Here is a 288,358-nt window from a genome sequence, read left to right as displayed (position 1 = left end):
CATCTTTGGCACATTATAATATAGTAAATCTATTTCCACTCCCAACTTGGGTACCATATTCTACAGTTTCAACTCCCACATAGCAACTACTCTGAGTTGCAATTGGAGTAGTATAACCTATCTCACTTGAGGCTGGAGTAGTAGAAATAACATTTACGATATATGAAACAATTGCTTGTACTGGTACTTGCTCTGTTTCAGCCCCATTGATTCCACTTTTCTGACAAACATAAGGAACTAAGGCATTATTCTTAACCTCATTGAGGGCTGACTGGATCATCACAGCTTGTGAGTTAGCTCCCAAGTTGTTGTTGTTCCACAGATTACCATTCTTACCATCATTTGCATCTATGTTTGAAGAACCACAGGTTTCACCCCTCTCAGTATTCTGTGCATTCCATCTCCTCACAGTTCTAGCCCCACATCTATTTGTAGAGTGGACAAACTTGTTACACTTCTCACATGATAAAAGCTTCCATGTATATTCCACTCCCACCACTACTTCTCTCCCTTTCACCTTAAGCCGAATAGTTGGCTCATATTTATGGTTCACAGGGATCTCAACACAAACCCTTGCAAAAGACAATCTCTTTCTTTTAGTCGTCGCATCATCCATGAACATTGGTCCCGCTATTAAACTAGCAATATAGTGTCCACATTTCTTTTGGAAGATCATGCAGTTTTACCCATACTAGAACTGTTGTAAGTTTGCTTCGCTGACAATCAATCTCAACACTCCACGGCTTAAGAACAAATATTCTTCCTGCAATAAACATTGGGTTAGATTCCAGTACCATCTATCTATCTTCATTACTGGTAAAGCTTATATAAAATAACTCTTTATCAGTTGTTATCTCAAAGATTGCTTTAAGCTTCCATGTTTTGGTGAGAAAGTCTTTAACAAAGGGAAACAACATTCGCTTATCTAGAAAGTACCCAACTAAATAGTCATCCCATTGTTGAATCCCTTGGTCTACCAGGTCATCAGGAACCATGGCAACCCCATCATTGAGAATCGGTGTGAAACTCTTCAAAGCTGTGAGTGTTGATACCACACCAGAACCATGGAAAAGATCACTCCAAGAAGTAGGAGTAGGATTTGTAGTGTTACTAGCTAGATTGCTATGTATGTTTTCCATAGAACCAGGAGAAGAGAAGGAAAGCAAAGATTTGTTTGAAAATGGAAAAACAAATATGCCTAAACAGGGGAAAGAAAAGGAGGGAAGAAAAAGATAAGAAACTCTTACCTACCAAAAATTACCGCTCATAATAATTTTTTGGTACATCAGATCAGTAGACAACTTTGCCTTAAGTTACTCCTAGTCGCCCTCTAAGTGTCCCCATTCTTCTTCTGCAATTTGCCTTAGTTTACTGTATCTCAGCCTCTCAACATCCATTTTATTTCAGACTCTGTTGTCCAACTTAGGCCATTCTGAATTAGCTACAATACGCACAAGGACAAATGAGTACCAATAATAAGCTTGTAGAACTGTGCGTGCAAAACAAAGTTAGACTTAAGCATGAAGAGCAACTTGTCGTTAATATGGTGACTGATCTAACAAGGACGGCGGTGAAACCAGGCAAGGGAACAAGACACCGACACCTATGACATCTAACAAGTCTAACAAAGGCAAGAAGATGGATACTCTACAATGTCATCATGTAAGAAAAATTGGCATGTCAAGAAAGATTGGCAGAAAAGAAGAGTGGTATGGGAAAAGAAGATTGAGGTCCTGTCTATTGTGAAGCTAATTTATTGTTGCTTTGTGAAACACTTTGTCGATTATTGTTTTGCAATTTAATTTTCCAAATTCATGCAAGGATTCATTACAACCCTACATCCAAAGAATAACGAGTAATTCATGTTCATGGGGAACTGTTAAAAGCACAGCTGCTATACGAACCTATAAACTTATACTTTGCATACAAGTTTCCATTCGACCATAGAATAGACCTACTGACTACAAAATACAGACTACTGTATGATTGGCTTTTATAGAAGCCAGTCTTATTCAAAACTTGACCGCCAAGATTTCTCAAATGGTATGATTAGGTTGCTTAGAAAGTTGGTACTCAATTACATAATTGATGTTTTCAATTTCTAGTTCTTACTAAGAGTCTAAGACACTGTTCTAATCCTGAGCATCATCCACAAACAGTATACCGATGGCAATACAACCTTTTTCCATTAAAATCAAGGATGTGCTTTATATAAAACTTGGGGGCACTAGTCCTATGCCGTTTATGAAATTGGGTTTCTGGCTATTTTCTAGTAAAATTAAACAGAACTGTCTGTTTTCCAATATAATCACAGTAAAATAAAACAAATTATAAAACTAGGACTTTCAAGTTTCAACTGCCCAACTCTATGTTCTGCATCCAACTACTAACTTTGACAATACATTCACACATCGTTGTAGGGAAAATTAAGCAGTCCCTTTTACCCAAGATGTGGGATGAAGCAAATCATGGAGGTGTTACTTACACAAATAGGTGGTCTGAACTTCATATTTTTTTTAGCATGCCACTGTACACTGCCCCCACTTGTGATCTTTATTGAGTAAATCTTCTCTGGCTACACTTTCTGATACTCCACCCATTTTCACAATTCTCACAAGCCAATTGTACTGTCTTGAACATTGTCTTTGCATACAAGTAATGATTTTGTATTAAGAATAAAAAATGTTACAGCAAGATATGAGCTCTACATTCATTGGAATTTACAACAAAAGGAGTACCAATAAATCCTAATCAAATCTATAGCATCGCTTGTATGAGCATTCTAAACAAGTGACAAAGGAAGGCTTTTAGTTGCTCCATATTATAGAACCAGGACTCATGTGTCAATGTGTGAACCAGGACTTTAAATAAATAAATTGCCGTATTATTAAAGGGTCGCGGTATTTACAACCCACTTTATTTATAGAATTGGCACCCCTTTTAACATAAATAATGGTTATTTCCTATATGTCTTTTTACACCCCATACGCCCGATAGTTCCATGGTAGTGAGTTACTGCGAGATCTCACATTCCTTCTGCAGCAAGTTGTTGCGGAGGATTTTTTTGTCATTTTTTTTTTCACTTCAAATTTTAAACTGACACGACATACGAATACCTTATCTTCTTCTTTAGTGCTTCTTCATACGCTCCAAGAATAACACCAAAACCATTAAAAAAAATTTACAATAAATACATAATTTTGTTATCTCACGACAATTTTTTTAATACACTCTAAGAAAAACTTGTGATCAAGTTGATAAAGAAGAGTTTTGATAATTAATACAAACAAGAGACTCCATTTTGGTGAACACAACTATTTCGCGGCAACTGACTTTTATTGCGGTGGCTATCAAAAAAAATTAAAACAAAAAAATGCTCTATCATTTCGCGGCAACTCGTTGTTGTGGGCATTATCTTTTCACGGCAACTTCTTATCATGGGTGTATTTTGTCAATACCTTGGAATTGGTCAAAGGGGTGTCAATCCCATATAGTAGGGCTTAAATACCACAACCCTCCTTATTAAATACTAGTATTTGCCCGTGTCGTACGGCACAGATACGCGCGCTTTTGGCACCCCGATACGCGTGCCTTTGGTAGACCCGACGGGCATCCCTCCCCGCCCCCCTTATTTTTTTAAAAAAATAGTCCATACTCATGTTTCCAGAGCCCAACAACCCATAAAAGTTTAGCCAGGCCTTTTTTCTGTGGGGTGGGTGAGGTACTAAGGTGAGAAAAACTTTTAAACTCACCCTAAAAAAACTTGTTAACTCACCCCAGAAAAACATTTTGGTGGCTATGGTTAAAGGGTGGCACGACCATGTATCACCTTATGAGGTGGAATTTGTCAACCCACTCCACCTTTCTTTGTTATATAATATATACTAGTATTTTGCCCTAGTCATGCGCAAGCCTGATCTGCGCACATTCCCCATTCTTTTTGAGTTCATACTCATGTTTCCTGAGCCCAACAACCCATAAAAGTTCAGCCCAAAACAGTCCAGTCCTTTTTTGTGTGGGGTGGGTGAGGTGAGAAGAACATTTAAAGTCACCCCAAAAAAACTTGTTAACTCACCCCAGAAAAAACATTTTAGTAGCTATGGTTAGGGGAGTGGCACGACCACGTATCACCTTATGAGATGGAATTTGTCAACCCACTCCACCTTTCTTTGTTGTATAGAATTGTACATATTATTATTCAATTGAGATATAGTGGGGTGTAAATACCACCCCCCCACTTATTAAATATGTACATATTATTATTCAATCAAAATACACGTACCCATATGTATTTGGTGTTTACTGGACAACGACCTGACGATTTATGTGATAGGGAATGGCTGCACTCTTCTCAGGATAAGAGTTGCCTATGTATCAAGTTTCTTGGGGTAAACTTGAATCAAGCCTTACGTAGTTCATCTCTCTCTACTTATAGATGTTTGAGCTGACTTTCCTTATTTACTCCATGCCGTTATGAAGTGTAGATCCACCTTGTGTGCTATCTTAATGATTTATCATTACTCTAATGTTACAAAGTTAATGTCTCCTTGATTGGTGCGTTGACTGAGCTCCAAGATTGTGCTAGTTGATTTGCTTACATATATGGTTGTAACTGATGCTGGGGATGACCTGGATTTGGGTCGTTGGGATGTTGGGATGTTCTAATAGAGTGGTACGAGCTGGTGTATGGACACGTGTACTGTAGTGTAGAACGAAGGGTACTTACACAGCCCCTTTTATTTGATCCGTTCTTTGGACAGCTATGATGTAAAAATGAAGGAAAAAATAAAGTTTTTGACAACACGTGTCGGACAACTAGTAGGCTTAATTTGCTTTTGAAAAATGTGCGGAAACTGTTGTTAGCCTGGATTCATGGGCCTGAAATCACGGCGATTTGTGGGCGAGTAATGATTGTGTTATGTGGGAACACGAAACGTTTTGTATTCCCTCGAGGTTTTGGCAGCTGAAGGGTTTTGATGTGTTAAGGTGTTTCACTTCCTCCTTTCTTCAATCTAAGACAGAGCAAGAAAAAAAAGAAAAGAAAAAATACTTTTCCAATCTTTGGTATCAGGTGTCTTTTGATCTTGCAAAATTTGACCTTTTGTTTATTTTGAAAGAAAACTTTGAGTGGAGATGATATTGAAGTTAGGGTTCATAGTGGAGATGGGGCTTTTCATCTTTGGTATCGGTGTCTTTTGATCTTGCAAAATTTGACCTTTTGTTTATTTTGAAAGAAAACTTTGAGTGGAGATGATATTGAAGTTAGGGAGTTAATGGAGATGGGGGTTTATCTTCTTTCTTCGATGGAGGAAAGTTGAGGAGGTTGGGCCTAGGTCGGTTTATGCTGATCTGAAGGAGGAGTTCGGTTGGGTGAATGCCGACCTGGCCATATACGACCTAGGTGGAAAGGGGAGGTTGTATAATTATTACTATGTGCCTGTGGATGGAGGAGTGGTGGTTTATTATGGGTAGTTGAAGGCTGGGATGAGGTTGTCATTTTCCCGTCTTACTGTTGAGGTTTTGAACTATTGTGACAAAGCCCCATGCCAGTTCGTAGGGAATAGTTGGATGGTTTTCCATGTGTTGGATTTGTTGAATAAGCGGGGTTATAATATCTGCTTAGGAGATGTGTTGGAGCATTTCTCTATGAAAAGATCGGTTGCACTGAATTTTAGTTTGCAGGTTGTAAGGGGGAAGTCGTCTTTAATTGTGGGAGTGAGTAAGGAGGACTGGGGGCGTAGGCCTTTGTTGGTTGTGGGTAATTACACCCCCCCCGGGTGTGAGCTGAGTACTCGCTCTGTAAAGTGGGCTGGTAGGTAGTTATTTTGTAGGTTGTATGCATGTATTGTAATTGATATGTTGTACGCTTTAATGCTTTTGTGTCCTTTTGTGTAGAGGTTTCCGTTCGAGGTTGTCTTGAGCTTGACGTTTTGGAGAAGTTTACTTGTTTGAGTTGGGAGGAGAAACGAGCTATCTTGGAGGAGGTTTCTCACTACTTTAAGAGGCGTGGAGGGGAGAAGATCAACCGGAAGAAGGTGGAGCAAAAGAAGAGGGCTCGTAAGCTCATTTTTGACATCTCTGATTCTAGCTCGGATGGTGAGATGGAGAGGGAGAGTCAAAGGAAGGTACCTATTTTTGGAGGGAGAATGGCTGGAGGGGCTGCTGATAGCCATTCTGCTTCAGTGAGGATGGCTGGAGGAGCTGTTGATAGTCGTTCTGCATCCAAACACTCTGAAGTGGGTGATGATGAACGTTCTGCATCCAAACGCTCCGAAGTAGGTGATGGTGAGTGTTCTAGTCATGGTGGCGGGAGTGCTGTTGGTGGTAGTGATGCTCCCACTCAGTTTCGGAGGCCTAATTTGAAAAGGCGCTCTGAAGTGGTTGAGACGGAGGGATCGAAGAAGTCCCGAGCTGAATTTGAGGAACAACCTAGTGCTGGTGGAGGTCGCTCTTCTGCAGGTCGGGCTCCATTAAAGAGGATGGATTTGAAGGAACTTGCTGTGGATGTGGGGGTTGCTGATACCCGGGGCAAGAAGAATGCTAGTGAGAATGAGCATGTTGCCCAAAATTTGAAGGGATCGGGGAGTACGGCCCCACGTGACAAGAGTGCTGATGCCGTTCTGGATAGGCTTGTCACCTATGAGGACCCAGCAAGTGGGTTGAGTAAGTTTGTGAAGAATGGGGATTGTAGCTTCAAGAGTTATTTGGTTGCTAGAGGGTTGCTGGAGAGCATTACCCTGGATGGAGATAGGCTTCAGTTGGAGACTGGGAAGGACTTAGGGATGAACATCAAAGATATGGATCGCTCCCTATACTTTGTGCGTGCCTCTCCGACCTGGGTATTAACTTGTTTTCCACTTCTACTGCTTTGTGATTTACTTTGTTTGTTGTCAGGTTCTGGCTATGTATAGGAAGCTAAAAGAGATGGCTCTTATCTCCGACCTGTACAAGAAGGAATTAGATGCTGCCAAGGAGGCCTATGACAAGCTGCTTGCTGTTCAAGAGGTGGAGTGAGCTGAACTGTCTGGGCTGAAGCTGCAGGTTGGAGATCTTGCTGGGAAGGTGGCCTTGTTGTAACCATCTCTTGATGCTTCAAAGATGGAGGTGCAAGACTGGATTGGTGAGTGCAAGAATGCACAGGTCGTTGTTGAAAGGGCGCAGAAAGAATATAACGACCTGGTTGACTTGGTAGAAAGTGGTGATACTTACGTTCTGGTGGATGATTTTATGGAGCTAGAACGTAAGTATAAAACCCTGAAGAGGTCGGTTGAAAGTGGGGCTGCAACAGTAGTTGTGGAAAGTACTGCTGCAGATGCTAATAGACGACCTGATCTATCACCCAACCTTGTTGCTGCTCCAGCCGTTCAGCCAAATGAGGATGTCTCCGCAAAAGTTGTGAATGTGAGTGGTGATTCAGCTGGGGGCCTTGTTGGTGAAGATGATTGCCCACTGGAACCTTTGAATGTTGAGAATCTTCCCCGTGTCTTCTGACTGTGCCTTTTCTCTCTTTCCTATCGATGTGTTTGAATGATGATGAGCTATGTTTTCTCACTTTCTTTGGTTGATACTGATAACTGATACTGATAACTTTTATTCTTTGATGATGGGGGTGCTGAGGTTGTTTTCTCAAGATAACCTAGGGGCCTCTAGCATCCAACCAAATTTTGCAAGTAGTAAAGTATTTAAATTATTTACTTGTTCTGCCTTGATGTTGTCTTTGAATTTTTTTGTGGATGTGGTTGTTTTATTGTTGTTTGATTCGTTGTATGACGACTTGTACTACACAGTGGTAGTCCTGATGACTTGTTGTATTATGGTAGATCGTCTAATTGTTTGGCGCACGACCTAGTTAGATGATCGTAGTTGTCACCTAGGTCGTCGTTTTGTGTTTGGTTGGGTCGTTCCTTTTGGGGGAACTTCGATTGTTTGATAACTAGCCTTTGATTGGTAGTTACCATTGAGCCAAGCTTAACCTTGTTCAAAAGGTTTTAAGTTGACTGTGGGTCCTTTTGGTGGTCCCATATGTTTGAATTTGATTGATAATTGCATGGAATTTACAGTTGAATCATGTTTAACCCTGGCCATGTGATAAAAGGTAAAACGCTAGTTTTACCTACGAATAAGCGATTAAACTCAAATGTAAGTAAAACTAGAACTATTTTACGCTTAATGTTATCAAAGTTTTCTACTCTCGATGCTATTGCAATATAGTTGGAATAGAAGATTCGTTCCACTCCTAGTTCTTTAGAATTCTAAGTTAACTACGATTATCAGTCTATCAAAGTTAATGAGAGTAACGATGGAATTATACTACGATGGGAAACTACTAATAAATATGTGAATAACGAAATTACGGAATTCAAATACTAACTTGACAATAGAGAATGAATTAAGGGAATTTGATTCCACCTTGATTCGACTTAATCACTAACAAAGAAATGTCGTAATCCAATTTTCAATGCTTTCGCATAACAAACTGGTATTTCTAATCCCTAATTATTCATGGTAATCTCTACCAAATAATAATTAGCATGTGAAGCAATTAAACTCATTCTCATGGTGAACTAATTACTTTCTATAATTGAATAGATTATCACGACGATTTTTAAGCTAACAAAATCAAGTTTTCATCAAGGCTTCCTCAAACCCCTCTAATGGAGGTTTTAGCCTTGAATCATTAAATTATCATTTCTATATGAATTTAAGCAAGACATGATAAAAAGATTATAAATTTATATATTTGAATTAAAATGGAAATCAAATCATACAAGATTGAATTGAAACTAGTAATGATTATTAACTAAATCTATTAATTGAAGCTAAAATGATTTAATGGAATGAAACTAGATTTATGAATAACTAACTAACTTTATTGATCTAATGAATAATAACAATACTGATTCAAAACTGAATTTAAAACAAGGTAATAAAACTAATTAATGGAGTCTAAACTAATTTATTTTTTAATCTAGGTCTAGCTAATTAGTCTCCTCCCTTCCTCCTTTCAAGAAGAGAAAGAGATCCCCAATTTCGTGCATGGGCCTAGAGCCATGTTTTGGGCCGGAAAATCAAGCCCAAAACCCAATTTCTTCAGTCCACAGAGGGACTTTTCAGCTAGATTTGACTTCAATAGACTTTTCATCCACTTTTGCTCTTCTAATTGGGTCAAGGTTTGGACCATTGGAAAGCTCTTTCCAAGACGGTCGTTTTGACATAAGGTAGGCCCAATTCCAATGTCTATGTCCAAAGATACAATCTTCGAAAGTTCTGCTGACTTTTGTGTGTTGTTTCTGCCCGCATTGACTTTGACTTTTCAGCTTTGACTGGGCTTTAGAAAGGCTTTTTCTCCTTGAATCTTGGCATTTAATCACAGAACTTCTTAGCAACCAGCCCTTGCTCCTTTATCTCACAAAAGTGACACATTTCTGCACATAATTGACTCCAATGCCTAAAATACATAAAAGCGCGTAATCCACATTAACTCTTATTTATTACTCACATAATTGGTCTAAAAGTATTATTGTTAAGGGGTTAAAACTACAGTTTTGGGCTCTTATCACCATGCGTTAGTGTTAAGTTGATTTAGGGTCCTTTTAGGGGACCTTGGGTTGGATTGATTGATGTTTTGACCACTGCATGGTAATTGTAGTTGAGTCGTTCTTGACTCCGTCTTTGATGTACGACCTGGCATTGTGATGTCCTAGGTTGGATAGCGTAGTGCAAGTTGCGTGGTACTCATGTAATGCAAAAGATGACATTTGTACGCACAGTGCTAATGAAGTTTTATTCATATTTACTAATATGTCTGGAGAAAATTTTATTGATAAATACGCTTGAGGAGAGCTGTGTCCCTAGGTCGGGGAAGCACATCACCAAGCTGAGTTTTAATCCAGTATGCTCCGTTTCCCACGACTTTGTCAATGATGTAAGGACCTTCCCATGTTAGGTCCAGCTTAGCTGGAGCTAGAGTCTTTTTGAGGTCTAAATCACCAGCTTGGAAAGCTCTTGGGATGACCTTCTTGTTGTAAGATCGTTGGATTGTTTGATGGTACCGAGCTAGGGATATTGCAGCTATTTCCCTTCGTTCTTCTAGGAGATCTATTTCTTTTGCCAAGATGGTGTCATTATCTCCTGATTCTACGATGTCAGAACGCGTGGTTGTGATTGTGAGTTCTGATGGTATGACTGCCTCTGTTCTGAAGCAAAGTGTGAAAGGAGATTCATTGGTATTGGCTTTGGCTGTTGTTCTGTAAGACCATAGAATGTTCTCAAGTTGCTCTGGCCATTGGTTTTTCTTGCTCTCCAACTTTTTTTGGAGATTCTCCTTGATTGCTTTGTTGGTAGCCTTTGCTTGACCATTGCTTTATGAATATCCAGGTGTAGAAAATGCTTGAATGATGCGCCATTTTTACAGAAATGCCTTGACTTGTGAGCCAGCAAATTGAGTGTCATTGTCCATAACAAGGGTGTGGGGGAGACCAAATCTTGTGATGATATTGGTACACATGAAGTTGATGTCGTGGACCTCTTTGACTTTGACTAGTGGGATTGCTTCTACCCATTTGGTGAAGTAATCTGTGGCTGCTAGGACATATTTGAGTCCTGTTTTCTTTTGTGGGATAAATGGTCACATGATGTCTAGCCCCCACATATGAAAGGGCCATGGGCTGGCTATGTTAATCAACTCTCATGCTGAACTCAGATGGTTGTGTCCAAATGTTTGACATTGGTGGCATTTGAGAACATATGTATTTGCCTCGATGTGCATGCCTGACCAATAATACCCTTGAGCGATTGCTTTGTGAGCCAGAACTCTTGCTACTGCATGGTTGCCACATTCTCCTTTGTGAATCTCGTCAAAGATAAGTTGACCTTCACGTGGAGTTATACACCTTAAGTGAGGTCCACCTGCGGATTTGCGGAACAATCGTCCGTTGATTACGGTGTATCTGGGAGCTCGGAATTTCACAGCACGAGCATTCTTTTCTTTTGCTGGGAGTTCCCCGTGTAGGATAAATTACAGGAATGGTCCCATCCAGGATTGAGTGATCTCTTTTTTAGATGAGGGTTGAAAGTCTGTGAGGCTGTTGACACTATATTGTTGGTATGCAGGCCTCTCCAGGATGTCAATGTAAACCGTGGTTGGACATGTCACTTGGGTTTTCGACACTAGGAAGGTCAGGCTGTCTACATGTCTGTTGTCCTCTTAAGGAATGTTTTCTAATGAGAATGCTTTGAACGAGCTGATGATGTTATTGACGACCTGGGCGTATTTGGCCAGGTTTGCTCCATTGGTGACATACTCTTTGGTGAGCTGCTTGACGATTAGTTGTGAGTCACTGTGAGCTTTGAGTTTTTGGACTTGTAACTGTTGTGCCATGCGGAGGCCTGTAATTAATGCTTTGTACTCCCCTTCATTGTTGGATGTTGCGAAGTCGATCTTGATTGACTTTTGTAGTTGTGTTCCTTTTGGTGAAGTTAACACAACCCCTAGTCTACTACCGCTATTGTTGCATGCTCCATCTACATAGAGGTGCCATGTGTCTGGGGTGGATTGTTGATGAAATAAAGTAATTGGCTCAGGTTCCCAGTTGACATCTACGATGGGGAAATTTGCCAAGAAATCAGCAACGACCTGACCTTTGCGGGACGTTCTGGGAACGAAGTCGATGTGATGTTCTTCGAGTTCTTTAGCCCATTTGGTCATGCAGGCTGTTTTGTTGCTAGAACTCAAGACCTGTTTGATGGGTACATCTGTGATGACCTTGATGCTGTGAGCCTGGAAGTAAGGTTGAAACTTCCGAGCTGAGTACAGCAAAGCTAACATTATTTTCTCCATTGGGGAGTAATGTTTTTCTGAGTCAGCTAATGTCTTGCTGGTGAAGTAGACGGGCTTTTCGATTCCTTCGTGCTCACGACAGAGAACCGAGCTAATAGCAAAGTCGGTAGTTGCAAGGTAGAACCCCAGTGTCTTCCCTTCTGTTGGTTTGGACAAGACAGGAGGAGTTGATAGGTAAGATTTCAGGTCGTTGAAAGCCTTTTGACATTCGTCTGTCCATGTGAATGTTGCGCCCTTTTTCAGTATTTGCAGGAAGGGTCTGCACTTGTCAGTGCACATGAGATGAATATGTTGAAGGCTGAGACCATGCCAGATAACTTGTAGATTTGTTGCTTGGAGGTCGATTATGGCATCTCGAGAAGAGTTCATATTTGTTATGGGTTTGCTTCGATGCGCCTTTGTGAGACGAGATATCCTAGGAACTTCCCTGAAACTACCCCGAATACGCATTTTGCTGGGTTGAGCTTCATTTTGTTTTGGCGCAGTCGCTCAAAGCATATTGATATACAACCAAGCAAAAACATCTTTATTGAGAGATAAAAATTTGACAAGTTGCTCCTTGAGCTTGGGGTCTAAATCAGCCCCGACATAGACAAACTTTGGGTCATCATTTGTGCCCAGATTGACTTTTTCTCCAGGTTCTATTTGTACTTGTTTCCCTTTGATTTTGTCTGCTGTTGCTGGTGGAGGGATGGAAGGTTGAGGATCTTGCTTCTTTGAGACGTCATTGCTTTCGACGACCTGAGGCTTTGGTGTGGTTGTTGTGCTGACGTGATTGCATCGATGATCCTCTTGTTGGTTGCCTCTGATCTCCATAATGCCTCAGGGTCCGGGGAATCGTAGGACCTGGTGTAGGGTTGATAGAATTGCTTGGATCTTGTGAATCCATCGGCATCCTAGAATGGCAGTGTAGGACGACTTGACATCGATCACACTGAAGCGTGTTGAAGTTTTGACCATGTCTTCCTTTTCACCAATGGAGACTGGTAGGATGACGTCTCCAATGGCATTTGTGCGTTCTCCATTGAACCCATAGAGTGGTGCATTTGACTCTACCATCACCGAGTCTAGAAGGTGCATGTCCTTGTATGTTTGATAGAAAAGTATGTCGCATGAGCTACCTAGATCGATGTGAACTCTTTTGACTGTTCACCCATTGATTTTGACGTGCAATACCAGGGTATCATTGTGGGGTAGGCACACCTTATCTAGATCGTCCTCCGTGAATGTTATGGAGGTCGTTGACTGAGAGCTGGTAGGAGTGATGACTTCAGCTTTGTGGGAGAGATAGTAGATCTCCTGAAGTGCTCCTACCCTTTTGCGCTTTTCCTGACTTGATGTTTCATCATTGGGGTATCAGTAATCATATTGATTACCTTTTCTTCGTCGTTGTCGAAGGAGTGATGTCTCCTGTTGTGTCTCGACTGACCTGGAGATTTAGATCGTCAGACCGTTCTGCTCCTGTTTTTGTTGTAGGCACGACGTTCGTGGCTGCAGCTCCTGCTTCTTTGGCGTTTGGCATCCAGCTTATGCCTGAGGTCACTTTCTGGCAGGAACTCTTTCAATTTGCCCTCCTCAACTAAGTCTTGGAGGTAGTGTTTGAGGCTCCAACATTCATTGGTGTCATGGTGGTGGAGCTTGTAAAAATGGCAGTATGGATGTTCTGATATGACAATCACCTTGTTGATGTTGGGTTTGAAGTATGGTGTTGTATAGATATTCTTTAAGATCTGGCTCGGCGTCCTAGAGAAGTTGGAGAATTCTTTTTTTGTATAAGAGGGTTTGTTGGAGTTGGGGCCCTTGTTGTTGTTGTTGTTGGTGCTGCCCGAGTAATGTTTGTTTTCTCTGGGTTCTCGCTTGTCGTTTACTGCGAGAACTTCTTTGCCTTTGCGTTGTGCCCGCCACTCTTCGTACTTGATGTACTTGTCAATTCTGTGATACAGGTAGTCTAAGCGTTCTGGTTTGTTGCGCATCAGAGATCCTGCCAGGTCGGAGTCATCTAGGAAAGCGTTGGTGAATGCAAAAGTTACAAAGCTATTCTTTAAGCCTGGCTCCATTGAGAGGAGGTCCTTCTTGAAACGTCCTAGGAACTCACGGATCGTCTCTCCATGTGCTTGCTTTAGCTGAAACAAGGAGTCCAGGTCGGCTTATTTCTTCCTGTTGTGGACGAATCTGCTGCGAACGTCTCAGCTAGTTTGTCGAAATTCCTAATTGAGTCTGGGGTGAGCGTGTAGAACCATTCTAAATCTCCGTCCTTCAGGCTGGTTGGAAAGAGTTTGCACTTAAGGTAGTCGTATTCTGGAGCGCTATAGAGTGTGAGAGACTGGCTGAAACGAGCTACATGCTGGCCTGGACACGAGCTACCGTCGTACAGCGGGAACGTTGGTTGGATGAACTCTGAAGGCGGTTGCTTGTGACTGATCTCCATTGTGAATGGTGACACCTTGTACGACTGGAGTATCTTCTGAGCAATCTGGATCGCGTTTGTCTTGTCGTTTGATTTCTCCAACTTTTGTGCGAAGTCGTCTAACCTTTGATTGGTGGTTGTGGTGAGGACTGCGACGGCGTTGTTCTCTACTGCATCTGGAGTGCCATTGTTGGCGTTGGAGGTGGCATGTTCGTGTATCGTCTAGTTTTCTTGCTGCAAAGTGATGAAAGCTTCTTGGAGTGTCTTCATTTGTTCTGCTAACATCTGAAGTGAAGGGTCCATGGTGGTTTTTCTAACCAGCTTCGTGGGCTTTAGAAAAGAGTATGTGTTCTTTTCTTAAGGAAACGAACCGGTAGACGGCGCCAATGTATATGTTTGGTGTTTACTGTACAACGACCTGACGATTTATGTGATAGGGAATGGCTGCACTTTTCGGGATAAGAGTTGCCTAGGTATCAAGTTTTTTGGGATAAACTTGAATCAAGCCTTACGTAGTTTATCTCTCTCTACTTATAGATGTTTGAGCTGACTTTCCTTATTTGCTCCAGGCCGTTATGAAGTGTAGATCCACCTTGTGTGCTATTTTGATGATTCGCCATTACTCTGATGTTATAAAGTTAATGTCTCCTTGATTGGTGCGTTGACTGAGCTCTAAAATTGTGCTAGTTGATTTGCTTACATATATGGTTGTAACTGATACTGGGGACAACCTGGGTTCAGGTCGTTGGGACGTTCTGATAGAGTGGTACGAGCTGGTGTATGGACACGTATTGTGTAGTGTAGAACGGAGGGTACTTACACCATACCATTAGTGCCCTAGAAAAAAGATAGAAGAAACAAAAATTCACATACGTGCCCAATAGAATACGAAAGTGTAAACGTACAGTGAAATACAGTAGACTTCCCCATCCAAGAGTTCCATGACGACTGTACTCTTTAGTGACGACCGCCTACAAATGAATTGAGCACACACCACTGGTACGAATCATCCTTGTTCATTTGTTAAACCATTGTGACCAACACTAAATTGTCTAATTATAATTTCTGATGGAGTTCCCGGCCTAAGCTCTCAGCATCATCCTGTTTTCCCTTTAGAGGATTACGAGAAGAACTTGTAGGTTTTGGCTGAAATAATGATCGATCTTAATGCACCAATGGGTGGTAAAACCATCAACATAACTCCCAATATTATGCAAATCTGGAAGTGAAAAAACGAAAGCAAATATCAGCTAATCATTACAACGGAAGTGGCTACTGGCTATCATAAACGATATAGTTCCACCTATTTTTTTAACTTACCCAGTTTATACACCAAGATAAGCTGAACGTTTTAGGTTTGACAATTGCAAGCCACATTATGCAAGGTAGCTGTGTAACACAGGGATATATAGTGGCAATAAAATAATTAGCACTCACATAGCTAGTCACACAAGTTCTGGCAATATATATCAAGATAGAAAGCAAAATTGTTTGAGCAAGGTTGGCCAGTAAGAGAGAGGGAAAGAAATTATTGCATACAAAATATGAAGCCGGGGCGAAAGCAAATCCTCCAAAGAATCCAAGAAGTCCTCCAAAGAAGGGAACACATATACCAACGGCCATTGTAAATGCTGCATTTCAGGAACGCAAGCATCAATAAACGAAATCCAATTTAACGTTAAAAGTCCCAAATACTTGCTACGATTTAAGAAATGCAACTAAAAACAATGGAGGCATTACTTACCAACATAAAGACTGCGCGTAATCAAACGAAGAGGAAGGCTAGGAGTGAAATCCCATTTCTTCACCAACACTGTTTCCATCATATCGAATACTGGCATAGCGAAAATCTACAGTTGCGCAAGTAAAAAGGAAACAATTAGAATTGTACTAGTTCTTAAGAAGCGTAGTTTGAGGAGTTCAAGCAAGTGAGAACACAAAATCCGCACCTGATAACTTCCAATAACATGGATGACAACAAATATGTTGGCCATTGCAATCAACCAAGTTGGTTTCTCTAGTGAGATGAGGATGTTGTCTTCAATTTTGTTGCCAAACACATAATACCCAATTAGACCAACGGGGAAGTAACACAAAGCAACGATAATATAGGCAACTACAGCACCCTTCCACATGGGCTTCTTCGACGGGTTCTCAGGAGTAGACGGGATAGTGGCTTGGATCTCTAAGACCACACTATGCCCTGCATAAGAAAAGGCTACGTCTCCCAAAGCATTGAAGAAGTTAAACATAAGTCCCGTTTTTGTGGTAGCTTTGTAACTGTAATCAACATCCGGTTGGACCCCCTTATGAATTGAAGCTCCCCAAGCAATGGTTGAGTAACTGTTGAAATCAGTGATCATGTTAAATTAGTAATAAGACCATGTCAGCAAAGATCACCATTAGGTGACCCAAGTAATGAAACTCTAATGGGGTTTCACAAGCAAAGAGGGAAGAGAATACCTCAAGGACATTACTGCTGCTGCCAAAGATACAGCTGAGATTGAGTTGAAGTTTGGCAACTGGGAGAGAAAGAAGTGGCAGGAGGCAAAGATCATGATGAAATATGTGAGCTTAATATCTTTGCAGGGTTCTTTACATAGCAATTTATGAACCTTTTGCAATGATTTCCCTCCTGTCACCATGTAGACTATGTCCACACCCACTTCAACAATCAGCTGTATAGGTACAACAATCCACAGCCCGAGCCTTTCGCCAAAGGCGTGTTGACCAAGTTCATGATATCGGTCAAAGCGCTTTCCAGGGACCATCTCATGCATTTCAACCATTTGCCATAGAGTATACAAAGTGATTACCCACGAGAGGATGAGTACGGCAACTCCAGGGCCCCTACATATTACAAGCATAAATTGGTTAAATTATGAACTCCACACGCATACGTACAATAGTAAATTATGATAGAGAGAAAAATGTGAATTCTAAAATCCAATCTCAGAATAAAATTTTGTTTCAGTTAAATCCAAACAAATTAAGATCGAGCCTACAAAATTTTCATTGTCATCAATATCTAAATCCGACCCTTTTTATCATGTAAATATAATTGCATTCCTATGAATATTCAGAATATCAAAACAAAAAACAGATCAAAATACAGATTTTAGAAAATTCTAAAGAAAAACATTTCAAATCATCTAAAACAACATTATAACGTTCTACAGATATTCTTTGGAACAAAAACGTAAGGAGATGGTTTGGTCTGATATTATTCAACAATCAACAATGTGGATAACAGATGTAATTGCGCTTAACACAGTACATAAAAAAATTAAAATTATTATCATTTCCATAAAACAAATCTATAGAAAAAGTTATATTTAAAAGAAAAAAATGAAAAACATACCATCCAAGTTCAGACAAGGCATAAGGAAGGCTAAGAACACCAGCCCCAACCATAGCAGTAACATTGTGAAAAGCTGAATACCACCATTTTGCTTCTCGCGAAGAAGTTATAGGAAGCCAATCATCAATCGCCTTCTCTTTGGCCGTTCTTGTATCAACCTCTGGATCATTATGTCCCATCTTCAACAACACCAACAATAGCTAGAAAAGAAAAAAAGAAACTAACCAACACCCAAATGATCAAACTATTTGTTTGAAATTCCTTGAAGATCAAACAAGGAACTTTTAAAAAAAATTAACAATGAAATATGACGTTTATAATTGTACCAAGATCTCGCCGTGCCAGTTGGAAGATGGATAAGTTGGTTTCTATATTTAGCTATAGAATCTTTGAGAATGTGGACAGTATTGAATCAAGAATAAAGTGTGCCTGTCTGCCAACAAATTACGTTTAAATTAACATGTGGGTTCTTCAAAGTCACACTATTTTTAGAACTAATCAGAATCAACTGCGTTATTTTTGGTATGCTGATAAAATTATTTTCGATATATGAGAGCGCATTTATCGATATACCGTTGGTACTTGGTGGGAAAGTAAAGTATAGTGGGTTAGTTGGTCATATGTACTCGTAATAACTTTTCGCCAGGGTGTATGGGCGCGCTGGATTTATGGCCACTCATTTTAAATTTTGTGACAGGTGACAAAGTTTTGGTAAGATGTAATTTATATTTATCAACTTAACAAAACAAAGCTGCTTTCTGACTCGCGGCTGGGATGCGTTTTCAGAGGGTATAAATCCAGAGTCACCATTCTGCCACGTGGATTAGGAATAAATGAAAAGTATTAATTGTGAAAACCCTTCGTGTTTCGTGTGCAAACATGAGTTATCACTTTCGCTATAATTAAATGCAACATTCACAACCTCCTCGATATCGTAACTCCCCTCATCATTCATTTGGCCGATAATTTCCAAAAATACCGTAGCTCCCATTAGAGCAGCCATTAAAGTAGTAATGGGTTCTTTGTTCCTATATAAAAGAAAAAAATGATGGTATGATGTTGTTACCATTCTCTCTCCTAAGCTTCAATTCTTGCTGTAACCATCCGCCAGAAAAATTTCATAACACAAGTGGAATTTATAGGTACTTAGTATTTGCCTCTGTTCAAAGAATAACTCATTTGGTCCATAAATCCGGCTGTCATCCCTTATTATTTACCACATTTTATTGTTTTTATTTATTGTTTTTAACTCTACTGCTGTTCTTTGTTTCTGTAGAAAATTTCTTTGTAGCTGATTAAAGTCGTTGACTCATTCATGAGAAACACACAATCAAGGGACAATGGTTCCTTTTTTCGTTTGTTGATTTAATAATTAATTAAGGCAACACTTATGCCCAGTATGTAGTTCCTCAAATAATGACTTTGTTTTGTGTGTCATATACATTGTTTTTGATGAATTTGTATGGGTTTCATTTGTATTGTGAATTTGTGTTGCTTAGTGCATGCATAGTGTTTGACGAATTGCTTACTACCATCCTCCACAAAACCAAGCGTACATTTGCGCGAGTGTAAGTACTTATAATAGTTTTTTTTTTTTTCTTTAAAGATTTTGTATAATAAGTAATAGTGATTTATGAAAATTACTTTTGTTTTGTTTTTTTCATTGGTTTATCTCTTTAATTCTTAACTACCAAGAGATTGTTATCTTTTCATTGATAGGAATATATGACACCACCATTTAGAAACATCATCATGAAAAGGACAATCTAAATAGTGTTCAAACACAAATGTAGAATGCCCGAATGACGAACAACATCAATACCAATACCGAGGATAACAGATTCGATGCAAAATAATAGGGGAAATATTTTTTTCTTAAATGGAGCAGCCGGGAACGGAAAAAAATATTTGTCTACAACACAATTGCTGCAACTTGCCATAGTCAGGGTCATATTGTCATCAATAACACATCATCTTGAATTGCATCATCATTTAATGCCCGGTGGCAAGACAACACACTCGGCTTTTTGCCTCCCGCTGGATATTATGGACAACACCTTCTACGGGTTTTCTAAAAACTCCATACATGATGATGTTTTCAAGGAAGTTAGCTTGATAATGTCCAGAAACACCTTCTGAGGTCCCGATGCAGCACAGGCACCGTGTCGAAGCCGTTGAAAGAACAGAGATGTCCCGGAAAATTCAAATGGTAAACATTACATCTCTTTTAAGTTTCCTCTCAAGATTTTGTTTTCAATAGTTTGTGATATTTATTGTTTATATTAGATGCGAACAATAACTATGCAACATATCATATAGATTCACTTTTAAAAGTTTAGCATTATCTGCAATGCCAATTTAATTTAGGCGCTCGATGGGTATTGCAAATAGTAGTGTTGCAGAAAAGTTATGCATCATTGATGTTTAGTTTCTTGGCTTATGTAGATGTTGATCAGCAAACTATATCATCTATATGAATGATATGTGTAGTTAATGGCAAAGTAGCATCACGTAATATGTAGAACGTGTCAATGGCTTTATGTGTGTAGTTAAAATACGATAATTACTAAGTGGTATTGAATAGATTTATATTAGTTATCAACTCATCTCGATTGAGTATGCAATTTGTTTGTGCAGTTGAATCTCTTCCTCTTTTGAAATTTGTACAACAAATGTATGAAACCATATAGATTGTCATTTTTTCCTTTAATATATACTATTGATGATGACTGTGTTTTAATAAAAAATGTTATTCTGTTCATTGTCTTAACGACAATGGTCATCTTGGTATTTATACTGTATCTATCTCTTCATACAAGTTAAATAACGAACAAAGGGAAAGAAAAAGGTGCAACATGAAAAGCATAGCCGTTTACTAAGGTATGACACAATTTATCAATTGTGTTCTCTTCTTAACAGTGACCAATTTCAGGGTTTCTCTGCAGGTATTCTATTGCTCGATGAAATAAGCAAAGCAAAGTTAATTGCCATGAATACACTATTCAGGAGACGAGTTTTATGATATGTGACAATTTGTTTGGAGATTGACCAGCTATGACGGTAAGACGGCAAACCCAATCAAATCTTAGTGCGTTCAATTCCATTTTAGTCGTTAATTCAGTTCTAGCCACTTGGCATGTGCCACAGTGTTAATAAGAACTAAAAGACGTGTTTGATTCGAATATAAAGCGATATTCAATTACAGTAGGACTATTGGTGACTGAAGTAGAGATATGTTTTACATATTTGCGTGGTCTTTGGCCAAGGTGTAGCCGGTTTAATGTGCTACTTATTGAAGATGCAAGGTAATTGATTAAGGGTAGTTGAATAGATTCTTACTGAGGCGGTCATGCATATGGTCATAGTTATATTTAAAGAAGAATGTGTTAGTGTCAGATTTGGGTATGCTATTAGTTTGGCTTTTAGGTTTTATTCTGAACACTGTTGTAATATTCATGTTCAATTTTGCTTGGAGTAATAAATGTAATGTTTAAGGAGGCTTGCACAATGGGATCTAAAACGATGTGTCGTTGCAGTACATCCACCAGATTGTATTTTGTAGAACAATTCACATTGCTCTGTCATAAGGAGATGGTTTCTTTTGAAATAGATAATTAGTACAAAAAGCTTTTACAATCTGCATTTGAAGAGGATTTTAAAGCTCTTAGAGTCAACATTCAGGTAGACTTTTTTCAGGGAGAGTCGGTAAATTACAGTCTCTAATTCTGTATGCAGGAAGAATGCGTCCCATTTCTTAGGTCACTTGATGACCCTTGCCTCCCAAGAATATGGTATGTATGTTGCGAACATTTTTGGTGTTGTTATGGGCCTTAGGCCCATAGTTTTTAGGCCCAACCTATTACAAAGCCTATAATTTAATTTTTGAGAGAGAGAGAGAGTGAGAGAATTGAGATGTGCTGGTGGAGTCTCTGAGTGAAAACTAAATGACTGAGAAGTATAAGAAAAGAACGTGTCGTAGAGAGCTATTAGTTTGAGCACAAGGTGTTTGAAGAAAGGTCTCAATGACAAGTGAATAAAAAACTTGCTCTTGAGGCCCAAGCCTAAGTGTGGGTTGATCACAAGGTGTTTGAAGAAAGTTCACAATGACAAGTAAAAGGAAATGTAAAAAAGAAATGTTCTTCTACTAAACGACCCATAGATTGCTTAAGGGTATCCCACTTCTAAGGTAGCCAATAAGTAAACCAGTTGCTATGTGGTGTCGTATTTCACTGCAGTGAGTTTTGTTGGGGTGTCATCATTAGCAATGTCATTTCTAAATGCACTAAAGAACCGCAATCTGGCCGATTATCATTTTAAAAATAGTTTTTGGAGTTCATGTGAAACACCTTTTATGTTTAGTCATGAATCCATAATAAAATATATAGATTTTTCTTAGCTAAGTTTTAAATCACATAGCTAAGTTTTAAATCACATAACTGGTAGTAGATTTTGTGTGTGAAACAAATACGACAATGGTTGAGGGTTTCAAAGTGTACGTTGACATCTTAAAAGTTGAAAGTGTGAGGTAGATGATTTGAATGGTGTAACGATTTCACTTTGGGGCTGATTAAACTTTTAGTAGGGTTATTTCTTAGTATGCAGTTGGGAATTGGTTGTACCGAATACCAATAAGGCTTGGAAAAGATGATGTCATGAGATGTGGAAATAGCTTGATTTGGGACTCCTTCTCCTGAATTATAGGTTATTATGTGCACTATAGGTTTTAGACATTGTCTGCACGCTCAAATGAGAAATATTTTAAGGTGGAATATTACATGCAAAGTAGCATCACATAATATGTAGGACGTGTCAATGGCTTTATGTGTGTAGTTAAAATACGATAATTACTAAGTGGTATTGAATGGATTTATATTAGTTATTAACTCATCTCGATTTAGTATGCAATTTGTTTGTGCAGTTGAATCTCTTCCTCGAAATTTGTACAACAAATGCATGAAACCGTATGGACTGTCGTTTTTTCCTTTAATATATATTATTGATCATGACTGTGTTTTATTAAAAAAATGTTTTTCTGTGCATTGTATTAACGACAATGGTCATCTTGGTACTTATACTGTATCTATCCCTTCATACAAGTTAAATAACAAACAAAGGAAAAGAAAAAAGTGTAACATGAAAAGCATAGCTGTTTACCAAGGTATGACACAATTTATCAGTTGTGTTCTCTTCTTAACAATGTCCAATTTCAGGGTTTCTCTGCAGGTTTTCTATTGCTCGATGAAATAAGCAAAGCAAAATTAATTGTCATGAATACACTATTCAGGAGCGAGTTTTATGATAATTGACAATTTGTTTGGAGATTGACCGACTATATGATGAAGAAGGCGGCAAACCCAATCAAATCTTAGTGCGTTCAATGTATACTTGGCATGACTATTTATAAGCATTTCATTTCTCTTTTAGTGAAGAAGTTTAGAGTTAATCACTCTCTTTCACTGTCATTGTTTGCAAATTAAAATCAATTCCCAGTGGTGGACTTCACATTCTCAACAGGTATTAACTCTTACATCTTCTTCTTTCTCAGATTGTGTTTTTCATCTTATGGGTGAATCATATTTTAAAAAAACTTTGGTTATCGGAATCATATATCACTCTTTAAAACTTTGCTTAATAGTTCCTCCGAATAATGGCCCTTTTCATCAATGTCTAATCCATACCAAATGGCCTTGGATTTTTTAGGTTTTGCTTTGTGTCTTTTTGCATTTCATTTTTGAAGCTTTGGTTTTGAACTGCATACCAAATTCGCCTTGCTTCATTGTTGTTGTGTCATCATCCCTAATCATTTATTTATACCCTGTAATAGTGCTTGGTAGTTCGTTTGACCGAACTGCATTTTCACATTTCTAACATTGTTTAATTATAAATTTTACATTTGTTTCGGAGTTTTGTAATGGAAAAGCATGAAGTTCTTCTTCCATAATTAATTTGTTTCTTCCTTCGTTCTTATTGTTTAAGCGCAACACTTTTTGGTCGCTTTAAGTTTTTAACTTCAAGTATGCGAGCAATAAGATGATTGAAGTCATGGTATGCCTGAAATTGTTGATTGGTGTTACTGTGTGCACATTCTTTAAAATGTGTTGTATATTTGTACATATACATTTATCGCCTAATGTGTTTTAAGTTTGTCATTCCATTTTACTCTGCAGAGAAATGTAGAAATGTATCAGGCAACAATTCGTGACAAAGTTCGAACTCAAATAATTAGAGAAGTCGAGGTATGTGTATTATTCTTATCACCATTACTGTTTAGGAGGCATCCGCCCCATACTTGCAACTTCATCGATCAACAGTCACACTACCCACCTTTTTTTTTTTAATTACACAAAGTTTGAGGCCGAAGTTCATCGATCAAGGTTAAGGAAGCAACTTCAAACTGAAGTTGTGAAAGAAATGAGGGTACAAGTATATTTTTGGGGTATGCGTATAATTTTTTTTACTAGCAAATTTGTTTTTGCAGCATGTCTTAATTTATTTTCTGACCACAGTCAACTATACAAGTTCAACAAGCAATGGTGAGGTAGAAACTTCGACCTCAAATTGTTAATGAAACCATGGTGCGTATATCTTCTTCCACGATTAAAAAAATAATAATTGTTGATTTTTTTTAATGAATCTTTATATATATATATATATATAGCAGCTCCTTTTGGAGCACACTGAGGGTGTCCATGTCATAGGGGGATTATGAGAAATCAGAAGAAAAAAAAACAAAAACAAAACAAAATATATAGAGAATTCACGGCTAAAACCCACCGCACCTCGGCTCTTTCCAAAACCCAAACAATATTTAATCTTCTTCTCCCCATCAAATTCTATTTTTGAAGTTCTTACAACGCCAATTGTTTATAGTCTTATTTTGCAACTATTGCATAGGTTTGGTAGCACAACAGGTCATTAGTATTGTAGTATCCTTGAGTAAATTTTGTTGGCGCATCATCTTATAGTATAGGTTTGTTGCCGCAACATATTGGTCTTCAAGATTTTGTTTATGTATGCACTGTCCTGTCCAAATTTCTGTTTCATTTAATTTGGTTGTTTTGGCAGATTCACGAGTAATGATAGTAGCGGGATTTTCTTTAGATTTACGACGCGGAGATTCCATAGTTGCAATTTCTTGCCTCGCTTTGTTCAATCGCATTAACGCCAAGTATTTTTTTTTTTTCTTGGGAAATTATATTAAATCACGCCTAGAGTTGTACAATCTATTTCATTCACCTTTATCTTCATATATATATTATCAAAACTAGCCTTTCCACCATTCCATTCAAAAAATGTGTATAGTTTTGATTAGAAATAGCAAATGGTTGAAATATTAAATATCGTTATGAAGATATAGTGGAATTTTGAAAAAGTATGAAATGGAAAGTTTCAAAGTTGAATAGCATGTGAATAACTAAGCATTTTGATTGTACAAAAATACAATGAAATTGGACATGATCTTTATCAGTTTACTACATAGATTTGTGTTAATTAGATCATTTAAGGATAGTTTCGCCAAGAACAACTATAATCAATTATGCCACCCTTTAGTTACCTACCTTCCCAAACTCCTTGCTATAAATGTTTTTTTTTTTTTTTTTTTTCATGCTAGCTAACTCACTTTATACTATTAAAAATGGGTTTCTTTATTATTCCCTAGAAAGACCTTAATTTCTTGAACGCCATTGAGAACATTTAAAATTTTTTTTCACTATTTTATTAGTTAAGTGCATTGTGTATTCTTGAGTGATCTCTAATTTCCTTATACAAATTAATATGGGTTAAAATCAGTTGGTTATGAGTCCAATAATTGCAATAGAGCAAGCTCCACCATCCCTAAATGGTCTCATCTCTGTGCTCTTTGCACCCTCTCAATAGGAATAGGAAATTGGTTAACACTTTCTCCAAGCTTCTTACAGGTTACATTTTGGATTATTTTTCTTTATTTCTAATGTGGTGTTTTCATTTGATAAAATTTTGTCAAGTCTATTAATATGATTAGGTTTTGAGGGTTTCTCGTGTCCTTGGGCTGATATTTGTTCCTAGCTAAAGCTTTAATTTCGATTAAGTTATAGGCTTATAGCTCTAGGTAGACACGTCCCAAACATTTCGAGTGATTGCCTTAAGCAAAAAGAATTGATCTTGTCTGGCTCAATGTGTCAGGATGGTGCCAAAAGAAGCAATGAATATTTCCTTGATAGAAAAAACAAAGTTGAGTTGCTTGGTAACTTATTGTTTATTCTTTGATGCAAATCTTTTTCCTTAATTTGAGTTATAAATTTAAATCTTATTATGTTAAACATCTCTCTTTCCCATCCCTCCCTTTATGTATTTTTGCAGCTATAGGGATGGTATTTGAACTCGATTGTGTTAATTGGTGGATTTATGGTGCTCTGCTATTTAGAGGGTATAAGGAATTTCAACATGCGCTACGTATGTCAACTTGATAAGGCTTTCAAGTTTCAATGATGTAGTTTAGTAAACCATGTAGAAGTGAAAGGTTGAGCTTTTCTCAAAATGGAGATTTTCACTCAAGGTTTTAAAAATTGAAGTCTAAAACCAAGAAGCTCCTACTTTGTAATGCTTATTATCCGGTATAAATAGCATATGAACCTTGAAAACCATGTTGGCTTCTTTGAACTTGATATGGAACTATTTCCTTAACTATTTTCCCTCAATCCTTATATTTTAGTTTCTATTTATCCTAAACTTTACAAACATTTATTTTAGGTTGTATACATAATAACTCAAAGACTACATGCTTTCAAAGCATTTACATATTACCAAATGAATAGATGGACTTGCATAATATTGCTTTTTTTTTTGCGATAAAGAATCTTACATCATCTTGCTGAACAACTATATTTGATCAGTTGATTAAAAAATGTCCAAATTAGTTCTCATTATCAAATTAGGCCCAAGTCGAGACTTAGCATAAATTTGCCGTGGATATATAATCTAAAATATTTCGTGCCGTAGGCACGGGCATTAACTAGTATATTAACAATACAGAGCAGAGCCCCCATCCTACGCTCTAAATCTATTCTCTCAGCTTATGACGTGGAAAATCTAAGTAATAAACGCCCATATGCTGATTTACACAGCAACATTCAACCTCGTTGGATTTAATTGGATTTAACTCTCCCAATCGATCGTCTCTCTCTTCAAAATCATCTAAATTCTTTAAAATCATCCGAATTTAACTTTAAAACATTACCTTTAAAATCATCCGAATTAGAAGAATTACAACTCTATTTATGTCTTCACTTATGAGAACATGAGGAATCTCAGGTAATCTTTTCATAATTCATTTGATGAAGGCGAGGAAGAATCCATGGTTGGAACCTTTTCTCATCATAGTTTTAATTTCTAACAGTTTCTTTTGTCAATACCACTATTAATGATTAGCTGAAGATTATTTGAATCATCATCTCAAACCACACCCAGCTAAAAATTATTTATTTGCTTTCTGTTCTATGCAGTCTCAACCTTTTGGAGTCTCTCATCAATTTAATCTAACTCTCCTGACCTTCTCTCTCTTCTCGCTCTCTTTAGCTTTTAGTTGCTGCCGCTCTCTTACACATCTCTACTCATCAGGTAAGACTTTTTCGGTTTACCCCCACAAGTTTGAATATTTGAATTTAAAAGCTTTAGCTATTATCTTTTTAATTTAGCTTTACGAGACTCTCCTTTTTCCTTTGTTCGCCTGTAGTGAACTTGTAACCGAATTAATTTTTCACTTTCAGCAAACATTAAGATAATGTGTTTTTGTTTCACAACATCTTATTACAAAGGAAAACTGACAGCTAGATGCTAAAATATCACAAATTGTTCTAAAGTGAATTTCTATAAAGTTTATGCATGAAAATAATAAATCAAATTCACTTGCTATCTACAAAGGCTTTATCTTATTATTAAAATTAAAAAAAACCAACCTGCTAATGTGGTGTCTACTGTTGTGTCGCAATAGTGGAAGCAAGCATGGCCTACTTTGATACAGCAAACTTTTGTTTTTGGTATTAAAACCTGCTAGATGCAAATCCTTAAAGCTTTAATATTAACTTTTTATTATTCACAGTGACTTGACAGTTTTGTGTAGTGGATTAGCTAGATATTTGGAACTCGCTTCTGTAGTTCCACGAGTATATTGGGACTTCACTCTTGCATCCAAGTACTTGTAAGAATGATGCTCTGATTGTGTACCTTAATTTGAATTATGTGATGTAAGCTGGACATATTAATGCATTTTACGTTCATGCCTTCTTCACAGCCTCCCAAATGGTGGACAAGGGCAAGCGCCCCATGAATCCTTGCGAGGATCCTTAAAACCATGAGAAGCATAATTCTGATCCAGTCCAAGATAGGTTGACCCTTCAACCACCACCTGCCTTTTGGGTACTACTTCAACTTCTCACACTTTTCTATTATTTTGTTATGAATTTTACTACCCTTCGTATTTGTGCGATGTCCGTTGCTCCTAATTATTAACTTTTTTTGCCATCTTCTGTATTGCTTAGTATTGACTTAATCTTTTCTGATTTCTCTTTTCTTTTCTGATTTCTCTTTATTAAGCAACCCACCCGACCAAATATGGATAAGGGCAAGCGCCCAATGCACCCGTCTGAGGAACCTTCAAACCAAAAAGACGTATTTACATTCCCCCAAGATAAAATTTGAATCTTCACCACCTCGGCCTTTCGGTCTTTTCACCACCTCATGACTTACTATTTATACATCATTGCTTTGATGCATTCCTCTTATTTTATATTTCTTAATTGTTCAGCGCCCAATGGATGACATTCCACTCTCTCTTCAACCATCGTCTGGTGCTCAGCTTTGTCAATGTATTTTATTCTACCATCGTCTACGATTATTTCTCCACCAAACTGTATTATAATGTCTATCATGTTACTATAGAGCTCTTACTTTCTGTCTCGTTTTTTTATTGATTTTATTCTTCATATTGTTGTCACTATTGCTATATTGCATAATGGATAATGATATTAGATCTACACATATCATTAAATTGGGAAATCTCTTTATTTTTTAATCTTACTTATTTGATCTTTATTTTTTATGACTACCGCAACAGGCACACTGGAGTAGTGGTATATGGTAATGAGTACTATTTTGGAGGAGGAATTCAGCATGCCCCAGTTGGGACGACGCCCTACGGAAATCCAATCCGGGTAGTAGACCTAGGTTTCACACATGTACCAAAAGAACTTTTTGAAGAGTATTTGCAGGAGATCAGCCCACGTTATCCTGCTGAGACCTACAGTTCACTCGAGCATAACTGCAATAACTTTAGCAATGAAGTTACCCAGTTTTTAGTTGGCACTGACATTCCAGACTACATCCTGCAACTTCCTAATGAAGTCCTTAACAGCCCTATGGGTGCTTTGATTTGTGAGTATTTCTTCTCTTCACACTTTTTTGTTGGATCCTATTGACGTCATCTTATTCATGGATTTGCAATATTATCCTCGTGATGCTTATAACTGGGTGACATCATCAATACTTTATGGGTCCTTTGTTGTTGTTGTGACAACATGCTTTCCCTGATAAACACTCTTCCTCTTCTCAATTGCACGACAATTTTGGGTAGTGACCTCTTATATTTTCTATACAGGAGATGCTATGATATTCGGCTTTAGCCCTTTTTTCATTAGTTTAAAGAGAAAATTGTAATAAATGATTTTCATATTTTTTATGAATTTTGGGAAAGCATGAGTTTCATACAACTGATTGTGATCTGCTTTTGTTTCACTCTGATTGCCTACGATTCAAAGAATCGGAAACGACGCTCAAGTCAGGTGATGTTCCTCAAGCTCCTCAGTTCAGGCCTATGCCCTTGACCCAACCGCGTCCTTTTATGTCTACAACTGTGAATTCAAATGCTGACAAAACCACTACCACGACTAGTACAACTATCACAGAATCCCGAGAAACAAAATCAGGCAGTGTTGCAGAGGTTCTAGTAAAATCTGTTGGGGATTCTGCAGAGGTGTCTGAAAAATTATCTACTTCGAATGACACAAAGACCATTACTAAAAAATCAACAGTAGGGGCACCAAAGAAAAAGGTCGATGGTGTTGCTGGTGACCCTCTCAGAAATGTGAGATCAAAAATTCAGGAAGAGATCGGTCGTGAGTTTGCTGCAATCATGGCAAGAGGAACACTAAGGGCAAGTGAGTGAGGCAGCAGGAGACTGGCTACTAGGAAAGTCATGGAAAGATACGGACGGATGAATGCAGACGTACAGAGTTAAGAGAGTTGAGGGAGAAAAACTCTCAAGGGTTGAGAATTTATTTATTTTATGTATGGATAAATTATGATCCAGAAGAATTGTATTCCCTTCCCGTACTTCAGAAGCAATAGGCTCTGGAACTTTTGGGGAGGGGGGTTACATCCCTTCATATCTATTGTAATTCCAAACTCAATGACACTGTTTTCGACTAATTTATTCCAATTAAATTAGTATTGGTTCCACCTGGTGACAATGTCAAATATCTCCTGATATTGGTTACAATATGTTAATTTCTACCCTCTTTCGTGTCTGGAGGGTAATATGGTGCTTAACCATGTTACTATGGGATGATAAAAATCCAAAATATTAGTGATACCAAGTAAACATTTCCTTTTCTTAGTCGTTCTAATATTTGCAGCTGGCAAATGCTGAGATAAACTATTACTATCTACAATCCCACAGATGCAATTTTACAGGAAACTTGAGGAGTTTGGCGCTCAACTCTGACTTATCTAGACTTGGGTAATTGGGTTCAGTTTCCATCATATATACTTAAGAGTTAGGAGTCGCGTTTTACTTTCAATAATTGGCATGTACAATTGTTCGAGTGTGTACGGACCTGAAATGTATATCTATATATTTTTTGGAAATTGAAAGCTTACCCTATTATTTCTGTATGTTATCCTTTTCCGACATGTGGAACTAAAGAATTAATATTCAAAGACAAAATCTTCAGTTTAGTCATTAGTAGATGCTATTACTCAACAAATGGATGGACTGTGGAAATGTAGCACATATAAATATTTCAAACCTTGCACCGAAGGCGCAACGAGTTGTCGGGGTAGCGCCTGCGGCACGTCAAGGTCTCGTGGGCCGTAGGCACGGGCATACCCTAGTATTGTAACATCACATCTCACATCTCTCTCGCTCTAACCTAAAATTTGGCGAAGTAAAATAGAATAGTCCTTTTCTCTCACTCTAATCTTCTCTCTGGCACTCGATCGAACTCTAATTTTTCTCTCGTTCTCGCCTAAAAAAAATATGGCAGGGATCACCACTCCAATTTTCTCCCTCACTCTCACCTAAATTTTGTTTGCATCTCCAATTTTTCTCTCTCTTAGGGGTCGTTTGTTTTTCTGAGCCTCTGAATGCTAAATGCCCCATCTTCTGAATGCTGATCGCTAAACTCTAAAATACACGTTTGTTTTCTGTCAAAATGATCTGGCTCTGAATACTTAATATAAATCATTTGGACAATTTCACCCATTATTATCTATTTTGAACACAATTTCATTGTTTATAAAAACAAAATATATGAAAATACCAAGTTAAATTAAATTACAGGTTCTTATTATAGAAGTGAAAATAAATACATTTATCTATTTTTTATTTTTTTTCAGCTAATTAGTTAGAAAAATGTGGGCAATTTGAAAAAATTAGTTACCAATTTGTTGTAGAAAAAATTTCATTGGCTCATTTTTCTTTTAAAAAAACAATGGGATGGGCTTTGCTTTGTTATTAGTTGCCTATAACTTGTAACATGCAACCAAGTGATAGGGTTATATACTAAAAGCATTACTTTTATATTAACTCTAATTCTTTATATTTTGAATGAGAATCATATGGGTAAATATTATGCATATTATATATGTTATTAGTTATATGCATGTGTCTAATATTTTATGTTGTAGATGATATAGTGTGTGGTGACACACAAAAGATCATATCATCAGTACCTTATAAAGTATAAGTAATCGTTCACAACCTAGATGGATTTGGACAAACCATTAGTACGGTTGTAGTATAATCTGGTATTAGTCTATCTTGACTATAGGATTACACTAGTACACTTTGTGTGTATTGAACAGGACCAAGTGAGGTTATTTCTCTTTATACTGACTATATAAGAGAACAAACGCCTCTGTTATTATGGATGATTGTCCTCCTAATTCGGATATAATAATGGGAACTTACGTGCATTGTACATTACTTTAAATCATCAATGAGTGAGATTCATTGGTGAATCAACAAACTCGATGGATTGGGTAATGACATTGTATGTAAGGTAGCTATTGATTATAGAAGGAATCTGTGTCCCGCAAGAAGTCAGGTTGATGATGTCTCCTTGAGGAGCTCAAAAAGATTGTCATGTAAACCCTGCAGGTGGTCATTAGTAGATGATATTACTCAACAAATGGATGGACTGTGGCAATGTAGCACATGTAAATATTTCAAACCTTGCACCGAAGGCGCAACGAGTTGTAGGGGTAGCGCCTGCGGCGCGTCAAGGTCTCGTGGGCCGTAGGCACGGGCATACCCTAGTATAATATATAGTCTAGCGTATGACAATTTATGTGGAATACTCGTGTATATGATACTTAAGTGGAATAGTCGTGAATACTCATTTATATATTAGTGTTCCTTGTTTATGTTGATTATGAGGAAAAATAATGGTAATCTTGATTGGTGCGAGCATGTGCCCAGCTTCTGCATGCTATCACTTGATTCCCAATTTCCAGCAAACATTTACCATCATCATCTACTGGATGGAGCCTATGACATTGGGGATTCCTAATTAGGTGGTTTATTACTCACTTGATTTCAATCAATTAAGTCTCCTTCATCTCCGTTCTATGTTATGTATTTTGGTTCTCCTTACTAGATGTTGTTTGTACTTTGATAAGATATTTTTCCTTTTTGATCAACTCACCACCAAGTAGGACAATTTGTTGTTCTTCTCTACATCACGAGTTATGAGTTGGCATGTTCCCTGAAATAGATATAGTTGTTTGTATGTGGGTTTTGAAGTTGTTCATCTTATTAGATCTTTGAAGAGTAGAAGTGTGATGGAGAAAACCCAAATTTTTCCTAACTTTTCTATTGTTCTTTGTATAGTTTTTGGTGTGTGAAGATATAGACAACTAGTTATTGAGGGGTTGAGGATTAAAACATGAAAACTAGAGTTATTTTATATGGAAAACATGAAGATTTAAATAAGAAAAGGTAGCTTGGTTAGTAAGTTATACTCATTTGATTGATTCAAATGAGTATAACCAACTTTGATGTGTTGAATGAATGAATAAGAAATTGTTTTGAAGAACTATTTTGATAAGTAACAAGATTAAACACTTTGAATGGAAGAAAACCAACTTGAATCAACAAAGCTTGAAGCTTTAAAACAATGAAAATGGAAAATAATAATAAAAACTATTAATCTACTCTTACTCCTAATTACTTACACTACTCCTAACTAGTTTACCCTAACTTGCCTACCTATTTTGTGGGCATCTGACATTTGTAGAAAGTAGGTTGGGGTTTGTTGTTCATCTTAGATCATTTGTAAGGAGGAATGGTTTTGATGGTTGGAAAACTTCTATCTAAACTTTTCCAATCTTTCTTTAACTTGTTCTTTATGTTTAAATGGTGGAAACACTAGTTCTTTGTCTTGAATGGTTTGAAATGTACATAAACTATTGATTTGATAGAGAAAACATGTATGGAAATAGTTTAAATGGGATACCTTGATCACAAAGTTATACTCATTTGAACATGTCAAATGAGTATGACTAGTGTTTTTAGTGTTGAATCAAGATTAGAAGAAGTAATGAAAATTTTGTATTAATCACAAGATTGAAAACTTTGTATTGAAGACAACAAGAACTTGAGTTCTCAGCAAAAGCTTGAAGAACATGAAAATGAAAAACAAGTAAATAACAAATTAAACTAGTAATTTAAAACATATTATTCTACTCCTATTGACCAAAGATTAATTCTAGGGTAAGGTTCTCTCTTATGTTACTTTGGTTTATATAAGACACCAATTATATATTTGCCCCTTCTTCTAGAAACACCTTGAGGATAAGATTAAGCTTTGTGGGCTTTTGACTTTAGCCCATATATTTGAATTCTTGATTTGGCTTTAAGTCCTTGAGTCTATAGCTTTTAGCTTTGAGTCCTTGAGTCCATAGCTTTTAGCTTTGAGTCCTTGAGAGTTGACTTTGAATTGACAATTGACTTTGATAGTTGACTTTGACTTTTTCGGCACTTTTTCTCCTAAGCTGGAATCTTCCCAAGCAGCATCAATAGCAATCATTTTCGCGCTAAAATGCACGTTTTAGGAATATACGTCCTAAATGGCATGTATCCTGCAAAAGATTTCGAAAGCTATAAGTTGTCTGTTCATTAAGCATTAGAATTGTAAAGGTATAATTAAAGCATTGTAAAGGTAATAAAATGCACATTTGGGGACTAATCAACTACCCCCAAACAACATTTTGCTTGTCCTCAAGCAAAGATGAGTGAGAAAAACTAAGATCACAAATGTGTGATTTATTATACTAGTCTCGTTTCGCAGAGTGTGATTGTATTGACCATATGCAACAAGGCCTTAAACCACTAGGAATTCCCTAGTGGATGAGCTTAAGCCTAGTGAGAGTTTTCCATAGAAGGTACTCACAAACTTTCTCTATCTAGTACAAAGGGTCTTGTTTCCTTGTTATTCTCATAAGTTTATACGTCTCATTAGTGGGGGAATAAAGAAAAGCTCCTTTGAACTCATAATAACATATACATAGTAATTTAATCATCTAAACATAAACATACAAAGCATGAGCGGTGAAATACAAAAGTAGAGTCATTTCTGAAACTTTTGGAGAACGTCCTTAAGGTGGGTTCTCACAGGGGTGTGTTGCAACACAACTCTCTGATAGATTCACTCAAGTTTCATTTTCTCAAGTGCAGAGGGCACTTATATTCCTTACATACACGAATGACGTCAAAAGAAACTGGGGTTGATTGATCACTATATCCACTTATTATCACACCATCATATTCCTAGTTTAGCTAGAAGTCTTTTCTTAGGAATTACTGGGCTAAGGTAGTGGTTTAGAAATAAAAAGAAAGGGAAAACAAACTCTGATAAGTTGAGAAATTGGGTCTTCAGGATATTTGTAACTAGAGAAGAGCCTCGTTTTGTTTTTTTGCTTTCGAATTTGTGATTCATTCTTTAGCCCTTTGGCTTTGTGACTCCATATGATTTTGATTTTTGGGAGTTCTAACTTTTCTTTTGTTTGTTTTGAAATCGACTCCTTTTGATTTTGAACTTTTAGGAGATTTTGATTTTTTAATCTTTTCTTTCTTTTCTTTTCAAAGCAACTAACTGTTCTATTTTAGTATAAGGTATTATCTTCTCTTTTTACCGTTCATCCAATTCTCAACTTGTCAGCTGGGTAGTTTTTTTTTCTGTGTAGTAGCTGGTTAAGGATTAATGGCGAAGAAATAAAAAGGCTTTTAGAAATTGGTGAAGGCTTAAGGGGGGGTAACGAGAGGAAAAACTATCTTTTTGGGTTTTTAACGTTTATTTGGCTATATCGATCCAAAAATGGCCTAAATTCTCTCCTAGGATATGGCGTGGTGATCAAGCAAGTGGACGTGTGGTCTTTATATCCGGACATCCTTTGTGTCATCACTCAATAATCATTCAGATGAGGCTTTTGGCTAGATTCTCACAAAATATGGAACTTAATTGTTTAACCTTGGCTTCGGAAACTTACTGCTATATACAATCAATGATGTTGATGCATGCCATTCATGGAAAGATGCAGAAACTATTGTATGTATATTAGTCTGAGTTCGAAGAACGAATCTTTACTCTATTGCTATAATGAGACTTCTAAACTATTTGTTCATCATAGAAAAATGAAAACAAGACTTTTAGTACTAAACAGAAAAATATTTTTGGTCTTGTCGAAATTTGAAAATATACTAATATAAAAATTGCTATATAATAAATTCCTAGTTTTGCAGAATGTTGCTATACCACCCCCAAACAAACATATGATTTGTCCTCAAAGTATGAAAAATAGGAAAGAGATTACCATAGGAACATGAGCAAAAGCGGCAGTAATCTGTACTCTATTCTTCGTGATGAGAATATACCACCCCTAAACAAGTTTGGAGTATGGTTTGATAGATATAGAAAAAGATGTATATGGGTTAACTAAAAGGTAAAAAAAAAAACGTTATTATTCTAACATGAAATTTTTGCGGTTTGTTTTTGAATTTATTTGTACAAACATGCATAGTGTATAAAATATGAACATTTGGGCATGATGCATTTGTATATCCTTTTGCTCAAATACCACAAATCTTTATACATTCCAAAATACACAGGCATACACAACAGATAATACTAATAAAACTAGAAGTGCAGAAAGTAAAGACATATACTAATACAAAAATAAATGATATCTATCTATGAGGACACTAGGGAGCTGCCTAGTCAGAAGAATCCGCCCGGGGTAACTAACGACGTCGAGATGAACTTGAGCTGCTCCTATCTCTTCCCTCTCATCGAGCTCTTTCAGCCGTAGTAAGAGCCTGTGGAACTATCTCATCTCTCAGCTCCTAAATCATCTAGAGAGTGTTGGCCTGAAAGTCGCACTGCTCTTGCTGCATTGTACTCAACTGCTGATATAGTTGACTCTGACCCTCTTGCATGAATCTCAAAGCATCTATGGGTCGTGTGATCTGAGACAAAGCTCCTGGAGGTGGAGGTGGAGCGGCGTCGTCGTCGAGACCATGCCCGATCTCCTCCACAACCTCTGGGGACCAGTTTTGTGCTGAACGCAGTGAAGGTAGACAGGAGAGAATGTGGTAGACTTCATTGCCACAAAGTCACTCGGAACTTTTACTCCCCAACTAAGCATGAGCTTAGTTACAAGGGTAGGAGGGGGAGTAGTACTCCGTCTAGACTGAGAAAGCTGGTCCCATAGGAAAGAACAAATACATAACCCGTTGTTCCGGGTCTGTAAGATCGATCCAAAGAATGTGAAGGATCGACTTACCTATATCCGAAGGTTTTCTTGTCCCTACTAGGTTGTGTGTAATCCAAGTTGCCACTGCAGTTGGTTCTTTCTCAAGGAAGTTTGCCTCGTGCAGGTGGAACCAATAACATACTCACCTTCTAACACAGTCCCATGCATCAAATCGAACACTGTGCCATAGAACTGCTGACTCTTGGGGACCTCGTGTCGTGTTTCGATACCCAAAACCGACCCAACTGACTGCCTACTCAACTCATGCGAGCCTCCCCCAAACGAAATGGTAACCAACCCCGTGATAGAAAGCTTGAACAAGAGAAGGGGAGTAATGAGTAGAGGGTTCTAGCAAGAGTGGCCGCCAACCTCTTCTAAGGATCTGTCCCTTGAAGAAAACATAAAAAACCCCAAATAGAAGGTTGGGATCCCCTTAACCCCCAGTTGTTGAAAAAAAAATAATAATAAATAGATTTGAAAAATCCATTTCGGGTACAATCTTTCGATTGGCAGCCACGGGTGGATGTTTTGTTAAATTGAAAGTGGATATGAGGTGGGGTGAAGGTTTTCTAGAATCTGTAGGAAGGGTTTTGAATTTGGTGAAGAAAGAGGCACGGCGCGGGTTGATGAGGCGCGGCCGCGGGTCGAGTTGATTTTTATGAGTTAGGATTTTGTGTGAAAGAGAAGGTGAGTCGGGTGGTCGCGCGGTTGGATTTTAAACCCACGTACGACTGTTGATTGTTGGGTTTTTAGGGTTTGAAAATTTTGGCCCAAGCCCATATGAAATTCAGAAATACCGAAAAGGTCCTGTTCTTTCTCGTAACACGTAAAATGCAAATCCCCGCTTCGTTACCAGTCCGATTTGGACAAACGAACTGTCAAAATGATCAGTGCGGAAAATCATATCCTACGGTATATCACATGCTTTGATACAAGGGTTTATGAGACACAAGATGATAGATGAACGCCTTGAAGTGTGAATATGACATAAGTTGTATACACGAATGACCTCTAAAAAGAATAGAGTGCGCCAACTTGAAAGTAAGGTGCACGAATAGTGGAATGAATGGATTGGAAATGCATCACAAAAAAGAGGATTTAATCCTCATAGATAGGATCGTGGAAAATGGTTTCTTCTACATCCGTAGACCGTAACTCATGATAGTGTTTTAGGTGCTTGTAGCTTTCAAGGCTGAGCTCCTTGTTTAGGATTAGGAAATGCTTGTCCTGGGAACACACCTTTCTGGGATTTCTCTTGAGTTAGGAGGTTTAGATATTGTTATATGGACACCAAGATTTGAGATTGTTGTTGCATCAAAGATAGCATCATCTCGGATGTTTTATTTAATGGGACATTAGTAGGTTGGGCAACTGGAACTAGGTCTCTTTGGCTGTTGATTGGTGAATTTTGGTAGTTTTGGTTAAAATTGGATGGAACCATCGCTCTATTCTGATTGTTGCAGGTACCTTGTCCTTGTCTGAACTGATTGAATGTATTTTGTGGTTTGACATGATTTGTGAACCCTGGAGGTGGTTGGGGTTGTGGATTAGTATTCCATTAAAAATTTGGGTGTTGCCTCCACGGTGCATTTGGTACATTAAAAGCACAAACTTCTTCTGGTTGAAGTGATGCGATGTTGTTGAGCAAGGGACAATGGTTAGATACGTGATTTAGATCGAAACAGAAAGTGCATGGTGCTATATCTATGTTCATGACTGGTTGGGGAGTATGGTCTTTTTATTTGGTTGCGAGGGCATCAATCTTTCTCGTGAGGGTTTCGATTAGTGTTTTTGTCTCTGGATCAGATTTTACCTCAAAGATACCATTGACTTTAGATGTACTGGGCTGGGATGTTCTGGAATTGTTTGTGTCGCCCCAATGAGTACTATTTTCTACTTGGTCTTCAAGAAAGGTTAGAGCTTCTGTAGCACCTTTATCTAAAATATTTCCATTACTCATGATATCTAGTGTGACTTTGTGTTCTTGGAGAAGACCTTTGAAAAAACATTGGACAATAGTGGATTTTTCTAGTTTATGGTGAGAACTTGAATGGAACAGGTTAGAGAATCTATCCCATGCTTCGGAGAATGTCTCACTCGGACTCTATCTAAAAAATTGTATCTTGCTTACTATCTGCTCTATTTTCTTCGGTGGAAAGTACTTCTTCATGAAAGAGAGCACTATCTTTTCCCATGTATCGAAAGAATCGGGCTTCTGAGATAGAAGCCATGCGTGGCTTTTGCCAGCTAGAGTGAAGGGAAACACTCTCAGTTTAACTTGAACATCATAACACCCGGATGATTGAAAGTACTGCATACCTCATGTATCCGGGATATATATTCATACGGTAACTCGTGTTCGAAATCGTGAAAAATGGGTAAGAGATTGAACACGTTTGGTGGGATGCGAATATCGCTAGTAAGCTATGTGAGTCGTATACAAGATGGAGGGCCATCTTGTAACAGTGTGTAGAAACTAGAGAAAGGCTCTTCAGCTTGGACTACCTCATCCGCCATCTTCGCAGTTGGGGGATGAGAAATAGGAGTATGCCGAGATCAACGTGCTCTCTTACATGGGTAAGTTTTAAACGCTCTAAGCTTTTGATAGCCTAAGTTTTAAACGTGGATGCTCAAACAACAAAATTCGTTTGTAGCTTTGAAGTTTTTGAAAAGTTTGCATGCAATATTTATAGATTAGAAACTATGTCCTGTTTGAATTTAGCAATGGGTGCAAAACTAGGTTTTGTGAACTACACGTGTCAAGGGAGAAGATTGTTACTTCACCAAATGGTGTGCCACCAAGAATCTCACTCATGGTATTTCTGGGGGAGGGGAGTGAGTAAGGTGGTTGGTCCACTGGAATCTAGTAGTTCACTACTCTCTTTGTTCGTGCTAGATGTTTGACCTGATGGACATGACTAGATTGGCTCTGCTTGATTGATTTTAAGTTTTAATTAAGTCTATATAACAAACAGTTCACGCAACGTCCATTCTAAAGTGGGGCTTAATCCCATTTTTTGTTCTTTTAGGGCTCGGGGTTTAGCCTTAGCGTTAATGTAAAGACAAGACTGAAATGTAAATCACCAATCATGCATGCGTGCTTAGTAATATACAAGTATCTTCTTACACTTTGTAGCAAGGAGGTTTAGAAAGTATCATCCAAGATGTGCGTACACGACCCTTGGGGTGAAGGCGACATGGTGTGGTTGACGAAGTGTTTGGTGTCTTATGCGCGTGTCAACCTACCATTCGTGTGTTTCCTTACAGTTACAAGTTTAATCTATCTAAGACTCACAAGTCGGGTCGAAATATGGCAAAGCCAATAAGATACAATTGGTTCCCTTCGTGGGCCAAATACAAAGTTGCCTTCATGGGCTTAAAACTATGAAAGCAGTAAACACAAAAAGTAACTACGTTCAGCTAATTAACTATTCACTAATGATTAATTAAACAAAATATGTGAAATCTTAGAAAGTGTTCATCAAAGATTGGAACTTCAACCCCCAAGTTGGGTTGAGATGTGTGAGAGTGATATTACATTACTCGCCTCGCATATCCAACCTGGTCCAAGTTGGTTGAATCTGCAACTCTTGGTAAGTAAACTTAAACCAAAAGACTAAACTTTCAAACTTAAACTATTTTGTATTTATCCTAATTAATTTTTTTGTATTTTGACTTAACTATATTATATTATCATAATCTAACATGCATAAACAACAATTAATAGAAAATAAAACCTAAACATGCTACTAAATTAATTTTAATGTTTAACTTTACTGATGGACTACTAATTCATTTAAATTAATAAAAAAATTCATTTTTTTATTGAAATTTTGGTTTTGAAAACTCAAAACTTTGCAAATCTATCTACTTTTTATCTACTCACAGTTGAATTAAAATGACCAGGGGGAATTAAAGCTAACTTACATACAAAGATTCTGAGCCAACAGAATCTTCGTTGGAGAAAAATGAGCTGCTGCGCGAGTCTGACAAGTGTGGGCGCGGATAAGGCGCGGGTGCGTGGTTGGTAGGTGCGGCGCGGGTCGATTTTCATTGTTTTGGCTCGTTTTTCTCTAGCAGTCTCCGGTGAACCGTCTTGTGCTATTCTCGGACTCCGTTTGTTCAGAAGTTTACTGGAAGTATAAGAAAAAGAAACATCAGTTACAAAAATAAGAGAAAAAAACTTGAAAATAAGATTGAGAAGAAGAGTTCAAAGAGTGATTTTTGGCTCCATCTTCCTCCTTGTGCTTAGATCCATGACGGCGCGCCATTTGACATTTGTAGAAAGTGGGTTGGGGTTTGTTGTTCATCTTAGATCATATGTAAGGAAGAATGGTTTTGATGGTTGGAAAACTTCTATTTAAACTTTTCCAATCTTTTTTAACTTATTCTTGATGTTTAAATGGTGGAAACACTAGTTCTTTGTCTTGAATGGTTTGAAATGTAAATAAACTATTGATTTGATAGAGAAAACATGTATGGAAATGGTTTAAATGGGATAGCTTACTCACAAAGTTATACTCATTTGAACATGTCAAATGAGTATGACTAGTGCTTTTAGGGTTGAATCAAGATTAGAAGAAGTAATGAAAACTTTGTGTTGAAGACAAGATTGAAAACTTTGTATTGAAGACAATAAGAACTTGAGTTATCAACAAAAGCTTGAAGTATATGAAAATGAAAAACAAGTAAATAACAAATTAAACTAGTAATTTAAAACATATTATTCTACTCTTAATTACCAAAGATTAATTCTATGGTAAGGTTCTCTCTTCTCTCACTTTGGTTTATATAGGACACCAATTACATATTTTCCCCTTCTTCTAGAAACACCTTGAGGATAAGATTAAGCTTTGTGAGCTTTTGAATTTAGCCCATATATTTGAATTCTTGATTTGGCTTTAAGTCCTTGAGTCCATAGCCTTTAGCTTTGAGTCCTTAAGTCCATAGCATTTAGTTTTGAGTCCTTGAGTCCATAGCTTTTAGCTTTGAGTCCTTGAGAGTTGACTTTGACTTTTTGTCACTTTTTCTCCTAAGCTGGAATCTTCCCAAGCAGCATCAATATCAATCATTTTCGCGCTAAAATGCACGTTTTAGGAATATATATCCTAAATGGCATGTATCCTACAAAAGGTAGCAAAAGCTATAAGTTGTATGTTCATTAAGCATAAGAAGGGCATAATTGAAGCATTGTAAAGGTAATAAAATGCACATTTGGGGACTGATCAACATCTCTATATATATATATATATATATATATATATATATATATATATATATATATATATATATATATATATATATATATATTTGTGTGTGTGTGTGTTTAGATGTACAAGTATGCCCTCTTCATATCTTATCCATCAAACAACCTAATTTAGAACCTTCTTGTGCCTTCTTTGAGTGGATAAGATTAAGCCTTTTGGGCCCAAGCCCATGTCTTTGCGAATTTGATCATTTGGTCTTTTGAGGCTTTTGTGTTTAGCCATTGTCTTGCAAAAGGTTGAATCCTTAGTCCTTGAAGCCTCGGAGTGTTTCCTGACCTTTTCAGTTTTTGGACCCTTGAGTTGACTTTGACCTTGACTTTTGGGCACTTTTTCTCAATTGTCCCATAAGGTCTCTTATAGGCTCCTTTTGGCTCTCGAACACATCTTTTGAGGTATTTGGTCTAGAATAGGGTTGTACCCTGAAAAAGCAATACGAACATGAGTTTTATATATTATTGATCATATAATTTGACTAAATTGAAGCATTGTAAGGGGATAAAAATTGATATTTGTGGTCTGATCAACTACCCCCAAATAACATTTTGCTTGTCCCCAAGGAAAGATGAGAAATAAGAACATAAGAAGTCAAATATGTATTTATTATACTAATCTCGTTTCGCAGAGTGCGACTGCATTGATTGTATGCAACAAGGCCTAAACCATTAGGAATTCCATAGTGGACGAGCTTAAACCTCGTGAGAGTTTTCCAGATAAGGTACTCATAAACTTCCTCTATCTAGCACAGAGGGTCTTGTCTTCTTTTTATTCTCGGAAATCCATACATCTCATTAGCGGGTGAATAAGGACAAACTCCTTTGACCTTTAGATAACATATGCATAGTAATTAAGTCATCTAAAGATAAATGCGCAAACATGACCAATAAAATGCAAAAGCAGAGTCGTTTCCAAAACATTTGGAGAGCGTTCTTAAGGTAGGCTCTCATAGGGATGTATTAAAATACAAACTTTCTGATAGATTCACTCAAGTTTGGCTCTCTCAAATGCAGCGGGCATTTATATTCCTCACATACACGAATGACATCCAAAGAAAACTGGGGTTGATTGATCATAATTACCACTTACTATCACAACATCATATTCCTAGTTGAGCTAAAGGTCTTATATTAGGAGTTACGGGGCTACGGTGGTGGTTTAGAAATAAAATGGAAGGGAAAACAAACTCTGGTAAGTTGAGAAATTGGGTCTTCAGGATATTTGTAACTAGAGAAGAACCTCGTTTTGTTCTTTGCTTCCAAATTTGTGATTCATTCTTTAGCCCTTTGGCGTTGTGACTCCATATGATGTTGATTTTTAGGATTTCTAACTTTGCTTTTGTTTCTTTTGAAATCGGCTCCATTTGATTTTAAACTTTTGGGAGTTTTGATTTTTGAAATGAATCTTTCTTTTCTTTTCTATTCGAAGCAACTAACTGTTCTGTTTTTGTACAAGGTCCTATATTCTCTTTTTACAGTTCATCCAATTCTCAACTCATCAGCTGGGTAAGCTTTTTATTGTGTGTAGTGATAACCGTAAAAAGATAGTCTTACTCACAAATAGAGCGATGAAACTCTAAACGAAAGTAAAACTAGAAACTGTTGCTTATACTAGACTTATCAAAAATATTTGTTTTCTACTCTCAAATTTATTGACGTAGAGTTGGAATAGAAGATTTGTTCCACTCCTAGTCTTTTAGCATTCAAGTTTTCTATAATTGATGGTCTATCCAAGGTCAATGAGAGATTTATGAAGGGAATTTAATACTACAATGTGAATTCAAATAACAAGATACAAATAACGGAATGACAGAATGCTAAGAGTTGAATCTAGATAAAGAATTAGGGGAATTTGATTCCACCTTGAATCTAACTTAATAAACTAGCATAGATTTGTTGTAAACTAATTCTTACGGTAAGAATTGGTCGTTCTAATCCCTAATTATACATGGCATTTCTACCAATTCATAACTAGCATGTGAGGTCGTCCACCCATTCTCATGGCGAATCAACGACCTTCTAGAGTGGAATAGATTCTTACAACGATTCTATACTACACAATCAAGTTTTCATCAAGGCTTCATCAAACCCCTCTAATGGAGGTTTAGCCTTGATTCATCAAACTATCATTTCCAATGAATTAAAACTAGACATAATATAAAGGTTTGAACTTTACTAATTTAACTACTCAAGAATTGAAATCCAAATTAACAACTAGGAAATGAATAACAACTAAGAATTGAAATGAGATCTAAACAAATGTAAATGACAAAATCAAAATAATCAAGAATAAACTATTTTATTTATCTAAATGAAGGATAAGGATTCAAATAATTAATCTCAAATAATGAATGAAACTAATTAATTAATTAATTCAAATTCAAAAACTAGATCTACAAGCTATTATAATGGCTACTTTCTATTCTAAGCTATCTAACTATATCTTTCTTAAGAGCTAAGTCTTGTTTTATGTAAAGGAGGAGACCAGATCCACAATTTCGTGCATGGGCTGAGGAGCCATGTTTTGGGCCGGAAAATTGAGCCCAAAGACCACTTTCTTCAGTCCACAGAGCCCGTTTCAGCTAGCTTTGACTTCAACAGACTTTTCATCCACTTTTTCTCCTCTAATTTGGTCAAGTCTTAGACCATTGGAAAGCTCTTTCCGAGCCGATCATTTTGACATAAGGTAGGCCCAAATCCGAGGCCTGAGTCCAAAGATATGGTCTTCGGAAGTTCTCACGACTTGTCTTGGTAATTTACGCCCATGTTGACTTTTCAGCTTTTGACTGGGCTTTATAAAGGCTTTGTCTCCTTAAATCTTGGCTTTTATCACAGAACTTCTTTGCAACCAACCCTTTGCTCCTTTATATCGCCAAAGTGGCACATTTCTGCACATAATTGAGTTCCATGCCTAAAATACATAAAAGCACGTAATTAGCATTAACTCTTATTTATTACTCACATAATTGGTCTAAAAGTAGTATTATTAAGGGGTTAAAACTACAATTTTGGGCTCTTATCAAACCACCCCCAAACAGCATTTTTCTTGTCCTCAAGCAAATATGAGAAATTAGCATAAGTGACCAAAAAATGGAGTTCTAACTAATATCATTTCGCCGAGTGCGATTGCATTGACCATATGCAACAAGGCCTTAAACCACTAGGAATTCCCTAGTGGACGAGTTATAGCCTCATGAGAGTTTTCCAGTGAATGTACTCACAAACTTCATCTATACTACAACGACTTAGAAATAACTATTGTTTCCTTATCTATGTCTCAATTATCTATACATCTCACTAGCAATGAATACAGAATAATCAAGTCGAAACCTAAGCTAATATATGCATAATAATCTATCATCTATGAATAAACATCTATACAATGAGTAATACTATGAGATGAACTAGCAGGTCCGTTTCTAAAAACTCGGAATAGTGTCCTTAAGTAGGTCCTCACATAAATGTCAAGACAAAAACCACTCTGATTTTTCCGCTCAAGTTTCCCTACTCCAGTGTGCAATGGGCACACTTTACCTTACAATCTCTATGACACACAAGGAAGTCGGAGTCGATCAAACACATTTGTCACTTACTATCAAACTAACCTATTCCTAATTGAGCTAGAGGTCTTTATTAGGTGTTGCGGGGATTAAGAGATGGTTTAAGAAGGAAGGAAATTGATATTCAAAAAGGACAAGTCTGAGATAATAGAGTCTTCATTTTATGTAACTAGAGAAGACCTTGTTCCTTACTTTTGCTTCTACACTTTGTTTCCATCCTTAACCATATTTTTCTTTTCTTTGGCTTTTGACTCCTTTGATTCTATTTTTTTTTTTTTTTTTTTTTTTTTTGGAGTTCTAACTCTTTATTTTCTTTTATTTTTTATTTATTTTTTATTTGGATGGAAACTTCCTTTTCTTATCTGAAGCGACTAACGAATTCTTGATTTCAAAGGTTCTTCTCTTTTCTATTCTTCATCTCTATTCTCGGACTTATTCAAAAGAATTGGGTAGGTTGATTTTTTTATTTTGTTTTGTTTTGTAGCGAGGGGTAAAGGATTTTGCGGTTTATGAAAGGCTCGAGGGGCTTACTAGCGGAAAATAATTCATAGGTTTGAATTCTGGCTATATCGATCCAAAGAGGGCCTAAATTCTCGCTTAGGATATGGTATAGTAATCAAGCAAGTGGACGTGTGATTTCTCTATCGGATTTTACTTCTCCCTTGTGTCATTTCTCAAATGTTCACTCATATAAGGCTTTAGGCTATATTCTCACAGGATTTGTAGAATAAGTACTCTAGCCTAGATTTGAAACTTCATCGCCAACAATCATAGATACTCATGTAACATATTTATAGATAGATGCAAGGATTATTACCTACATATTAGCCTAAGTTTCTAAAAACTATTCTAATGCAAAAGCTACGTGAGACTTCTAGATTATTGAGAGCATAGAGAAAGAAAACAATACCAATATTCCTAAGTGTATAACATACTTTTTATTTATATTTTTAAAATTTTTAATTTTTTTAGCGAGAAAATAAGTGCATATTATACATATCTATATCCTAACAGATGCCTTAATTATATGTGTTTCTATCCCCCAAACAAGAAGCATGTTTTGTCCTCAAAGTATTTTAAATAAAGAGGGTAGGAAAATACCATTGAAACGCATGAAATTCTAGAACATCTGCAAAACAAGTTTATAACATACTAATATAGAAAAGAAAACTGACGCAACTCTATAAGAGTTCCACCCGTAATGGGGTTAATGATAAACAAATTTGTTTGGGACATAAGCAGACACTAACTGAAATAAAAACTTACCTGCACTCCCGTTTAAACATTGTCCTCCTCATTTCCCTCTTCAAAGAGATGAGGTTCCTTCACATCCTACCATGCCATGATAATTTGCCAAGCCTGCCACCGTGTGTCGTCAACTTGTGCTAACCTATCTAGTGTTACTATGTCTGATGGGGTGTAAGGAGCAACCAAATGAGGTTGCACCTGCCATCCCGGCCAAGTCATTACTCGAAATGAGCGAACCACCCAATTGGTGGGTCTCATGACTTCAACCCTTTTCCAATCTGTGAACTGGGTACATAATTCTGGTAGACAACTGAGCATGATGCGGCAAAACTAAAACAGGCATAAGAAGATACTTATGCCTCATGTTATTCTGGGCTCGTGCTAAACTAGACATTAATATCTTGGGAAGGTCATATAGCAGATGTCCCTCAGCTAGAGCGAGGAAAATGTCGCAAGTGGCGTCATTCGCAGAAGAAAAATGCCACTCCCCTAATATGTTTATCATTATAAAAAAAAAAACATCACTATGCCCACGTTCATGGACAGGCTACCAAGGGCGACGTTATATTCCCCTTGGTCCTCTATCTTAAAGATTCCTACCCCATAATGCTCATGCAAATCCTCAATTAAACTCGCTGGAATAGCTGCAAAAGATCCTGGAACAACCCACAAAAAATCGGATTTTTTTTTCATGCCCACGGGTCCAGGGCGCGGGGTGCGCTCAACCTATGCCTGAGATGGGCGCGGGGTGCGCCTGGGTGATTTTCGAGTTCCAGGCACTTGGGTGCGGGTGGCGCTCACTTTTTGCCTGTGATGGGTGCGGGTCGCGCTCAGGATGAAAACTGGAATTCCAGTGTTATGGGCGCAGGTCGCGCTCCAATTTAGCCTTGGTAGAGGCGCGGGTAAGCGCTCAAGAAATTCGACCGATAGTGCCTAGAGGTAGGGGTGCTTCCACTGGGGCACAGTGCGCTCGAGGTCTTTGAAATGCGGAAGTGAGAAGGAAAAAGAAGGAAAAGTTGGGAGTGAAAGGTGAGAGATGTGATTTTTGTGTGGTGAATGAATGAAGTGTATATAGGTTTGAGTTTCCAGAACGAATCGGGAAGTTTCAAAATGTTTTAAAGCAATTGCCGAAAATAGAAATTTCCAAAACCGGAAACGGAAACTACCCATATTCTTGATTCTAATACAAACCTAATATCTCTTAGACTGAATTTAGAATAGTATCTTCTAAACTCTTATATATTTCATCCTACCACCACATCTAATCATAGGCATGCCAATATCGGCAATATTCTCAACAATCACTCCAAAACAACTTCGAAAAATGAAGATCATATAAAAATCATGCTAGAATAAATAATATCACCCCCAAACAATTCAGGAAGGTGGGATTAACAATAAAACAATGCACAATTTGAAAAGAACCACATTATATTAAAATTGAAATTCAAACAACATTTAATTACCAAATTCAAATTTAACTACTGAATTTAACAACTTAACATCTAATCTACTAAAAAAATAAAAACAACATCAAAACAACCAACAACAAGAAATCTAGCTACGAGATGAGGAAGGGATAAGAATAGAAAGTTGAGTGATCAAGAATGGAAAAACCAAACACCCCACCCCCCAAACAAATTTTATAGAACAGAGTTTAGAAAAAAAAATTTAAACGTGGGTCTTTTAAAGTCAGATTTCCCTAGACTTAATATGTGGCCGTTTTAAGTCAGATTCCCCTAGGCTGTGCACACCCCTAAACAAGCAAGAAACTGGGGTGGCACAAAATAGATGATGCGTGGTCAACTATAAACTAATAGTTGAAAGAGTTGGGGGTTTAGCCATAAAAACATGATACTAAATGCACCTCCAAACAAAATGAAGTTGTATAATTGGAAGCAATCATGTAGAAGAATGAAAGAAAACTTATGCAACCCATCAAAGAACATATGTAAACCATCATGTTGTAGCTACGTTAAAAAGTTAGAATGACCCAAAAGATGAATTAGCAATACTTTAGGTGAGAAAGTAATGAAGTATGGATCCTGATGTCTTTCATGAGGCTCAGATGAGGAAAAATAAGACAAAGTAGGTTTCTCACTACACTCGGTCAAAACTTGGCTCTCAACTACAGGAATGGTGTACTAATGAGATTGTGTGCTAGGCAAACACTCTTCACCATGAGGGTTGAAAAAATTATAGAGTGTTTCTGAGGCAATAGGCTCAAGTGCAAATTCGAGGTTCCTCTGAAATGGTGGGTGAATTAATGGTAACTCAGGTGGATGGTGGTTGGTTGGTGGTTCATCAGTTGGTGGATCCTCACACGCTCTTAAGAAATCATTGAAGTCTTCATCTAGCTTAGTTGAATCCATAAAGTTGTGGTTTGTGGCTTTATCTGTAAGAATTTTATCTATGTTTTCCATTGTTATTTCCTCAACTGCCAAACTAAATTTAGATTCACATTGCTCTAAAGATGTTACTTCCTTTAATTCATGCACATTACCTTGTTCATGCCTTAGATTAGAATTGTTGATTTCTATTTCCTCACTCTTGTCCTCTAAAACAATATAAGTTTTCTTAATGGCATCATGGTCAACGGAAACAAGTCCTATAGAGTCGTCTTCAAGAATTTCCTCATCTAGGTTGTGTGTAGAGTTAATATAATGGTTAATGGGAGGGTCATGGGAAGGTAATGGTTCATCTTGTGTGTCGATCTCTGGCAAGGTTGAAAGTTCTGTGTTAGGTGAAAGGATCATGGAAATCATTTTGGCTAGATTTTGAAGCATAGTTTGAGTTTCTGCATTTTGTTCTCTAAACGTTTTTTCATTGTTGGCTATTTGTTGGGAAATTTGGTCTGGGAAGGGTGGCGAGCTAGATGGGTGGGTGATTTCTGGCATGGTGGAAAGGTCTGGCATAGGTGAGGTTAGCATCAATCTTGTCCGTTCTAGGTTCTGAAGTATTATTTTGTTTTGGGCCATTATTTTATCAAATGTTGTTAGTGGAGGGGAAGCGTGGTGGTGTGGTTCTGGTTAGTACGGTGTTTGATAGTCATAGTTATTGGCATTTGAGTAACTCTGGTTGATTTCGTACTGTGCTGGGTTAGGTTGACTCCATGTATAGTTTGGATGACTAGAAAACTCTTGATTGTATTGGTTACTATGAAAATTTGAAAATTGAGGCTTTTAATTATTATTATATTCTATAGTAGGTCCAAACTCTTGGTATGATGGGCAATGAGAAGCCCAATGGTAAGGACTACCGCAGCATGAACATGGCAAAAGGTTTACATAATAATCACATGATTGTTCGTCTACATATTAATATGCCATATTGGTTTTAAAAATATATTCTAAGATAATTAATATGCAAACGAAACTCTAACTATAAATTTCTAGATAGACATGTGCGTTGACGTTTACGAAAAAGAAGCCTGATTATACTAGAATTAAACTCCTCTGACAGAAGAGGCGAGGAGTGGAAGAAGGAGTACCTGAAAGCCTCCTTGCTTCGCTTATGAATAGCGTCTTGTTTACGCGTGCTCAGTGTATATAACAAGTTAGAACACTGAAAATCTTGAAGAAATGGAAGTTTGAATCAAACCTGTGGAAATCGGGCGGGTTCGTAAGAGGGTGGGTCGCTCAAAATAGACCTAGCCTTGGCATGGTCGCTTCAGTCAAGCTGGAGTTCTAGGCGTGTTGGCGCAGGTCTCGCTCCAAGTTAGCCTTGGTAGAGGCGCAGTTTTATTTCGGGCAAAAAGTGGAATTCCAGCGCAGGGCGCCAGTGGCGCTTTCGTGTTTTGCCTTTGGCAGGGCGAGTCGCTCGGCTAAAAGATGGAATTCCAGCGTTTTGGGCAAAGGTGCGTTCAATTTGCTTTTGCCCAAGGCGTGGTCGGCCCGAAAGTAATTTTCGAGGAAAATTTCAATGCTAAAACGGACAACCACAGTGAGAATCAAACAAGGGTGGGTAGGTTATGGGACTTTAAAAACTATCAATTCTAAAGAAAACAATAATAAAGAGTACTAAGATGGCAGCGACACCATTTGATAACCGTAATAAGATAGTTTTACTCACAAATAGAGTGATGAAACTCTAAACGAAAGTAAAACTAGAAACTGTTGCTTATACTAGACTTATCAAAAATATTTGTTTTCTACTCTCGAATCTATTGACGTAGAGTTGGAATAGAAGATTCGTTCCACTCCTAGTCCTTTAGCATTCAAGTTTTCTATATTTGATGGTCTATCCAAGGTGAATGAGAGATTTACGAAGGGAATTTAATACTACGATGTGAATTCAAATAACAAGATACAAATAACGGAATGACATAATGCTAAGAGTTTAATCTAGATAAAGAATTAGGGGAATTTGATTCCACCTTGAATCCAACTTAATAAACTAGCATAGATTTGTTGTAAACCAATTCTTACATTCTTAAGGTAAGAATTGGTCGTTCTAATTCCTAATTATACATGGCATTTCTACCAATTCATAACTAGCATGTGAGGTCGTCCACCCATTCTCATGGCGAATCAACGGCCTTCTAGAGTGGAATAGATTCTTACAACGATTCTATACTACACAATCAAGTTTTCATCAAGGCTTCATCAAACCCCTCTAATGGAGGTTTAGCCTTGATTCATCAAACTATCATTTCCAATTGAATTAAAACTAGACATAATATAAAGATTTGAACTTTACTAATTTAACTACTCAAGAATTGAAATCCAAATTAACAACTAAGAATTGAAATGAGATCTAAACAAATGTAAATGACAAAATCGAAATGATCAAGACTAAACTATTTTATTTATCTAAATGAAGGATAATGATTCAAATAATTAATCTCAAACAAGGAATGAAACTAATTAATTAACTAATTCAAATTCAAAAACTAGATCTACAAGCTATTATATTGGCTACTTTCTATTCTAAGCTATCTAACTATATCTTTCTTAAGAGCTAAGTCTTGTTTTATATGAAGGAGAAGACCAGATCCAAAATTTCGTGCATGGGCTGAGGAGCCATGTTTTGGGCCGAAAAATCGATCCCAAAAACCACTTTCTTCAGTCCACAGAGCCCGTTTCAGCTGGCTTTGACTTCAACAGAATTTTTATCTATTTCTGCTCCTCTTATTAGGTCAAGACTTAGACCATTGGAAATCTCTTTCCGAGCCGGTCGTTTTGACGTAAGGTAGGCCCAAATCCGAGGCCTGAGTCCAAAGATATGGTCTTCGGAAGTTCTGCTGACTTGTGCACTGTTTCTGCCCGTGTTGACTTTTCAGCTTTTGACTAGGCTTTATAAAGGCTTTGTCTCCTTAAATCTTGGCCTTTATCATAGTACTTCTTAGCAACCAACTTTTTGCTCCTTTATATCGCCAAAGTGGCACATTTCTGCACATAATTGAGTTCCATGCCTGAAATACATAAAAGCACGTAATTAGCATTAACTCTTATTTATTACTCACATAATTGGTCTAAAAGTAGTATTATTAAGGGGTTAAAACTACAGTTTTGGGCTCTTATCATGTAGCAACGGGTTAATGATTTGATGGAGAAGAATAAAAAGATTTATTGAATTTTTTAATGCTCAAAAAGGGGAAACTAGAGGAAAAATTATTTTTTTGGGTTTTTAACGTTTAGTTGGCTATTTCAATCCAAAAAGGGCCTAAATTCTCTCATAAGATATGGCGTGGTGATCAAGTAAGTGGACGTGTGGTCTTTCTATCCGTACATCCTTTGTGTCATCACTCAATAAAAATACAAATGAGGCTTTTGGCTAGATTTTTACAGGATATGGAACTTAATTGTTCTAACCTTGGTCGCAGGAAACTTACTGGTATATACAATCAATGATGCTTATGCATGCCATTCATGAAAAGATCCAGAAACTATTGTATGTATATTAGTCTAAGTTTGAAGAACGAATCATTACTCTATTGCTATAATGAGACTTCTAGACTATGTATTCATCATAGGAAAAGGCAAACAAGATTTTTTTTGTACTAAATAGAAAACTATTTTTTTGGTCTTTTCAAAAATATTTTAAGAAAAAAAGAAATATACCAATATAATAAATGCATAGTTTTTACAAAATGTTACTATACCACCCCCAAACAGAAATATGTTTTGTCTTTAAAGCATGAAGAGATAAGGAAAGAGATTACCATAGGAACATGAGCAAAAACGGTAGTACACCTGTACTCTGTTCTTCATGATGAAAATATACCACCCCTAAACAAGTTTGGAGCATAGGTTGCTGGATATAGAACAAGAAATACATGGTTTATCTAAATAGTAAGTTACATAATTATTCTACCATGAAAGTTTTTGGTTTTTATATTTATTTTTGAAAACACATATAATGCAGAAATTCAAAATTTTGGCATGATGTACTTATATTACCTTCTACTCATATACTAAATTCCACATAAGAAAATCTAACATGCATACATGATTATTATTACACTAACAAGTTAAGAAATAAAAGGTGTGAAATGTAAAGTATGTAAACAACTATCTATACAGACACTTATGAAATGTGTGTGTGTGTGTTTTTTTTTACAAAAATTGTTTTTCTCAATCAAAAGGTATGTCTAACCATATAGAGGCTTTGACAAGAAGATAAAATCATACTTTTATCTAATATTATTTTGGTTACTCTAGGACGTAAGATTTTCATTTTTTATATCCTCAAGTTTTTGAAAAACTATATAGAGATGCTATAAAGATAACTCATACAAAAGTTGTGATTTCTAAAGTTAAGTCGAAAAACAAACCATAACAGGTGATCTTAGGCAATTTTCGTGTCGGCTATTTATTGAACCCAATCCAGTCAGATTGTGGCTTCAGTTATATGTGTTGGGGGATTTACTACACAAGACGTTAGATGTCTCATATGGATAGCATGGTGATATGGGCAACCCCTACTAACACATAACTGATCTCAAACCGCCCTTAGAAGAATGAAGATTGCATACTTCTAAGGGTTGGTCTAGGTGGAATCCATTTCCGTGTTTTTGGTTTGTAGAAAATCACATAACTATTATAGAGAATCTTTTATAAAGAGAACGGGGAAAAACAAACATTTTTGAAAAAGGAAGTGTAAAATAAATAAATGAAAAATAGTATACTTACTCCATAGAGATACACTACTTAAAATACAAGTAAAAGTGCAAGATAGACTAGAATGCGCAAGATGTATGTGGACTATGATTCCGACGCTTACAACCACACACTCCAAGAGGAGGGCCCGGTTACCTTAAAGATGCACTCCCATGGAATGCATCGAGAAAACATAATATGAAACTTTTATAGTCACATATTCAAAACTATATGTGGGGTCATTTTAAGTCAGATTCTCCAAGACTATGCATAAGATGGATGATATGTTGTTAGTTATAAACTAATAGTTTAAACAGTTGGAGATCAATATAGAAAAACATATTAAAACATATACCCCCAAACATAATGAAATAATGAATTTGAAGTGTAAGATGCAGAATGATAAGAGAAAGCTTATGTAACCCATCATGGAACTTATGCAATAACCTGTCATGTTTGAATTGTCTAAGAGAGTGTGAGTGTGGTAGTAGTTGTTCTTCATGAAGCTCAAATAATGTGAAATATGACATACTAGGTTTCTCGACCACTTGAATGATGGGTTCATCATCGCATGATTTCAAGAACTCAAGGAACTCTTCATCTAGCTTGGGTGAATCTACAAAATCGGAGTCAGTGACATCATCTTTAAGAAAATCATTGATTTCTTCCATTGTTAACTCCACAACGACCAAGCTAAATTAGGATCCACATTCCACCATAGATTTTGTTTTCTCTTTTCAGGCACTTCAATCAAAGTGGGGTTCGTGTTGGTGTAGAAAGTGGGGTATTGGGGTTTTGAAGTTGTTCATCTTAGATCTAATGTGAGAATGATGGTGATGGAGAAAACCCTACTTTTTCTTGATTTCTCTATTGTTTTTGGTATGGTTTTTTTGATGTATGATGACGTTGAGAACTAGTTATTATGGATTTGATGCTGAAAACATGAAAATAAGAGTTGTTTTAGTATGAAAAACATGAAGATTAGATAAGAAAAGGTAGCTTGGTTAGCAAGTTATACTCATTTGATGGATTCAAATGAGTATAACCAACTTTGGTTGAATGAATGAATGATTGAGAAGATGTTTTGAAGAACTATTGTTATGAAAAAGCAAGATTAAACACTTTGAATGGAAGAAAACCAACTAGATTCAATAAAGGTTGAAGCTTGAAAACAATGTAAATGGAAAACAACGAATTAAAAGTAAATAAAAACAATTAACTAAATTATTATCTCCTACTCCTACTTACTTACAATACTCTTAACTAGACTATCCTAACCAACATATCTATTTTGTGGGCATCTCTACACTTATATATGTGTAGAGATGTTCAAGTTTGCCCTCATCTAATCTTATATTATCCATCAAGCAACCTAATCTAGAACCTTCTTGTGCCTTCTTTTAGTGGATAGGATCAAGCCTTTTGGGCCCAAGCCCATGTCTTTGGGAATTTGAGCCCTTTGGTCTTATGAAGCTTTAGATGCTTAGCCATAGTCTTGCAAAGGGTTGAGCCCTTGATCCTTGAAGCCTTGGAGTGTTTCCTGAGCTTCTGAGTTTTTGGACCCTTGAGTTGATTTTGACATTGTCGTTGACCGTTGACTTTTTGACACTTTCCCCTAGTTGTTCTATGAGGTCCCATTTAGGGTTTTTTTTTTCTCTCCTTTTAGTTCTAGAACACGTCTTTTGACGTATTTGGTCCAGAATAGGGTTGTATCTTGAAAAAGTGATAAGAACATGAGTTTTCTACATTATTGATTATATAATTTGACTAAGTTGAAGCATTATAAGAGGATAAAAATGTATATTTGGGGACTGATCAGTTCGCATAAACTAGAATAATAGGCTCGTGAGTTTGTATGTTGGCCAATTTGTGAATATTTCCAAGAGGAAAGAAAGGACATCATGAAATTTCAATCCAGACTATGTGAATATATTCAAGATGATCGATGGCAGTTCTCTACTGAAATTAACCAAGTACTACAAAAGCTTGGAATCGATATTTTTTCAATACCACAGCCAGATAGCTCTAAATAAGATGCCAGAATCTGGAAAGCTTCTACCACAGGGCAATTCTCAGTGTCAGCGGCGCATGAAGCATTTAGGAAAAAAGTCGCCAAACCACCATGGTGTCGATTCATTTGGAATAGTAAAGTCATTCCCAGAACACAAAGAATCGCATGGAAACTTGAACATGGGGCAGCTCGAACTGATGATCAACTACAGCAAAGGAAAATTCAGCTTACCTCCGATGTTGCCTCTGTCTAAACCAAGCAGAATCTCTGGCTCATGTCCTAATTTCAATGCTCTTTCGCTAAAAGAGTATGGAAGTATGGAAGGGAAATCTTCAACATTCCGAATGAGTTAGAATCTTTTAATGATGTGCAACAACAGGGTAAGCATTATAGTTCACTGATATTGGACATGTGGAAAGCATGCTCTTTGACAGCCATGGTAAGCCTCTGGAATAATAGGAACAAGGTGATGTATGACGCTAAGGAGTCAAGCTTCAAGCAAGTGGCCTTTTTTATCAAGAGAGCAGCAATAAGAGCCTACCACAAATCATCAGGTCACATGGAGAATTTAGTACACGATCTCAAGGTACTGAAATGCTTTAATCTTCAACACAAACTCCACAAATCCCCTAAAATCTTTGAATGTTATTGGCTCTTACCTCCTCCGGGAATTCTTAAGGTTAACACTGATAGATGCTCGAGGGGAAATCCAGGGAGGTCGGGATGGGGATTGGTCCTCAGAAATTATAAGGGGGATTTTTTGGGTGCAGCAAGAGGTGGAATGGGCATAGCGACTAACTACTTAGCTGAAACCATGGCAATTGTGCAAGCCATAAAAAAAAGCTTTGGAACTGGGTTGGAGATATATATGGGTGGAATGTGATTCCTCCTCGGTGATTAAAGCTTTCCAGAATAATACTGTGCATTGGAGATTCAAGCATATGTGGGAAGGATGAAAGATGAAGCTGCATGGATCAATGTCACTCCAATATAGAGAGAGACTAACTTGGGAGCTGATATCTATGCGCAGCATAGAGCTGCTCTTCTTCAAGGAGAAAGTATGTGGTGGGACTCCAGACCTCCTTTCATGAAGAATTTAGAGAACCACTATACTACCTATTTCAGATTTCTCAACTAGAGTCTTTTGTACTAGGAAATATACACATTGTTGTGGTTAACTTTCTTTTGCTACTCTTTTCTATTTATTTTTCATTTCCATGTAACTCTTATTCTTTTATTATTAATCAATTACCTTTTAGAGAAAAAAAAATGTTGGGCAAAGTGTCTTTACTGGGATGGTTTAGAAAATTATGAAGGATCTCAAAGGCAATTGGCTTAAGTGCGAATTGGAGTTTTCTTTGAAATGGTTTAGTGGTGCAGTCCTTCAAAATTGGTGGATTTTTGATGAATGGAGGTTGGCTTTCAAGAGGTGTTAAATTGGAATGGTGATGGTTGGGTGGTGGTTCTTCACAAATCTCAATGACTCGGAGAATTCTTCATCTAGTTTTAGCGTATCCACAAAATTGTGGTTCATATATGCAAAGTAAAGATGTCACAAATTTGTTCCATTTATAAGTCTTTAACGACCAAACTAATTAAATTGAGATCCACTTTCCACCATAGATTTTATATCCTCTTTTCCAGGTACTTCATTTTCTTTGTCCTCTCTGCCTAGAACTTCATAAATTTTCTCAATGTCATTGTCCAAGTGCGTCGAGTTACTTTCCAACACAAGTTCTAGAGTTTCTTCTGTTGGAGTGTTCTCGTGCATATAGTCATCATCATAGAATCTGGAATTCACATGATAGTCAGGTGGATGGTAATGTGTTTTAATTGGTCCTAAATATCAGGATGGGCTTTATCAATCGGCTTTATTATAGTAACACCTTGTTCCTCTTTTTAGTTGGGTTCTGGACTGGTGGGAAGAATATTAGTCTCAGATGTGGAATCTTTTGAACTGGATTGGAGAAAACATAAGGTTGTTGCTATTTGCTGAATTTGTATTGTTTGCTCGACCACTACCTTGTAAAGTTGGTCTGTGATAGATGGTGGAGTGGGAAATGAATTGGACATGGATGGTGATGTGAATGGTAATAGACTTTGGGTGAAACCGCACTCTGACTGACCAGGTGAATATATGAATGATGGTTGACTATTTGTGGTGGAACTCCATGAATTGTTTGCATGCTTATAAAACTCTTGGGTGTATTGGGTACTAGGGAGATTTGAAAATTGAGATTCGTAATCATAAGAATATTCCATAGGAGGTTCGAACTCGGTATATGATGTGCATTGAGACGCCCAATGATATGGACTACCACAATAAGAACAAGGTTCTTGGTTTGCATTATAATTCCATGACGGTTGCGATGTATATTAATATGCCATGGATGCTCAAACAAGGATGATGCACAAATAACATAAATTCATTTTTTTGAATTTGTATATAAAAACTTTGAAAATCTGTAAATTTGATGTTATGCCCTATTCGAAATGGACAGTTGGGCGCAAAACTAGGTGTTGGGCTCTAAACGCTTCAAAAGGGAAGATCACTACTTCACCACGTGGGGTGCTACCAAGAATCTCACTCACAATGAAATAAAGTAGGGGAGTGAGGAAGGTAGCTGGTCCACTAGAATCTAGTAGTTTTCCACTCTTAGGTTGTGTTTGGTTCATGGAAAATGGGAGAAAAGAAAATGTTTTTCTGGATTCTAAATTGTATTAGGTGTTTGGTAGACCATGGAAAATGATAAACAGAGAAAACATTTTCCATTCAAGGACAATAGTGAGGAAAACAACATCCTTTTAAAAAGGAAAGAAGTTGCTTTCCTTTTGTCTGTCCGCCGAGATTTGCTGAAGTTATTCGTCGCCGCTCGAGAGAAACTAGAAAGTCACTCGTGTATAGAGTTATCAAGTTTTAGGTGGGGTTTGATCCAGTGGACTGATAAAGACAAATTTATTTAAACTAACTATTTATGCGTAAACACAAATAATCAATCAACTAAACAAGTGCTTAGATCATTATTCTTACTCTCAAATAATAATGAAGTAATATAAATAGTACAGATTCGTTCCACTCCTAAACTACCAAGACATAAAAGAAATTCAACTAATTTAAATCACAAAGAAACAATGGTGAGAGTAATATTTTGTTGAGAGAATTCTATTCTACGATTATAGTACGGATTCAAATAAATCTAAATTAACTAAACTAATAGAAATAGGATTTTAATGGAAGAGAAAGTTATAGAGAAGAGTAATCAATCCACATAATGATTAGTTTCAAGCAAGAATAGAATTATTCATTGAAAAGAGATCATCTTTAGGTTTTCACACAATGATCCAACCTAAAACCTCAAACTTTATCATCCCTAGCAACAACCTACATTTCTATAGTCATTATTACTAGCATGTAGGATTATTACAACCAAGTCTCTCAACTTAATTATAACAATCCCTAGTTTAATTTACTATATGCTTATTTTGGAAGTCATAAAATAAACTAAACTCATTAAAATACATACACAATCCAATAATTCTACTAAGCAATCTATTCCTCATTAGGCTTCATAATCACTCCCTCTAATAGGGGGATTAGCTTAATATCATTGGATTAATTAAACTAAAATAATGGAAGGAAGACATAATGTAAAGAAAAAGTAATTAAATTGAATAAACTAAAGCTTTTATTAAAAGGTTCTAATGGAGGCTACAAACTAAACTCATAAACTAAAAACTAAAAAGGAGAGAGAGAGAGAGAGAGAGAGAGAGAGAACTTGTAGACACCCCATTTTTGCACCCCAGGCATAATTTATTCACGATTTTGCCTTGAATTAAATTTGATCATATAAGGTGATTTGCTTTCTAGAGTCTTCATTTCTATATCCAACTTCTTTCTTTTCATCTTCTTTTCATGTCTATAGAATCTCCTCATCATGATCTAGCTATGCCTGAAGTTTCATTGCTTTCTGAGTTTTAAGCTAAAAATGACCAAAATGCCCTTGTAACCCTTTGAAGCCCAAATCTCATTTTTTCCACTCTTTCTTTGGATGATATTATTTCATATTTTAATTCCCCTTGAAAAATCCTTTGAAATGAGTACAAGCTTGCCTAGGTTCCTTTTGGATTTCAGAAACCCTAATCTTGCCCTATCCCGTTTCAGCCCGTTGTGCGCACTGTTGAGTGCAATGATTTTTTGGAGTAAGATTTCGACCCAAGGATATTTTTAAGAGTTCATGGGCATTCCTAATGGATTAAGAATCATCTTTTGTGAAGAAGAGTTTGCCTAATTTTGACCTGGTCAAAGGGAATTTGCAGCATTGAAAATACGGTTAAAATGGGCCTTTTGTGGATTTTGGACCCGTGCTCGTGGGCTGTGGATCCAGCTCGAGTTGGACCTTTTCATTAGTGTTTATAGACCATTTTCAAGCCTCCAAAAACCTAGAGAACCTTCCTTATTTGTTTGATTTGATTTGATCCCAAAAATCAAGAATATTCTAGAGAATATGCTATTTTGGAGCCTTGTTTAGAAACCCTGGATTATGGGCTCATTAAGGACGTGTAGGGGTTGATTTTTTGCCCTAATCCATCTAAAATATCCAAAGATCAAGGGCCAAGATCGCACCCCTTATCCCACCTCTTGAATCAAGGGCCAGATTTAGGAGGTGCAACCAGAAAGAGATTAAGCCATTGGATTTTTCTTCATCAACACTCAGCCATTAGATCAAACTCATTACCATATTTGAATTCACGCCCAAAAGCTATAAATATGGGTCTCATTCACCCACAAAAAACATCTGGAGCTAAGGATCTAGAGCTAGGAATTCGAAGTTAATAATTTGGACCTAGCTATTCAGAGCTAATAGCCTAGTAGTTTTCTTTTCATGAGTGTTCTTCTCTTTTTTCTTTTCTAGTTCATCATTCTAGAGTAGAATTTCTTTAGTTTAATCTAGAGTTGACGGTAAAATTTCAACTTTGAGGTTTTTCTAATGAAGTTCTTCGTGTTCTTCGTCTTTAGTCTTCTTTTCCCCTCTTTCGATCTTGAGTAGAAGCTTTTTTTCACCAAAAGTTGTTTTTTTCTCAAATTACCTGTTTCAATCCAAAAATCATAGTTGTCAATTCCAAATCAAGTTTATCATCATCATTTATCAACAATCAATCAAGATCATCAATCAATCAATCAATTTACAATCAAGTATGAGGCAACATTCCAAACAAGGTGACATCTTTCTTTTCTCTTTTATTTTAATTAGTATTGCATATTAGGATTATTTGTTTTTTTAAGTTTTACTATAGCATATAGTCATTTGCTTTTAAATAATTTAGTGAAGATCATCCAAATTGGTAGATTAATTTTGCAAGCTTTCTTCGTTCGCCTATCTTAATACATCGTACTTTGACTCCTGAACCCAATAATCATCTAGTTTCGAGGGATAGTCCTTTACATAGGTTTTACTCAACTTTTCCTTAATAAAGTTAGTGGCGACTCTAAAATCAATTGCATAGACTTAGGTACACATTTTTGTGCGTACAGAACTCTAATTTATTCTAACTAATGGAAGGGAGAGAGATAGTTTAGGGCTTTTATTCTCTTATATAATTATACAAAATCGTGCATGGGTTTTTAAATTAGGTTATGGACCCATAAATCAAGTCCATAACCCAATTGGATGAATCTAAGACTTCCAATTCTTATCATATTACTATAGCACGCATTTTCACCAACTTATACTACTCTAATCGAGTCAAAGCCTAAACTATAGGAAAGATCTTTCTGAACCGGTCATTTTGATATAAAATGGTCCCAAATCTGAGGCTTGAGTCCAAAGATATGGCCTTTTGAAGTTATATTGACTTTTTTTCAGCTCTCTAATCCGGTTTGACTTTCACTTAACAGTGTTGACTTGGGCTTTTTAAGGGTTTTTTCTCCTTTAAACTTAGGCTTTGTTCATGGAACTTTTCTAGCAATCACTTTAGCTCCTTTTAGATCATAATTAGTAACGAATTCACATTTATTCAACTCCGAAGCCTTAAATACTCAAAAGCACGTAATTAGTGATAATTCTATATTATTAATAACATAATTGGCTAAATAGAAATATTATTAAAAGGTTTAAACTACAGTTTTGAGCTCTTATCAAACCACCCCCAAACAGCATTTTGCTTGTCCTTAAGCAAATATGTGAAATTAAAATAATTGGCCAAAAATGTATTTTTAACTAGTCTCGTTTTGCTGAGTGCGACTGCATTGACTATATACAATAAGGCCTTAAACCACTAGGAATTCTCGAGATGACGAGTTATAGCCTCGTGAGAGTTTTCTAGATAAGGTACTCACAAACTTCATTTATACTACAATGACAAAGAAATAAAAGTAATTGTTCCCTAATTTATCTCAGAATCTATACATCTCACTAGTATTTAAACAAGGATAATTATTCTAAAACTTAAACTAATACATGCATAATAATCAAATCATCTTAAGATAAACAACTATACAATGAACTATGATATGAAATGCAATGGCAGGTCCGTTTCTGAAACTTTTGGGTAGCATGCCTAAGTAGGTTCTCACAAAGAATGTGTCAAAACACATAACACTCTGATTTTTCCACTCAAATTTGTTAACTCCAGTGTGCAGTGGGCACAAGTTTTCTCATAATCTCAATGACAATCCAAGGAAGCCGAGGTCGATCAAATACATCTACCACTTACTATCACACCAACCTATTCCTAATTTAGCTAGAGGTTTTATTAGGTGATACGGGGTGTAGGTGTGGGTTAAAGAAGGAAGGAAATGGATATTCAAAAAGACAAGTCTGAGAAAATAGGATCTTCATATTATGTAACTAGAGAAAACCTTGTTCTTTTACTTCTACACTTTGTTTCCATCCTTAGCCTTTTTATTTTAGCTTTTTAACTCTTTTTATTCTATTTTTGGAGTTTTTATTTTATTTCTATTTTTCTTTTTCTTTTCTTTCTTTTCTTTGGATGGAAACTTCTTTTCTTTTTTCTTTTTGAAACAACTAACTAATTTTTGTTTACACATGTTTTTCTCTTCTCTTTTCTTCACTCATCCTATTTCTCAGACTTATCCAGATAGGTAGGCTGATTTTTTTATATATTTTTTTATTTTGTTTTATTGGGTAAAAAGATTTGTGGTTTGTGAAAGGGCTAATGAAAGGCTCAGTGGGGCGACTAGCGGATAATAAATTTCATATAGGTGTGAATTTCTAGCTATATCGATCCAAAGAGGGCCTAAATTCTCACTTAGGATATGGTGTGGTGATCAAGCAAGTGGATTTGTGAATTCTCTACTCATAATTTACTTCTCTCTTTTGTCATCACTAAGATATTTCACTCTTATTAGGCTTTTAGGCTAGATGCTCACAGGATATGTATTAAGTACTCTAACCTAGGTCTCAAAAAAATACTGCCAAGTACAATCAAAGATGCTCATGCAAGATGTTCATAAAAAGATACAATGACTATTACCTATATATTAATCTAAGTTTCAAAAATTAAATCCTAATTCAAGTACTACGTGAGATTTCTAAACTAATGTCATCATGGAGAAGGAAACAATACCATTATCACTAAGTGCCTAGTATAAACAATATTTTTTATTTTTAATATTTTATAAAGAAAAGTGCATAATTTACATCCTAAAAGTGCATAATTTTTGCAAATGTTTCTATCCCACCCCCCAAACAATCGAACGTTTTGTCCTCAAAGTGTAAAGAGATAAGGAAAGAATTTACCATAGAAACGTGGTAAAAATTGGAAGTACCGTAAAAAAAATATTATAAAGAAGATATGATAACATGAAACACAATTAAATTGTTATGTACGAACTAAGATGGACTCTACTAGAGTAAACATGACAGGCAAAGGGTGGCAAAAAGATTTGAAATGAAATACCAAAATACGCCACCCCCAAACAAAATTTGGAAACTCTTTTTAAGATTGAAAATTTTTGTGGCCTATACTCCAGAAAGGTAGTATGTTACAAAAATTATATGGGTCTTTTTAAGTCAGATTCCCTAGACTTAATGTGATATATATGTATTAGCATGAAGTTTACCATATATCAATAATCTAAATATTTGTGGATCTTTCCATAAATAGTTAACACGGAATGCACTATCAAACACAATCACGCACCAAGATTTCCTATGACGTGGCTTAGTAAAAAAATGGTTGGATTCTATGAGGGATTAGCTTAGGTGAATGGTGGTCGGGTGGTGCTCTAGGTAGTGTTTGAGAAGGTGGATCATCACAGGCTCTTAAAAACTCATAGAATTCCTCATCTAGCTTGGTCGCATCCACATAATTATGGTATTCATCTCCATCTTTGAGGAATTCATCTATCTTGTCTATTGTGAGATTGAATCCATCTCTCATAGGGGGGATTTCCCGTTACTGAACAGATGACACGTGTATGGGAAATAACCTAAGACTATAGATGTTCAGAATGAGACGAGGACCATCGGATCAGTTCTATGAGTAAGTAATGCCGTGCATAGCACGGGTGTTTAGTAAACATGTGCCAGGCACATGGCTGACCGCCTTCCAACATAACATTTACCCAATCGTTAGGAACTGATGTAGACAGTTCCTGAATATAAGGGAACTGAAGATGGCGATCTTTGATGATAAGGAAGGAATAGTGAAGACATATCTTAGGAGTTTCCTTTTAGATATAATCTTTCCATACACGATGGGACATTATGATCAGCAAGGAAACTTACCTCTCATAAAGATATGGTCTAGATTCAGACTTCCATAAAGAGGGAATTCCTAATATGAAGATAGAGTTCAAAGATGGAAGGGAACTCATAAGCGGTGAAGACAGCCCTAACCCTAGTACTCTCAAAGCTCTTCCTATATAAACCAGAGGGATTTCGCTCTTAAGAACTACGCAAGATAAGGTTTGATTCTCTATAATAAACAAGGAGATACGAAGGCAGCCGTCAGACGGTTCAACCCTGAACTTACAATCATCTTATCCCATATCCATTCATTCAAAGGTTCCAAGATCACAAGGCATAGAGAAAGATTAGGGAAAACTCGAAAAATCCCCTACATCTAGTGGCGCCGTCTGTGGGGACGAAAAGCAGGTAAATATACATTTCAAATGATTCATTTAGCCTAAAAACTCTTACTGTTGTGATGGCAAGATCAAATAAAACAAAGGGTGGCGCTACCACACGCAGCGTCGCTGTGAGAGAAGAAGAGCATGAGACACTTGAAGATGGGGACAACGCTGGTCATCAAGACGCGGACAACCCCCTCCAAAGACCTATGACCAGCACCGACGCCCCAGTAATTCCTAGTGCAGGCCCCAGGAATAACGCTCAAGAGGAGCGTCAATATGGTGAGAATGTTGTCCTCACCAACCCAGAATATGTTCAGGCAATCCAGGCAGTGCAGGCTCTGGAACAGCAAAGGAGCAATCTTGAACGAGAAGTACAGCTGCTGAGGCATCTGTATCAATCTGACACAGGGAAGGAGCCACTTATCGACCTCGATAATGATGACCTTCCAGAAGGTGGTCGTGCAAAGAACCCAAGACGTGGGGTCCATTTCGGCATAAAGACATTTGAGTCGAATACTGGCCGCTTCGGATGAGGACTCGGATACAGTATCTGAACCAGAGTCAACCGACCAGGATCATGATGTCGACCCTCGACACAGAAAAAGAGCTCAGACCAAGAAGCATTCTACTAAAAAAGCTGCCTGGGAAACTGAGAAGAATGACCTGATCCGTCAGATGCATCGGATGATAGGTAAGGGGAGAAAAATGCAAGACTCCCTCATTCAATCAACCATAATAGGGGCAGGCAGATCTCCTTTCGCATCACGGGTGATGAGGAAACCATATCCCCATGGTTACAGACAACCGAAGTTCAGTGTCTTTAGTGGCAAGTCAGATCTGGTGGATCATGTATTCAGGTATCGTGCCACTATGGGACAATATGTGAGATATGACCATGTCATGTGTCAAGAATTCAAAGCCTCCTTATCTTGACATACACTCCAGTGGTACCACAGATTACCTGAGCGTTAGATCAGGTCCTCAAAAAAACTATTTAGGACCTTCATAGACAGGTACTCGTGCAACAAGCATCAACCTAAAAGGATAGATGCATTGTTCAACATCAAGAAAAAAGATGGAGAGGCAATAAGATCCTACATGCAATGGTTCATTGAAATTTCCATCCAAATAGAGTCTTGTGATGAACAAACTGCTATAATAGCTTTTAAATAAAGGTTGGGTGAAAACAACGCCTTATTCGGATCTCTCTTTAGAGAACCACCCCCATGATTTAGAGGAACTCCTTGACAGGGTTGAAACTTATGCAGGGTGGGAAGAAGATGTCCTGAACAGATGTCAAGAAATGAAGAAAGCTAGTCGGATAGTTCCTGGAATTCCTCAAGAAGGGAATGGAAATTCTTCCCCTCGAAAATCAAAGAGAGATCGTAATTGTGGTCTCCAAAGGGCCGAATCCCCATCAAAGGGATGAACTCCCAGAGGAAAATATCGGGATGTAGCCAGTAGTGCAAATGGAAAGCAATAGAAGAAGCCACGTGTGGAAGGAACTGAAGAAGCTCTTCCCTCAATGGATAGAAACTTCGCTCCTCTGAACAAAATGCCAGATGAGGTTTGATAAGAGCCCAAAACTGTAGTTTTAACCCCTTAATAATCATACTTTTAGACCAATTATGTGAGTAATAATTAAGAGTTAACACTGATTACGTGTTTTTATGCATTTCAGGCTTCAAAGTCCATTATGTGCAGAAATGTGCCACTTTAGCAAGATAAAGGAGCAAAAGTCAGCAGAACTTCCGAAGGCCGTATCTTTGGACTCAGACCTCGAAATGGGGCCTACCTTATGTCAAAACGACCGCCTCGGAAAGAGCTTTCCAATGGTCTAAGCCTTGATCCAATCAGATGAGCAGAAGTGGACGAAAAGTCTGTTGAAGCCAACTGTAACTGAAGATGCCTTTTTGGACTGAAAGAATTGGGTTTTGGGCCTGATTCTCTGGCCCAAAACATGGCTCCAAGCCCATGCACGATTTTTGGATCTTGATGTATAAAAACAAAAGCTTAGCTCTTTGTTAATGGTAGATAGTTAATGGTAGCTAGTTAGACCTAAAATAATATAGATAATTCTAGATCTGTTTTAATTAATTAATTAAGTTTTAGTTCCATTTCAATTCTTGTTTTAGTTTAAATCTTTGAATCATTGTTCTTGATTGATTAGATAAATAAAATAGTTAGTTGTCAATTTCGAATTTTGTCATTTCCATTCTAGATCTAATTTAAATTCTTGTTTTTATTCCATTCCAGCCATTAAATTAGATTCATTATTGTTTAATTAAGTAAATCTCAATTTCTTACATTATGTTTAGTTTAAATTTAATCGGAAATGATTGCGTAATGATTCTCGGCTAAACCTCCATTAGAGGGGGTTGAGAAGCCTTGATGAAAGATTGATTCCGATTAACGTAGATTCGTCGTAATTTCCTTTCCACTCTAGAAACGTTTAGTTCACCATGAGAATGGGTTTAATCGTTCACATGCTAGTTATTAATTGGTAGAAATGCCATGTGTAATTAGAGATTAGGAAGAACCAATTGTTCTGCGAAGCAGTTCAATTCGGATTACGACGATTTGTAGTTAATAGGATTAAGTCGAGTTAAGGTGGAATCAATTCCCCTCTAACTCCTTATCATCGAATCAACGTAGCATTCCCTTAGTTATTTTGATAACCGACTAGTTGCATTTTGTGGGTAGTTACATCGTAGTCTAGTTGCCTCATTTGTAAATCTCTCATTGATTTTAAATAGAGTACTTACACGTGAGAACATAGCATACGGAAGGACTAGGAGTGGAACGAATCACTCTACTCCACTATATCTCATAGGATTGAGAGTAGAAATCTTTGATAACATAGCAACATAAATAGTTTAGTTTTACTTACGTTTTGAGTTCATCGTTCATTTCGTAGGAAAGACTAATCATTTTATGTATTATCAAATAACTGATATCAAATGGCGCCGCTGCCATCTTAGTTTCACTTTCGTATTGTTTTCGTAGTATTAGTACTGTTCTTAAAGTCCCATTTCACCCACCCACCCTTGTTTGATTCATACCGTGGGTTGTCCATTTGAGTTGAAAAATTCGGGTAAAATTACATCGAAGCGTCGCCCTCCTGGCCTTGACCACCTAACTCATTGGACATAGAGCGACCGCCCCTTGTAAAGCGACCGCGCTAAAAAAACACTGTAATTTGAAAAATTAGCTTTCTATTTGAGCGACCGCTACTGTGGTTAAATTTTTCGGATTTCGACAGTTTTGACTCGAACTTTGCTCTTTCATATTTTTCAGTGTTCTAACCTGCTATATACACTGAACAAGCGTAAACAAGATGTTATTCATAAGCGAAGCAAGGACGCAATCAGGTACTCCTTTCTTCCACACCTCACCGATCTCCTCGTTTAGAGGTTTATACTAGTATATCGAATTGTTTGGAGTGTTGGCGTGTTTAGCTAAGTTTGGTCTTAGCCTTGTATGAGGTTAAGGTCCGCCAAACAAAACACCGAACATAAATACACAACAACATCAACAATCAAGTCTATCTAGTATACCACACACTACACCTCTAGCTACTATTTCAAATACACCACCGATATAATGGCGGAAGAAAGAGAGACTCTCTCTCGACTTCTACAAAGCCTTGAGCGATAGCCCCAAATCTTGCATCGTTCTAGCGGACCAATGGGGATTTCGAATCCCTCCAAATATTTTTAATTTGTTACCCGCTTTTCATGGATTAGACCATGAAAAACCTTATCACACATACACGCATAGGATTGAACAAGTCCTAACAACATTCCACCATCCTACGGTTGGTACGGAACAAATTAAATTAAGGGTATTCCCTTTCACCTTAGCCGATAAGGCGGCGTCTTGGTTAACTGCCCAAACGCCTAATTCTGTGGACTCGTGGGCTAAACTTGTTCAGCTCTTTATGGAACATTTTTACCCACCCCTAAAGACGGATGAAATGCTTTCCAAGATTCATTTTTTTCGACAAAATCCTCATGAATCATTTTTAGAGGCTTGGAATCGTTTCACCGATCTCCTTATAGAGTGTCCACATCATAACTTAGCGAAAGACACGTTAGTTCGTGCCTTTTTCAAAGGACTTCTACACCACCATAAAGAAGTCCTTGACATAATGAGTGGGGGTAGTTTCTTAAGCAAAGGAGCTTCGGAGGCTTATAAAGTTTTAGAGGACCAAACTAAAGCTTAAATAACAACGGGGGTAGTGACGATTACTCCGCTCCGCTAGTTCTTCTTCCACGATTAAGGCTACCAAGTATGTTTGAGGTTAAATCAGATCCCGAGCTTAAAACTCTAATTAAATCCTTCACAAAAAGGTAGAGGCCATTTCGTACAACAAAAGCCAATCCCGTCATGAATGTAAATTCAAATCCATGTAGTTTCATTGAGCCCCGAAAGCATCCCGACTCACACTGTCCTATTGCCTATGAACAAGCTTGTTCCATTAATAGTGAACCTAACGCCCCTTGGAGACAAAATCCCAACTTCGGTTGGAGAAATAACCAAAATGTCACACCTCAAGGGTACAATAATCAATATGTTAGGCCTACGCACAGCTTTAACCAAACCCCACTACGACAAGATTGTGGTCGGGGAATTTTAATAATTATAACAACCAAGTGCAACCTCGACAAGGTCAAGCACAAGGTCAAAGTAGTTATAATAATTTTAATGCTAATAGAGGTATCGTTCTGGTAAATAATAACTACCAAAATCCACCCATAAATAATACACGTGAAATAGTTCCAGTCACACCACCCGTAACCACTACACCCACACAACCGGATCGTCTTTTCCAAACCATGGCTCAATCTAACCAACAGCTTCTACAATCCGTTAATAATTTAACCAAACAGTTGGCTCAAGATAAAGCCCAACCCAAAGGTGTGTTTCCAAGTAACAAAATACCTAATCCTAAAACAACAAATACAGCCTTTGAGGTAACCAATAATACTAGTAATGAGTATGAAAATGTAGGTGAGCTAAAGGCCATCACCACCCTCCGTTCTGGTAGAGTGGTTGATAACAAAGTAACTATGCCTATAGTTACCCCACCAGTAGCCCCTACACCTGCTATATTACTAGATACCGAAATAGAAACTGAAGAGCCTACCACTGTAGAGGTACCAGTTACAACACAACCTAAGAAACAGGACACCACGGTTAAACACCCAGGTAATACCATTGCTAAATATAGACAGAAACCACCGTTTCCACAAAAATTAGCCATGTTAACTAGGGATACAAATTACGAGGAGATTAGGGATGTTTTCAAGAATCTAACTATAAACCTTCCCTTCCTCGAAGCTATAAAAAAGCTACCACACCATGCTAAGTTTCTTAAGGAATTGTGTACTACTAGGCGTAAGACCAATATACCAAAAGACGCCTTTTTAACAGAACAATTCCCAACTCTATCGGAACATAATGGAATTGTTAAGTACAAGGACCCCGGGTCGCCCCATTTGCATACAATGCACCTTAGGAGATTCCTATCTGACGACCGCGTTATTAGAGATTTGGGGCTAGTGTCAACTTACTCCCGTTTTATTTGTATAGACAAATAGGTCTAGACGAGATGCAACCCACTAGAATGACGTTGCAATTAGCTGATCGGTCTATTAAGTATCCTAAGGGTGTCGTCGAAAATGTTCGGTAAAAATTCAGGATTTTTACTATCCGGCTGATTTTGTCATCCTCGACACAGAAGTCGTTAATGACTCTGTCCCGATCATCTTAGGGTGTCCTTTTCTGGCAACTGCCAATGCGCTCATTAATTGCCGTGATGGTTCAATGTCCATTTCTTTTGGTCATCTTGCTGTTGAAGTCAATGTTTTTAAAACAAAGACACAGTTACCCGATTCGTCTATGGATGGAGAGGTTAGCATGATCGAGAGCTTTGCTCGAGATTATTTCAACAACACGTTCCATGATAATCATATGCCCAAATTTCTTTCCTTTGGAAGATCATACTCCAACAATTCCATCCCTACACTAGCCGATACACATATTACGGATGAGGAGGAGATAGATGACTTTCTCAAAGATATAAAGAACTATCATAGTAACGAGGATATGACCAATCTAGATGAGCAATTCGAGGAGTTTCTTCGAGCAGGTGATGAATCACCCTATCAAGAACTACTTTGCACAACATCCACCTCGATTCCCCTCCTTCCACCCTTTCAAAGGAATCTCGAGTTTGCACTCGATCCTGTTGTTTCTTCTGTGCTTCATAATTTTTTAAATCCACCGAGTGAACAACTACTACAGAAGGACAAACCATTTGACACCTTCATTTTCAGAATTGAGACAGTCCCTACACACACAATGAATGAGTTTTATGCTAAAACCACATCCTCATTGCTTACAAGCTGTCTTTCTACAACTTATCCATATCCACCATATTCTCCACAACCATTCACTTTTCCACACTTATTTACTAGAACACCCACTCATTCAAAAATGAAAAAGAAGGGGCATGCTAGGTTACGTAATAAGGTTATCCGACTTCGCTTTCATTTCACTAGGTTGAGTCATAGGAAATCTTGGTGCTTGATTGTGTTTGGATATGTTTTCTGGGATATTTATTTATGGAATGATCCACAACTATTTCGGTTGTTGATATATGATAAACTGCATGTTCATACATACGTCTAGATAAAGTCTCGAGTATCTGACTATAAACGACTCAACTTTTGTGTTTGGTGCATTTCCTTTCATTTCCATATATTGGTGAGTGCACCATTAAGGTAACCGGGCCCTCCCTATGGAGTGTGTGGCTGTAAGTACCGGATCCTAAGTCCACGGTTAAACATAATTCACGTTTTCCACTCTTGCATGTTTTCTCGGAATTTTGAGTTATGTTTCTCTATGGGGTGAATTATGTCTTTTTGTTTATAGTTTTCTTTTTTAAAAAAAAAAAAAAAAAATATATATATATATATATATATATATATATATATATATATATATATATATATATATATATATATATAAAGCATAGTAACCTAGGAAGTCTCGAATCGACTTTAAAAGACCATCGCTAAAACAAATTTTCTAAGCTTCGTTGTAAAAATTTGTTTGGGGTGGGGTGTTCGTGTTTCGCATACTAAATATTTATGTCCCATTAGAGTTGCTTAGGCCGTTTTATTGTATTACGATTCGGGTTGACATAATCCATGAATTTGGATTTCAATTGTTCGCATAACGTACGTCATGCACACACTTCGAGGCGTTTTCCACTATCTTATATGTCATCCACGGTCGGAATGGAGTGTTTTATGGATCATTGGATTGGAAATTCTCTCCTGATCATTTCCATATCTCATTCGCAAAAATCGGACCGGTAACAAAGCGCCAATTTTGATTTGAAGTTCGCGAAAAATTGGAAAAAAATACACAAAAATTCGATTTTGGGCTTGGGCCCAACCAGCTTCATCGGACAACAAGACGCAGCGCTTTACCTCCCACCAACAGGCGTTTTTCTTCTTCCTCCATTCCGCCATTAATGCCCAAAAGCTTGAAACAAATAAAAAAAATATAATAAAAAGAAAACCTAAATTAACCCATGCCCCCAAATCAAATCCCAACCCAAATCAATTCCAAACACCACCGACGACCACCACTACCGATTTCCATCACTAAAAACCACCCAAAATTCAAAATTTTAGTGCTGCCGTGCCACCACTCGACCACCACCACCATTTGCATCAACCGGTCTATTAAAATCCCACCACCACATCACATTCAAACCCCCACTACATTCCAAACTTCCAATGGCTCAACAACGCCCGAATTTTGCGGAGCAAGCTTTTACCGCCGACCACTTCGCGCCGTTTTACGGTGACGAGATGATCACTTTCGAGATCGAGTAGCTTGTGGTACTTTCGACCGAGGCCTATTACCCACGAGGACTTAGTCCGACGGGTTCTACGATTCGAGGGAGTTGGAAGGGACTAGGATTTTTGTAGTTGTGGCGAAGAAGAGGAAGGAAGTGACGATGGGTTGTTGGTGAGATTCTAGGCATTCCACCTAGAATCCATCCGATGTCACCCTGCAGGAGTCCCGGCATAATGGGGTAGAACCATTGATGCACGAGACAGTTATTGGGGGACTACAATGCGAGATCGTGATTGTTTTCGACAAGCTTTTCGAGGACCAACCAACCGCTACAAACTCGATGGATTAACGCCGTCGAGGGAAGGGGAAGGTCGGCGATATCGGCCTGAATCGCCTCCATATCTTATGGATACTCTAGAGCGGAAGTATGACTTCTGCATCTTAGAGTTTTACATCGAGCATGATTAGGGGGTAGGGAGGACTGTTGCCCTCTCTCCCCGTGTTGATAACAAAGATCATGCTCAAGTTGAGAGCGGCTCAGCGATCGATCGGACATACATCACTCTCCACCGTAACCCTCGTGATCTTTAAGGAGTGTGTCCAACGGGTTTGGAGATTGGCTGAGGATAGAGAAGAAGAAGAAGAGGATGGAGGAGCTGAGAATGCCGAGGAGGCTAGGGGCCATCAGGATGCCTCCGAGGACGAGGAGGACTTGACCGTTTTGACGCGGATGCCTTGGAGAGGTCTTTGGACGGATGCGAACACATGGCTGTGATCCATCGAGGCATGCGTTAAGCTGAACACTATCTGTGAAGACCTCCGGACTCGACAGCAACAACGATGCATCACAACTTCAAGCTCCGCACCTAGAGAGAGGAGGAGAGAACGATGAGATGAGCTAGAAGCAGAAGGCGCGCGAGCCGGGACGAGATGTCGACTCGATTCCCACCTCGGGGACTCTCTTCGAGGACACACCATCCGGCGTCCGCCGCCGCCGAAGGGCGAATAATGGTGGCTCTTCGGGGCTTCGAGCTCGAGAGATCTCCGAGCATGTTCCCTCCGCCACCCGGCCCGAGTAGCTAGGGATAGTATAGTTTGATGTTATTTGTTATTTGTAATTTCATTATTGTTATTTATTTTAATGCAAGTTTATTTCCGTAATTTGAATTTTTGTAGTGTAATGTACTCAATGAAAATTTTAATATAAGGGGTTATTTTCAGTATGAGTGGTTGTTTCATATTAATCCCACCTTCCCAACTTGTTGGGGGTGGTTTTATCAATTCAAGCATTATTTGAATAACCCTCGTGTTAGAATTTATTATGAGTCAAGGTGAAAATATGGCCGTTTAGGCATATCTATGATTGAATATCATTGTAGGATGAAATCTAGATTAAATAGGTACATTCTATCATAAAATCAACCTAAAAGATCTTGGGTTTGAATTAGAATCAAGGATATGAGTTGTTTCCGCTGGTTTGAAAATTTTAGGATTTTCTGAAACCGCCGTAATTAGTTTTGGCAACTTCCCGATCCATTTTAGCAACTTTAAACCTATATAAACTTGATACAATCTATCCTCACAACTCACACTACATATAAACTCCATCACTCACCTTTCACTCCCCGCGATTCCCTCGTTTCGCTCATTTTCCGAAGTTTCGCGAACTCCGAAAGCTTCTTCGCTTCTACAGGAGCGCACTCGCGCTCTGTATATTTTTTCTGAGTTTTTGTCAGAGCGCGCTCGCGCCCAAGCTGAGCGCGACCCGCGCTCAAACACTGGAAATTTCAATTTCTTCAGAGCGCGCTCGCGCCCTATCAGAGCGCACTCGCGCCCTAACTTCCGTGGACCAGAAAATTTCCAATTTTTCGCGCGTAGTATCCGGATCATTCGCAGCTATTCCAAAGCGTAATTTTGAGATGACATCTCCAACATTGATACCGGAACAGTCTTTCGAAGATTTGTTCCAAAGCACTACTTATGGTGCTTGGTTTCACGGGTTTATCACATTCGCTGGTGGGAGCCGCTTATGGTAAGACCGATGCACTTTATTCTCCAACACTAGCATCTTATTTTTACAATAACTGCATTTTCTTTGAAAGACCGTGATGGAGAACAAGTGTTCTCCATCAACATTGATAATGAACCAATGGAAATTACCGTGTTCTTGCTAGCATTTGTTCTTGGACTTGCTATGCCCGCTGAAATACAAGACCCATGGTGCTATTGGGTCGATAATATGTATGTCTACACTTACGAAGTTTTGCATGAGTCGTATGGCGCGGGCATTTTCGTGATTGAGGACCAAGGGGAATATAACGTAGCCTTTGGTAGCCCTGTCCATTAACATAGGAACTGTTATGTTTTGGATCATGCTAAACATTTTTAGGGAATGGCGTTTTCTTACGTGAATGATGCCACTTGCAGCGTCTTCCTTGCTTTAGCCACGGGACGATGTGTCATGACCTTCCCGAACCTTGATGTCTAGTTTAGCTCGATCCCATAGCATGAGGCATAAGTACCTTCTTATGCCCGCTCTAGTTCTCGATTATGCTATGTTTCTTTCCTATTTTTGTACACGCTTCACGGATTGGATTACTATCGATTAATCGCATCGCACCCACCAATAGTATTATTCGATCTTTTCGTGCAATGACTTGGCAAGGGTGGAGGATACAACCTCATCTGGTTGCACCCTACACCCCGCCGGACCATTCAAGTGGCTCTTAATAGGTTAGCAATCATAGATGATAAATGGCGGGAAGCCGGCAAATTATCATGGCATGGCAGACGCTTGAAGGAACCTCACTTCTTTATGGAAGAAGAGGATGAGTAAGATGATGAGTAATGCGGGGGGATAAGGTAAGTTTTCATTCTAGTTGTGTCCGCTTATGTCCCAAGCAATTTCATTCTTGTTAACCCCATAATGGGTAGAACCTCGTGATAGAGTTGTGTCAATTTTATTTCCTATATTAGTACGTTCTAACTTTGTTTTGCAGATATTATTGAATTTCACGCGTTTCAATGGTATTTTTCCTACCCTCTTTATTTAAATGCTTTGAGGACAAAGCATGCTTTTTTGTTTGGGGATAGAAACACGTGTAATTAAGGCATCTGTTAGGATATAGATATGTATAATATGAATTTGTTTCTAGTTAAAATTTCAAAAATTCAAAAATATAAATAAATAAGTTATGCTATACACTTAGGAATATTGGTATTGTTTCTTTCTCCATGCTCTTAACAATCTAGAAGTCTCAATGAGTCAATTTGCATCGTAATAATTGTTAGAAACTTAGGTTAATATGTAGGTAATAATCTTTGCATCTATCTATAAATATATTACATGAGTATCTATGATTGTTAGCATAAGTTTTGAAATCTAGGCTAGAGTACTTATTCTACAAATCCTGTGAGAATATAGCCTAAAAGCCTTATATGTTTAAATATTTGAGAAATGACACAAGGGAGAAGTAAAATCCGGATAGAGAAATCACACGTCCACTTGCTTGATCACTATGTCATATCCTAAGCGAGAATTTAGGCCCTTTTGGATCGATATAGCCAAAATTCAAACCTAGGAATTATTTCCCACTAATTAGCCCCTCTGAAGCCTTTCTTTAGCCTTTCATAAACCACAATCCCTTTACCCTTACAAAACAAAAACAAAATAAATAATAAATAAATAAATCAACCTACCCAATTTAGAATAAGTCCGAGAATAGAATGAGGAATAAAGAAGAAGAGAAAAACCTGCGGTAAACAAAAGTTAGTTAATTGCTTGAGGAAAATAAAGGAAAGAAGTTTCCATCCAAGGAAAATAAAAAATAAAAATAGAAATAAAATAAAAACTCCAAAAAATAGAATAAAAGGGAGTCAAAAGCCAAAAAAAAAAAAAAAAAAAAAGAAAAGAAAAAAAAAATATGGCTAAGGATGGAAACAAAGTGTAGAAGCGTATAAATAATAAGGTTTTCTCTAGTTAATAATATGAAGACTCTATTATCTCATACTTGTCCTTTTTGAATATCCATTTCCTTCATTCTTAAACCATCTCCTAATCCCGAAACACCTAATAAAGACATCTAGCTCAATTAGGAATATGTTAGTGTGATAGTAAGTGGCGGATGTGTTTGATCGACCGACTTCCTTGTGTATCATTGAGATTGTAAGGTAAAGTGTGCCCTTGTGTGCACTAGAGAGTAAATAAACTTGAGTGGAAAAATTAGAGTGTTGTATCTTGACTATTATTGTGAGAACTACTTAAGGACATTTATTCCGAAGTTTTAAACGGACCTCGCTAGACATTTCATAGTATTACTATCATTGTATATATGTTTATTTATAGATGATTGATTATTATGCATATATTAGCTTAGGTTTTGACTTGATTACTCTATATGCATTGCTAATGAGAGGTATAGTTAATTTAGAGCATGAATAAGGAAACAATAGTTTTATTTCTTAGTCGTTGTAGTATAGATGAAGTTTGTGAGTACCTTCATCGAAAACTCTCACGAGGCTATAACTCGTCCACTAGGAATTCCTAGTGGTTTAAGGCCTTGTTGCATATGGTCAATGCAATCGCACTTTCGGCTTGAAGAAGAAGTAGATAGAACTCCATTTTTGGTCACTTTAATTTCTCATCTTTGCTTGAGGACAAGCAAAATGCTGTTTGGGGGTGGTTTGATAAGAGCCCAAAACTGTAGTTTTAACCCCTTAATAATCATACTTTTAGACCAATTATGTGAGTAATAATTAAGAGTTAACACTGATTACGTGTTTTTATGCATTTCAGGCTTCAAAGTCCATTATGTGCAGAAATGTGCCACTTTAGCAAGATAAAGGAGCAAAAGTCAGCAGAACTTCCGAAGGCCGTATCTTTGGACTCAGACCTCGGAATGGGGCCTACCTTATGTCAAAACAACCGGCTCGGAAAGAGCTTTCCAATGGTTTAAGCCTTGATCCAATCAAAGGAGCAGAAATGGACGAAAAGTCTGTTGAAGCCAACTGCAGTTGAAGAGGCCTTTTTGGACTGAAAGAATTGGGTTTTGGGCCTGATTCTCTGGCCCAAAACATGTCTCCAAGCCCATGCACGATTTTTGGATCTGGATGTATAAAAACAAAAGCTTAGCTCTTTGTTAATGGTAGATAGTTAATGGTAGCTAGTTAGACCTAAAATAATATAGATAATTCTAGATCTGTTTTAATTAATTAATTAAGTTTTAGTTCCATTTCAATTCTTGTTTTAGTTTAAATCTTTGAATCATTGTTCTTGATTGATTAGATAAATAAAATAGTTAGTTGTCAATTTCGAATTTTGTCATTTCCATTCTAGATCTAATTTAAATTCTTGTTTTTATTCCATTCCAGCCATTAAATTAGATTCATTATTGTTTAATTAAGTAAATCTCAATTTCTTACATTATGTTTAGTTTTAATTTAATCGGAAATGATTGCGTAATGATTCTCGGCTAAACCTCCATTAGAGGGGGTTGAGAAGCCTTGATGAAAGCTTGATTCCGATTAACGTAGATTCGTCGTAATTTCCCTTCCACTCTAGAAACGTTTAGTTCACCATGAGAATGGGTTTAATCGTTCACATGCTAGTTATTAATTGGTAGAAATGTCATGTGTAATTAGAGATTAGGAAGAACCAATTGTTCTGCGAAGCAGTTCAATTCGGATTACGACGATTTGTAGTTAATAGGATTAAGTCGAGTTAAGGTGGAATCAATTCCCCTCTAACTCCTTATCATCGAATCAACGTAGCATTCCCTTAGTTATTTTGATAACCGACTAGTTGCATTTTGTGGGTAGTTGCATCGTAGTCTAGTTGCCTCATTCATAAATCTCTCATTGACTTTAAGTAGAGTACTTACACATGAGAACATAGCATACGGAAGGACTAGGAGTGGAACGAATCACTCTACTCCACTATATCTCATAGGATTGAGAGTAAAAATCTTTGATAACATAGCAACATAAATAGTTTAGTTTTACTTACGTTTTGAGTTCATCGTTCATTTCGTAGGTAAGACTATTCATTTTAATCGTTTATCAAGGTTCTGGACTCGATAAAAAATTAGAGTTACCTTAAATGGCCAGCTCCACTTAAGTCAGGTTCCCTCTGTACTAGAGACCAAAGAACCAAGTGCAAGTTCCATAAGAGTAAGGGTCACAGCACCAGAGCCTACAGGACCCTGAAAAATGAACTACAAGATCTTATTGAAATGAGGTATTTGAAGCAATTTGTGGCAAACGAATAGGCAAATACAGTATAGCCTGAGGAGATCAATACGTTAGTTAAGGACCCCTAATGTACTGGACCGCTCAATGGTCGACTCCAGATAAATATGATTTATGGTAAAGCAAGTAAATGAGGTGGATAGGTCATTGACAAGGGTGCGCGATATCAAATGTGCATCGCCAAGCAGAAGAGGATCATGAGCAGCGAGCTGACTACAGGAGCTCAGGTTAACACGGTACCCCAAAAAGATCCGCTCATTCTTTTCACTAAAGTTGATTGCCTTAACATCCAAAGCCCACATGAGGATGCGCTGGTTCTCACACTCCCTTTCAGAGATTATGATTTGCACCACATATTAGTGGACCCAGGCAGTTCAGCAAATGTACTCTACTATGATGCATTCAAAAAGTTGCAGATCCCAGATGCGGAGATGGTTGCCACTAACTCCAACCTGTATGGATTCAGTGGGGACAAAGTCCTCATAGTTGGAGAGATCTAGTTACATGTAGCCACTGGTCTGGTAACCCTTATCATAAATTTTGTTGTTGTAAAAGCTAACACACCATATCACATGATTTTAGGCAGGACCTGGCTGCACAGACTCAGAGCCGTTCCCACCACCTATCACCAATGTCTAAAATTCCCACATCATGGGAAAATTGAGACAATCAGAGGAGATCAGGTGGATGCCAAGACGTGCTATGCTTTGGCAACAAAGCAGTCCCCATCCCTTTTGAACCAATGTAGGTGGGGCCACCCGCCAAATAGCAATTACAGTTGGATCCCTCTTTCCCGAACCTGGTCCTAAGAGAGAGGGAGGATCCCCCCTCACTAGAGCCGTTGGAAGATGTGGATATTGGGGGAGGCAGCTCCCTAAAAACCACTTTCATCAGCACCATGTTGAGTTCTGAAGAGTGCATGGCTCTGATACAGTTCCTCCGAGAACACAAGGATGTGTTTGCTTGGTCGTTTGGAGAAATGTCATGTATTGATCCCCATGTGGCATGCCACCGACTCAATGTCCATAGTGATGCCATAATAGTCAAGCAGAAACCAAGGAAAATAGGTGCTGACAGATCCAAAGTTGTAAAAGTCAAAGTCGAAAAGCTAAAAGCAGCTAAATTTGTTAGAGAAATCAATTTTCCCACTTGGATTTCTAATATTGTCCCAGTAAGAAAGAATAATGGGTCATGGAGAATCTGTATCGACTTCACAGATTTGAACCGTGCATGTCCGAAGGATAGCTACCCTCTGCCACGAATTGACAAATTGGTGGATGCAACGGCTGGACATGAACTATTGTCTTTCACAGATAGGTCGTCTGGTTATAACCAGATCCCCTTGCATGAAGAGGACCACAAACATGCTAGTTTCACAATTGAGGATGGCCTGTACTGCTATCAAGTCATGTCGTTCGGGCTGAAAAATGCAGGGGCTACATACAAGCGATTGGAAAACAAGATGTTCAAAGGATTGATAGGCGACATTGTGGAGGTGTATGTAGACGATCTTTTGATCAAAAGCCTGAGACAAGGAGATCATCTCTCCCACCTAAAGCGTGCATTCGACATTCTCAGTGACTATCGCATGAAGCTCAACCCTACAAAATGTGTTTTAGCTGTCTCATCAAGGAAGTTTCTGGGGTATCTAGTTACCAAAAGAGGAATTGAGGCAAACCCAGATTAAATCCGGGCACTCCTAAATATGCCCTCACCTAAAAATATGAAAGAGGTTAAAAAGGTAGCGGGCAGGTTAGCAGCTCTGAACAGGTTCATCTCCAAGAGTTCATATAAGTGCAAACCTCTCTTTCAGTTACTGCGAAAGAATACCTCATTTGCATGGATGGAAGAATGTCAGAAAGCATTTGATCAACTCAAAACATACTTGGGGGCACCACCAATCCTTTCCAAGCCAGTTGATGGAGAGGTCTTGGGTCTTTATCTCTGTTCATCCGACTACGGTATCAACTCTGTACTAATACGCGTGGATGAAAAGAAGGTTGAAAAGCCTGTCTATTTCTTGAGCCGCACACTTCTACTAGCTGAAACAAGGTACCCAAAACTCAAAAGAGTGGCTTTAGCACTTGTCTTTGCAACAGAGAAGTTGTGACCATACTTCCAGTCCCACACTACCGAGTAATCACAGAGTACCAATTGCGGCCAGTTCTAGAAAGACCAAATAGGTCAGGGAGGCTAGCAAAATGGTTTGTGCAACTGTTAGAATATGATATTATTTACGTCCCTAGAATTTCATAAAAGGATCAAGCACTAGTAGAATTCTTGGGGGATTTCCCAATGACCTACACAGGGTACGACTCAACTATCCCCAGTTCAGATGATCGTATCTAGCCTGAATCTCTAGAAAACCATCTAGATCCCTGAGAACCAAGCTCTGGGTGGCGGTTGTTTGTGGATGGATCACCAAATGACAAAGGCGTAGGAATTGGAGCTGTGTTAGTCACTCCTGACAATATGTGACTGGAGGAATCCATCCAATTAGGTTGGAATGCTTCCAACAACGAGGTAGAATATGAAGCCACTCTTGCTGGCCTCATAATGGCTCTTGATCTGGGACTGACACACCTCATAGTTTTTAGTGACTCACAGTTGGTTGTCTTTCACGTTGATGGTGGGTACGAGGCCAGGGATGAACGAATGGCAAAATACCTAGAACTGGTAAGGGGCCTTCAGAGCAAGTTTGAGAACATTCAGTTCTATCAGCTACCTCGGTCATCCAATAAACACGCAGATGCTTTAGCATATGTTGCCTCAATGCTGGGAAACAGCGAGTCTCGTTCAATCCCTATCGAGTTCCAAGAGAAATCTAGCATTCAAGTCCCAGTTACAACAGTCTGTGTTGTTCCAGCCATTACTCCAACATGGATGGATCCATATAGGTTCTACCTCAAAGAAGGGACACTCCCTGAAGATTAGAGTATGGCAAGGCATCTGCTTGCAAAGATACATAGATTCACCCTTGTAGGAGACGATATGTACAAGAAGTCCTTTCTGGGATCCATCTCAGATGTCTCTCCCCAGATCTCGCTAAACAGGTTATGCGAGAAGCTCATGAAGGAATTTGTGGCAACCATGCTTGGGGCAGAACTCTAGTTCTCAAGATCTTAAGGCAAGGATGTTTTTGGCCTTATATGCAAAAGGATGCGCAAGTTTTTGCCCGCAAGTGCGAAAAAGTGTCAACGATTCGCTCCACTTATCCATGCTCCAGCAACAAAACTGCACCCATTGGCCAGCCCATGGCCATTCGCATAGTGGGGCACTGACATTGTAGGACCCCTACCACCTGCGTCGGGCAATGTCAGGTTCTTGTTGGTCGCAACAAATTACTTCACCAAGTAGATAGAACCAGTTCCTCTTATCTTCATTCGAGAATAGGACGTTAGAAAGTTCATTAGGAACAACATTGTCTGCAGGTTTGGCATACCCAAAGTTATCATTTCAGATAATGGGCAACAGTTTGCTGGAGAACTGGTTGTTGAACTATGTGAAGAGTTCCACATCACCCATCTGTTCTCAACTCCAAGATACCCATAAGGCAATGGCCAGGCTGAAGCCTCTAACAATGTCATCTTGGATAACATGAAGCATAAATTAGATGACACAAAAGGTTTATGGGTCGAAGAGCTACCTAAGGTCCTATGGGCATACCGAACTACACCCAGGCAGTCAACTGGTGAGTCTCCATTTTCACTAACCTACAGAACTGAAGCTGTCATACCTCCAAAACTGGTAGCTCCCACTCAAAAATCAGATGTTGTGCACACTCTGGACAACAACGAGCTGTTATGCAGAGAAATGGATCTCCTATATGGAAAGCGAGAAGGTGCCGCACTTCGCTTAGCTGCTAAGCAACAGACTTTGAAGAGATCATATGATAAGAGAGTCCGAATTTGATCTTTCAAAACTGGCGATTTGGTTCTCCGTGAGATCCCAGAGCTCAATAGCAAACTTGGACCTAACTGGGAAGGACCATACATCATCGACAAGGTTGGTTGAACTGGTTTTTACTTACCTAAGCACTGTTGAAGGTGACGTTCTTGTCAAACCATGGAACGGACAACACCTTTGCAAGTACTATCAGTAAATTGCTATTTCATGCTTTGTTATGCATATTTCACCATCAATAAAGTTCTTCACTTTGCAATCAAATATATCCCTTGCACGTTCTTTATAATTCTCAATGGACTAAGCCTTTAGGGAATTATTTGCTCACTATCTATTCAAGAATATTGTACGCCAATTTACTTTAGAACCAGTGATACTGAGTACGGGAAAGTCGAACAAACAGTTCCTTTCTCAGCCCTATGCAGCTGAAACTGTATGCCAGTTCTTTTAAACTGCAAATATCCTTTTAACCACGCTTAACTGTTCAGTAAACTGTATGCCGGTTTGACTTGGAACAAGAGATAGTGTTCTTGCGAGCCTGAACTGTATCCCGGTTCAAGCACTCTCAAAACATCAAACGCAGGAGTTGCTAGGAAGATCTGGGTGGGATCCAGATCCTAGCACACCATTATTGGCGAACAGGCGATCGGCATGATGGTCTTTGAGGAAGACTCCTCCTCCTTGGCCATTCAGCAATAACTTTTTTATTTTTTTTAAAAAATAAATTGGTCCTATCATTATTAAACACAGTGTTGTGCTCATGGCACTAAGTTGCTTTCGTAAAGGCATATGCCTCTATGCAATCGAACTTTCAGTTACAGTTAAGTTGAAATGGCTCCCATGACATCCTGATCAGATTCTGGTTATGCCTCATCTTAAACTGTTTAGCCTGCTAGGGTCACCTATTGTTGTTCCAAATGAACTTTGGGGGCAATAGAGGTAGAGTATGCACAGTAATATATATAATGTAACATAGAACACTTCTAAGGCATACACAAAATAGAAGAGCTACAGAGCTCAGTAAGTAAATAGCATGCATAAAATAGAAGAGCTATAGAGCTATAGAGCTCAGTAAAGTAAATTGTATATGAGCTACATAGCCCAATATTACATACCCATAGAATAATTGTTTATGTGAATCATCAACTGAAAGGCTTATAAAGCAAAGGTAGAATCAAACTTTGGTTCACCATCAGTGCTTGTTGTTGTACTATCAGATTATGTGGTTGGATAAGCTAGAATGGTTGGCTGAACAGAACATTCACCTTAAACAGGAACTGGTAGAAAAGGAAGTTGAATGGGAGACATATCATCATCAGTGTCTTCTTCAGAGGATAAGGAAGCATCAAGCATAAGTTCTTCCTAGATAGCTGAGATACTGATGTTTAGATCAGGAAACAAGATGAAAGGGTTGGTTACTCGCCCCTGAGCATCCAGCTAAGAGACATTTCTAGTAGCCTCAATAGCCTCCTCAAATTTAACTTGTCTGGCAGCCTCGAACGACTCTTGAGAAACATCAAGTACTCTTAGAGCAAAGCTAACGGCATTTTTAGCTGACCTCTTCCTCACCTCCTTCACCACTTGAGAATAGAACTTGGAGGTCTCTGCCAAGAGATCACCAGTCTTCTTATTAGAGCAAAGACATTTTTCTTTTAGGGCCCTCTCATAACCTGACATGACCTCATTTGCGTGACCAATGGCTTGCCCAAGTGTCCTCATCTCAGTGTCCTTACGGTAGTGAAGTAGGCACGCAATTCCAAGAATTTCACTTTCCAAATGGCAGCATCAGCAGCTCCTTTTTGGGCTATCTCCAGAGAGCTCTGAAGGTTGGAGATAGTATCTCTCATGTTCCTGAAGCCAGTATCAAATTTCTTCTCTTTCGCCAAGACCTGGTCAACCTGGATCTGCAGCTCAGTAGCTCTCTTCTCAGTAGCTTCTTTTGCCCAGTTCAGCTCACCAGTAGCCATGGCATCAGTGGATGTATCGGTGGTGGCCGCAAAGATGGGGTCTTTCAAAGCCAAGAAGTTATTCACTAACTGGAGAAGAACATAGGATGTGTAAGTACCACAATGAGAAAAACCAAACATTGAACAAAGAAGAAAGTCTTACCTTGGCAATGTGAACAACAGAGCGACAATAGGACAGGTTCAAGGTCCCAGCTATATTGGCTTCAGCCTTATTAACTGGAAGTCGCGTAGCTTCCAAAACTCTAAGCATAATATCAACAGCTTTAACAGAATGTTTGTTGGTAACAGGTTGTTCATCAGTTCATCCCCAACGCCTCATCTCCACTATCATCTCCTGACAAGCTTCTTTTTGTGTGTGAGATGGTATATGGATGATGTAGATAGATGATGGTCGTTAAACAAAATAGAAGCATATCAAAACCTAATTATCCCTCAATAAGTAAAGGATGAGTAGGGTATCGTTCCACTTTTAAATGTATGTTTATATGGAAAGACGGGACTGGAAAGGGGGTTTGAGGGATTAAAAACTATTATTATATATTTTAGATTCTAATGCTAAACTAAACTAAATTAACTTAAACTAAACTAAACTAAACTATTGAGAATTTATAAGAAAGGGAATTCAAGATATTAGAATCCACCAATACTTTTGATTCAATGACCTTTTGCTTCATGGTTGTTCTCACAAGTAGACTACAATTAGGCAATCGAGCGAGTGTCGATGCCCTCTTGGACGAAACATCGTTAACGAATAACTCTACTTAAGGTTGTTCCTATGTTCATGTTACTAGTATCTTCTTTCCTTTTATGTGAGCTTGGGCAGCTATTCAATGAATCACCATCTAAAGCAAACACAAGGAATACTTCCCTTACTCTAAAACAATACACAACTAGAAGAAAAGTAGAGAATAATAGTATAATAGTATAATATTCAATTATAATAAATAAAACCCTATTCTAGCATTGTATTCAATTGCAATAAATAAAAGCATGTTACTAACAAATATTCAATTGCAATAAATACAACCCTAAACTAGCATGATATTCGATTATAATAAATAAAAACCTTAATTTATACTTCCATCCCCTGGTCTGGGTAATGGAACTAAAACTAAAAACATAAAGAACTAACCTGATTGAAGAACACCATGAACCAGAAGAATCATTAAACCTTAAGCACCGGCTTCATCTTCTCCCTTGAAGGAGAATATTAGCCTTCCATAAAAAAGGAAGAACATGAAGAACGAGAAGAAGAAGAGTCGAAAAACATAAGACTAAAAAGACTAATTTATTAAGACTCAGCTAGTTAAAACCGATCTTTTATTATTAATCTCTCTCTGCCTCAAGTTCTGGAGACAAGTGTATAAGTGAATTGGCAAATTACATGAGGCATTTAGGTCCTCTATTTATAGAGGTTACAATGAGCTCTAGAAGCATTCCAAACCATCATTTGTTTCCTAATACAAATAGACTTCTTTCAAAGTCCAACTTCGTCTCCAAAACTGAGAAGGAATTGGCTACAGTGTCGATTCATGCATCTGGACGCACTATTCATGCGTCTCAAACGCAAGCAATGCGTCTGGATGCTCGATCCATGTGTCCCAAACGCGTTAGCCAATTTTATCTCTTTTGCTCTATCCTTCTATCCTCTTTTGTGGCCTTTGGTCCAAGCAACGAATCCTTTGGCCTTGGGCTTCCAAATAGGCTTTAAAATAGGTCCAAGTCGTATCTTTAATAGCTCCAATTCCTTGGCCTTCTCCATGATTGTCCACGGGCTTCCCATGTGATCCTTAATGCTCCGAATTGCTCCGTTTTACCCCTTTTTCTCTAATATTCTACAAAACTCTCTTTTTCACCTGTAGAATCTTAAAACACAACTTATAAACACTATTAGTCCACTAAGATGGCTAAATAAGAGGCATAATCGAGGGTTAAATAGCACTTTTTGAGCACTTATCATCTCCCTTTCAGGGGAATCTAGAGATCGAGGTGAAAAAGGGATGGCATCACTCTCCCTTCACCTATCACCAAATCGAGAAAGGGGGAGAACAATAGTCACAGCAGTGGTCTCAGCAAGACCCTTCCCCTTGCGATTATCTGGGAGGGGGGTCAATAGTCAGAAGGACATTATCACCAGTTTGTTCAGAACCTGATAAAGAACTGGAACTGGTGGAGGTACAACTACATTCTTACAAGACTTAACAGGTGGGGGAATACTAGCAGGAACTTTAAAAAGTGTATCTTCACTAATAGAGAAAAGGTGAAACTTCATTTTCTTACCAGAGGGGGCAACATCAGAAGTGGTATCAGACCTCTTCAAGTTTGAATGGTTGGACGCACGCACTCCCCTTTTAAAATTACTGGCCACCAGCAGTTCATGAGGCAGTTCAGGGCCCCTCCCGCTAGTGATCACATAATCATCACTAACTGTAGGCTCCTGAACTGAACCCGACGGTGCAACATCACTGGAGACGGCATCCAAACTTTTCTCCTTGCGGTTTCCTCTTCTTCTAGTAATCAGAGAGGATTCATCCTGAACTGGAGGAGGAAAAAGTCCGGCATTTTGATCAACAGGAGGAGGAAGTGTTGTGCGCCCAGAACTCACAGTATTTATCCCAAAAGGGGAAGAGCTAGGAGTAAGTTGCAGCAATTCTTCATTAGACATGTTGAGATATTCAAAAAGATGGGTGGGATCATGAACTATCACCCAAGGCATTCTCTGTTCCTTAGGGATCTTCTTGATAATGTCCACCATAGCAGCATCAGTTGCAGTTAGTTGATTCCAGGGGGAAGAGTCATCTAAGGAATAATGGCAAAAGATATTCAGGCAAAAGACTCCTATGTCAAGTTATAAAGTACCTAAGTAGGAAGACTTACTAGTTAGAGCATGGGTGTGCTTTTTGGGCACATGAATTCCCATGGGTTCACCATCGTCATCAGAGGGGCGAACATCCCAAGCATCACCCAATACATGAAAGTGGTGATCAGCCCAACCTTCGTCACTCTACTTCCCCTCAAAAAAGACAATCGGAGAATTATTGTCTCTGGTCATGAGGTAATAGTACAATTGGTCTCGAATACGCCAGACCTCATAAAAGTAACCAAACACCCAACTATTGAGAGCAAATCTATGTCTTTTAGCAAGAAGGGCAGAGTACATCACAGTTCTGTAAAACAGGGGTGTTGCCTGGCCAAGAGCAAGATTAAAGTGAATCAGACACTCTCATAGCAATGGGTGGAGGGAAAGAGTGAGTCCGGCCCTAAGTTGACCAATGGTGATGAGCGCCACCTCCTTGTAGGCCAACTCATCAGATAACCTCCCCCACTCTAGGCCAACATCTTCAGGGATGTGAAATTTTGTGTGGATCAATTCCAGGGAGGAAAGATCTCCGAAGTTTACAAGCAACCAGTTGGGATTCATGGTCAAGAAAGATGAAAAGTTTTAAGCTTTGGTTAAACCCTAACGGGATATCAAAAGGTTCAGTATGTAGAAAAAAGTAGTAGAAAAGGTAATGTAAGTTCTCTCACCAAATCTCTTATATAAGATTAAATGGACGGTTAGGATGAACCCAAGCGGTGCATCTTTTTGGGATTGAAATGCTATCATTACCTTTTTCTGGAAACGGCGTGTCTATTCGAGCCGTCTTTTCAGCACCATAATTAGTTGGGTACGTCAGCAGTTCCCAACAACAGTTTTGGAAAAAGGATTCTCGCGCCAAAAGCAGCGCCGCTTCAAGCGCCCATGTGCTAGGTGACACAAGAGGGGGCATCTGTAGGGGGGATTTCCCATCACTGAACAGATGACACGTGTATGGGAAATAATCTAAGACTATAGATGTTCAGAATGAGATGAGGACCATCGAATCAGTTCTATGAGTAAGTAATCTCGTGTGTAGCACGAGTGTTTAGTAAACATGTGTCAGGCACATGGCTAACCGCCTTCCAACATAACAGTTACCCAGTCGTTAGGAACTGATGTAGACAGTTCCTGAATAGAAGGGAACTGAAGATGGTGATCTTTGATGATAAGGAAGGAATCGTGATAGGAGTTTCCTTTTAGATATAATATTCTCATACACGATGGGACATTATGATCAGCAAGGAAACTTACCTCTCATAAAGATATGGTCTAGATTCAAACTTCCATAAAGAGGGAATTCCTAATAGGAAGATAGAGTCCAAAGATAGAAGGGAACTCACAAGCAGTGAAGACAGACCCTAACCCTAGGACTCTCAAAGCTTTTCCTATATAAACCAGAGGGATTTCGCTCATAGGAACTACGCAAGATAGGGTTTGATTCTCCATAATAAACAAGGAAATACGTAGGTAGCCGTCAGACGGTTCAACCCTGAACTCACAATCATTTCATCCCATCTTCATTCATTCAAAGGTTCCAAGATCACAAGGCACAGAGAAAGGTCAGGGAAAACTAGAAAAATCCCCTACAACAGGGTGGAAAATGCTTACTTTATTTCAGTTATGTTCAAGGAGTCAAAATTATGATCTTTGTCTTCTTCCATAAGAGGGGTATCTACTAGTATGGGGACGAGATCGTTGGAAGCACTAAAGTAATATACAAAACTCTTAATGAACTTCACTTCTACTTTTATAGGCAAACCTAGTTGTCCCTGCTTTTGTCTAAACATGTTAACTTCCACAGAAAGATTTCCAAAAGAAAGAGTCATTGAGCCATCCCAACAATTAATTTGGGCATTGGCGGTTGCCAAGAAAGGACGCCCTAAGATGATGGGAATGGAATCATTAGCAACTTCTATGTCGAGAATAACGAAGTTGGCTGGATAGTAAAAGTCTTGAACTTTAACGAGAATGTTTTCAACTATACCCTTAGGGTACTTAATAGAATGATCAGCTAACTGCAAAGTCATTTTAGTTGGTTGAAGTTTTGTTAGACCTAGTTTTTTATATAAATAAAAAGAGAGTAAGTTAACACTAGCCCCTAAGTCTAATAGAGCAGTTGTTATGAAGTAATCTCCCAAGGTGTATTGTATAGTAGGACGACCAAGGTCCTTGTACTTAATAATTCCGTTATGTTCAGATAAATAGGGATATTGTTCATTTAAGAAGGCTTCGATAGGTATGTTGATTTTCTTCTTCTTGGCGCACAACTCTTTTAAAAACTTAGCATGTCCAGGTAGACTTTTTATAGCATCTAGAAAATGTGGGTTTATAGTCAGATTTTTAAACACTTCCCTAATCTCATCAAAATTCTCATCCTTTTTAGACACAACTAGTCTCTGGGGATACGGTGGTTTATCTCTATATTTAGCATAAGGTTCAAAAGTATGATTAGTCTTTGCTTTATCTTTAGCCATTTTCCATCTAGGTGTCCATATTAGAACCTCTACAGGTGTAGGATCATCAATTTCTATGGTGGTATTTAGTAAGGTTGTACCTCTTGGTTGTGGTTGGACTAGAACTTCTACAGTTGTAGGGTATTTAGTTTCTATGACAGTATTCGGTATGGTTTCATTTTCAGCTTCCATTTGCGGGCGATCTTTAGGCATAGTTACTTTGTTATCAACTACTCTACCTGAACGAAGGGTAGTGACTGCCTGTAGGTCCCCTTGGTTTTATCACCATTACAGTGAATACTGTTTATTTTGAAGGCGGTGTTTGTTGACTTCGGACTGCGCACTGCTTGACCTAGAAATACGCCTGTTTGGTTATTATTTTGGTTAGGAGACATGTCAATAACCTTTTGGCACAAAGACTACATCATTTGCATCGTTTGTTGCATCATCTTAGAGTTATGATCATGTTGATCTTTCATCAAGTTGGAGTTTTGTTGCATAATTTGATTTTGTTTTTCCAACAAGGTCACTACTACTTTGTCTGTAGATGGTTGAATTGGAATTAAGGCTTGTTGAGCGTTCATGTCTTGATGTTGATAGTTCTGTGTCATGGGCACTAAACCTCTATTCTAGTCACCTAAGTTTCCTTGTCCTTGAGGTTAAGTTAATTGGTTGAAGTTTGATGGTTGTAGTGGTGGTTGTGCATAGACAAAAGGACAATAGAAGTCGGAATGCTCAAGACTAAAATAGACATTACAACGAGTATAGTTAATGTTTACGACTGGAGTGGGTTGTTGTTGAACAGAGAGGGCATCTAACTTTTAGTGAGGGCATTGATAAGAGTTTTAAACTCGGAATCAAGTTTAACCTCAAAAGAAGGAGTGGAGCGGGAAGAGTCGTTACCTCCCAAATTGTTGTTTCTCTTAGATTGATCTTCTAAAAATTTATAAGCCTCAAAGGCTCCTTTACTAAGAAAACAACCCCCAGTCATGATATCTAAAACCTCCTTATGACAATGTGAAAGCCCCTTAAAGGAGGCACGAACAAGCATGTCTTTCGCAAGATTATGATGCGGGCATTCAATGAGAAGATCAGTGAAACGATTCCAAGTCTCTGAAAAGAATTCATGAGGATTTTGGCGGAAAAAATGAATCTTTTAAAGCATTTCATCTGTCTTCAGTGGTGGGTAAAACTATTCCATGAAAAATTGAACAAGATTAGCCCATGAGTCTATAGAGTTTGGCGTTTGGGTAGTTAACCAAGACGCCGCCTTGTTAGCTAGGGTGAAAGGAAACACCCTAAGTTTAACTTGATCCGGACTTATGCTAGGATGATGGACTGTAGTGAGAACTTGTTCTATCCTATGCATGTGTTGATAAGGCTTCTCGTGGTCTAAACCATGGAAAACCGATAACAAGTTAAATATATTCGAGGGAATTCGAAAATCCCCTACTAGGTCTGCAAGAACGATGCATGACTTAAGGCCATTGTTTAGTGCTTTATAAAAATCAGAGAGAGGAGTCTCAGTGTATTTAAGAAGTTGGAAACACCATATATATATATATGAACAAAACAAGAGCCGGTGAATAACCTGTGAAAATCAGGCTTCTATATGCAATCTCAGTGTATTTAAGAAGTTGGAAACACTAGATATATATATATATATATAAATATAAATATAGCCGTGTGTGAAAACAAGGGGTAAACAAAGCGGGCGGGAGCTCAAATGATAGGGTTAAGAAGGCGCGAACATGCTCCAAAAAATTTGAAATATTTACAGTAGTTTGCTAAGACGTCCAGTAAGTTGCCGGTAAAATTTCAGAACAATTGGAGTTATGAAAGTCTTTCTGCTGCCCTGCAAAGTTTGTGAAATAGTTTTCGAACATAACACAAACAAGCGAATGGTTAACCAATCAAAACAGAGCCAAAAATCACCACAATATTACTGGAGACTTCTGACAGATCATGTGGATTCTTGTAAAACTTTTAGAGCAATTGGAGTTCTACAAACCCTCCTTATCGGTTGTTGTTCCAGAAATTAAGTGTTGCAAAACTGTAGCAACACACTGAAAACAATCAACTAGGTAGATGGTCAAAACAAATCAAAAACTCTTCAAACTTTTACTGAAAACTTCTGACTTCTGATAGATACTCCTGTGAAAATCTTAGAATTTTTGGAATTGGCTAAGTAATCTTACTCATCAATTTTTCCAGAAACTTACGGTGTGAAAGCTGAAATGCAGCAGTGCAAATATGGTAATAGTTCACTAGGTAAAACCACTAAGAAAAATCTGCAAAAATTCGAGTAAATCCACAACACCTTAAATATTATGCCTAAAAATTTCAGAATTTTCAAAAAATTTAAAATACCTTTACCGCAGTATTCTTCACTGTGAGTTTGCAGTCTTAAGGGAGCGCGTGCGCGCTTTGTGGAAGGCAAAAGGGAGGGCGGGCACACTCTTAGTTTAAAACAGTGAATTTCAAGCTTGAACAGAAATGAAAATATGATAAACAAGAATGAAAAATTAAAATGGTGGGTGGGAGAGAATGGGGGATTGCCCCTTGGATTCAACCAATTGAATTCTTGTCCTGAATGAGTTTTAAAAGAATTTGCCATTTGATAAAGACAAATTTATTTAAACTAATTATCTATGCGTAAACACAAATAATCAATCAACTAAACAAGTGCTTAGATCAATATTCCTACTCTCAAATAATAATGAAGTAATATAAAGAGTATGGATTCGTTCCACTCCTAAACTACCAAGACATAAAAGAAACTCAACTAATTTAAATCACAAAGAAACAATGGTGAGAGTAATATTATGTTGAGAGATTTCTATTTTATGATTATAGTACGGATTCAAATAAATCTAAATTAACTAAACTAATAGAAATAGGGTTTTGATGGAAGAGAAAGTTATAGAGAAGAGTAATCAATCCACATAATGATTAGTTTCAAGCAAGAATAGAATTATTCATTGAAAAGATATCATCTTTAGGTTTTCACACAATCATCCAACCTAAAGCCTCAAACTTTATCATCCCTACCAACAATCTACAACTCTATAGTCATTAATACTAGCATGTAGGATTATTACAACCAAGTCTCTTGACTTAATTATAACAATCCCTAGTTTAATTTACTATATGCTTATTTTGGAAGTTATACAATAAACTAAACTCATTGAAATACATACACAATCCAATAATTATACTAAGCAATATATTCCTCATTAGGCTTCATAATCACTCCCTCTAATGGGGGGATTAGCCTAATATCATTGGATTAATTAAACTAAAATAATGAAAGGAAGACATAATGTAAAGAAGAAGTAATTGAATTGAATAAACTAAAGCTTTTATTAAAAGGTTCTAATGGAGGCTACAAACTAAACTCATAAACTAAAAACTAAAAGAGAGAGAGAGAGAGAGAGAGAGAGAGAGAGAGAGAGAGAACCCTAATTTATTCTAACTAATGGAAGGGAAAGAGAAAGAGTTTAGGATTTTTATTCTCTTATATAATAATACAAAATCATGCATGGGTTTTTAGGTTAGGTTATGGACCTATAAATCAAGTCCATAACCCAATTGGTTGAATCCAAGACTTCTAATTCTAGTCATATTACTATAGCGCATATTTTCACTGACTTATACTACTCTGATCGAGTCAAGGCCTGAACCATTGGAAAGAGTTTTCTACGCCGGTCATTTTGATAGGCCCAAATCCGAGGCCTGAGTCCAAAGAAATGACCTTTTGAAATTCTATTGACTTTTCTTCAGCTCTCTAATCCGGTTTGACTTTCACTTAACAATGTTGACTTGGGCTTTTTAATGGCTTTTTCTCTATTAAACTTGGGCTTTACTCATGGAACTTCTCTAGCAATCACTTTAGCTCCTTTTAGCACCTAATTAGTAACGAATTAACATTTATTCAACTCCAAAGCCTGAAATATTCAAAAGCACGTAATTAGTGATAATCTTATATTATTAATAACATAATTGGCTAAATAGAAATACTATTAAAGGGTTTAAACTACAGTTTTGGGCTCTTATCGTGGACCACTTTTTAAAATTGTGAACCAAACAACTAGAAAACACATTCTTCAAAAATAGATTCTGACATTAGTTTTTGGATTTTCTCTTTCTTTGAGAATCAAAATTCGTTGAACCAAACACAACCTTAATCTTTGTGCTAAGTGTTTGTCCTGTGGACTTGACTAGATTGGCTCTTCTTGGTTGATTTTAAAATTTAGTTTAGTCAATGTAACATTTGAATCATACAATGTCCGTTAACTAAAGTGGGGATTAATCCCACTTGTTGTCTGTTATGGCTCGGGTTTAGCCTTAAGCACATGAAGTAAATACAATACGGATATTTAACATGGAGTCACACAATCATACTTTTGTAAACAACCAAGTATCTGATAGGGTTATATACTAAAAGCATTACTTTTGTATTAACTCTTATTCTTTATATTTTGAATGAGAATCATATGGGCAAATATTATGCATAATATATATGTTATTAGTTATATGCATGCGTCTAATACTTTCTGTTGTAGATGATATGGTGTGTGGTGACACACAGAAGTTCATATCATTAGTACCTTATAAAGTATAAGTAAACATTCACAACCTAGATGGATTTGGACAAACCATTGGTACGGTTGTAGTATAATCTGGTACTAGTTTATCTTGACTACAGGATTACACTAGTACACTTTGTGTGTATTGAACAGGACCAAGTGAGGTTGTCTCTCTTTATACTGACTATATAAGAGGACAAACACCTCTGTTATTATGGATGTTTGTCCTCTTAATCCGGATATAATAACGGGCACTTACGTGCATTGTACATTGCTTTAAATCATCAATGAGTGAGATTCATTAGTGAATACTCTCGATGGATTGGGTAATGACATTGTATGTAAGGTGTGTTGTTGATTATAGAAGGAATCCGTGACCCGCAGGAAGTCGGGTTGATGATGTCCCCTTGAGGAGCTCATAAGAATTGTCATGTAAACCCTGAGGTGAATTTAATCGACATGACAATGAGGTTGAGTGGTACTACTCAAGGACATAAGAAGTTGATTAATGTAGTTGTCAGTAACTTGACTTAATCAACGGGCATTCGATATCTTAAACATGAGGAGATCAATGAGCATATAATATGGAGCCCATAAACGTAACATGTAATTTGGGATTAGGGCGGTAGTGCAATAATAGCCTTTAGTGGAATAAGCCATTTGTTGACGAACTTGGGCCGTGTGTTCTGGGTGAACATGGGAAGCCCAAGCCCGTCAGGTGACCTAACCCTGATTTCTCCTCATGGTCCCTGTTATAGCCTATAAATAGGAAACCATCTTTCTCTAGCCGAAATACCAAGGTTTTGCTCAAGAAAAGTGAGATCCAAATTCAGTTTCAACTTTGTGAGTGAGAGAGGCCAAGAGAGAAAGAAGAGGCTAGAAGATCGTTGCCCACACAACGTCCATTCTAAGGATAGGAATACAACAGAAGATCAAGAGGTTGCTGAATTCGTAGAGCTTGGATTCTCGGAGTTATCACAGCTGATCTAAAGGTATAATTTTAAACAAAATTGTGAGAACCCGTATTCTACTGCGTGCATGGTTTTCATGGTTTGTAAACTGCGACCATAACGGTTCCTACAGTATCCTCTAACTGGGAGTTGCGAGGAGGTTAAGAGATTACCTCCTAAGTGTGCAATCATGTACTTAGTGATGGAGATGACGTGGTGGGGTTTGACCAAGTGTTGGGTGTCTTGATACGTCAAACTCACCTTCCGAGCTTTACATTTTTTCGGTTAAAAATTTTCTAAACTAAACCCACATTTTGGGTTAGAATGGTGGCAAAGCCAATAGGTTTACAAATTTTCCTTCGTGGGCTCAATTATTAGAAATGTAAAGCAAAAAGTAACTAAGTTAAACTTCTAATTAACTAAACAGGATTAAACTATTAATAATTATGTGATTATGAAAAGATAACAAGAATTGTCAAAGATTGAATTTTTAATCTCCAAGTTGATTTTTAATGCACAAGCATTTTGTTACCCGACTCGCCTCGTGCATTCAAATGTCCCAAGTTGATCAAATATCCAACACTTGGTAAGTTTGTCAAACTTAAACCAAAAGACAATTACTTTCTATTTTAAACCTAAGTTTGATATTATCCTAAACCTTATCTTTAAACAAATTGATATTATCCTAAACCTTATCTTTAAACAAGCATAATTAATAATGATAAAACAAAATACGATATTATCCAAAAAAACTTAAACTTAATCTAATAATGACAATAAACTAAGTTGTTTTTATTTTCTTTTGTTTATTTCTATTACTTTTTTATATTTTTGAATTTGAAGAACACTAAATATTGGAAATCTAATTAGTTTCAAACCACTACCAGTTGAACAAATACGAGTTAAGCAGAGATATCTACTGAACAAGTGCTACCATCTGAGCCAAGGGTTTTCCAGGTGGAAGAACTTGAGGGGGCAGGTCACGGGTTTCATTTCGGCAAATTTTGACCGGTTTTCTTCTGTTGCTTCACAAAGTTGACTTCAACCCAGAGTGATACCTGAAATCATAAACAAAATGGATCAGTAATATTCGAATAAAAATAAACTTGAAAATAAGAAAAAAAAAAAAAAAAAAAAAAAAAAACAAGTTTGAAAAGTATGAATAAAAGAAAAAGTTACTCCCCTTTTGATTCACCCATCTTCTCATATCATTAGATCCATGACGGCAGCTTCATTTGTTGAAGTCAAAAGTGGTCGGTATTGGGTTTTGAAGTTGTTCATCTTAGATCTTTGAAGAGTAGAAGTGTGATGGAGAAAAACCAAACTTTTCTATTGCTCTTTGTTTGGTTTTTGGTGTATGAAGATGTAGACAACTAGCTATTGAGGGGTTGAGGATTAAAACATGAATACTAGAGTTGTTTTATATGGAAAACATGAAGATTTAGATAAGAAAAGGAAGTTTGGTTAGCAAGTTATTCAAAAGAGTATAACCAACTTTGATGTGTTGAATGAATGAATAAGAAGTTGTTTTGAAGAACTATTTTGATAAGTAACAAGATTAAACACTTTGAATGGAAGAAAACCAACTTGAATCAACAAAGCTTAAAGCTTTTAAACTTAAAGCTTTAAAACAATGAAAATGGAAAACAATAACAAAAACTATTAATCTACTCCTACTCCTAATTACTTACACTACTCCTAACTAGTTTACCCTAACTTGCCTTCCTATTTTGTGGACATCTCTACACTTATATATGTGTAGAGATGTACAAGTATGCCCTCCTCATATCTGATCCATCAAACAACCTAATCTAAAACATTCTTGTGTGTTCTTTGAGCTAATAGGATCAAGCCTTTTGGCCCAAGCCCATGTCTTTTGGAATTTGATCATTTAGTCTTTTGAGGCTTTTGTGCCTAGTCATTGTCTTGCAAAAGGTTGAGTCCTTGGTCCTTGAAGCCTTAGAGTGTTTCCTGAGCTTATGAGTTTTTGGACCCTTGAGTTAACTTTGACCTTGACCGTTGACTTTGACTATTGACTTTTTGATACTTTTTCTCAATTGTTCCATAAGGTCTCTTTTAGGCTCATTTTGGCTATAGAACATATTTTTTGAGGTATTTGGTCCAGAATAGGGTTGTATCCTGAAAAAGCAGTAAAAACATGAGTTTTCTACATTATTGATCATATAATTTGACTAAATTAAAGTATTATAAGAGGATAAAAACACATATTTGAGGTCCCCCCTCCCCAAATACCACTAGAGAGACTACACCAAATTGGGCTAAAAGCGACACCTATATCTCGGCATAAACGACGGTTAATAGCTGTCATATTATAGTGAGTGCCCCTATCCGTCGTAGTGTAACCCATGGGCCATTGTTCTCTATTTTGTGGCAAATCTATCCCATCCCGCCTCCAATTTAGTGAAACCCACTTCTTATTGTCAAAGAGAGAAACCAAAAATTTTGAAAAATTAATGAAATTTTGCTAGGATTTCATTTTAGAAAATCAAAAGTATAGTTGAAACTTCTCATCAACAACCAACATTCAACACTTTTGTGAATCAAAATCGTTTTCTTCCTCTCTTTGATTCTTCTTAATTAAAACAGGAAAAATTCTAGATCTTTTTTATAATTTTCTCCCCTTTTTTTCCTTCTAAACCCTAACTTTACCAAAATTGAAGGTAAGATTTCGCCATTGAAGCAAAAAATTCCATTCCAATATGTTTCTCTTTCTGGAATTGAGATTCTTCTATGTAAAAGTGTACTAAGTAGCTAACAAAATGGAAAATCAAATACGTAAAAGCATCGCCTCTAACTCAATGCAACTATGCAAGTCGAACCCAAACTCCAAATCCACATGCCAATCAATGATAAGTGGAGTGCACACAACGACTCCAAATATAAACCAATTTCTCTCATCTCAATGTTGATTTGGAAAATATATTTTTGTACCTTTACTAATTTCTTTTGACTGAGGAGTGTGTTTCACGAAAAAATTGGTTAAAGCCTCGTATACCTAACAATCAACATCTACAAATCTACCAACATCAATTTAACCCAAAAATCACATCTCTACCTATCCACCACATGTCCTTTTCATTTCATTCTACAAATCCGACCAAACACAATGTCGGCATTTTCATAATAAAAAAACCAACCCAAATAAAATTCTCTCTACAAAAAAAGAAAAAAGAAAAAAATTGGTCTTATGTCAAAATCTCCTCCGTTTCACATTTTCCTCCTCATCCTCATTATCAATCCTCTAAAAAAAATCCTCATTATCAATTCGCTACTAGAGTTGGGGGTGCCCATCGTAATGCATGACTACGTAATGGGGGAAATTTCCGCAAATTTATTTCATTATTGTTGGGATAATGGTCTACTTCTTCACATTTATTGTACACGTAGTTATTGATAGATAGAAGAATCATGGTATACATTTTTGTGTATGTGCTAAAGCGTGTTATACATGTTAATACGCGATTGTTGGTTCAAGTAGGCAATAAAATAAGGTATTTGTTACTGACAGACCCCATATTGTGTTGGGCAGACCCCAAAAACAAAAACAATTATTACAAGTGTGTCATTGGTCCCAAAAAGTTATTTTGTGTTGGGCACCTCCCAAACCAACGTGAATTTCCCCTTTTCAACCCTTCTCTTCTCTTCTATTCTCTTCTCTTCCACCATCCTAAATCTTAAACCATAAAAACTATATCCTAACACTAACATTAAACACTAGAATTTGAAATATGCGTGACTAGGTTTGGATATGCATGTATCTGATGGTGAATGAGAAAATTCAAACACCGTGAGTTTAAATGACCGGCTAGGTCGTTCGTTGTGCACACCAAACGGTATGGTCACACCGTCTGGACTGAGTCCAAAACGATGTGTCCATATCGTTTGAGATTTGGACTTAGAAAAATCCCTAACGATATGGCCACACCGTTTGGACTAAGTCCCCAACGATATGGCAACACCGTTTACTGTTTGGGACTTAGTACAAACGGTGTGGCCATATCGTTGGGAACTTAGTCCAAACGGTGTGGTCATATCGTTGGGGACTTAGTCCAAACAGTGTGGCCATATAGTTGGGGATTTTTTTAAGTCCAAATCACAAACAACATGGACACATCGATTTGGACTCGATCGGGCGGTGTGACCGCACCGTTTGATGCCACAACGAGCGACCTGGCGGGTCGTTTAAGCTTTAGGGTGTTGAATTTTCTCATTCAACCATTGCACACATACATATTCAGCCCTAGTGTTTAATGTTAGTGTTAGGATATAGTTTTCATGGTTTAAGATTTAGGATGGTAGAAGATAAGATAATAGAAGAGAAGAGAATGGCTTAAAAAGAGAAATTCACGTTGGTTTGGGAAGTGCCCAACACAAAACAACTTTTTGGGACTAATGGCACACTTGTAATAATTATTTTTTTGTTTTTGGGGTCTGCCCAACACAATATGGGTCCGTCAGTAACATGACCCTAAAATAACCGTAGCGAATTCAAACCTAATTTTTCGTGGATCTGGGCTTTTGTAGGCCCATTATTGCGAAAACAAAAACAGCCCAAAAGAGGAGAAAGACTCGAGTGAAAGAAGAAAAAAGAAAGAAATGGCAGCGGTACATTTTGGGAGAACGAAGAACATAGCGAACAGATCAAAGAAGTATCTAGAAGAAGCATTACACAAAAGATTATTCAGAGAAGGAAGTTCCGATAAAGCCATACGAACTGAATTGAATCAGTTTTTAGATAGTAACAAACGTGTTTATAAATGGGAAGTTGGTATGTCTGTCAAAAAACTCCGCCAACGAAAGCGTTTCGCTCCTGCCTTGAAGGTACATGTTTTATTATTAGGTTTTAGAATATGGAGTGTCGATGAGTGACTTAATGACTTAATGATCAGTTTATGGTGGGGATGGAATAGAATTGTAAAGTGATTCTTGTAATGACTTTTTTGTAATTGCTCTGCTGAAACGATACTTGAGAGTTATACCTTCCTTGTCAATCCACTGCGTATGTGCAAATACTAACTCCGTGACTCAATTGTAGTTGGAATTTATATTTTATCTCTGATCATGGTTTCAGATTTTGACTTTTTTAATTCTTTTCTTATTTGGAACAAGGAAAAGTCTGCCAATGTTAGACTTGTCATTTGATTTTCATGAATGTCTAAATGACTTGTTTAGATGCTAACAATTTCTGCTGTTTCTTTTGAAACGCTGCTTTCCAAGGCACAAGATATGAACTAACAAATCTGGTTCTATGCAGCTTGTGGAATCAATGGCCAAACGTGGCATGAACATGACTGTCAGTGATCAAGCTATCCATCTGGATATTATAGCCAAAACCCGAGGCATACCTGCCGCCGAAAGTTTCTTTGTGGGTCTCCCTGAAGCATCAAAGAATCATCTCTGTTATGGCGCACTTCTCAATTGTTACTGCAAGGAACTAATGACAGAGAAGGCAGAAGCTCTCATGGAAAAGATGAAAGAACTGAGGTTTGATTCAACCTCCATGGCATACAATAGCTTGATGACCCTCTATACTAAAGCTGGTCAGCCAGAAAAGGTCCCAGCCATCATACAAGAAATGAAGGCCAGTAATGTTATGCCAGATTCTTACACATACAATGTCTGGATGAGGGCTCTTGCTGCTGTCAGTGACATCTCTGGGGTTGAGAGGGTCATCGAGGAAATGAGGAGAGATGGTCGAGTTGCTGGAGATTGGACCACATACAGCAACCTAGCATCAATATATGTTGGTGCTGGCATGTTCGAGAAGGCAGAGAGAGCACTCAAAGAGCTAGAAAATAGAAATGCTTGCCGTGATCTGTCCGCTTATCAGTATTTGATTACTTTGTATGGTCGTACTGGGAATCTGCTTGAGGTGCATAGGGTATGGCGGTCCTTGAGGCTGGCATTTCCAAAAATGGCAAACTTGAGCTACCTGAATATGATTCAGGTGCTGGTAAACTTGAAAGGCGTGCCTGGTGCTGAGAAATGTTTCCGTGAATGGGAATCGCAATGGCTCAACCTATGACATTCGGATAGCAAATGCCCTAATTGGAGCTTATGCTAAAGAGGGTTTGCTGGAGAAGGCTGAAACACTCAAGGAGCGTGCCCGTAGGAGTGGAGCAAAACCGAATGTCAAGACTTGGGAGATTTTCATGGATTATCATTTGAAGAAGAGTAACACAAGTTTGGCAGTAGATTGTGTTACCAATGGAATTTCTATTGGGAGGGGGGACGGCAGGAAATGGGTACCACCACAGAATGTGGTCCAGACTTTGATGTCACACTTCGAGCAAGCTAGGGATGTTGAGGGTGCAGAGAGCTTTCTGGAGACTCTAAAAAAGGTTGAGGATGTTTTTGGAGCTGATGTGTTTGAATCACTAATACGCACATATGCAGCTGCTGGAAAGACGAGTCCCTCATTGCGCCGCCGGTTGAAGATGGAAAATGTGGATGTGAGTGAAGCAACTAAGAAGTTGCTTGAGGTGGTTTGTGTTGATTAAGTTTTGCACTAGAAGTCTAGAACACAAAGAGGTCTGTCATTGTCTGACTTAGATGTGCACAAACCGAAAATATTTTGTAGGGGTTACCACATCGCCACATCATACAATGTGGTTCAGGTATAGGCATCTCTACCTTTGTTTGATCCATTACTTTGTTTAATTCATTTGCTCTAGAAGTTAAGTTTCTTATCGGGTAACTATGTTTCTGAGAGTTGGTGAGTAGTTTGCCTTCGGCATAACAGATGGAGAAGAGGATCCATCAGCTGTATTGTTTAGGAGTGAATTTCTTGCAGCGGTTATCATTTGCCACATGCCAGCCCTACTTGTCTTTCCATTTTCCATGACCCTTGGTCCATTTGAGATATTATTTTTATTTTGTTTCTTCTTCCATCTTCAAATACTGGGTTGTAATCAATTTTGGTATGTGAACAACACTCCACTGAATCCAGCACGACACATATAGTTAACGATATATAACGAAATTTCATGAAATTTATAAAAATATGTAACACGTGTGAGGGCGATATATAAAAAAATGTAACACGTCCTGGGAGTAGTAGCAGGTGTGAGTCGAATATTGGTGGTACAGATATAAAAAGTTTACAGGATGTTCCCTTGCCACAGCTTAGTGAATGGAGAGGACTTCTTGATTCTCAACAACAACCAATAAATCCAAGGTTTGTTAAATTTGTTTTATCCTGCCTTTAATCTTCTGTCTAAATGAGATACTAAACGTGTGCATCTTCAGTGCAACTTTTTCAGAGCGAACAAAGAAGTGGAAAGAAGAGCTTGACCAAGAACTTGAGCGAAAACGAGGTAAGTTACTTGTTATCAACGAGATGTTACAACTCTTCTAAGATTTTTTTGTTAAGAGAGATATACGACAGATTATTGAACCACTAGTTATCTATAAAGGGCTTAGTAGAATCAAGAACCTCAATCTGCGTAGATAAGCTTCGTGAGGCTATCTCGTATGTGAAGCTTGGTTTGTTTATGTATAGGTTTCAGTTGACGGGTAAGTCCAGATGGTAATGTTCCGTTTTCGTCCAAGATACTTTTATAGTTTACAATCATTTAATATGATCTGAGGAAATGTGAAGAGTTGCGAGGACGGCCCATAGGCTGCCACATGTACTGCTGCCGTCATTACTTTGTTAGGAAACTATATGACAATATCATATGTTATTTTCATATTTCAAATTCGATTGAGACTGTACTTGTAGATTATGTATGAAATGAAATTATTAATACAATTGAAAAGGTTGTCATTTTTTTTTTTTTTTTTTTTTGCACGCAAGTAAGAAAATTTATTAATGAAAGGAATACAAGTTACATTCTTTTTCATCTAAATTGATAGTAGGTCCTAAAGGGACTTTCTATCTTAGTAACAAAGTCTGGTCTACTAGTGCTCCATACTGAAGTGCCGGGCAATAAGGTGGATCCCTTCCTTGCTGCTGCATCCGCACTAAAGTTGCCTTCTCTCCAAACATGGGATAGCTTCCTGTGTTGTAAAAATGCAATTGCTCGCTTCCATCTCGCTCTAAACATCCATGGAATTGCATTGCCATTGAAGGCCTTTACAGCAGTTTCTGAGTCGGCTTCAATCCAAATGCAACCCCAATTCATCTCCACCTTGAAAAGGTTGTCATACTTGATCAAAGGGTGGAAAAAAGTAATAAAATTTTGAAAAATGAATTGTCACACTGGCTTGCACTGGATACAAACTTTTCTCAACCGTAACGCGTTGAAGCAATTTAACTTGTTAGTTATCCACACGTTAATGATGCTAGTTGGTGTGTTTTCTCAACCCTAACGCGTTGAAGCAATTTAACTTGTTAGTTATCCATATGTTAATGATGCTAGTTGGTGTGTTTGTTCTGTTGCACCTTCTTTTCAAGGTTATGATAGATACATAATTGGTCTATGCAAAGTTGATGCGCCAGGCTGGTGTTGGAGGAAAGACCTTGTCTCCAAAGGATCGAGCTCTAACTTGGCAAAGATCACGGTTTGCATCCCCAGGAAAGTGAATGCACTTATACTTTTATCTTCATGTGCATATGAAGGTCTGTTCCTCGATTGAGAGTCCTATTGGTGTATGTAGCAATATTTTTGGTGCAGAAAGGTTTATGGTTACAGTGGTCGCTAGCCACCATTTCTGCACGAGTAGCAGTCTGCACGGAATGCAACATTCAGATTCCTGGTTGTTGTTAAGCCTTAAGATTACTAAAAATTGAGTTTCACCCTTGTATGATTTTCCTTTATGCAGGTAAGCTTGTGTATGTTATGGCAAGTCTTGAAAAATTTTAAATGTGTTTTCTGGATATATATATATGTGTGTGTGTGTGTGTGTGTGTGTGGCCTGGGTTATAAAATGGATTTGATGTTGTACCGGCCATTCTTTTAAGGAGTTAGTTTGGAACTCCATATATCCCGGAAATGTATGTAATCGTAAGAGTTCGTCTACCACGAGGATATCCCTATAGGGACGCCAGCCGAGACCGTTGGATCTGAGATCTAACGGTCCGAAAATCAAAAACAAACCCATATTCTCTCTTCCTTTTTGTTTTTGATTTTCGGACCGTTAGATCTCGGATCCAATGGTCTCGAAACACTCATCCCTATAGGGATATCCTTGTGGTAGCCCAGATCGTAATCGTAATGGGTTTTGATTCTTATTTTACAGATAATAAGGGAAAATGACAAATAAGGGTAATCGATTGCTCATCTTTTGTAAAACAAAGGACTTTGTGTGAATTTATTTACCATATCAGTTATTGAACAACTGGGCTGACAAAACTTCCCAAAATTATTTTTCGTTTTTCACAATTCAAGCTAGGTTACAGAATGAGCTGAACATGGGTGGTCCAAAATTACACACCCTGCATATCGCGTTTTAAGCTATTTACAACAAACTGTGGTGGTGGTCTCATTCACCAAGCTGAACATAAGGATGTTAAGGAAATAAACATATTCGCATTTACATCATCCCTATGTATATTAGGATTTGCCCACCATTGTTGATTAGCAGCAAGGTTGGTCGCCCATTTAGCAAATGCATCAGCTACAAAATTCACTTCCCTGTAATTCCACAATATCATGTACTCATCCATCATCATAAGCATGTCTTGTATATCGTGTACTAGGGATTCAATAGCCTTCGATACTCTAGTTTCCCTTTCGGAGATAACTTGATGCATATATTTTGAATCTGTTTCAATTATAATTTTATGGAAATTTAAGCACAGTGCAGCTTTGAGTCCAATCCATACAACAGAGAATTCAGCAACCATAGCATCAGCTACTGGAATAGGTAGTGCTGCTCCAAATAAGAAATTTCCATCCTCTCCTCGAAATACACATCCAAAACCTGCAGGTCCAGGAGCACCCAAAGCTGAGCCATCTGTATTTAGTTTGACCCAGTGTTGCCAAGGAGGAGTCCAAGCAATTTAGGTTTCAAAATAGTTAGGTGTGGGTTTCTTCATTAAAACATCATTTCTGATCTTGATCATATCATCAATCAGATTGAATGCTTTAAACATGGATCTAACAGGATCTGCCCTGACCCCGGTGAATCTACTCTCGTTTCTTGCTAACCAAATGTTCCACAATACACTACCCACTTTAGTTAGTAGATTTTCTTTTTCTGGTAATCTCGACACACTTCTTGCTACTTCAACCAACCAGTCATGGAATGAACTTGTTGTTGCTGTGTAAATCAATGGGTGAATATCAACCCCAAACCATAAGGACCGCACAAGTGGACAATGCACGAACAAATAAATATGAGATTCTTTCTCAAATCCACATAGAACACAATATTCATCAGTGGTGAAATGGTGCATGTGAAGGATATCAGCTGTCGAAATTACATACTGCAAACCTTGCCAAATAAAAAACCGTACCTTATATGGGACATTGAGCTTCCACACCTCTTTGAATTCCCATTTCTCATAAACCAAATCTAGATCCACTCGTTCAAGCATCTTATGATAAGCAGATTTAATTGTGCATGATCCATATTTATTTGGGGCCCAAAATCTACTGTCTACTTGTTGATATGTTGAAATGGGAATAGATACAATTCTTTGAGCATAGTCGTGTGGCCATGTAGATCTGATAAGTTATCTATTCCATTCTCTTGTCTCAGGCATGATAATGTTAGCCACTCTATCAACATTACAATTATCAGGCTTACTTAGGAGTGGGATCGGACATGATTTATGCACCTAGCACCCATGCATCCAACCATGCTCTAATAGAAAACCCATTACCAACCTTATAATACCCCGTGTTTTATTCTTTTATTTTTCCTAATAATAATAGATAATAAATAAAATAAAATAGGATAAGTGTTAGTGGAAATAGGAGACGTGGGTTTATGGGGTAAACCCCTCTTCCCTATTTCGGGGGTTTTTTAAAACAGAAAAGAAAAAAAAATAGGGTTGGTAAAAAACAGAGAGTTTTACAGAAAAGAGAGTTTCACAGAGAGGAAAGGGAGAAGAGAAGTTTCTTGCTGGAGATCTTGCTGACAAGCAAATAAGTTCTGTATCGGTGAGTAGATACTTTCAACGATATAAAATGTTACATCTTGAAAAATTCTAAAACACTAATTTACTGCTGAATCATCGTTTTTCTGTCGACTATAAAGGTCGGAAATGTGGTTGTATACGCGTGTTATTGTTTGAACTAAATGGTATAAAACAAAGAATTATATAAGATTGTTAACGCAGAGGAACAGATATATTGTAAACTCGTCATCTAATATTGATGGAAAGTTGAAGATTTATCTTTTTGTTTAATCAGGAATGAAATCGAGTTTCCATTGAATGATATAGTTAATTGTTCTTATATGGACTCAAAACTTATTGCTTGCTGCGAGTGTAAACTGTTTGCCTGGTGAAGTTATATCTTTGCTTTGTTGCTGTCAATTGAATGGTGGTTGTGGTAGTATTTTCCTTGGTTGTTGGTTATTGTCTAGTGAAGAATAGATGGGTTGTTGTTTCCGGGGAATGATGGGTGGATTTGAATGTGTTGGTGTTGTTAAGCCTCGACAGGGTCGTTAATGGCGGAAATATCGCGAGTTTTGATAAGGGAGGAAATCAAGAGCTGATGGTATAGGTAGGTTGGGTTTTCGTGGAGATGAAAACCGATGGGTTTAATAGGGTGCCGAAAGTGGTGGTTGTGGTAGTTCTTTGTGGTATTTGGAGAGTGGGAGAGAGAGGAAGATTAACAGTGAGATTTTTATTTGTTGTTAGGCTTGAGTGTTTTAAGTTTTGGAATTTCATTTATAGGCTTAAGTTATGTTAGATTGGGCCTGGAAAAGACTAAACCCTTTGGGCCTTAGTCTTTGGTGGTTTTGGCAGGTTGACTTTGACTGTTGACCAGGGTTGACTTTGACCAGTTGACCTAGTTTTACCTTTGACCTGACTAAGATTAGGTCTATTATGATAGGTCTAGGGCTATTAGCGTGTTTGGCGTTAGGCTAAGATCTTTATATATATATATATATATATATATATATATATATATATATATATATATATATATATATATATATATATATATATATATATATATATATATATGTGTACATGTATTAAACTATGTGATATATCAGTCTTTTATGATATACGACGCTATGACACTTAGACATCAATCTAATTAATAACGCGTAAAATACATGAAACAAGATACTTCTCCATTCTCTGAAATAATATATGCAATAAAGTTCAATAATGCGTAAACAAATTTACCGCACCCTTTTAGATCTCTCCACGCATCAAGTTTTGGAAATGAGACTTATGACTGAAGATGTCATGTGATAGGTGGACATTTATTGAATGTGCCATAAATGGCCTGTTAGCGTTATAATTGGGTATTCATTGACTGTGCCATGAATGACCTGGGTATTCATTGAATGTGCCATGAATGACTAAATTGTTTGGACTGCCATAGAGAGGAATTAAGGTATTCGCATTGCGGGTTAGTTGTATTCCTTGATTGTACGGGTATGCTTGGACTTGCATTTGAATACCTATAGGATATCTACATATATTATATAAAATTTCTAACTTCTGTTTACATGAGGGTAGGACTTAATAATATTTTGTGCAGGGACGTTGTCCTACCTTTATACAGAAGTGGATATCGGTGAGATTTAATTCAATTTCTAAGTTATTAAGATGAGTTATTATAATGAGTTAATATAATGAAAGTCTTGCTTGGGAAGAAACTATGCCGGTTGAAATGACGGAACTACCTGTCTTCCAAGCTGAGAATGATTAAGATATGGGTACATATAACGTGTTTGTGGGATGATTAAAGTCTGAAAAATGTTTTTATGTTGTTAGTCTACTCATACCAACAAATTCCATTTTTGCTGAACCATGTTTGCTTTGTTTTGGCAACGTGGGTGTGTTCTTGGGAACATAGGTGGAAGGCAGTGGAACCACGACGTTTGATTTGGATTTGTTTCTGGAGCAGTCCGGGAGTTTATTTTTATTAGGTCTGATCTTTTGGAAGTATGTAATAACGTAGTTTCATATTATATGACATAAGAATACGATGTTGAAGACCTAATATTCTTAGAGTTTTATATTGAGGATTTTTGGACGGAAGATCGTCTTTTAATAAAGTGATGAAATTGAGAAATTTAGGAGAAATTTTGTTGTTAAGTTGATTCTTTAATGATGTGGGTTTTCGGTTTTGGAATGAGTTGTATCCACCCCATCATAGCCTGGGTTTTTAATTAGACAATTGAACATACGGATGTTTGAGATATTTATATTTCAAATATTCACTTTGTAATTGTTTAGAAATTCGGGCTGTGATATTTTTGGTATCAGAGCCAAGGTTAGCCTATATTTGGAAGGTCTAGGTGATTCTCGGAATGTGGTGATTGGGTGTGTTTGAGTTTAAGATGTTTGGAGTACTAATAAAAGTCTGTTTTGTTTTAAGGCGATGGCTAGAGATGACAATGACATTACTGGTACTGGAAGTAATATTATATCTGCTGATTTGGGAGCAATATTAACTTAGTTGGTGCAAACTATTCAGAGGGGTCAACATGCTAATCTAGGGGATCCTTTTGCTAGGAGAAACAAGGATTTTGCAACTTTAGGAGGCCAGAAGTTCAAGGGAGAGAAAGGGGCCATTGATGCTGAGAAATGGGTTTCTATGTGTGAGTCCAGTATTTGCTAAGATGCAACTCACCGAGGTCTTGGCGAGAGAGTTGGCTTCTCACCAGTTGGAGGGTCAACTTTATTTTGGTGGAGGTCTATCAAGGATAATGTGGATGTGGGAACTATGACTTGGGAGGATTTCGGGTAAGATTTGAGGGAAGGTTTGTTCCTAATGCTTGTTAAGGAGCAATTAACTGAGAAATTCTTTAATCTGACCCAAGGAGGGAAAACTGTTATAGAGTACGTGACTAAGTTCAATGAACTATCGAGGTATGCTCCTTATCTAGTGGATACCCAAGTAAAGAAGAACCAGAAGTTCATCCGTGGACTAGAGCCATATCTATCGAGTTATTTGATACTCTTTGATTCAGAAACTTTCGTTCGCGTGTTAGATTTGGAATTAAAATATGAACAATTGGATAATAAACCCAAAGATGAGAGGTTTAAAGAGAATGCCCCAAAACAAGTCAGCTTACACCTTATTTCTAGTCAACCACATCAAAGGCAGAGAAAAAGTCGGCATCACCCATATAATAGGCAAACAAGTAAGCATGTGAATAAGGACGTTAGTACTTCGCTAAAGAAATTTGATGGTAATTGTTTGAACTGTGAGGAAGTTGGGCATTCTATTCGAAGATGTTCTAAACCAAATGAACTAGTAGGCAAATGTTATAAATGTGGACATTTGGGACACTATGTGAAGAACTGCACTGGTTAATGTTAGGTATGTTTGAATTTGTTGTTTACTAGTTCCTCTATTGGTACTTAGCATGTAAGAATTTATCGTATGATTATGAAAATAAAATGCTGGTTGTTTTAACGGTTAGTTTCTTATGAAATTTATAATCGAAATTATTCAGCATGTTATAGTGTTGTTTTCCTAACGGAGTTTTCTATTTTAAGTAAGTATTGGCAAAAGAAGAAATTGTTATTTTAAAATTTCATATTTGAGTAAATTGGAATTATCCAAGGAATAAAGAAACCCTTTTGATAAAGGTTGGATTTGAATTTTTTTTTTGATATTGTCCAAGTTATGTATATCGTTGGTGTGTGATCCAATATACATAGCATCTCTCTGTATGCATCGTTGGAGTTTGATCCAGTGTGTATATGTACACCGTTGGAGTGTGGTCCAGTGTGCATACCACACATCGTTGGTGTTTGATCCTATATGATGGTAGAGAGCTAGCTAGTATGCATCGTTGGTGTGTAAACCAGTGTATACTTGCACATCGTTAGTGTGTGAGACAATGTGCATGCATCACATTGTAGGTGTTTGATCCTATGTGATAGTGGACATAGTATAGGTCGTTGATGATATAAATCAGCCTATATAATGTAAAAATTTTATTTTCGAACATGTAGTGTTTGTGAGACACTGAGAGAAATGTTGATATATTTGTAAACACTAAGGTGGTGGATGAAACATATGAGTTTTTAAACGAATAGTTTTGACAGGGAAAATCGATGAAAAGGAAATTATTATATGTATATTTATTGTTAAACGCTTTGGATTAGTTGGGAAATACTAAGAGTGGAATTAACTGCCTCGGTGTGAGAGGAACTACCTTGCCTTCTTAGTATGATTTAACTTGAAGAATATGAGTTTTGCTAAATTGAGAAATAATGAGTTACTTAAGTGTTGGTAATTGAATAAACTAATTACGTTTATTCTTTTGAGTTGTGTATGCTAGCGTATACACATATTTTTTCGGTTCTGTACGTATATTGTAATGATGCAGGGTTTATAGGGGGTTTAATCTTAATTACTTTTGATATTAGTTGTTAATATAATATTTATTTATTTGGAGTGTTAGTATTGCTTAGTTATATATATATTATTTTTTAATAAAGTGTTAGTATAGAAAAAGGGTTTTTTTTTTTAAAGTAGAAAGAAGGGAGGGCTTATTTGCTTAAGTTGGAACAAAGGAAGGGCTTTATAATAAATATGTTATTTGTTTAAGAGTTTTAGTAGATAAACATAAAACCTTTTACGAACAGAGTTTTTTGTTTTAAAAGAAAGCATTTTCGATATTCAAAGAAAGCTTGCGTTTTCAAACAAAAGTTAGAGGGGTTTGGTTTAGAGATGTTTGAATTGAGTTCTCTAGGTGATTAGGGTGGTTTTGGTTTTGATTTGGGTGACGAAATTTAAAGCTTTTAAGTGGTAAGTTGCTGATTTTTCGTCCTCTTTGCTTCTTCTTCTTTTTTTTATCATCTAGTATCGATTTTGAGTAGAATTTATGATTTAAACACTACCCTATCATTATGCTATGAGAACCATACAATATTCTTTAGTTTTTATGTGTTTAGACATGATTTTTCATGGGTTTTTGTTAGGTATTTGTAAAAAACACGAATTTGAAGCTAAGTAGTTGTAATTTTCATTGTGTTAGTTGGTTATATTGAATGGAGGATATGAACAGTAACAGTGGAGTGTATTTCGATTATTGTCGATGGATTTTAAATCTTATAGAGTGTAGTAGTGTTTGGTATTACGGTTAGAAACTAGAGTATTCTTGTAAGTTTAGAGTATGACTATATGATTAATATAAGTTACCAATATTTATTTCAGTGGTTTGGAATGGAAGAGAACTAGTGGTTGCGAGTTAACCGAGGCTTGGGTTTCGGTTGCGAGTAGAAGGTAGGTGGATATTACTTCTCTTAGTCATTTATGAAAAATATATATTGTATGATATTTTTGATGTGATGCGTGTGATTGCTTGGTTGTGCTGTAAAATGATTGGCTATATATGGTATTGGTTTTAGAGATGGAAGTTAGTTGATAGTGTAGCTTGCTATATTTGAGTTATCAATTATGATTACAGGATTGAAGAATGGTAAGTATTGATTAAGGGTGAAAGTAATTTAAATTAGCCGCGGGCTTGTCTTTTAAATTGGCCGCGGGCTTTGTCATTTAAATTGGCCGCGGGCTTGTCTTTTAAATTGGCCGCGGGCTTTGTCATTTAAATTAGCCGCGGGCTTGTCGTTTAAATAGGCCGCGGGCCATTGTCTTTTAAATTGGCCGCGGGCTTTGTCATTTAAATTAGCCGTGGGCTTGTCGTTTAAATAGGTCGCGGGCCATAGTTTATTCTAAATACTTGTATATCGATACTCTGGGATGTTTGGAAGAGGGTTGGTTGCGATTCCTTATATATAGTTCTTTGTATTCGTCCGGCAACAAAGAATTATATTGGATGGTTAAGGAATACATCTCTTAGCGGTTATGGGGTTTCTAATAGATGAAAACCTTCTTAACGTAATCCGGGAAATCCCACATACTTTTCTGGGCATCCATTTATCTATGTAAATTAATTAGAATGTGGTTTGATTTGTGGAATGTACTAAGGTTGTGGTACATATTGCTATAAATGTTAGATTGGTTATTTAAATGTTTAAGTTTATACTAGAATATTATATATATGCGTGAAATGTTTTTATGGTGATTAATAGCAGTTGTATCTTCCTACTGGACTTTTGTTCACCCCCCTATCTCCCTTTTCAGATATAACTGTCGAAGACTGCAGTACGAGTTTAGTGGAGTATGTAGAGTAGCACGAGGAGTAGAGCTTTGGAGTGAAGCTGGTTATAGTTAACATTTTATTTTCATGTATGTATATGTTTGTAGTGTAGTCTATACTTTATCTTTTGGAAAATGTTGTGTATATGTTTTGATGGGATTGTATATATTTGGTTCGCGTTGTATATAGATATGTTTTGGTTTCAAACTATGTAAAGTTATATAACTTGGAAGGATTGATATATGGATATTAGGTTATTTTGATTTGTTCAGGTTATGACAGGTTTAGGTATATGAAATGTTGAATATACAAAGGAAACTCTGCGGATTTTTGAAAAAAAAAAAATATGATGGTTTATTTAATTTGTTAATATTAAAAGTAATCTTATTAACGCCTCGTAATCTTTATGGATTTTGGGGCGTTACAGAATGGTATCGGAGCCCAGTTATTAGATCTTTTGGGCTTGAGTTTAATCGATTGAAAAAAAAAAAAAAATCTGTAAAGATTGTTAAAATAATGTTTTTTTTATATAAAGAAGTTAATGTGATAAAAGTATGCTTGTTTGAATTTGTTTGTGTATTATAATAGGTGTGCTTGTGTGAATTACTTTGTGTAGCATTTTGTTAGTTTATATGTTTTGTTTTGAAGGTACACGATGAGTAATTCACAAGGACATGGGCATGAAGGAGATTCATCCAATCAGAGTCCTGAGGGCACAATGGAGAGAATCTTACAGGTAATGGGTGAAATGAGAGATAATCAAACTCTGATGATGGGACGAATTTCTGGGATTGAGAGGCAACAAAATGAATCTCAAGTTCAGGTTGGGGTACGACCAATCCTTCACTTAACGAGAGAGCTGCCCAAGTTCCACCTATTTTTCCACCTCTGTTATGCAGAGCGATGGCACGTATGACTCCTTATCAAAGGGCAAACCGGAGCCTTACTCGAGATTTTAGGAGGATGCATGCACCATCATTTAAAGGGTCACCTGATCTGAACAAAGCCGAGGAATGGTTGATTCAAACAGAGAAAATACTTTCGAAGCAATGGAGTGTAATGAAACTCGAGAAAGTGACATTGGCTTCTTTCATGCTAGAATTTGGCCCGGCCATTGGTGGAGATCTAGAAAGAATATTAGGGTGAAGTTCCTATGGCTTGGGATAAATTCCAACAGATTTTCCTTGAACAATATGTACCGGAGAGTGCTTTCGAGACAGAAAAACATATGGAGTTCATGAGTTTGGTTCAAGGGAACAAGGCGGTGAAGGAATATGATGGCCCGATTTCACTTTCGGTTGTCACGTTATGCTCCGGACTTGATAGCTCTTGAAGTACAAAAGGCTAAGAAGTATGTGAGAGGCCTTAAGAAGTTTCTAAGGGACCGGATGGCGGGCTTTGAGATAACCAGTTATGCAGATTCTTTTAATAGAGCACAAAGGATAGAGAGAGGATGAAGACATACTGATTGTCCAAGTTTCCAAACAGGTCCAAGTCAACCCGCAACACAACAAGTTTCGAGTGGATATGATCCATCAAAGCGACCAAGAATGTTAACTATGGATCCTAGGCGCAGCAAGTGTATAGGCGTATAACCAGCCTTTCCAAGGTAGGTTTGGATGGCTCCACTTCAAGGTCAGCAAGCACAAAGACCTACAAAGTCGGTTTCACCTTTTAGACCACAAAGGGGCGATCGGCGGTTTGAAGACTTTCCACGCCCACGGTTTCCGTCTCTTCCACCAAAGACTACCACGTCCAATGCAGCAGAGTCGGGGACAGGCTAGTAAACCTCCGGTTACATGTTATGGGTGTGGTGAGACCCGGACACATTCAGAAATTCTGCCCAAAGGGACCGTGATCGGCATGGGGGTCGGACTTCGGTTGACTCGTGGTCGAAAGTGTACTCATTAACTTCAGTGATGCAGGCTTCGATGATGTCATAGAAGGTACGGTGCTCCTTTTAGTACTTTGGTGCATGTTCTTATTGATTCCGGATCTACTCATTCTTTTATTTCTTCCGTGATCGTAAATGCACTAGAGTTAATACCTTTTATTTGGGAAATCGTTATTATTGTCGACTCCTTTGGGGACTAGAAGGATTCCTTTCCAAGTTTGTAAGTCATGCACTATTATGGTAGATAATCATGAGATGAATGTAGATTTGATGTGCTAGAATTGCATGACTTTGATGTCATATTAGGCATGGATTGGTTGTCCGCACATCATGCACATGTTGATTGTTTCTCAAAGACAGTTAGGTTCCATATTCGGGGCAACCTGTTTTCAAGTTTATGGGTAGTAAGTTCTTTTCATTTGTCTCTATTCTAACGTAAGGGTCGAAACGGAAGAGACAATATTCCTTGATGGCTAGTATGGGGAAGAGAAAAGGAGGCACCACAGCCGCATACGATTCCTATTGTTTGTCGGTTTGCCGATGTATTTCACGAAGACTTTGCGGATTACCTCCACAGAGAGCAATAGACTTTGCTATCGATCTTATACCTGGTACTGCTCCTATTAATATGTCTCCTTACCGTATGGCTCCTGTTGAGTTAAAAGAAGTGAAGGCTCAAGTTGATGATTTGTTGAGTAAAGGTTTTATCCGCAATAGCACGTCTCCATGGGGTGCTCCTGTTTTGTTTGTTAAAAAGAAAGATGGATCGATGAGAATGTGTGTTGATTTCAGGAGGTTAAATCTTGTAACCATAAAGAATAAATATCCTCTCCCACGAATAGAAGATTTGTTTGATCAGTTGAAAGGTGCCCGGTTCTTTTCCAAGGTTGATCTACGAAATGGATTTCACCAATTGAGGGTTAGAGAAGGAGATATATCAAAGACAGCTTTCAAGACTCGGTACGGTCACTTTGAGTATCTTGTTATGCCTTTCGGTTTAACCAATGCTCCTGCGGCATTTATGGATTTGATGAATGGTATTTTTCAGAAGCACTTAGATGATTTTGTCATAGTCTTCATAGATGATATTTTGATTTACTCTCGCACACGTGAGGAGCATGACAAGCATCTAGAGATCACACTTCAGATTTTGAGAGAGCACAAGTTGTATGGGAAATTAAGCAAATGTGAGTTTTGGTTGAGCGAAGTCAAGTTCCTTGGGCATGTGGTTTCTGGGGATGGTATATCTGTTGATCCTTCTAAGGTAGAAGCAGTCATTGATTGGCCTAGACCGACGATAATGGGGATTAGAAGTTTCTTGGGGCTTCTTTGGTTATTATCGTTAGATTTGTTGAAGGATTTTCCACTATTTCGGGACCATCGACACGACTTTTCGAAAAAATGAGCCTTTTATCCGGGTGATGAGTGTGAGCAAGCATTTGAAAAGCTAAAGATTAGATTAACCACGGCACCGATCGATAGTGCCGAAGTTCGAAGACGGTTATGTAGTCTATAGTGATGCTTCTGGGAAGGGATTGGGATGTGTATTAATGCAGAATGGTCGAGTGGTTGCTTATGGATCCCGACAATTGAAGAACCACGAGAAGAATTACCCGACTCATGATCTGGAATTGGCCGCCATTGTATTTGCTTTGAAGATATGGAGACACTACCTATATGGGGAGAGATTTGAAGTCTTTTCTGATCACAAGAGTTTGAAATATTTGTTTTCTCAAAAAGACTTGAATATGCGACAAACGCGATGGACCGAGTTCCTTAAGGATTATGATTATATATTGCATTATCATCCTGGGAAGGCAAATGTAGTGGCTGATGCACTAAGTCGTAGAGGTGGATCTGTTCTAGCAGATTTGAAGGTGTGGGAAATGCTTGAAAGCATCACGACTTACAACTTTGTTAATCCTATAGCTGATGATACAGTTTATGTGGCACAAATGATAATCCAGCCCACCTTGACTCAAAGAATTATGGATGTACAAGTAACAAGTCCGGATTTTGTGGAGTTTAGTCACAAAGCTTCTAGTGTTGATATACCTGACTGGGCATTCCATAGTGATGGTAGTTTGCGTTTCAGAAATCGAATTTGGGTGCCTACTGATGTTCACTTGAGAACTGATATTATGGATGAAGCACACAAAACCAGATACACTATCCATCCTGGGGGTACAAAAATGCACAAAGACCTTCGTAGGCATTTCTGGTGGCCGGGCATGAAAAGAGAAATAGCGGAATATATTAGTAGATGTTTAGTTTGCCAACAGGTTAAAGCTGAGCATCAACGATCAGCAGGGCTTCTACAACCGCTTCCTATTCGAATGGAAATGGGAATGTATTTCCATGGATTTTGTTACTGAGGTTTGCGAAGACCAAGAAGGGTCATGATTCTATTTGGGTAGTTGTGGATCGGTTAACAAAGGCAGCACACTTTCTACCTACTCGGGTGGATTTCTCACTTGATAAACTCGATTGCATTGTATGTTCAGGAGATTGTGAGACTACATGGTGTCCCTTTGTCAATCAGGTCCGATAGGGATCCAAAATTTACTTCACGGTTTTGGATTAGTGCGATAAAGCTCTTGGCACAAGACTGGATTTCAAGATCGCATATCATCCACAAACGGATGGGCAAGTCGAGCGTGTTATCTGAGATACTTGAGGATATGTTGCGGTTGTGTGTACTTGATTTTGGGGGTAACGGGAAGAACACCCGCCACTTGTAGAGTTTGCTTATAATAATAGCTTCGGGCTAGTATAGGCATGGCACCTTTTGAAGCATTGTATGGAAGACCGATGCGGATCTCCTATTTGTTGGAATGAGGATAATGTTTGGTTGGGCGGATTTGATACAAGAAACCAGAGAAAAAGTAAAGTCGATAGTGGATCGCTTTGCGAGTTGCAGTAGTAGGCGAAAAGCCAGAAGCTACGCAGATAATCGGCGCCCATTGAGTTTTGAGGTTGGCGACTTTGTTTTTCTTAAAGTTTCACCTCGCAGGGGAATTTTCAGATTTGGCTTGAAAGGAAACTAGCACCAAGGTTTTGCGGGGCCATTTCTATCATTCAGAAAGTTGGACCGGTAGCTTATCGTTTGGAATTGCCGAGTCAACTTCAAAAAGTACACAATGTTTTCATGTATCCATGCTTGAAAGTATTATCCGGATCCTTCACATGTGATAGACTGGGAGTCCTTGCAGTTAGAAACAGATGTTTCCTATGAAGAAGGGCCAGTACAAGTGCTTGACCGTAGAGAAAAGATATTACGTTCTCGGGTTATTCCTTTGGTGAAAATCTTGTGGAGGCACCATAATGTTGAAGAAGCCACTTGGGAAAAAGAAGCAGATATGCAAGCACAATATCCGGAGCTTTTCGCTAATGAGGTAGGTTGGAAATTTCGAGGACGAAATTCTATAAGTTGGGGAGAATGTAATGATGCAAGGTTTATAGGGGGTTTAATCTTAATTACTTTTGATATTAGTTGTTAATATAATATTTATTTATTTGGAGTGTTAGTATTGCTTAGTTATATATATATTATTTTTTAATAAAGTGTTAGTATAGAAAAAGGGTTTTTTTTTAAAGTAGAAAGAAGGGAGGGCTTATTTGCTTAAGTTGGAACAAAGGAAGGGCTTTATAATAAATATGTTATTTGTTTAAGAGTTTTAGTAGATAAACATAAAAACCTTTTACAGAAACAGAGTTTTTTGTTTTAAAAGAAAGCATTTTCGATATTCAAAGAAAGCTTGCGTTTTCAAACAAAAGTTAGAGGGGTTTGGTTTAGAGATGTTTGAATTGAGTTCTCTAGGTGATTAGGGTGGTTTTGGTTTTGATTTGGGTGACGAAATTTAAAGCTTTTAAGTGGTAAGTTGCTGATTTTTCGTCCTCTTTGCTTCTTCTTCTTTTTTTTATCATCTAGTATCGATTTTGAGTAGAATTTATGATTTAAACACTACCCTATCATTATGCTATGAGAACCATACAATATTCTTTAGTTTTTATGTGTTTAGACATGATTTTTCATGGGTTTTTGTTAGGTATTTGTAAAAAAACACGAATTTGAAGCTAAGTAGTTGTAATTTTCATTGTGTTAGTTGGTTATATTGAATGGAGGATATGAACAGTAACAGTGGAGTGTATTTCGATTATTGTCGATGGATTTTAAATCTTATAGAGTGTAGTAGTGTTTGGTATTACGGTTAGAAACTAGAGTATTCTTGTAAGTTTAGAGTATGACTATATGATTAATATAAGTTACCAATATTTATTTCAGTGGTTTGGAATGGAAGAGAACTAGTGGTTGCGAGTTAACCGAGGCTTGGGTTTCGGTTGCGAGTAGAAGGTAGGTGGATATTACTTCTCTTAGTCATTTATGAAAAATATATATTGTATGATATTTTTGATGTGATGCGTGTGATTGCTTGGTTGTGCTGTAAAATGATTGGCTATATATGGTATTGGTTTTAGAGATGGAAGTTAGTTGATAGTGTAGCTTGCTATATTTGAGTTATCAATTATGATTACAGGATTGAAGAATGGTAAGTATTGATTAAGGGTGAAAGTAATTTAAATTAGCCGCGGGCTTGTCTTTTAAATTGGCCGCGGGCTTTGTCATTTAAATTGGCCGCGGGCTTGTCTTTTAAATTGGCCGCGGGCTTTGTCATTTAAATTAGCCCTTGGGCTTGTCGTTTAAATAGGCCGCAGGCCATTGTCTTTTAAATTGGCCGCGGGCTTTGTCATTTAAATTAGCCGTGGGCTTGTCGTTTAAATAGGTCGCGGGCCATAGTTTATTCTAAATACTTGTATATCGATACTCTGGGATGTTTGGAAGAGGGTTGGTTGCGATTCCTTATATATAGTTCTTTGTATTCGTCCGGCAACAAAGAATTATATTGGATGGTTAAGGAATACATCTCTTAGCGGTTATGGGGTTTCTAATAGATGAAAACCTTCTTAACGTAATCCGGGAAATCCCACATACTTTTAAGGCATCCATTTATCTATGTAAATTAATTAGAATGTGGTTTGATTTGTGGAATGTACTAAGGTTGTGGTACATATTGCTATAAATGTTAGATTGGTTATTTAAATGTTTAAGTTTATACTAGAATATTATATATATGCGTGAAATGTTTTTATGGTGATTAATAGCAGTTGTATCTTCCTACTGGACTTTTGTTCACCCCCCTATCTCCCTTTTCAGATATAACTGTCGAAGACTGCAGTACGAGTTTAGTGGAGTATGTAGAGCAAAGACGAGGAGTAGAGCTTTGGAGTGAAGTCGGTTATAGTTAACCTTTTATTTTCATGTATGTATATGTTTGTAGTGTAGTCTATACTTTATCTTTTGGAAAATGTTGTGTATATGTTTTGATGGGATTGTATATATTTGGTTCGCGTTGTATATAGATATGTTTTGGTTTTCAAACTATGTAAAGTTATATAACTTGGAAGGATTGATATATAGATATTAGGTTATTTTGATTTGTTCAGGTTATGACAGGTTTAGGTATATGAAATGTTGAATATACAAAGGAAACTCTGCCGGATTTTTGAAAAAAAAATATGATGGTTTATTTAATTTGTTAATATTAAAAGTAATCTTATTAACGCCTCGTAATCTTTATGGATTTTGGGGCGTTACATATATAGACACACTTTCAAATAATGTGATTTGCATACTAGTATGCCTATCTATATGATATTGTATGTGTGTATTCCTTTTAAGGTGTGTATAAGTCTCATTTCTAATATTGGTTTACTATGATCATTGGGTGCAAGCTGTAAATGATGTGTTTAATTTAATCTCCCTACTGACATGTTATACATTATTACTTAAAGTTTAGTTGTTAGGATATAATCTGTTAACTGTATACTCTATAAAGATTTATTGGTTGACGTACTGTTTGTTTGGTTAATCTACACTCTACCTTGAATCTCGGGACGAAATCCTTTTAAGGTGTGTATATTATAACAGATTATAACACCCCGTGTTTTATTCTTTTATTTTTCCTAATAATAATAATAATGGATAATAGATAAAATAAAATAGGATAAGTGTTAGTGAAAATAGGAGTGGGTTTATGGGATAAACCCTCTTCCCTATTTCGGGGGTTTTTAAAAACAGAAAAGAAAAAAAAATAGGGTTGGTAAAAAACAGAGAGTTTTACAGAGACGAAAGGGAGAAGATAAGTTTCTTGCTGGAGATCTTGCTGACAAGCAAATAAGTTATGTATCGGTGAGTAGATACTTTCAACGATATAAAATGTTACATTTTGAAAAATTCTAAAACACTGATTTACTGCTGAATCATCGTTTTTCTGTCGACTGTAAAGGTCGGAAATGTGGTTGTATACGTGTGTGATTGTTTGAACTAAATGGTATAAAACAAAGAATTATATAAGATTCGCAGAGGAACAAATATACTGTAAACTCGTCATCTGATATCGATGGAAAGTTGAAGATTTATCTTTTTGTTTAACTAGGAATGAAATCGAGTTTCCATTGAATGACATAGTTAATTGTTCTTATATGGACTCAAAACTTATTGCTTGCTGCGAGTGTAAACTGTTTGCCTGATGAAGTTATATCTTTGCTTTGTTGTTGTCGATTGAATGGTGGTTGTGGTGGTATTTTCCTTGGTTGTTGGTTATTGTCTAGTGAAGAATAGATGGGTTGTTGTTGCCGGGGAATGATGGGTGGATTTGAATGTATTGGTGTTGTTAAGCTTCGACAGGGTCGTTAATGGCAGAAATATCGCGAGTTTTGATAAGGGAGGAAATCGAGAGTTGATGGTATAGGTAGGTTGGGTTTTTCGTGGGGATGAAAACCGATGGGTTTAATAGGGGTGTCGAGTGGTGGTTGTGGTGGTTCTTTGTGGCGTTGAGGCTATTTGGAGAGTGGGAGAGAAAGGAAGATGAACAATGAGATTTTTATTTGTTGTTGGGCTTGAGTGTTTTAAGTTTTGGAATTTCATTTATGGGCTTAAGTTATGTTAGATTGGGCCTGGAAAAGACTAAACCCTTTGGGCCTTAGTCTTTGGTGGTTTTGGCAGGTTGACTTTGACTGTTGACCAGGGTTGACTTTGACATAGTTTGACCTTTGACCTGACTAAGATTAGGTCTATTATGATAGGTTTAGGGCTATTAGCGTGTAGTGCTTGGCGTTAGGCTAAGATCAGTATATATATATATATATATATATATATATATATATATATATATATATATATATATATATACATGTGTACGTGTATTAAACTATGTAATATATCGGTCTTTTATGATATATTAATTTTATAACACTTAGACATCAATCTAATTAATAACGCGTAAAATACATGAAACAAGATACTTTTCCGTTCTCTCAAATAATATATGCAATAAAGTTCAATAATGCGTAAACAAATTTACCGCACCCTTTTAGACCTCTCAACGCATCAAGTTTTGGAAATGAGACTTATGACTGAAGATGTCATGTGATAGGTGGCATTTATTGAATGTGCCATAAATGGTCTGTTAGCGTTATAATTGGGTATTCATTGAATGTGTCATGAATGACTAGATTGTTTGGACTACCCTAGAGAGAAACTAAGGTATTCGCCTTACGGGTTAGTTGTATTCCTTGATTGTACGGGTGTGCTTGGACTTGCATTTGAATACCTATAAGATATCTACATATGTTATATAAAATTTCTAACTTATGTTTACAGGAGGGTATGATATAATAATATTTTGTGCAGGGATGCTGTCCTACCCTTATACAGAAGTGGATATCGGTAAGATTTAATTCAATTACTATGTTATTAAGATGAGTTATTATAATGAGTTAATAGAATGAAAGTCTTGCTTGAGAAGAAACTATGCCAGTTGAAATGACGGAACTACCTGTCTTCCAAACTGAGAATGATTAAGATATGGGTACATATAACGTGTTTGTGAGATGATTAAAGTCTGGAAAATGTTTTTATGTTGTTAGTCTACTCATACCAGCAAATTCCATTTTTGCTAACCCTTGTTTGCTTTGTTTTGGCAACGTGAATGTGTTATTGGGAACATAGGTGGAAGGCAGTGGAACCACATCGTTTGATTTGGATTTGTTTCTGGAGCAGTCTGGGAGTTTTTTTTTTTTTATTAGGTCTGATCTTTTTGGAAGTATGTAATAACGTAGTTTCATATTTATATGACATGAGAATATGATGTTGAAGACCTATTATTCTTAGAGTTTTATATTGAGGATTTTTGGACGGAAGATCGTCTTTTAATAAAGTGATGAAATTGAGAAATTTAGGAGAAATTTTGTTGTTAAGTTGATTCTTTAATGATGTGGGTTTTCGGTTTTGGTATGAGTTGTATCCACCTCGTCATAGTCTGGGTTTTTAGACAATTGAACATAAAGATGTTTGAGATATTTATATTTCAAATATTCATTTTGTAATTGTTTAGAAATTTGGACTGTGACAAACTTTCCAATTAATACTTAGTACCAACAGTGATCTCAAATAATGCATTACCTTCCAACACTTGGATGCATTAGTTCGTAAAGAAGCTCACATAAAAGCACCATATGGAAAATACTTATGCTTCATTTGCTTAGCATAAGGTTGCTGGCGTCAGTAACTCCCATGCCTTTTTTCCCAGCAGTGCCAAATTCTACATCTGAATATCTTTGATGCCCAATCCACATGTTTTTGTTGGGGAGCGAGCTAAGTCCCATGAAAAATAGTGAAGTTTCCTTTCTCCTACTTCATGTCCCCAAAGAAAAGCCTTTCTAACCATATCAATATCATCAATGACTGTAGCAGGTAAACTGTACACAGACCATGACATGTGAAGGAAGTGCAGATAACACAGAGTTAATAAGGGTCAACCTTCCTCCTTTTGAGAGCAAATTTGACTTCCAACTGGCAAGACGAACTTGGAATCTTTCCATTAAAGGCTGAAAATGATCGTGCACCTCTCTCCCCAAAATTGATGGCACCCTAAATAGCGGGGGAAAATTCACGGTGCATGGTATCTTTAGAACTTTGTAAATCATCCTAACAAATCGGGGTGCATTTTCTTATGATGAATCAAGCTGACTTTCCTCTGTTGATGCTTTTAGCCCTGATGCTTGACAATACAACTTTAACAAATTGTTGATCTCATAAGCTTGTGGTAACTCCATTTTCCCAAAATGATCACATCATCAAAGATACATCAAGTGTGTGAGCGGGTCATTATTCGAGCTATCTTTAAACCGAGAGCCACGCCTTTTGTTGACACTTGAGTAGGTTAAGAGAAAGCACTTCAGTACACAGGATAAATAGGTAGGGTGACAGAAGATCACCCTGCCTAAGACCCCTAGATGGTTTGAAATAACCAAAAGGCGTACCATTCAACATGATAAAAAAATAAGTACTCTGGACACATAACATAATTCTATCAATCCAAGCAGTGGAAAAGCCAAATCTACTCAAAACTTCTTTCAAGAAAGGCCATTCAATTTTATCATATGCTTTGTGCATGTCTAGTTTCAACGCAAAGAATTTTTTCTGTTGATTAGCCCGACTTCGTATTGTGTGGAAAGCCTCATGAGCCAAGAGAACATTGTCATGCAAAGAGCGGTGGGGCAGAAAAGCGGATTGGTGGGGAGAAATCAGTTTCTATAGAAAAGGTCTCATATGACCAACGATTATCTTAGCAATGATTTTATAACTAACATTTGCTAAGCTAATTGACTGAAAATGTTCTGGGAGAGTTGGGTATTTTATTTTTTGGGATGAGTAAAATATTCGAATGATTTAGGTCTTTCGAGAAAGTGCCATACTGAAAGAAATCTTTCACCAGTTCCACAGTCTTTGGTCCCATTTCCGCTCAGAAAGTTTTGTAAAAAATAGTATAAAACCCATCAGGACCTGGGGCTTTTAATGACCCTATGTCTTTTAATGCTTTGAGAATCTCATTATCTGAAACTGAATGCATAAGTTGAGCATTATCATCTACACTGATTAAATTAGGTATCACCTGCATAAGATTCTTTGGCATTTCAGGTGTTGATGTGGACATCAAGTGCCCAAAGAAGTCCACAAGCTGCTCACCTATATCCTCCCTTGCTGTGACAATTGTGCCATCCGGTTTTAAAGAATATTAATTGAAGTTCTATGTCTTATTCGAACTACCACCGCATGAAAACAATTTGTATTGAGTTCACCCATTTTCCTCCAGTCAAAGTGTGCCTTCTAAGCCCAATGGATTTCTTGTCTCTTCAAAATCTGATTATATTCCATCAACAAATCTTTCTCTTCTCGCAAATCCTGTTCAGATGGCCTTGCAACCATGGCAAAGTTTTGCTGCAACTGATTTAACTACTCGTCAATTTGTTTCAACTTTGTCCCTATGTGCCCAAAATGAGTGTGATTCCAATGGATAAGTAAGTGTCGACAATACGCCAGCTTCCGACAAAAGGTATATGAAGGCAAGCCATTAAACAACTGATTCATTGCACGCTGTACAACATCTTGGCAAGTTGGATCAGACAACCACATTGCTTCAAATCGGAAAGGGCGTTTCAATTTTTGGTAATATGGTTTAAATCTGAACACAAAAAATTTATGATCGGAATCTATTGTGGGTATATGAAAAATCTTCGCTTCAGGGAACCGAATTCTCCAGGGTGCATTGCATAGTGCTCTATCAATCGAAAGTAAAGACCCTGCTTGTTCCTTGTTCCTTCAATTTATCCATTGTAATGTGGTGCTTCTTTAATAATAGTAAAAGAGCAAGACTCATGCTATGGGAAGATTTAAAGCTTATGAATAGTTCCATCCTCTCTCCATGGATACTAATGGGTGACTTTAATAATGAGAGAATAGATGGTAAAGTTGTACACCCTAGAGAGATAGCTCCTTTTGCCAAGGTTATTACTCAAGCAAATTTGTCTGATTTGAAGTCAACTGGAAACTTCTTCACATGGACAATTTTTGGTGAAGTAAGAAGAAAATGGTAAAAGATTGATAGAACTCTTGTTAACAATCTTTGGCTAACAAAGTTTAATAACAAGGTAGTTGAGTTCCACACTCGGGGCATCTCTGACCACTCTCCAATGGTGGTATGCCCATGTGAGAAAGAGAAAGGATAGATTTTGGGGACAGTGCAGCTGTGCTGGGACATGGAAAGATTATGGCAGCAACCTATATATACTCTCACTCAAAAGCTTAAAGGCTCTTAAATCCAAGCTTAACAGTTGGGCAAAACTACAAAAGAGAGTTGGGTAAGGGCTTGGCCCGGCCCTTTCAGCTGCTGCACCCGACTACAAACAAACATTTGCCGCTTCACACGCCAAAAACATGGCGAAAGAGAGAAACATACTTGCTCTAACTGGAACAGCAGCCATAATAGCAGTCGCTCTCAATTTCCTCATCACAACCATAAACAAACATAAAAATAATTACAAGTCCACCAATAAAGGTAACATTTATTTCTCTCTAAACCTAATTCTTATTAATTAAACCTAATTATTATCAATATTTGTCTAACAGATATTCCACGATCAAATGTTCGTGTCAATTTATCGGCATCCGAGATACTCAAATTAGCCGATCAAATTATCGCCAAATCTAAAGCGGTTCATCATAAAATAGCTTCAGTTCCACTAGATGAGGTGGGTTTATTTTATTTTTTTGTTATGCTAGTTTATTATGTTTATTTATTTATTTGTGTTTACTATTTTATGTGCTGTGTTGTGTAGGTTACGTATGCGAATTGTATATTGCCTTTGGCAGATTTAGAGGCGGAGCAATTTCCGTTGGTACAATCTTGCGTGTTTCCGAAAATGGTGACTGTTTTGGATGATGTAAGGAAAGCTAGTGATGAAGCTGAGAGGAGAATTGATGCTCATGTCCTAATTTGCAGGTTTTCATTTTGTTTTTTTCTTTTATTTCTATAATAGGGTAATTTTTAACTAGATTGGTGATTTTATAGAATAATCTACAAGCATAAAATGTTAATGGAAAATTGATGTGTATGTGTGTGCGTGTGTGTTTTTGGGGTTAGCTGTTGTAATTAATTTTTCTATATTTTTTGCCAATAAAGAAAATGTGATTTTGGGAGAGCATGTGATAAATGGTAAATGTAAAGTATCTCATAATTTGGGACTGGAATGCTCTCCCAGGCTTCTTAATCCCTGTTTTCAGGTTTCAATGACATGTGTCAGTGTATAATGAGTTAATGACTCACACTTTTTTCCACGTGAAGGGTATTGGACAGTTATGTAACCAATCACCGTGGTAGATTATTAGGTATTAGATTAATCTAATGCAGTGTGAACACGAGTGAAGTGGAGGGGGAGGGAGGAGAACAGTATAGAGAAGAGAAGATAAAAGAGAAGGAGGAAGTGGAAGATGAGAGAAAGGGAAGGGAGTTTGGCGTGACCTACGAGCTGAGGTTGAACAGAGAGATGGAAGTAACTGAAAGAAGAACACTCATATTTGTTGCATTAGTTTTTGGTTCCTGTTTATTATTTAGCTTCTCTGATGTCCAAATTGTTAATACAGTTTGCTTTGTTTTGATTATGTGTGGATATCTTAATGGTTCATTACTTCATGCAAGATGATCAGCAAATGCGAGGATGTCTACCGTGTTATCAATACTTTTGCTGCAAAAATGGAACAGATAAATCCTGAGGCCAAACGTTACGTCCAATGCCTGGTATAGAAACATAAATGCATTATTAATTTTTTTGAGCATTATCTTTTTCTCAGCTAAGCGTCTTTCAGGACACCTGCCCATGTGGGCGTGGTGTGTTAACTTTGAAAGTGGGACACCGATTTACTCTGTTTTCTTCATTGATCCATTTAGTTTTGTATCAAGTTGTGTTATAAGTAATTTGTTATGCTGTCATGTCTTCCCACATTTATAAGTTTAATGAATAGCTTTTGCAAAAGTCTATGACTATTTTTGTCAACAATATGAAACACGGCTTCATCAACATAATTTTTGTTAAAACCTATAATAAAAACAATTGGAGTTGGCAGGTAGTCTTATTTAATGTGTAGAGGAGTCCCTTAATCTTTACATATATTGTGAGCCTGGGCTATTAAATCGTTGAGTACTCGACGAGTAATCAGTGAGTACTCGCTACTCGCTGTTTAGCCAACCCGACTAACAATTTAATCCCCAATCACAATCGGGCTCAAAAACTCCATGAGTACTCTGCCGATTAGGCCCGATTAGCCGAGTAATTATGTTCACTATTTCAACTATTTCAATGTTAAACATTGAACTCGACATTTCGCCGATTCGACCAACCCTCGATTCTGTAAAGTTTTACACTTCAATCATATTTATTTTAGTTGATTGAGTGATTTAATTGTTTATTGATTGATTGGGTTCTTAATTGGCTTCATTATGTTGGTATTTCAAAGTTAAATATATTTAATAATTATTTGTAAAGAAATATAGTGTTATAAAAAATCGTCTGATTAATCCTGATTAATGCCCGACCGATTACACCTACTCGCTACACTTCAAGCGAGTAGCGACCGAAAGTAGTGATTTAACCTGCCGCGGGAGCTAATTTCAATTGCATTAATGAAAAAGGAAGAGAATGAAGGTACTGTGGCCCGGTGCACACCACATCACTGCTTTCGACATTAATGACAATTTGAATCTAAAATATGACCAATCTTGATCACTACATTTTCTTGGCGTATTTTATTTTTTTATTTATGTTTTTATTAAGTATTTTGTTTTGCAAAATTTTAACACATATGTACATCTTTGTCTGACTTATCAAAATGCAACCACAACCTTTTTAGTTCACTGCAAGTGCTTTTCTTAACCCAAATGTTTTTGAGGATAGTAAAACTTGATTGCATCTTTGCCATGCTACTGAACCTTAGACTTTTGCATTCTGTCTTGCTCATGTGTGCACTGATTTCTCACTTAGTTGGTTGGATTCTCCAGTTTTGAAGACTGTCCTTTTGTACCCTTATGCTTTTGTTGCTCTAGGTAACTGTTATTTGTAGAAATTTTAGCCGATTGATTACTTTATACTGCACATTATCTGCATGGTTGCACGTCCTGTGGTTCGCATAGTGATTCTTCCATGTTCAGTGACAGGTTAAGGGTTTTGAGCGGAATGGAATGAACCTTACTTTGAGTAAGAGAGAAGAGGTGCAACGGTTGAGAACTCGTATAGATGAGTTAAGTATGCAGTATGTCCAAAATTTGAGAGATGATGGTTCCTTTATATTATTTAACGAGAGAGAGCTAGATGGGATGCCACCAAAGTTCATTAAGGTCGGTAATTTCATGCTCAGCTTCATTTTTTGTTGTTTTTCTTCTTTGAAAGTGCTAGTGTCACCTTTTATCAAATTGTTTTTATGAAATATTTCTTATAAAAGAGGATTTCTATGTGTTATAAGTCATGCGCTACAGATACATATAAGCACGCAATGCCTTTCTAAAATCCTTTTATTACGTAAGAACTTAAGTATCCAAGTACACTACATATATTTTTCGAAAAGATTATAGGAGTTTTTACCAATATTATTTCAATTTCTAAGAAGATGCCCCGTACCAGCATTTTTCAGTCATACTTGGCCACCGCCAATAGGTTAAGGTGCAATTTAAAAGTTTCCCTGATCTACATTGGATTGAAGCACTGGCGCTACAGTCTCCCTTTCTGCGCTAGAAGTCTTTCCAGCACTCTTTGCCACCATTTTTTTTTTTTTTTTTTTTTTTTTTTTTTTTTTAATCAGTAAATAGATATTTCATTGATATAAAAATATAAAAACATAGGAATAGTAGGATGAGGTATCCTTACATCGATAACCAACTGAAAGAAAGACCAACAACAAATGTACACAAGAAATAGAAAACACCGTTCTCAAGTCAAAATATCTTCCCATCTACACACAAAGTGCTCAAAAGGAATGTTACTAGTTTCCTCATGAGCTTTGGCCCAGAAGAATAAGAGACCTTTAATTGACATGATTACTTCCTCCAAAAAAGCCATAACACCCTCAAAAGTTCTTCTATTCCGTTCCATCCATAGGCCCCACAAAACCGCAAAAGGAATCATTTTCCATATACGTCTTCCCCTTTGCCACCATTGTTAGGAGAGACATCCTTGCCTATGATGCCATACCAACGTGACACTGTGCTCACTTAGCCACCCTCAACAGGGATTAGCCGATATACGTATAGGAACATGGAAACAAGATATTGAAATGTAAACCAGGCCCAGGCGCAAATCTGGCTTGAGCCACAATAACTTTTGCTGAAGTTGGGAAGTGAGATTAACTCAAATGGACTAGGGACTAGTATGGGCACAAGCTCCAATATATTTCCCACAAGCTCAAATATTCTCACATGGCCTCAAGACTATCTAAGCACAAGTCGTGATATGGAGACTAGTATAGGCACAAGCTGAAATGTTCCTTGACCGTTGTTGGACTAAAGCATCTGCCTTAACCATCACCACTCTTTGGCTGGGTGCTTTCCAACTTCTTCGTGAGCTGTGATTGTTGTGGCAGTTGCTTTACCTCCATATCAGTCGGAAAATGCTTGATAGCGTGGGCTATAAGTGAGACATGTCCCTATACCTGTGTCAAAGACCTTGAATAAACCCAACCCTAGTCTGTCGCCCGGTTGCTCAGTGGGGACAGTATCATTTGGTAGAGTAGAACTGGTTATAAATTGTCAATCCCGACAACGACATTGTTAGGTATGGTGGGAGAGAGACACTCGAAAAGGCTTTTTAGCCCAAATGTTTGGTAAGATACCAGTCAGAGACCAAAAAAAAATTCTCTTTATATGTGAGAACAATATTTTTTTGCTTTATATGTGAGTTTGTGCCTCTACTAGTGTCGAGGCCTTTAAAGAAAATGATTTAATTATTGGCGTAACATACCAAGAATTAATCATCAATGCAATTTTAATCACATTTTTACTCTTTTAAGTTCAATTCCAAAATGATGAATACTAATAGCCAGGAGTCCTAATTAGAAACAACTACTGCAACAAAATAAAATTGAATATAAATAATAACTGAATAAAATAAGATCTACTGTACGTTTCTGCATCAATATCCCAAGGCAAGAAATAACTCATCTGCGGTCTTAAAGGGGTGGTGCACTAGTATGAGCATGCACTTGAATGAATGTTAAAGATTCACTTCATGAGCCGGGTGTCAAGATGAAGTAGAATGAAGTGCCACAACCTTTTAAAATAGTGCCGCGTCTTTTTAAGAAAATAGCATGAATTGTTGAGTGCCGTTAAATTTAGTCCCGTCACACTGTTAAGATCTTTAAATCATTTGTGTATTATGTGTATGACCTCCACCTGGTCAATGTGGAACAAATTTTGCTCCACACACACCCCAACAGGTGAACAAATCTCCACATGGAGCCAAATGAGTCCACCACAATCAACACGCTCAGAATCCAAATTTTCTTTGTCATTTCAAGAGTACACCATCTCAAGGAAAGCACATACAACATGAGCAACTACTCATGGTGTACATGGTGGACGGGTAGGTGAGCCTGCCCTGATGCCTGCTTCACCTTAATTGTAGACTGTCTAATGCCCATCCAATCCAGGCGTCGCGTGCACGTTGATACCATGTCAAACTGGCAGTTACTCTAAAAGCTTGAACTTGTAGGGAGTTCTACTGAATAATCACTGGCGATGAGTGGAGCGGCTTAGGATTTAGAAACGGATATGGGATTATTAATCTCAACATGCCTTAGGTGTGGCAAACCTGAGCCAAACACGTGGTCTTTTTTAAGTTGGTGACATAGACTACATGGATCCTTTAGGTCGCTCTTATACCATATTTTATTTACGTATCTAACTTCGAGTTGAGTGGCCTTGGGATTTAGAGACCCGATACGGGATTATAAATCTCATAGCTTATCCCACCAAATACCCTCTAAGCTTTGTAGTAGCTAACTTGACATGTTTAGATCTTCCAGGTTCTTATAGTTAAATGCCTTTTCTATTTCATTTATCAAATCAAGGAAGGCATCAATATCCAAATTACCATCAAACTCAGCCCTTCAATCTTAATATTAGCTAATTGTTATCAAGAATATACGATCAAGATCCAAAATTACCTGCAATGAATATTTTCCGGAGTGGAAGGCAAGGAGCTGAGGAACCATTCCATGTTGGAGATAGAAAGGAAAAATTTGAAGGAGTTTCACTATTAATCATGCAATTCTATATATTCTTTTTACCTTTTGTTGATGAAGTTTAACTGGTTGAGCTCTAGTTGTTTTCTCTGTATGCTATATTTATGTGCTAGAATTCCTAAATATGCCTTTTCTTTTCAGAGCTTAGACAAGGCTGAAAATGGTCAATTCAAAATTACCTTGAGAAGGCATCATATTTCTCCTTTATTGGACCATTGTAAGGTATGTTTCTCAACTACTGGCCAGATTCTTCCCCTTATCCCTAGTTCTTGTTTAGGACATAATTGTGTCTAATATAAGAAAAATACTGAAACTGCTAGCTTTTGGTAGAAGTCTTGTTTATTTTAAGTAGATCTCCCCTTCTCCCACCCTATTCCTTAGAAGTCTTGCTATGTTTTGGCAGATGCATGATGTTTTCTCTGTTTATATGTTTACTCTACTGGGCTTATGTCCATACTTTTATTTAGAATTGGTTTTCAAAGGATATATTTCATCCACACATTTATTCTGTTTTATTTGAATGGGTGTTCTTTCAATTCAAGCTTTTTGACAGAAAAGGTCTGATGCATTGGTACAATTTATGGACTTTATAGCCCCCTCGTTGTAGAGGAGTCGGGGGTTGGGGAAGTAGTGTGTGCTCTAGCGGGGACAAATTATTCAGGGCGGTAGCTTCTGTACTATGCTGATCTTGGTTACTCGTAGATCTGTAAATTCACTGGTTGATGTAATATTCTTCGCGGAAGCAAGATCAATGAAGAACACCATTTTATTCAATAAAATCAACACCCAAAATTAGGGTTTCAATCTTCAGAGTAGAAACCATGAGGCTCAGAAGTTGATGTAGATACATGAGGCAGGTTTCTTCCTCTTTGGATCAATAATTGATGTAGATCGATTAGCAATGGATGAGATATCATCTTTCAAGCTGTGTTGCATGGAGTGCAGATGCAGTGTCCGATTTGGACAGTGATGCGACGATTCAGATTACGGCAAGCTCTAAAATATCGAGACAAGGGACACGGCTAATATTTTATTTTGAATTTTTATTAAATATATTTATTATTTTATTTCAATCCTCAAAACAATTAAATTTATAAATTACTAAAATTTAGTGCGGTATTAAACCAAAACTACTATAAATGCCACTTAATTGTAATTAAGATGGAAGTAAGTAACTGAAAAATGCAATATGACATCAATAAGTTGCCATTTCTTTATTTATTTTATTTTGTTGTACAAAATCAAGATAAATTAGATATCACGGGTCCTTCTTCTGTATTCACAAAACTCCTTCCACGTGTAGATGTTTCATTACCTGAAAAACAGAAAAGTGAAAGCTCAATTAAACAAGGCCCAAGCCTAGTAAACTTCTCTCCCAACATACAAACCCTACCTCTTCTCAAAAATAGATCTGGTAGCCGCCAACCACACCTACCAAATAAAGAAGAAAACCAGGTTCTTCTTCATCAAAGAAAACCATATCGTCATCATCAAAGAAAACCAAATCGTGTCTTCATCAAAGAAAACCAGATCGTTGAAAACAGGTTCTTCATCATTTACTACTTTTTATAGTCGTTTGTGTGTTCTTTACTCGTGCTCTACCGAATTTCCACGCATTTAGCTGTGTCGACACATTTATTTTAGATATTGCCGTGTCCATGTAACCTAGTTTTTTTCTCAAAGCCCTCCGACCACTCCAACCCGCATTATCTGAATGGGTAATGTCGGTGTCGGTGTCGGTATGACACGACACGGGACACGGCGGAAGGAGAGGCGTACCCATGCAACACAGCTTTCAAGTTAGTTGCAGATTGCAGAGGAAGAGGCGACGGTGGTGGGGTAAGTTTTGGCTCCTCCCTTTTCTTTGCTCGGAAAGTGCTGGTTTACTTCCTCGGTCGTGGGTGGTTCCCCAGTCCCCACAACCCTTCCCAGTTGTGTATCATAAGACGGAGGACTTGAAGAAAGTTCAAGTATCCCATTGTGGCAAAGGGATTTAGTTGTAGTAGCAAAGTCCAGCAGTCCCATGAGAGAGATGGTTGAGATGCATTAGCTGACAGCTATGCCATACCACTGAGCTGCCTCAGCTAGTTTGCAAATCAATTGTATTATTTGCAGGGTTAACCTTGATAACTTCACTATTTTCTTTTTTGTCCTTAGTTTACCCAGAAGGCCAGAACATGTTTGGTTGAGAATAGAATTGGTCTTGAGTTGCCATGGGTCAAACTTTGAGCTATGTTGTTGTGTATTTGGTTTTGGGCTTGCTGTGAAGCTAGGTTTCATGTCAGAACTCTGTGTCCATGCTGTTTGGGGCTTGCAGTGAGTTTCAATCTTTGTTGGCAGTTTCAGTCTTTGTTTGGGGCTTGTGAATTGAAGATAGAGGGGTTGTTCTTCCTGCAACTTTGAAAGCTCAGGCTGTGGTCGATTAGAGTGTCCGTTCTGACCCTCTTGAGCGTATTCTTACATCATAAGAGAGGATAGGTCATTTTCATCCTTTTGGGAATGTGTAGGTAGTAATTCCAAGTATATTGGGCTTGATGACTTCGAGTTCATGTATCATGTTGTGCCTCTCTGAGTAACTCTAATGATTGTCTAGTTGTGATGGGGGGCGGGCTTCTCAACTGGCCACCTTGGCAACAAGCATAATAATTTTCTCTAAATTTGGCCTCAAAGCGACTAGAAGGTACTGGTGATTTTGAGCGCCTAGGCGGCACTTTGGCAGCATAGCTGCTTTACTCTTAGGCAGGGTTTGTAAGGTTCACATTTGTGCAATAAAGAGGTGTGGTTCTACTTTAGTTTTTATCGATGTTCTAAAAAACACTAGGCGGTAGTCGGGATTGGGTGGCCTCAAGCGTTTTTTTTCCTAATAAATATATTATAATATATAGTCATGCACACAACATACTACAAGAAGTGAAGAAATCAAGCATTTACCATAATTCAAAAAATAAATACAAACTAAAGTACTTATTACAAAAGGGCGTAACAATTGAGTTGAATAGGGGACCAAAGAGCGACTTCATATAGAAACACATTCTCTTTCTTATAGTGACATATAATTTATATTGTGCTCTAGTCTTTTAAACTCATTCAAATCTTAAGCCTTCACGAGCCTTTTTTTTTTGACATTTAATTATTTTTTGATAAAAAAATAAAAAAAATAAAATTGAGCCGATTTGTCTGCCTAGCCCGACTAATTGGCCCGCTTAGACTGCCTAGAAGCCGATTAGTCTGCCTAGCCTGCCTAGACTGCTTTTTGAACCGACTTAGGCCTAGGCGAGTTGGTTGGGCACCGCCTACCGCCTTGACCGACTTTGGCTAGGGTGACATCCTAACTGTGACATCCTTATTGTACATCCTATCAAAAAGTGCATTTCAACAATGAATTAGTGTATGATTTTTTGTAGATATAATCTACTCTTCATGGATTAGATCTCTACAAAAAATTAGCTCAATCCAATATGTGGAACTTTGTCATCTGCTAGTGTTTAAGTTTGCAATTTTATCTAACGGTCTAGAAATAATTTTAAGTTTGACAAGGCTAGAAATATCGAATTTAGCTAATTTTTTGTAGAGATCTAATCCATGAAGAGTAGATTATATCTACAAAAAATCATACACTAATTCATTGTTGAAATGCACTTTTTGATAGGATGTACAATAAGGATGTCATAGTTAGGATGTATATATATATATATATATATATATATATATATATTATGGAGGTGCTTGAGACTTTGGGATTTATGGAATTTGGACCCATAAACTAGGACTTTGCAAAGTGGGGGCCAATATGGGTCCGTCTCTTGTTGAAGATGACAATGAGGACGGTCTTTCGGCCGGAAACCATGGTATTCTGGTGGAGTAATTACCCAAGCAGGATAATGATATTAAAATTATCATGGTACGTGGTTTGGCGACATTTAGACTAATAGCCAGTGTATACCCAAGCGGCAATTTGATTTTTTTTATTCTTTAGATAATTTACCGAGTCAATCATGAAAAGAAGGCGGGCAGGTTCCTTACAATTCCTTAATTTTAAGAAAGATATATGCTGCGCCAATAACTTTCTTGTCAAACATCCTCAATTGATGTTACTGACTTGTTTTTTGCTAATGTTGTTGTTAGCATTTAATTTGATATGTTACCGACTTAAAATTTATCTTGTTAATTAGTGTCTTTGATATGTGCAAAATGTATCTTGATGGTATATCAACCAAATGTTTGTCTAAGCATTGTGCATTTTGTTGCTCATTGGGCGATATGATGGCATTCTTGAAGGACTACGTTTGTAAACCCTATAGCTTTTTGTTGACTTTTGGAATGCAAGCTGTAGATGTGTAGCACTTTGCACTTGAATTATGAGAGAAAACCGTGGATCATTAAAGTTTTTGTCTTTTACGGTTTCCCCTTTTTTAATGAAGGTTGGAGCCACCAGGAAAAGAGTTGCTGTGGCATATGGGCAGAGATGTGGAAAAGCCAATCTTCCTATTGTTGAAAACATGGTAACGCTTCCTGGGAAATCATGTTTGTTTAAAGCTTCATTACTACTGTTAGAATAATATAAGCATTAAGGCACACTGTATCATTAGCAGTAGGATTATTCTAGAAATTAGGATTATATCTTTGATCATGATCAAGTTTGATATAATATAATCAGTGGAGTATTCTGAGAATTTGATTTGATTTAATTACTATCAATTAAGGATGTAGTTACTGTGTGGGATCATTGTAATCTCTATATGAACCCATTCACGGTCGTTGTATTAATCATTTGATTATCAATAAAATTCCCTCTTCTAATAATGCTCCCATGGTACCGAGCAGGTGCTCTGCTGAGAGCAGTCTCCTGGGAGATATTCTTTCACCAGCTGCAGAATAATATTACTGCCAAACCACAACCTTTCCTCTCTCTCCTTTTTGCCTTTTTGGCTTTAATATCAGTGTTCTTCTTGTTTGTTGCTTTGCTTCCTTTACTGTGCCACACTATTTATTCCTCCATTATAAAGGTGTAATATATTTAAGTCAAGCTAATATGTTGATGTCTGTAAAGAAGTTCATCCTATCTTAGCTCTATTCCATCAGTACGGGAGAAGCTCTTTGAGAATGGTATTGGGTCATTCAAAACCCAAGCCAATCAAAGATTGTTGACCAAGCTAACTAGGAGCCTCATTGACCAAAAGAGGCTACGGCCAATGATTGAGCTGAAAAGGAGCTTAGATCGAGTCTATAATCATGTCCAATAGTGGACACCTCACCAATTTTCTATGCGCCAATATGATTCAATCTGTTCGAGCTGAGGATAGTGGGGTTCATCACCAACAGTTGCAAGCGAGACACTCTTTTTATGGAAATGTGGTGTGATCAATCTCGTAGATATCTTGATGTTGACGAGATTGAGGGGGAATGTTAGAATAATATAGTGCATTTGCACTCTATCATTAGCATAATAATTATTCTAGAAATTAGAAAAATATATTAGATCATGGTCAAGATTGATATAGTAGGATCAATGGAATATTCTTAGGATTTGATTTGATTTGATTTGATTAGTGTCAATTAAGGATGTAATTGCTATATTGGTTCATTGTAATATCTATATAAACCCATTGAGGTCATTGTATTAATATTTTTATTACTATTCTTTTTTTTTCAAAGAAATTTCTCAACTATGTGTTTTCCTCTCTATATATGGCTCCTTCGGATGTTTGCAATTTACACATTTTAAATCTTGATACTCACCATCCTGGTTGTCGACCAGAAGCATTTCATCTTAAATGTTATGATGACTGTATAGGGACTAATCATTCTCAGTATTATCTGTAGTTTTGAGTGTGCCTTATTCTTCAGTTCTTTATACTCCAAATGTCAGAACAAACCAGTCTTTTCTAGAAATATTTCACTATTTCACATGGTTGAGAAATGAGAACTCACTGAGAAGATGATGCGAGTGACTGAAATCTACATGGTCATGAATTTGGCTGCAGTTTTCCTCCGTGTTTCACTGGACCATTATGGTAGTATGTGTTTCGGTTTTCTTACCTCATCTAATAAGTTGCTGAGTTTGTATTGGTGTCATAAGATATAACTCCATCAGTATGTCTTCATATCCTTAAAGTCTTAAACTTTAATTCTTTATTTGTATATCTAACAGAAGGCAGATTCTGTAAAAAGTGTCCATTGGAGTTAATGTGTTTTGAGTACTCAATCTTCAGTATTGTCAAATTTTTAATCTTCTTTTGCTGCTACATATCAAGCTGGTTTGCTGCATTAATGATGAGCATATAGTTTGAAGGTTTATATTATTTCATATTTGAAAAATTTCTGACCCTCGGCGTCAGGTCAGAATGATTTGTGAATTTCAAACTGCTATGGTAGCGAGCCTAATACATACTCAATGCATAAGATAACAATTTTGTTTTTCTTTTTCTGAATCAGATTTTATCATGAAGGAAGGAAACTTTCTTGTCCCACCTGGTTAGGTATCAAGTTAATATGAAACAAAAGGTATTCATTGCTTCAAGGTCCTTTCTCATGGGGAGATTGTAGTAGTGAGTTGGAAAACTTGTAAAGGAACATGGGAATTTAGATATTCTTCTATGGAGATTCACTGGCAAGGATGGGATCCACTTCGGTTTGTGATACCACTTAATGATGAAAACTCGGTTCCACAGACGAATGATGGATTTCTACCCAAGCAAACGAAACGAGTCACTGCACTTCTAACTTCCGGCCACTCTTCTAAGATGGATATGATGAAGGGATTTCATATTTTTAATCCGAAGTTATAAGAAAAGAACTTTGTAGCCAACTATACATGGTCATTAGCGGAAAGAAAGGAGCCAACGACAAGTTTATCCTAAAAGAGGAGTATACGGTCATTAGCGGAAAGTCAGTTTTCTTTGAAGATTAAGAATCAATCGGACTTTATGTGAAGTCTGAACTCTGAAGATTTGATGGCCGACATAAAACCTAGTAGGAAATCTGTAGAGAACTCTAAAGGCGACTGATTAGTGTAGTTAGATATCTATGAAGTCAAAACTAAGATAATGCATATGTAATGTGGATTTGATAGTCCTTCTATATCTCTATGACTGCATTTTTCTTCTGTTGGATTAGTTTCATTGTTTGTTCTCCGATGCTCACTCCTAAGGGGAAGAGGGAGGGGGATTTATGCAGGATATCCGTCCATGAGAGTTCAGCTGTGGGGAAGAGGCAGTTTGTCCTTTCTAATATGCTCACAATGATGATTACACCCCTGCCATTCCTTGTTACCAAATATTGACATGCATGTGTGGTCAGTGTAGCTTATCCCTCTCCCCTAACAGACTACTCAAGTAAGTTGTTAGAGTTCTACGTGAGTCATTAGATAGGTAGGACACTTCACCCACCCGAACCATAAGTCAAAGATTGTTCGTCCTTTACAAGGGAAGGCTCAAAATTAGTATTTCTTCTACTGTCAAGTTTTGCATCTGACGTGTCCCTTTCTGCCAAGGCATCAAGCAGAGGATTTGTTGTTCTAAGGATTTATGCAAATCGGTTGTGATGGAAATATGGAATTGAGGTTGTGGAAATGGGTTGTTCAAGCAGCGTATTGTGGTACTCATTGAATAACCTTTGTGTGTTTACAATAAACTGTTCTCCTCTATTATGATTTTGATCGAAGGATATGTTATAGTGGATATCAAAGCATTGTATGCAGCGTTTTGCCGTGCAACCTCATAGGGAAAACGTCTTCTTACATGATGACTACCAACTCTGAGACAAGACATCAATCTTAGGTTCACAAACCTTCTCTGGTATCAGTCTGATGAAGAGGAAGAGGTGTAAGCCCTTGTAATGTGGTGCAATGTGACAAATAGGTATCCATGGTCCAAATCGTCCATGCTGAATTCTATTTTCCCATGCTACATGGATAGGCCATCTTTCAAAAATAATCCATGTCTTCCATACTGCGTATCCGTGTGGGACCACACACACTCAAATATTGTATTGATACCTCAATTCTTAATATTTCACTGTGTCGGACACTTTCAGTATTCGTGTTGGATCTGGATACATGTACCTGTGTCAATGTAACTTGGCTATTTTTCGTGCTGTTTGTTTTTTATTTTATTTTATTATTATTATTATTATTATTATTATTATTATTATTATTATTATATATGAATATTATATTCGTAGGATTATCAAGTGTTTCCTTATAGTCCAGGTAATTCAGTTCCTGGTTAAATACTGGATATGTTATGTCTGGATCGCTAAGTCCACTCAGTTCTGGATGCAACTTTTTTTTCTTCTTTTGTGAGAAAACGAATGTACAATCTATGTCAGTTGATTTGTCAGTCACGACTCACTCACGAGTTTCCTCACTTTTATTAACTCAAACCAATGTAGTGATCTGGCATGAATAGTACTCAGCTATCATTACCATTAACTCCCTTAGTCTTGTATTTGTCACTGTGTTTAGCATTCTTTACTTGTTTCTTGTTCATTTGTACAATCTTCTTATGTTCCTATATCGTTTTTTTAGACTGGTGGCGGTTTTGGAGTGGACCTGGTATTCATCTGTTCCTCTTACTTTTGGTTCAGCTTTTTAAATTAGTGTTTTTTGCATGTGATACTGTTGTAACTGTCGACTTTCCTTTCTGACAGAAAATGGCAATCCACAATCTTAGAAACATATGAACTACTGAGTGTATCTCCTTTACTATCTACTTTTTGCTTTTAGATGCATAATTTATGTGTTCTGTGAATGTATTCTTGCACGTGGATTATGTATGTGAAAGTTTGCCAACTAAATCTTGTTTTTCAAGATGTGACGATATCAGTCAGATAGCAAACATTAATTTGTTTCAAACATGTAGCCATGTAGTGGTACTTACAAACCAGGATTTTATATTGGTCTGCTGTTGATTTTATTCAGGTTCAGCTACGTCATAAACTTGCTCGATTGCTGGGCTATTCGAGCTATGTGGATTATGCTGTTGAGCGCAGAATGGCAAAAAATTCAGCCAAGGTTTGTATCACTTTCTGTGGTTAACAAATATTATTTGCTGCATTCAAAATAGTTCAAAGTTTGTCTTTAGTTTGTTATTTCACTTCTTTGCTTTTGGGTTATGTAGTTTGTTATTTAGATAGGAAGAATGTGCATTATTGAGCTGAATCTTGGGCTGGTTCAGATAATCAGCGCTCAGATTTCAGAGTTGAGTAGCCCTAAAGTAAAAGATGAAAACATGCAAGGTCTTAGATTTGCCAAATTCTGTGGCAACTAATGCTGTAATTACAAGTTCACAACTTAGCTTATTAACTTGATAAAGATAGACCAAGTTAAGAGATCCCAAGGGAACAAAGGAATGCCAGGGGTTTTAAGAGGGAAAACTCGTAATAGAGACTTAAACACTCACACTAGAGAATAGTAGAGGCAGAAACTTCCTCAATGATATGACAATTGTTCATCCAGAGGGGGTATAAAATACAAAAGAGTCTCCAAAGAGTCATTTACACATTTAGCTAATAAATCTGCAGCCCTGTTGGTCTCCCTATAGCAGTGGTTGACACTACTATAACTAAGTTGCTCCCTTTTGCTCCTGATAGATAGTACAATGTTCTGACAATACCACGGGGGTATAGTCAAGCCATTAACTATACTCACAATATTCGTAGAGTCAGAGAACACCTGTACTTTGGGTATGCCATATTTTAGGCACCCATCTAGCCCCACATCAATTGCCATCAGCTCCTGTTGAAGAATAGACCTCTTTGTGTTAGAGCCCATGTAAGCAAAATGCACTGTACCATCTTCTTTTCTTGCTATACCACTGAATCCCTGGTTTGAAGGAGTCAGAGACCCATTGGTGTTTAACTTAACATAGCCAGGATCAGGTTTTTCCATTGACAGTAGATAGGTTCCTTTTTGTGTGATATAAACTTACACTAGAGAAAGTGAGGTAGAAGTTAAGTAGAACCTTAGGACATATCCGTGCCACAAGAAATTGAACTTGTTTCATTTTTCTTTTTACTGAATTTTAGATTTAGAATGATCTTATCAACTTATTCAATGCTCTATAATTTTTTTGGAAAATGACTATAATGTCTTTTACAAATGATTTTGTAGTGCCAACATGTGGGCTGGAATAGGGCTTGGTCTGATCACATATGCATACTTAGATTTCTGTTTTATAATTTTATCTCATTATTTGGTTTTGTTTTGGCCTATGGTATGAATACTTTCCTTGGTATTATCTGAACCACAATTTTAAAACTTTGTTGAAGTGAACCCGACTTGGTTTTGAACAGTGTTTCAAAGCGAGTTTTTTCTTGAGAAAATTCATTTGTAATCTCAAATATCCTAGTGTTTATATTAGGTAGAAAAAGGGACATTATGCCTCTAGTCCCGTTGTATAATATTATGTGTACGTGACAAGGTAAACAGTGAGATAACAAGAAGGCTTTGAATCTAAAGGGAGCAATAATTTCTTTTGATATATAAGTTTTCATAATCTTGGCAAAGGTGCATTTTTGAAGGCATGAGACTTACTTATAGATTCATTTTGCTGAGCTTGGGTGCCTTGAGCAGCAAACAAAGTCGTTAGGGAGATTCATAATTTCATATGAAAAACCATCATTCACTGTGTCGGGATTGATAGATACATCAAACCAGTGATCAACCACTCTTCATCATCGATCATCTAAGGTCCACCGACATAGTTAGTGATATATCACTCATGGTGATTGATTGTTCTCTATTTCACCAACCTATAGTGTTCGTATTCCTACTGACCAATCATTCATCATGGATCGATCAATGATTCAAATGGATGACTTGTGAAAAGTTCACCAAGTTTACAGTTTGGCATGTGTTCCTTGCTTGAAAGTGGTGACTTATGAAGATTCTATGTGTAATCGGGAAACTCTTGTAATGCAAATGAGGGGTGTAATATGGTATAGGACACTTTTCAAGCGTCAAGTACTAAAAAGTAGTGTCTTGTTAGGACCCATTTTTCATAAACTATTGTAGACATCAACAAAACAATTCGTTTGACCCCACTTCAAAAAAAAAAAAATAATAAAAAAAATAAAATAAAAATAAATCAGAGAATTAAATCTGCCCCCAGAATAACACGACATCCAAGTCAACTTGCCTTAACCTTCTGTATTTTCTTAAGGATGAGTTTTAACTCTTAATGCTTTCTACAGCAGAGATCCAGTGGGGTGTAGTGATACAGTACACTCCAGATAGAAACTCCTATATAAGTGAGGAAGTGGAGCCGCTTCCTATAGGAACTGGATATGCTAGTTCTCTAGTAGCACTTATGAAACCTGGGAAGCTTATGGACCAGATTCTGAGCACAATCGAGGAACTCTATGATGATTTTGAAAGTTATGTGAGTTATCATTGACTTGGTTTCCACAAAAGTTGGACAGTTCAAGACTTAGTTCACTAGTCAACTAGTAAACCCAACAGACTAACACTAAGCGAAGGTTCAAGTCTTATGACACCTTCAGCCCATTCATAACTTCTAAAGCACTCCAGTTTATATTATTTTCTTATTTCATACATGTGGGGGATTGTTATAAAAACATAACTTGGTTTTTAAATATGTATGAAAATGTTTTTGCTTGGGTTTGAACCCATGGCCTATTCTTTCTACCACATTCAAGGGGTTAGTCCCACATTGAATTTAAGATTATTTTGTTTATATAGTTTTTATGCCTTGCATAAGGAAAGTGTTGGAGAGATATAGGGTGCTCTACGTGCCCACAAGGCCACAAGAGTTTGGAGCCTCCCCAAAGTTGGGGAGCTCCAAAAAACAAAACAACAATCGCAGATGTACCCGCACGCCGTACCCGTACCTGAGGGGGTGGAGAGTGCAAAACCACCCAATTGGGCATCACATGGGTTGGGGAGTGGGCTTACTTTTGCAAAACTGGTTTTTTGGGCTTTTTCTTTCTTGTATTAAATTATTCTTGTAATGGCGATTTGACTTTAGTCTAAAACCACATTTTATTACGGCATCGACTCCCTTTATCACGCTCTATCTCTCCTATATGATCTCGGTCGAGACTAGAGAAGACCGCTTTTTCTTCTCTTCCCCTGTTTTACAAATTGTGATTTTACCGTCCGGAATGCGATTGAGAGTTCTAGGGTTCCGCTTTTAAGTATTGTTTCATGGAGTTTGTTGTCATCACGGGAGATTTTGTGTTAGGGAGGTCCAACATCTATATTGGTGGCAATTTCACCTTCGGACATTGTGATACTACAAGCCTCGACATTATCATTGCATTTTCTTATTGCTTCTTTGACTCTCTATATCTTCTTCGGGTGTTGGATGCAGGAGTAGCAGAGTATTATATTCTAACAATGTTACTACATTTTCTTATTGGTTCTTTGACTCTATATCTTAGTATCTTCGGGTTAAAGAATCAATAAGAAAAAATGTAGTGATAATGTCGAGCTTGTGGTATTACAATGTCACGAAGGTGAAATTGTAAAATTCGGGTATAGATCTTCGAAGCGGGTCACACACCTCCCGAGGATTCAACGACAACGGACTTTGCCAAATAGCCCTTGGCGGATTTTTAGAACTCTCGATCATTACTCAAAGCGGAAATCATATTTGTAAAAAGAGAAGAGAAGAGAAAACTGCTGCCTTATCTAGTGTAGTTCGACCCAAAGTTCTTATAGAAGAGATATAGATGAACAAAAATCAAATTTACTAATCACCAAACCGTGATAAAGGGAATCGTGTGTCGCGAGAATAAAATGTGGTTTTAGATTAAGTGAAATCAATTACAAGAATAATTTAACTAGAAAGAAAAAGCCCAAAACTAGTTTTACAAAAACAAGCTCATTTTTGCACCCTTTTCAATACTTTTTTTTTTTTGAAAAGTTAGGGGTTGGAGTTTTACCCCCAACTGTATTCATTAAAATCTGGTGTAAATACATCTACTAGCATCCTCATATACTATCTTTGATAATGTTTAGGCCTAAAAGGACCTATACCAAGGCCGAAAATATCGTGATATATATATCGGAATATGGGGTACACGATATGGAAATAATGTGATATTTTCGTGAGATATATTGATTTTTATTTTTGGACCGATATATATAATATTTTTCCGATATATTGATATATATCGGTGATATAGTTGATATATATCGATTGAATTGTTGACTATTTGACCGATTTTATTTATTGACTGTTGACTGATAATTCCGACATGTCGTTATATATTAGTGATATTTCGATATATATTGAAATTTTAACTGCTTTTAGACCGATATATTTCGATTTTTGGGGTCGAAATATAGGCCGATATGGAAAAATTGGGCTCGACCTATACTACACATTACAATTTCATCTCCTACATTGCAAGATTTTTGTTACAGGCCCTGTTTCCTTCTTTGAAAATATGTTCCCCATTTATCTTAAGTAGTCAAGGCAATTGAAATGTCTTGAATGCCCTTTTCATTGAACAATTACCTAAAGACCTATTGGTTGTGCAAGATCAAATTCAAACAAAAGAAGATACATGACACATCTTTGATAGAGATTAACCACATCCAACAACTCACACCACTCATTGGTAAATGATGAATACCTTTGTTACATGGACACGCGTATTTTATAAATAATTTGTGTCGGTATCATGTATCTACGTGTCCGTGTCGGACACACAAATACATATTGTATGGAATATGCCTCAATTTTGTATGTTTCCCGTGTCGAGGGAGACCAGTATCCGTGTTGCACACCGACGCACATATCCGTGGCAATGTAACTTCGATGAATACTACCCCTCTTTACATGAAATGACCAAAGTACCCTTGATTCATAAAATAACCACCAAAGATATGACTTTTGCAACTTTGGGCTCATATTCCCAACTAATTAAATATCAATTTGTTTGAAATCATCAAAAATATCAACATAATGAGGGAAAAATGCTTGCAGGTGTTCAAGAGTTTATAAAGTTCAAGTAATAAACATGCGTAATGGCTAATAACCCATAAAAAGATGTTCATCATGGATTGATCATTCATAGTTCCATCGACATCTAACATTCATAGATTCACCGCTGGATAGTTTGAAATATTGAATAACATGAATGATAGATCATTCTTATGATTTGATCAATCAGTCATGTTGATGTACCATCTAAGCTCAAATAGTTTTTCTCAACTCATATCGGCGTGGTCTTTTCCTAGAAAGTCTCTTAATTTTATTGTTGTTCGTCTTCAAGGAAATACTTGACATCTCACAGTAGGTTTTACTACCTTTTTCTCGTCCATCTCACCATTCTAAGTTATTATTAATGATCCATTGTTTGTTTATCTATCTTTGGGATCTTCTTGTAACAATTTTCAGGTATTCGAATTCTTAGAGCATATTTCTGCCCGTTTAACTGACTTGGCTGCAAAAGAACTTGGTGCACTGAAAGATTTAAAGGTTGGTTTTGACCTATACTGACTACTAACATGTGTGGATCTAGCCCATTGTACTATTCTTACACATCTTATAACTTTGTACAATTTGAGCTCAGAAGAATGAAGAAGGAGATTCTCCATTTGGGATTGAAGACATTTTGTACTATTTGAAGAGGGCAGAAGAACAGAAGTTTTGTGTAGACCGGTGATATCAATAAGTATTTCCCAGTCAACTTGGTTCTCTGGGTTATTCAAAATAATACAAGATTTTTTTGGTAATTATGATTTAATGCACTAGTTGAATGTATCATTATCTGTACATATTTTGTAGCTAAGTTCTGCATAGCTGCAAATAGTTTAATAAACTTTTTGCACTTGCAGGCCTAAGGTTTGATATAATTCCAAAGCTGAAACTTGGCACGTTGATGTTCAATTGTTTTCTGCTTGGGACTTAAGCTCTAGTGAGCTCTTGGGCTACTTCTATCTTGATATGTATTCGAGGTTAATATTTTTTCTTACCTCTTGAAATTTTATGCTCATTCTTTTGTTAGTGAGGTGGTATGTATTATTTAATCAATACTATTCCATAGGAAGGAAAATATGGGCACGCTTGTGTTTTGGCTCTTGAGAATGGTTCCAGTATCTTCAACTGGTGCACAGCAGGTAATTTTAAAAAAAAAAAAAAAAATGCTTTGTTGTCTTTTGCTGAAGTTACATTGACATGGATCCGTGTGTCCATATCCGACCATGATGTCGGATATGAAGTATTTGACATGGCTTAAATATAAAAATTAGGGTATATCACATACAATATGTGGCCATATGTGTTCGATGCGCAGACCGCGTGGATCATTATCCGACATGGATTATATTTGAAATATGGTGTGTTCTTGTAACATATTCTTTTTTCAATCTTTGAGTAATTAATTAGTCCTATTTGACTAGAACCTAAATGCATGTGCATATTTTTTAGGTAGGCATGCGGGTTTTTCAAAATACATAATTTTTGAATGCCTATAATAATAATAATAATAATAATAATTTTAATTAATATTAATATTAAATTATTAATTTTATTTTTTTTTAATTTTAATTTTTAATTTTAATTTTTTTTTTAAAAAATCTAGGTTACATTGATGGCAGACACGATAGTCGGTGTCCCACACGGATATAGGGTGTCGGATACTAACAGTTGAAGATCGTCGACGCGGGGACACCGGGATAGGAATAATTAATTAATTTTTAATAATTATAAATTTATTAAATTAGATGGTAAATCAGAAATTCGAGGTAAATTAAATACAATATGTGTCCGGTGTGTCCAAACGGATCTGATAATTTTTTAATGGGACATTATCCCGTCTGATTTTTTCAAAATATGAACGTGTCCATGTAACCTAGTTTAAAATGAAAGTAAAATATAGCTTGAGTTCTAGTAGCTAGTTATTGGTCGATATGAGTTTGTACTAGGGGTGTGCAAAAACCGAGGAACCGACTAAACCAATTGAACCGACCGAACCGGCCGGGTTTTGGTCGGTTTGGCTTGATTATTGGTTCGGTTCAGTTAGAAATATGTGAAAACGATAGAGTCAATTCAGATTTTGGGTTGCAAAATTAAAACCGGCTAAAACCGAACCGAATCGTTTTATAGTGGGTTTCCAAACTTATCTGATTTTAACCCTTGGATGCCAAAGAATCAATATTAGCCATAGATCATTCCTTAAATAAAAGCAAACCCTATTTTCATTCTCTCATTCCATCTCCTCTCTCCTGTTGCCCGTCTTCTCTCCCTCTCTCCCCCATCTTTAGTTCTCTCCCTTCTCTCTCACCCAATCTTCTCTCATTTTTCATACAAAATCAATTGTTTTGAAAAGCTAAGTTGAGTGATTAAAGTTGTATTTTGACATTCTCATGATAATCATGATAAATTTGATGGGGGAAAGTTTTTTTTTTTTTTGGATAAATAAGAGAAAACTAATTTGAAAGGATTATAGTTGGGGTAAAGTTCAAATTCGTGGATCTATACCCATTTTCATAAAAACAGATCTATATAATATTTTTTTATTTTATTTTCATTTTTTTTCACTCTATTTTGTTTGACACAATGGATACTGATATACAATCGAAACCAATGAAACTGATCCGAAATATCGATTGGGATCGGATGTTAAGCCTAAAATATCGGGTTCAGATCGGTTCTTCTAATGTCTAAACCGACAGTGTCGGTTTGCGGGTCGGTTTGAGCCCAAACCCAAACCCAATCTGCACACCCTAGTTTATCAAGGGATGGATGCCAAATTCTAAGAAATTGTAATACATGCCTCCAATGGGTTGTTCTAAGATGGTGATCGATCCTTGCAGCGTGCTTACATAGTTGACCATGTTAGCAAATTAGTCAAAGTTATTTCTTACATTAAGAACAAAAAATGCTTACATAAAGCGTTATTTCTTCTCACATGCTACTTTGAAAATGTTTTCGCAGGGTCCCTTTATGGGGAGGGTGTAAAGGAGGGAATTTTATTCATTTTATTTTGGAAGGATTGTGAAATTGTTTTTTATTCTACATTCTTGTAAAGACTCCCTATTTGGACAAAACTTTAATGTAATTAGAATAAATAATGAGTTAATGACTACCTCGAAAAAGAAGAATTGAATATTTGTAGTTGGAAAGCCCCCAGCTTTGATGCAGGTGGATGATAGGGGAACGATTTGGGTTGAGGTAAACCTGAACCTAACATATGATTACTTCAAAGCATTATCCGAACTCGAACCTGACTCGGTTGTAATCTTTTATCTGTATCGATCCGATTAAATTTCCAATCTGAAACCCGATTTGGATCAATTTTTCCATTAAAAGAGACCATGTGGATTGACAAAATAAAGATAAATAGTTTTTTGTTCCGTGAAATAAAGGTAACTAAGGTGTACAAGGCAAAATCTTTAACTCAATTGACTAATTTAGTGGACGCATTTGGAACTAATTGGGTTCACAAGGTTTTCAGGCATATTCAAATCTGAACCCCAACCCAATTAAGGTAGCATAGCTAAACCCGAACCGGGCCCCATTATGGTGTGAGATATTTTATACACAAACAAAATCCGGGATATTCGGATTTTGGGTTTTGCAGGACCTGATTTCCTGCCCTACTGGCCTAATAGCATCATGGCATAACGGCGACTCTCTGGCAGCAACCACCATCATTGGTGTTTGGTTCTGTTTGCTGTTATGTTGGGCAAGTAGGGCGGAGATCTAACTAAAACACACTGTGGATAGGTTGCCTTTCCTTTGTCTAAACTATTTGCTCAAGGTGGTTTCCTTTTTGAGCACTCTTGTGTTACTGGGACCGCCTTTTTCTGTCTATTTGGCGGTTAGCTTTTTGTAGGTTTTGTGTGGAACTTTTTATTTCTTTTGTACCCACTCTTCTTCTTTTATGCCTTCTTCTAGCACATATTTGAAGAGGAATGATAAGACCCATTGCCCGGATGGGTGTGCTTGATCTCTAATTCTTCCTTCATAAGGGTCTAAAGTACTCTTTAACAACTTCATGTGGATGATACGCACCACTATCTACTCATCGGGGAGTTGCACCAATGAAGGTTTGGTCTTCCATCTTCTTCTTAAAGTTTGTATACTCTGTTCATGAATTTCTACATCAACAAAATCATAAAAGTACTTCATCAAAGACGGTGAACTATACAAAACAAATTCCATCAACCAATGAGATACAACTTACGAGAAAAGTATACATCCTCAATGATAGTATATGTTTCTTCTTTACGGAATGCCATTTTCCTTACAATGTTGGATGTACCACGATCAACAATGACTTCACATATATGGTGATCACCGAGTCATAGAATTTTAAACATTATTATCACGAGAAGTTGGCGATGGTTAATATGTTAGTTCGATGGTTAATATGTTAGTTAACGCTAGTTAATATGTAAGATAATATGTTAGTTATGGTAATGACCTCCCCATCTACCCTCTCTTCCATGCAATGAATGGAAACTTTGACCTTGAAATAGACTGGTTGTATCCAAACACTCTAGCATCAAAGCGGTTTGTGGACTGCGTACAACCTTGTGAACATCTTCAATAGATATGAAGATTTGGGAGGTCACCTTTGGTGGTGGTTTTCTTGATAAATGTTTTGGCGGAGCGGACTTGATTCGAGTTCATCACATTCCGTCCAATGTTTTTCTTCCCATGACCTTGCATCCCTTCCCTTCTCTTCTTTCTTCTTTGGTGTGTTTCTTAGGTTTTCTTTTCCATTTCACTTGCCATTTGACTCTGTATCGCACCACATCGGGGACCACCATTTCCTCTCCGGCATCATCATCATCTACATCATTATCACGTTCTCCCAACATCACATTGTCATTTTTAGATTTCATAACAACAATAGATTTTAGGCGACTATCTACCTCAAAGGTTTGGCGGTTGTGGGTGACAATCTGAGTAAGTCCGATTATGTCGATCTTGCCAAAGAAAGTAAAAGCGAGAAAATGTGACCTTCTCCATTTCGAGTTAGGGACTTCTTCCCCATCAATATCAATATCATCATTGGAGGGAACATCAACATTAGGTGTAGGCGGGGACCATCACCGGGAGCAATGTCCAAGGGACTAATAAATGGCACATGCTTCAACAACATCCATATTATAGACTTCCACTACTTCCACTAGAGAACCCGCCAACCACATTCTCATCAACGGGCTCTTTTCACACCCTCTTTACGACTTCATTGCTCAAAGACTCTGAACCACATTCTCTTGACATTTGTAGGTAGGTTTTACAACCCTCTCTTCAACCTCCTCGACTAAAAACTCTGGAGCACTCTCATCATTATCATAAGGGCCTTCATGTTCATGTTAGGGTTCTTGGAAAAACCATGTACACATGGTCTTCCCCATCACCGGGTCATCATGAGGAGTCTTGGGTAACTTCTTCACTAATATCTCTCAAAAACATCACCTCTTTTAACAAGATCGGTTTCACTACCCTCTCCCTCTCCATCTTCTTCTTCCTCACCTAAACCAATCAAATTTCTTCTTCTTTTTGGTTTGTTAGCTTCCTTGCTCTTAGCCTCCATGTCTTTTCTTTTTCAATCGACTTGGCTTCTTTTCAAAATTGTTTGCCTTTTGCTAGCCTTTACAGCCTCTACTTTACTTAACCTTGGTGGCTGGACTCTCACTTCTTTGCATACTATGTTTCTCTTCACCCCTCCTCCTTACCATTTTAAACCCGCATTCCTCCCCTTTTCTATTTTCTTCAACCTCATGTGAAAGATCAAATGTAACTTTTTAGAGGATGATGACTTCCTCTTAGAAGGTGGGGATGATGACTTCCTCTTAGAAGGTGGGGTAGACCACGGCTTCTTCCCAACGAGCTTTAACCTTATTCTTAACAAACCGTGTAGTAGGTTTTGACAACAACATCGGCATTGGTGTAGAACCACGACTTCTTCCCCTTGTTTTCTTTGTTCTTGGTCCCTTCACAACCCCCAGGATGATGATGGTTCACCCAATCCACTTTTCTTCCCACCCAAAACCCTTGCATTATTGTCTCCATACATCCTCTAATTTCAGACTTGATGTCATTCGAGCCACCCTAACTTTGTATTCAAAGTTAGTTGAAGTAAACATTTGCGGTGTATCATAGAGTCCTATCTTATGAGTCCTATCTACCTTATGAGCACTAACATAAAGTTCCTGATATATCCAGTTTACGAACCTATCTTATCAGTTAACATAAAACTACCATAGAGTTTCTGATATATCAAGTAGAGTTTCTGATATATCAAGTTTAAGAACCTATCCTGTGAGTCAACACAAATGTAATATATACTTCGATATTTTTCGGTTTAAGAACCTTTCTTATAAATGCAGCGGATGTCAAATAATTAAAAATGCAATCTTTGATGTATCGGTTTAGGAATATAATTAACAATCACGAGTTTATAATCAACAATACAATGCGAGTTTATAATCAACAATGTAGAGTTTATAATCAACTATCGCGAGTTTCAATAATATGCTTACAAGGCCTTTCGGTAAGTGTGCCTGTCTGCGAAGCATCTCCTAAAACCAAAGGCGGCGTTTTTGTGTGTTGTTGGTTGAAAGCCACCTTCATTACATCTTCATTCATTTCTTCTTCTTCAATATCAAAGTGTCAAAGGCAACAACCTTACCTTTAAGAGGCTCGAGCTTCTTCTTCCAGTGCGGAGATGTAAGTTCTTGGGAGGCAACTGAACCCAATCTAGTATTCTTGGGAATTTACCATTCAATGCCCTACGAGGCCCCAAGAGGGATGTGAAGGTATGCCAAAAATATTAAAACAAATAACCACAACCATAAAGCTGCAAAAGGAGTCCTTCTCAGCTAACACATTTTGTAAATATCATCCAAACGGTATTCCAACATCTCAAGCAAGGTGCCCCATGGGCCCGATCAAAAGCAGCTAAGGTCCTCTGCAAGATCAACATACCTTCTGTTTTGGCAATAACTCGCTTCAACACAACGGAGAGCAATGGTAAAGAATGCACTAAAAAGCGAGAGGAATTTGATGTTGGGGAGATGAAAACCGAACCACATAATGGCTGCGCCTACACATACCAAAGATCTATTCTCTAGGGATCAAGTTTCAAGCGTAGTTTCTTATGAAAAATAATGTGGTATTTATATAGGTAGAGTGGAGAGTCATTGTAGCTCAAGTAATCTTGTAGCTTGAGTAATTGTAATGGAGTATAACTGTTAACCGATAATTATCTTTTTGATAAGAAATGAATCACGGACATAAATCAATGTACATTAGTGGCAAAGCCATGTGGCTAAGGTTCAGCCTTAGACACATGAGTTAATGGGCCCCTTTGTATATTGATCCATGATATTAATTGGGCTTTAGCCTGGCGGTCATGAATAAAATAGAGACCCTAATAATGGGCGTTTACCCGTATGTGAGGGTGAACACCGCCCTCTTTGTCATGCGAACAAAGTTCACATGGAAAAAGAAGAAAAAAAAAGCAAGGAAAAATGGAATAAAAAAAAGTGAAGTAGTGTATAGCGAAGTATCATGCGAAAGGAAATGATAGAAAAATGGAATGTCGAAAAAAATGAAAATTATTGCGTTAAATAATTTTAAACTAATTTATATGAGGCTGCAATGTAATTAATTGATAGAGGGGAAGCAAGAAGTAAAATAGGTGACAAAAATCGATAAAGAATACCCATTTTAACTTTCGGATTGGCGGATCTAGTATTAATAGAAGTAAAAAAAAAAAAATAGATTCCTTTCAAGAAAGTGGTTTGGCTGTAGTGGCACACCCACTAGTTGGTGAGAGGGGTGAACAATGTTTGAGTCTCCACATGGACAAATTAATTTTTGAATTTCAAAGATTCCCAAACCTGGGCTATTAAGCCGGTCCAGTATATTGAAAATATCCGGGTTGGATAAGGTAGGAAGAATTTAAATCTACTAAGTCGGTGGAAGTGATAACCACATTCATGCAACGAATTTAAATCCGGATTAGGAAGTGATAAGCACGAATTTAAATCCAAATTAGGAAGTGATAAGCTCCGTAAGTGATAAACTCAAGTAACTTGGAGCGATTGGAGAACCGAACACAACAAAACATAACTCGAAGGAAGGAAAAAAAATAATGAAGATTAGGAAGTGATAAGCTCCGTAACTTGGAACGATTGGACCGAACACAACAAAACATAACTTCATGAAGGAAAAAAAATAATGAAGGCGATGAAAATTTTCGTTCGGAAAAATTCTCATAGAAAGATCGTGAGAATACCTTAGAAAAATAATGACGTGACCGAAAATTTTGCTCGGAGAATTTTTCGTGAGAAAGATCGGACAATACCTTTGAAAAAAATAATGAATTTTAAAATTTTCGTCGAAAAATTTTTCGTAGAAAGATCGGCACAATGCTTTATAAAAAATAATGGCGTTGATGAAAAATTTTAAATTCGAAATTTTTTCAGAGAAAGATCGGCACAATGCCTTAGAAAAAAATAATGATTTTTTTGAAAATTTTTTCGGAAAATTTTAAATAGAACGATCGGCACAATGCCTTAAAAAAATAACGACGTTAATGAAATTTTTCGTCGAAATTTTTCAGTAGAAGATCGGCACAATGCCTTAGAAAAATAATAGAAGGGAGCGAAAATTTTCGTTCGGAAAATTTTCAGAGAAAGATCAATGAGAATACCTTAGAAAAATAATATTATTGACGAAAATTTTTGCTCGGAGAATTTTTCAGAGAAAGATCGGCACAATGCCTTAGAAAAAAAATAATGACGAAAAAAATTTTGCTCGGAGAATTTTTAGAGAGAAAGATCGGCACAATGCCTTAGAAAAATAATGAATCGGACGAAAATTTTTCGGGGAAAATTTTTCGTGAGAAAGATCGACACAATGCTTTAGAAAATAACGACATTGACGAAAATTTTTACCGTCGAAATTTTTTAATAGAAAGATCGGTACAATGTTTAAAAAATCGAAAGATAGTTAACCAAAGCGCTGTGAAAACAAATGCAGATTCGAAGAAGAAAGCGAAGATTTAATAGAAGCGACCGTGAAGACAATGATTGTGAGACAATTGATTAGGTAATTGTGTGAATGTAATACCATAGAGCTAAAACTTCTTTTAATGAAAATAAAAATAAAAATGGGTTTGCTATTGAATATTGTTGTTGTGTCGGATAACATACCGCGGAAACCCGACAATGTTGTAGATTTATGTAATTGAAATGAAATAGAGCGAGGCGCCCCATGTAGAGAAAAAACCCCCAATCGTGCTTAACTTTGCAAAATTAGGCTAAAAGCGAGCATAAAAGCGTTCAAACTTAGGTCGACGAAGCTAAGCGTGGTAACCTCGTCAGATTTTGTCCGAACGATAGTAATGGACTAAGCGGCGTAAAAGCGTTCAAACTTAGGTCGATGAGTTAAATCACGATAACCGTTCGATTTTGTCGTAGCGATATTAACGAACTAAAGCGGCGTAAAAGCGTTCAAACTTAGACTAGCGAAGTTAAGCGTAGTAACCGTCCGGATTTTGTCGTAGCGATAGTAATGAAAAGCGAGCATAAAAGCGTTCAAACTTAGGTCGACAAAGCTAAATGTGGTAACTTCATCGAGATTTTTTCGTAATGATAGTAATGAACTAATGGCGTAAAAGCGTTCAAACTTAGACCGACCGAAAGCTAAATGTGGTAACTTTGTCGAGATTTTTCGTAATGATAGTAATGAATTAAGCGAGTGTAAAAGCGTTCAAACTTAAATTTGTGAAAAGATGACGCAAAAGTGATGTGTCAAGCCCGCCCTTCTAACGGCGGCGGAGAGATAAGCCAATGAATCTGCATGGCGTAAGTAATTTCGGGTCTTTGAGTGATAGAGATGCTATCAAATTGTCGAGCAAGACTATGTATCAAACTAAGATAAGCCGCCATCGCCATCTCTTGCTTCAAAAGACCCACCAAACGATTTGCAACAAGGCGAGAATCCGTGTATAACTGGAGCTTTCGCTGATGTCAAAATTTGTTCTCAAGGCATAAATGGCATCCTCATACTCGGCTTCGTTATTTGAAGCGGCGAAGCCAAGTCGCACAGATTTCCCAATCTTTTTTCTGCCGGGTTTAACAAAAACACATCCAATTCCCGACCCAGATTTACTATGGGAGCCATCTGAGTAAACAATACATAGGTCAATGGGTTTAGGAATTGCGTTTTCAAGTTGGTCTTCGTCGCCCCCAGTTATTGGTGGCAGAGTGTCTTCCATAGATTCTTCCTGGCGCAAAAAAATCGCCAATAGGAAAATCATCAATCGGAAAATCAGCTACCAAAGAAGCCAGAGCATGTCCTTTTTCAGTAATACGAATTTCAAAGACAATGCTATATGCATTAAGATAACTTTCCCATTCGGCTAATCTGCTTGATTCTTGTGCATTACGAAAGATCTTGCGTAAGGGATACTCGATTATAAACTCGACCAACCTCCCGGAAGTATGGTTTTAACCGATGGCGGCATGAACCAATGCAAGTGCAATTTTTCCATCTTTGAATAACGAGACTCACCGGGTTAACGTCTTCTCGATAAAAAAAGCGGGTCTACCATCATCGGCGAAAAAAGAAAAGACTAACAGCTTGAGTTGTAGCTGCTAGGTATATGCCAATAGGTTGACCGTTGAAGAACTTGTCAATATAGGAGGGCCCGACCAAGTATTTCTTCAGTTGTTGCAATGCCATCTCACAATCAACGTTCCAAGTTGCCGCCCCTTTTAAAGTCTGGAAGAAGGGATGACAACAATCGGAATATTTATAAATAAATCTATGAAGAGCGGCAAGCCGACCAGTAAGTCGTTGAATTTTCTTCTTATTTTTGGGTGATGGCATATCAATAACGGTGCGTATCTGATTAGGATTAGCCTCAATACCTCTACGAGTCATGAGGTATCCTAGAAATTTTCCAGAAGAGAGGCCCAAAAGAACATTTGGCGGGATTGAGTCTCATGTTATACTTGTTAAGCCTATCAAAAACAAGTTAAAGATCGGAAAGATGATCACCCGTATCCTTCGATTTAACGACTATATCATCGATATAAGCCTCCATTATTTTTCCCAGCAGATCTGAAAAAATTGTATTGAAGAGTGAAATTCATTTCACCCGGAAGATTTAAAACGATTGCAGCGCCCGGTCGGGACCTATGTGGAAGATGACACCGCCATTACCTCTTACAAGAGTTAGAGATTTTTAGGCGTACACTTTTTCGAGTCCGGACCGAGATTGTCTTTTCTTTTGTGTAACCAACCTATCTAGGTCGGTAGTTTGTGCGGGATTGTGGTCTTCCCTCTAGTTATACGTGGACACCTTCCATCCCCACTGGTCGGACACATGCGGGATGGCAGTTTTTCTCAAATCTGCGAGGTCACTTCTTCCTCAGGCCGTCGGTCGGTCTAGGATGAAGGTTTTCCTTATACTTTCTTCGTGGCGCCTTTTTTCCCAATGTCTCGGCCGGACTGTCTAAGATGGCGATTTTCGCGCGAAAATCGCGAGGTCGGCCTTCCCCGTCAGTCGGTCAGTCACGGGATGAAGTTTTTCCTTATACTTTCTTCCACGGCCTTATATTTCGGGCGTTTTATCTTTACCGTTTGTGGTAGCGGCGGCGGCGGTGCTGCTACTACAGTTGTATGTTGCGAATTAATCCTACCACTAGGAGCAACTTGATTGTTCAACGGTTCTTGCATTGGCCGATTTGAATTTCAAAGGGTTGCGAGTATTATTAGCGGGGAGGAATATGTCGACTATTTGGTTACGCCTTCTTGTGCTTACCATCTTGATTGTTTCACGTGATAATGAATTCTAAAGTCCCCACAGACGGTGCCAATTATGTTTCGGCAATAACCTGCTTCAACACAACGAGAGCAATGGTAAATAACGCACTAAGAAATAGAGGAATTTGATGTTGGGGGGAGATGAAACCGAACCACATAATGAAACGCCACGCACCAAAGATCTATTCTCTAGGGATCAAGTTTCAACGTAGTTCCTTATGAAAAATAATGTGGTATTTATATAGGTAGAGTGGAGAGTCATTGTAGCTCAAGTAATCTTGTAGCTTGAGTAATTGTAATGGAGTATAATTTGTCAACCGATAATTATCTTTTTGATAAGAAATGAATCGGACATAAATCAATGTACATTAGTGGCAAGCCATGTGGCTAAGGTTCAGCCTTAGACACATGAGTTAATGGCCTCAGATATATTGATCCATGATATTGCTTAATTGGGCTTTAGCCCCGGTGATTAAACGAATAAAATAGAGACCCTAATAATGGATGTTTGCCACGATATGTGGCTCTAAACACTTCCATCTACACTAGAAGATCCGGGGAAGCACAACTTGGAGCAAGCACATACAACCTATTGAGCCTAAATATATCACTTTTATCTTCACTACTTTGGATTTTGCCACCACTAAAGCATCTAATATTTCTTTTCTCACTAACGGTGCTTCCTTTAAAAACCTAGCACGAAAATTGATGTGTTGTTCTTCACGTCGGTGGTGTAGAATGAGTTTAGCAAATGAGTTTACACTAAGACCCATAATCAATGCAACATCACTCTTCTTGAATACCAAATCTTTTGTTACCAATCCGATAGCAAAGTCTACCAACTTTATGGCTAACTATGGCACAAACTAGTGTAGTTGTTGCGTGCATATTTTTTGGATTTGCAAAAGCTTTGAAAAACAGGAATTCTCAAAATCCTCCATTTCTTCCTTACTAAATCCACCAAATAATTTCTGCATTTTATCTAATGACATTCTACATGTCGGGTTAAGCTTCCTCATTTCTCCACCAATAATTGAACCAGTAAAAGATAAAATGAGGGTGGGGTTATAATATGGAGATTGAAGTGAAACTAAAAATTAGGGTTTCCAAATTTAATTGAGCTTCACTAGGACAGCTTTTCCCCTAATTCCCAATTGATTTCTTTAAGTTTAGGTTAATGTGACACGACGTTCCAAGGTCATTTCCCTCCACTGCCGGACTTCATGCGCACTCCAACTTCATTTCCGCCAAAATATGATGTCCATGTTGATTCCTCTATCAAATAAACAAACATATTCCTACCCTAGAACTATCGCAACTTTACTATACATTGTCTAAATAATTAATTCTAATAAGGTTAAAAAAAATCAGTAAATTCAATTATAAAGATTAACATTCTACATGAAGCTTTTTAACATGCGAAGCATGCTTGCCACTAGATATCATGAAATAAACATGGGTATTTGAAAAAAGAAAAAAAGGGTTTGATTGGGGACACATGTCAATCCTCAAATTTCCCGCCAAAATAATGATATTAGATCATCAATGAATAACTATATTGTGGCCTTAAGACTATCAGTAACTTTCTTGTACATTGATAATTATTTATGGGTAACCAAATTATTCATTCAATCCATTTAGGGGACATTTATGGGTTAATTTCGGGGTAATTTAGTCGAGTTGCATACTTGCATGTCCTCTAATATGGCAACAAACTTAATTACATTGGGTTTGACAAAGGGTCAAAATTCACTTCATTTTCTAAATTAATTTTGGTCTTGCCTGTCCCTTCATTGTTTTTGTGTGTCATGATGACCATTTACGGTAAGGTGAAAAGAAAACTAACCACCCCACATAATTACAACGCTCGTTTCCCATGAAAACATTTATCTTTGAAATAGTCATCTAAAATTTGATCTCTCTCACATTCTAATATTCTTTCATTAGCAACATTCTACCAAAGCAACAATCTACCAAAGTTATCAACATGCCTCTTCACGGATGTTCAAGCGGTGAAACCACCGATTACTCAAGTGACGAAGTCACGAGAAAATGTGGGATAGTTATTACACCGATGACTACAACCGATGAAGAAGAGAAGCGATGAAGAAGAAGAGATGTATGATCCTTATTTTGTTGAAGACCCTACTGATTACATGTGGGAAGACCAACATGATGATGATGATGATAGTTCCAGTTCTGGGGATGATGGCGATGATGAAGACGAGGAAGATGAAGACGAGGAGGAAGATGAAGACGATGAAGATTAAGGGTTGTTATGTTCTGTTGTTATGTTCTGTTCAGTTTTTATGTTTGGGGTTTATGTTTTGTCTTAGTTTCTGGTGCTTTTGCAATTTTTGTTGATGATAGTTGTAGAACCAGAACATGTCCTGTGAATGCTCTGTAGATTTTGCTTAGTTTAAAGGGTTTAATACATGGGTTGGTTTAATTCATGATTTTTATCTTGTTATTTTTACAAGAATCTTATCCATTATTCATGTTTTTTACCATTATTCTTGTTATTTTTACAAGAATCTTATTATTTCTACATTTTTCTTATTAAAAATAATTTTTTTATAATAAAAATAGTATATGAACAGTGTTAATGTAAATAACCGTCCATCTTTATGGGTTACGAATCTCGAGGCTTTTAAACCACAGATGCGTTCGTGACCGTTCATTTGCATCTCTTCATCTCTAAGATAATCTGTGGTATCTATCCACACACCCATCAAATCACTTCAAATCACTTCAAATAAGGAGAGAGAGTGTTGCAGTAGAGAGAGAGTGTTGCATGTCCACGTGGGCATTGTTTGGAAATAAGGAGAAGGGCAAAAGTGTCAAAAGTGAGGTTGAAAAGTCAAAATTGAAGAGTGGTTACTACTTGGGAACAGATTGACATTATGGGTTACTAATTGGGAAATTACCCATTAAAGTATTATAAGAGGATAAAAACACATATTTGAGGTCCGATCACCCCAAATACCACTAGAGAGACTACACCAAATTGGGCTAAAAGCGACACCTATATCTCGGCATAAACGACGGTTAATAGTTGTCATATTATAGTGAGTGCCCCTATCCGGTAAAGTAGTGTAACCCATGGGCCATTGTTCTCTATTTTGTGGCAAATCTATCCCATCCCGCCCAATTTAGTGAAACCCACTTCTTATTGTCAAAGAGAGAAACCAAAAATTTTGAAAAAATTAATGAAATTTTGCTAGGATTTCATTTTAGAAAATCAAAAGTATAGTTGAAACTTCTCATCAACAACCAACATTCAACACTTTTGTGAATCAAAATTGTTTTCTTCCTCTCTTTGATTCTTCTTAATTAAAACAGGAAAAATTCTAGATCTTTTTTATAATTTTCTCCCCTTTTTTTCCTTCTAAACCCTAACTTTACCAAAATTGAAGGTAAGATTTCGCCATTGAAGCAAAAAATTCCATTCCAATATGTTTCTCTTTCTGGAATTGAGATTCTTCTATGTAAAAGTGTACTAAGTAGCTAACAAAATGGAAAATCAAATACGTAAAAGCATCGCCTCTAACTCAATGCAACTATGCAAGTCGAACCCAAACTCCAAATCCACATGCCAATCAATGATAAGTGGAGTGCACACAACGACTCCAAATATAAACCAATTTCTCTCATCTCAATGTTGATTTGGAAAATATATTTTTGTACCTTTACTAATTTCTTTTTGGTGAGGAGTGTGTTTCACGAAAAAATTGGTTAAAGCCTCAGATACCTAACAATCAACATCTACAAATCTACCAACATCAATTTAACCCAAAAATCACATCTCTACCTATCCACCACATGTCCTTTTCATTTCATTCTACAAATCCGACCAAACACAATGTCGGCATTTTCATAATAAAAAAACCAACCCAAATAAAATTTCTCTACAAAAAAAAAAAAAGAAAAAATTGGTCTTATGTCAAAATCTCCTCCGTTTCACATTTTCCTCCTCATCCTCATTATCAATCCCTAAAAAAAATCCTCATTATCAATTCGCTACTAGAGTTGGGGGTGCCCATCGTGAATGCATGACTACGTAATGGGGAAATTTCCATAAATTTATTTCATTATTGTTGGGATAATGGTCTACTTCTTCACATTCTTGTATTACGTAGTTATTGATAGATAGAAGAATCATGGTATACATTTTTTGTGTATGTGCTAAAGCGTGTTATACATGTTAATGATTGTTGATTGTTGGTTCAAGTAGGCAATAAAATAAGGTATTTATTCTTGTGGACCCCATATTGTGTTAGGCGGACCCAAAACAAAACAATTATTACAAGTGTGTCATTGGTCCCAAAAAGTTATTTTGTGTTGGGCACCTCCCAAACCAACGTGAATTTCCCTTTTCAACCCTTCTCTTCTCTTCTATTCTCTTCTCTTCCACCATCCTAAATCTTAAACCATAAAAACTATATCCTAACACTAACATTAAACACTAGGGCTGAATATGCACGTGACTAGGGCTGGATATGCATGTATACAGTGGCTGAATGAGAAAATTCAAACACCGTAGGCTTAAATGACCCGGCTAGGTCGTTCGTTGTGCACACCAAACGGTATGGTCACACCGTCTGGACTGAGTCCAAAACGATGTGTCCATGTCGTTTGAGATTTGGACTTAGAAAAATCCCTAACGATATGGCCACACCGTTTGGACTAAGTCCCCAACGATATGGCAACACCGTTTACTGTTTGGGACTTAGTACAAACGGTGTGGCCATATCGTTGGGAACTTAGTCCAAACGGTGTGGTCATATCGTTGGGGACTTAGTCCAAACAGTGTGGCCATATAGTTGGGGATTTTTTTAAGTCCAAATCCCAAACAACATGGACACATCGATTTGGACTCAGTCCAGACGGTGTGACCAGACCGTTTGATGTGCACAACGAACGACCTAGCCGAGTCGTTTAAGCCTAGGGTGTTCGAATTTTCTCATTCAACCATTGCACACATACATATTCAGCCCTAGTGTTTAATGTTAGTGTTAGGATATAGTTTTCATGGTTTAAGATTTAGGATGGTAGAAGATAAGAGAATAGAAGAGAAGAGAAGGGCTTAAAAAGATAAATTCACGTTGGTTTGGGAGGTGCCTAACACAAAACAACTTTTTGGGACCAATGACACACTTGTAATAATTATTTTTTTGTTTTTAGGGTCTGCCCAACACAATATGGGTCCGTCAGTAACAGGACCGTAAAATAACCGTAGCGAATTCAAACCTAATTTTTCGTGGATCTGGGCTTTTGTAGGCCCATTATTGCGAAAACAAAAACAGCCCAAAAGAGGAGAAAGACTCGAGTGAAAGAAGAAAAAAGAAAGAAATGGCAGCGGTACATTTTGGGAGAACGAAGAACATAGCGAACAGATCAAAGAAGTATCTAGAAGAAGCATTACACAAAAGATTATTCAGAGAAGGAAGTTCCGATAAAGCCATACGAACTGAATTGAATCAGTTTTTAGATAGTAACAAACGTGTTTATAAATGGGAAGTTGGTATGTCTGTCAAAAAACTCCGCCAACGAAAGCGTTTCGCTCCTGCCTTGAAGGTACATGTTTTATTATTAGGTTTTAGAATATGGAGTGTCGATGAGTGACATAATGACTTAATGATCAGTTTATGGTGGGGATGGAATAGAATTGTAAAGTGATTCTTGTAATGACTTTTTTGTAATTGCTCTGCTGAAACGATACTTGAGAGTTATACCTTCCTTGTCAATCCATTGCGTATGTGCAAATACTAACTCCGTGACTCAATTGTAGTTGGAATTTATATTTTATCTCTGATCATGGTTTCAGATTTTGACTTTTTTAATTCTTTTCTTATTTGGAACAAGGAAAAGTCTGCCAATGTTAGACTTGTCATTTGATTTTCATGAATGTCTAAATGACTTGTTTAGATGCTAACAATTTCTGCTGTTTCTTTTGAAACGCTGCTTTCCAAGGCACAAGATATGAACTAACAAATCTGGTTCTATGCAGCTTACTTGGAATCAATGGCCAAACGTGGCATGAACATGACTGTCAGTGATCAAGCTATCCATCTGGATATTATAGCCAAAACCCGAGGCATACCTGCCGCCGAAAGTTTCTTTGTGGGTCTCCCTGAAGCATCAAAGAATCATCTCTGTTATGGCGCACTTCTCAATTGTTACTGCAAGGAACTAATGACAGAGAAGGCAGAAGCTCTCATGGAAAAGATGAAAGAACTGAGGTTTGATTCAACCTCCATGGCATACAATAGCTTGATGACCCTCTATACTAAAGCTGGTCAGCCAGAAAAGGTCCCAGCCATCATACAAGAAATGAAGGCCAGTAATGTTATGCCAGATTCTTACACATACAATGTCTGGATGAGGGCTCTTGCTGCTGTCAGTGACATCTCTGGGGTTGAGAGGGTCATCGAGGAAATGAGGAGAGATGGTCGAGTTGCTGGAGATTGGACCACATACAGCAACCTAGCATCAATATATGTTGGTGCTGGCATGTTCGAGAAGGCAGAGAGAGCACTCAAAGAGCTAGAAAATAGAAATGCTTGCCGTGATCTGTCCGCTTATCAGTATTTGATTACTTTGTATGGTCGTACTGGGAATCTGCTTGAGGTGCATAGGGTATGGCGGTCCTTGAGGCTGGCATTTCCAAAAATGGCAAACTTGAGCTACCTGAATATGATTCAGGTGCTGGTAAACTTGAAAGACGTGCCTGGTGCTGAGAAATGTTTCCGTGAATGGGAATCCGTGCGCTCAACCTATGACATTCGGATAGCAAATGCCCTAATTGGAGCTTATGCTAAAGAGGGTTTGCTGGAGAAGGCTGAAACACTCAAGGAGCGTGCCCGTAGGAGTGGAGCAAAACCGAATGTCAAGACTTGGGAGATTTTCATGGATTATCATTTGAAGAAGGGTAACACAAGTTTGGCAGTAGATTGTGTTACCAATGGAATTTCTATTGGGAGGGGGGACGGCAGGAAATGGGTACCACCACAGAATGTGGTCCAGACTTTGATGTCACACTTCGAGCAAGCTAGGGATGTTGAGGGTGCAGAGAGCTTTCTGGAGACTCTAAAAAAGGTTGAGGATGTTTTTGGAGCTGATGTGTTTGAATCACTAATACGCACATATGCAGCTGCTGGAAAGACGAGTCCCTCATTGCGCCGCCGGTTGAAGATGGAAAATGTGGATGTGAGTGAAGCAACTAAGAAGTTGCTTGAGGTGGTTTGTGTTGATTAAGTTTTGCACTAGAAGTCTAGAACACAAAGAGGTCTGTCATTGTCTGACTTAGATGTGCACAAACCGAAAATATTTTGTAGGGGTTACCACATCGCCACATCATACAATGTGGTTCAGGTATAGGCATCTCTGCCTTTGTTTGATCCATTACCTTGTTTAATTCATTTGCTCTAGAAGTTAAGTTTCTTATCGGGTAACTATGTTTCTGAGAGTTGGTGAGTAGTTTGCCTTCGGCATAACAGATGGAGAAGAGGATCCATCAGCTGTATTGTTTAGGAGTGAATTTCTTGCAGCGGTTATCATTTGCCACATGCCAGCCCTACTTGTCTTTCCATTTTCCATGACCCTTGGTCCATTTGAGATATTATTTTTATTTTGTTTCTTCTTCCATCTTCAAATACTGGGTTGTAATCAATTTTGGTATGTGAACAACACTCCACTGAATCCAGCACGACACATATAGTTAACGATATATAACGAAATTTCATGAAATTTATAAAAATATGTAACACGTGTGAGGGCGATATATAAAAAAATGTAACACGTCCTGGGAGTAGTAGCAGGTGTGAGTCGAATATTGGTGGTACAGATATAAAAAGTTTACAGGATGTTCCCTTGCCACAGCTTAGTGAATGGAGAGGACTTCTTGATTCTCAACAACAACCAATAAATCCAAGGTTTGTTAAATTTGTTTTATCCTGCCTTTAATCTTCTGTCTAAATGAGATACTAAACGTGTGCATCTTCAGTGCAACTTTTCAGAGCGAACAAAGAAGTGGAAAGAAGAGCTTGACCAAGAACTTGAGCGAAAAAACGAGGTAAGTTACTTGTTATCAACGAGATGTTACAACTCTTCTAAGATTTTTTCGTTAAGAGATATATGACAGGTTATTGAACCACTAGTTATCTATAAAGGGCTTAGTAGAATCAAGAACCTCAATCTCGCGTAGATAAGCTTCGTGAGGCTATCTCAGTTATGTGAAGCTTGGTTTGTTTATGTATAGGTTTCAGGTTATTGGGTAAGTCCGGATGGTAATGTTCCGTTTTAGGCCCAAGATACTTTTATAGTTTACAATCATTTAATATGATCCGAGGAAATGTGAAGAGTTGGAGGGCGGCCCATAGGGCTGCCACATGTACTGCTGCCATTACTTTGTTAGGAAACTATATGACAATATCATATGTTATTTTCATATTTCAAATTTCGATTGAGACTTGTAGATTATGTATGAAATGAAATTATTAATACAATTGAAAAGGTTGTCATTTTTTTTTTTTTTTTTTTTTTTTTGCACATAAGTAAGAAAAATTTATTAATGAAAGGAATACAAGTTACATTCTTTTTCATCTAAATCAATAGTAGGTCCTAAAGGGACTTTCTATCTTAGTAACAAAGTCCGGTCTACTAGTGCTCCATCTTGAAGTCTTAGGGCAATAAGGTGGATCCCTTCCTGCCTGTTTGCATCCGCACTAAAGTTGCCTTCTCTCCAAACATGGGATAGCTTCTGTGTTGTAAAAATGCAATTGCTCGCTTCCATCTCGCTCTAAACATCCATGGAATTGCATTGCCATTGAAGGCCTTTACAGCAGTTTCTGAGTCGGCTTCAATCCAAATGCAACCCCTAATTCATCTCCACCTTGAAAAGGTTGTCATACTTGATCAAAGGGTGGAAAAAGTAATAAAATTTTGAAAAATGAATTGTCACATCGGCTTTGCCTTTGGATACAAACTTTTCTCTCAACCGTAGCGTTGAAGCAATTTAACTTGTTAGTTATCCACACGTTAATGATGCTAGTTGGTGTGTTTTCTCAACCCTAACGTTGAAGCAATTTAACTTGTTAGTTATCCATATGTTAATGATGCTAGTTGGTGTGTTTGTTACGTTGCACCTTCTTTTCAAGGTTATGATAGATACATAATTGGTCTATGCAAAGTTGATCATGGTGGTGTTGGAGGAAAGACCTTGTCTCCAAAGGATCGAGCTCTAACTTGGCAAAGATCACGGTTTGCATCCCGGAAAGTGAATGCACTTATACTTTTATCTTCATGTGCATATGAAGGTTACGTTCCTCGATTGAGAGTCCTATTGGTGTATGTAGCAATATTTTTGGTGCGAAAGGTTTATGGTTACAAAGTGGTCGCTAGCCACCATTTTTTACGCCTGCAGTAGCGATCACCGCGAATGCAACATTCGATTCTGGTTGTTGTTAAGCCTTAAGATTACTAAAAATTGAGTTTCACCCTTGTATGATTTTCCTTTATGCAGGTAAGCTTGTGTATGTTATGGCGAGTCTTGAAAAATTTTAAATGTGTTTTCTGGATATATATATATATATATGTGTGTGTGTGTGTGTGTGTGTGTGTGTGTGGCCTGAGTTATAAAATGGATTTGATGTTGTACCGGCCATTCTTTTAAGGAGTTAGTTTGGAACTCCATATATCCCGGAAATGTATGTAATCGTAAGAGTTCGTCTACCACGAGGATATCCCTATAGGGACGCCAGCCGAGACCGTTGGATCTGAGATCTAACGGTCCGAAAATAAAAAACAAACCCATATTCTCTCTCTTCCTTTTTGTTTTTGATTTTTGGACCGTTAGATCTCGGATCCAACGGTCTCGAAACACTCATCCCTATAGGGATATCCTTGTGGTAGCCCAGATCGTAATCGTAATGGGTTTTGATTCTTATTTTACAGATAATAAGGGAAAATGACAAATAAGGGTAATCGATTGCTCATCTTTTGTAAAACAAAGGACTTTGTGTGAATTTATTTACCATATCAGTTATTGAACAACTGGGCTGACAAAACTTCCCAAAATTATTTTCCGTTTTTCACAATTCAAGCTAGGTTACAGAATGAGCTGAACATGGGTGGTCCAAAATTACACACCCTGCATATCGCGTTTTAAGCTATTTACAACAAACTGTGGTGGTGGTCTCATTCACCAAGCTGAACATAAGGATGTTAAGGAAATAAACATATTTGCATTTACATCATCCCTATATATATTAGGATTTGCCCACCATTGTTGATTAGTAGCAAGGTTGGTCGCCCATTTAGCAAATGCATCAGCTACAAAATTCACTTCCCTGTAATTCCACAATATCATGTACTCATCCATCATCATAAGCATGTCTTGTATATCGTGTACTAGGGATTCAATAGCCTTCAATACTCTAGTTTCCCTTTCGGAGATAACTTGATGCATATATTTTGAATCTGTTTCAATTATAATTTTATGGAAATTTAAGCACAGTGCAGCTTTGAGTCCAATCCATACAACAGAGAATTCAAAGAACCATAGCATCGACTCTTTGGAATAGGTAGTCTTTGCTCCAAATAAGAAATTTCCATCCTCTCCTCGAAATACACATCCAAAACCCGCAGTCGGGGAGCACCCAAAGTCGAGCCATCGTATTTAGTTTGACCCGGTGTTGCCAAGGAGGAGTCCAAGCAATTTAGGTTTCAAAATAGTTAGGTGTGGGTTTCTTCATTAAAACATCATTTCTGATCTTGATCATATCATCAATCAGATTGAATGCTTTAAACATGGATCTAACAGGATCTGCCCTTACCCCGGTGAATCTACTCTCGTTTCTTGCTAACCAAATGTTCCACAATACCTTGCCCACTTTAGTTAGTAGATTTTTTTTTTTACGGTAATCTCGACACACTTCTTGCTACTTCAACCAACCAGTCATGGAATGAACTTGTTGTTGCTGTGTAAATCAATGGGTGAATATCAACCCCAAACCATAAGGACCGCACAAGTGGACAATGCACGAACAAATAAATATGAGATTCTTTCTCAAATCCACATAGAACACAATATTCATCAGTGGTGAAATGGTGCATGTGAAGGATATCAGCTGTCGAAATTACATACTGCAAACCTTGCCAAATAAAAAACCGTACCTTATATGGGACATTGAGCTTCCACACCTCTTTGAATTCCCATTTCTCATAAACCAAATCTAGATCCACTCGTTCAAGCATCTTATGATAAGCGATTTAATTGTGCATGATCCATATTTATTTGGGGCCCAAAAATCTTGTCTACTTGTTGATATGTTGAAATGGGAATAGATACAATTCTTTGAGCATAGTCGTGTGGCCATGTAGATCTGATAAGTTATCTATTCCATTCTCTTGTCTCAGGCATGATAATGTTAGCCACTCTATCAACATTACAATTATCAGGCTTACTTAGGAGTGGGATCAGACATGGCGTACCTAGCACCCATGCATCCAACCATGCTCTAATAGAAAACCCATTACCAACCTTATAATACCCCGTGTTTTATTCTTTTATTTTTCCTAATAATAATAATAATAGATAATAAATAAAATAAAATAGGATAAGTGTTAGTGGAAATAGGAGACGTGGGTTTATGGGGTAAACCCCTCTTCCCTATTTCGGGGGTTTTTTAAAAAAAAAAAAAAAAAAAATAGGGTTGGTAAAAAACAGAGAGTTTTACAGAAAAGAGAGTTTCACAGAGAGGAAAGGGAGAAGAGAAGTTTCTTGCGGGAGATCTTGCTGACAAGCAAATAAGTTTCTCAGATCGGTGAGTAGATACTTTCAACGATATAAAATGTTACATCTTGAAAAATTCTAAAACACTAATTTCTTCTTTGAATCATCGTTTTAAATGGACTATAAAGGTCGGAAATGTGGTTGTATCTGGCGTGTTATTATTTGAACTAAATGGTATAAAACAAAGAATTATATAAGATTGTTAACGCAGGAGGAACGGATATATTGTAAACTTCGTCATCTAATATTGATGGAAAGTTGAAGATTTATCTTTTGTTTAATCGAGGAATGAAATCGAGTTTCCATTGAATGATATAGTTAATTGTTCTTATATGGACTCAAAACTTATTGCTTGCTGCGAGTGTAAACTGTTTGCCTGGTGAAGTTATATCTTTGCTTTGTTGCTGTCAATTGAATGGTGGTTGTGGTAGTATTTTCCTTGGTTGTTGGTTATTGTCTAGTGAAGAATAGATGGGTTGTTGTTTCCGGGGAATGATGGGTGGATTTGAATGTGTTGGTGTTGTTAAGCCTCGACAGGGTCGTTAATGGCGGAAATATCGCGAGTTTTGATAAGGGAGGAAATCAAGAGCTGATGGTATAGGTAGGTTGGGTTTTTCGTGGAGATGAAAACCGATGGGTTTAATAGGGGTGTCGAGTGGTGGTTGTGGTAGTTGCTGTGGCGCTGGAGAGTGGGAGAGAGAGGAAGATTAACAGTGAGATTTTTATTTGTTGTTAGGCTTGAGTGTTTTAAGTTTTGGAATTTCATTTATAGGCTTAAGTTATGTTAGATTGGGCCTGGAAAAGACTAAACCCTTTGGGCCTTAGTCTTTGGTGGTTTTGGCAGGTTGACTTTGACTGTTGACTAGGGTTGATTTTGACCAGTTGACCTAGTTTTACCTTTGACCTGACTAAGATTAGGTCTATTATGATAGGTCTAGGGCTATTAGCGTGTTTGGCGTTAGGCTAAGATCTTTATATATATATATATATATATATATATATATACGTGTGTACATGTATTAAACTATGTGATATATCAGTCTTTTATGATATACGACGCTATGACACTTAGACATCAATCTAATTAATAACGCGTAAAATACATGAAACAAGATACTTCTCCATTCTCTGAAATAATATATGCAATAAAGTTCAATAATGCGTAAACAAATTTACCGCACCCTTTTAGATCTCTCCACGCATCAAGTTTTGGAAATGAGACTTATGACTAAAGATGTCATGTGATAGGTGGACATTTATTGAATGTGCCATAAATGGCCTGTTAGCATTATAATTGGGTATTCATTGACTGTGCCATGAATGACCTGGGTATTCATTGAATGTGCCATGAATGACTAAATTGTTTGGACTGCCATAGAGAGGAATTAAGGTATTCGCATTGCGGGTTAGTTGTATTCCTTGATTGTACGGGTATGCTTGGACTTGCATTTGAATACCTATAGGATATCTACATATATTATATAAAATTTCTAACTTCTGTTTACATGAGGGTAGGACTTAATAATATTTTGTGCAGGGACGTTGTCCTACCCTTATACAGAAGTGGATATCGGTGAGATTTAATTCAATTTCTAAGTTATTAAGATGAGTTATTATAATGAGTTAATATAATGAAAGTCTTGCTTGGGAAGAAACTATGTCGGTTGAAATGACGGAACTACCTGTCTTCCAAACTGAGAATGATTAAGATATGGGTACATATAACGCGTGTTTGTGGGATGATTAAAGTCTGAAAAATGTTTTATGTTGTTAGTCTACTCATACCAACAAATTCCATTTTTGCTGAACCATGTTTGCTTTGTTTTGGCAACGTGGGTGTGTTCTTGGGAACATAGGTGGAAGGCGGTGATGGAACCACGACGCGTTTGATTTAGATTTGTTTCTGGAGCAGTCCGGGAGTTTATTTTTATTAGGTCTGATCTTTTGGAAGTATGTAATAACGTAGTTTCATATTATATGACATAAGAATACGATGTTGAAGACCTAATATTCTTAGAGTTTTATATTGAGGATTTTTGAATGGAAGATCGTCTTTTAATAAAGTGATGAAATTGAGAAATTTAGGAGAAATTTTGTTGTTAAGTTGATTCTTTAATGATGTGGGTTTTCGGTTTTGGAATGAGTTGTATCCACCCCATCATGCTTTGGGTTTTAATTAGACAATTGAACATACGGATGTTTGAGATATTTATATTTCAAATATTCACTTTGTAATTGTTTAGAAATTCGAGCTGTGACATTTTTGGTATCAGAGCCAAGGTTAGCCTATATTTGGAAGGTCTAGGTGATTCTCGAAATGTGGTGATTGGGTGTGTTTGAGTTTAAGATGTTTGGAGTACTAATAAAAGTCTGTTTTGTTTTAAGGTGATGGCTAGAGATGACAATGACATTACTGGTACTGGAAGTAATATTATATCTGCTGATTTGGGAGCAATATTAACTTAGTTGGTGCAAACTATTCAGAGGGGTCAACATGCTAATCTAGGGGATCCTTTTGCTAGGAGAAACAAGGATTTTGCAACTTTAGGAGGCCAGAAGTTCAAGGGAGAGAAAGGGGCTATTGATGCTGAGAAATGGGTTACTATGTGTGAGTCCGTATTTGCTAAGATGCAACTCACTGAGGTGAAGAAGCAGGAGTTGGCTTCTCACCAGTTGGAGGGGTCAACTTTATTTTGGTGGAGGTCTATCAAGGATAATGTGGATGTGGGAACTATGACTTGGGAGGATTTCCAGGTAAGATTTGAGGGAAGGTTTGTTCCTAATGCTGTTAAAGAGCAATTAACTGAGAAATTCTTTAATCGACCCAAGGAGGGAAAAGCTATTCTGAGTACGTGACTAAGTTCAATGAACTATCGAGGTATGCTCCTTATCTAGTGGATACCCAGTAAAAAGAAGAACCGTGGTTCATCCGTGGACTAGAGCCATATCTATCGAGTTATTTGATACCCTTTGATTCAGAAACTTTCATTCGCGTGTTAGATTTGGAATTAAAATATGAACAATTGGATAATAAACCCAAAGATGAGAGGTTTAAAGAGAATGCCCCAAAACAAGTCAGCTTACACCTTATTTCTAGTCAACCACGTCAAAGGCAGAGAAAAAGTCGGCATCACCCATATAATAGGCAAACAAATAAGCATGTGAATAAGGACGTTAGTACTTCGCTAAAGAAATTTGATGGTAATTGTTTGAACTGCGAGGAAGTTGGGCATTCTATTCGAAGATGTTCTAAACCAAATGAACTAGTAGGCAAATGTTATAAATGTGGACATTTGGGACACTATGTGAAGAACTGCACTGGTTAATGTTAGGTATGTTTGAATTTGTTGTTTACTAGTTCCTCTATTGGTACTTAGCATGTAAGAATTTATCGTATGATTATGAAAATAAAATGCTGGTTGTTTTAATGGTTAGTTTCTTATGAAATTTATAATCGAAATTATTCAGCATGTTATAGTGTTGTTTTCCTAACGGAGTTTTCTATTTTAAGTAAGTATTGGCAAAAGAAGAAATTGTTATTTTAAAATTTCATATTTGAGTAAATTGGAATTATCCAAGGAATAAAGAAACCCTTTTGATAAAGGTTGGATTTGAATTTTTTTTTTGATATTGTCCAAGTTATGTATATCGTTGGTGTGTGATCCAATATACATAGCATCTCTCTGTATGCATCGTTGGAGTTTGATCCAGTGTGTACATGTACACCGTTGGAGTGTGGTCCAGTGTGCATACCACACATCGTTGGTGTTTGATCCTATATAATGGTAGAGAGCTAGCTAGTATGCATCGTTGGTGTGTAAACCAGTGTATACTTGCATATTGTTAGTGTGTGAGACAATGTGCATGCATCACATTGTAGGTGTTTGATCCTATGTGATAGTGGACATAGTATAGGTCGTTGATGATATAAATCAGCCTATATAATGTAAAATTTTTATTTTCGAACATGTAGTGTTTGTGAGACACTGAGAGAAATGTTGATATATTTGTAAACACTAAGGTGGTGGATGAAACATATGAGTTTTTAAACGAATAGTTTTGACAGGGAAAATCGATGAAAAGGAAATTATTATATGTATATTTATTGTTAAACGCTTTGGATTAGTTGGGAAATACTAAGAGTGGAATTAACTGCCTCGGTGTGAGAGGAACTACCTTGCCTTCTTAGTATGATTTAACTTGAAGAATATGAGTTTTGCTAAATTGAGAAATAATGAGTTACTTAAGTGTTGGCAATTGAATAAACTAATTACGTTTATTCTTTTGAGTTGTGTATGCTAGCGTATACACATATTTTTTCGGTTCTGTACGTATATAGACACACTTTCAAATTATGTGATTTGCATACTAGTATGCCTATCTATATGATATTGTATGTGTGTATTCCTTTTAAGGTGTGTATAAGTCTCATTTCTAATATTGGTTTACTATGATCATTGGGTGCAAGCTGTAAATGATGTGTTTAATTTAATCTCCCTGCTGACATGTTATACATTATTACCTAAAGTTTAGTTAGGATATAATCTGTTAACTGTATACTCTATAAAGATTTATTGGTTGACGTACTGTTTGTTTGGTTAATCTACACTCTACCTTGAATCTCGGGACGAAATCCTTTTAAGGTGTGTATATTATAACAGATTATAACACCCCGTGTTTTATTCTTTTATTTTTCCTAATAATAATAATAATGGATAATAGATAAAATAAAATAGGATAAGTGTTAGTGAAAATAGGAGACGTGGGTTTATGGGATAAACCCTCTTCCCTATTTCGGGGGTTTTTAAAAACAGAAAAGAAAAAAAAATAGGGTTGGTAAAAAACAGAGAGTTTTACAAAAAAGAGAGTTTCACAGAGAGGAAAGGGAGAAGATAAGTTTCTTGCTGGAGATCTTGCTGACAAGCAAATAAGTTATGTATCGGTGAGTAGATACTTTCAACGATATAAAATGTTACATTTTGAAAAATTCTAAAACACTGATTTACTGCTGAATCATCGTTTTTCTGTCGACTGTAAAGGTCGGAAATGTGGTTGTATACGTGTGTGATTGTTTGAACTAAATGGTATAAAACAAAGAATTATATAAGATTGTTAACGCAGAGGAACAAATATACTGTAAACTCGTCATCTGATATCGATGGAAAGTTGAAGATTTATCTTTTTGTTTAACCAGGAATGAAATCGAGTTTCCATTGAATGACATAGTTAATTGTTCTTATATGGACTCAAAACTTATTGCTTGCTGCGAGTGTAAACTGTTTGCCTGATGAAGTTATATCTTTGCTTTGTTGTTGTCGATTGAATGGTGGTTGTGGTGGTATTTTCCTTGGTTGTTGGTTATTGTCTAGTGAAGAATAGATGGGTTGTTGTTGCCGGGGAATGATGGGTGGATTTGAATGTGTTGGTGCTGTTAAGCTTCGACAGGGTCGTTAATGGCAGAAATATCGCGAGTTTTGATAAGGGAGGAAATCGAGAGTTGATGGTATAGGTAGGTTGGGTTTTTCGTGGGGATGAAAACCGATGGGTTTAATAGGGGTGTCGAGTGGTGGTTGTGGTGGTTGCTGTGGCGTTGGAGGCGCTGGAGAGTGGGAGAGAAAGGAAGATGAACAATGAGATTTTTATTTGTTGTTGGGCTTGAGTGTTTTAAGTTTTGGAATTTCATTTATGGGCTTAAGTTATGTTAGATTGGGCCTGGAAAAGACTAAACCCTTTGGGCCTTAGTCTTTGGTGGTTTTGGCAGGTTGACTTTGACTGTTGACCAGGGTTGACTTTGACCTAGTTTGACCTTTGACCCCGACTAAGATTAGGTCTATTATGATAGGTTTAGGGCTATTAGCGTGTAGTGCTTGGCGTTAGGCTAAGATATATAATATGTATATATATATATATATATATATATATATATATATATATATATATATATATATATATATATATATATATATATATATACATGTGTACGTGTATTAAACTATGTAATATATCAGTCTTTTATGATATATGACGCTATAACACTTAGACATCAATCTAATTAATAACGCGTAAAATACATGAAACAATATACTTTTCCGTTATCTGAAATAATATATGCAATAAAGTTCAATAATGCATAAACAAATTTACCGCACCCTTTTAGACCTCTCCACGCATCAAGTTTTGGAAATGAGACTTATGACTGAAGATGTCATGTGATAGGTGGGCATTTATTGAATGTGCCATAAATGGTCTGTTAGCGTTATAATTGGGTATTCATTGAATGTGCCATGAATGACTAGATTGTTTGGACTGCCCTAGAGAGGAACTAAGGTATTCGCCTTACGGGTTAGTTGTATTCCTTGATTGTACGGGTGTGCTTGGACTTGCATTTGAATACCTATAAGATATCTACATATGTTATATAAAATTTCTAACTTATGTTTACAGGAGGGTATGATTTAATAATATTTTGTGCAGGGATGCTGTCCTACCTTTATACAGAAGTGGATATCGGTAAGATTTAATTCAATTACTATGTTATTAAGATGAGTTATTATAATGAGTTAATAGAATGAAAGTCTTGCTTGAGAAGAAACTATGCCAGTTGAAATGACGGAACTACCTGTCTTCCAAACTGAGAATGATTAAGATATGGGTACATATAACGTGTTTGTGAGATGATTAAAGTCCGGAAAATTTTTATGTTGTTAGTCTACTCATACCAAAGAAATTCCATTTTGCTAACCCTTGTTTGCTTTGTTTTGGCAACGTGGATGTGTTATTGGGAACATAGGTGGAAGGCAGTGGAACTACATCGTTTGATTTGGATTTGTTTCTGGAGCAGTCTGGGAGTTTTTTTTTTTATTAGGTCTGATCTTTTTGGAAGTATGTAATAACGTAGTTTCATATTCATATGACATGAGAATATGATGTTGAAGACCTATTATTCTTAGAGTTTTATTTTGAGGATTTTTGGACGGAAGATCGTCTTTTAATAAAGTGATGAAATTGAGAAATTTAGGAGAAATTTTGTTGTTAAGTTGATTCTTTAATGATGTGGGTTTTCGGTTTTGGTATGAGTTGTATCCACCTCGTCATAGCCTGGGTTTTTAGACAATTGAACATAAAGATGTTTGAGATATTTATATTTCAAATATTCATTTTGTAATTGTTTAGAAATTTGGACTGTGACAAACTTTCCAATTAATACTTAGTACCAACAGTGATCTCAAATAATGCATTACCTTCCAACACTTGGATGCATTAGTTCGTAAAGAAGCTCACATAAAAGCACCATATGGAAAATACTTATGCTTCATTTGCTTAGCATAAGGTTGCTGGCGTCAGTAACTCCCATGCCTTTTTTCCCCAGCAGTGCCAAATTCTACATCTGAATATCTTTGATGCCCAATCCACATGTTTTTGTTGGGGAGCGAGCTAAGTCCCATGAAAAATAGTAAAGTTTCCTTTCTCCTACTTCATGTCCCCAAAGAAAAGCCTTTCTAACCATATCAATATCATCAATGATCTGAAGGTGGACTGCATAACGTGAGGCCATGACATGTGAAGGAAGTCAGATAACACGAGTTAATAAGGGTCAACCTTCCTCCTTTTTGAGAGCAAATTTGACTTCCAACCGGCAAGACGAACTTGGAATCTTTCCATTAAAGGCTGAAAATGATCGCGGCACCTCTCTCCCCAAAATTGATGGCACCCCAAATAGTGGGAAAATTCACGGTGCATGGTATCTTTAGAACTTTGTAAATCATCCTAACAAATCTCGGGGGTGCATTTTCTTATGATGAATCAATGCGACTTTCCCTCTGTTGATGCTTTGGCCCGATGCTTGACAATACAACTTCAACAAATTGTTGATCTCATAAGCTTGTGGTAACTCCATTTTCCCAAAATGATCACATCATCGATACATCAAGTGTGTGAGCGGGGTCATTATTCCGAGCTATCTTTAAACCGAGAGCCCGCCTTTGCTTTGACACTTGAGTAGGTTAAGAGAAAGCACTTCAAGATTACGGGATAAATAGGTAGGGTGATGAGGAAGATCACCCCGCCTAAGACTCCTAGATGGTTTGAAATAACCAAAAGGCGTACCATTCAACATGAAAAAAAGAAGTACTCGGACACATAACATAATTCTATCAATCCGATTGGAAAAGCCAAATCTACTCAAAACTTATTTCAAGAAAGGCCATTCAATTTTATCATATGCTTTGTGCATGTCTAGTTTCAACGCAAAGAATTTTTTCTGTTGATTAGCCCGACTTCGTATTGTGTGGAAAGCCTCATGAGCCAAGAGAACATTGTCATGCAAAGAGCGGTGGGGCAGAAAAGCGGATTGGTGGGGAGAAATCAGTTTCTATAGAAAAGGTCTCATATGACCAACGATTATCTTAGCAATGCTTTTATAACTAACATTTGCTAAGCTAATTGACTGAAAATGTTCTGGGAGAGTTGGGTTTTTTATTTTTTGGGATGAGTACAATATTCGAATTATTTAGGTCTTTCGAGAAAGTGCCATACTGAAAGAAATCTTTCACCAGTTCCACAGTCTTTGGTCCCATTTCCGCTCAGAAAGTTTTGTAAAAGATAGTATGAAACCCATCAAGACCTGGGGCTTTTAATGACCCTATGTCTTTTAATGCTTTGAGAATCTCATTATCTGAAACTGAATGCATAAGTTGAGCATTATCATCTACACTGATTAAATTAGGTATCACCTGCATAAGATTCTCTGGCATTTCAGGTGTTGATGTGGACATCAAGTTCCCAAAGAAGTCCACAAGCTGCTCACCTATATCCTCCCTTGCTGTGACAATTGTGCCATCCGGTTTTAAAGACTATTAATTGAAGTTCTATGTCTTATTCGAACTACCACCGCATGAAAACAATTTGTATTGAGTTCACCCATTTTCCTCCAGTCAAAGTGTGCCTTCTAAGCCCAATGGATTTCTTGTCTCTTCAAAATCTGATTATATTCCATCAACAAATCTTTCTCTTCTTGCAAATCCTGTTCAGATGGCCTTGCAACCATGGCAAAGTTTTGCTGCAACTGATTTAACTACTCGTCAATTTGTTTCAACTTTGTTCCTATGTGCCCAAAATGAGTGTGATTCCAATGGATAAGTAAGTGTCGACAATACGCCAGCTTCCGACAAAAGGTATATGAAGGCAAGCCATTAAACAACTGATTCATTGCACGCTGTACAACATCTTGGCAAGTTGGATCAGACAACCACATTGCTTCAAATCGGAAAGGGCGTTTCAATTTTTGGTAATATGGTTTAAATCTGAACACCAAAAATTTATGATCGGAATCTATTGTGGGTATATGAAAAATCTTCGCTTCAGGGAACCGAATTCTCCAGGGTGCATTGCATAGTGCTCTATCAATTCGAGTAAAGACCCTGCTTGTTCCTTGTTCCTTCAATTTATCCATTGTAATGTGGTGCTTCTTTCATAATAGTAAAAGAGCAAGACTCATGCTATGGGAAGATTTAAAGCTTATGAATAGTTCCATCCTCTCTCCATGGATACTAATGGGTGACTTTAATAATGAGAGAATGGATGGTAAAGTTGTACACCCTAGAGAGATAGCTCCTTTTGCCAAGGTTATTACTCAAGCAAATTTGTCTGATTTGAAGTCAACTGGAAACTTCTTCACATGGACAATTTTTGGTGAAGTAAGAAGAAAATGGTAAAAGATTGATAGAACTCTTGTTAACAATCTTTGGCTAACAAAGTTTAATAACAAGGTAGTTGAGTTCCACACTCGGGGCATCTCTGACCACTCTCCAATGGTGGTATGCCCATGTGAGAAAGAGAAAGGATAGATTTTGGGGACAGTGCAGCTGTGCTGGGACATGGAAAGATTATGGCAGCAACCTATATATACTCACTCAAAAGCTTAAAGGCTCTTAAATCCAAGCTTAACAGTTGGGCAAAACTACAAAAGAGAGTTGGGTAAGGGCTTGGCCCGGCCCTTTCAGCTGCTGCACCCGACTACAAACAAACATTTGCCGCTTCACACGCCAAAAACATGGCGAAAGAGAGAAACATACTTGCTCTAACTGGAACAGCAGCCATAATAGCAGTCGCTCTCAATTTCCTCATCACAACCATAAACAAACATAAAAATAATTACAAGTCCACCAATAAAGGTAACATTTATTTCTCTCTAAACCTAATTCTTATTAATTAAACCTAATTATTATCAATATTTGTCTAACAGATATTCCACGATCAAATGTTCGTGTCAATTTATCGGCATCCGAGATACTCAAATTAGCCGATCAAATTATCGCCAAATCTAAAGCGGTTCATCATAAAATAGCTTCAGTTCCACTAGATGAGGTGGGTTTATTTTATTTTTTTGTTATGCTAGTTTATTATGTTTATTTATTTATTTGTGTTTACTATTTTATGTGCTGTGTTGTGTAGGTTACGTATGCGAATTGTATATTGCCTTTGGCAGATTTAGAGGCGGAGCAATTTCCGTTGGTACAATCTTGCGTGTTTCCGAAAATGGTGACTGTTTTGGATGATGTAAGGAAAGCTAGTGATGAAGCTGAGAGGAGAATTGATGCTCATGTCCTAATTTGCAGGTTTTCATTTTGTTTTTTTCTTTTATTTCTATAATAGGGTAATTTTTAACTAGATTGGTGATTTTATAGAATAATCTACAAGCATAAAATGTTAATGGAAAATTGATGTGTATGTGTGTGCGTGTGCGTGTTTTTGGGGTTAGCTGTTGTAATTAATTTTTCTATATTTTTTTGCCAATAAAGAAAATGTGATTTTGGGGAGAGCATGTGATAAATGGTAAATGTAAAGTATCTCATAATTTGGGACTGGAATGCTCTCCCAGGCTTCTTAATCCCTGTTTTCAGGTTTCAATGACATGTGTCAGTGTATAATGAGTTAATGACTCACACTTTTTTCCACGTGAAGGGTATTGGACAGTTATGTAACCAATCACCGTGGTAGATTATTAGGTATTAGATTAATCTAATGCAGTGTGAACACGAGTGAAGTGGAGGGGGAGGGAGGAGAACAGTATAGAGAAGAGAAGATAAAAGAGAAGGAGGAAGTGGAAGATGAGAGAAAGGGAAGGGAGCGCAGCGTGACTACGAGCTGAGGTTGAACAGAGAGATGGAAGTAACTGAAAGAAGAACACTCATATTTGTTGCATTAGTTTTTGGTTCCTGTTTATTATTTAGCTTCTCTGATGTCCAAATTGTTAATACAGTTTGCTTTGTTTTGATTATGTGTGGATATCTTAATGGTTCATTACTTCATGCAAGATGATCAGCAAATGCGAGGATGTCTACCGTGTTATCAATACTTTTGCTGCAAAAATGGAACAGATAAATCCTGAGGCCAAACGTTACGTCCAATGCCTGGTATAGAAACATAAATGCATTATTAATTTTTTTGAGCATTATCTTTTTCTCAGCTAAGCGTCTTTCAGGACACCTGCCCATGTGGGCGTGGTGTGTTAACTTTGAAAGTGGGACACCGATTTACTCTGTTTTCTTCATTGATCCATTTAGTTTTGTATCAAGTTGTGTTATAAGTAATTTGTTATGCTGTCATGTCTTCCCACATTTATAAGTTTAATGAATAGCTTTTGCAAAAGTCTATGACTATTTTTGTCAACAATATGAAACACGGCTTCATCAACATAATTTTTGTTAAAACCTATAATGAAAACAATTGGAGTTGGCAGGTAGTCTTATTTAATGTGTAGAAGAGTCCCTTAATCTTTACATATATTGTGAGCCTGGGCTATTAAATCGTTGAGTACTCGACGAGTAATCAGTGAGTACTCGCTACTCGCTGTTTAGCCAACCCGACTAACAATTTAATCCCCAATCACAATCGGGCTCAAAAACTCCATGAGTACTCTGCCGATTAGGCCGATTAGCCGAAAGTAATTATGTTCACTATTTCAACTATTTCAATGTTAAACATTGAACTCGACATTTCGCCGATTCGACCAACCCTCGATTCTGTAAAGTTTTACACTTCAATCATATTTATTTTAGTTGATTGAGTGATTTAATTGTTTATTGATTGATTGGGTTCTTAATTGGCTTCATTATGTTGGTATTTCAAAGTTAAATATATTTAATAATTATTTGTAAAGAAATATAGTGTTATAAAAAATCGTCTGATTAATCCTGATTAATGCCCGACCGATTACACCTACTCGCTACACTTCAAGCGAGTAGCGACCGAGTAGTGATTTAACTGCACAGGAGCTAATTTCAATTGCATTAATGAAAAAAGGAAGAGAATGAAGGTACAGGTGGCCCGGTGCACACCACATCACTGCACTCGACATTAATGACAATTTGAATCTAAAATATGACCAATCTTGATCACTACATTTTGCGCGTATTTTATTTTTTATTTATGTTTTTTATTAAGTATTTTGTTTTTGCAAAATTTTAACACATATGTACATCTTTGTCTGACTTATCAAAATGCAACCACAACCTTTTTAGTTCACTGCAAGTGCTTTTCTTAACCCAAATGTTTTTGAGGATAGTAAAACTTGATTGCATCTTTGCCATGCTACTGAACCTTAGACTTTTGCATTCTGTCTTGCTCATGTGTGCACTGATTTCTCACTTAGTTGGTTGGATTCTCCAGTTTTGAAGACTGTCCTTTTGTACCCTTATGCTTTTGTTGCTCTAGGTAACTGTTATTTGTAGAAATTTTAGCCGATTGATTACTTTATACTGCACATTATCTGCATGGTTGCACGTCCTGTGGTTAGCATGATAGTGATTCTTCCATGTTCAGTGACAGGTTAAGGGTTTTGAGCGGAATGGAATGAACCTTACTTTGAGTAAGAGAGAAGAGGTGCAACGGTTGAGAACTCGTATAGATGAGTTAAGTATGCAGTATGTCCAAAATTTGAGAGATGATGGTTCCTTTATATTATTTAACGAGAGAGAGCTAGATGGGATGCCACCAAAGTTCATTAAGGTCGGTAATTTCATGCTCAGCTTCATTTTTTGTTGTTTTTCTTCTTTGAAAGTGCTAGTGTCACCTTTTATCAAATTGTTTTTATGAAATATTTCTTATAAAAGAGGATTTCTATGTGTTATAAGTCATGCGCTACAGATACATATAAGCACGCAATGCCTTTCTAAAATCCTTTTATTACGTAAGAACTTAAGTATCCAAGTACACTACATATATTTTTCGAAAAGATTATAGGAGTTTTTACCAATATTATTTCAATTTCTAAGAAGATGCCCCGTACCAGCATTTTTCAGTCATACTTGGCCACCGCCAATAGGTTAAGGTGCAATTTAAAAGTTTCCCTGATCTACATTGGATTGAAGCACTGGCGCTACAGTCTCCCTTTCTGCTAGAAGTCTTTCCAGCACTCTTTGCCATTTTTTTTTTTTTTTTTTTTTTTTTTTTTTTTTTTTTTAAGTAAATAGATATTTCATTGATATAAAAATATAAAAACATAGGAATAGTAGGATGAGGTATCCTTACATCGATAACCAACTGAAAGAAAGAACAACAACAAATGTACACAAGAAATAGAAAACACCGTTCTCAAGTCAAAATATCTTCCCATCTACACACAAAGTGCTCAAAAGGAATGTTACTAGTTTCCTCATGAGCTTTGGCCCAGAAGAATAAGAGACCTTTAATTGACATGATTACTTCCTCCAAAAAAGCCACAACACCCTCAAAAGTTCTTCTATTCCGTTCCATCCATAGGCCCCACAAAACCGCAAAAGGAATCATTTTCCATATACGTCTTCCCCTTTGCCACCATTGTTAGGAGAGACATCCTTGCCTATGATGCCATACCAACGTGACACTGTGCTCACTTAGCCACCCTCAACAGGGATTAGCCGATATACGTATAGGAACATGGAAACAAGATATTGAAATGTAAACCAGGCCCAGGCGCAAATCTGGCTTGAGCCACAATAACTTTTGCTGAAGTTGGGAAGTGAGATTAACTCAAATGGACTAGGGACTAGTATGGGCACAAGCTCCAATATATTTCCCACAAGCTCAAATGTTCTCACATGGCCTCAAGACTATCTAAGCACAAGTCGTGATATGGAGACTAGTATAGGCACAAGCTGAAATGTTCCTTGACCGTTGTTGGACTAAAGCATCTGCCTTAACCATCACCACTCTTTGGCTGGGTGCTTTCCAACTTCTTCGTGAGCTGTGATTGTTGTGGCAGTTGCTTTACCTCCATATCAGTCGGAAAATGCTTGATAGCGTGGGCTATAAGTGAGACATGTCCCTATACCTGTGTCAAAGACCTTGAATAAACCCAACCCTAGTCTGTCGACGGTTGCTCAGTGGGGACAGTATCATTTGGTAGAGTAGAACTGGTTATAAATTGTCAATCCCGACAACGACATTGTTCGTATGGTGGGAGAGAGACACTCGAAAGGCGCTTAGCCCAAATGTTTGGTCGCATACCAGTCAGAGACCAAAAAAAAAATTCTCTTTATATGTGAGAACAATATTTTTTGCTTTATATGTGAGTTTGTGCCTCTACTAGTGTCGAGGCCTTTAAAGAAAATGATTTAATTATTGGCGTAACATACCAAGAATTAATCATCAATGCAATTTTAATCACATTTTTACTCTTTTAAGTTCAATTCCAAAATGATGAATACTAATAGCCAGGAGTCCTAATTAGAAACAACTACTGCAACAAAATAAAATTGAATATAAATAATAACTGAATAAAATAAGATCTACTGTACGTTTCTGCATCAATATCCCAAGGCAAGAAATAACTCATCTGCGGTCTTAAAGGGGTGGTGCACTAGTATGAGCATGCACTTGAATGAATGTTAAAGATTCACTTCATGAGCCGGGTGTCAAGATGAAGTAGAATGAAGTGCCACAACCTTTTAAAATAGTGTGCGTCTTTTTTAAGAAAATAGCATGAATTGTTGAGTGCCGTTAAATTTAGTCCCGTCACACTGTTAAGATCTTTAAATCATTTGTGTATTATGTGTATGACCTCCACCTGGTCAATGTGGAACAAATTTTGCTCCACACACACCCCAACAGGTGAACAAATCTCCACATGGAGCCAAATGAGTCCACCACAATCAACACGCTCAGAATCCAAATTTTCTTTGTCATTTCAAGAGTACACCATCTCAAGGAAAGCACATACAACATGAGCAACTACTCATGGTGTACATGGTGGACGGGTAGGTGAGCCTGCCCTGATGCCTGCTTAACCTTAATTGTAGACTGTCTAATGCCCATCCAATCCAGGCGTCGCGTGCACGTTGATACCATGTCAAACTGGCAGTTACTCTAAAAGCTTGAACTTGTAGGGAGTTCTACTGAATAATCACTGGCGATGAGTGAAGCGGCTTAGGATTTAGAAACGGATATGGGATTATTAATCTCAACATGCCTTAGGTGTGGCAAACCTGAGCCAAACACGTGGTCTTTTTTAAGTTGGTGACATAGACTACATGGATCCTTTAGGTCGCTCTTATACCATATTTTATTTACGTATCTAACTTCGAGTTGAGTGGCCTTGGGATTTAGAGACCCGATACGGGATTATAAATCTCATAGCTCATCCCACCAAATACCCTCTAAGCTTTGTAGTAGCTAACTTGACATGTTTAGATCTTCCAGGTTCTTATAGTTAAATGCCTTTTCTATTTCATTTATCAAATCAAGGAAGGCATCAATATCCAAATTACCATCAAACTCAGCCCTTCAATCTTAATATTAGCTAATTGTTATCAAGAATATACGATCAAGATCCAAAATTACCTGCAATGAATATTTTCCGGAGTGGAAGGCAAGGAGCTGAGGAACCATTCCATGTTGGAGATAGAAAGGAAAAATTTGAAGGAGTTTCACTATTAATCATGCAATTCTATATTCTTTTACCTTTTGTTGATGAAGTTTAACTGGTTGAGCTCTAGTTGTTTTCTCTGTATGCTATATTTATGTGCTAGAATTCCTAAATATGCCTTTTCTTTTCAGAGCTTAGACAAGGCTGAAAATGGTCAATTCAAAATTACCTTGAGAAGGCATCATATTTCTCCTTTATTGGACCATTGTAAGGTATGTTTCTCAACTACTGGCCAGATTCTTCCCCCCTTATCCCTAGTTCTTGTTTAGGACATAATTGTGTCTAATATAAGAAAAATACTGAAACTGCTAGCTTTTGGTAGAAGTCTTGTTTATTTTCGTAGATCTCCCCCTTCTCCCACCCTATTCCTTAGAAGTCTTGCTATGTTTTGGCAGATGCATGATGTTTTTCTCTGTTTATATGTTTACTCTACTGGGCTTATGTCCATACTTTTATTTAGAATTGGTTTTCAAAGGATATATTTCATCCACACATTTATTCTGTTTTATTTGAATGGGTGTTCTTTCAATTCAAGCTTTTTTGACAGAAAAGGTCTGATGCATTGGTACAATTTATGGACTTTATAGCCCTCGTTGTAGAGGAGTCACAGGGTTGGGGAAGTAGTGTGCTCTAGCGGGGACAAATTATTCAGGGCGGTAGCTTCTGTACTATGCTGATCTTGGTTACTCGTAGATCTGTAAATTCACTGGTTGATGTAATATTCTTCGCGGAAGCAAGATCAATGAAGAACACCATTTTATTCAATAAAATCAACACCCAAAATTAGGGTTTCAATCTTCAGAGTAGAAACCATGAGGCTCAGAAGTTGATGTAGATACATGAGGCAGGTTTCTTCCTCTTTGGATCAATAATTGATGTAGATCGATTAGCAATGGATGAGATATCATCTTTCAAGCTGTGTTGCATGGGTACGGGTACGAGTGTCCGATTTGGACACGGGTACGACAGTTCAGACACGGCAAGCTCTAAAATATCAGACACGGGGACACGGCTAATATTTTATTTTGAATTTTTTATTAAATATATTTATTATTTTATTTCAATCCTCAAAAACAATTAAATTTATAAATTACTAAAATTTAGTACGGTATTAAACCAAAACTACTATAAATGCCACTTAATTGTAATTAAGATGGAAGTAAGTAACTGAAAAATGCAATATGACATCAATAAGTTGCCATTTCTTTATTTATTTTATTTTGTTGTACAAAATCAAGATAAATTAGATATCACGGGTCCTTCTTCTGTATTCACAAAACTCCTTCCACGTGTAGATGTTTCATTACCTGAAAAACAGAAAAGTGAAAGCTCAATTAAACAAGGCCCAAGCCTAGTAAACTTCTCTCCCAACATACAAACCCTACCTCTTCTCAAAAATAGATCTGGTAGCCGCCAACCACACCTACCAAATAAAGAAGAAAACCAGGTTCTTCTTCATCAAAGAAAACCATATCGTCATCATCAAAGAAAACCAAATCGTGTCTTCATCAAAGAAAACCAGATCGTTGAAAACAGGTTCTTCATCAAAGAAAACCAGATCGTTGAAAACAGGTTCTTCATCATTTACTACTTTTTATAGTCGTTTGTGTGTTCTTTACTCGTGCTCTACCGAATTTCCACGCATTTAGCTGTGTCGACACATTTATTTTAGATATTGCCGTGTCCATGTAACCTAGTTTTTTTCTCAAAGCCCTCCAACCACTCCAACCACGTATCTGTGTCGTGTCGGTGTCGGTGTCGGTATGACACGACACGGGACACGGCGGAAGGAGAGGCGTACCCATGCAACACAGCTTTCAAGTTAGTTGCAGATTGCAGAGGAAGAGGCGACGGTGGTGGGGTAAGTTTTGGCTCCTCCCTTTTCTTTGCTCGGAAAGTGCTGGTTTACTTCCTCGGTCGTGGGTGGTTCCCCAGTCCCCACAACCCTTCCCAGTTGTGTATCATAAGACGGAGGACTTGAAGAAAGTTCAAGTATCCCATTGTGGCAAAGGGATTTAGTTGTAGTAGCAAAGTCCAGCAGTCCATGTGAGAGAGATGGTTGAGATGCATTAGCTGACAGCTATGCCATACCACTGAGCTGCCTCAGCTAGTTTGCCGTCAATTGTATTATTTGCAGGGTTAACCTTGATAACTTCACTATTTTCTTTTTTGTCCTTAGTTTACCCAGAAGGCCAGAACATGTTTGGTTGAGAATAGAATTGGTCTTGAGTTGCCATGGGTCAAACTTTGAGCTATGTTGTTGTGTATTTGGTTTTGGGCTTGCTGTGAAGCTAGGTTTCATGTCAGAACTCTGTGTCCATGCTGTTTGGGGCTTGCAGTGAGTTTCAATCTTTGTTGGCAGTTTCAGTCTTTGTTTGGGGCTTGTGAATTGAAGATAGAGGGGTTGTTCTTCCTGCAACTTTGAAAGCTCAGGCTGTGGTCGATTAGAGTGTCCGTTCTGACCCTCTTGAACGTATTCTTACATCATAAGAGAGGATAGGTCATTTTCATCCTTTTGGGAATGTGTAGGTAGTAATTCCAAGTATATTAGGCTTGATGACTCGAGTTCATGTATCATGTTGTGCCTCTCTGAGTAACTCTAATGATTGTCTAGTTGTGATGGGGGAGGCGGGCTTCTCAACTGGCCACCTTGGCAACAAGCCGCAATAATTTTCTCTAAATTTGGCGCCTCAAGCGACTAGAAGGTACTGGTGATTTTGAGCGCCTAGGCGGCACTTTGGCAGCATAGCTGCTTTACTCTTAGGCAGGGTTTGTAAGGTTCACATTTGTGCAATAAAGAGGTGTGGTTCTACTTTAGTTTTTATCGATGTTCTAAAAAACACTAGGCGGTAGTCGGGCGGTGGGTGAGCGCCTAGGCGGTTTTTTTTCCTAATAAATATATTATAATATATAGTCATGCACACAACATACTACAAGAAGTGAAGAAATCAAGCATTTACCATAATTCAAAAAATAAATACAAACTAAAGTACTTATTACAAAAGGGCGTAACAATTGAGTTGAATAGGGGACCAAAGAGCGACTTCATATAGAAACACATTCTCTTTCTTATAGTGACATATAATTTATATTGTGCTCTAGTCTTTTAAACTCATTCAAATCTTAAGCCTTCACGAGCCTTTTTTTTTTGACATTTAATTATTTTTTGATAAAAAAATAAAAAAAATAAAATTGAGCCGATTTGTCTGCCTAGCCCGACTAATTGGCCCGCTTAGACTGCCTAGAAGCCGATTAGTCTGCCTAGCCTGCCTAGACTGCTTTTTGAACCGACTTAGGCCTAGGCGAGTTGGTTGGGCACCGCCACCACCTTGACCGACTTTGGCTAGGGTGACATCCTAAGCTGTGACATCCTTATTGTACATCCTATCAAAAGTGCATTTCAACAATGAATTAGTGTATGATTTTTTGTAGATATAATCTACTCTTCATGGATTAGATCTCTACAAAAAATTAGCTCAATCCAATATGTGGAACTTTTCATCATACGCTAGTGTTTAAGTTTGCAATTTTATCTAACGGTCTAGAAATAATTTTAAGTTTGACAAGGCTAGAAATATCGAATTTAGCTAATTTTTTGTAGAGATCTAATCCATGAAGAGTAGATTATATCTACAAAAAATCATACACTAATTCATTGTTGAAATGCACTTTTTGATAGGATGTACAATAAGGATGTCATAGTTAGGTATATATATATATATATATATATATATATATATATTATGGAGGTGCTTGAGACTTTGGGATTTTGGGATTTATGGAATTTGGACCCATAAACTAGGACTTTGCAAAAGTGGGGCCAATATGGGTCCGTCTCTTGTTGAAGATGACAATGAGGACGGTCTTTCGGCCGGAAACCATGGTATTCTGGTGGAGTAATTACCCAAGCAGGATAATGATATTAAAATTGTCATGGTACGTGGTTTGGCGACATTTAGACTAATAGCCAGTGTATACCCAAGCGGCAATTTGATTTTTTTTATTCTTTAGATAATTTACCGAGTCAATCATGAAAAGAAGGCGGGCAGGTTCCTTACAATTCCTTAATTTTAAGAAAGATATATGCTGCGCCAATAACTTTCTTGTCAAACATCCTCAATTGATGTTACTGACTTGTTTTTTTTTTTTTTTTCTGCTAATGTTGTTGTTAGCATTGCGAATTTGATATGTTACCGACTTAAAATTTATCTTGTTAATTAGTGTCTTTGATATGTGCAAAATGTATCTTGATGGTATATCAACCAAATGTTTGTCTAAGCATTGTGCATTTTGTTGCTCATTGGCGTATGATGGCATTGCGAAGGACTACGTTTGTAAACCCTATAGCTTTTTGTTGACTTTTGGAATGCAAGCTGTAGATGTGTAGCACTTTGCACTTGAATTATGAGAGAAAACCGTGGATCATTAAAGTTTTGTCTTTTACGGTTTCCCCTTTTTTTTTAATGAAGGTTGGAGCCACCAGGAAAAGAGTTGCTGTGGCATATGGGCAGAGATGTGGAAAAGCCAATCTTCCTATTGTTGAAAACATGGTAACGCTTCCTGGGAAATCATGTTTGTTTAAAGCTTCATTACTACTGTTAGAATAATATAAGCATTAAGACACACTGTATCATTAGCAGTAGGATTATTCTAGAAATTAGGATTATATCTTTGATCATGATCAAGTTTGATATAATATAATCAGTGGAGTATTCTGAGAATTTGATTTGATTTAATTACTATCAATTAAGGATGTAGTTACTGTGTGGGATCATTGTAATCTCTATATGAACCCATTACGGTCGTTGTATTAATCATTTGATTATCAATAAAATTCCCTCTTCTAATAATGCTCCCATGGTACCGGAGCAGGTGCTCTGCTGAGAGCAGTCTCCTGGGAGATATTCTTTCACCAGCGGCAGAGCCAATATTACTGCCAAACCACAACCTTTCCTCTCTCTCCTTTTTGCCTTTTTGGCTTTAATATCAGTGTTCTTCTTGTTTGTTGCTTTGCTTCCCTTTACTGTGCCACACTATTTATTCACTCCCGTATAAAGGTGTAATATATTTAAGTCAAGCTAATATGTTGATGTCTGTAAAGAAGTTCATCCTATCTTAGCTCTATTCCATCAGTACGGGAGAAGCTCTTTGAGAATGGTATTGGGTCATTCAAAACCCAAGCCAATCAAAGATTGTTGACCAAGCTAACTAGGAGCCTCATTGACCAAAAGAGGCTACGGCCAATGATTGAGCTGAAAAGGAGCTTAGATCGAGTCTATAATCATGTCCAATAGTGGACACCTCACCAATTTTCTATGCGCCAATATGATTCAATCTGTTCGAGCTGAGGATAGTGGGGTTCATCACCAACAGTTGCAAGCGAGACACTCTTTTTATGGAAATGTGGTGTGATCAATCTCGTAGATATCTTGATGTTGACTTAGATTGAGGGGGGAATGTTAGAATAATATAGTGCATTTGCACTCTATCATTAGCATAATAATTATTCTAGAAATTAGAAAAATATATTAGATCATGGTCAAGATTGATATAGTAGGATCAATGGAATATTCTTAGGATTTGATTTGATTTGATTTGATTTGTGTCAATTAAGGATGTAATTGCTATATTGGTTCATTGTAATATCTATATAAACCCATTGAGGTCATTGTATTAATATTTTTATTACTATTCTTTTTTTTTCAAAGAAATTTCTCAACTATGTGTTTTCCTCTCTATATATGGCTCCTTCGGATGTTTGCAATTTACACATTTTAAATCTTGATACTCACCATCCTGGTTGTCGACCAGAAGCATTTCATCTTAAATGTTATGATGACTGTATAGGGACTAATCATTCTCAGTATTATCTGTAGTTTTGAGTGTGCCTTATTCTTCAGTTCTTTATACTCCAAATGTCAGAACAAACCAGTCTTTTCTAGAAATATTTCACTATTTCACATGGTTGAGAAATGAGAACTCACTGAGAAGATGATGCGAGTGACTGAAATCTACATGGTCATGAATTTGGCTGCAGTTTTCCTCCGTGTTTCACTGGACCATTATGGTAGTATGTGTTTCGGGTTTTCTTACCTCATCTAATAAGTTGCTGAGTTTGTATTGGTGTCATAAGATATAACTCCATCAGTATGTCTTCATATCCTTAAAGTCTTAAACTTTAATTCTTTATTTGTATATCTAACAGAAGGCAGATTCTGTAAAAAGTGTCCATTGGAGTTAATGTGTTTTGAGTACTCAATCTTCAGTATTGTCAAATTTTTAATCTTCTTTTGCTGCTACATATCAAGCTGGTTTGCTGCATTAATGATGAGCATATAGTTTGAAGGTTTATATTATTTCATATTTGAAAAATTTCTGACCCTCGGCGGTCAGGCGAATGATTTGTGAATTTCAAACTGCTATGGTAGCGGAGCCTAATACATACTCAATGCATAAGATAACAATTTTGTTTTTTCTTTTTTCTGAATCAGATTTTATCATGAAGGAAGGAAACTTTCTTGTCCCACCTGGTTAGGTATCAAGTTAATATGAAACAAAAGGTATTCATTGCTTCAAGGTCCTTTCTCATGGGAGATTGTAGTAGTGAGTTGGAAAACTTGTAAAGGAACATGGGAATTTAGATATTCTTCTATGGAGATTCACTGGCAAGGATGGGATCCACTCGGTTTGTGATACCACTTAATGATGAAAACTCCGGTTCCACAGACGAATGATGGATTTCTACCCAAGCAAACGAAACGAGTCACTGCACTTCTAACTTCCGGCCACTCTTCTAAGATGGATATGATGAAGGGATTTCATATTTTTAATCCGAAGTTATAAGAAAAGAACTTTGTAGCCAACTATACATGGTCATTAGCGGAAAGAAAGGAGCCAACGACAAGTTTATCCTAAAAGAGGAGTATACGGTCATTAGCGGAAAGTCAGTTTTCTTTGAAGATTAAGAATCAATCGGACTTTATGTGAAGTCTGAACTCTGAAGATTTGATGGCCGACATAAAACCTAGTAGGAAATCTGACATAAGACCTAGTAGGAAATCTGTAGAGAACTCTAAAGGCGACTGATTAGTGTAGTTAGATATCTATGAAGTCAAAACTAAGATAATGCATATGTAATGTGGATTTGATAGTCCTTCTATATCTCTATGACTGCATTTTTCTTCTGTTGGATTAGTTTCATTGTTTGTTCTCCGATTCTCACTCCTAAGGGGAAGAGGGAGGGGGATTTATGCAGGATATCCGTCCATGAGAGTTCAGCTGTGGGGAAGAGGCAGTTTGTCCTTTCTAATATGCTCACAATGATGATTACACCCCTGCCATTCCTTGTTGCCAAATATTGACATGCATGTGTGGTCAGTGTAGCTTATCCCTCTCCCCTAACAGACTACTCAAGTAAGTTGTTAGAGTTCTACGTGAGTCATTAGATAGGTAGGACACTTCACCCACCCGAACCATAAGTCAAAGATTGTTCGTCCTTTACAAGGGAAGGCTCAAAATTAGTATTTCTTCTACTGTCAAGTTTTGCATCTGACGTGTCCCTTTCTGCCAAGGCATCAAGCAGAGGATTTGTTGTTCTAAGGATTTATGCAAATCGGTTGTGATGGAAATATGGAATTGAGGTTGTGGAAATGGGTTGTTCGTTGTGCGCGTATTGTGGTACTCATTGAATAACCTTTGTGTGTTTACAATAAACTGTTCTCCTCTATTATGATTTTGATCGAAGGATATGTTATAGTGGATATCAAAGCATTGTATGCAACGTTTTGCCGTGCAACCTCATAGGAAAACGTCTTCTTACATGATGACTACCAACTCTGAGACAAGACATCAATCTTAGGTTCACAAACCTTCTCTGGTATCAGTCTGATGAAGAGGAAGAGGTGTAAGCCCTTGTAATGTGGTGCAATGTGACAAATAGGTATCCATGGTCCAAATCGTCCATGCTGAATTCTATTTTCCCATGCTACATGGATAGGCCATCTTTCAAAAATAATCCATGTCTTCCATACACGTATCCGTGTCGGACACGACACACTCAAATATTGTATTGATACCTCAATTCTTAATATTTCACTGTGTCGGACACTTCGTATTCGTGTTGGATACGGATACATGTACCTGTGTCAATGTAACTTGGCTATTTTTCGTGCTGTTTGTTTTTTATTTTATTTTATTATTATTATTATTATTATTATTATTATTATTATTATTATTATATATGAATATTATATTCGTAGGATTATCAAGTGTTTCCTTATAGTCCAGGTAATTCAGTTCCTGGTTAAATACTGGATATGTTATGTCTGGATCGCTAAGTCCACTCAGTTCTGGATGCAACTTTTTTTTCTTCTTTTGTGAGAAAACGAATGTACAATCTATGTCAGTTGATTTGTCAGTCACGACTCACTCACGAGTTTCCTCACTTTTATTAACTCAAACCAATGTAGTGATCTGGCATGAATAGTACTCAGCTATCATTACCATTAACTCCCTTAGTCTTGTATTTGTCACTGTGTTTAGCATTCTTTACTTGTTTCTTGTTCATTTGTACGATCTTCTTATGTTCCTATATCGTTTTTTTAGACTGGTGGCGGTTTTGGAGTGGACCTGGTATTCATCTGTTCCTCTTACTTTTGGTTCAGCTTTTTAAATTAGTGTTTTTTGCATGTGATACTGTTGTAACTGTCGACTTTCCTTTCTGACAGAAAATGGCAATCCACAATCTTAGAAACATATGAACTACTGAGTGTATCTCCTTTACTATCTACTTTTTGCTTTTAGATGCATAATTTATGTGTTCTGTGAATGTATTCTTGCACGTGGATTATGTATGTGAAAGTTTGCCAACTAAATCTTGTTTTTCAAGATGTGACGATATCAGTCAGATAGCAAACATTAATTTGTTTCAAACATGTAGCCATGTAGTGGTACTTACAAACCAGGATTTTATATTGGTCTGCTGTTGATTTTATTCAGGTTCAGCTACGTCATAAACTTGCTCGATTGCTGGGCTATTCGAGCTATGTGGATTATGCTGTTGAGCGCAGAATGGCAAAAAATTCAGCCAAGGTTTGTATCACTTTCTGTGGTTAACAAATATTATTTGCTGCATTCAAAATAGTTCAAAGTTTGTCTTTAGTTTGTTATTTCACTTCTTTGCTTTTGGGTTATGTAGTTTGTTATTTAGATAGGAAGAATGTGCATTATTGAGCTGAATCTTGGGCTGGTTCAGATAATCAGCGCTCAGATTTCAGAGTTGAGTAGCCCTAAAGTAAAAGATGAAAACATGCAAGGTCTTAGATTTGCCAAATTCTGTGGCAACTAATGCTGTAATTACAAGTTCACAACTTAGCTTATTAACTTGATAAAGATAGACCAAGTTAAGAGATCCCAAGGGAACAAGGAATGCCAGGGTTTTTTAAGAGGGAAAACTCGTAATAGAGACTTAAACACTCACACTAGAGAATAGTAGAGGCAGAAACTTCCTCAATGATATGACAATTGTTCATCCAGAGGGGGTATAAAATACAAAAGAGTCTCCAAAGAGTCATTTACACATTTAGCTAATAAATCTGCAGCCCTGTTGGTCTCCCTATAGCAGTGGTTGACACTACTATAACTAAGTTGCTCCCTTTTGCTCCTGATAGATAGTACAATGTTCTGACAATACCACGGGGGTATAGTCAAGCCATTAACTATACTCACAATATTCGTAGAGTCAGAGAACACCTGTACTTTGGGTATGCCATATTTTAGGCACCCATCTAGCCCCACATCAATTGCCATCAGCTCCTGTTGAAGAATAGACCTCTTTGTGTTAGAGCCCATGTAAGCAAAATGCACTGTACCATCTTCTTTTCTTGCTATACCACTGAATCCCTGGTTTGAAGGAGTCAGAGACCCATTGGTGTTTAACTTAACATAGCCAGGATCAGGTTTTTTCCATTGACAGTAGATAGGTTCCTTTTGTGTGATATAAACTTACACTAGAGAAAGTGAGGTAGAAGTTCGTAGAACCTTAGGACATATCCGTGCCACAAGAAATTGAACTTGTTTCATTTTCTTTTTACTGAATTTTAGATTTAGAATGATCTTATCAACTTATTCAATGCTCTATAATTTTTTTGGAAAATGACTATAATGTCTTTTACAAATGATTTTGGTAGTGCCAACATGTGGGCTGGAATAGGGCTTGGTCTGATCACATATGCATACTTAGATTTCTGTTTTTATAATTTTATCTCATTATTTGGTTTTGTTTTTGGCCTATGGTATGAATACTTTCCTGGTATTATACGAACACGAATTTTTAAAACTTTGTTGAAGTGAACTTCGACTTGGTTTTCGAACAGTGTTTCAAACGAGTTTTTCTTGAGAAAATTCATTTGTAATCTCAAATATCCTAGTGTTTATATTCGGTAAGTAAGGGACGTATGCCTCTAGTCCCGTTGTATAATATTATGTGTACACGTGACAAGGTAAACAGTGAGATAACAAGAAGGCTTTGAATCTAAAGGGAGCAATAATTTCTTTTGATATATAAGTTTTCATAATCTTGGCAAAGGTGCATTTTTGAAGGCATGAGACTTACTTATAGATTCATTTTGCTGAGCTTGGGTGCCTTGAGCAGCAAACAAAGTCGTTAGGGAGATTCATAATTTCATATGAAAAACCATCATTCACTGTGTCGGGATTGATAGATACATCAAACCAGTGATCAACCACTCTTCATCATCGATCATCTAAGGTCCACCGACATAGTTAGTGATATATCACTCATGGTGATTGATTGTTCTCTATTTCACCAACCTATAGTGTTCGTATTCCTACTGACCAATCATTCTTCATGGATCGATCAATGATTCAAATGGATGACTTGTGAAAAGTTCACCAAGTTTACAATTTGGCATGTGTTCCTTGCTTGAAAGTGGTGACTTATGAAGATTCTATGTGTAATCGGGAAACTCTTGTAATGCAATGAGGGTGTAATATGGGCGTAGGACACTTTTCAAACGTCAAGTACTAAAGTAGTGTCTTGTTAGGACCCATTTTTCATAAACTATTGTAGACATCAACAAAACAATTACGTTTGACCCCCGCCCCCCCCCCTAAAAAAAAAAAAATAATAAAAAAAATAAAATAAAAATAAATCAGAGAATTAAATCTGCCCCCAGAATAACACGACATCCAAGTCAACTTGCCTTAACCTTCTGTATTTTCTTAAGGATGAGTTTTAACTCTTAATGCTTTCTGTGAGAGATCCATTGGGGTGTAGTGATCTGATACACTCGGATAGAAACTCCTATATAAGTGAGGAAGTGGAGCCGCTTCCTATAGGAACTGGATATGCTAGTTCTCTAGTAGCACTTATGAAACCTGGGAAGCTTATGACCGTTACGAGCACAACCGAGGAACTCTATGATGATTTTTGAAAGTTATGTGAGTTATCTGTTGACTTGGTTTCCACAAAAGTTGGACAGTTCAAGACTTAGTTCACTAGTCAACTAGTAAACCCAACAGACTAACACTAAGCGAAGGTTCAAGTCTTATGACACCTTCAGCCCATTCATAACTTCTAAAGCACTCCAGTTTATATTATTTTCTTATTTCATACATGTGGGGGATTGTTATAAAAACATAACTTGGTTTTTAAATATGTATGAAAATGTTTTTGCTTGGGTTTGAACCCATGGCCTATTCTTTCTACCACATTCAAGGGTTAGTCCCACATTGAATTTAAGATTATTTTGTTTATATAGTTTTATGCCCTTGCATAAGGAAAGTGTTGTAGAGAGATATGGGGTGCTCTCGTGCCCACAAGGCCACAAGAGTTTGGAGCCTCCCAAAGTTGGGGGGAGCTCCAAAAAATGTAAAACCTTAATGCGCATGTACCCGCACACGTCGTGCACAGGGTGGGCTGAGAGTGCAAAACCACCCAATTGGGCATCACATGGGTGCGGGAGTGGGCTTACTTTTGCAAAACTGGTTTTTGGGCTTTTTTCTTTCTTGTATTAAATTATTCTTGTAACTGATTTGACTTAGTCTAAAACCACATTTTATTCTGTGCACGACTCCCTTTATCACGGCTCTATCTCTCCTATATGATCTCTGGTCGAACTAGAGAAGACAGTTTTTTCTTCTCTTCCCTGTTTTACAAATTGTGATTTTACTGTCGGAATGCGATTGAGAGTTCTAGGGTTCCGCTTAAGTATTGTTTGGCGGAGTTTGTTGTCATCCTGGGAGCTGTGTTAGAGGCCGTCAACATCTATATTGGTGGCAATTTCACCTTCAGGACATTGTGATACTACAAGCCTCGACATTATCATTGCATTTTCTTATTGCTTCTTTGACTCTCTATATCTTACTGGTGTTGGATACCAGGTAACAGAGTATTATATTCTAACAATCTGTCACTACATTTTCTTATTGGTTCTTTGACTCTATATCTTAGTATCTTACAGGTTAAAGAATCAATAAGAAAATGTAGTGATAATGTCGAGGCTTGTGGTATTACAATGTCCTGAAGGTGAAATTGTCGTCGGTATAGATACTGACGGTCTCTGGCACACACCTCCCAGGATTCAACGACAACGGACTTTGCCAAATAGCCCTTAAGCGGATTTTTAGAACTCTCAGTCGTACTCTAGCAGTAAAATCATATTTGTAAAACAGAGAAGAGAAGAGAAAACTGCCTTATCTAGTGTAGTTCGACCAAAGTTCTTATAGAAGAGATATAGATGAACAAAAATCAAATTTACTAATCACACAGCCGTGATAAAGGGAATCGTGTGCAGAATAAAATGTGGTTTTAGATTAAGTGAAATCAATTACAAGAATAATTTAACTAGAAAGAAAAAGCCCAAAAACTAGTTTTACAAAAACAAGCTCATTTTTGCACCCTTTTCAATACTTTTTTTTTTGAAAAAGTTAGGGGTTGGGTTTACCCCAACCTGTATTCATTAAAATCTGGTGTAAATACATCTACTAGCATCCTCATATACTATCTTTGATAATGTTTCGTCTAAAGGACCTATACCAAGGCCGAAAAATATGGCGATATATATCGGAATATGGGGTACACGATATGGAAATAATGTGATATTTCGGTGAGATATATTGATTTATTTTTGGACCGATATATATAATATTTTCCGATATATTGATATATATCAGTGATATAGTTGATATATATCGATTGAATTGTTGACTATTTGACCGATTTTATTGACTGTTGACTGATAATTCCGACATATGTCGTTATATATTAGTGATATTTCCGATATATATTGAAATTTTAACTGCTTTTAGACCGATATATTTCGATTTTTGGGGGTCCGAAATATAGGCCGATATGGAAAAATTGGGCTCTGACCTATACTACACATTACAATTTCATCTCCTACATTGCAAGATTTTGTTACAGGCCCTGTTTCCTTCTTTGAAAATATGTTCCCCCATTTATCTTCGTAGTCAAGGCAATTGAAATGTCTTGAATGCCCTTTTCATTGAACAATTACCTAAAGACCTATTGGTTGTGCAAGATCCAAATTCAAACAAAAGAAGATACATGACACATGCTGATAGAGATTAACCACATCCAACAACTCACACCACTCATTGGTAAATGATGAATACCTTTGTTACATGGACACGCGTATTTTATAAATAATTTGTGTCGGTATCATGTATCTACGTGTCCGTGTCGGACACACAAATACATATTGTATGGAATATGCCTCAATTTTGTATGTTTCCCCGTGTCAGAGACTTCGTATCCGTGTTGCACACCGACGCACATATCCGTGGCAATGTAACTTCGATGAATACTACCCCTCTTTACATGAAATGACCAAAGTACCCTTGATTCATAAAATAACCACCAAAGATATGACTTTTGCAACTTTGGGCTCATATTCCCAACTAATTAAATATCAATTTGTTTGAAATCATCAAAAATATCAACATAATGAGGGAAAAATGCTTGCAGGTGTTCAAGAGTTTATAAAGTTCAAGTAATAAACATGCGTAATGGCTAATAACCCATAAAAAGATGTTCATCATGGATTGATCATTCATAGTTCCATCGACATCTAACATTCATAGATTCACCGCTGGATAGTTTGAAATATTGAATAACATGAATGATAGATCATTCTTATGATTTGATCAATCAGTCATGTTGATGTACCATCTAAGCTCAAATAGTTTTCTCAACTCATATCGCGTGGTCTTTTCCTAGAAAGTCTCTTAATTTTATTGTTGTTACGTCTTCAAGGAAATACTTGACATCTCACAGTAGGTTTTACTACCTTTTCTCGTCCATCTCACCATTCTAAGTTATTATTAATGATCCATTGTTTGTTTATCTATCTTTGGGATCTTCTTGTAACAATTTTCAGGTATTCGAATTCTTAGAGCATATTTCTGCCCGTTTAACTGACTTGGCTGCAAAAGAACTTGGTGCACTGAAAGATTTAAAGGTTGGTTTTGACCTATACTGACTACTAACATGTGTGGATCTAGCCCATTGTACTATTCTTACACATCTTATAACTTTGTACAATTTGGAGCTCAGAAGAATGAAGAAGGAGATTCTCCATTTGGGATTGAAGACATTTTGTACTATTTGAAGAGGGCAGAAGAACAGAAGTTTTGTGTAGACTTCGGTGATATCAATAAGTATTTCCCAGTCAACTTGGTTCTCTCTGGGTTATTCAAAATAATACAAGATTTTTTTGGTAATTATGATTTAATGCACTAGTTGAATGTATCATTATCTGTACATATTTTGTAGCTAAGTTCTCGCAGCTGCAAATAGTTTGGTAAACTTTTTTGCACTTGCAGGCCTAAGGTTTGATATAATTCCAAACGCTGAAACTTGGCACAGTGATGTTCAATTGTTTTCTGCTTGGGACTTAAGCTCTAGTGAGCTCTTGGGCTACTTCTATCTTGATATGTATTCGAGGTTAATATTTTTTTCTTACCTCTTGAAATTTTATGCTCATTCTTTTGTTAGTGGGTGGTATGTATTATTTAATCAATACTATTCCATAGGGAAGGAAAATATGGGCACGCTTGTGTTTTGGCTCTTCAGAATGGTTCCGTATCTTCAACTGGTGCACAGCAGGTAATTTTACCAAAAAAAAAAATGCTTTGTTGTCTTTTTGCGAAGTTACATTGACATGGATACGTGTGTCCATATCCGACACGGTGTCGGATATGAAGTATTTGACATGGCGAAATATAAAAAATTGAGGTATATCACATACAATATGTGGCCATATGTGTTCGATGCAGACACGTGGATACGTATCCGACATGGATTATATTTGAAATATGGTGTGTTCTTGTAACATATTCTTTTTTCAATCTTTGAGTAATTAATTAGTCCTATTTGACTAGAACCTAAATGCATGTGCATATTTTTTTAGGTAGGCATGCGGGGTTTTTCAAAATACATAATTTTTCTGAATGCCTATAATAATAATAATAATAATAATAATTTTAATTAATATTAATATTAAATTATTAATTTTATTTTATTTTAATTTTTTTTTTTAATTTTAATTTTAATTTTTTTTAAAAAATCTAGGTTACATTGATACGGGCACGCATGTCGGTGTCCGACACGGATACGGGGTGTCGGATATGGCGGCGATTGAAGATCGATTACGGGGACACGGATATGAATAATTAATTAATTTTTAATAATTATAAATTTATTAAATTAGATGGTAAATCAGAAATTTCGAGGTAAATTAAATACAATATGTGTCCGTGTGTGTGTCAACACGGATACGGACACTTTATTAATGGATCGATCCGATATATGCTGATTTTTTCAAAATATGGCGTGTCCATGTAACCTAGTTTAAAATGAAAGTAAAATATAGCTTGAGTTCTAGTAGCTAGTTATTCGGGTCGATATGAGTTTGTACTAGGGGTGTGCAAAAAACCGAGGGAACCGACTAAACCAATTGAACCGACCCGAACCGGCCGGTTTTGGTCGGTTTGGCTTGATTATTGGTTCGGTTCAGTTAGAAATATGTGAAAAACGATAGAGTCAATTCAGATTTTGGGTTGCAAAAATTAAAACCGGCTAAAACCGAACCGAACTGTTTTATAGTGGGTTTCCAAACTTATACAGTTTTAACCCTTGGATGCCAAAGAATCAATATTAGCCATAGATCATTCCTTAAATAAAAGCAAACCCTATTTTCATTCTCTCATTCCATCTCCCTCTCTCCTGTTGCCGTCTTCTCTCCCCTCTCTCTCCCCATCTTTAGTTCTCTCCCTTCTCTCTCACCCAATCTTCTCTCATTTTTCATACAAAATCAATTGTTTTGAAAAGCTAAGTTGGTGATTAAAGTTGTATTTTGACATTCTCATGATAATCATGATAAATTTGATGGGGGAAAGTTTTTTTTGGATAAATAAGAGAAAACTAATTTGAAAGGATTATAGTTGGGGTAAAGTTCAAATTCGGTGGATCTATACCCATTTTCATAAAAAACAGATCTATATAATATTTTTTTATTTTATTTTTCATTTTTTTTTCACTCTTATTTTGTTTGACACAATGGATACTGATATACAATCGAAAACCAATGAAACTGATCCGAAATATCGATTCGGATCGGATCGGTTAAGCCTAAAATATCGGTTCAGATCGGTTCTTCTAATGTCTAAACCGACAGTGTCGGTTTGGTGGTCGGTTTGAGCCCAAACCCGACCCGAACCGACCCGTGCACACCCCTAGTTTGTACGGGATGGATGCCAAATTCTAAGAAATTGTAATACATGCCTCCAATGGGTTGTTCTAGATGGTGATCGTCCTTGCAGCGTGCTTACATAGTTGACCATGTTAGCAAATTCGTCAAAGTTATTTCTTACATTAAGAACAAAAAATGCTTACATAAAGCGTTATTTCTTCTCACATGCTACTTTGAAAATGTTTTCGCAGGGTCCCTTTATGGGGAGGGTGTAAAGGGAGGGAATTTTATTCATTTTATTTTGGAAGGATTGTGAAATTGTTTTTTATTCTACATTCTTGTAAAGACTCCTATTTGGACAAAACTTTAATGTAATTAGAATAAATAATGAGTTAATGACTACCTCGAAAGAGAAGAATTGAATATTGTGTAGTTGGAAAGCCCCCCAGCTTTGATGCAGGGTGGATGATAGGGCAGGGAACGATTTGGGTTGAGGTAAACCTGAACCTAACATATGATTACTTCAAAGCATTATCCGAACTCGAACCTGACTCGGGTTGTAATCTTTTTACTGTATCCGAATCCGATTAAATTTCCAATCTGAAACCCGATTTGGATCAATTTTTCCATTAAAAGAGACCATGTGATTGACAAAATAAAGATAAATAGTTTTTTTTTGTTCCGTAAATAAAGGTAACTAAGGTGTACAAGGCAAAAATCTTTAACTCAATTGACTAATTTAGTGACGTTAATGGGAACTAATTGGGTTCACAAGGTTTTCAGGCATATTCAAATCTGAACCCCAACCCAATTAAGGTAGCATAGCTAAACCCGAACCCGACCCGATTATGGTGTGAGATATTTTTATACAAACAAAATCCGGGATATTCGGATTTTGGGTTTGCAGGACCTGATTTCCTGCCCTACTGGCCTAATAGCATCATGGCATAACGGGCGGACTCTCTGAGCAGCAACCATCATTGGTGTTTGGTTCTGTTTGCTGTTATGTTGGGCAAGTAGGCGGAGACGAACTAAAAACACCCTGTGGATAAGGTTTCCTTTCCTTTGGTCGAAACTATTTGCTCAAGGTGGTTTCCCTTTGAGCACTCTGTGTTACTGGGACCGTCCTTTTTCTGTCTATTTGGCGGGTTTAGTCTTTGTAGTTTGTGTGGAACTTTTTATTTCTTGTACCCCACTCTTCTTCTTGTATGCCTTCTTCTATTACACATATGGATTGATTATCGGATAAGATCTTATTTTTACCAATTAGAAAGAAAATCATTTTTCTCTCAAACCTAAGCACACTTGCAACGTCTATAGTTGTACATCATGTTTCTAATATGTTTTTGTGATGTTTTTCCCCTTCATTTCTTTGTCTAGATTCCGGTGGCCTTACTCATATGTCAATTTCGAAAGGAAGCTGATGATAACCCCGGATTGTTGCGGTTCTCGGAGGTGGTTAATCTTTTTCATGAGCTTGGTCATGTGGTATGTACAAAATGCCAAGACGCTGTTCTGTTTCTTGTCTTCAGAACTACATTCCCACTCACTTTTTTTTCAATTCGATTACACTTTTATCATTTTATGCATTGTACATTTTTTGAAAAATGACTCGCCTCGAAATATTGGGGTTTGTGGTCGAGCCCCGATTGGGTATTTTCAAGAAAGAGTAATATAGTAATTACATTGAAAACCGTCACATGTTGCTCTGTCGTTTGTTTATATATTCATCACAAACATCTTACAGTATAAATGTAAAGTTTTTGGTAAAATAGATGGTTATAATGCAAGATTGCAATTTACTTATGTGGGATTGGGTGTCGTATCTACCGATTTGTAGGGGATTAAAATTGGAAGATTTTGTATTTAGATGGGATGCTGTGATGGCGTAGTCTTTGTATGTCTGTAATTTTGTAGTGTGAATCTCTCACGCTACGTAACTATTATTAATATAAAATATTGTTTTGCCGATCAAAAAAAAAAAGAGATGGTAATAAATTGTAATGGTTATTTTTGTTGCATATGTATAAATTTCCTCTTTGGGCCCTTGATCATTATTTATTGCTGGTGGTCTTGGTCTTCATATAAATAGTCTATTAGATCAATAAAATATGTTTTACCAATCAATAAAGAAAACAAAAAATCTTCATTTGGCATTTTTTACTAGTCATTTACCATTTTTTCCTTGAATAGATTTAAACTCTTAAAAGTTCATCACCTGTTCCCCATTTCTAATTTCGGCCACGATGGCCAATTCATTATGCTTCTTTAACAGTCAAAACATGAAAATAAATATGGATGATAGGGCATGAAAGTTGCTTCTAGTAAAATTTAAGGTAGTTCAGGCCTCCCACCTTTGTGGAAAAAAATGGAAAAGCTTATCAGACATGTTTTTCTTTTTCAGTGTAGATTAGTATGCGAGTTCATTTAGAATTGTTTTATGGAAGCAGATCTAATAACCGTTTATAATAAATAAACTCTCAGGTCCAACATATTTGCAATCGTGCGTCATATGCTAGGTTTTCTGGACTTAGTGTTGATCCTGATTTTCGTGAAATACCTAGTCAGGTTTTAGAAAATTGGTAAGTTTTTTTTGTGAAATCTTTCTTTTTCTGTGAGAGTCCATTGGATGCTACAGTACTCACATGAACTTTGAATTGTAGGTGTTATGAAAGTTTTGCTCTGAAGATAATCTCTGGATTCCATCAGGTAACATTTTCTTTCCTATTTTTATTTCAAAGAATTTGTCTTGAAGTGGACCTTTTTATTTGTTGTCATGTTTGTCATTGTCTAATTGCAATGTACATCAAAACTCAGAGTTGTTAGAGAAGTCTTATGTTGGGATTTATGATCCCATATTGGGTATCTAAAGCCTTGCATTGAAAGATAAAAGTCTTGGGGCCTGTCTACTCGCTGTGAATTGCTTTTGAGTTGGATGCCTATGGTATCAAAGCAGGCTATTCTCTGTCCCAGAAGGCCCATGTACTCCACGTCACCCATTTATAAACATTGTCCATGTGTTTGGCTCAAGATATGTTAACGTGAGGGGGCGTGTTGAAATTTAAAATGCCATATCGACTTTCTAAAGCTTTGCATTAAAATAAGTTAGTGCTGGGGCCCTCCACTCATTGCCGATCGTTTTTATGTTTTAGACCCCAAATAATCAATACTTTATAGTCACTGCTTCCACTGTCACACCTGTGCCACTTTATTTTCCAAGTCAATATTAATCTGAAAGAAGAATAAAGAAATGATATCGATTAAGTTGAAGAAGATAAGGAAAACAGTTTGGGTTGCATTATGATTTAGATGACTTTGATTTTGCAATCTGAACTATGTCTACCTGACTTATCTTTATTTGAAAATCAAGCTTCGCGTTGAATTTCAATTCTTTGTAAGCTTCAGATACGTTTTATCAGGTTTAAAGAATATATTATTTGCAGGATATAACGAAGCCAGTCACAGATGAAATGTGTTCTTCACTCAAATGGAGGAGAGATTCGTTTTCTGCACTTAAACTGAAGCAAGAAATTCTTCATTGTGAGTTGCGCCTATTTATTTGTACCCAGCCTCCTCCCTCTTCCCCCCTCCCAAGGTTATATACATGTGGGAATATAAGAAGGAATGCAATCTCTACAGAGTGTCCAACGTGTTTCACTTTTACGCATTTCAAAGTGAATTCCCAATTCTTGGTGTAAATGGGTAACGTAATAAGATACTGAGTAATATAAAGGGAATTATATTCTGGGTAGTCTGATTTAAGGATTCCATCAAAATATGTGACTTTTTTGGCCAGTGAAGTTTTACGTACTCACGTTCTCGTCTATGGAATAAAAAAACCACCTAATAAGAATTTCCCAGTAAAGTTGTAATCTTTTTGAAGGTGTTATATATTATGCCATTATGGTAATTGGAATTTGTAAGAGACCGAATGAGTGAGTCTTCACGTAATGCGAGTATATATATGTGGTGTATGCTCAGGTCTTTTTGATCAAATTGTGCATTCTACTGAAAATGTTGATGCCGTTGAGCTACTAAAGCATCTCCATCCAAAGGTAACACTTGTTGTCGATAGTCCACATAGTTATTGTCTGCTGTTGGCTAAGTGTTTAAGAAAAGTTGTATGCTATTCCCTTTGTGCTCTTCAGGTCATGTTGGGTATCCCAATGCTAGAAGGAACCAATCCAGCCTCATGCTTTTCTCACTATGCCATCGGTCATGAAGCTGCTTGCTACAGTCACATATGGAGTGAGGTCTACCTCAAGTCGCTTTTCTTCTTACAATATTTTTTTCCTCATTTCTTTGCACCTGTTGTCATTTTCCTATTCGTGAATCACTTAGCGATGTTTGCGTTTGGCAAAACAAAATAGGTGTTTGCCGCTGATATATTCACCTCAAAGTTTCAAGATGGACTTCCAAATCCCTACATAGGTCTGCAGTTCAGGACTAAGGTAAACTTCACTATTAGGTTATTCTCTACTTGGCGGCATTCTTCTAATCAAATTCAATGTTTGTGTCAATTTTATCTCTTTGAGGGAATGATGAGAAAAAGATACGGCTGCATCCTGCAGGTATTGGCTCCTGGAGGATCAAAGGAACCTGTTGAGATTCTATCAGACTTTCTGGGAAGAGAACCATCAGTTGAAGCGTACATTGCGAGAAAAACAAGGAATAACTTGTAATGTATGTTAGCTGTTAGGGGATTCGTTTCGTTTATGTAGTTACAAAATTTTGTAGTTCTATCGTCATTGATCAGTATCTGGATTGTTTGTTTTATAGCAGTAAGCTTCAGCTTCACTCGTTCCTTTGATAGTCATTTACACTGTCACTAATTCACTATAGTAGAACATTTAATTTTAAGTTCATACGAAATACAAAGGCTCACATAAGCGTATCTCCTGGTCTACTACGGCTAAAAGTCCTGTTAAAGGATCTTAAATTTGTGTTTATACAATCCTTATAGGCTTATAGCTGACTGCCTGACTGTTAGTTACTTAACACGTACTGTCAAAAGAAGACCGTTAAGTGATGTGGGGGACCGCTGAGTTGCTCACGCAGTCACGCCGAATAGCCAGCCTATTTCCTCCATTTCGTTTTCTGACCTGTTGAAGTATTGAACTATCTCTTAATTGCACTAAGATAAGCGTGACGAGATTGATATAGGGAACACAGGCTTTTTACCCATTTTCTTGTGTTTTTTAAAGTAATAAAGACGAAGTAAACTGTCCTAGGCTCCAAGGGTTCAATTTCGGGCGCGCCAACAACTTGGGTTAGAATCATTAGATGCTGGCTACAAGTCTACAACTATGAGTCTACGTACCAACTGCCATGTAGGCCTTCTGCAACGCCAACATTTGCAGAGAAAAACCAAACAGAAATACTTATTAATGAATGTCTGACTTCTCTCTCTCTTCTGTGTCACGTTTATTGAGATGGATGGGTTATTTAAAACCCTCAGTCATTAATGCTATTTACTGTTGTGCCACTTCACCTCACTTTTCTTGTTTACTGCCACTCATTAAAGCCCGAGTGTGCTTGCTTCCGACTGCAGTTTCATCAGTAAAAAAAAAGGTTAGGCTTACATTGTTTTGAATTCCGTTGGTTTTATATATTGCGGAAAGAAAGAAAAAGAAAAAGTGTTTTCGTTAACTAGTGAAACTTTATGACCATGCTATCACAAGACACCTAAATGGAAGTAGTTAATAGTTCATACTCATTTTGAAACGGAACATGGGGTTAGAGATACGAGAAGTACTAATGCTGAAAGCCCAGATAAAATGTAAATGAATGGGAAGTGAGGACACTATTTGGATGTTGATCATATTCTGTTCTTTATTGCATATAATTGACTAGTTTGGATGAATAAACACCCCACCACTATTCTTCTTATTTGTTACCCTTTTGTTTCTGTTCTTTCCATTTCTTGGGTGTTTTAAGGTGAGTTCAAGATTGTCTTGTTTATATGTTTGTTTGTTTGTTGTTGTTTCTTTTTCTTTTTACTTGATTTCTTATGGTAATTAACTGCAATGTATGTCCTGTTTTTACAAAAAAATAATATTTATAAATCACTCTGTAGGAAGAACTAAAGCACAACTCCGAGACTGCGGACCTGTGTTTCATGGAGTTGAGCTACATTGCACATTGTAATTATATTATAAAAGTTAATTTTGTACGTGTTAAATCGGGTTTTGTTTGGTGCTTCAGGTTGGCAACTCACAACTGTAGCTGGTTTTCACCTGGAACTCAATTTTTCGTTATTGAAAGGAAAAAAAAAACTTCTTTCAAGAAAATGTGGGATGGGCGACGGCATTCCGTTGATGTCCCTTTCTCAAGAACTTTAGTTGCACTCAGGAGAGTTAGGTCCCTAAGGGACCCTTCGACCAATTCTACGACCAAATTTTCTGATGTTGACAATTTTACATGGGAAACAGATTCATGTAATGGGATTTCTCTTGATCACGGAAATGCTGCCCATGGAGGTGTGTTGGACAATCGAAGTCCTCGTAGGTCCCATAATTTCGTCTTGACTGAAAGAAGGGAGGGACCTCTAAGTGACCCTGAGTTGGATTTTGTTATGGGATTGCATGGTTCCAAGTCATTTTCATCCAAGAAGTTGTCTCGGGTTCAAAAGAGAGGTTCAGGTCCGGTGAAATCCAACTTTGTTGACGAATCAGGCTATTCAAGGTCAAACACAAATCTCATATATGAAAGCAAGTTATATTGCGGCGGACTGCATGATAATGATAATGATCAGATTGATAAAGCACTGAACTTAACGTACATCTCTGCTTCCACAGATTATTTGGAGGAGTTGGAGTTGTTTGGTGAAACAACATTATCCTCTAGAACCGAAAAGGATGAACCTGAAAGCAACCATAAATCACTGTACACTAAACGAACCAAAGCATCAAAGGAGAATGGAGATGCTGCGGGGAGTTGTGTAGGTAGTAGTCCATCCCTTTTGGAAAGCATTGGCATCGATGGATCAAGTTGTAACACATCCCTGTTTATAAATGAAAATATAGATGTTATGGATTACGATGACTGCAGATGTGGGATTAATTGTTGCTGGTCGAGTACCCGAAGATCTAGGGAGCCCAATCTTCCTTCCAATAGGGAAGATGAACCATTGTTATCAAGAGGTGGGGAGACTGGTCTATCTGGGCATGAAAGGAGCTGCACTTATGCGAAGAATGAAATTGCTCCATATTCAAACTGCCCAAGGAGTCTCAGTCATAAATTTCAGCCAAAATCTTTTGAAGAAATGGTGGGACAGAAAGTTGTGGCATGTTCTCTCTTGAAAGCTATCTGGAAGGGAAACATATCCTCCTTTTATCTCTTCCATGGTCCTCGAGGAACTGGTAAGACATCAGCGTCTAGGATTTTCGCAGCTGCTTTAAATTGTCTCTCTCTTGAGGAACATAGACCGTGTCAGTTATGCCGTGAATGCAGACTGTTCTCATCTAGAAAGAGCAGAGATATAAAAGAGGTGGATCCATCAAAAATCAATGGGACAGACAGGATCAGATCACTCCTTAAGAGTGCAGGCCAGTTACCAATTTCTTCAAGGTACAAGGTCTACATCATTGACGAGTGTCAGTTGCTGGAAGGAGAAATTTGGTCGACTTTATTTAATAGCTTAGATGATCTTCCTCGACATGTTGTTTTTGTGATGGTCACTGCTGACCTGGACAGCCTACCAAGGGCTGCTATTTCACAGTGCCAAATGTACCATTTCACAAAGATCAAAGATGTCGATATTGTGAACAAGTTGGCAAACATCTGTGTTGAAGAAGGTGTGGACTTTGATAACGCTGCGTTGAATTTTATTGCTGCGAAATCTAATGGCTCACTTCGAAATGCCGAAATCACCCTTGATCAGCTTAGTTTACTTGGGAAAAGAATCACAATATCTTTAGCCCACGAACTTGTGAGTTAACGTTACATAGCATGTTGCGTATCTTCAATGTGTACAATGCTAGTCTGAGATGTCATAATTCGCCTGTCTGTTCACATTGTGCAGATTGGAATTGTTTCAGATGAGGAATTGCTTGATTTGCTGGATGTTTCTTTCTCTTCAGACACTTCAAGTACAGTCGTAAGAGCTAGGGAACTTATGAGATCAAGGATCGATCCTATGCAGCTTATTTCACAGCTAGCTAATCTCATCATGGATATTCTTGCTGGGAGATCTCAGATCGGGATTTCTAAAGTCAAAAGACATTTTTTCAGAGCCAATACGGGTAAGTTTAGGTGGTGTGTCGGAAATTCCAGTTGCTTACTATTTCTAAGTTACGATGTATATTCTCTGTAACCCTAAATCTTTGACCATCTTGTTGAGAAGTCCCTCATAGCTTATAAATAAGGCAGCAAATAAATCACAATCGTCAGAACTCATATATGAAAGAATCAGAATACATACAGGAACCAAGCAACACCTAGTACATTGGTAAGAGCATCTCCAATGGGGAGTGTAAAAGTACACCTCCACATTGGCTCCACATAGGTGCCATTAGGATTTTACTACTCTCACTACACACTATATGTATAGAATGAAAATACCCCCACTTGAGAGTTCCCAATGGAGAAATGTAAAAAATTTGGATTTTAAAACTCGGGTGTCACTTGGAGTTAAAGAGGGACGTCACTCTAAGTGACGCCCAAGTTTCAAAATCACAAATCACTACTTTTAGAATTAAGAGGGGTGTCACTTGGAGTGACGTCCGGACTTATTTTAAACTCGCACGTCTCTCCAAGTGACACCCAAGCCTTTTACCAACTTGTATCCAGGATGAGAATTCTCCACTCCTCGTAGAAGTTAATAGCTGTTTACCTACGGTTTTCATCCCCCATTAGAAGGGTATTTTTGAGATTGGGGGTGTGAACTTTACATCTTATACTGTGATGCCTTACTATTGTAAATTGAGATATAAATCCAGTTTTTCAAGTAGCTTACTGTCAAGGAGTATGTTCCTCAAATTTTTTTTTTTTTTTTTGGAACACAAAAATTTATTACGTGAAGTTTATAAGGAGGAAGGGAGATAATGATAACTAGCCTCAAAGATTTAATCACGGAGGCTCAAGGAGCTGGAGCAGAAAAAGGTAAAGAGATGAGTTGGAATTGGTAAAGATGACACAATGACTGAATTAAGAGGTACACGAGAAATCGTAGAAAAAGGGAGTTTGATAAGAGAGTTGGAAGTGAGGAAGGCATTTAGAGTGGACGAGTGGTGGGGTTCATTGTAGTGGTCGGGGAAGGGAGGAGGATGACAGGGAGAAATACATTATTATTTATTAGAGGTCATAAAAAAATGGAAGCAAAGAAATATAGGGTGGGAGGAAGCAAGGAGTGATTGAGGGAGAAGAGGCACAAGGATTTGGTCTTTAAATGGAAGCAACCAAAGACCAAAGATGGGGATCAATTTCTGAGTTGTAGAGAAATTTGGGCCCAAAGGTAGCAAAAGATCAAGTCCAAGTCTTTTGTGATGATATTAAGGCTAGATAATAGATTCATACTCTCGGGAAATTTTCAGAGTTATATAAAGAATTTGATGATATTGACGATGAGGAACATATATACTTTAAGTGCTCATAGATGCTAATGGTGATGCATAGGGACAGAGGATAGTGGCCAGTTGGCTGTGGACAGGGTACATTGTCCTTTTTCTATGTTCTTGATTGGTCTCTTTTTTTTTGTTTATCAGGGCTATGGTGTTATGGATTTAATACCTGCTTGCTAATGTCTTGAGGGGTTGATGAAATCCCTTCTTTGTTACATCATTGAACGTATCCTTATCGATAAAAAAAAATGAAGTTGATATTTAATCCATAAGTTAAGTTTAAGGTATGGAGACAGACAATCGTGTGTGTGTGTGGGGCTCTCTTCTACCACTAGCTCCATCCTTGGTTAACCTAGAACATATTTGGATTACTACTTGTCGATAAAGGTAAAATTCCCTCCTAGAGATTTCGTTAACTGATTTAGATTAGATGGCTTGCATGACAAGTTTCACTGACAATAAGCAATCTAGTAACTGTAAGAACAAACATAGGTAGATTAATGGACACAAATCAAACAACCACAACACTAGCTTTCTTACCCTGGTAACCACTAAAGGGAGACTTCATGTCATTCCCTCTCAAGAACTGTGCGAAACACTTAATAAGTTTTCAGTTTTGGAGTTTTAATCAAGGTGTCATAACTACTTATGTGACCACATCCATTATCAGCCGACAACATTCTGTAACTTTGTATTGTTCCACTCTTCGTGAATCACGGCCCCAAACGTCTCTCATGAGGCGTGTCATAAACTCATCATCTTCCTGTTTCCGCAAAGTAACACAGCCTACTTCTTCAATTCAGTGAAAGCTAGAAGGGTTACAAGAGCGTATAGTTTTCCCAACAATGTGGCCACCTTGCTGCATTGGGGATGCTCTTACCAAACAAAGTACACTATAAATACTCAAGTAGTGTTTGTGACTGGGTGTTGTAGCAGAATAAGTTCCATCTTATATTTTGTTACAAATGTGAAAATTTTGTGTTGATTCTAATTTTTTTCTTTCTCACAATTTGAAATTTATGGCTACACATCCATGACTGGGTGTTGTAGCAGAACAAGCTCCATCTTGAATTTTGTTACAAGTATTTGTGTTGATTCTTATTTTTTTTCTTTCTCCCAATTTGAAATTTATGGCTACACAGCCATTACAGTTCTAACTTTGTGATTTTTTCATTATAGCTGAATTAGACATAAACAAGTTGAAGCATGCCTTAAATTTACTTTCTGAGGCTGAGAAGCAGCTGAGGACATCAAAGAATCAGGCAACATGGCTCACAGTAGCACTTCTACAGTTAAGCGCTGTAGATTCTACTTCCTTGGATGCAAACAATCTTAGAAGATGTTTAACAAACCAGCAAAGTGGTGAGATTGATGAATATGATTTTTCCCCGTAATTCCTGTTAATCATTTGTTCAAATCATTTCCCCATAATCCCCGTAATTCCTTGGATGCAAACGTTTTCCTTGCAGGTGCAGATGATGGATGTTGCAGCACATATTCAGTGGGGGACGATGTAAAACATTCTTCGTCTTGTTTGTGCTGTGAGATTTTGTCCCAAAATGTACTGATGCAAAGAGATACCAAGGTGAAGTTGGATATCATTTGGAGGAAAGTTTTAGAAAGGTGCCACTCAAATAAACTAAAGAGGTTTTTGCAGAAAGAGGGCAGGTTGTCTTCTATAAGTGTCAATCAAGGCAAGTAGTCTAGAATTTCTTTCCAAATAACTTGTTCTTGGTTAACGTAAATATTTTGTTTCATTATTGACATAGAAAATGTCTTGTCACTGTCCTGGGGCTTGTATAGATCTATGTTGTCAGGGGCGAGGTAGGCACTAGCTAGGTTTCCCAACTGATGCATTTGGTAACCTTGGGAACGCCTTTGCCAACAACCTGCAATTATTTTCACTAAAAGTTGCCGCCTCCGGCGCCGCATTTGAGAAAATAGGTATATGTAAATGCTGAGAGTCAGATCTCCCTATATTAATGTCTTCTCCTTATAGTCTATCATATTTCTCATAGTAGATATTACCTCCATTCACATATTACTGTCTAATACCCATGCTAAAAAAATAAGTAGAAGTCAAAGAAAAGGAAGATAAGCACAACAAGTTTTACGGTCTCCTTTGTTTAATTCTCATCATGCTTACTTTTTCTTCAAACTAAATTAGTTAGCATATGTGTATGTGTCACCGCTCTTGCCATTATGTTTTAAGAAAGTAGTTGAATATAGCTTTTGACTGAATGCATGTGGCCGTTCTGATTGACATTACAGCTTCTGTCTTGTATAACCTTAGGTCTTTGTTTTGTCTAAATTTTAGGTATGGCACTAGCAGAGGTGGAATTCTCTCATCCTGATCATGTCTACAGAGCAGAGAAATCGTGGAAAGTAATTGCAAGTTCACTTCAACTTGTGCTTGGGTGTGATGTAGAGATTAGAATAAGTGTTTTACCTTGTGCTTCTGTGAGGAAGAGTTTGAAGTTTAAGAAACCATCGTTCTGTATATTCAGTTGCACCCGCAGAATTCCTTTAACTATAGAGGATGAAATCCAGACAGATAATTTTGACTTCACCTCTGGAAGAGCTATTGTGGCCACTGAAACTAGTCCATCTGGTAATGGGGCTCAGTTGTCCTCTCTCTGTTCTCAGCATAATGAACCAGCTACTTCTATAAGAAACGATGAAGGAAATGTTTTAGAAATGTGTAGCTCAACACGAGATGGTCCAACAAATAGGTCAGAATCAAGTGTTCATTCTTCCAAACTAGAGTACGTGAAAAGAGAAACTCAGCTTCTCTCCATTCAAGAACAAGAGAATCAGCAGCCAAGCTGTTTTCCAAAGAAAGTAAGGTTTCAGAGAAGGTTAAGTTCTGGTGCCGATTCACGTGCAATCTGTTTGAGGATCAGGCCACTGAATAAACTTGGATTATCATTTCCTCATAAATCATCTTTTGAAACATTTTTCTGCATTAGTGATCCTTGCAATCTTTGCTCCGGTTCTGATGCGTTTAGTGACAGCTCCAACAATGAGGATGCGTAAGAACATTGAATCCTATTTCTTTTTTGTGCACTCAAGTTTAATTCCCATGATCATTAACTTGGAAATATTAGTAGTTAACTAATTATCTTTGATCAATAGAACTTGATAGAATGGCTTCATATCCCGATGTATGGAACAATATCTGTAGTTAAATCAGGTAAATGATAGTAATATCTCTGATACATAATCCACTTTTTTTTACCAAAGTAAACGAGATATATCTGTAGGTTAAAAGAATGGGCAATCTTGAAGTGCTTAACATGTGTCAGAGTGTGCATGCTTACTAGCTCTTTCTGCAGTACTTTTTTTTTTGTTCTACACAACCGAACAAGCAGAAATTGCAACCGATAAATCTTTTATTTTCTGTTCGGCCTTTCCTTGAACCAAACACACCTTTTCAGTTTGTGGATAAACATTCACGATTACAGGTTTGCCTTGTTTTGACCTTATGTCTACTTACCTTTCCCTGTTCATTTTGTTTCTTCTTTAGATGACCACCAAGTCCACCATACACAGTTTTTTATTCAATCATTTTTTTTTTCTTTTTTGTTGTCTAAACTTCTCTCTCTGTCGCAGAGCTGGGAAGGATAATGAAACAAATTCCAAGTTGCATTGCCGCACAGCTCCAACATTTCCCTTGGGAAGGTGATATTGTATTTCACTATTTCATGCGTAAATTCTCTTGGATCCAGCACATTGTAATTTATTGGCTATTTGGGTTTGCAGGCATGGCAGTTAAAGCGACCACACCAAATGTAAGCTACTGGGATGCTTCCTGCCCTGTTAATTAGGAAGAAAAAAGATGGTTTACTTGGATATATGAGATTCCCCGTATACATGTAGAACACTATCTAGTTTATAGGGTTAGTGCATGTAAAGGCGTGTACTAGTGATACTGGCTGGAAGACTATTACAACAATTCATTGACCTGAATCTTAAAAGCCAGTGATTGATGCTTAGCTGTTTCATGCAGGTGTCTGTCACCTGTTAAATTTAACGTAATCGCAACTCACCTGGGCTGATTATGACGTGTTTTTTTTGGTCCTACTATCCAGAGGTGCAAATCAAAACCAAATGGAGAAATCCACTCTTCCGGACTTCATTAACCCATGGAATCCCAACTGGATACCTTATACACACTTAAATGCATGCAACCGCATTGGCACTGAATACCGCAAAAAATGGAAGGTGGGATTGTGGGGAATGTTAAATTCCAGTAGAATACCCTTGAAAAATCGGTGTCCATCTTTTCAATTAAAGCTAGGAAGGCTGCGTATTACAACATTGCATACAGAATTTGCCCGCTAGAATAGAAGTGCCTCGACTCAACTGTTATAATGGTGGGCATTCAGCGGTCTAGAAGGCTACACATGGAAGCCTACAATCTGACATATTAGTAGCAGGATCTAGGGTCTTCAATGGACTGCCCAAGAGAGGACACAAAAAAGAGGTTGAGAAAAGGGCTTCTCCTTCCCCACATTAAAAAAGGAGGCGCATCATTGTAGTTTGTTCATTATCATCGCTACCACACCCATCTCCTTAACCTATTATATATATAGAGGCTCACCCATCTCTTTAACCTATTATATATATTCAGGCTTTTAAACGGACATATCCGTTATATAAACTATGCAAGACTCTATATAAACTGCTCAACACACTATGTAACATGTCCAATTCCTTTTAAGAGAAAGCCTGCCCTGTATATACATCCAATTCCTTGGCGTGGAACTAAGTAAGCCTTGATCCCATATTCCCATTGGTAGGGTACATAGTCTCGGCTCGGCCTCTCCCCATAGGAAAACTTCTTACGCTCCGATTGCAGAGGTTTAAAACCTAGGTAAGGATCCTGTAGACTTTCATATCCACCACCGTCTACCAAGGTCTTGCCCACAATGGAAGCAGAATTACTATAAAATTTGAGCAGATATGGTATTAATACGAGTAAATGACAGTCCGTGCATTCACCAAATCTAATAACAACATATAAGACGACGTAGATACCCCCTATATTTTCTTCTTTTGTCAAATAGCCCCCAAACACAAAATTACTGGAGGCATGCAGGACACTTGGACACACAGTCATTCCAACTAGATATTATGGATAAGAGTAAAGTTAGAGAGACGTCTGTATTTGATAGATGATTTGTCTCCTCATCCACCACCACGTCAAGCGAAGATCACTCTAAAAAGTAGACGAGATATATATAGTCTATATAGAGAGAAGTGGGCATTTTCTTAGCTGAAGTAGTGCCGGTATGTCTCAAGTGGCTCAACTTCCATTATCATCCTCCATAAGTTGGAGGAGAAGAAGTAATGGAGTTCATCAAGAAAGAGAATCTTTAGTCCACCACTCTCTTATCTCTACGCAGCAGCAGCAGAAAAAGCAGCGCCAGCATGCCATGCTGGTGGTTCAAGCCAAGGGTAAGAAAGGAATGCAGTCTCGTCAATTCCAACGTCCTCAACTTCCTGCTTTGCCTAAACTCGAAGAAGATGGCAACCCCAAGTTCCTCATTTTCATCCGCATGGCTAACGTCAGCTCTCTCTCTCGTTAATTACTTCATTTGTTTTCTTTTCTTATTTGTCTGTTCTTTCTTATCAAGTATAATTAACTGCTTGTGGATTCTGCTGTAAATTATATAATATTGTTATGTCATTTAAATGGGATGAAGTTTCAGTTTGGTCTTTGAGATCAATTTGAAAAGAAAATCCTTAAACTCACTTCCAAATTGAAAAATTGCGGTGATGACAAGAAGGGACATCAAAGCGTGGAGCTACTATGACAGTGGGAGCAAAGAAACAAACCTTCTAGTGAATTGATAACCATGGTATTTGGTTGGTTGCCTATACTTTAAAGTATAAATTAATTAGTTGATCATGTTTATTCCCGTGTCCTGTGAATGCTTGATTTTCGTACAATTTATTTTCCACTGCATTGTAGTTACTCGATTAAGTCCTTTGCACTTGTTCCACCGCAGCATATTTATTAATCAGTGTCTTTTCCTCCAATTTTATCCTGCTTAGAGAAACACCTAACGGTAAATAAAGAACTTCTAATATGAGGATTAATATGCAATTATATAAACTTTCATTCTAATGTGTCAGCCTCGGTGCTCAGCCAAACCTTGGACCCAGGATAGTTGCCTCAAATTTACCCTAGCCTGACACAGACCCCAACCTAGCCACCAAAACTTGGCGTCATCGTTAATGGTGCAGGGTTTTGACTCAAAAGGCATGGGCACTATTAAGGGGGCGAGAGCTCACTACATATATTAATGCATAGCTTTATCGCTATCGGAATAAGGGACTTTACAATTTTTGTCCACACGCCTGATATGATGAACACGTGAAATGCATGTGAGATCCAACAGTTTAGTTTAACAAATCACTCAAAGGAGGATTCTTCCGTTATTCGTGTTCCTTTCTGAATGTATGGTTAATCTTCTGCATTTTTCTGATTGTTATTTAACATTTGTCATGGGCCATCTGCATATGAACAGGTTTATCTTTGGTATCCACTTAGCCTTATCACAGGTGGGACCACTGCAAAGATTATGATTGCAGCCAAAGATAACTTTTTAGGAAAATATATTTACAAGGAAACAATTGCGAGGAACATTGCAGCTGTTATCTACAAAGTAAGACATTTGTTTAAACCTGTTTTTCTCATTGTATTTCCATCTTTTTTCTTGCTTACAATTGAATATGGAGAAAGCATAACCTTTGGCTGAGATCTTATGTAGATATTTTAAGCTAGATCTCATGCATAACTGAAGTTCAGGTGGTCTGTAATCTAACCAGGATGAGAAAGCTTTACAACAGACGGCATTTCGGCAGCATCGTGTATTGCGTGCATGCAATGAGTTTAGATATGGCTACAAACTTGTTGTAAGTAATCTTGTCATAAAATACTATAGTTTTGATTAACGGTTTTCCAGTTTAGCAAGGAGAAAGAAAATATTTACTCATAGTTTTATACTGAATGGCAGGAAAATAGCAATTTGAGAGCTGCACTTTCTACTTCAGATGTTATTGAGGTGAGGTTTCTTCCCTCTGCATATTATCTCACAATGACGAAACACATTTTGAAGAATTATTTCATTGGGAAAGTCCAAGTGTTAAAGTTGCTTATTATATACAACGGAAGGGGAAGTAGTTGGAAGATAACAATGTAAGATATGATATAATAGTCCAAAGACTACTATATCATATCCTCCATAAAGTGGTCAACAAGTCAAAACCTTATAGAGTTTCGGTTTCTAAATTGATGTGGGTTACTCCTCAAGTAAATATCCTATTACTCATGCCTTAATTGCATTGGCTAATTAAGAGAAAAAAGTTAAATAACTTACTCCACCAATTATGGGAAGGTGGAAAACTAAAGGACTTTGAAACCACCGTCCTCTTTCCAAACCTTTATAAGCTTTAATGTGTTGATTGTTGTTGTAGAGAAATATGGGGTTTCACTCCTATATAAAGGATGGAGAGAGGATGGTGGTTTCAAAGTCTTTTAGTCTTCCACCTTCCCATAATTGGTGGAGTAAGTTATTTAACCTTCCTCTTAATTAGCCAATGCAATTAAGGCATGAGTAATAGGATATTTACTTAAGGAGTAACCCACATCAATTTAGAAACCGAAACTCTATAAGGTTTTGACTTGTTGACCACTTTATGGAGGATATGATATAGTGATCTTTGGACTATTATATCATATCTTACATTCTCCCACTTGGTCTATATGACAAAACTATACAGGGATTTTATTTTATAAAATGTTTTGTAAAACGACTCATGTGGGTTAACAATAAAAACAACATAATTGCGTTCGCGTTTTGAAAATATGTCCAATACATGCCTTTACATAATTTGGTTATCATAATATCATTATCAAACAAATTACTAATATGATTTATGGCGGTATTATGTCAAATATGCACGTGTGCGACATCTTTTCTTCCATATACCACGTCATTATCAACTTTAATATGATCTATAAGTGAAAAGTTAGGCAAAAAATTTATTGCCTATTAGTGTTCAATAATAATATTTTGTTTCATTCATAATAAGTACGTACATCCCACTAATGAAACAGAAATAATAGAAACATGATAATTGAGCTCTTTCGGTGTTAGATGAAATAAACATAAAATTTCAATCCAATTAACCATCATTGCGTCATGGGTTATATCAAATACTCTTATTTTAGTCGACATTTCATAATTATACGTGTTTGATAGAAACCAAATGGTTAATGGATCAATTATTATAAGTTGGTGCTATTATCATCAGTATACACTCGATGTTTCTACAATTCATAAGTGTTCTCCAAATCCAATCTTGCACCTAAATCTTGAGTATAACTCTTGGAGAAGATAGGGTGCAACATAAGTTTTAGCAACTTGGCAATAATGTAAACAACTAATCCAAGCTCTAAGATAATATGCACACTATATATCATAAATTGTGGCTTCAAAACAAACCACAAGCTCAGTAGTAACAAGATAATCTGTCTGATCTGAGTTTAAACATTCAATCACAGGAATATGTGATAAATCATCATAAATGTGAGCAGATAGTCACCTATTCATATAAAGTACGTTAGTAGCTGAACAAATCAATATAGATAATCTATAAGGAAGTTTACTAAGATATATATGTTTTCTGAGACAACTCCATAATTTGCCTCTTCAATATTCTTAGTTTTGTGTAATAAACCAAAATCACAGTTGTTTAGCGTAAAAGTCATAAACATACAAGATTGAAATTATAAACTAACTCCCACTGACCTTCAAGTATATATATTACTAAACACTGTTTTCCGAGGAACAACAACTTTCTTAGAAGTGAAAGGTACGGGGACAAGCACCCAAACTTCTATATTTACCACATTTCTGAATTGCGTCACAATATCTTTGTGGTATCTATATTTCACCAATCTTAGAGAATCTAACATTATTAGTTTCAATTATTCTTGTACCATAGTTAGATAAGTAAATACCCTTTGGATTTTCTAAGGCAACCAATAACTTGATGGAAAATCCAATTTTCTTTCATAGAGAATATAAAACTCTAACTTCGCTAAGCATCCTTAACTTGCAGTTGCCTTAATATGTTTCTATAAAAGAAGTTCTTCAGAACTGTTTTTATAGAAACTTTATACATACATAATGGCTTTTAGAGTTTCAATCCACAAAGACATGGGTATAAAATGATTTACTTAACATTCTCTTAACTATGTCTATAAAGGTCGCGCCTTTCTAGAAACTTTACAGATACGCCAGGACATGGAGTTTAGCTTTAGTAATATTCACCACTTCGATTAGCTATGACATCTTCACTTTATGTCTAGTTGCTTCTCAAACTTAAGAATGTACATTAAAGAGATTTATTATGTAATAAATCGACACAATCATGATGTGAATTTTCATCTGTAAGTGTGTTAAGATAACTTCATCAGGAAATATTAAGTGGTAGAATGGATACAAATGTTGAAACTTATTGTAGCTCTTTAGGGATGTGTTTGAATCATTTTCATTAATACAATTCACACACATTCACCTAAAAGATTAGTAAACTAAGATCCAGAATAATCATACACTCTACCAATCTATTAATAATTGTCTTAAAGATGTTTCCAAGCTAAGTCTTTTATGCCACAATAAAGACGACACGTCTAACTTAGCTACAGTTAGTTCCAACTCGAAGATGTATGATCATTGAGGTTCCATTCAAATGGTTATGGAATTCTTTGTTAGTATAAGTCATCACATAAGGTTCGATAATGAATAAAGGTGAAAAGACTCATATATATATATATATATATATATATATTCCATTTCCATATCAAAATGATCATCCATTATCATCATAATAAGAACATGTACAGTAACACTTAAGTAGATACACCAAGTATTAGAAGAATATGGTTTGATTCGAAAATACAAAAGCAAAGTGTTGACTCTCTATTTCAAATCATACCATTCCGTTATGACAGTCTTTCTGAAGATGCTTCAATTTCTTAATGAAATAAAAGCACTTCATGTCTTATTCTTCTTTAAAAACCTAAATAACGTGAGTAGGTCATTTTAGCTTGGACAATCTCTTCTCCTTATGTCTTGGTCCTTAACACATAAGATGAATTATCCTTAAAGTTTAAGTCTTACCTCTTCTTAAATGACCAATTTGGTCAACCTAATGACATTCCATTGCCCTTCATCGTACTAAAACGAATTTTGGAATTGCCTAAACGAAGAATGTAAGAAATTCATTCAATGTAAAGACTCATCACATTCTTAACTAAATTTTGGTTTAACCCACATTGTGAGCTAAGTTCTAAAAGTTTCATATATAGATATATCATATCAGAAACTCTTAGACATTTTAGATTTTTACAAACTTTATGAATAGGGACTCAGAAAAATAATGCTAACTATATAAACACTTTGATATACAACACGTAAATCTTAAAATGAAGTGATGAACAAAGTAGTATCATTACAACATTGCCTTTAGGCTAATGATGCAACACACAAAGCGTTCACTCACATATTAATATTATTATAATAGGGTTAAATAATATTATATATCAAAATTGGATAAGTCTGTTACCTTTGGATATCCAGTTTAGTTCCAATTAAAAATACAAACGGATTACCCTATCTCAATTTCCTAACCAATGAAATGATTATCAACCTTTGGGCCAATAAAACATTCCTCATGATTAGAAAATTGTAAAATAATGTCATTAACGATAATACGATTGATACTTACAACTTTTTGATATTATGGTCACTTTGGTGACTACCAAACGATAATATTCGCAAATATCAACTCGTGAAATGACAATAATCACCATGATAATCCCAATGGATTGCTATTTGTTATCATAAATAGTAGCAATTCAATGTCAATAGCAATAATATAATAAGGTATTCACAATATCATAATATTAGGCCACTTTGGCAGCCCCAAAGTTAATCTGCGATTACCAAATTATGGAATGACATTGATAAAAAATTCATAATCATAGTGAAATATAAATATGTAGCGGAATAATAAACAAACTATCATAATGTATGAATTAATAACGGGTGCAAATTATTTTCACTATGCAACCATCATTGAATTGGGAATTAATAGACAACGTTATTGGTAACATAATAGAAATAATCATCTTATCGTATGCATGCTATTGAACACAACGAACAAGTAATGCATGCAAGCTCAGCTCAACTTGACAAACCTTAAAAAATCATATAGATATATCTGACAATGTTAAAATAAAAAATGACTTCAAATATCTAAAATGAATTTAAGTTTGTCATCAACAATAATATGGCATTCACAAATTCTTAAGGTTTTAGGCCCACTTTGGCGGCTACCAAAACGGTAAATTGTGTATACCATGTTCTTAATTGACATCAATAATATTATAATGAGTAACAACATTAATATCATAAATATGCTCATATAATTAAAACGTGATATGTAGCGGAAAATGATCGATTGAATTTCATCATGTATTCTTCGTTAAATAGAGCATGCATTCATATACCTTAGATTGTTCCCAAACAAATTCAAAACATGTTTTAAGCTTTTCTATAATGTGGGATTCGTAAAAACCTACATAATGGCTATTTATGTGTTAAAAACAGACTTAAAACGAATTATATATAGCCAAAAACAAGTTATATGGGTCTGTAAACCGGTTATGGGTACGGTGATTTGCTATTCATTATCGGATTCTACACATTATTTTTGCTATGATTCATTATTTACATTCTTCATGTTATGTGAAATAATATGTGATTCATGATCCTCTCTATTAAATTTGTGCTTACAAACAATTCATCAAAGCATCTAAAGATCATGGGTATATGTTTCAAAGAAATGGTTATATTTCAAACTTTCTCAAGGTCGTCAAAGAACCAAAATAATTTAAGGGTAAAGTATCCATCTATTAAATTATTTTGAAACAAAAATTTTCTCTTATTTCCTTGGTAGGCACTGAAAATCTTTCTTAGCCCAACTTGCTGTATACCGCATTAGAATGATGAGACTTCAGAGGATGAAATGCTTATAATAGCTTGAACTGCGGAATTAAAAACATTAGGAGCTGGTTCTAGTTCCTTTTGGTTTTCTTTTGGTTTTCATTTATGAGTGGATTGCATATGATGCTCACCTTGAACGTAGAAAGTAGAAAGTAGAGCTAAACACCTACAAATGTGTGTATGCATACCTAGGAAAGCAGGGGGTGTTCATGTGAGAGTACCCCGTGCTATTTGCAAGATTAATCCTCAAATGAAACACCACCCTCAGGCGAGAAAGAAGAACTAAAAGGTATCTCATTTGATCCACCTATTTCCTATAAATATATTGGTATCATCAGCAAACTGTAAATGAGTGACTATAATATTGGCTCTCCCCACATTAATGCCTAATGAAATGACCCACTCTAAAGTCCTACCAAATGCTTCAACAATGAGATACAAGAAAAAGCGGTTCAATTGGTCTCAATCCTCTCAAAGGAGAAAGTGAGAGACACAAGTAGGCTGCATTTTTATGGAGCCTCAAGCTAGTTTATTTTCAAAAAAAGAAAAAGAAGAAGATTGCATGTTCCATCTTGAGCCAGTGGGAGGGGGCATGTGAGAGTTCCCTGTATCAATTTTGAATTGTGGTGTTACTACTTATGTCTGTGTCGTGGGATGCTCAAGTATATCGCGTATGTATTTTGTGGTCCAAACTTATTAAGTTGACATCACTTATTTTCATAGATATATACAAAATATACATAAGAGGAGAAGGGTTCTTATGGACTACTCATTCTTTATCTATTGTCTTTTTATGTCGCTGCATTTAGGTAATCAAGAATCTGAAGTTTCAGTGTGTGTTTTAGTTGCTTCTTAGAGGGAATGTGAACGGGAGTTATGACGTAAAAATTATAGAAAGCTTTGAATGTGCATTTCCTTGTTACATTGATGACGTCTCGTTTGTAATTGATCAATCACATGATCTGTTCAGTCAGCGTAACTTGCAGTAATAATCTTGGATTTTGTTCTTCTAAATTTAGTTGGCAGTATGATCTTGTTTTCAGCTTCCAACACCAGACAAACTTAAAACTGTCCTTGACAAAGTAAAGGACTACTTTGGAGATGCAAAGGAATCATTCGGGAAGCTAACAACCTTGAATACAACAAGTGAGGAGACTGAAGAAGACACAAAAGAAAATGCCAAGTGAGTCTTATAGTCAAGATGCTTATTCTTCTTCCTCTGGGTCCTAATTCAATGGCCTTTAGCATGTAACTATTTAAGATTTAATCAGGCCAAGCCCTTAAAATCTCACTTCTATGCTGTGTTAGGGTGAAAGGTTGAAGACAAGGGAATTATTTTTGCAGCTGCGGAGCTTGGAAAGTTTCTTTTGGCAGCCACAAGTGCGGCAAAGGAGAAAGGTTATGTATCCAACAATTAAGGGGATAAGGTTTTGTTCATACTTTCCATTTAATCAAGAAAAATTGTAGGTCTTGCTATGTCAGTTTGTTTGGGAAGAGGGATAGGTTTATCTCTATGTGCAATGGTGACTGTGAACAGTTGCATGTGCTTTCGAGAATGTATAGCTTATCCCTTAGTTGACGTTCACACCAAAACAAAACTTGGCCATTTGTTGTTTCCATGATTTTAATTTTGGTAATTAAAGTTATAATGATGGGTGGTATTATCCTAGGAAAATTTAACTCTGATCCATGGTTTGTGGTGTAAAACTGTAAAAGTAGATGCCCTATTATGAACATGAGAGGATCTACTATACAATTACTAAACCCTGTTTCTCTATATTATTGCTTGCGGGATTAGGGCAAGTATCTGCATTTTGACACCCAAAGGAAAAGAAATAGGCCTGTAGCCAAGAAGTTTGGATAAGTAGCCCTTTGACGGAGATGGCTGTGTTCTAGCCTTTTAGGTCAATATTTTCGAAGGATGACCCTTAACAGAAGTCATTGACTCATTGTGTGAGTATGCTACATGTAGGGGAGTGATATTCTCTATCCAGCACGCGCCTAACATGGTGGGAATGACACATCGACCTATGGATCCAGGTCGCATCCATGAGCTAGTAGAACGCTACAGACAGATCGCAGTATCACGCGAACTACACGAGGAAGTGACACGGATTCCCTATCCGAAGCAATCATGACTAAAGGTGTACTTGCACATATTTTGACCGTCAGCCACTGGTCACGGCCGCAAGTTACTTGTACAGACTGCCACTCCACATCATTACAGCAGACCTAGGAGGGCAGTTCTCACATGTGATCCTAATCTCCACCCCTCATTTGGGACATCCTTTACACGTGGTGAGCAAGAATACACTCTCAATCTCTATAAATACCTCTCATATGAATTACGCCAGACCTGATTCTACTCTCCCCCATACAACCCAGAGTAAGATACGTAGGCAGTTCGCTCTCAAGTCGAACTCGGTCTCATCCAATAATCTATTCCAGTCCCCGGTGATCGTTTGTAAGGAAAACCATATCACACCTTTACATTGGGCCGCCGTGGTCTCGATTACTTGAGAAACCGGACCATTTTCAAACAAATCAGAGCCAAAACTCTCAAGCCCACGGCATGGCAAGCCTCGAAGCTCAACTCCACCTTTTTAGCAGCCAACTAGGGACGGTGAGCGAGCAAATAGCCGAGCTCGGGCAAGAAAACGCCACACTACATGCACGGTGGATACACGTAACCCACTAGGTGTCACTGCGCAGAGGACGGCGTCATCAACGTCGACCAACGAGATCACCGAAATGAACCAAAGGCTCGACAAAAACGCGGTAAAGAAAGATTCCACCCGGATAGTGCAAAGATGCCGAAAACCTACCGCCAAGATCTCCATTTGTTGCTGAAATACTTCACAAAGTCTCTCCTCCGGACTTTGTCCAACCACGGTTCGATGTACGACGGCGGCCGACTTGCCCAAAGCTAGCATATAGCCGTATGTTCAAAGTCTTGCACTCTACGGTGCACCGAGTTCGACCATCTCCATTCGCGGACTATTTCCGTGAGTCTAAAAGATGGCCCACTCGACGGGTTCTTCTTCCCTCGAGGCGACTCAATAAAAGTTTGAGCAGCTTCACCGACGATTTGCGAAGCCAATACGTCCATAACAGGGGCGTAAGAAGGGTAATCTCAATTCACTCTTCCATTTCGCTCTTGGTAAGGAGGAAACCTGACTCCTTCCTAAGCCGGTTCAAAAGCGTAACTTTTGGACATGGAAAGCGGCCTCAAAGAGTCATTTTCTTCGCAATGGCTTTCACAACCGCCGCGACTCGCAATACCGACTCACCGATCGCCTCCGAAAGACCGGCCCCGTAAACGCCGGCGTAAATCAGACACCTTCGAGTTGATAAATACATCAAGCCGCAAGAAGGTTTGAAAGATCGTAACCAAAAAGAAGAAGCGAAGAGGGAGAGGTTTACGAGGTAACATCATCCTCCAAAAAGCGACCCCGACAACAAGGGCAATCCTCCAAACCCAAACCAAGCAATAACCGAGAGTTCGCCGTGCTCACCAGATCTCCTAGTTACATACTAGAGAAGATCAAGCGAGTTGCCTTCTACCGACCGGAGATAAGACAGCCAGCAGATCGCCCCGACCAGCCCTACTGCGCGTTTCACCGTGCTAGATGCCATGAGACCGACGTGTGCTGGGGGCTCAAGCATTATTTGCAGGACCTGGTTGAAGCCGGACACATCAAGCAATACACCAATATACCCGACGGCGACCTGCGTTACAAGCTCATGGCCCGCAGAATACAAAACAGATCCCCACCCCGACGTAGCGATCCGCGGTCCCAAAGTCGTCCTCACAGCAGAGGACGTTCCAGAGAACGCTCCCGTCAAGATCGCCGTCAGCCATCAAGAGGTCGCGAGTATGACAGAACCATCCACATGATCACACTTCAAGATGATTCCGTCTCAAGTTCGCGAGAAAAGAGAAGGCGCGTTGGCACCCTTCACGAAGTTTACAACTTTTCTTCACAGGCCACACCCGCGCCACGCAGGACAGGAGACATCACCTTCTCAGAGGCCGACCTCGGCAAGGTTTGCCTCCCGCATAACGACGCACTTGTGGTCCACGTCAAAATCAGCGACTGGACCGTCAAGCGAGTTTTGATAGATCCTGGCAGCTCCTGCGATATTTTGTTCTACCACACGATCCAAGAGATAAACTTGCCAAAGTCGGTCTTCATAGACCCAATCGCACCCTCTTCGGATTCAATGGCTCCAGGCCGACCCGATAGGAGACATCATACTCCCGCCTCGATGGGCTCCCCGAAGACAATTAACCTTCAACACGCGTTCAACGTCCCTCGATATCAAGTCGCCTTACAACGCCATTCTAGGACGACGGTGGATCCATCAAATGCAAAGGTGATGCGCCCACTTTGCACCAAGTGATCCATTTTCCGGCCCAAGGGGAATGATGGAGTTTGAAGCAAACATTTCGAGGCCCATCATTGTAACCGATCATCGCAGCAAACAAGATCACCGAATCTCCCATCACCGCCGTAAACGAGCCCACCAAATATATACAATGGCCAAAGACTTAGTGGTCGAGGTGAGAGCCACCAAGACCAAAACAACTAACTGTGGGCTCCAACAAGAACTTCCTCTCACCAACCCGGATCCCGACCTCCACCAAGGCAGCAGGTGTACCAGCGTTGCAAATCCTTGAGGTCTCTCCAGTGGAGAACGCCACGGCAAACAAAGCCTAGAGATCGCCCACCACCAGCCTCTCATACAACCAAATGAGTGCAAAGAAACCACCCGGTTTGTTTTGTCCGCGGCAACGAGCCACCACCTCGACCTGTTGTCGTAACCACGAAGACGCTCCGGCTCTACGGCTACTCCGCCCGGTCATCGACGAAGACAAAGATTCGCAAAGTGCAATCCTTTAGAGAGCACTCAAAACGCCACGTAACCGTGCCGCACAACCAAGAAAAAAACAAGTGAATCTGGGAACAGAGGACGACCCTAAACTCGTCTATGTCGGGGCTAACCTCGACCCCACACTTAAAGCTCATCTTGTAAATTTTATGTCCATGAATAAAGATGTGTTCGCCATGATATCGACGCCTCGGTATAGATCCTAGCGTTGCATGCCACCGGTTAAACGTCAACCCTGGTGCCAAACCAGTTCGACAACGACCTAGAAGATTGTCATTACGTTTTCAAAAATCAGCCAACGATGAGGTCGATAAACTCAAACAAGTAGGTTTCATCCGGAAGGTCGATTACCCAGATTGGGTCGCAAACATAGTGGCCGTTCCGAAAAAGAATGGTAAAGTCCGCCTGTGCGTCGACTTCACCAACGTCAACCAAGAAACTCCAAAGGACAGCTTTCCACTACCCAGAATCGACCGACTTGTCGACCAGACTTGTGGGCACGAACTGCTATCATTCATGGATGCATATAGTGGGTACAACCAAATACCACTCGCCGAAGAAGATCGAGAAGACCTCATTCATCAATCGAAAGCAAGGAATTTATTGTTACAATGTTCTCCGTTCGATTTGAAGAAGAATCAGGGCTTACATATCAACGACTAGTAACCGACATGTTCGGGACATGTTAGGAGATATCATGGAAGTCTACATCGACGATATGGTTGTCAAAAGCAAGAAAGCAGCGACCACCTTACTCACCTCGAAAGCAAGCCGTTCTCCGATTTAATTTAACCGGAATGAAGTTGAACCCGAGAAGTGCCTTTTGGAGTGTCCTCGGGAAAATTTTCGGTTATCGTCTCGCAATGAGGTATCGGGGTTTAATCCGGACCAAATTCGGGCGTTCTTAGACATGCCCGACCCAAAACAAAGAAACAGATACAAAAGTTGTCGGGCATGGTCATTTGACTCAACCGATTCATATCGAGAGCATCAGATAAGTGCCGACCGTTCCTACAGATACTAAAAAAAGGCGAGCAGTTTTCATGGAACGATCAATGCCACCAAGCATTCTCCACTCTTAAGGAATACCTCACAACACCCCCCGTCTTAGCTAAGCCGACAGACGGAGAAACTCTGGGGCTCTATCTGGCAGTATCGGACTTCGCCATCAGTTCGATTCTATTCAAAGAGGAACACAATTCAGAAAAACCGATCTACTTCACAAGTAAGACACTCACTCCAGCCGAGAGGAATTACTCCCACGTAGAGAGAGCAGTCCTTGCTTTGTTATACTCGGCAAGAAAATTCAAACCTTACTTCCAAGCCTATCCAATCAAAGTACTTAGCGATCTCCCGTTGAAGATGATCCTTCACAAAGAGAATAAGACCACTAGGATGGCAATATGGGCCGAAGAATTGGGCGAGCACCACATGGACTTCGTCCCCCGCACGTCGCAGAAGGGTCAGGTCGTCGCAGATTTCCTAGCAGATTTTTGGTCGGCGACCACTGGTGGGAGGCGAAAACGAGATCGCACCCACAAAAGTTTAACATAAAAGCGGTCGTCCTCTACGCCGATGGTTCCAAAGAACCCGTGAGAGGCCGGTATCGGCATCGTTTTAGTATCCCCCAGGGAGCTATGATGAGAGAAAGCAACCGCGATAGACTTTCGCGAACTTCCAATAACGGCAGAGAGCATGGAAGCACTAATAATGGGAATGCATGCGCAATCTAGCTCGGTGTAAGGGAACTCAAATCTTTAGTGACTCGCGAATCGGTCGTCGTTCGCCCGGATCGCGAAAAGAGTATTGACTACCGGGAAGGTAACCTTTCCAAGTACCTTCAAGTTGTTAATGATTTGCTTCCTTCTTTTAGCAGAGCTACAAGACACCATTTTTTGCGTGATCTAAAACCGCCACGCCAGATAGCTTAGCATACCTAGCCACTCATACACCGAATTGTGCCCCTAGACAACCGACCATTGAAGTTGGTCGACGACCAGCCTTACCAAGCGGACCATGTCTTGGCAATCACGACTGCGCCCACTCTCTCAAGATCGATGAGTCAAACATGGATGCGACCTATTATATAATACATCCAAAGACGCGACACTCCCGATGATGAGCCGCATCAATGCCGTAAAGGTTCCACACCGTGCACGAGCTATTGTTTGGTGAATGGCAAAGTTATTCCGCGAAGTCCGCAGGGGACCTCATCCGAGGTGCATCGATCGAGCAAAGGTCAATTAATTTTCGCTGAGATCCATGAAGGAGAGTGTGACAATCATGCCGGAGGTCGCTCATTGGCCTACAAAGCGATCTCCCAAGGATACTTCTGGCCCCGTATGCAGATTGATGCCAAATCGTATGTCCTCAAGTGTGTCAAATGTCAAACATTTGGTCACAACATCATACAGCCAGCCCGCGAACTAATCAACATCGCGAGCCCTTGGCCGCTCCACATGTGGGGCATGGACATTATGGGACCATTCATCCCTCAGAAGGCTTCCGCTTTGTCCTAGCTACCACAGATTATTTCACTAAGTGGGTCGAAGCAATTCCGTTGGCACACGTCAAAGAATCACATATCAGGAATTTCATTTGGACCCATATCATCACCCGGTTTGGCTTACCACACATAATCGGTGATGGACAATGGCTCCAGCCAAAGGCAAAACAACCAAAGAGTTCCCCGCCAAGTGGAAGATCGTTCATGCATTCTCTACGCTGATGCGGCTCAAAGCAATGGAATGGAGAACAAAGCCATTCTAGATAATTTGAAGAAGAAAATCGAAAAGAACAAGAGCCAATGGCCAAATCAACTCGAGAACATATTATGGGCTCACCGCACTACAGCTCGCTCCAGCACCGGCGAATCACCATTTTTCTTATGCTATGGTATAGAAGCCGTCATCCCCACCGAGCTGACAATCACAACAACCCGATCTGAGCTTGTCGAGTCAAGTCATAATGACTCAGTTTTAGCTCGTGAGGTCGACCTCCTCGAGGAACGGCGCGATCTAGCAGCTATCAGAGTAGCATCCTACCAACAAGTCCTAAAGCGATCTTACAACAAACGAGTACATCCTCGATCTTTTCAACCTGGGGATCTAGTTCTGAAGAAAACTCAAGATGACTCTAAGCTAGCGCCAACGTGGGAAGGCCCTTACATAGTGGAACGCGTCGTTGGCAATGGAGCGTATTAGATTAAAATCCAGGAAGGGAAGTTGTTGCCACGACCTTGGAACACATACTTGCTAAAGCAGTTTTACCAGTAGTTGCATTATGTATTGTAATTCATGTTTCCATTCACTACAAACTCAAGTGTAAGATACTCAAGATTGTTATCATAAACTGCGGTTTTACTCGCATCTCCAAACCACGCCACTCGCACCGCAAGCACCATATGCACTGCTTCCTTACAGGCTTATCGCCTCTCCGAATCTTGCTAAGTTGAGGACCTACACTCCTAGGATCAACTCAGCGAGAACGCTTTCAGGAGCAGCACACCCTCAGGGGCTACGCACGCTCTCAAGCGAAGCAGAACGCTCTCAGGAGCTTACAGGCTTATCGCCTCTCCGAATCTTGCTAAGTTGAGGACCTACACTCCTAGGATCAACTCAGCGAGAACGCCTCAGAGCAAAGACGCCTCTCAGGGGCTACGACGCTCTCAAGCGAGCAAAACGCCTCTCGAGCTTACGGGCTTATCGCTCTCGAATCTTGCTAAGTTGAGGACCTACACTCCTAGGATCAACTCAGCGAGAACGCTCTCAGAGCAAGATGCCCTCGGGGGCTACGATGCTCTCTGGCGTAACGCTCTCGAGAGCTTCTGGGGCTTATCGCCTCTCCGAATCTTGCTAAGTTGAGGACCTACACTCCTAGGACCAACAACTAGGGAACGCCAGAGCGAAGACGCCCAAGCAAAAGCGTAACGCTCTCGAGGAGCTCTTGGGCTCATCGCCTCTCTCGAATCTTGCTAAGTTGAGGACCTACACTCCTAGGACCAACTCGGTAGGGGAATGCTTTCAGAGCAAAGACCGGGGGCTACGACGCCTCAAGCGAAAGCAGAGCGCTCGAGGGCTTACAGGCTCATAGCCTCCCTGAGCCTCGCTAATCGAAGACCTATACTCCTAAGATCAACCACGTAAGAACGCTCTCAGCGAGGAACACGACCTCAGGAACTCGCAGGGTCACGTTCCCCCTAAGCCTAAGCTAATCAAACACTTACATCTCCTAGATCGCTCTCCCGAGCAATACTAAACAAGCATAACGCTTTACGAGAATACATCTCAGAAACAAGCCCAATGAGCTAAATAAGAGAGTAATAGCTACAGGCAGTCAAACAAAAAGTAAACATTCAGCATACAATTACCATGGAGCTATATACAACGGGTTTCGTGTAACGGTTCAAACCCACCGTCTGGCTGGGTCTACCCAGGAAATCCAGATCGGACAGGTGAACAAAGAAAGGAAAATTAATGAACTGCCACTTTCGTGGATACCAGTTCTCTGTACCACATAAAATCGAACTACTCAGGACAAGCCTGAAAACACAGCTCTAATGTTTAAACCCTCGTAGGGGCAAAGAACAGATACAATCACTTCAACACAAACTAAGTTTCTTACCAAGAAGAGAAATCACCATCACGGAGCTGCAACCACATGTTTATCTTGAGGAGCTGTGCTGGTCGAAGGAATGTGCCTCGCAGACTCGCAACAACGCATGCCCGCCCCTTTGAACACCGTCGCCTTTGTCACCGACAATACTTTAGTCCAAATTTTGGCATACTCGCTACACACAGCCGTAGTATACGCTTTGAGCTTTCGCGAGAAACCCACGACATCACTTTAGCGTACTTTCGGTGACTTCGCTACCTCTATTTGCGCTCGCTTATTGCGGCTGACGGTTGAGCGTTTCATCAACAAGAAGACGACGGTGCTTCGTCATCGCTTCCAACTTCCTCTTGTCACCGAGGTTTCGCAAAGCATCCATTTCAACCCGGAGTTCATGTCCGTATCGGTAGCATTGCCGGCGTTCTTAAGCTTATCGTACCCAGCCAAAAACTACAAGGACACAATCACAATTAGAATCACTTACAACAACAAAGCGGCGACGTTGACAGAGAAACACTCACCAAACAACTAGCCATATCCATGGTCCCCAACAACATATCCATGTCTTCATCCTCGACTTCAGCTCGATCCCCATCTAACACGATCCCCTTCAGCAGACTAGTCGCTATGGGCGCCGAGTGGAAAGCCGCAATCGAGCATTTTTACAAAGACGCTTCTTCCCCGTTCTCCCCATCGTGGTAGAATTTCGCCCCCACGTCCCCCCGACACGGGGGAGCTCTCACTAGCGACGCGACGACCTTTGCCCCAAAGTCGCCGCTCACAAGAGTCTCGATGGGAGCATTACGCTTTCCACGCGGGCGACTGAACACAATGCCGCCCGTCGAGCGACCTGATCCCTTGGATCGCTTGCTCTTCTTGCCCCCAGACGTTACCACTTTCCTCTTACCGCGGTCCCCATGCACATGAGGACGGAACTCCATCTCCTCCATGAGCAGAGGGGAACCCGCTCTTGCACTCCTTTCTCCTCTGACGTAGGGGAAACACCGAGCCATACTGAAAGCTGGGCACAGAAAACAAAACAGAGATGGTCAGAGCGGCCAGTAACCTCTACGTTCATGATCTAAACGAAGGAAAGAGAAACGTACCTGAGTAAAACGGAAAGCAGAGCGTAACAGAAGCAAGTGGGAAGGGGAGCAGCCGCAGTAGGAAGAACAAGAAGAGCAAATGCCGTTGCTCTCCCAAGACCGGTCGTATTTATACCCACGAAATGTCTCTTCCCAAGGCACACCATTATGGCATCGAGACACCAAACGCCAACCAACCTGGCAGCCATCATTTCATATCTCCCGACCGCCCATTATCCCGACATCGTGCCACGACTTACTTACTATAGCTCGGGCCGCCTCAGTCTGTAACACCGCCGCTCTCATATAGACGACGGCGACCGCACCATTTAGTTCGCGAACAAAGATGCACACGCTTTACAAATATAAACTTTCTTCTCATACACAAGGCTAGGTATAAAGGGAGAGAGCAACAAGATTCACATTCATACAAGGAGCGACCTAACGACAAGATGGACGCCCCAGTTCACAGATTAACCGTGCTGCTGAGACCACTTAGGAAATCCAGCACAGTTAAACATCAAGTATCATAATCAATAACAAAGAAGAAAAGCGAGCTGCCCAGGTCAACCTAGGAAACCAGCTCTATTGTTTACGGCCAGAGGCCCAAGATAAACCACAGGCATAATAAACAAATGTTTACAAATGTTCTAAACATTTTCGCCTAAATCTTCTCCGAGAGCGATATTCAAAACAGAGACGGAGCTTGGATCACCAGAAGACACCACAACTGCCTCAGCACCAACCACATGGAGATCGCTGGACCCCTGAAGCTGCTCACTCATTAGACCAGTGAGGGAGGGTGACACGACTGTCGGAACAGGGGTGGCATCTTCAGGCAGTTCGCCTTCGAGCTCGCCTGAAATCCGGCGCTCCCGCTCCTCCTGCAGGTCGTCCATCTTCCTTTTCAGCTCCTCCACCTCAGCACGGATGGTGAGATAGGCCTCTTTTGCTTGCAGAGTGGAAGTCTTACATCGTTCAGCATAAGTGTTAGCCGCGGCTAGTTGGCCCCTCAACGCCTCCACCTCATGCTTCAACTCGATCGACTCGTTCACAGCAGAGGTCTTCTCGAGTCGAGGCGGTGGTGAGGCCTCAACAAGATCCATTCGGCCTCTTCAACCCTCTTGCACCGGATTAGATTCGGCATTTCGTCCCTTAGTGACTCAACGTCCGCTTTCTTCTCGGTTCAGCGAAAGCGGCCGTCTTCAACCGGTACCCGGTGATCACCGGACAGATCACACAACATATCACGTTATTACCAAACAAAGCGGCATAACGCGATAATAACGATCAAGTAGAGCGAAAGGGTTACTCACGGGCACATCGCTTTGTCCATCCCCCCTCGTGTTCGACTCCGGCTCCTTAGCATCCGTGTCCTTCCTATAACCGCCCGTGGTCATCCCCTCCAACAAGCAAGCGGTATGGGTGCGGACTTTGTAGCTGCGTGATCGACCTCTTCACATAGCGCTTCTTCCCGGTTACATCATCGATGTATGTACATCGGTTCGCTCCAAATTCGTCTTTTCCATCTTAGAGTGCCCCCCGGTCTCTCTTGCACCAACCTTTCCCTTCATCTTGCTAGAGGGATCTCCAACAACCTTGGGTCGAGCGACCTCTGGGGCAACCTCCGCGGCGTCCTCACTTAGGACGCCGGTCGGGCATCGGCCTCGCCTCGAGTTGCGATGAGCCCTTCCCCGCCAGACTTCACCACCCGGTCGCGGTCTCAAATACCACCCTCGCAGCCTTCGCAGGTCGATACTCTAGAATGTCGAAGAGAACGTCATCCACATCAAAAGGAGCGTCCTTTCGACCCTTCCCCGCTCCAGACCCAGAGGCCCCAGCACTTCCAACGGGTCGCTTCACCCCAGTACGGCCTCGTTGTTTGTCTTCCCGCGTCACTAGATCGCTCTTACGCTTCTCCATCACAGCTTTCTTCGACGTATTCCCACTCACGTTACCCCGCGCTCGGGCCTTCTGCTCTTCTCTTTTTTCCCGGATGGCAGGTCCTCCGCGCTCTTTAAAGAAATGCGAACTTCCGTAGCTTTTGCTCGTTTTTTTTCGGCTTGGCCTAGCGAACTTCGATCAATTGTCGACTTGACTCTTTTTCAGCGGATATCCGCGATAGGCAACAAGACAACATTTTCAAAGATAAGTTCAACAAAACCAAGTTGACCTAATCGACAACGCTACCGCTACTACCCCAATAAAGTTGCATATTTTATGGTCCACATCGAACCCGCTTAGCACAAGTGGCCTACAAGGAGAAGCGGTCGTTTGTCCCACGACTTCGTTACATTTTACCATCAGCGCGACGCCAGAGCTTTCGAGTTTGCAGGCTAAAGTTTAGCGACCTAGATCGCTTTACGAGGTAATGCTCGATAACATCAGCGACCTCGATTCGGTACTCACCACTGGCGTTCAAGAGGTCAAAACCTTAAATAATCGCCCGCGTGTTACCCAATAAACCGAACAGCGCCTTTGCCACAACGGTTCGGGAACTTCGCAAAACCGGCTTGGAGAACGGTATCGTCATAATGCCCTCACCGTCCCTCACAGATGGTCACCCCATGATTTGGTGGGGTGTACCTACCACTAAAAACCAGAGCGTTCTAATCAGGCTCATGGATCTCCAGATCGCTTATGGTTATCCCATATTTCTTTCTCAGATATGGGGAACGCCCAAAGCATGTCTATCCACACCTAGGCGGGGTCGCTTTGAAGACAGCGACCCCTCACCGCGACCTAAAGTGCTAGCTTCAGCAGCTACAGACGCAGATCGAGCCACATCTTCCTCACTGCTAGCCCCCTCAGCCGCCTCGCCTTCATCATCACTCTCAACCATCCCACACACAGACTCATCTTTCTCATCACCTTCGTCATCCCAGCCAAGAGAAACTTTGCGAACCTCATTAGATCGAATGTCATCGGATTTCGACATTTTCTCTTCTAACCCTAACAAGTCTAGCTACTAGTATCTAACAGGGTATCCTAACAACTCTAGAACAGAGGCTTAGCACCAAACAAGAAGAGGTTCAAAAATGGCAGAGAACTAACCTGGAGGATGATGCGGTAATGAAGTTCTGTCTACCAGACGAAGCAGCCAAATGAAGTCTCAACAGAGCAAGTGAAATTTTTGAGCAACCGCCCCTCCAGTTTCCAAGGCATCATGATTACACCCTAGCCCTAGCTGCCCACGACTTCCAACCAACTGTCCTGTCTTTTCACATCCCGAAAAAACGGGGCGCCATGTTTTCTTCTCAGAATCGCCAGATCCGGATCGCCACGCGGCCGCGACACGCAGCAAAGCGTTCGCACCCACTAGCTCACATGGTTAACACGAGCCATTCCTCACAGGTCGTTGGAGATTTCCACCTCTAACATACTCCACGCCTCTCTCAGCAGGTCGTTCTCACAACCTACTGAGAGGGGGCTGTGTAGGGGAGTGATATTCTCTATCCAGCACGCGCCTAACATGGTGGGAATGACACATCGACCTATGGATCCAGGTCGCATCCATAAGCTAGTAGAACGCTACAGACAGATCGCAGTATCATGCGAACTACACGAGGAAGTGACACGGATTCCCTATCCAGAAGCAATCATGACTAAAGGTGTACTTGCACATATCTTGACCGTCAGCCACTGGTCACGGCCGTAAGTTACTTGTACAGACTGCCACTCCACATCATTACAGCAGACCTAGGAGGGCAGTTCTCACATGTGATCCTAATCTCCACCCCTCATTTAGGACATCCTTTACACGTGGTGAGCAAGGATACACTCTCAATCTCTATAAATACCTCTCCTATGAACTACGCCAGACCTGATTCTACTCTCCCCCATACAACCCAGAGTAAGATACGTAGGCAGTTCGCTCTCAAGTCGAACTCGGTCTCATCCAATAATCTATTCCAGTCCCCCAGTGACTGTTTGTAAGGGAAAACCATATCACACCTTTACACTACACTTTGACGACCCGACATAACAGAAATGTGAGTGCAACCAAGAACTTTTGTTAACCCAACCCTTAAACACAGATTGCGTTTTACGTGTCAACATGTTACTAGGGCTTTTAACAGAAGTCATTGTTTGTAAATAAATAAAACTGTAACTGTTTCATTGGCTGGACTTAAGGCTTCATTGAACGAATCTGGAGACAATCATTTCAAGAGAAGCTGAAGCAGTTTCATTTGGTCTATCATGGAGAATGTGGTGTTGTCCTATTTCTTTGTAAGTACCAGTAATGGTGTTTTCTGAAGGACCGAAAATGTCACCTACAATCAGCTTAAAGTTTCAAGGTTTTTTTAACTTTGCGGTCAATTAAAGTTTATTTTTCAACTAAACATCAACATTTTAAGAGGTTGAAGAAACTCTTGAAACGTTTCTCTCTAAGTTCTGGGTGACTTCAGGAAAAAATGAAAAATGTATGAATCAGCAGATGGCCTTGCTCAGTGATTGAACGTATATTTATGTGTTAACCCGAATGTCTTCTACTGTCATCTTTCTCAAAACATCAATCTTCAGCTACTTTAGATATGTACATCAATCGGTCAGCAACTTTAGACATGTGAAGGCAAACAAACATGATGTACAATTATTCAAGCCTTCTCCCTCCTATTCAACGGGGCAATTAGGGAAGCAGCCAATTACATAGGACAATTAGAGAAGCAGCCTATGGCGCTGTATATATAACTTGAGGTACTCATCCTTTTTCAGAGAGTGTCGCATTTAGTACAATATTTTGTTGATAATATGATCTGTTACATTATTTGGGGTGATCTTGTACTATAATCCATTTTCTTCACGTGTATTAGGCTGTAGATCACCACGGTAATTTCCTAACACACATTACGAGTCATGTGTCCGAGTGTGAACGCTCGAGGAGCATACTCTTTTTCTTGCATTTTCCAAAGCTAATAATTCACAGGAAAGAACAAGTCATTAATTAGCTAAAATATAAATTTGGTTAAAAAAAAGTGTATGACGTTGGCTGATGAGGTCCTTAAATAAATTATTTAGAAGTACACTTTTAGACGCTTGGACAAAATCATAGGTAAAGATGCTGAAAAGATTTTGTGCATGAACCATTAACTCATTGACCTTTACTGAGATGCTGCCCGCGCCGACACTGAATATTCATACTCTGTATGTTTTCTTATGTATTGGGCTGCTTGCGGCATGAAGGACTTCGAATCACACTTGCCGCGCCTATTGCTAGATGCTCATTAAATTTGTGCCTTTCAAAAAATTTAGCTTCTCTGGTTTACCTATGATACCTGTGACTTAAATTTTTTGGTTTTCATGTGCAGTCTTATTGGGAAGATCTCATCGCAAGAGTTCCCAAATGACACGGAGACACGAGACGCTGAATGGTGCTCAACCCCTTGAGGAACTGGATCTTAATTCCCATCTTTGAGCGCCTTCAACACTCTCTCCTGCCATGTACGCAAGAAAGAAGTGGCCCCAACGACAAAGCCTAATAGTGGAAATCCGTTTACTAACGAAAATTTTAAAATGCCAAATGAGAGAAGACTTTCGTTGCAAATGAATAAACTTTTCCAACCAAGACAGCACGTTTTTCCTCTAATTTCTTTCAAAATTATCACTAACAACACTTCCCCTTTGCACTAATCTTTGCACTAATGACTAATGACTTGTAATTGATTTATAAATTCATAATCTCCACAATTGTTTACTAAATCATTCAAATGCAATCATGAATTTGTCAAAAAGAACATTACTATAAGAATGTATATGAACTGGCATCTCTAGTTGAATAATGAGTTCCTTTCGGTGAAAGTGCAACCCCTCTAATCCCCGACCACAAATTATATATGTGCGACTGTGTGTGTGTGTCACTTGCTATCTATCTAGACCTGTCGTTCGGAAGCTCTAGCCAGATTTCACAATGGGGAGACAACCATGTTGTGAGAAAATTGGACTAAAGCGAGGTCCATGGACCATTGAGGAGGATCACAAACTCGTGAACTTTCTGATAAACAATGGAGTAAACTGTTGGAGGATGGTTCCGAAGCTTGCAGGTGATACAAATGTTCATGAACTATTTATATTAAGATATATTTAATTCCTGTTATTGATTTAATGACATGCGCGTATTCGTGATGAAGGTTTATTGAGATGTGGAAAGAGTTGTAGATTAAGATGGATGAATTATTTGCGACCGGATCTTAAGAGAGGGCCACTGACAGAAGATGAAGAAGAACAGATTATTCAACTCCATGCTCGACTTGGTAACAGGTATGCAAAGTTTACATTCTTTCAGTATATAGAAAATTTACATGCAATATTTTGAGAAGTCACTAACAAATTTTGGATGACTTTAGGTGGTCAAAAATTGCAGCACATTTTCCAGGAAGGACCGATAATGAAATTAAGAACCATTGGAATACTCGCATTAAGAAGAGACTAAAACTCCTTGGTTTAGACCCTGCGACACACAAGCCCACTGAACAAAGTGTAAAACATGACACAGAAATTGAACGGACTTCACGTTCTAATGACGAAGATACAAGCCTGCAGTTTAAACCGTCTGATAGCACTGCGTTGGATACACTTCCAATCACAGAGAAGAAACAAGAAGTTGAATTTGCATCAGATGACACAATCGATCTTATGCAGGACTATGACAAGCTATGGGGAAGCCTCAATGTGGAAGCAATGGTGCATTCAGAAACCAATCCCTCCAATGATTACAGTCCTTCATTTTCTATTGAAGATTCTGTCAATACGTCCATGAATGAAAGCATCTCTATGCAAGAAGATTCTCAAAAATGGGTACCTAGTGTAGACTCTAGTATCTCATGGACATGGGATGACTTCAATCCTCTTGAAGATTTTTTCGCTTTCCAAAACCTATATTGATTCCAGTGACTACTCATGAAAAGAACACAAAGATGGGCCGTTTTCTACTTGGGATGAAAATTCACTAGTCAAAAGAGTACTATAGCTTTATACTCGTGATATTGTTCTCATTCCACCTATTTATACAAATCTAGAATACTGACGTACGAGATCAGTATACAACTTCTTTTAGCAAATTGGAGTGATCCAACTCCAGCTCTCAAGATATAATCTCTCAACTATGCACGGCATACATTTGACCGGGGGATCTATCACTGTACACATCTTCTTTACATATATATATATATATATATATATTTTTCCATTTCTTTTAATTTTAGTTTTTGGATACTGCAACTATATACCCAAAAGTGGTACTCCAATGCTTTGCCCATTGTATGAATGTCATTTTGATTTCAATTCGTGATGTGGATTAATGAAGCTTTGTCCTAAAGAGAGAAAAAAAGAAAAGAAACAGAAAGGGGTACTGAACTAAGATATCAACAATAGAGATAAAGAGCATAACAATATGCTTAAGTTGGGGACGAACTAATGAATAAACTTCACAAACTAAGCTCTACAGACTAGGCTCTAAATCTATGTCCAACAGCACCTCAAACTCACAATGTGAAGGTGTGTGAAGCATTACGAATTCCCAAAGATTGAAACAATAACAAAACAAAACAAGCATTGCAGAAGTGTTAACTGCAATTGCCGCCACCGATGTGATATGATGCCACTGTCAAGCTATGCAATCTGGATGCCTCGAGGGAAGAAGGGACATTGTTGTGGTAGGTAATGTTGCTAACCAGTGTTGCTTCCAAATTCTTGCTAAAAATATTCTCTTTAATATGGCGATCAATTAGACAAGGAGACATATTTGAGCCATCTCGAAACCCAGATCTCCCCTTTTACCAACCTTGACATGTTTAAGTTGTAAGAGAGGTCTACTTTTTCAACCATTTACTTGTAGCATCTCAACCGTATGCTTGCTGAAACTGAATTCGTGGTCTTTGATTCATTTGTGCTATCGACTCCATAAAGCAAACATGGAGGGAAACACTTCATAAGGGCCTCATCAATACGAAAAACACACTATCTATCTCTCCAAAACCAAACTCTATTGTGAATTTCCGTAAGTTAAGCCATCATAATATACTGCTAGACTTCCATTCCAAAAGTGGCCATGAGGACAAAACAACAAAATCTTTCTACTGTAGACTTGAAACGAAAGGAATGACTTATATACTTTCAGTTAATAAGACCTTTTTTTCACATTTTCCATTTTATCCGTTTCTGATTGGCTTTTTCTTTATTTAAGGGGAGAGCACTAGACCAACATCTGTTTCATCAGAACTTTCGGATTCACTTGTGCTTTAATCAAGATTCATGCTGATTAAGCATTGTCCAGGAAAACTTAAGTACTGAGTGGCAGTGAGATACTGAGATACGCATATTAAGAACATATAGGAACTCAGACCATCACATCAAAGTGCTATTACTTTGGAGTACAATAATATGCACTTGAACTTATCACTATAAGTGCTTGCATTTCTAAATGCATGCCAATAAAACCAACAATAAAGTTGTAAAAATAATTCCAACACATGCATGTGCAATTAACAAATACCTATACAGAAACTCTTACAATGTTCCCCCAAAATTTCTAGAGGAGTATCTTTTATGCAAATATGAAAGACAAAATGTTAAGCAATAAGTCAACCAAGATAGGTGAACATGAAACATTACGAACATAAAACCTACAGTATATCCAGTTCTAGAATCAAACTACTACTTCAGATGGATTACAAAGTAATATGGGTCAAGGTACATCATGGAGATTAGAGCCAAAATGACAAAAAGTAATTCAACATATAACAACACTTGAAACTGCTCACACCAAAAAGAAGAATCATGTTGCTTATCAATATTTCTGATAAACAGTAATTATCTATCAACTTACAGTAAGCAGAAGTACACTTGAGAATGAAATACTCAAAACGGCAAGTTTCCTTCAGGCATGTCCCAGTTGTCTCCATCGTCATCATCCTTCTTTGCATTCAAGGTTTCCTGCTTATCTGGCAGTGGAGCTCTAAAGGGTCGCCTGATTATTCAATAAAACAATTGTCAGCTTACAGGTTTGATACAATTGTCAAAGTGTTACATAAACAAATTAAATTCTACAAGTAAGAGTGAAAAACCCAGACCTTCTTCTGTTCCTCTTAGCAGCATCTCTAACCCTTCTCTTCTTCTCTTCCTGACTATTCTCAAAAAACCTTCTCCTCTTACATTCCTGAATCACTCCAGCTTTCATAACTTCTCTCTTAAACCTCCTTAGAAGTACTTCTTCAGGCTCATCTTCCCCAACAATGACTTGAACATTATAAGCTGATTTAAAGAAAAGGGTATTTGAGTAAGCAACAGAGGGGCATACCACAAACATCGAAGAAGCCCCATTATCAACCGGAACCCTTTGAAGACATTGCAATGAAGTAGGAGAATGATGTGAAGATGGAGGAGGGTTGATTTGGTAGTTTTGTAGTCTTGCAACTCGACTGGGTTGGGCCGTTAATGAGAAGGGAACAAAGTTGCAGAGAGATGAAGCCATTGCCAAGAAAGGAAAAAAGAGGAAGGAGGTACAAAATCCACTCAACGTTTGGGCTTTTGTTTGCTATTACGGGCCGGGTACTGGTTTTTCTCGTTTCAATAGGCCCACTCCAACATCCAATCACATTAGGACAACTTGGCAGTTGCTATATAATCTCGTCCCCCTGCATTTACCATTGTTAGCGCACTGAATGTTTAGTTGTTGACTTCTGGTAATAGCTAGTAAATTCGTGATACGCCTAATATTCAAAATGTTTAACAATAATATTTTTAAATATTCGGTTCAATAAAATGCTAACGGCAAAAATACGATATATGTGTTTTAAATTGGCTATATATTTTACATTTAAAACTTTGATATATAAGAATGGGGAGGGATAGAGGCACATTCTTATGGGCACATTATAGCCACATTTTTCATATACAAATGAATTAAGGCATGGTTTTTTGTGGAGATGATCTCTTATCATGAAGATCATTCTCACAAAAAATTATAATATTTGGATATGTCTAACCATATAAAAATTAGTGTTCATTTTTTAGCTTTTCATCTAACGGTCCAATTTTTTTGTGAGTATGTTCTAAGGTTAGATTTCTTTGAATGAGTTGAATTTTTGTGAGCATGTTCTCCATAGTGGGGAGATTATCTCCACAAAAATTTAGTCTTATAAGTCCATGATTTTGCTTGGATTAATTTACAATATGGCTAGAATGTGACTACAGTGAATATGCCTCTATCCCTCCCTTATAAGTAGGGTATATAACGCTTTTATTTTTATTTTTACAATTTTATTTATGAAAAAATAATACAAATGTCAAATTTTTGGTTCTACTTACTATTACTAACACAAACAAAATTAAAAACGTACAACTAACACATCCATTCCTGGTAAACAAGATTGCTTTTGAGTTTTGATCTTCAAGGCTATGGCTTCAAGAACTAAAAAAGGGTGGAACTATTTTCTAGCTATGGCTTAAAGCCTTCAAGAACTAAACACATGATTTTCTTATTCTTTAGTCTAAGCATTTATTGGTACTTTAATCTTTACTTTTTTAGTCGGTTTAGTTTTTCCAAATATTAAAGTACGAGAGTTTCCATTGCTAGTTTTTTTTTTTTTTTTTTTTTTTTTTTTTTTTTTCAATAATTCGAGCATTATAATTCAGTAATAATAAGCCCAGCCCAAGAAATTCGCGTATTAAACCGCATCTTCCAAATATTCACCGTCTTGTTCGTTTTATACGGGAATCATTATAATACGTAAATAATTCGCGAATTAAACGACGAATTACTAGCTATAATTCTCGTGCACTTGTGCATTTGTCCCCAAGAAGGAGCTCAACTTATTTGGTGTACACCCGACGCTCACATAAGGTCTAAAGGATATTTACCTATGGGCTATGGCACCAATTTACCTAGCTCTAAAGGATATTTGCGAGTGCACCTTATAATTTCAATGCTATGATATCTAATAATTCGTAAAACTACAAGACGTAAGGAATTCATAGCAGTGTATTATGGTCTCCAGCAATGGAAGGTACAACGATTTGTTCAATTGATTTTCATACTCAATACTAGAACACTATGTGTGGTGGTTTTTCTAGGTCCCCACAATCTTCGATCTGCTGAAATGTCTTCACACCATGTTCTAGTTCAAAGTATATATGCTGAAATCATATAATTAAATTTCTTACTCGAGTATACGTTAGTGATTTTGAAGAATGATTAGGTTTGGGACGAATTTAATCCCATGCCAAAATCATTCTCCAGTAGTTTAATCACATGCTCAAGTGTTTAGGTTTGGGACGAATTTCTTACTCGAGTTATACGTTAATGTGAATTTTGTAAGTAAGGTCTTGATATAAGTGTAGTTTAGTGTGTGTTGTGAGTAATCATTCCATACATCAAAACTGCTCTTATCAAATGGCGTCGCTACCGGCCTAAAGCCTTAAAGAGCACAATAATGGAGCTACAATATATCATAAGGGAATCAAACCCCACCCAAGGCCCCCCATCCTCACCCTTCCATGAGATTTCTTTGTATTTGTTTTTTCTATTTTTTTTCTCCAAATTCTTACTGACTCTGTAAAAATTTCTGCTTACAGCAGGGTACCAACTGATGGAGTTGGCAATATAATCAAGACTAAAACACAAGAATATACTATCAAAACTTTCAGATCCTAACATCGAATAGAGTTGCGGGCCGTGACTCCTTTGGTAGCTCGTGCGAACCTTCTAGACTTGTTTAAAAATTCTGATGAACGCCAAAACCTCCTGTCCTAGCCCAGTTCATTACATAAAATTAGAAATGTCAGGGTTACAAATTATGGAAATCATTCAGAAACTCTTCCTCATCTTCCTTCTTCTTTTCCTTTGAAATATTCTTGATTCTTTACTATAACAGACATCAAAAGAAAAACTCTGTAAAAATTTGAGGTTCTCCAGTCATGATAGAGTCGTGAGCGCGACAATAAGTGTTGCTCCCCGCTACTGATTTGGAGAGTCAGACCTCCACTTTTTAATGCCATGATCTCCTATTATTCTACATATCACATATTACTACATGTTTGAGGCAGTCAAACCTGTTCCCGAAAATCAAAGTTAACTAAGGTTCCATAACCTTCAAGAAATTTTCAACGTCTTTCTACTTGGCAGAGTTGCGGGATATTAACATGTTTCAACTTCTAACACTCCTCGAAACACTTGTAAGAGGAGTATACTTCTTTGTATGATACAATCTGTCTTGAATCTCGTATTTGTATAATAGCATGTTATATGCTAGTAATTGTTTGCATGTTTAGAATATATACGCATGAGTGGAATGTTTTGTATAATGATTTGATTTTGTCAAGAAAGCTCTTCCTTCAAAGCTCTAGTAAAGCCAATAGATATGTTGAGGGATGCTTTGAAAGCTCTTCCTGACAAGGAGCATGAACTCTTTTTAAGGTCACTAGACTTGATGGGCTAGAATGATAAGTCGATGAAAATCTTCTTGGGGCTAGATAAGGAAGTCTAGACAGCTTGGTTGTTTAGGAAACTTCACCAAGTAGAGCTGTGAGGCTTAACGCTAATTGTGGTGGTCATGTTATGAACTCATTACTTGTTTGTGTTTGGAACTCTTTGTGTGCAATTATCTTGTGCTTTGGGATTGCTATCCCTATTTTTTTTGGATATTACTATGTTGATGTTTTGAATATAATTAGTACTAGTTATTATATATTGTGCATTGTGCATTGTAGTAATTATTATACATTGTGCAGTAGTGTCAGACTATAAACAACAAAATTGGCACTATATCAAGTGAAGTTGTTATATTAGCATGTTGTTAAGTGGCAATGTGCTGGTTTGGGTGGATATTTGTGTGCAATTGTTGGTTTAGGTGGTTGAGTGCCGGTGATGGTGCTGGCAGGTTGGGTGGGCATTGGTGATTGGGTGCTAGTGATGGTGGTTAGGTGGGTGGGTGTTGTAGGATGGCTTAGGTGGCTGGTCTATGGTGGTTGGGTGCTGCAGGTGGGGATGTCATTGCTGTTGGCAGGTGGTGTTGTTGGGTCTATGTGTGCTATTTGGTAGTAGTGTTTTTAGTTGTTTTAATTATTGTAATTATCAAATTACTATTCATGTTGTAGTTGTGTATGTTTGCGGAGATTGCTAAATTCATGTGTATGTAGTTAACGACATTTGGACCAAGTTTGTTTTATCAGTTATCCTTATGTACTTTCTTAACTTGTCATTGTTTTAAGTCTATTAACTTGACTTGTATGCTTAATTAGATATGGCAAGGCGTTATGTAATGTTCTTATCGATACATTCAATAGTGAGCTACTTCTAAGTCATAGGAACGAGAACATATTTCATCAAATATCAAAAGAGTATGCAAGGGAAACACATTTGGTCTCGAATATAATGGTCCTATATGAATGAAGACCTTACAAGTGATAGCACGCACTATTGCTAAAGTAACTACGAGGTAGGGGTTTAAATGGAGTTCTGAAGAACAGAACAACGAGCTAGACTTGAATTGGGATCAAGAAATAGCACATAATTGGGGAATGAGAAGCTACAGAAACATAATTTTTCCAAGGCACAATGACATTTTATGTGTTCTGTGGATACCAATGGTTGTTATGGTCCATTGCACATTGACTTTATTTTATGGTGGTTTGTGAAGACATAGTATGGATAATATTAATGTTGAGGTGTATTGTTTATTTATTTATTTATATTTTTTGCCATTTTTATACTTCATTGAGTTTGAAAAAAAAATATATATATATCAAGTAATTCTCTAAAAAGTAACTACTTAAATTAACTTAAAATAAGTACGTACGTAAAACTTTACCTACAAAATGAATTCAAACCTAATTTTTTGTGGTTATGAAGCACTCACCATAATGATTATCTTCCCAAAATTTCAGCTCATTTGGAAACCTCTAACATAGATAAAAATTGTTGTCATCTTTAAAAAAAATCTAACGGTCCATAAATGTTGAATTTTTGTAATTATTTTTTGCCAATGTTAGAAGTTTCCAAATAAGCTGAAATTTTGTAGAGATGATCTTAATATTGAATATATCATATCCACAAAAAAATAGATTTAAATTTATTTTGTAGGTGAAGTTTTACTTACGTACTTATTTTAAAGTTAACTTAAGTCTTAAGTAGCTACTTTTAAGAGAATGACTATATATATATGAAGACTGATCTCGAGAAATTTGAGTCTTAAGTAGTAGTCCTAATTGAAACTCCCAAAGTTAATTTATGACTTAGATCTAATTTAATACCTCGATATATGTATACAAATAATTTAGGACTCCAAAATCTGAGAGATTCAAAATGGGATAAAACAATCAGAGTTTAAATATGACACAAATTCATAATTAATGGCCCTATAATTGTGATAAGTTGCAACTATTAATATCCCGAATTAAAGGCTTCACATAACCTTTCGTTTATACAATCGTAATTAACATAAACTGTCCATATTGATTTCGATAATAGGTAGACATTCCATAAGTATGCACTATGGAAATTCAAACAATAGATGAACCAAATTTGAATGGAGGATTGAAAGGGTCAACGAACAACTTAATTAATATAGAAGGTAATATGGAGTTTTCTTTAAAATTTAATAGAAAATATCAAAAGTAATGACAATTTTTTATAACTTTTGTTAGCTAGGACCAAAATTGCTGTAAAAATGAAGAGATCCAACAATTAGAGTAATGCCGAATAGCTAATGCACGGTTTGGGTTTTAGGAAGCGCATACATGAAACTCCTTATTACGGTCCATTGGTTCTATGGAACACACATAAGAAAACATTTGCAATTGAAGCACAAAATCACATAATAATTGGTAGCCCTACAAATCTGAATTTTATTAGATAATTGGTAGCTCTACAAATTTTATTAGGTAGGTAGGATTGCGTATGTCATTTTCATATGTCATTTTATTAAAATTGTCCTTAAGAGAAGATTTCGCCCCATCTATAGATGCAAACGGCTTCTTAGGCGTCTTCCCTCACATTGACAACAGTAGTGTAAGAGCAAGTGCAATATGGGTGCTATATGGGTTGTTAAAGACCATATAACACCCCAAACACGAAATGACCATTTGAATGGGGTTGCTAGAAGGCTCCTAAATTTGGCTGGTATGATAAACCTAGCTAAATCTGTGGCCTTGTCTAGCAACTGCTAAAAATGAAATCCGAGACACGGACGACACAATTTCTACCATTTTTGCGTTAAAATGTAATGGAATTCTGTTGTTTATATTGTTCACTTACTATTCAACATATGACATAATTTCTACTGTATATCACCGTTCATTGTTACTATTCACATCCACTGTTCACTTTTACGTGAATAGTAATTATGCTGTGTCCGTTTACCGATTCCACAAAATGCTAAAAAAACACCAGTTGGAATAGTTTTCTTGTTTTTGCCTGGCAAGCTAAAAGAGCCAAAAAAATTGATGCGACACCTTTTAACAACTCTCCATTGGACTTGTTCTAAGGTGCACTCTAATAGACTACTCTCTAGAAAAACAAATATAATTTTCTCTGACGGCTAAAGCTTGAAGGAAGAAGATGATTATCTAAAAATGTGTTTTTGGTTGATGACTACAAACCTTTATATAGAGATTCAATGTCGATCACTCACCAAGAGTTAACAAACCAATGTAAGACTAAATCGATAATATAGAGTGCAAAATTGGCTTTCAAAAATTTACCAACCAATATGAGACTATCACACAAAGCAAGAGAGAATGAACACATTTTCTTCTCAACAAAGCATACTCAAGTACTTTGAAATACCAAAATACCAAAAGAAGAATTCCAACAAGTCATTCTTTAGATGTTTATATGCGTGATCAAAGTCATATAAAAAAGTCTCACATTCACAACAAACATATGTTAATCAAAGTGTTTCATCACAGATGTTTTTAAAGTATCTATCAAGGTTTTTACCTTTATATTTTGCCTTGAAGCCTGTTTTAAGTTGATCTTTTGTTCTAGAGAGTCCATTAACCATGCGCATGTGTTTAAGGGCAAGTATTCATATCCGTTCTCCTTTGAAAATGCCCGAACAAGCTTGTGTGAATATTTTGGGGTGTTAATATTCTCACTCGAACAAGCTTGTGTGAATATTTTAAGTTAGTGTATCCTAGAGGGGTATGTATGGTATTTAGGTAATAGGACGGGGAGGTTATTGATCTTTAGGGATAAGAATATTAGCACCCATATTTTACTATTAGTTAGTGAAATATTTTGACCCAAAACCAAAAACTATTCGAACATATCTCTACACTATATGATAGCTGAATTTGCTCAATTAATTAAAACACATCCATCACAAAAATTAAAACAAATCCCCCATTTATTAATAATTTAGAAAAACCTCTCTAAAATAATTTAGAGCAACCTTCCTAATGTCCACTTAAATTATATAATTATCCCCCATTTCTCTCATTGAAATTAGAACAAACCATCTTTTATTAAAAATTTAGAAAAACCTCCCTCTTGCTTGAATAACATAATAACCCATATTAAAAAAAAAAGAAGATAAACCTCACCTATATAATTACAATTACCAATTACAATTAAAATCCAAATAAACCATGCTAACTCTCACGGTTTCAAGACTCAAAGACTTTAGAAAAAAACTGATGCGGGCATACTTGTAATATATGAGACTTTAGACTTTAGAAAAAAACCGATCCGGGCCTACTTGTAATATATTATAGCAAAGATGACACGTTGGAAAGTGAAAACAGTGATTTCAGTTTTAGAAAACCAGCGACTTCGTGAAAGCTTCAGCTTTTCACCAACACATTCACCCAATTTCATTCTTTACTTTTCAAGTGTAGAGAGACAGTTTGCAGTTGGTTTTGCGCGACAACAGGGTACACAAAAGCATCAACAACATGATCGTGCAGCCAGACGTTTTGCAAGATTTTTTGCACTGGCGGCCAATCGTAGAGAATATAGTCTCATTTCAGTCGTCCTTTTCATCTAGTATCTTTAGTATCGTTTGATATTCCAACTTGTACTGTAATTCAAGGTCTATTAAAATGGTGAAATGGGCTTATGTTTCTGGCCCAATGCACTATTGTAGTTACAGTTACCAACAAAGTATGCACAGTTATCAATGCACTATTTGTTGCATTAAATAAAAAACAAAAAAAAGACAGTTCCTTGATATATAAAAAGCCTTGGAATGAGCCTTAGCTATTTCCGTACCGGTTCTGGTAATTGACCCCAAAGACGCTATTCAACAGGGCCACTTTGCTAATCAATAGAAATTAGCACAGAATCTGTGAATTCAGAAAGAAAGAACTAACTTCATCTAAGGACTTACAAATAAGATCAAGTTGGGGTAGAATACCAATTAAGAGGGTTTTGACTTGTTTCTATTTGCAATACGCTTGAGATCTTGGACGCCTCTTTTTCTTTCCCTGCAATGCATACAAAAGCATAAATATTATAACATTAAAAAAGCTCAGGTAAAATGAATTCACTTTGAGTCGGACAATGAGTACATATGGTGGAAATAGACAATGCAGTAGAATAGCGGTAACAGCATCAGAGTCAATATGGAGATCGCAATGTAAAATAAGCTTGCATGCTTCTGCAGATAAACATCAGAAACGTCTATTAATGGTTTTCATAATCTTATAAGATTAGTAGGGTTAGGTATAATCTTGGACATCAAACCATGTCAATATCAAAAAGAGAATTTACACAACAGGTGACCTAGGTTATTGTAAAGATGGGAAGTCTCCCTTTCATAACCTAGTTTTATACAGCAAAAAGAAAAGTCCGAGACTAGTAAGGAAACCCATTTCTTTGTACACATTATATGTTATTTTACTTCCTTCAGTCCTAGATCATCTCCATAAGTGGCAGAGCCAGGACTGTGATCCAGGGGGGATAGTGCAAAACAGTTGGGCCTGGCTATATTTTAAAGAGATTATTTGGTTAACATACTGACTTAATATGCATTGTGATCATGTTACTAATGATTCAGGCAGTGTTGAAATGGTCATGATGTTGCTCTGTTAGTACTTAGTACTACTACTTTTTTTGTCATAAGTTCAGGGGGGGCCTACGCTCTACCTGGCCTGCACATAGCTCCGCCACAGATCTCCATACTCTCCTAAACCAACTCCAAGAAAATTACTATGGCAATTGCTTTAAGTATTTGATGCCCTGACCAACCTAGTACCTACTTTTGTCAGTATGAATGTCTCATTTGTAATGGTGCTATGGAATATATTGGGCCAACCAAATCAACCATCTATACAAAGGTTTTTGTGAATCACCTAACTCAAGTAAACCCTACATCAGTACATAAACATTTTTAATCCACTTCGTTACAGGTTTCGGGCAAGAAAACTAAAAAAAATGGAAGTGACATACCTTGCCCCCTCGGGAAAATGGTTTTCGTTTCCCCGTGCAAGTGTGAGCATCACAAAACTGGCGTAAAAACAATTCTGCAATTAAAGAGTATCACAGACTAAAAAAAAGCAACAACATCAACAACAATAGTTATAGTCAATGTAGTAGTAGAATAATTAGCAGCAGCAGTTGTACTATACTATCAGTAGCCAAGGTGATGGTAGATAAAATGATAATTTTCTAATTTGCAGGAAAAATAACCAGAGGATTGATAGCGAGCTACACCGTTACAGAGGTAGCACCATAGTACCCCACTACATGACAAAAATAAAGAACTGAATACGATTACATAATATAAAGACTCAGTCTCATAATAATCCACTCCTCCCGCGCCAAAACCCATCCACAATTGTTCAAAAAAGTTAGTTCAAAAGCAAGATAATCCACTTACACAGAACCAAAAGTAAACAAAATTCTTCATGCCTTCACTAAATTTTTGGACATATCAGCTATGGACAAAGCTTCCTTCTTAGTTAAGGGGTAAGGAACAAGGATACATGATAAACGGGGAACAAGGTTACAAAGAATTATGGATTATAGGAGTTTGGGATTGTCAAAAATGGGGTTTTCCAATCTTCCTCTAGTTTAACAATTTGTCTGTCAGCAAGTTAATCATCTCCATTGGTATAATCATATCAGTATTCCGTTGGAGAAGAGAATGAAGTATAAACTGAAAGAATACAATAAGAATGCCAACTTTTGTTGACAACGAAGGACATGCCAATTTTTGGGGTGAAATATCATGAATGCCAAGTTTTGTTGACAATGAAGAAGGGTACCAATGGTCTAAAAAACGCTAGGCGGTAGTCGGACGGTAGGGGAGTGCCTAGCGCCTAGGCGGGCTAGGGCTGGACGGTTTTATTTAGGCGGTTTTAATTAATTAATTATATATATATATATATATATATATATATATATATATATATATATATATATATATAATGTATAATTATTTAAATATATATGTATAATTAATTTTTTTTTCTTTGGATAGAACAGGTTATTTGATAAGTGGCAAGCCTTAGCTTGATATCAAAGTTGTTGGAATTGAAAAGGCGAAACGAAATGGAAAAATGGGTCACCGTTTTTCTTCTTTCTTTCATCTGTTTCTCTTGGTTGAAGTGATTGTTTTTTATGTAATTGTATTGTATTGTAAACTGCATGAATTGATTGCAATGGGATGAACTACTTTTAATGTAATTGTATTGTATGGTTGAGAGAGCATAATTGGAGAGAGCAGCTGAGAAGAAGAGCAGGAGAGAGAGAGAGAGCAGCTGATCTTGACCTAGCTGGTGAGTGAGAGAGAGAGAGAGGAGGAGAGGAGGAGAGGTTTGTTGAAGAAGAGATTGAGCAGAACCGTTGAGCCCTATTGTTGGTGAGTGAGAGAGAGGCAAATGCCCGATTGTTTGTTTCTAAGCCCTATCGGGCTTTCTAAATTTAATTGGGCTTGTAACAAATTGGACCAAAAAAGCAAACTGGACCTTCTAAACCGTCCAGCCCTGCCTAGGCCGATTAATCCGCCGCCTAGGCCCGATTAAATGGTCCACCGTTTTATCAACCGATTAGAGTGAAATACAGTACGGCTAGGCACCGCCTAGACGGCCGCCTAGGCCGTTTTTAAGAACACTGAAGGGTACTGGTGTAAACACAAGCTATGTGGCAGAATGCACTGCCATCATAGTATGAATTGAAATTTCGGTTGATCGTGGCTGGTTACAGCTATGGATCGAATCCAATTTGACATCAGCAATTAAACCTTTTGGTGGTGATTGTCTACCTTGGTCTATTTAAGTGAGGTGGTCTCGGATCAAGCACAATCTTCAAGGTCGCTTCTTCTCCTCCACATGGAGGGAAGCAAACTTTTCTGCTGATATTGCATCGAAAGGAGCTAAACTGTACGAATGAGAAAGTGAAATTTGTGTAGGTAGGACCCCTCTTCACTCTAGTTTAGATTCTCTCGAGTAAGACACAGAGCTGAAAATGTAACACAATTTGCTTACTTACCAAAAAATAAAGAATACATGAAGAATGAGAGCAAATTTGCTTTTGATTAGAACCTTTATGAATTTCAAGGTTTTGTAAAACAAGTCAAATATGTTGCAAAATATTATTAAGCCCCTTCCTTCACCACTTCAAAAACACAGTGGAACCCTTTACATGTCTACATATTAATATAATTCAACTTCCCTAACACAAAATTAAAATTTCCAGGGGCTAAAATTGATTTCATATAGAGAGGGTATTAGCAGCCGTTTCCAGCTGTTGTTCCTCTCCCAAGGGTAGGTTCTTATGCATTACTCACCCACTCTACTATTAAGGAGATTAATGGAATTAGAGTTGCCGCTTTCATTTCGGAATGTGGGACGAGACTAGCCCGAAGTTGGGAGCCATTTGAGTGGTTAGTCCTTTTCTTGTTGTTAAAAATGATTGAATTGGCAATATAAAAAAAAATAAATAATAAAAAAAAAAACTCTAGTAGAAGAGCCGACTTTTTGTTTGTTCTCTTGTTGAGATAGTCTTCTTGTTAGGTATCATGGTGCTACCCCCATAGTAGGGTAGCTCGCTAGCACTTCTCAATATAATAAAACAAAAAAGGAAAGTTTACCATGAAGGCGGCCAGCTGGAGGACCAGCATTGACAGGGAAACAATTATCAGCAAGGCTCTGCAGCAATAGAACGGAATATAAATGGATGATAATCATTGGAGTTGATTGCATAAGTGATATAGTGGTCAGAGACAACCTCGCAAAGATGATGATTCCTTGCAGCGGCCGCAGGATTGCATTTAGCTTTACGCAATTTGGAATCCATTACAAGGTCACAATGCAAAGCCCCGCATAAATCTGCCAAGCAATTGCTCTGACTCTGGATAGAAAAAGAATTTTTCATGTGAGTGTCTATGTAAAATGATAGTGTTCACGCTTCAAGAGTCAATAGACGAAGTTATAAGATGTTATGAAAATGTTTCAAAGGTAACACTGCAACCAAGAGCAGGAAGAAATGTGAGACGAGAAGCCCTGAACTGGTCTCACTTTTATAAATACATAGTAAGGCCATTGTTTGTAGTTAAAAACAGATTTCCACTTGATGCGATAACTTGTCTGGACAATGCAAAGTGAAAATGCAAATAGGATACTCAAAAGCATACTGTTAAAGTCTAAATTAATTTCAAGTAACCCCCTAACTTTCAACTACACCTCTCAATAATCGTGTCCCAAATGATCTGTTCATAATGCTCCGCCTCTAAGAGGAGACCACACCCACTAGCATCAGCAAGGCTCACAAAATCAACCGCTCTCCCCACCAAAAAGAGTTTACTTTAGGGCATGATAATTCTTAACGACCTGGAATAGACAGCTTTGAAACAAAAAATTCCCTTAGGATAACTATGTTTGGATAAGTAGTCCTCAACAAGAAAACAGTGTCAAAACTGAAGTGAGGCCGGAACAGCACACAACGCCTACGATAAAGCCCTTCTAAGGACCCAGAGCATTCTCTTTAGAAACAAGAAAAGCAGATACGCAGTCCACCTACCTAAGACCCCAAAACGCCAAGTTGAACACTTAACTGGATCGAGAAAGAAGTAGAAGAAATGCAGCTTTAATACATACCCTCTGTCCCAAAACCCACCCTTTAGGCTAAGTCCAATTGTGCGACAAAACACCAAATATCACGGAAATTCTGATCCAATGGTGCATCAAAACGCTAACCCGCCAATGCTATCGGTATAAGTTTACCTATCTATAGCGCCAGTTTTAACGAGATAGCGTGAAGTCTACACGCCAGTATGAGTGGCGGGTAGAAGAAATCTAAGCCACACGCCACTGTGTGGCGAGTAGAATTTTTTTTAAATCTTTTTTCCCACACGCCTTTGAGAATGGTGGCTGGAGAGTGGAGAGTCCAAAAAAAACAAAATTCCTTCCTATATGCCATTGGTACTGGCGGCTGTAAAAAAACCATTGGTTTTGGAAACGCTAACCTGCTATCACTATCCACTGCACTATTGTGGTTTGGTGGGATAGCACACCAAACCATTGGACTTAGCCTTACAGTTTAGTCGACCTCGCACAGTAGACCAAGGAACCCTTCCCTTACCTATCACCAATTACGACTTTGCAATAAGTTACTTATCTACGTTGATATTGTATCGGGTAGTCTAATATAGACTAAGAAGCCTTCAGAGATTCTGGATTACATCTATTGATGATCACAACAAAACTTGTGTCAAGGTCTTCTGGGAAAGCACCACACCGATGATGGGCTTTGAACCTGGGGCGGTTAATAGGGTACAAATTTTGATACGTGGTATGTTGTGACCTGGATTACTTGTAAAAAGCCTTTGTCTCCTACAATATTAATACATGGGAGTGGGTGACAGATTATTAGGACTCTTCTCAAAATGACCATCTCCAATATTGATACTTTGGAGATGATTATTAGGACTCTTCTCAAAGTGATGATTATTCAAGTACAACTGAAGATGTTTGAGTGGGTGACAGATTTTGTGAAGTGTTTGAAGATGAGTATGCCCAATATCTTGCAAAGCAAAGATCAGATTATTTTGTCTGATTATTTTATTTTGGGTCTTCTTATTGGCGAGTATGCATTAATTTTTCCTATTTAAGTGAATCATGTTTAGCAGGAGAGTTGTGTTTTCCTAGAGAGAGGCTCTGGCTTTCTCCCACTATAAAACACTTGAGAGATCTCTTACAACACCCTTTTTTCTTTCTTCTTAATGCAAGTTTATGAAGGTTTTTCTGTTCTTATCCTAAACCTTCGTCTCCCCTTGCTCTTTTTAGTTTCTCTTCGTAAAAACCTTGCCTTCAAAGCATGGACCTTTACGAATTTGAGAACCCAATCTGTTCTTCTGTAGGGACAACACATCAAGTAGCATCAGTGAATGTTATTGCAGCTCAAGGTGCGTGCTTGAATGACACTTGTGCCTCTACCAAAGTCTCCTTTGCAGATGAAGTAAGTGGGGGTCAGCCACAACAACTTAATCTTCCAGAAAATCAAGCTTGAAGAAGTTAAAAATATAGCTCAAGATCTGTGGGGGATTGGAAAATAGTCACTTGGAAAGGGGTTCTTCATGATACGCCTGGTATGTGAAGAAGACTTGAGAAATATCTGGGGAGGTGGGCCATGGAAATTTGGAGACCAAGTTCTATGCCTTTCAAAATGAACCCCTGACTTTGATCCAGCTCTCCAGCGAGCTTCCACAGTGCTGGTTGGATCAAGTTCCCCAAGATAGGCCAGCAATACTGGGACTATGAGATACTAATGTCTATGGGCAAAGTTCTTGGGTCTCCAGTGGGGGTGGACAGACATACTCTGAACAGGGAGTTTGGCTTCTATGCTTCCATACTGAATTACTGATTGAGATCGATCTTTCCAAACCTATTCCACAACAGTTCCTAGTAGAAGAGGAAGACAGTAAATCTTTTTTCCAAGATGTGGAAGCTGTCAAACTACCCACATTGCAAAAATGGTCGGGCATCTTATGGCTGAATGCACAGATATGAGAAGAAATACCATTTAGAAAGGGGACTCTGAAAGCAGGAAGACTGCAACCAAGGTCTCTGAACATTTTCCTGGTAGAAACACTGGCAAAGAAGCTGTAGTCACAGAACAACGCGAAGAAGAAGAAGGAAAAAAAAAGAGAGGAACAAAAAGAGAAACAAGAATGTGGATAAACAAGAATCAATCAGTGGCCCAAAAGACTCCCAATGCGTGGAAATCAACAACCCAGCTACTGAAGTTGGTGAGATCTTCCACAACACAGCCTCTGGGTTGGTGGAAAACAATGCCAGGGCTTCACAAGTTAACCAATCTCCAATGGTGCCTATCATAGTTGAGAAAACTCCTATGGCTACTACAATAGTTCAGAGAGTTAACGACACCGATTCTTGCGGGTGGTATGCCTAGACTTGGTCTGGTTTCAAGGCTACTGTAGCAGTTGTTATTAAAGACAACCATTGGAATCTGCTTAATTTAGTCTCTGAATTGTTCAATAGACTAGGTATAGACCTCTCGAGGCTACATCAACCTAGCGGGGAAGATTTAAGGATCTAGAAACCAGAAACAGATAGCACCTTCTCAATTCAATCTGCATTTGGAACAGTCAGAAAAAATAACAAGAACTCCTGGCACAAGAAGATCTTGGATACACACATTCACCCTTGTGCTTCTAGTCTAGCCTGGAAACTACTTCAAAAAACAGTTCCAACTGACGACAGAATCATGAAATCTGGAATCAAGCTAGTTTCTAGATGCCACTTCTGTCACCACGAAGAGGAGTCGGTACAACACATACTTTGGGATTACTCCAAAACTGAAGAACTTTGGGTTTGGGCAGCTGGTATGTTTGAGCTGAATCCCATAGAGCTCAACTTCATGCCACTACTAGGCCTTTCCAAAGGCAGATTCTCTATTCTTCAAGATCTTTGGAATGCTGCTGTAATCCATCTCATGGTAACAATCTGGAAAACTCAAAACAAAAGCCACTTTGAAATAAACCAATATGTTTAAGCTATATGAAGAGAAATATCTTGAGGGCATTCGAGTGTCAAGCTGGTTATCTAAGGTGAGGATGCACAATGGCGTCCTGGACCTAAGAATTCTAGGAAGACTTGAAGTGACGAGAAAGAGAGCACCACCACAATACATACAAGAGGTCCACTGGATTCCACCCATGGGTTCTGTCATCAAATGCAATACTGATTGGTCAATCGTTGGAGTTCGTAGTAGAGGGGGAGCAGGTATCGTTTGCAAGGATAAGGATCTAGCAGTAATGGGAGTCCTAGCAGTTGGACTAGGAAAGTGACCTCATTCCAGGCCGAGTGCATAGCCAAAGATATGAAATGGAGTAGATTATGGATCGAAGCAAACCATATGCCTCAGTCAAGGTTTTTACCGGGAATGCTATACCATGGACCCTTAGAGCTAGATGGAAGCACGCCACTAAGAATCTACAAGAATGGAAGCTGACACACATCAGTAGGGAAGACAACTTTGGAGCGGATTCTGGAGCCAGAATGGGATCCTCAATGCTAAGGCACTTCAACATGGAGTATAAGCAGACCAGACTTTGTACAACACATAGAAAGTCGTTTTAGGACTTACTATGGGTTCAAATAAATCATGTTGTAATGTAATGTCTCACACATCCATTCATTTATAATAAAATTCATTTTTCTGAGCTGGAAACAAAAAATCAACCTCGAATTTCTGAACAAACAATCTTAGGGGAAGAGAACTACGTCCACAAGCTTCTCCCCCTCCAAAAGGGCTCCTACTATGCATTCATCCTGTGTAATAGCTTCCTGGACTAAAAATCAGTGATGTAAAGTGTCTTGGTTGTTTGTGGAATGTACCATTACAAGAAGCAAAATAGGTACCAAAGTTCTGAGATATTCACTGCTTTAGAACTAACCTTGAATGTCCCAACATGTTTATCTCGTTTTGTAGAACAAGCACCAAAGTGCAAATGGAACTACTTAAGCACTAGGTGAATACCTTGTTCATAACTTGCGAGAAAAACCTCCTAAACACGATTCAAAATTTTTTTGCACGCAAGGAATTTTATTATAAATGAATGGATGTGTGAGACATTACATTACAACATGATTTATTTGAACCCATAAGTCCTAAAACGACTTTCTATGTGTTGTACAAAGTCTGGTCTGCTTGTACTCCATGTTGAAGTGCCTTAGCATTGAGGATCCCATTCTGGCCCCAGAATCCACTCCAAAGTTGTCCTCCCTCCTAATAGACGTCCCTACTAGGACTTTTCTTTAATTGTTTTTTTTTTCTTTTAACTACCAATGTTCTAAAAAATGCTAGACGGTAGTCGGGTGGTGGGAGAGCACATAGCGCCTAGGTCTTCTAGGGCGCCTAGGTCTTCTAGGCAGCGCCTAGATGGGCTATGCGGTAGGCGGTTTTTTTTCATATATATTTATAGTCTACACACCCATACTACAAGAAATGAAGAAATCAAACATTTGCCATAGTTCAAAAAATAAACACAAACAAGAGTACAAATTACAAAAAGGCGTAACAGTTGAAAAAGATGGCAAGTGATCTGCTCAAGTTGAATTGGGTGACCAAAGAGCGACTTCATATAAAAACACTTTATCTTTCTTATAGTAGCACATAATTTACATTGGCCTTTAATCTTTTAAACTAGTTCATATATTAAACCTTCATGGGCTTTTTATTTTCAACATTTAGTCATTTTTCGGGAAAAAAAAAAAGAGTGCCCGCCTAGACTGCCTAGCCCACTTTTGGAACCGATTTGGGCCTAGGCTAGTCGGTTGGGCACTGCCTAGCGCCTAGAGACCGCTTAGGCCGATTTTTAGAACACTGTTAAATACCCACGTCACATATCAGAAAAGCCCAGTTAGATTGTTAGGGTTTCTAGGGTAAAGAAGGTAATTTAATTACATAGAGAGTTGTAGCTGGGGCAGGGAATCGGGTCGGTTGACCTGAAACCCGACCTGACGGAAACCCGTTTACCCTGGGTTCGGATATGTATCTCGGGTTTGGGCTATAGATGTTGTAACCGATCGGGGGTTCGGATTCGGTTTAACCTAAAAATAAAGAAAACCCGATTATATATCTGAATTGATGTCGTTGTTTTGTATTAATCTAAGGGCTAAAGTTGTAAATGCCATTTATGAATTTTTTAAGGCATCCTTGTCTCTTTCCCACAATCCCACGCCAACCCATTCTCTTTTCCCCCACCTTAATTATTTCATCTTCTTCTCCAAGTGACACATTATTTCCATTAATATCCCGAAGAAAGGTGGACTCAAAGAATTTTACATCATCAGATATTGATAGGGGGTTTAAAGAAAGATATTCTCCTTGTTCTTATAAATCTTCCAGTCTCTCTACTGTTCCTATATTAGATATGAAGAAAGATGTGCAATGGAAATTGTTCCAATGATTATCTTTAGCGTGTGGGTTCTACTTTTTCAGATTGAATTTTTGATTTAGGTTGTTTTACAGTCTTGTGTTGTGATTTAACCTTAAAGAATTGGGGGCTTGGTGGAGATTGCTTAGGGATTTTAGTTCGACTTGGTTACCCGACCAACCTGACATTCATTCGGTTTCGAATTCGGTATGGAAATTGGTACCCGAGTCGGGTTTGGATTTGGATTCGGATATGCAAAAAAAATGATCGGGTCCAATATGGGTTTCTGCATATCCGCCCCGAACTTGACCCGTTCCCTCTAGTTGTAGCCTCCATTCAGTTAACTATTTGTTTTTGAGAAGAATTATTATTGAACAGAAATTTTGATACTTGAATGAAAATAATGGACTGTTATTAATTATTTTTCATAACGATTGATGCTCCACACTTTGTTTACAACATATTCTACTTTCCGAATATTATCTTTCCATATTTAAAACATTTTTATTAGACATCTATAAACCACTGAATTTTTTAAGTATAATGAAAATTGGAAGGTTATTAAAATTGATGGCTCACCTACAATATGCCACAGGAATATCACTAGATGATTCCTGAATCCAAATGCTTTTACATTATCTACTCAGTAATCCCATAGGAAATCAAGAATAGCTTATGTATTTTCTTTATCGTAGCCTAAATATTTTCTTTATCAGGGAAGTTACCAAATGATGTACAATTCCAGGTAGGGACAAAACTCACTTGCCACTGAAATCTGAATATATAGTTCATGCTCCATTTTCTATTCATGCAATTTTTTTTCCATCCAACAGGAATATATAAACAGAAGGGTATTAAGAACTATTTACTATCTTATTTCTACATAGACCGCCTGTCAAACACACTCCATCAGTCTATATATCATAGATTATCAGGCTATTCTAGACATGATATTCTACAATTTCTTATACGAAAATCCAGGGTACATATCCTACTTATTTCTACTAGCTTATGTTACTTGACGTATTATGTATATCCTTCCAATCATTGCAATTTTCTTTACTTCAAAGAAGTAGCTGCCTTTCTAAATTTTATCCTAGGCTTATAATTCCTTGCTTGCAACGAGGTTTTATTCTTATTAATCAGAATGAAATGTTAACACTAAACCTAGTGAGAGAGATGTCTTCTGCTAACACTAATCCTAGTGAGAGAGATGTCATCTTATATAAAGGAAAATGGCACTCAGAGAGCTGTATATGTGAACTGCAACTTCTTGAAACCAAAATTTTAGAGCTAAATGTCAAAAAAGCAAATAAAAGAAAAAAAGAAAAAGAAAAAAGCAAATGCAAGAAAATTAAATAGGGTGTATAGAGTCCCACGCACAGCATTCAGCAAATTGTAATGCCTATTATCAAAATGCTGGTCGAGAAACTTCTCTGCACGGAAGCTTTTCTTACAGTATCCACACTGCCACTCATTTACATCCATATGAACTTTGTGCTGCTCCTGATCTCTGAACATATCATTGTCAGCATGAAGCCGGCAGTTAATTGGAAATTGATACTTATCCTGCTCCACAAAGGGCATCAGATACTGCACCAAAGGTTGATACACAAGTAAATTAGTTTACACTTTTACGGAAGGACAAGAAGTCAAGAAGTACTACAGGTGGCTACTTTTACTTCCACAATGTTGTACTTTGTCGTTACCTCATCGACAGCTTTCCAGGCTGCCCTACTTCTCTCTCGGGAACAATGTACTTCATGGACACGTTCTTGCTCTTGTTTAAGAGTTCTGAAAGTTAAACCATTACAAGCATTAAAGTATTAAAGATAAGGATGTTTTAACGATGAACAGTAGGGAAAACAACAAAAGAAATACTCACATTTGAAGGAATAGCTACATTAAGAGACCATATACAGTGAAGTCCGTCACAAGGACCACCATTTGGTCCTTTTTCAAATTGTGTAAGGGTCTCTATAGGGCCTCTAGGAAGTATAAATTCAAACTAAGAGAGTTCCCTATTTGATTTTGAATTTGTTTCTTAATTTGCTTACGAGACTTGCGGAATCTTATTAGAGAGTTGCTCTTGGGTTAGTCAAGGATTTTTGTACCATAGACCAATTGGTGTTGGAGAGTTCCTTTTAATCTGATGTAGAACGTCTTGCCATGCATTATCTTAAACCAAGAAGATAGGTAAGAAAACACAGAAGAAATTAATTTATACTTTCTATCAAACTTTAATGTTGATGGGTTTCTATTTTTTATTTCAGCAAGTAAATTTCTATTTTTGAACTTAGGAAAGCAAGTTTCAAAGTTCTGAGTTTTTCTCCTTTCTAGAAATCTAGTTTCTCTTAGGATACTTACTCTAGTTTCTCCGTTTCGTACTTGGTTACACTGCTCCATCTCTCAGGACGAATATACATCACCCCCTTAACCACTATATCCACCTTCTGAAATGTCTAACCAAGTACCTAACAATGTTGTTTTTTCATTAAGTCAAACCCCATAATATGACAAAGAACACACGACTCATGCGGAACTTATATCATTATGAAGAATGACCTCTAAAAACCTAAGAGTGAGTAAGCTCCTTCATCAACCGAAGGAAAACTCTAAAAAGAGTAAGACATATATAGACGTAGATGTAGATGGATTAAATTTCATAATTGAATTCTTTTTTGTTTTGTCAAACAATTCTTCTTTATCCTTTCTTTTTATTTTTGAAGATAAAAATTGGATCCTTTATAACAATAACCATTTTTTGTTTAAATAAAAACTCTAACCATTCTACTCCTCATTTTCTGCTACTTGCCAACCCAAGAATGATATGGATGAGCATTACACAAGCCTAGAGAAAGACCAATAAGCAAGAACCTGGCATCAACACAGGAGAATGATTCAAAATGAATATCTTCCTTCACAAAAAGTTGTTGATAGAGAAGACACAATTGAAGGAGACAAAGATTAATTGGCTAGGAAAATCATGGATGGGAATAATACGATCATGGTTGGGAAGCCCAAAAGTAAGATGAAAGTAAAATGATGTAGAGGAGAATCTCCCACTCTTCCAATAAAGTGAATAAACCAAATCTGTCTATCACTGCCCGAACCTATAGGCAGAACTTCATCAAAGTTTGGCGTGTGTGGTAGCTACTCTCCCAGTCTCCCTGACAGGTAATGAGATAGATGTGACCAAGTCCCTAGAAAGATTGACATTGCTCATCCTCATGAATTCGCAATTCAGAATTTCCTTAATTATTTATATGCAAGAAAGTCTTGATTAAAAGTTCGACTTAGAATGTCTATGTACATACACCAGAATGCTACTACGTATATAGCACAGGTTTTTGAGGACCTTGTTGTATGTTATAGGTGATTTCTATTTAATTCATTAAAAAACCAAATAAATAAATAAATACTGATAAAAGACAAACAAATTAATGCATTTGATAAAAGTGTTCTTAATATGTGCACAGAAGGGTAGTGAAAAAAGTCCAATCTATCTGACTGACATCTGACAGAATAAATCGTTCGAATCCTTTAGAAAATATTTTTTTAAATCCAATACCCATTAGTTAGATAATGAGATTCAAAAAATCTAAAGAACTACACATACCTTCCTGCGACAGTCTCCTCAACGTCCTGTGCAAAACATCATCAAATGGCATGTGCATTAGAGTGAATCAACAGAAAAATGTCGATCTTCTGTGGCTAATGCATATACTGATAGTCTGATAGTTTACCTCTTCAAGAAAAGAATCAAAGCAATAAACGTAGAATATACTAAGAGACAATGTCAAGGGACAAGTTGAGATATAGGAAACATTAGTTATTAGGGGAATGGTAAATGAGAACTACAAGGAATTACATCTAAACCACTAAGGGGTGCTTGTTGGGAAAATATTCTCCAGAATACAATGGAAGAGGAAGCTCTACTTTTACACATTATCCAAAAATAAAAAATTGCCTTTTCCAGGAGTAAGTCCCACCAATCCAAGCACAACTTATGTATTTACTTGTTTGATTTTCACATTGATAAAGAAGGGTTCTATCAATACCGATATTGAGATACTAGGATGAATGAGAGCACAGTAGATATAAAGAAAACCGATTCACCCTTCTTATGTAAAGCACAATGGATTCTTTTATCAGGACATCTACATCCTTTCCTTTCAAAATTTCCAGTACTGAATACAGTTTCTTCTGTCAGCTGAGACTTGCTTTTCTTCATATACGCCACCACGCTGTGTATGAGAACAAGCCAGATTGCTTCAGTTAACCTGGAGAGGGGAGACAACGACCATTTGAAGAACAACATGAGCAAGGATTGGTGGCTATTCTGACATGAAGGCTAAGATAGTGATCCATCTTCTTCTTGAATGGGTATTCTTAGGACTTCACGGTGATCAGATTCAGTAGCGAGAGGGGAGGGTGCACGATAACAGAGAGATGCATGCTTTCAATCAGATCATTAATAATAATGAGTCCGAAGACTGTCAGCTAAATATTCGATGTTCACTGGCTCGGCAATCAAGGATAACATGAAAATGAGCCAGATAGATCCATTGTTGGCAACCTTAAACTGGGTAGATAACAAGGGGAACTGTACACAGGTTGTGTTGGGATCCTTTTCAACCATCAAATGATCCTATTAATTGGCAACAACATTCAAGGAGGCCGCTTCCATTTTAATATAGTTGTTGGAATATAATGTGATTCAAGAGATCAGAAATCAGTAGAATGAAGCTTTAGCATTCGGCATGGCTGGTAATGTGCTATATAGTAAGTTGAAAAGAGTGGGAGACCTCTTTTCCAAGGTTTGTTGGAAGGACTGAGGAACATCTTGTTGAAGATCTTCTGCAATCTCTGCTATAATGACATCTCTAACATACAATACTGTAAAAAGTCATCATTCACCTGAAAAACTGCCTCAGTTCCTAGTACCATTTTGAAGTAGGCTATAATCGTACCACTCTGCTTAATGATAGACTAAAAACATTTCTACTTCTTCTGTATAATTGAATAATGAAAGTATTTTGTTACTCTATTCCCCATTGCATACCACTCACAATCAAACTTCTGCTTAAGTCCCATAGTCTTCTGCTCTTGCAAGCCGTCCAATTACACAAGATTTCCAAAACCATGTGCAAGATGGACTTTGCCATAGACTTTGACCATGTTAAGTAGTCATTCCTTGGGTATGTGTTGCGAAGGATGAAATTTAGGGTAAATAGAGAAAATGGGTCAAAACTTGTCTTACCTATCCAAAAAAACTCGTGTTTCGAGGGTAAAGTTTCCTACTTCGCATGGCTTATCAACCTGATTTTTAAAAGGCATATAAGGAATAAGACAGGGTACACTTTCTCTCCCTCCTGTTTCATCACTGTAACAGAAACACTCACCAAACCCATGTAAGTTGCAAACATTGAGGTTTAAACCAACTTGCATGGAACTAGGAAGGTCGCCATATTTTGCATGTATGTTTCAAATATTTCAAAAACCTAATATTTGGTACAGGAGTGGAGGAAACCTATATTTATCCTAATTTAGGCGTGTTTAGACTGGGCAGCCTTCCTTCTAGAATCTAGATCTCTTGGTCTTCCTCTTGAGGCAACATACTAGAATACATCCGTGTGACACTCATGGTCATAGAGAAGTTTAACTTGAGATTTACTACATGGAAAGAAATATTTTTTCTGAAGGGGAAGGATTGCTACTGTAGTCAAGAGTAAGTTTTCTAAACTTCCTATACACTTTTCTCCTTACTATCCCTATTATTGTTGCAAAGAAAAAGGGGTTCTTGCTAAAGGGGATCCTAAAGGTTTCTTGAATAGTACTAGATATATTCAGCATGGCGATACTTTTTTTTTTTTTTTTTACCAAAGTGCTTAGGAAGATAACAGTAAGGATGGTGGAGGACAGAGGTGGGGAGTTGGCCGCTTTTAAGTGTCTGCCCATGGGAAGAAATGGCTACTTGTCATCAACATTTCACCAATGACTGTTTTTATCCTTGGAGCTTTCCCTGGAGAAAGCCCGAGCATTGAAGAATCTGCTAGTGTCGTTGGAGATGGCTCCGGGATTGATAATTAGCTTGGTCAAATTAAAAGTATATGTTGCAGAGTGGAGAATATTCATGAGATTGCAATTGGGCTACGGTGTGAAGTGGATCAATTTGCTTCTACGTAGTTGGGATTACCTTTGAAGGCACAGGAAAAATTAAAGAATAGATGGATGAAGTAGGCATTAGAAAAAAATAAAAATAATAACATTGTAAACAAAACAAATAATAACAATTTTAAAGAATAGATGGATGAAGTAGGCATTAGAAAAAAATAAAAATAATAACATTGTAAACAAAACAAATAATAACAATTTTTATAAGTGTACCGGATATCTTTGCAAAATAGATAAAGAGGCTTGGCCGGACTGCAGTACTAAAGAGAAGGAGATGTAGAGAAGAGTAGTGCCGATGGACCATCCCATCTTCTTGTCTTGCTATCGCGCCTTAAACTCAGTAATAATAAATAAGTCAGTAGTACTCTGTAGTCTGTACACCCCACTTCGATCCAAAGATCTAAATTCCTGGAAACATATGTCGAAATGCCAAGTTGTTTCGATATTTCTATATTTTTACCAGTGTTCTAAAAAACTGTTTTGGTAGATAAATCGGGGATCCGATTAGAAGGTCCCAGGGCAGCTGATTAATCGGTCTGCACGGCGAAATAAGGAAGAATTGGAAAAAAAGGTCAAAAAACAGGGGAGACGATTTCAGATCCGGCGATTAAACACCCATTTCCTCTTACCTTTTAAATCACACTCTCAACACTCTTTAACTCTTTCAATTCAATTCCAACTTTCCTCTTAACCTTTCAATTCAACCCTTTTTCTTAGTTGTGCTGGTTGTGAATATTAATTTACTCGTGAGTTGTGATAGGATTCTTAACTCATCAATTTGATGAAAAACCATAAGTAATCTTTTGATTATTGGAGATAAACCACCTAATTGATCCTTTTTTGATTGGAGATCAAACCACCTAAACTTTCTTATTAAATTGATCGATGAAAACAGAATTACATCTTACTTCTTTTATAAGCAACTAAATTAACTTCTAATCAAAATAGAAGTCTATTAGTAACTAGAGTACTACTTAGTATAAGTTTCCTAACATTCTCTCGCCCTTCAAACACTGAGTAATGAGTAGGCGAGTAATAGCACGATTATTCTGCTTGAATAGGCCACCGTGTAATAGTCAGTTACCAAGTCAAGTGGTAGAATTGGTGGAAGATGTGAATCTGGTGAGATATGAATGCCTAACTTAATTTTGAAGGATGTGAGACATGGAAGACTGGATGGATTCAACAACCAGAAGAAATATCCAACTTGTACGCAACAGGACCAATGCCTAAAAGGACCATAAAACCTTGGTGAAAGCTTCCAAAATGTTTGAGAAGCTATTGTAACTTGAGTACTTGACGGTAAGGTTGCAATCCGAGAAAGACCCAATCACCAACCACAAAATAACACTCGGTGCGTTTCAAATCAGCATAAAACTTCATTAGACTTTGAACCTTTTGCAAATGATCTTTTAGAATTTTTTAAGTATGATCACGATCACGTAATGCGATATCAACAACATGGACAATTGTGGTATTAGGAAGATATGCAGACACTAATGGCAATCCTTATACCAGAAAGGATACAATGACAAATAAGAATATGGCCCAAATAAGCAACTTAAGGTTGACCAAAAGAACACTTGGATTCCTTGACAAATAACTTGTGGCTCTGCAGGATACCAAGAACAACATAAAGATGTCGAACATGATCGGATAGGGAAGAACTGTAAACCAGAATGTCGTTAAAGAAAACAAAAAAACAAATATGCGCAAATAGGGACGAAAAATATCATTCATCAAACTCTAGAACGTAGCCGGTGCATTTGATAGGCCAAAAAGCATAACGAGAAATTCATAGTGACCATCATGAGTGCGAAACACCGTTTTAGGAATATCAGTTCCACGTACATGAATTTGCCAAAACCCAGAACGAAGATCCAATTTAGTAAAAATTTTAGCACCATGCAATTCATCAAGTAGCTCATCAACCACGGGAATTGGAAATCTGTCTTTAACCGTTTGTAGGTTAAGGGAACGATAATCAATACACATGTGCCACGAGCCATCTTTTTTTCGAACCAACAAAACATGAGATGAATATGGACTACAACTAGGGCGAGTAAGACAAGCAACAAGTAGTTCGTGAACAACGTGTTCAATCTCAGACTTTTGAAAGTGTGGATAGCAATAAGGCCGCACATTAACAGGAATGGAACGGGCAATAGTGGAATATGATGATCATGACAACGTTGTGGTGCCAACCCAGTTGGTGAGCTAAACACATCCGTAAAGTGAGAGAGAACTATACCAATTGCCGAAGGGATATGAACTGTAGAAGAATTTGATGGTAGAGATAGCTGAAATAGGACACCATGTCGCTCGCAGTTGATTAATTGTCAAGAAGCATCAAAGAAAGAGAGTTATCTCCAACCAAAGTAAACTCGTGAGCATCCTTGGTAAACTTCATAATGAAATTAGTAAAATCCCAAGAAATCATCCCCAAGGAACTGAGCCATTAAGCACCAAAAACCACATCACACCCACTCACAGCCAAAAGGAAAAAAAATCAATAGAGAAAGAACAACCTTGCAAAGTGATTGAAACATTATTACACTTGCCAGCACTAGTTAAAAATCCGCTGTCGGCAACCATAACACGAATAGAGTTATCACGTTCAATAGAGCAGCCACAATGTTTAAGCAGTGATGGGTGAACAAAATTGAGAGTAGAACTAGAATCAATAAGAACAGTCTTTAGAATAATGTCTCTTTTTACTACACAAAATTAATTTTTTCATCTTTTAACAGAATATATGTACTTCCAAGTTTCTCTGGCTTCTTTAGTTCTCTTCAATAACATATAACAAAAGAATTGAAAGGAAATAGCTACCCGCTCAGAGCTTAAAACCCCGTAGTTAGGACGTTATGCATATAAAACAAAAGAAGAATAACCATCTTATGCTACAGGGACAGACAAAATTACTGTTCAAATGACGCTTGAGATTGTTATTTCTCAACGATTGAGATATTAAACAAACTGTAACTATGAAACTGAAAAGACTTGAAAGGCATTGCATAGCTTACCAACACTTCTACAGGCATTTCCTGGCTCCTTCTAACATTAGATTAGTGCTTGAATGTGCGTAAGGCCACGTTCAGTAACTTCAGTTGTACATTTAATGCTGGCAATATCAACTGGTAATTCCAGGACGACACCACCTCTATAGTCCAAAAGCAACTCTTTGAACATAATCAGGACGTCTCTTGCTTGGCATTCTAAGAAGCCCTGTGATTTGCAGTTCCATAACTGCCCTACAAAATCGTGCTTGAACCAAAGCATTGTTGACTTCTTCAGGCTCGTTTGCTAGCTTCCGTTTTTTAGGTGATGGTGAATGCAGTTTGCGCTTGACACTAGTACTTGAGCGAAAGATTGTCGATTTAAAAGATTGAAACCAGTCGTGCAGATTGATAAGATCACCATGCTCTTGAGCCAATGTATACATAATTGACGTATCGTGCATGGAAGGCAACAGGACACTTCCATTCTTAGTGCAGCAACTACAATGGAGATAATTGTGGGATTTGAGAAGATCAACTTGAATCATTTTCCTTGGATCTCCAATTAAAGCGGATTGCAAGACGTCAACATGTTTGAAACAGACAATTTCATGGAATGGTGCGGACTCAATCGGTGTTAGATAGCCCCTAATCATACACTCGAGCAACACAGCAGCTTTCTCATTCACTTTACTTCTGTCCCTTTCCTTATTCATGTGGCATCTAGATGCAGGGCTCTTGGATGTGCCTGTTTCATCACATTGCAAATTATTGCTATCATCCTCAATTTTTAACATTGACTGCAACTCTTTCACTTTTCCATGTATGTCAGCTATTTCTTCAGAGTGCTTTCCCCAAACCTGAAGCAACTGAAACAGGGATGTTACTGGAAGATCCTTAACCTTGCGTATAACCTGAAAAATCAAACCTCCCTTTCCCCGGGCAGAATATTCTCCATCAGGCAAACAATGGTTAATGGAGGAAGGTTTTATAGGAGCTTTACCTAACTTATGGTTAGGAGAAGCCCTTGAGCTGTATAAAGATGGATCGAGTGCCTCACACAAAATGTCCAGAAATTGAATATTTTGAAACTTTGCAGCTTCATATAAGCACACAAGTACGGAGCACCAGTTCTTCCTCAACTTCTTCATTTCAATTAATCCAGAAGCCAAACTCTCAGCAGTCACTGGAGTTGCTTTCTTACTAGTTTGACATGATGGAAGACCGAAAGCATAATCAAGCATTGACGCCGGCAACTTTTCAATCCCCAAACCCTGAGAATCTTCATCCACCAAGACTTTGCATAAAAAACTCAAAGGTTCCATCACAAAATGTTTAGCGCAAGCAATCTTTAAAGCCCTAATGAAAGACGTCACAGTTCCGTCCTGCCTCAGAAAGTAGTTCCGCAAGAAAACTGCCACCTTATATCCAATATCAAATCCACAGTGTGAACGTAACACAACAGCCTCAGCTACCGCATACAACTTATCAGCTGGAGATCCTAAAGCAAACTTACAAGGCTGCAAACGACACAACGCATTTGCACGAAGCAGACTCCTTGGGGCATCCACCGTCGTCGCAACTCCCATCACTAAAACTATAGGAACCTTGATAACCCACTCACTCAACAACAAAACAAAATCCGACAACACATTTCCATTACATCTCTCCATATCATCAACAATCACAACCAATGGCTTATCATAATTCTCCGCCTCACTATACCACGACCCTAACACCGTCATATCGGAAACATCATTATCCACGCCAACTAACTGTCGTAACAAACTAGTAACACAACCCCCAATCCCATTCTTAACATTAAAATCCAACGACGAAAGATTAACAACATGGCACCCTTGTAATTTCAAATGCAAATTTAACTCCTTAAAAGTAAGTAAATCATCAACAAACTCGACATTTTTTGTCAAAACTAGACCCGTAAAAATTTTTCCATGCAAACCAATATTAACAACATCGCGAACCCAATTATATATCTCGGTAAATACATTAATATTAATGTCTCTTAATACATTTTTAATAGTAAAATGAACGTTTGACCAAACAAAGTCAAATGCCTCGACACGTAATTGTTGATAGTAGTCTAGTGGTAAATCTAAATCAATTTTTCTTCTGGTTTTAACAGATTGTTTTTTAGGTAAGGCCTTGTGGAGGATAAAGAAAGGCTGGAGATTATTTTCAGAGGGAGTTTGGGATGGCGTCATTATTTAAGATATATAGTGGGAGAATGGTTTTCTTCTGTGTGATTTGGTGTGGAGAATGTAGGGAAAATGTGTTATTGGAAGCGGGAGAGGTGTGATTTTCCCGCCATGTAAATTTTATAAACTGGGCCGGTCCGTTATTTTGAAAAGCCCAACCCACTACAAGCCTCTAAATGGCCCATGTAGCTTTTTACGCTGAAACTCGTTGGAAAAAATAGTGGCAACGTGATTAGAAACAATGCAACTGGTATCAAAAAATGTTGACAAAATTTCTAGGGTTTTATTCAAACCCCGATTTGTTCTCTATCAAAGAACCTCATTGGTTCAAATTTCTACTCTTTCAGGTACATTTTTTTTTTCAATCATACTTTTATCTGATGCCCAACTTCGACATGATTTTTATGCAACGTTAAAAACAGGTACTAGTTATAGTCAAACTCGATTATTACCGGACGCCCAACATGTAGTGTCACTATCTATGAAGACGATGATGAATATGTCTAGGGCTTCTTACACTACTGAAGCTACTAATAAACCACCTCGAAACGGCCCAACAGGTTTTTATTATTATTTTTTCTCTTTGGCGTGTTTTTTTAATGTTAGTGATTGCTAATATGTGTAACTTTGTGTAGAGGAAGTGAAAGAAATATATGACAAAATGATTAAGTCAATTGAAGGGGAAATAGTGCCACCGAGCAAAGAAGAAGAAGAACGAGCTGCGGTTGAAACTAAAAAGAATAAAGGGAAAATTGTGCTACCCAGGAGGAAAATTAAAGGACAAACTGCTCCTCCTAATACATTGTTATGGTCACTTGTTGAAAAATGTGCTAATCTAGATGACATTGTGCTTTTGTTTGATATGTTACAGAATTTAAGGAGATTTGTGAGTTTAACAACAAACTTTAAACATTGTTTGATTACTTCTTTTGTTTCTTGTATTGGAATCGTTATTGTGTTTTGTTTTGTTTTGTTTTTGTAGAGGTTGTCGAATCTCCGAATCCATGATAATTTTAATTGCACTCTCTGCTTAAAAATTGCAGAGGCGTGTGCGCGAGTAGGAGCCATTGACTATGGTATGATTCTTTCTTGTGTCGATTTTTATCTTATTGCAAGCACCCTATATTGTTGATTTATTTCTCAAAGAAAGTGTATAGGAATTAGGAATACCCATGTTTTTTTATGCTTGTTACTAGGACATGGTAGTCGTCTTTAGGATGAAGACAGATTCATCGGTAACTGATGTTGAATCTGTAGCATGACATGATACTAACTTAGTAACTTTAACTTAGTTTACGCACAACTTTAGTTTTATCGTGAAAGACATAAATAAAAAACAACCAAACAAACTTGGTCAGATGACGTATATGTGGTTACTTACATTTTAGAAAATGGGTTTCAGACAAACATTTGGCATCCGTTTCCTCACCTTTAGGTACCAACCATTGTTAGTTCATCATTTAGAATTCCTTACCAATATCAGATTGCCACAGACTTCTAATGATTGATTGGGTTTTCAGGCACTCATGGTTGTGTGGTTAATTATCTCAGTGAAAGTGTGCGTGACTGTGGCAGTGTGACTTTACTATATTTAATTTATCATGACTTTATGGAGCATCATGTATCGTTTATTGTAACACATGTTTGTTAAAATTCATGTCTAACCCATGTATAGGCCGGTGTTTAGGGTCTAATCTGATTGTGAAAATTGTAAAACTTCATGACATGTGTGAAATTCTCCTCTTATGTTTGATCATGTAAGAATGTAACATTAGTTGAGTCAATAGTTTTTTTCTAAAGTAACAAGCTTTTCGATTGTCTATATAGGTAAGAAGGCATTATGGGAGCATAACAAGTATGGCTTGACTCCAAGTGTTAGCTCTGCTAATTATTTATTGGTAATTAAGTTCTTTGTTTAAGGTTTTGTCTTGCCTTACTACTTGTTGCTATTATTATTTGTTATAGATTAAGTTGACCTCTTCATTGTGCCCATTTATTTATATATGGATTGTTTTGGTTTATGGGATGCAGTTGTATGCAAAAGAGAGCAATGACACCAAACTCATGGTTGAAGTCATGCAACTTCTGAAAAGGAACCATTTACCGCTGCAACCTGGTACTGCAGACATCATCTTCAGGTACTGTGCTTGATGTCTTTATGTCTTACTATTGTTTCTTTACTGTAACAGAACCAGAATGTAAATTTATCTCAGTCATCGGGTCTTTTCTAGTATTCTCTCAATCTTATGAAGTATTTGGTGGTCTTTGGTTTTTGTTTTATTTTTTATTTTCTAAATAATTATATTTGAAAAGCTGACAATTATAACCTTTTGTCCTCGCAGCACTTGTTACAATGTAGATGACTGGGAGTTGATCTCAAAGTACGCAAATAAATTTCTTAAAGCCGGAGTTAAGTTGCGCCGGACTACGTTTGGAACTTGGATGAAATTTTCTGCCAAAAGAGGTATCTACGAGACTACAACTTTGTTACTTTTCTTTTCTTAATCTGTTATTATCTTAGTAGGAACTAGATGCTAAGGAATGGAAAGAAGATAATAACTGTTCTATCACTTCTATGATTTTCGAAGATGCACTTGAAAATGGGCAATATACATAAAAATCTATTTCGAAAGGGTTAATTCCCTCCAAAGGAATTAGCGTATGTGATTATGTTCCAAGTTAATCTAGCTATGCCTAATGTATATAATTTCTTTGAGTTGGTTTCTTGGATTTCATTTATTGCTTTATTTTTTTTTTTTTTTGTTTTTTTTTTTTTTGTGACAAACGTTATACACTTATATTGCTTCCTTTTATGCTTGCTCTATTTTTTTTTTCCTAAATGTGTATCTGCTTTCTGTAAGCAAGGATTAAATTTCTAGGATAACCATGTATGTGTCTAGTTTTAGATTGGTTGAACCATATTTGAAGAGCTTAATCTATGTTCTTCAGGGCCTTGTAGTCTGTCACTCCTTATTTTATTTCCCTAGTATAAGTGGGAGACAAATATGCTTAAGAGTGATGGAAGAGTCGGGAAAACGCAAATGGCGGGCCTTTTGTTTTTTATATTTTTTTGTTTTTGTTTATAAGAAAAACAACTTATTTACTAAATATTTTGTATGTGCCGAAATTTAAGTTCTTAGCTAGTGGATACTGTAGTGTTGGCGAAGTGGTTATGAAGATATGGGGAGGAAGAGGAGCATTTGTGGCAGAGGGTGGTGGTGGACAATTACAGAGAAGGGGTTGCTAAGTGGCTTGTCAAGGATCCTATGAATCCGTATAATTGGAGGGGTATTGGGATGCTTTTGTCAAAGGTGTAACATTTACACCTGGTATCGGTGATTCAATGTCCTTTTGGGAAGATACATGGGAAGGGCAAGATCCATTGAACTTGAGATTTCCCGATACTGGTCGACTATTTATTAAAAAAAAACTAAGGTGTCGGAGTATATGGAGAGGGAGGGGAGTATTTTGGTGAAGTGGGTAGGAGGAATTGGGACAAAGATGTGATTGCTGTAGAAGATTCCCTTATTGGGGCATACTCTGCTACCATTTTGTATTATGAGATTGGAAACCTTGATAAATGAATGTTTTCAGGAATATATGGTCCATCTAATAAGAGCGATCTTAAGGATCTTTGGGAAGAGTTAGATAACGTTCGAGCTTACTCCGTGTTGGCTTCGTGGTGTCTTGCAGGGGATTTTAATATGATAGGGTTTTCTAAAGAGAAGAGTGGTGGATGCGCCATTAACTCGGGTATGAGGAGATTTTCTGACTTTGTTAATCGGCACGATTTGGTGGATCTGCCGTTTGTTGGGGGTAATTTTACTTGGTCAAACCACAAAGTGGACCCTATACTTGTTTGTCTTGACAGGTTTCTCATTGATACTGGATGGGAGGATAAGGCCCCGAACTTGATCCAAACCATACACTCTGCTCCTACTTCTAACCATCGACCCATCACTTTGGAGTGTAGAAAATCTTCTAAGAGATCCTCTCCTTTTCGGTTTGAGTTAATGTGGCTGTTTGAATCGTCTTTTGAAGAGTTGGTGAAAACTTGGTGGGGTGAAGGAGTGTTTGAAGGACAGCCTAGTTTCGTTGTCGCATAAAAATTGAAGTTTGTTAAATCTAAAATCGAAGTGTGGAGCAAGGAAGTCTTTGGGAGTGTGGAGACACGAAAAAAGAATTCTCTTCAAGAACTTAAGGAATTGGACACCGTGGAGGAGGAGCGTAATCTAACAGAAGCTGAAAGGGACATGAGGGAGGTGGTTAAAAGAGAGTTAGAGAGAGCGATCTTGATGGAAGAGATAGTGTGGAAGCAAAGATCAAGGGATAAGGAGATCCAAGAAGGAGACCAGAATACGAAGTATTTCCACAGCCTCGCAAATGCTAGGAGAAGAGTTAATTCGATTTCCAAGTTGAACATAGGGGGTGCTATGGTTGATGATGAAGAGGTAATTTGTAATGAGACTGAATTTTTATACAGAATTGTACAAAGAGCTTATGAGATACAGATCTCAACTTCACAATCTCGAAGTTAATCAAATTTCGGTGGAAGATAAGGAGTGTTTGGAGCAACCGCTTCAGGAGGAGGAGATTTTTGGAGCTCTGAATTCGATGGAAGGAGACCGTGCTCCGGACCCTGATGGGTTTCCTATTGAATTTTTTAAAAAGTTTTGGACTACTATTAAAAGAGATTTTTTAGAGATGGTGAGAGATTTTCAAATGAACTGTTTTTTGGAGCATAGTTTGAACCATACTTTTCTCACTCTTATTCCTAAGGTGCATGGGGCAGTGGACATGGGGGATTATAGGCCTATTAGTCTTGTGGGAACTGCTTATAAAATTATTTCCAAGGCTCTTTCTTTGAGCTTAAAAAAGGTTCTTAACTCGCTTATCTCGCAGGAACAAGGAGCGTTTATTTTTGATAGACAAATCTTTGACGGTGTTCTAATTGCTTATGAAGCCATTGATGATAGGATTCGTTCTTGGACGCCTGAGATTGTATGTAAGGTGGACATATCTAAAGCCTATGATAATGTGAGTTGGTCCTTTTTAGATTATATGTTGAGGCGGATGGGTTTTGGAGAGGTTTGGAGAAGTTGGATCTGTAAGTGCGTTTTGTCTGCATCTTTTTCTGTCTTAGTGAACGTGTCTCCCACGGGGTGGTTTAAGAGTTCTAGGGGTTTAAGGCAGGGTGATCCTTTATCTCCCTTCTTTTTTCTTATTGTGGTGGAAGCTTTGATTCGGATTATTCGAAGAGCCAATGAGTGGGGTGTTTTGTCGGGGTTTTCCATGGGGAGACACAATATTAAGATCACCCATTTACAATTTGCAGATGACACAATCATCTTTTTGGGCAATGAGGGGATTCAAGTTAGATACCTTAGAGGTCTTCTTGCTTGTTTTGAGGTGGTATCAGGCTTGAGGATCAACATTGCTAAGAGCACAGTGTATTGTGTAGGAGGGAGTAATAGTGCAGTTCAGCTTGCTAGTGTCTTGGGGTGCTCTCTTGGTGTTCTTTCGGCGTCTTACTTGGGTCTTCTTTTGGGCGCTGCGAATAGGTGTGTTTCTATTTGGGACCCAGTAGAGAGATATGAGCGCAAGTTGGCTTCTTGGAGCGGTTGTTACCTCTCGAAAGGGGGTAGAGTGGTCCTCATTAAGAGCTCCTTGTCTAGTCTACCCATTTATTTCATGTCGCTCTTTCGAGCACCAGTGAGTGCTACTAAGCGGTTAGATAAGATTTCAAGAGATTTTTTATGGGGTGATTCCGAGGAGGCACATCACTACCATCTTGTTAGTTGGAATAGGGTGTGTACTTCTAAGGATCAAGGTGATATTGGTATAAAGAAGACTTGGTTTATGAATCGTGCCGTTTTGAGTAAGTGGTTATGGAGGTTCGGTATTGAGAGTGAGAGACTGTGGAGGAGAATTATTGTCTCCAGGTATGGTTTGAGTCCCTTTGGGTGGGAGAGCCGTGATGTGACGATCCCCTATGGGTGTGGAGTGTGGAAAGGGATTATGAAAGAAGAAGAGGACTATAGGAAGAATATCTCATATAAAGTCAACAAAGGGGATAGAGTCAGATTTTGGGAGGATGTTTGGAATGGGGATAGAGCCTTGAGTAGGGATTTTGGGAACTTCTATGCCATGTCAGACAGGAAGAATCAGCCAGTTAGGGATTTTATTGTTATGATAGATGGTACTGCCTCATGGAACATTAATCTCAAACATACGTTCAGTGACTGGGAGATTGATGATTTGGCTACCTTGATGGCGAGATTAGGGTCTCAGCCTAATATCACTCTCGAAGATGATCAACAGGTTTGGGCCCATGATGCCAAATGTATATTTACTGTTAGATCTTGGTATTCAGGCCTCCTTGCTGCCTCACCTAACCAACCTCATATCCTATCATACCTTGTTTATCATTGGAGTTTCATTTGGAGGGCTAAAATTTCGTCTAGGGTTTATTTCTTCACTTGGTGTTCGGTTTTGGGTAGAATTTTAACCATTGACAATCTTTGGAAAAGGAAAATGATTATTGTTAATTTCTGCCCTTTTTGTTATGATTCAGGAGAATCCGTTGCTCATACTCTTATCCTTTGCTCTTTTTCTTATGCCATTTGGAACTATTTTATTCAATCTGGTTCAATCTCTTGGGTGTGTCCTCGATCTGTTTGTAATCTTTTGATGATGTGGTCTAGTCTATGGTCCCCCACCCGTACTAAGAGAAAGTTGTGGAATATCATTCCCTTTGCGATACTATGGGGTATATGGTTGGAAAGAAACCGGAGACATTTCGAGGATAGAAGCCTTGACATTGCACATTTGATTCTTCACATCAAAAGATTGCTTTTCCTTTGGTGTAAGTGGCGGAAGGAGTTCAAGGAGATACCATTCGGGTCATTTGCTTTTTCTTGGGAGGATATCATTCGAGATGTCTAATCACTGTTGTTTTTATGCTTTTCCTTCTTGTTGTCTTTTATTTTACGGTTCTTAGTAGGATATCTCATCCTATATTGTAATTATCTTTTATATAATTTATATATATATATTGATCATTTACCTCTTCAAAAAAAAAAAAGCAATATGAAATAGTCATTGAAAGGTAGTATCCATACCATTAAGAGTCGAAGACATTGAATCTACCTCTTTTACACCCCTGCAAAAGAATGGTGCAACTACTACATCCTAGTGAATTCATAAAAATAGGTACTTCAAAAGTTTTTGGCATTTCTCAAAGTAACTAATCAATTCATTAACAAACAATAGAAAAATCGCACTTACACAAACACGAGATGAACTTAAATTCAAAATAGGAAACACTTACAAGGACATCAAAATGCTAACCGCAGATCAACTGGAAACCCACTAGAGATGAGATTTTCTAACATGCTTTCACAGATCAAACATAAAAAGACAGCATTGTTTTTTGAACAATTAGGCAGAAGTAAGAAAGATTCAAATTTGAAACAAAATCTTACCCATTAATTATAAATTAGAACTGTTATGAGCATAACCTTGGCAAATCAAGCGATCAAATATAATGGGGTGTAGAAATTCTAGAAAAAGAAAGAAAATAAATTGAAATTTGAAGTGAAATTGCACATCAAAATAATGGAATTCTACATACATGTAAGAGATACAATCAAAAGCCCATTTCAATTAACTACACAAAACAACCAAATCAAAGACACCAAATCTTAAAACACAATAATTATCAACTAAACTCAATTCATTAAAACAATAAAGAAAATGAAATATGCAAAAAATTGAAAAAAACTTACCTCAGAATGCAAGGAAAAGGAGAGTGACGAAGAACGAAGAAAGGGATGAGGAAATCCCCAAATCTGGACCATAAATCACATTGAATTGAAAGAGGGAGAGAAGCAAATGGTTTGGTCTAGGATTGATCGACGCAAGCAAATGGAGTGGGCAAATTTCAATCGATTTTCCTCTGGCAAAATATATCCAGCCCCCAGATGGATATATTTTTCCCGCATGAAGCGAGAAAACTTGGTCGTGTGAGTGTTTTGCCGGCAAATTTGTTTTCTTTTTGCCAGTCTCATATTTAGCAACAAGCAGCGGCAAATGGCTTTTAAGTGGGAAAATATTGTTTTGCCAGTGGGAAAATCAGTTATCAAGCAGGCCCTTAGCTTCTTGAAGTCTTGTAAGGTGCTGATGCATCTTGTTGGCAGAAGCTTCAACAATGGATGTTATTATGATTGATAAAACAAACACCTAAAACTAGGGTTTATACCTTCAAACTAGAAGAACTATTCTCAAAGAATTAATATTCAATAATAATCAATCTAACAATTAAGGCCTAGATCCCTTTATATAATAAACTATGTTCCTAATTCTAATTGGAAATCAAAATAGAAACCTCACTAATTAACCTAGATTTAATGCAAAATAGGAAACCAATGGTATGAACCTATTACTAATTTAATAATATAAGCATATACTAATTCAGTATTCATGCTCATGCATCAGGTGCAGGATTTATTTATTTTATTTTTAATTTTTGGTCAAGGAAATGATTGCATATCACGTGGAATGTGGCCCAATGTGGTTTTGCTGTCCCCGGGAACAAATATTTTGTGTTTGTTCATAATTTTGTACTTTTAGAAAAGACACTCATAAAAGTATTTAGATCCCATCGCAAAAACCTTATACGGTATACATAAGATGAATGTAAACACTCGTCCTGGATCAAGTTAGGGAGGAATAACCACGTAGAGTAGTGAGCACTGGAAAGATTATAGAAATTGAGGGATACCCCCTTTGGGAGTTTCATCTTTTGATGGGGGTTTGTTGGTGGGCACGACCTTCTATGCTCCTTGTTAGGTACTGCTTCATTTTCTTTCCTTTTTCGTTTTCTTTCTTGTTTTGATTTTGTAATGCTGGAAGGATAGAATTGCTACTGAGCAAGTTGTGAAGTGTTTTTGGCAAGTAATATAATTGGAGAATGTGAAAAAGCTGAACTGATAAGTTGTTAATGCATTCTAGTTCAAGACTTCTGAATTGTTTCAGAGGTTTTACCAAACATTTAAATTAGATTACTTACCAGTTGATATCTCATCCTACACAACCTTATTGATAGCTCTTAATTACTTACAAAACATCTCCACATTACCAAAAAAATGAAAAGATGCAGAAATTGATGGAGGACTGGAGGAGTAAGATGTTTTTGAAGCATATGTCATTTTGAAATTGTTTACTATTTCCTCAATTGTATGGACACTGGTATAGATCTTGGAGTCTGACTCAGCTTTAGAGTGTGGTTTTTTTTTTTGGCTAAATTCGAATAGCAGGACTACTGGCCAGTGTGGCTCACGTTTTGATTAATTTACAAAAAAAAGGATTATGTAGGTTTACACAAGCATGAATTGTGTCGTAGAGTTACAAATTATTTTGATGACTTTTTATCATTTTTTTATACTTTTTAGGACTCTGGTTGGTCACCTCTCTTTGTTTGTAGAATGATGGATATCCAATTTGGAACTATCTCTATTTTTCAGGAGATGTCAAGTCGATTTGGAAAATTGAGAACTTGAGATCAAAGGCTATGGAGAAGCATAATCTTGATACTGGATTTTCGTGTGCCAAGGTACATCTAATCTTCGCACTATGATTGTTGTACCTATGCGTTTCTAATATGTCACACAGTACATAAGATCCATCTCCTCTCGATTTAATCGAAGGTCCGTACCCAGAAGAGCGATTTCACATTACAAATGACTTGATCAATGGAGGAAGACTTGTCTCCAAAATTCTTCACTTTCTTTCCTTCCAAATGCTCCAAAGCAGGAAGATGTAATTTCCAAATTTACATGTATATTTACCTACTGAAAGAAACAGTATGAATCAGAGCTTTCTTTACTGTTTGATGTATCTCATGTTATTTGTCTCTCTTCTGTTTTTGGTTATCAGGGTTTTCTACTTGAAGGCAAGCCTGAGAGTGCAGCGGCCATCATTCATGTCCTTAATGAGGTTGCTATAATTTTGCTTTTATTCGTAATATGTGAGAATAATTTAGGAGATTTCTGGGGAAAAAAAAAGGAAAGGAATAGACTGATAATTAGGTAAGACTCTGTCTTAATTTACTATCCAAGAGGGAAGATAATGTTCAGGACTTGGGAATTTCTAATCTTCAGTTAGTGCTTATTCGTCTTATTAATATTTATCTATTGTTTGTGTCAATAACAGAAGCTACGTGATGAGAAGAGAACAGGTATTACACTTGAGCTTCAGAGGCTAGTCAGTGAGTGGCCTTCGGAGGTCACCAAGCAACAAAAGGAAGAAGACAGAAAGGTATATATATTAGTACTATACACGGTTTAGGTTTAGATCAAACATGATTTTCTTGACTGCAAGATTTAAGACGAAAAGTACTTGATTATAAAGAAAAGGCATCAAATGACATTTTCTCCTAAAAATATTGAACTTGTGGCTGCCAAGTAGTAGTAGTACCAACACATGACTAACAAATATAGTGAATTCCATTTTTCTCATTCCCCAGAGTTTAGCTAGTTCCTTGACTAGAGATATCCCTGCTATGGTGACTGGCTTATTAAACATGGGTTTGGAGGTAGCAGTAAATCTGGATGATCTAAACAAGAACGAAGCCATTACATTCTAGTGATAAAAGTTTGATGCAGTATTTCTGTGAGCAATGCCTGGATGAAGTTGGAGCTGTTGCTGAACGAAGTAATAGTATCTTGCACTGTTATAGTTCCCAACCCAAGGGCATTTATTTAGCACTTCTTCAGGATGTTAAATTGACAACTCCTGTTGTATACATTTAGTCGTATCAGGCTTGATAATTAATGTCCTAACTGTCACATTTGCTAGTTTGATTACCTAATGAGTAATTAATCATAGAATGCTATGCATTTCCTGCGGTTGAATGTAAAATTGATTTTTCGTGATGCAACCATTGGTACTGAAACGTGAGAAATGTCTCGTACTTCGGAAAAATGATGTTATTTGCCGCAAGACATTTTTTTAGCTGCATAACTGTGTTTATGATGTTAGATTTGAGTGACCGTTCATGGTTGACTGGTTGTTGCATGTTTAGAGGACCATTTTGTTAGTACAGCTCTCGTACATCCTGTTGAATGCCAGTCTCCTGCGGCACTCAACTCATCAGTTTCAGGGAATTTACAAAGGCTGGATTTGTTACCTCATACATGCAGCCTCATCAGCCTAATCCATTAGCTCAATTCCTGAGCCGTAATTTACTGAATATTTTTCGTAAATAATCAACGAACGTCCAACAAATATTTTTATAACCAATGCAACGGTATGTTAATATAAATAATTCACAACCTCGCCATTCGTCAGCCTTGTGGAGTGATCAAATTCTTTGGGACAAATATAGTGATGAAATCCGTGTGAGCAAAACTATCTCGTTTATTATTGAACTCCTGTATCAGAAAACTAACTGGTTATGCTCTCAGTAAATAACTGTAAGAGGAATTTGTATTTCACTATATTGCTCCAGGAAAAGAGTCCCAGATTATAATGTTAGAACTTACATTCCACAATTCTATACAAGCCTACGGCACTAGGTTTCAGTACCAATGGATACTTAATCAATATATACACAAAATAAATGGAATACACCCTGAGCTGCAAGGTCAAATTTCCTAAACGTTAGGAAAAAGAAGATGGTAAGACTTTTTTGTACACTTGGAAGACGCTTCTGCAGCTAAAATACCAAAGCTTAACAGCAGAAGAATCGGAATGAACTTGTGTCAGCAAAGGAACTATGGCAAATTGGGCATCAACATAGTGGGCCTGTGCTCACAGTTATTGTTAGAATTCCTTTACACTTTTAATCCTTCTGAGACTTTTTGGGTTTTGGCCAATGGTTTTGATGACAAGTGTCCCAAGCCTACAATGGTAGCAGGATCTACAAGACGACCAGATAAATTCTGCACCGGCTCTTTTTGGTATGTGAATATCTTGGAACTGAAAGTGACATCTGGAGGATCAAAGGCAGGATCCATGTAATGTGGCGAACCCAATGGCAAGGCAAGTGATCCATCCTGGTGTGCTGGAGGAAACTTCTCACTCTTGCTCTTTGCATTTGCACGTGTGATTCGACGAAGCCTCTGTGAAAGAAAATAGACGGTGAAAAATTTACAAGGTCTGCATGAATTGCATTTAAGTCTGAAATTTTTTATGGCAGCTGAAAGAACAAATTGACAAAAAAAAGTTCGACGTAAAGATGGATACAGATGTGCAACTAAAAGCAAGAATTGAAGTGCTACCAAATACTTGTAATCAGAAATAAATGCAATCGGAAAGCTATGGAAGGTGCAAAACAATAATAGAAGTGGAACCAGTATCAGCAAGTTCACTGAATGCCAAGAAAAGGAAACAAACAGAATGGCTAAAGATCTTGACAGAGCTGGGATAATTAACTGGATAAGAACTGATCAACACCAAGGAAGAGTTGAGCACCTTCAGCCGAAGAATAGCCAAGGAAGGGCCCAAAAAAGAAGCCCCAATCTCTACCTCACTCCCACAGACATACAAACACAAACAGAACTGAAAAAGAAAAGAAAAGAAAAAAGAACAGTTGAAGAAGCAGCTTATCTGGCATACATCATGATTAGCTCGGCTCTCGGCATTGGCTTCTGGAGCAGGAATCCGAACAATACCTTTTCCACCACCAGCTCTCAGTCTAAACAGACAACTTTGATTTAGGTTCAAAAAGGACAAAACATAGAACAGATGCACACTATGTGAAGACTTTGAAAGGCTTGAGCATGCCTAACTAAAATTGGGTTGGGGGTTAAAAATGTAATGCAGACATTACCAGTAAAAAGGCAAATGTACCAAGCAAAAAAAAGGCAAATTGAAATTAACAGGACATAGCTGAGTGAAGAAAAAGAGTCGGAAATATTAAGATCCCAATAGTTAAAGTGAACATAAGAGCAAAACAATTGGAAATATTCAGACCGTAACCGTTAAAATGAACATTATAGCAAACACCACATCAATTAAGACTCCAAAGTTGAACTTGAACCAAATGTGCTATTCAGAATCTGTCTGAGATAACTTTACGCACTAAGAGATAAGATCTTTTGGTCTTTGCGACGTGGTAATTCTGTCAATATAGTAGCAGGCATCCTGAGCATCATCAACGCATTTCTAAATTTTGTTGTGACACCTCAACATTTTTTGTGGATAAAAACGGTTAAAAACGAGTCAAGTACCAACGCAAAATCCAAAAATTTCTTGTTTTGATTTCGCACGGCACAAGTTGTCTCGTCCAGACATTTATAAACGGCAAAAGTTGTCCCGTCCATCATTTCCCTCCATTTCTATGGCGCCAAACCATTTTCGCACCCATCGTTTCTCTCTATTTTCTACGCTATATATCAGATCAATCACAGGTGAAGCATCCATATATTTTTTCATTTCTTCATCTCCTCTCATCAGTCATAAATTTTTTATATTTTGTCATGGGTTATAGTAGTCATAATAATAGCAATTGGTGCGAAAGAGTAAGTGAACTAATTTTCGACGACGATGATGAAAATGCCGCAATCGTTCAACAAATGCAAAGTGATGCAGTTGTAGTGGCATCAATAATTCCGGCTTTCAACTCTTTATCTGTACCAAAATGGGTGGATCTGTTGATGGTAGAGAATACACTAACCGCGATTGTGTTGGTGCGCATGAACAGTTGGTGGCTGATTATTTTGCTGCTAGACTAACTTATAAAGCAGGTAAGTTTCGTATGAGAAGACCACTTTTTAACAGTATATTAGAAGTTGTTACTAATTTTGATCCATATTTTAAGTCTTCTTGTAATGCTCTTGGTTTGCATGGGGTTTCGGGTTTGGTAAAAATGGCAGCTGCAATACAAATACTTGCTTATGGTTGTCCAGCTGATTTAATGGATCATTGGATAAAACTTGCTGAGAGTAGGGCCCGAGAATCACTTCATCATTTCTGCAATGCAGTTGTCAACTGTTTTGAAGAACAATACCTGAGAAGCCCAACGGAAAAAGATGTAACACGCTTGCTTGCAGTAGGTGAAGAACGCGGTTGGCTATGTATGTTGGGTAGTTTAGACTGTATGCATTGGGTATAGAAAAATTGTCCAACTGCGTGGCATGGAACTCATTTGGGTCATGCTAGAAAAGCGATTGTGATTTTGGAAACAGTTGTAGACCAGGAGCTATGGTTTTGGCACACATACTTTGGAATGGCTAGTTGGATCGTGTAATGATCTTAATGTGTTAGATAATTCTCATTTATTTGATAATTTAGTCAGAGGAACAGCTCCAGCTTGTGTTTATCAAGTTAATAACAATCCTTACAACATGGGTTACTACCTTGCTGATGGAATATATCGACCATGGGCTAAACTGATTCAAACAATCTCATCTCCTGCTACTCCCATGGATACTAACTTTGCAAAAGTGCAAGAAGTAGCTCGTAAAGATGTGGAACATGGTTTTGGTGTTTTACAGGCTAGATTTGCAATTGTTAGCTGGCCTACTCGTCAGTGGGACAGAGGAGCTCTATCTCGTATAATGAAGACATGTATTCATTGAGATTGTTGAGAATGAACATAATGTACAACTTCCAAAGTGGAAACCACCTTCAGATGAACGGTTGCGGCATGAAGTTAAGATGCAGAGTAATGACCATCTGTTTGTGCAAAACATTGTAGCTAGGACATTAAGTATTCGTTGTGGAGCTACTAATCAACAATTGAAAAATGATCTAGTTGAACATCATTGGGCACGTTATGGTGCACGCCATAACCAAATGAACAACTAATAAGTTTGTTTAAGTTTGATTTGTCTTAGTTGAATTTTCTGTTAACTGTGTTTTTTAAGTGTGCTTTATGTATTTTCTGTTAAGTGTACTTTCATCAAGTTTGTTTTGTTTAAATAAGATTGTGATTTGTTGAATAAGATTTGTACATACTTGAAATTAAAAACGTTACAACATACTTGAAATTAAAAATGTTACAACATACTTAAAATTAAAAACGTTACAACATACTTGGAATTAAAAGTGTTATAACTAAAAATCATCATCATCTTCATATTATTCA

The 288,358-nt window shown here is 37.7% G+C and overlaps 14 protein-coding genes, 2 long non-coding RNA genes, 1 other non-coding gene and 1 pseudogene across 45 annotated transcripts; 12 read left to right on the top strand and 6 right to left on the bottom strand.

Annotated features, from left to right (window-relative positions):
- Positions 1-11,206: 11,206 nt before the first annotated feature.
- On the bottom strand, positions 11,207-12,289 carry LOC147493823 (uncharacterized). The gene has a single exon (XM_086567953.1). It carries the CDS (start codon positions 12,287-12,289, stop codon positions 11,207-11,209), a length of 1,083 nt encoding a protein of 360 aa, XP_086424079.1.
- A 2,786-nt stretch (positions 12,290-15,075) lies between these two features.
- LOC147493822 (lysine histidine transporter 2-like) lies at positions 15,076-17,989 on the bottom strand. Of its 2 annotated transcripts, XM_086566659.1 has the most exons (8): positions 17,934-17,989; positions 17,608-17,827; positions 16,710-17,096; positions 16,196-16,589; positions 15,991-16,096; positions 15,786-15,877; positions 15,567-15,635; positions 15,076-15,465 (listed from the first exon to the last, which is right to left on the bottom strand). In XM_086566659.1, exons 2-8 carry the CDS (start codon positions 17,784-17,786, stop codon positions 15,367-15,369), a joined length of 1,326 nt encoding a protein of 441 aa, XP_086422785.1. In that variant the 5' UTR covers positions 17,787-17,827; positions 17,934-17,989; the 3' UTR covers positions 15,076-15,366. The 2 variants fall into 2 exon arrangements, with proteins under 2 accessions (XP_086422785.1, XP_086422784.1); XM_086566658.1 differs by having other exon boundaries at positions 17,608-17,989.
- An 8,895-nt stretch (positions 17,990-26,884) lies between these two features.
- Positions 26,885-29,060, top strand: LOC147493821 (uncharacterized). The gene is made up of 3 exons (XM_086567951.1): positions 26,885-26,898; positions 27,686-27,784; positions 28,700-29,060. The coding sequence occupies exons 1-3, from the start codon at positions 26,885-26,887 to the stop codon at positions 29,058-29,060; spliced, it is 474 nt and encodes a 157-aa protein (XP_086424077.1).
- Positions 29,061-68,924: 39,864 nt separating this feature from the next.
- Positions 68,925-69,028, bottom strand: LOC147493820 (small nucleolar RNA R71). The gene has a single exon (XR_015200636.1). It is a non-coding gene; the product is annotated as a small nucleolar RNA R71 (small nucleolar RNA).
- Positions 69,029-100,366: 31,338 nt separating this feature from the next.
- Positions 100,367-102,698, top strand: LOC147493819 (large ribosomal subunit protein mL101 (rPPR4)-like; annotated as a pseudogene). The gene is made up of 2 exons (XR_015198268.1): positions 100,367-100,636; positions 101,070-102,698. The product of XR_015198268.1 is annotated as a large ribosomal subunit protein mL101 (rPPR4)-like (transcript).
- An 8,806-nt stretch (positions 102,699-111,504) lies between these two features.
- LOC147493818 (uncharacterized) lies at positions 111,505-113,897 on the top strand. Of its 2 annotated transcripts, XR_015198270.1 has the most exons (4): positions 111,505-111,660; positions 112,069-112,137; positions 112,999-113,103; positions 113,663-113,897. It is a non-coding gene; the product is annotated as an uncharacterized LOC147493818 (long non-coding RNA). The 2 variants fall into 2 exon arrangements; XR_015198269.1 differs by lacking the exon at positions 113,663-113,897 and having other exon boundaries at positions 112,999-113,279.
- Positions 113,898-118,354: 4,457 nt separating this feature from the next.
- LOC147493817 (uncharacterized) lies at positions 118,355-123,215 on the top strand. Of its 4 annotated transcripts, none has more exons than XR_015198273.1 (5): positions 118,355-118,784; positions 119,194-119,262; positions 120,124-120,229; positions 122,632-122,697; positions 122,980-123,215. It is a non-coding gene; the product is annotated as an uncharacterized LOC147493817 (long non-coding RNA). The 4 variants fall into 4 exon arrangements; XR_015198272.1 differs by having other exon boundaries at positions 118,360-118,784; positions 122,662-122,697; XR_015198274.1 differs by lacking the exon at positions 122,632-122,697 and having other exon boundaries at positions 118,363-118,784.
- Positions 123,216-126,166: 2,951 nt separating this feature from the next.
- LOC147493816 (putative thimet oligopeptidase) lies at positions 126,167-146,762 on the top strand. The gene is made up of 11 exons (XM_086565354.1): positions 126,167-126,367; positions 126,439-126,560; positions 126,648-126,811; positions 127,516-127,606; positions 129,020-129,199; positions 132,238-132,318; positions 136,518-136,598; positions 140,624-140,650; positions 141,017-141,109; positions 146,466-146,546; positions 146,641-146,762. Exons 1-11 carry the CDS (start codon positions 126,247-126,249, stop codon positions 146,731-146,733), a joined length of 1,134 nt encoding a protein of 377 aa, XP_086421480.1. The 5' UTR covers positions 126,167-126,246; the 3' UTR covers positions 146,734-146,762.
- Positions 146,763-163,179: 16,417 nt separating this feature from the next.
- On the top strand, positions 163,180-165,508 carry LOC147493815 (large ribosomal subunit protein mL101 (rPPR4)-like). The gene is made up of 2 exons (XM_086565355.1): positions 163,180-163,464; positions 163,879-165,508. Exons 1-2 carry the CDS (start codon positions 163,221-163,223, stop codon positions 165,123-165,125), a joined length of 1,491 nt encoding a protein of 496 aa, XP_086421481.1. The 5' UTR covers positions 163,180-163,220; the 3' UTR covers positions 165,126-165,508.
- Positions 165,509-179,636: 14,128 nt separating this feature from the next.
- LOC147493814 (Zincin-like metalloproteases family protein) lies at positions 179,637-207,096 on the top strand. Of its 4 annotated transcripts, XM_086565351.1 has the most exons (21): positions 179,642-179,834; positions 179,906-180,027; positions 180,115-180,278; positions 180,986-181,076; positions 182,491-182,670; positions 185,698-185,778; positions 190,036-190,116; positions 194,171-194,197; positions 194,564-194,656; positions 199,987-200,067; positions 200,163-200,325; positions 200,432-200,552; positions 200,642-200,714; positions 203,680-203,787; positions 204,784-204,881; positions 204,963-205,008; positions 205,743-205,839; positions 206,281-206,354; positions 206,448-206,552; positions 206,670-206,750; positions 206,871-207,096. In XM_086565351.1, the coding sequence occupies exons 1-21, from the start codon at positions 179,714-179,716 to the stop codon at positions 206,979-206,981; spliced, it is 2,118 nt and encodes a 705-aa protein (XP_086421477.1). In that variant the 5' UTR covers positions 179,642-179,713; the 3' UTR covers positions 206,982-207,096. The 4 variants fall into 4 exon arrangements, with proteins under 4 accessions (XP_086421476.1, XP_086421477.1, XP_086421478.1 ...); XM_086565352.1 differs by lacking the exon at positions 194,171-194,197 and having other exon boundaries at positions 179,644-179,834; XM_086565350.1 differs by lacking the exon at positions 194,171-194,197 and having other exon boundaries at positions 179,637-179,834; positions 206,670-207,096.
- Positions 207,097-207,397: 301 nt separating this feature from the next.
- On the top strand, positions 207,398-216,481 carry LOC147493813 (AAA-type ATPase family protein). 4 transcript variants are annotated; one of them, XM_086565344.1, is made up of 9 exons: positions 207,400-207,870; positions 208,504-210,229; positions 210,323-210,542; positions 213,039-213,221; positions 213,329-213,553; positions 214,177-214,891; positions 215,472-215,540; positions 215,622-215,650; positions 215,869-216,481. In XM_086565344.1, the coding sequence occupies exons 2-8, from the start codon at positions 208,589-208,591 to the stop codon at positions 215,632-215,634; spliced, it is 3,066 nt and encodes a 1,021-aa protein (XP_086421470.1). In that variant the 5' UTR covers positions 207,400-207,870; positions 208,504-208,588; the 3' UTR covers positions 215,635-215,650; positions 215,869-216,481. The 4 variants fall into 4 exon arrangements, with proteins under 4 accessions (XP_086421471.1, XP_086421470.1, XP_086421468.1 ...); XM_086565345.1 differs by lacking the exon at positions 215,869-216,481 and having other exon boundaries at positions 207,398-207,870; positions 213,335-213,553; positions 215,622-215,854; XM_086565342.1 differs by lacking the exon at positions 215,869-216,481 and having other exon boundaries at positions 207,401-207,870; positions 215,622-215,854.
- A 465-nt stretch (positions 216,482-216,946) lies between these two features.
- Positions 216,947-225,620, top strand: LOC147493812 (multidrug resistance protein). Of its 3 annotated transcripts, none has more exons than XR_015198265.1 (6): positions 216,947-217,429; positions 218,396-218,533; positions 218,697-218,783; positions 218,885-218,932; positions 224,972-225,128; positions 225,254-225,620. XR_015198265.1 is itself a non-coding variant. In XM_086565346.1 (6 exons), exons 1-6 carry the CDS (start codon positions 217,154-217,156, stop codon positions 225,264-225,266), a joined length of 702 nt encoding a protein of 233 aa, XP_086421472.1. In that variant the 5' UTR covers positions 216,954-217,153; the 3' UTR covers positions 225,267-225,620. The 3 variants fall into 3 exon arrangements, 2 of the variants coding, with proteins under 2 accessions (XP_086421473.1, XP_086421472.1); XM_086565346.1 differs by having other exon boundaries at positions 216,954-217,429; positions 224,989-225,128; XM_086565347.1 differs by lacking the exon at positions 225,254-225,620 and having other exon boundaries at positions 216,952-217,429; positions 224,989-225,132.
- An 11,639-nt stretch (positions 225,621-237,259) lies between these two features.
- Positions 237,260-241,720, top strand: LOC147493811 (myb-related protein 315-like). Its single transcript, XM_086565340.1, has 4 exons — positions 237,260-239,232; positions 239,844-240,575; positions 240,663-240,792; positions 240,879-241,720. Exons 2-4 carry the CDS (start codon positions 240,443-240,445, stop codon positions 241,414-241,416), a joined length of 801 nt encoding a protein of 266 aa, XP_086421466.1. The 5' UTR covers positions 237,260-239,232; positions 239,844-240,442; the 3' UTR covers positions 241,417-241,720.
- Positions 241,721-243,170: 1,450 nt separating this feature from the next.
- LOC147493810 (small ribosomal subunit protein bS21c-like) lies at positions 243,171-244,045 on the bottom strand. Its single transcript, XM_086565341.1, has 2 exons — positions 243,603-244,045; positions 243,171-243,499 (listed from the first exon to the last, which is right to left on the bottom strand). Exons 1-2 carry the CDS (start codon positions 244,001-244,003, stop codon positions 243,391-243,393), a joined length of 510 nt encoding a protein of 169 aa, XP_086421467.1. The 5' UTR covers positions 244,004-244,045; the 3' UTR covers positions 243,171-243,390.
- A 7,499-nt stretch (positions 244,046-251,544) lies between these two features.
- Positions 251,545-268,936, bottom strand: LOC147493809 (uncharacterized). Of its 14 annotated transcripts, none has more exons than XR_015198260.1 (10): positions 268,263-268,936; positions 265,492-265,517; positions 263,582-263,666; positions 263,256-263,465; positions 255,701-255,823; positions 255,564-255,578; positions 252,920-252,993; positions 252,040-252,128; positions 251,886-251,955; positions 251,545-251,814 (listed from the first exon to the last, which is right to left on the bottom strand). XR_015198260.1 is itself a non-coding variant. In XM_086565324.1 (10 exons), the coding sequence occupies exons 1-9, from the start codon at positions 268,356-268,358 to the stop codon at positions 251,889-251,891; spliced, it is 828 nt and encodes a 275-aa protein (XP_086421450.1). In that variant the 5' UTR covers positions 268,359-268,936; the 3' UTR covers positions 251,545-251,814; positions 251,886-251,888. The 14 variants fall into 14 exon arrangements, 12 of the variants coding, with proteins under 12 accessions (XP_086421450.1, XP_086421449.1, XP_086421453.1 ...); XR_015198261.1 differs by having other exon boundaries at positions 251,545-251,788; XM_086565324.1 differs by having other exon boundaries at positions 255,564-255,621.
- Positions 268,937-270,950: 2,014 nt separating this feature from the next.
- ORC3 (origin recognition complex subunit 3) lies at positions 270,951-273,275 on the bottom strand. Its single transcript, XM_086566097.1, has one exon. The coding sequence runs from the start codon at positions 273,271-273,273 to the stop codon at positions 271,213-271,215; it is 2,061 nt and encodes a 686-aa protein (XP_086422223.1). The 5' UTR covers positions 273,274-273,275; the 3' UTR covers positions 270,951-271,212.
- A 183-nt stretch (positions 273,276-273,458) lies between these two features.
- LOC147493807 (uncharacterized) lies at positions 273,459-284,206 on the top strand. 2 transcript variants are annotated; one of them, XR_015198258.1, is made up of 11 exons: positions 273,459-273,614; positions 273,690-273,827; positions 273,903-274,153; positions 274,250-274,343; positions 275,095-275,165; positions 275,299-275,405; positions 275,610-275,731; positions 282,792-282,880; positions 283,204-283,355; positions 283,480-283,584; positions 283,793-284,206. XR_015198258.1 is itself a non-coding variant. In XM_086565322.1 (11 exons), exons 1-11 carry the CDS (start codon positions 273,509-273,511, stop codon positions 283,910-283,912), a joined length of 1,263 nt encoding a protein of 420 aa, XP_086421448.1. In that variant the 5' UTR covers positions 273,459-273,508; the 3' UTR covers positions 283,913-284,206. The 2 variants fall into 2 exon arrangements, 1 of the variants encoding a protein (XP_086421448.1); XM_086565322.1 differs by having other exon boundaries at positions 283,204-283,263.
- A 2,703-nt stretch (positions 284,207-286,909) lies between these two features.
- On the top strand, positions 286,910-287,849 carry LOC147493806 (uncharacterized). The gene is made up of 2 exons (XM_086567950.1): positions 286,910-287,345; positions 287,563-287,849. Exons 1-2 carry the CDS (start codon positions 286,910-286,912, stop codon positions 287,847-287,849), a joined length of 723 nt encoding a protein of 240 aa, XP_086424076.1.
- Positions 287,850-288,358: the final 509 nt, after the last annotated feature.

The sequence above is a fragment of the Coptis chinensis genome, chromosome 6 (assembly GCF_015680905.1).
Source record: "Coptis chinensis isolate HL-2020 chromosome 6, ASM1568090v1, whole genome shotgun sequence".
Taxonomy (NCBI): Eukaryota; Viridiplantae; Streptophyta; class Magnoliopsida; order Ranunculales; family Ranunculaceae; genus Coptis; species Coptis chinensis.
This window is presented reverse-complemented; position numbering and strand designations above follow the sequence as displayed.

Excerpts from the sequence above, each read along its gene's own strand:
- LOC147493811 (XM_086565340.1), top strand. The coding sequence starts at position 240,443 with ATGGGGAGACAACCATGTTGTGAGAAAATTGGACTAAAGCGAGGTCCA. Across the intron at positions 240,576-240,662 it reads GATGGTTCCGAAGCTTGCAG|GTTTATTGAGATGTGGAAAG; the intron begins GTGATACAAATG and ends TTCGTGATGAAG. Across the intron at positions 240,793-240,878 it reads CATGCTCGACTTGGTAACAG|GTGGTCAAAAATTGCAGCAC; the intron begins GTATGCAAAGTT and ends GGATGACTTTAG.
- LOC147493813 (XM_086565344.1), top strand. The coding sequence starts at position 208,589 with ATGTGGGATGGGCGACGGCATTCCGTTGATGTCCCTTTCTCAAGAACT. Across the intron at positions 210,230-210,322 it reads TATCTTTAGCCCACGAACTT|ATTGGAATTGTTTCAGATGA; the intron begins GTGAGTTAACGT and ends CACATTGTGCAG. Across the intron at positions 210,543-213,038 it reads TTTTTTCAGAGCCAATACGG|CTGAATTAGACATAAACAAG; the intron begins GTAAGTTTAGGT and ends TTTTCATTATAG.
- LOC147493822 (XM_086566658.1), bottom strand. The coding sequence starts at position 17,786 with ATGGGACATAATGATCCAGAGGTTGATACAAGAACGGCCAAAGAGAAG. Across the intron at positions 16,097-16,195 it reads ATGTTATTGGAAGTTATCAG|ATTTTCGCTATGCCAGTATT; the intron begins GTGCGGATTTTG and ends GCGCAACTGTAG. Across the intron at positions 15,466-15,566 it reads TATCTTGGTGTATAAACTGG|ATTTGCATAATATTGGGAGT; the intron begins GTAAGTTAAAAA and ends TTTCACTTCCAG.
- LOC147493816 (XM_086565354.1), top strand. The coding sequence starts at position 126,247 with ATGGCGAAAGAGAGAAACATACTTGCTCTAACTGGAACAGCAGCCATA. Across the intron at positions 126,368-126,438 it reads TTACAAGTCCACCAATAAAG|ATATTCCACGATCAAATGTT; the intron begins GTAACATTTATT and ends TTTGTCTAACAG. Across the intron at positions 136,599-140,623 it reads TTCCTATTGTTGAAAACATG|ACTGGTGGCGGTTTTGGAGT; the intron begins GTAACGCTTCCT and ends TCGTTTTTTTAG.
- ORC3 (XM_086566097.1), bottom strand. The coding sequence starts at position 273,273 with ATGACGCCATCCCAAACTCCCTCTGAAAATAATCTCCAGCCTTTCTTT.
- LOC147493814 (XM_086565350.1), top strand. The coding sequence starts at position 179,714 with ATGGCGAAAGAGAGAAACATACTTGCTCTAACTGGAACAGCAGCCATA. Across the intron at positions 179,835-179,905 it reads TTACAAGTCCACCAATAAAG|ATATTCCACGATCAAATGTT; the intron begins GTAACATTTATT and ends TTTGTCTAACAG. Across the intron at positions 185,779-190,035 it reads CTTTATTGGACCATTGTAAG|GTTGGAGCCACCAGGAAAAG; the intron begins GTATGTTTCTCA and ends TTTTTAATGAAG.
- LOC147493806 (XM_086567950.1), top strand. The coding sequence starts at position 286,910 with ATGGGTGGATCTGTTGATGGTAGAGAATACACTAACCGCGATTGTGTT. Across the intron at positions 287,346-287,562 it reads TGAAGAACGCGGTTGGCTAT|TCAGAGGAACAGCTCCAGCT; the intron begins GTATGTTGGGTA and ends TTGATAATTTAG.
- LOC147493823 (XM_086567953.1), bottom strand. The coding sequence starts at position 12,289 with ATGCGTATTCGGGGTAGTTTCAGGGAAGTTCCTAGGATATCTCGTCTC.
- LOC147493807 (XM_086565322.1), top strand. The coding sequence starts at position 273,509 with ATGCAACTGGTATCAAAAAATGTTGACAAAATTTCTAGGGTTTTATTC. Across the intron at positions 282,881-283,203 it reads CTGGATTTTCGTGTGCCAAG|GGTTTTCTACTTGAAGGCAA; the intron begins GTACATCTAATC and ends TTTGGTTATCAG. Across the intron at positions 283,264-283,479 it reads TCATTCATGTCCTTAATGAG|AAGCTACGTGATGAGAAGAG; the intron begins GTTGCTATAATT and ends TGTCAATAACAG.
- LOC147493812 (XM_086565346.1), top strand. The coding sequence starts at position 217,154 with ATGTCTCAAGTGGCTCAACTTCCATTATCATCCTCCATAAGTTGGAGG. Across the intron at positions 217,430-218,395 it reads TTTTCATCCGCATGGCTAAC|GTTTATCTTTGGTATCCACT; the intron begins GTCAGCTCTCTC and ends GCATATGAACAG. Across the intron at positions 218,784-218,884 it reads GATATGGCTACAAACTTGTT|GAAAATAGCAATTTGAGAGC; the intron begins GTAAGTAATCTT and ends ACTGAATGGCAG.
- LOC147493810 (XM_086565341.1), bottom strand. The coding sequence starts at position 244,003 with ATGGCTTCATCTCTCTGCAACTTTGTTCCCTTCTCATTAACGGCCCAA. Across the intron at positions 243,500-243,602 it reads GCTAAGAGGAACAGAAGAAG|GCGACCCTTTAGAGCTCCAC; the intron begins GTCTGGGTTTTT and ends TTGAATAATCAG.
- LOC147493809 (XM_086565324.1), bottom strand. The coding sequence starts at position 268,358 with ATGGGATGGTCCATCGGCACTACTCTTCTCTACATCTCCTTCTCTTTA. Across the intron at positions 265,518-268,262 it reads CTATTTTGCAAAGATATCCG|GACGTTGAGGAGACTGTCGC; the intron begins GTACACTTATAA and ends TGTTTTGCACAG. Across the intron at positions 255,824-263,255 it reads ATTACAATTTGCTGAATGCT|AGTCAGAGCAATTGCTTGGC; the intron begins GTGCGTGGGACT and ends TTTTCTATCCAG.
- LOC147493815 (XM_086565355.1), top strand. The coding sequence starts at position 163,221 with ATGGCAGCGGTACATTTTGGGAGAACGAAGAACATAGCGAACAGATCA. Across the intron at positions 163,465-163,878 it reads GGTACATGTTTTATTATTAG|CTTACTTGGAATCAATGGCC; the intron begins GTTTTAGAATAT and ends GGTTCTATGCAG.
- LOC147493821 (XM_086567951.1), top strand. Across the intron at positions 27,785-28,699 it reads ACTCTTGCATCCAAGTACTT|GCACACTGGAGTAGTGGTAT; the intron begins GTAAGAATGATG and ends CTACCGCAACAG.